The 242,668-nt window shown below is 41.7% G+C and overlaps 6 protein-coding genes and 3 long non-coding RNA genes across 14 annotated transcripts in view; 4 read left to right on the top strand and 5 right to left on the bottom strand.

Annotated features, from left to right (window-relative positions):
• Positions 1-34,972: 34,972 nt before the first annotated feature.
• Positions 34,973-38,788, bottom strand: LOC122965452. Its single transcript, XR_006398231.1, has 2 exons — positions 38,245-38,788; positions 34,973-35,901 (listed from the first exon to the last, which is right to left on the bottom strand). It is a non-coding gene; the product is annotated as an uncharacterized LOC122965452 (long non-coding RNA).
• A 13,023-nt stretch (positions 38,789-51,811) lies between these two features.
• On the bottom strand, positions 51,812-73,580 carry LOC122999706. Its single transcript, XR_006407805.1, has 2 exons — positions 71,995-73,580; positions 51,812-55,642 (listed from the first exon to the last, which is right to left on the bottom strand). It is a non-coding gene; the product is annotated as an uncharacterized LOC122999706 (long non-coding RNA).
• On the top strand, positions 58,811-97,322 carry LOC122999705 (prospero homeobox protein 1-like). Of its 3 annotated transcripts, none has more exons than XM_044376859.1 (5): positions 58,811-60,579; positions 68,695-70,752; positions 74,616-74,723; positions 80,026-80,220; positions 92,500-97,322. In XM_044376859.1, the coding sequence occupies exons 2-5, from the start codon at positions 68,761-68,763 to the stop codon at positions 92,683-92,685; spliced, it is 2,481 nt and encodes an 826-aa protein (XP_044232794.1). In that variant the 5' UTR covers positions 58,811-60,579; positions 68,695-68,760; the 3' UTR covers positions 92,686-97,322. The 3 variants fall into 3 exon arrangements, with proteins under 3 accessions (XP_044232794.1, XP_044232792.1, XP_044232793.1); XM_044376857.1 differs by lacking the exon at positions 58,811-60,579 and adding an exon at positions 63,423-65,575; XM_044376858.1 differs by lacking the exon at positions 58,811-60,579 and adding an exon at positions 65,797-65,867.
• Positions 97,323-98,513: 1,191 nt separating this feature from the next.
• LOC122999365 lies at positions 98,514-120,627 on the bottom strand. 2 transcript variants are annotated; one of them, XR_006407701.1, is made up of 4 exons: positions 120,239-120,627; positions 106,433-106,622; positions 106,307-106,346; positions 98,514-98,988 (listed from the first exon to the last, which is right to left on the bottom strand). It is a non-coding gene; the product is annotated as an uncharacterized LOC122999365 (long non-coding RNA). The 2 variants fall into 2 exon arrangements; XR_006407700.1 differs by lacking the exon at positions 98,514-98,988 and adding an exon at positions 105,545-105,706.
• Positions 120,628-121,155: 528 nt separating this feature from the next.
• On the top strand, positions 121,156-131,859 carry LOC122999364 (N-lysine methyltransferase SMYD2-B-like). Its single transcript, XM_044376222.1, has 12 exons — positions 121,156-121,400; positions 123,164-123,227; positions 124,223-124,333; positions 124,423-124,483; positions 126,386-126,510; positions 126,654-126,721; positions 127,402-127,504; positions 128,806-128,916; positions 129,051-129,171; positions 129,507-129,681; positions 130,500-130,608; positions 130,951-131,859. The coding sequence occupies exons 1-12, from the start codon at positions 121,231-121,233 to the stop codon at positions 131,029-131,031; spliced, it is 1,299 nt and encodes a 432-aa protein (XP_044232157.1). The 5' UTR covers positions 121,156-121,230; the 3' UTR covers positions 131,032-131,859.
• LOC122999363 (tyrosine-protein phosphatase non-receptor type 14-like) lies at positions 131,703-169,867 on the bottom strand. The gene is made up of 20 exons (XM_044376221.1): positions 169,438-169,867; positions 158,018-158,483; positions 155,810-155,985; positions 147,017-147,114; positions 145,802-145,869; positions 145,305-145,375; positions 145,061-145,148; positions 144,860-144,948; positions 144,599-144,686; positions 144,285-144,367; positions 144,000-144,060; positions 143,289-143,367; positions 141,593-142,062; positions 140,171-141,496; positions 138,521-138,661; positions 137,038-137,256; positions 135,479-135,607; positions 134,986-135,220; positions 134,615-134,778; positions 131,703-133,808 (listed from the first exon to the last, which is right to left on the bottom strand). The coding sequence occupies exons 2-20, from the start codon at positions 158,189-158,191 to the stop codon at positions 133,680-133,682; spliced, it is 3,888 nt and encodes a 1,295-aa protein (XP_044232156.1). The 5' UTR covers positions 158,192-158,483; positions 169,438-169,867; the 3' UTR covers positions 131,703-133,679.
• Positions 169,868-188,023: 18,156 nt separating this feature from the next.
• On the top strand, positions 188,024-193,618 carry LOC122965814 (pro-opiomelanocortin-like). The gene is made up of 3 exons (XM_044330038.1): positions 188,024-188,282; positions 191,427-191,553; positions 192,506-193,618. Exons 2-3 carry the CDS (start codon positions 191,434-191,436, stop codon positions 193,163-193,165), a joined length of 780 nt encoding a protein of 259 aa, XP_044185973.1. The 5' UTR covers positions 188,024-188,282; positions 191,427-191,433; the 3' UTR covers positions 193,166-193,618.
• Positions 193,619-199,522: 5,904 nt separating this feature from the next.
• On the bottom strand, positions 199,523-232,326 carry LOC122999718 (protein EFR3 homolog B). 2 transcript variants are annotated; one of them, XM_044376887.1, is made up of 24 exons: positions 232,040-232,326; positions 231,448-231,586; positions 220,451-220,527; positions 218,389-218,516; positions 217,434-217,584; positions 214,925-215,046; positions 214,424-214,573; positions 210,320-210,454; positions 207,654-207,732; positions 207,166-207,301; positions 206,888-207,049; positions 206,418-206,529; positions 206,203-206,254; positions 205,220-205,392; positions 205,040-205,115; positions 204,620-204,781; positions 204,025-204,156; positions 203,863-203,930; positions 203,639-203,766; positions 203,039-203,130; positions 202,816-202,864; positions 202,481-202,587; positions 202,321-202,370; positions 199,523-202,176 (listed from the first exon to the last, which is right to left on the bottom strand). In XM_044376887.1, the coding sequence occupies exons 2-24, from the start codon at positions 231,452-231,454 to the stop codon at positions 202,071-202,073; spliced, it is 2,454 nt and encodes an 817-aa protein (XP_044232822.1). In that variant the 5' UTR covers positions 231,455-231,586; positions 232,040-232,326; the 3' UTR covers positions 199,523-202,070. The 2 variants fall into 2 exon arrangements, with proteins under 2 accessions (XP_044232822.1, XP_044232823.1); XM_044376888.1 differs by lacking the exons at positions 231,448-231,586; positions 232,040-232,326 and adding an exon at positions 227,856-228,073.
• A 5,675-nt stretch (positions 232,327-238,001) lies between these two features.
• Positions 238,002-242,668, top strand: part of si:dkey-206f10.1 (adenylate cyclase type 8) — a 16,558-nt gene continuing 11,891 nt past the window's right edge. For both annotated transcript variants that reach the window (XM_044329998.1, XM_044329997.1), the window contains exons 1-5: positions 238,002-238,514; positions 240,450-240,661; positions 240,961-241,704; positions 242,234-242,383; positions 242,644-242,668. The exon at positions 242,644-242,668 is cut by the window's right edge and continues 106 nt beyond it. In XM_044329998.1, coding sequence (XP_044185933.1) covers positions 240,506-240,661; positions 240,961-241,704; positions 242,234-242,383; positions 242,644-242,668 — 1,075 coding nt within the window. In that variant the 5' untranslated portion in view covers positions 238,002-238,514; positions 240,450-240,505. The remainder of the gene's footprint in view (positions 238,515-240,449; positions 240,662-240,960; positions 241,705-242,233; positions 242,384-242,643) is intronic.

Below are 242,668 nucleotides of genomic sequence, written 5' to 3'. Positions count from 1 at the left end.
CTATTTTACACATCAATATCAGTTTACTAGCCATTTTGAGAGTTGTTATTTTGACTTTGACTTTTGATTTTGACTCTGTCACCATTTTTTGGTTGCTTTTTTCACAGAGGTAGCAGCAAGAATATCCTCATTCTTAAATTGTATACTGTACCAATTTTGACCATTCTTTTTTTTAAAATTTGAACATTTCTGTTTTGAGTCTACTTGTGAGATACTACATTTCTAGAGTACTCCATTAACAAAAAATCTGAACATGTGTCGACAGAGTGATAACTGGTGTTTTTCATCACGTCTATCTAACGGTCATCTCTCCTCTGTTTCTCTTCACAAATCACATGTGCATGTTTAACGAAGGTAGACAGGTTACAAAAATAAAAAATAAAAATCCACTGTATCTTTACTTGAGAATCTATGCCTCTGTTTTGGAAAACTACTGACTCTAGTGGGTGGAAGCATGAAGTAAGTGGAAGAAGAGCAGCGCCAACTCACTCCTCGCTGTCTGTTCTCTCTCCTCCATCTCTATTTTTTCAAGTGTAAGTGATAATATCCTCCCTTTTTCTACCTCTCACCGGCTTGAGTGATTTGCTAAGGCGGTGTGTTCATGTGTGTGTACGTGTACATGTGTGTGTATGTGTCTCACATTAGCCTTTTTCCATTAAAGCAATTTCGCCGCCCATTGTATTCCTGAAGAGGACCTGGGAAGTCACTAATGGTGCCTTGCGTCCACACTTGCACGCTCGCACACACCCGCTGCACATGCACACGGCAGAACATCTCTCAGCGCGTGCTATCATCACCTGTCGCCTGATTGCTGTAAAACACACACATTAGCATAGAATGAGACACATTATCACTCCTGATTATGGGACGCTAAGAGGTTTCACAGAAAAAAAAAAGACCTCGCACCTTTTCTCCACAATGCCTGCTGCTAGTGAGATAAATGCATGTTGTCTAACATCTCTGACGCTACCGAAACAGCCTGAAGACTCTGCTGATGGATTTAATGGCCTCTTGTTGTCCATGTTCATACCTGCTCAGATTTGTCATGTCAATACTAATTTTTTTTAATTCAGATGGTGCTGTGATCCGGCTGCCACCATCAAAACATGAGCTGTATGTTTCCGGGTGTTTTGAAACTAGAATGAAAAGCGCCTAGCTTGTGGGGATTTCAATAGCTTATTACTTATTTTAGTGGGATCAAATCTAAGTAGGAACAGAGCAGAGAGACACACACACACACACATACACAAACAACGCATCCACCATGAGAGAGGTGACGGCACATGGTTAGCAGGTGGCCTCCTCTTCCCTGTCCTGCTGAGTACAGGAAGCGTCTGCCGTGTACAACGGAGGCAGTGGACACTTGTTTGAGTCAAAGGTCATCCCTCTCTACTCTTTGCACTGTTTTCTTAAGTCTCGGGTTCCTGATGAGGTCTCGCCACTTTTAAAAGCTCTCACTCATTTCAGGGGTGGAGGAGGAACTGTAGGAAGGAGGGAAGATGCTGTCGTTGATGAGTTTTAGCTATTTTTCTTTGTCTTTCCGGTTTTTCTTCACCAGCAGCCTGAAAGCTGGAGGAAGACCATGTCTGGATCCCTAAATAGCCTGGCAGGGTCACAAGGTGATGGGTGGAAGAGACTTTGGGCTAAGATGGGAATTCCCTTGCATGTCGGTGTAGTTCATGGTCTGTTGAGAAAACAGAAAAGGAATAGTTTTGGGGAAATACACTTTTTCGCTTTCTTCTTGAGAATTATATGAAGATCGGTACCACTGTCATACTTGTGTGTTTAATATAAAGCTACAGCCAGCAACTGGTTAGCTTAGCTTAGCATAAAGACTGGAAACAAGGGTAAACAGCTAGCCTGGCTCTGTCTAAATGAAACATAATCTGCATAACCGCACCTCTAAAGCTCAGTTTTTAACATTTTATATCTCATTTGTTTAAAAAGGAACCAAAAAATAATAAGTGGTGGTTATGTCAAATTGCTGTTTTCAGTCTCTAAGCTAAGCTAAGCTAACAGCCTGCTGGCTCCAGCTTCATATTCACACACATGAGAGGGGTATTGATCGTCTCATCTAACTCATGCCAAGAAACCAAAAAATATGCAACTGTTCCTTTAAGCCTGGCAAAAGCATTACATTAGCTGCAGGGATTCCACTTTCTAGAGTAAAATCAGGAAGAATCACTACCAAAAATGTGTTGAAAGCACAAGAAGTTTGAGGTTTTTCTGTGTAAAATGAAACATTTTCAAAAGATGCAGCTAGAACAGACAGAGAACATGTTTTTTTTAAAGAGATTTTAAAAAGCAGGAGAGAAAATGAAAAAGAGTGAGTTTAGATTTCCTTGTCACTTAGTAACTTCATTTGCCCACCTGTCACCCTGCACACACACACACTCACACAGAGGTCTGTGATAATGACATAATTGTCCCGGAGCACACAGCCATGCAAATAGGGAAGATGGCTTGTGTTGCCATCCGTAGGTCTCTGCCATCTATTTCCATTATTCTAATGCACTGCAACTGATGACCTGCTCTCACACAATTAACAGTCAGTGAGTGAGAGAGAGAGAGAGAGAGAGACTGTGAGAGAGAGAGAGAGGGAATGTGTGGTATTTGAGAAAAGCATTTTTCTGCCCTCATTTTCCTACACTGATCTTCTGTACCAGCTGTAGCACTCTAACATATGGTAACTTTTCCTCCCCTGTTTTTGTTTGACTTTTGTCATCTCTTCATCCATCCCTGGAGTTACAGTTGGAGCTTGTTGAACTTAGTAGAAAGAAAAAAAAAACGATGGAAATATTCCCCACTTTCCTGTCCACACTCTCCAGGTCATTCTCGCTTCCATATTCTTCTCTGTGTCTCTTCATGCTGCCTTGTTTTCTGTGTGTGTGTGTATGTGTATGTGTGAGAGAGAGATCTTGGGAGAATGGGCTGTTGATTCTGGTCTGTTCCTTGGCTCCCCATCTCATGGTCTTGGCCCAGGTCTGATCCCTGTGATTGGATCGAGGGGCTTTTGTGGTGGCTGATGGGACAGATTTAAGCCAAGTGGCACACACTGAGCACGCTCCATGGCGGGCAGATGGACGGAAAGTGAAAGAGCTGTGATTTCTCATTGTGTCCCGCCGTCTTTTGGGGTGTGTGTGATACCCCCAGAGCACATCGTCCATCCAAAAGCTCTATTCTCCAATCAGTGGCCACCGCTTCCTGGGTCCAGAGACACGCCTCTCCAAGATTTCATCTCTGTATCAGACCACAACTGGGTTGTAAGCAGCTTAGAGAAGAATAATGCAGGGCAAGATTGAGCTGCTCAGTCTTTGTTTAAGGCTCTGTCACAACTGTGCAACACACTGACTTTTTTCACATTATTTCAAGAGAGCAACTGAATATTTGTGATGTTTCCACCACAAAAGTTTTCACTGAAATTTGCAACTGAACACATGTTTTTCTTGGAAGATGACTCACAGCAGATAATTCTTAAATTATAGTGTTGTTATGTATGTGAAGTCTCTGGACCAGTACTTGCAGTTGTATCCAGCTGTTGACAATGAGCTTGTATGCTCAAGAGATTTGGGAAGTAAACAGATGCCCAAAATGTCTGTTTAAACATATTCCAAACCCGATTAAAAAGATATAAATGGGTTAAATGACTGAGGCGGTAGAAGTTCACACAGATCATATTTAACCTCCTACCTCCAGAGCCACCCCCATGTGCCCAACCCCACAGCTTAGCCTCAATGGGATTTACACCACAAGTGTGTGTAATAGTTATTTGACCCACTGGTTTCCTGTGCATACATATGCGAGTGTGTTTGGGTGAATGTGCCGATTACAGCAGATTACTTACACCCACATAAAAACAGGAATTAGTTCCCAATAAGAACTGCTTAAAGGGCCTAAAAACGTCAAAGATAATCATTAGGCCAAGGGGAACATCACCCATTGCATCACGCAAACACCCTCTCTCACTATTACACGTTAAAAAGGAGTAAATACCCCTACCCCGCCTTCCTCCATCCCCTCCACCCCTCCCAAAACTAGCAAACTGAGCTGTCGGCGGCGGCGCTTAACTGCTCCTCTGATCTGGACATTAGTGAGGGGGCTTTGGAGTTTTATTTTAAGGGGGGGAATCATGTATAAGGCCCAAAAAGCCTGGAGTTCTGGCCAGGAAGGTTGGACAAAACGCTTTCCACCAAGCACGTCTTCTGTCTAGGACTGATTCAGGCAAACCCTTTTGTCTCCTTCTGAGAGCTGAGTGACAACAGGGAGAGAGAGAAAGAGAGAGAGAGAGAAGGGAAGAAAGAGAGACCATAGGAGATAACAGTAGTAACATGGCGTCCTCAGTAAGGGTTGAGTGATCTACTTAGAACGGCCATGGCAGGCCTGGCCAGCAGAAGCCAGATAGATGCCTGAGCAGGCTGGCGGAGGACCAGACACCCCTTTAAATCTGCTACTATGGCTAATCTCTAATCTGGAGATTTACTCTATCTGTTCCCCTCTCCCTCTGTTTCACTCTCTGTTTCTATTTCTCCACATCTATAAATGGAGCAATCTGTGAGTATTTCAAAAATGCATTTATCCCCAAAATGTGTTATTAAAGACTGTCTAATTCCCTGCACATCCCTCAGCTACTCCAGCCCCAACCCCCCTAACCAAGCCTCAACAACACACACACACACACACACACACACACACGCACACACACACACACACACTCACACACTCCCAATTTTTTGCAGATGGTCACATAATGCACAATCAGCCAAACAAGACGGCTGATTTTAGGGTGGAATGTTGGACTCCCTTTCCCTTGGAGGGCATCCTTGGTGGACATTGCTCACTAGAAGCCATTAGATGCTAGCTGCCTGCAGTGAGCCAGCAACAGTCAAAACCAATCCTGAATCTTTCCTTAACTGGACCAAGTACCAGTCCAAAAACTAGGGAGGAAGAGCTTGTCTGCTTGAAACAATGTAGTTGGATCACAGAAGGACATGCTGGTTGCCTTGAGCATATTAGGCGATTACCACACACTTTGTAAAACAAAAAAGCTCTAAAAAGCATTTCTTTGCAAAGGTCTTGTGCAAATTGTTGGTCTTGTAATGAGCATCGTAGATATTTGACTGGTTTTCATGCCTCATGAGAGATGTTTCCCTTTAGTGCCAATAAAAGCACCTTTCCCCCTGAAGCGCTCAACACATGGCAGTCTTGAAACTTGCATGATGAGGACATGATGTGTCATAATAATTAGGAGGTGGACAAAAGACCACCTATTTAACATGGAAATGTATGCAGTCCCCTTCTTTTTTCTAAGAAGCCAAATTCTAGCATTTTCCTTATTTATTTTTTTTGTTCTTCAAGTCCGGATTCATTCAATTCATTTTCATGGCCCCTCCATCGAGGACGGGCGAATGTGCACTGACACTAATGTGACGCAGGTCAAGAGAGGAAGGGTCCTGCCTAATGTGCATCTTCTTCTGTGCTCTCCTCTTCGCCACCGCCAAAAAACAATGCTTCCCTCCTCCCTCGTTCCTGCTTCCCCATACTTAGGCCCTCGCAGCAATTATGCCCAATCACAGGGCCTCAATAGGAAGCAACCAGGGCTTGTTTGTGCCTCTGCGGTCATTAAGAGGGGGGCGAAGAAAGGAATTAATGACTTAATTGAGGAGGAGAGAAAAGGGGGAAATCACACAGACTCTGGGAGCGGAGGGGAGAGTATGAATGGGGCGCCTGGAACGCTCCTGGAGCAGGGGATTGTGGGATTGCTGAAGTGTGTCAAGATTTTGGTCGTCCTCCAGAGCAGATGGCGGCTTGTCGTTCGCATACCATCTATTCTCCTCTTTGTCAACCCAGAACGGCTTCTTTTGTTCCTCCCCATTGCTTTGCTGCAAAAGTTCATGGGCGGAGAGAAGAAAAAAAAAATGAAAAAAAAAACAAAAAAAACCCAACACAACAAAACTGAAACATTGGTCCAGTTTGCTCCAGATCAACAGTTTCAACGTCTCTCTCGCTCTCTCTCTCCCTCCTAAAGTTTTGACCAAATCAGAAAGGATGCTGTGTCTAAAGTGTTGGTGTGCCAGGCTTGGCACATTGCTATTCATTCCTCTCTAATGTGGCAGGGTCCCCCCACTGCCAAGCCTCCGCTCCTGCTCCACAGACTCCTGATTACTGTGGATAAACACGCAGGAGGAGATCCCCCTCCTCTCCTCCATCCACACCAACTGAGACTTGAGAGATATGCTACCTCCAGGAAATTCTGGCTCGGCTCGTTCTCGCAATTTCCCTTCCCATCCAAGATTGCAAACCGATAAAGTAATCAGGAGGAAACTGAAAAACAGCTTGCTGACTATTCAGCACTGTCCACATCTCTGAATTTCTCCTCTTTGATTGTTGCATAAAAAATGTGAAACGAGGACGGACGTAAGCCCCAGGGTCTAGAGAGCTGAAGATAGCAAGCTGAGGTGCTTTTAACAGTTTCCTTTTTTTCTTTTTTTCTTTCATCTGTCCTGATTCCTGGAAGCATTCCTTCTGTAAACAGTGACTGAAAAAAAAACAACTGAGGCTTATTTGGAAAATGGCTAGCACCTTTGCAGGGCTGAATAATTAATGTATGCTAATGCTAACAATGTATTAGTTATTCAAATGTGATCCTTTTAGACAACAGCACTGTTTACCCCCTATTACTCTCTCTGATCGCCCACTCCAAAAGGGGAGCATATAAAGAGAAGAAAGCAAAGGAAGAGAGGAGAGATGAGTGTATGTGACACTAGCAGACACCAGCCAACACAACAAAGAAACACAGTGAGATTAGCATGACAGAGAATACTAGCGCTTCACACATTAATACACAACATGAACTATAGCCATAACCCTCAGGGGCCCAATGCAATATGCATCTCCTTTACCTCCTCCTTCAATCTTTCTCTTTTCACGTCTCTCTGTCGTTTCTTTTTTACACATCTCTCTAGTCTTTTCTGTTCTTTGCTCGTCTCCTCTCCTTCTCTTTCCCACCCCTCTGCTCTTTCTCAGTAGACGTCTGAAGGGCCCTTCAACCCAGAGGAGATGGGGACTGGTCTTACCCAGGGCAGGGGCCACTGTGTGTGGGGTGGCACAGGAGGAGAGGAGAGAGCTCTCTGTCTGGAGGATGTAAGGATGGTTATGTGTCTGAATGTTGGGAGAGGAGGGCCTCCCATTGATAGATTAAGGACCAGGTTGGCTGTACTTGAGGACTATGGTTCTCTATCGCAGGAGGTGGGACTGGAGAGCCAGGTCACACATTAGCATGTGTTTTGTTTTCGGCTCGGCTGTCCCAGAGTCCGTTACTCGGTTACTCACTAACAACCCGGGGGATGTAGAGGAGGGTAAACCTACCGTCTTGTTTGCTGAGCAGTATTTACACAGCGTTTCAGGCTTATGGAAAGTATGTAAATCTTTCTAACACACAGACATACATATGAAGACATGGGATTGATTAAAATGTTGCTACCCCAAATATACCGTATGGTGTCAAACTTGGTCTTTGTAAATGATAAACTCAGATCGCCATAGTACTAAATATAATTAAGCTAAACCAAACTATTTTATTTGACACTCCCACAAGTGGCTCATCCAAAAATGAATAAAGATACAGAATGGCAACAAGTAAAAAAAAAAGTGATTTAATGTGACGGTCAAATAAAGAAAGCTTTTTAATTGTGGTACTTTTTAACAATTTCTAATAGAAAATAAACCTGACATAGTTAAATACAATGAAATAAATGCTACCAAAACTTAAATTTCATTATAAATGAAGATTGATTGTCATTAGGTCTCCTGAATCTCTTATATGGAGCCATTGGTGCTCAATGATGCTGTACGAGAAAAACAAGATAAAATAGAGGTATTAACGGTGGAAAGACAGTCGACAATCTATCAATTATGCTTGAATGATTGACAGAAGAGTTGAGGCTTGTGTGTGTGTAATTTAGGAATTGGTTTACACCAGTGTATCATTAAAAGTTTGTTGGTACACATGGTCTAGAATGATTTTAAATGTGTATACTTCTGAAGCACAAGAAGAAACTGATCAAACCAATTCTGTCGAAGTGAGAGTACATGGTTTATGCAAAAACTGTGTACACATGGTTTGTTTTTCTTGCCTTGTTAGACTTTCCAGATCCTATCAACACATCCTCATAAACCTCATAATTAAACAACCACATAGCTCGATTGTACCATGCACTCCAGATCGACCCATAGGAGCGTTTTCTAATATACCACCTCTATCTGTTACAAATTACTGTAAAAAACAATGACGTGTTATGGTGTGACAACACTGTGGTTGAGGTCTGGTTAGGTTTAGGCACAAAAACCACTTGGTTAGGGTTAGAGAAAGATCATGATTTGGGTCAAAATGATCACTTGAAATGTGGTGTGGGTTAAAGTTACTACTTCCATAAAGTCAGGCAACCTTCGTCATCATGGTAACAGTAAACACCACGACAATCTTAGTTACATCCTGACTTGCAGTTGGAAACATGACACTCACACTTGGAAACGGGAAGCAAACAGCAGCTAAGTCCACTTTTTGCCATCTATCTAGCCATCCACCCAACGCCCTGCCTCTAATGATGAAAATTAGTCACTTTATATAGACGTCATCTGAACTGCGTCACTTCTCCGGGTCATAAATACTATGGCCGTTAGATAGCATCTGTCAATCAAATGTAACTATAGGTCGTTTTTGCTGGCTGAATTTTCGACCTACTGTTGACGAACTGTTTTGAGGACGAGCAGGTTAATTTGGGTTGTGCATTCAAATTCATGCTGACAGAAATGATGGCAAAAACTGCTACTAGTAACAAATTTTTATTGTTATTGTTATTGTATTGGAATAGCATAATTTTGAAAAACTTCTCTGTTGGTCCAGTCAGACTTAACCAACTATATCTTTCAAACTTAACCTCAACATTTGGTTCTTCACACGTTCTCTGCAATCAAAATTCAAACAACTATATAAATAGGACATGCCTTAGTGAATGGGGTTGTGCTTAGCGGTCACAATACCTTTTCAAGGCTCTTTTAAACATATTTTCATGCCAGCTTCCATCCGTGAGTCGCTTTCATTTGCAAGTTCAACGTGTTAAGACCGCCTGGAGCAAGCTCCTCAAGGTGATTCAGTCTGGAAATGTATTTGAACCTCCCTAAAGCTGCACGCACAAAAGATCAATGCATCTACAAAAATGCAAGAGCAGTTGACTTTACCCCCCCCACCCCCACATCAAAGATGGGCTTGAATTAGGTGCAATTAAGGTATTTCCACATAGGAGAGCAATGGCTTCACCATTACAAATAATCGCCTACTAACTTCACACATTGTCACTCAGCAGCAACAAGGTCAAAGATGTGACGCTGACCTTTAAAAAAAAAAAAAAAAATGTACGTGCCAATCAGGACAACAGTAAAATCTCACTAAGGGGCTGTGAAACAAAGTCGTTTAAATGCTGTAAGCTATAGACCCCCCTCCTCCATTTCCCCTTTTGATAATGATATCAGTAATAGAGTCTTTTGTTTGATAATGAGAGCTGCTATTTCTGATCGGGAATAATAATACATGGCTATTACAGTTTCATCTGTTGGGATTGAATGAATAACAATGCTTTGTGCAATATTCAGCATCACACTAAAACACACACATTCTGTATGTCTGTAATTGTGGGGTTGAAACTGAAGTGGCCGGCCACCTTGGTCAGGCAACATGGAGAGGAAAGCAAAGGTCCTTGGAGTTATTGTTACGGGTGTAACAATGAAGTCGATTTGGAGTGTTAATCATACGCTTTCGTCCAGCAATAAAGTCCTGGCTGTGTTCACCTTCTGATGAGACTGTTTTGATGCTAATTGTACAGTGGAATAATAATTAAGTTAATGACATGCAGCTCTTTGCATGTAATTTAAGAGAACATGTTTGTGGTGCTGGGAAAGATTGGCACTTGTAATGAGTGACTCAGTCCTTGCTGTTTACAAAAGTTGGTGAGGTCGAGATCACAATTCACTGTGATAATTATAGTGTAAACCTTGCAAATGGGACATTCAGGGAATCTCAAAGTTTTAGCATATACTGTATAAGAAAGATTCAATAGCAGTAGATCTACACCATTAATACAAGATAATTCTGGTTTTACATGCAAATTCCTCACAAGAGTTGACCCGCTATCTCTCTACGCTGCAACCTGTGAGAGTTAACAACTGAAACAAGAAAACTGTGCAACAAATTAAGAACTTTCTGCTGCTCCCACTGCCTGCCAGTTTTAATGACTCCAGCTGCAACTGCCAAAACACTGATTCACAATCTGACAAAACTGGATGATGACAAAAAGCACATTCTTAACTCAAAACACTGTGCCGATGCTTGAGATAGAATTTCTCTCCTTTGTGGGATGGATGATAATAGGTGAAAACAAAGAATAGGGGTGTAAAATGCTTCAGCTGAGCGTGATTACAGCTGTGGCCATCATTAGGCAGCCTCTTTAATGTAATTGATGGAGTGGATTCTCATAGCAGACCTCAATAGACTGGGCAGGGTCTCCTCGTTTATTTGGACTCATCTGCATTTGGTCTGTGTGTGTGTGTGTGTGTGTGTGTGTGTGTGTGTGTTTATGTGTGCATGCAGGCATGAGGTAGAGCCAGAGTGTGCAATAATTATGACTTCACACTCTTCAGACACTTAGAGAAAAGAGCAAAACAAAGCGCAGTAATCAGTGTGCGAACGTGTGTGTGTGTGCGTGTGTGTGTGTGTGAGATGTGTGCGTGTGTGTGGTTTGGTACGTTCTAAGTGCAATTGTGCAAATGTGGTCTCAGTGTCTACATGTGTTTGCATGCACACGCTTGTGTGAATGTGTGTGCAGCTACCGTGTACAAGTGAATCCCATAAGTATGTGTGTGTGTGTGTGTATGTGTGTATGTGTGTGAGAGAGGGAGAGAGACTGTTTGCATTTGCTCAAGGATCCTGACCCTTCAGAAATGACACGTTTTCTCTATCTACCCCATCCTTTCCCCACACATTAGGTGCTTACAAAAGACAGAGCACTAATGCATCATCTAATTGGCCTAGGCTCCTGCCTCTGCCTCTCCCTCCATCACTCTATTAGCTCAGTAATTACCCATATGCCTCGGCGAGGCGGGCGTCCAGATAATGGCCGCCTCAAGGGCCCTTGAGCGCGGCAGAGAGGGGCCGCAGTCTGTCGCCGCGGGAACACAGCAAGCTCTCCAAACTATCCCAGCACCGCACTGGGAAAAACCACAATGGGGAAGGAGTTTGGCAACTTTGTCCCCCCCCCCTCCCTACCACCACCACCACCACCACCCTCTCCCAAAAAAGAAAAAAAAAGTTAGGAGTTGAGGGAGTGGAGATGCAAATTGGGGGCTGTTCAAATTGGATGTTGTCTATTTAGCTAATGTGCATTTCTGTGTCGTGTGTGTGAATGAAGTCAGGACATACTTGTGCATTTCTTTAAAAGATAAGTAGGGATTTTTTCACATCTGTTTTAACAGATGTGAAATACTCCAGCCCAGCATCCTGGCTATGTTGTCCATATTGGAGGACAACAGGAAGGCTGTAGTGTTCGGGGTGGCAGGATAGTACGTCAGACTCTCATGCTGGAGTCAGAGTTTGGGTTCCGTCTTAGAACTGCAACAAACTTTTGCATTTTTATCAATCGTAACCACAATCTTTCCCTAACGTTAACCCTAGCACTTTGGTTGTCTAACTCTAACCTTAGTTACCACAGCCATAATCTTTCATATCATACCATACCGCAGTTTCATGCACTGATATGGTAGAAAGTGAAAATACTGTGAAAATACTAATCCGGGGTTTTGCAGAATTGTCCACCTAAAGGGATCAGCTTTATGCCATCACCTTTGTAAGTGTGTGCACACTGTCCACAACACCTATCGTGTTCACACTCGTGTGAATCATGCTCTTAAAATGCTGCATGTTTAAGCATGTTGTTTTCTACTTGCTTCCTTGTTCTGTTGGTTTTTATAAATACGCTCGTTATCTAATTGCCAATGAAGTGACTGGGTCGGGGGTGCTTCAGAACAACAAGCTAACAAATTTGTTGTTCTGGTTTGTTAGCGCGCCTCAATTACATAATTTCGGAGCTTTGTGTTGCATGTTGCATGTGTATTTTTGCAGAGCCCAGCGTGAAAAGCATACAACAGACTTAGACATTCTTGTCTTGCAGTAGGATTGAATACTCACACATCAAATATACTTGGAATACTTATTTTTTGCTGTAATCATTCCTCTTTGTTCAGTGCAAAAATATGAAGTTCAGTCAAATATGAGACAGTAGTCTGAGTCAGCCAAATTAGTGGGCATGTTTGACCTGTAAATTGTGTGTAGTGTAGATATATTGCTGGTGTTGTGTCCCAGCAATAAACCTACATGCGACTACCAGAACCTATGCCAAAGCTCAGCAAGAAAACACTGTCACAGTGAGTTAATTTTGTACTTAACATATCACTTTGGTAGATATATCTTTGCTGTGTACAGTGTACTTGTATTAGAAAGGGATTGCTTCATCACCAGTATGGACAGGAATGATTACAGTGACCAATAAATCTCTCAGCATAAAGATAGCATGTAAGTATTTTATTAGATAGACTTGAAAAAAAAAATCAAATAGGATCTATCCTTTCAACTCTCTGCCTCTCTCTCCTTCCTATCTGAATCCCTCTCAATCTTATATCCTTAGAAAATGGAAATTATCATAATTCTCCAATCTTCAATCTTTAGCCTCTTAATTGAAATCACATAATCTGTCACAGAATAGGGCTGGCTGCCCTCATCCCATCCCCAAATGACACTTCCAAAAGGAGTACAACAAAGAGCTTCTTAAATAATTCCCCGGCTCTCGGCAGCATATAATATGGATTACAGAGCGCTCTCCCTCATTCTCTCTCCACCTCCCACACTTGTTCCCTCAATCTGGGATATGGTCTCATCCCTCCATCCTACCCAAGGCAGATTTTGTGACACTCAAGCTGACCAGGCAGCATTATCTGTTTTTAAAATCAGATAAATATATAAATAAATCATGCAGCAGTAATGCTAATATATGCCCTAAGAGGGTCTAAGGCTTCAGATCTGTGGACTTAATCTGGGTTTTGGGGAGGTATCTTCCCTTGGCCGTTCAGAGATTTGCGAGATCACTGTCAGTCCTGGGCCGGCTGAATTATCTTTGCGTATTGTGTTAATCTGTTGGCATGCAGACTGTGGTGGACTAAGGTTCAAGTGGGAAGGATTAGGGGAGATCTGAGCAAAGCTGATGCAGGCAGCCTTCTCAAAAACGGCCCATGCATTCGGGCCCCTCTGTGGGTTTTTGCACACTGACCAAAGGGACCACTGAAGCATGGTCTCTCTCTCTCTCTCTTTCTCTCATACACACTCACACACAAAGATACACACAAATCGCCTTCATTCCACCCTCTCCATTCCAGATAATTCCCCTCTTAAAATCTCCCCTCAGACCAACCACTGCGAGTGCAGCACCCAAAATGCAAAAACCAGTGGCCATGCCCACTCCACAAATCCCAAAACCTTTTAGAGCTACTTGACAGAGAGAAATCCATCTGGAGAGGATATCCACCGTCCATTACTTAGAGACTAATGTCTAGTTTTAACTCGGCAGTATTTATTTACATTATAGCATCTAAATAAAGCACATTTTATGCCCCGAACTCACCCCAGTTATACCTTGTTAAGAAGTTTCTACCATACAGCCAGAACCACGGACAAGGTTTGTAACTTTGTTAATTGTTCGTTGTCAGTTCAATAACCCAGCACTTTGTGTCGGACTCTCCATGATTATCTCTGGAGAGTGATAAAATCACTTCAGGTAAATGAGTGATTGGACTGGAGGACCGCTGAAGTACAACTTAGCAGTCCTTTAGCAGCTTCTGTTTGCTAAATGGAGCCATGGAGTTGGGAGGATGAGGAGGCTGGAGGGGTCAGAGGGGTCCATATGGACCAGCAATTGGACGACTCTCGGAGGGATGAGCAACCAATCACGTTCTCTACAAATCCTTGACCCCGAGACCCGGAGATCCAGCAGGAGAGCCAGGATTTCATTTCCACCAATCACTTGGCTTCAATGAAAGCTAATTGAACAATTCTAATCTCTCAAATCGTTTTATTTGGTTTAAGTTCTCTGTGACAGGAATAACAGTGTTGGAGGTGCACTTGTCTATATGGAAATATAAGAAAAAAATCTCTTTCTGTGGATATCATTGGTGAGTCAGCCAGGAGAAATGGATTGCTTTGAGTCTTAGGAAAACCAGAGGAACAAAAGCTGACAACTCTTTTTAACTCTTGCTCCACATGACAAAAATAGTCTTATATTAATATATGCATGCATTCATAAATGATATAACTTCAGAAAACTGGGTATTGTTGCAAATGCATTCTGCACACAGATAGACTAATGAGTGCACTAACTAAGACTGAAAACAGATAAATCATTTTTGCATCTACGTAGTTTAATCAACCAAATGTCTTCGTTTGGATTCCGTCTCACAATCCTGCTTTATTAGAGGCACAATCTTCTGGGTCTTTCTGCTTGCGTTGATAAGGTTAATAGGTCTGTAATATGGTAATTGTCTACTCAGGGAGGAAGGAGACCAAAAAATTTTAATTAAGGAGCAAGTGGTTTTTTCCCTCTCCTCACTTCCTCTGTACTCCAACCCTTAAATTATCTTCCACATAGCAAGACTTCCAGAGCAGTTGTTTTGTCATGTCTCCAATTAAACAAGCAGACAGTTGGAGAAAGTCGCTGGCTAATTTCTTTTTTTTTTTTTCTTACAACAACAGAACATTTGTGATCCATGAGCGAGCAATAAGGACACTAATAAAATCTGATTAGCAATGACCACAGGACTCCTTGATTGATTCTTGTCTGATATTGTTTTCCACAAATGTAATTAGGTTCAACTCTGGATACTAATGTGGCTCCTCATTTCATCACTGTGGCATCAGTTTGCTCTTTTCATATTCCTTACTAAATGTTCTATAATTACCTCTATCACCAATTATTACTGTCCTACTTTTTTAGAAATGTTCTCTAAACAAATCTCGGAAAGAAAATGCATTTGAAGGAGAAATTATCAAGGAAAACAGAGAGGAAATGTGAAACAAATACTTGTAAGTCTGGCAGACAAGTTACAGGGAAAGACAAAGACTCGATTAGCATTAATGTCAAACAATTAAAGCAGGAGTATTCATAAAGGAAAGGATCTTATTAGCTGGAGAAAAACAGAATGAGACGGACCATTTCTCGGTTGCTTAAGCCTCAGGATTACTCAACCTTTGGTGGCGGAGAGGAACAATGTGGCTTTTAAAAACCCATTTTGGAGAGAAGCGTCTGGTTGACAATTATATGCCTCTAAGCTGTTTAATAGGTGGTCGGGAGAGGTCTTTAAGATCCTCATTCAGGACTAGCGATCTGGGCCGCGGTGTTTGAGGCATTTCAGAGTGTGTGTGTGTGTATGTCTGTGTGGTGTGTATGGGGGGTATGAGAAGGGTTTTAGGAAGAGCCTGACATAAGAAAGAGAGAAAGGACAGAGGGAAAGAGAGAGTTTTAAGCCTGCTAAGCAGATCAGTGTCTTTGTGTGCGGTCAACAGAGGCACTTGAAACTTTTCGTGGGCCCCAGCTGTCTGGAGCTAATTCTTCCTTTTAATTTCCTTTGTACAGAGATGAGGAAAAGACCGAAGAAGAGCATTTATGAAATACTTACAAAGGTTTTTTTTTTGGCCTCTACACTTGTTGAAATATTTTGCTGCAAAAATGTTACATATCAAGGGATGAGGGGTCCATGAGACCGAGGGACCAGGCAAATCTGAGATATAGAACAAACTGATAACTAAAGTTATTCATGGGATTTCTAAAGTGATGTAAAACCTAAATTAACAGATAAAATGTTAACTGTTTCTGACCCCTTTTGACTCCTTAAAGCAGGCTGTTTGTGTTTACAGATTGATTAAAAAAAAAAAAAAAGAAACAGTCAATAATCTGTTTTCCCAAACGATTTTTAATCACCCTTTCAAATATTTGTGCCGTCGCTTGTGTGGAGTCGTGTCCTTTAGGATTTGAGATGGCCACAAACAACAGGAGGAAAAAAAAAAAGGCACAGCCAGAAAAAAGATCAACAAACAGTCGAAGCACAGAGACAGAACAGTTTGAGGATGAACGCTGCTAATCCTGACCTCGGCTAATGCTAATGCAAATGCATGTTTATCAAATATGTAATCGACATTAGTTAGAAAAACAAGGATCTGCCAGCACTCTGCTCTTTGTTCCGTGATTGTGGAAGAGGGAGATTAAGATGGGCTTTAGCGATGCTCAGATGGATGGAAGAAGAGAGGGATGGAGGGACGGCTGGATGCACTTATGCTTGCTGTCAAGAAAAGAAGTGAACCTTTGCAGTTGAATCTGCTCCTCTTTTTAATTTGTGCTCAGCAGAACTCAATCCAGTTGGTGTTCATTTTGGCACTGTCTGATTTTGATTTAGTTTCAGTCTTTTGACAAAGCTGTATAATTGTTTTAATCACATTTAATAATTTGAGTGTAATCGAGAGTGAAGTCAAATTTGTATGCATTTTTCATTTTTATGTTATGTTTTTATGTTTTTATTTCCTCTGTCTTATCGTAGCTTAGCAGAAATATTAAAGACTATTTCTTGGCTATGAGCAATTGCCAGTCAACCAGCAGAGACTCCAAGAAGTTACTGTTCCCAGCCCAGAAATAGTTCGCCACATGGTAGGCATAGGTGAATTGTTGTTTTTTCACTTTGTTTTTACCTTTGGACCAAGCCAGACTAGCTGTTTCTCCTTTTCCAGTCTTTTTGCTGTGCTAAGCTAAGCTAAACGGCAACTGGCTGTAGCTTGTATCGATCTTCCCATTCAACTCTCCAGCAGAAAGTGAATAAGCGCATTTCCCCACCATGATTACAGGTGTAGGTCACATACACAATTCCTATGTCACTCTGCAGTAATACACCAAACTCACTTGTATTCACTCATTTGCTCACTAAAATACTCTTCACTGTCAAGAATTAGCTTAAGCAGCTCAAATAATATTCCCTTAGCGAACATCTATGTGAAGATGTTTGATCATCTACGTTAATTCTGCACGCATTCCTGCTGATAGCAACATGAAAGATAGCCAACGGAAAGTAACGTTAACGATAAATCCTGAGCACATGATAATGTTACATTAGCTTATTGTGTTATAAATGTTGGCGTTTTATCCCAGCAGTTTACCCTTTCTTGTTTAATTTTCAGTGGGATTATAGATTAATTTAGTCCATAAACATATCATGTTTTTCCTCCAAGAGCCGGTAATGTTAGCTTGCATTAGTAGTAGTAACAAAACGTTACTAAAATGTGAGATGCTGCTTGTTAGTGATCGTCAAACAGCTAAATCAACTTCTGAAGAAGCGACATTTTTAGGTGGCGAGGATGTTTTTACTAATCAGGAAAAAACAATCTGTGAGTCCACAGGTCACTGAATAAGATTTTGCATTATGACAGCAATAAGTTAATTTGTCCTTCCATTCATCTCTTGTGAAAGACTGTCAATAATATTTTTATTTTTTGTTGTTTTGTTATTTTTTGTTAGTTTTCATCAACGAAATTAGCACTGTGTACGCCATTATGCGATGCAATTACTTTCAACTGATTTTCACATTTCACATTTCACATTACACGTCACACCTTTTCCAGTGTGACGAGGGAAGTGTTCGGGGAGCGTCGTCAGTAGTGTTGCAGGGCAGTTTTTTGTGGTTAAATGTTTACAGGATGACACAGGGGCACAGCTCTTGCCAGTTTGTGCCTCCCTTGGGCACCCGGAGAAACAGAGGTAACCTATTTTCTTTGGCAAGGTTGAGCAGTCACACGGAGACTGTGTTTGTGTTGTTTGATTGGATTGCTCCTTTAGGCTCTCTTACCTTGCTACCTCCATCTATCCTTTCTCCTCTTTTACCCCCCCCCCTCTTTCTCTTTTTCTCTCAGTCACCATGTCTATCTCTTCCTGTTCTTTTTTTCTCTTGTCTCTGTGTTTCCTTATTCCCTCTTGGCCTCCTCTTCCTTTTTCTCCTTCCATCCTTCTTTTTCCTCTGTCCGCTGCCACACGGGGATAAAGGAGAGGTCTTGCTGTGCTGTGTGTTTGCCTGCCTGGTTGCAGGGTTTGTTGTTAGTAAATGAGGTCATTAGAAGACACTCTGACCTAACCAAAGGCATTTGTTCTGCGTGCTGTGTTTTTTATCCTCTTTTTCTCAGTATAAATATACACCTTTGATGGAACGGCCAGATGCTGGGATCATTAACATGTCATTATATCACCCAACAAATTAGTGTGAAAAAATCCTTTCCATATTCCTTTCACCTCTCTTAACATTAGATAAAGTGAAGTCTGTGTCACAGCTTTATACAATTACCTTAAAATAACTTTAAATCTACATGTACACAGTCTAATATTGGCTCCTGCTCAATAACTTGGTCATTTTCAGATGCTATCTCCCTCCTTATCTCATCCTGTCCCAACCTCTACCCTTGATGTTTTGGTGCATCTTGCAGTAGGGTGACACCTCCAGGCGAGCCTCAGGGCCTTTGGGTCCTCTCTCTGTGGCACGCAGCCAGATCCCTGATGACACCTGTGAGTCTTGGCAGAGCTCCTGGTTTACAGTAGCTGTTAGCAGGCTTTTATGTCAAACAAAACACCAACACAATGTGTTTTCTCTCACTGTACTTCAACAATTCCCCACTCCCAAATGACTCCAGCCCACTTTCTCCTGCACTCAAAGTGGCCACAGCTCTTTCTGCAATCATATGCTACTGTAAACACTGCCAGTGAATCAGTCTTTTTCTCACCATGTCAACGGATTTTAATTATTGGTGAATGTCAAGGATGTCTGCTGGGTCCACCTCATTTCTCTCAGAGACAAACCCATTTCTTGTGTTGTGTAACATCGTCCCCCATTGTCCGAGCACACTCATAAACATACTTCATACGCAGCATCTCTGAAGTGTATTCCATTGTTCCTCAAGTGGGGAGACGAGTGTTGCTGCTCTCCAAATGGACATTGGCGCATCTCCTGAAACAATACGGTTCCCGCACACCACATCACTCGCATGCGTTTAAAAACGCCAGACCTTGACCACTTACGCCTGGAAAGAAAATTACCTGAACACAAAGCGGGAGCTCTTGTCTACACCCTAAAACACATCATAGCACTCTTGTCATAGCAAGTGGAGGGTCTATTATAAACAATTATTTTAGCCCTTCACGGACAGTTTGGTCTTTGTGATGCATTGTGTTTTGGAGCGAAGAAGTATAGGCAGTAATCAATGGAGGAGCCGTGCGGTCAAGGCTGCCGGCTGATCTAAACACATATAGTACATGCGTGGGAGGGAGGGGGGGTGGAGGTGCTGTGAGTAAGAAATTGGTGTATGATGTATTGTATGCATGAGGGCTGATTATAAAACGGCCACAGAGAATACTCCTTCCTGATTGGCTGGCAGGAGTCCGTTGAAATCTTACAAGACAGCTCAGACATGGTTTCACAACTGTCCTACAGCTGTGTACAAGGTATGCTAAACTTCAGGTAACCATAGAAACAGTACTATGTGCTAAATCACCAGTTAATTGACATGGCTAAAACGTTCCTAACTGTGGTTTAAGAAAGCTTAAGCAAATCTGAATGGAGCTTTTCTTTGTACGACTGATTAGCGGGTATGGTATACACATGATAATACGTGTCAGGGTGTGCTGATATAATAAATAATGGACTTGATGGAGAAAACATGGCATCCAGTTCTTATTGAGACAGAAGTTGTTCGACTTGGACGTTTCAAATTATTTTTGTATTTCAGGATACTTACTGTACATCAATGTTGCTTGAAAATGTCACAGATTTCATCATCATAGCAAAAGTAAAGCAATCAGCTTCAAGTTTTCCTCGATTAAAGAGGGTTGATCACCTCAAGAAGTTGAGTAAATTCCCTTACATGAGCTCTTTTAATGGCACCCCCTTATTTCTTGTAAAAATAATTATTTAAAGGTACCCTGTATGTGCACATGGATGACATTATGCATGTTTCTTGCACACAGTTACTCACTCCTATGCTTATTGAGTTTCATCCAAACTACATACAGTGTTGTCACATATAACTGTGAAGGTTTCTACTGTATTTGTCTATTTTGTTTACTCTAAAATAAGCATTGTCAACTTTGTAATATGTGACTGGTAAAATCCATAGCAATGGAAAATAATGTACTGCTCCAGAATGATTATTGTAAAAATGGAGTTTGTTGTCACTTTTAAATGATGTAAACATTTGAAATCAGCATATACCTCAATTCAAATCTACAGTTTAATTGGAGGTACAAGAAATCAGATTTCACTTTACATGGTTGTTGCATTTTTACATAAATTTTAAGTCTATGTTATTATGTCTTTTTTATGTTCTCCTGTTCAGTCAGTCCAGATACGAGATGCATATCACGTAAAGGTATAAAGAAACCATGCAAAATGGAAGGAGATCAAGCATGACTATGAGGAAGGGTGCATAAGGGTGTGATAGAAATATGGCAAAGAGAAAGAAGGACAGAGATAAGAGACAAAAAGCGAGAAAAGAGAGGTGTGAGACGCGTGGGTGGACACTGGGCATGGTGGCAATAGGCACGGGGGCTTAATGAGAGGTGAGCCAGAGGAGAAACGGAGCAAGGACAGACAGAGAGAAGGTAGCAGGGAGAGGGAGAGGTGAGAAGGAGGGAGTGAGTGATAGATGGTGCAGCGGGAGAGGGGGGAATAGAGGAAGAGAGAGAGAGAGAGAGGACGGGACTTTGGAAAACAGAAGCAGTAAACAAAAAGCCAAGAATAGAGTCCAGGTGTGAAAAGTGAAGAAACAGGTGATGGAGACAGGAATGGAGAGGACGGAATAGAGGATAGCTGGAGTTGTGCATCAGACAGCAACAGAAGGAACAGAAGGAGGAAAACCTATAGTACATTAATAATACTTTAAAAAGGAAAAGATTGATTAAATCAGAAGTCAGAGGACATGAAATTATAGAAGTTAAAACAAGAAACTAAATTCCTACATCATTTAGAAAAGTCTCTAGATTAAGGTGGAATTTTTAATTTAAACAAAGAGGTACTGTAACATTGCATGTGACTAAAAAGCAATCTTTTAAAAGTCACATTTAATCCTCATCCTACCAAAACTCCTCTCGTAGTAGCTCTTCTTTAATTTCTGCCTGAAGCATTTCCTTATTACGAAAAGTCTCACCCTTGACCTCCCATTTTGATCTAAAAATGAAGCTAATTTTACTGCAGCACTGTTTTCAAGTTTTCAAGCTCCCCTAAAATGTTAAACCTAAAGACATTTGAAACAACATTTTTGGATTTTTGAATACAAGAAACTATATGCTTCAAAGAAAAACACCATAGTATCACTAAACAAAGAAACCCACTCCTCGGACACAAAGGAAAATGAGAGAGGGACAAACAGAAACTTGGCTCTGTCCCAACTTGTGAAGGAGTTTGGGACAGCACCACGTTCCCCCCCCTCCACATCCCCTCCACCGCTCCCCCCCACTATAAAGGTGATGTATGGCCAGGGGACGGATGTGCCCTTGTCAGAGCCCTGTGTCTGAAAATGCTGATGGATGGAGGGATAGAGAGGAGAAGGCGAAGGAGGAGAAGGAATGCAGGTGATAGGGAGATGACAATGATGAAGCATGGGTGCGCTGCACTGCCACATCTCAGACAGCTGTTTAGCGACGGGGGCTAACACTCTAAGTTTGTGTGTGTGTGTGTGTGTGTGTGTGTGTGTGTGTGTGTGTGGAGGGTGTAGGGGACAGGGGACATATATGTGCAGAAAGTTGCACTGTACTTCTGCAAGATAGGTGAAAAAAACACTTGCACGTGGACATGAAGGACGTGAAAGAGAAACTTTCTTATCATTCAACTGAACATAGTCTGTATTTTCTGTCACAATCTGTTGGTGCAGGAAAGAGGCAGCATCTCCTCTCTCTGTATCTCATGTCCTTCAAGGCCTGGCTGTAGCCTCCAGGCAAGCCTCGGGCTCCAAGGCCTCCCTCCGTGTGGCAGGATACCAGATCGGACTCAGACACACACAGCTGTGGCCCAGGGGCCTTCGCTCCTCCCGGAGAATGACACTCAAACTCCCCATAGCCAGATTTAAGTGCAACAGTAAGTGATTATGTGTGTGTATCTCTTGTATCTGTGTGTTTGTGCGTGTGACATTTAGCCCACAGCCAGCAGGTATCCAAGGGCCCTTTCAAATTAGAAACGGGGGGGATTAGCCGGTTCCCCTCCGAGCCCAGTGGGTTTCCGAGCAAGGACTCTGGGAATATCAGGAATATCTGTCACAGTGGAGCACGGCAGAACATCAGAGCAGCAGTCATAAATCACACAGCTTGTCCTGCTCATCATCCACTAGCCACAGGTTACAATGTCTGAGTTTAACTACAAATCAAGAACAGAGCAGAAGAGAACAAAAAAGAACAATCAGTTTTAAGTTCGAAATAGCTGCTCAAGTATTTATGAGCAAGGCCCTGAATCGCTATCACTTTCACAAATGTTATATAACTGACCTCTGACCTCCATGCCAAAGGAGACAAAAACAGACACTTTTAAGGCAAATTACAGTATTTTGGTTTGGTGAGCCAGCAAGTTGAAGAGGATCCCCATGCAGTAAACAATACTCTACTCAGGAAGCTGACATCTGTGTTTTCTCTTAGTCTGACACAGAGAAAAGTGATGGTATGTGTAAAACTGTAATTTGTTTAGAAAGCTTTTGGAGGCTCCCACTGTTTGCCCTGATGTATGTTGTTTTGCCGGAGTCCATGTTTCCCGTATCTCAGATAACGGTGGTGGCGAGAGCAAAGAAGGCCACAATCATGAGAGTTAAGACCAATGTTGAAAAATGCCAGAATTTTCCTTTAAATGTTATCAATCATAAGTGCTATTTCAAGTTTTCAAGTTTTTTCATCCCATTGTTGGTGGACAAGGAATTGACAGCTGTTTGTTCTTTCTTTCTTTCTTTCTTTCTTTCTTTCTTTCTTTCTTTCTTTCATCCTTTACTGCAACAACATAACAACATATCAAAGTTTGGCATGAAATCATAATCAAAGGTCACCTCAGTAGCTTTTCCAGAGCTTTTAAACCGCATGCCACAGCCTTCTTCAGCAGATGGAGTTTGCTCAGTTGTCATGGAAATAGCTCAGCTGTCATTTAGATTTTTCTTCACAAACCACTTTTCAAAGGCCAAGAATAAACGTTTACACTCCAGATATTCGTAATTTTAATACAGCATCTGATAAAGGTTTCATTTTTTTGAAATTCATGTATCAATTTGCAAACTACCACTGGAAGAAGTTTCTTAGTTTCACAAATAATTGCATTTTAAGCTAATTAAGAAAGCTTTACTTACTAGTGTGTTGATGAACTCAGATAAATGGCATTCACAAAATGCAACTGATAAGAAGGTGCTGGTGTTGATGTTTGATCGTCACATTCCTACAGGAGGGAGAACTGAAACCAAAAGAGGTGATTTAAAGAAAAATAAAGAAAAATAGTGGGAGGATGGTGTGATGCGGTTACAGAAGTCAAAATGGGGCAAGTTTAACTGAGGACTGGAAGAGATGTAGTCGAGTGGTATGTGAGGTCCTGGCTTGGGACAGTGAACTGGAAGTGGTGTGTGTGTGTGTGTTTGTATGTGTGTCTGTGTGTGTGTAGAAAATGCACTTGTGACACAGAGCAGTATTGACAGGCAAGGCTGATGCCCCTGAGAAAACCTTCAGAATTCAATCTCATTGATTCCCACAGAAGAGTGGAGGACGCTGCCTCTGGTCTATACCCTGAGTCATTACACACACACATGCACGCACACACAGCGAGAGAGACGCACGCACTCATATACAGTGGTGGAGGACATTACTTAAATTCATAAGGTAGGAATTCAGCATGAAAAAGTATATTTATACACATATCACTCAAAATAAACAGAATATTTTAAATCCAACTGACTGCAAATGTTTCATGCAAGAAAAAGAAACTTTTTTTTTTTTCAAACATTCATCGAACCACCCCTGAATCTCTCTGAGCCCTCTGAGCGTTTTCATGCTGAGTGCTAATCCGACTCATTTCTATAGCTCCCACACTTAGGACTTCATTACATTGTTAATGCCTTCGCTTTTGTGAAAGTATGTGTGATAGAGCGAATGTATCCACACGAGTCTGCTCATACATACATGTGTGCACTTCATGTGTGCGTGTGTGTGTGTGTGTGTGTGTGTGTGTGTAAGAGACAAATGAGGAGGAGGAAGAGATTGTGGTGGGTGTTGAAGGGGTGGTGGTGGTAGTGTAGGGGTGGGTGGGTGGGGTGGGGGGGTGGATGGGTGGCACAGAGTCCATGTGTTGTATGACCTTGGTCACTGCTGAGGGGACCTAGTTTCTTGCCAAGCCAATCAATAAGCTAAACAGGCGGAGGATGGCTATTTGGAGCATGGGAAGCCAAACTCAAATACTGATAGGTTATCTGCCTGTCCCAGCACCACTTCTGTGCAAATATTGGACCAGCACATTTTTCACGGTGACTTGCATTTGGAAAAAAAAAAGGAAAAAAAAAAAAAAAGAAAGAGAGACAGAGAGGAGCGAGAGGGGGGGTTGGTGTGGAGAACAGACATGGTTGAGTGGATAAGTTGCAGGGCAAAATCTCCCTCCTCCCTCCACCCTCCCTCTCAGACCCTCTCTTCCTACACCCCTAAACCTTCAACCAACAAGTGCATCTCTCTCTCTCTGTCTTTCTGTCTCTCAGGGGGCGAGTGTACAGAGTAGTGCACACAAAAAGCAAACAACGTGTAAAGTAATGAATAAAAATATAACAGGCACTTCTTGGATCTCATTTTTTTGTCTCAGTTTCCTCTAGAAAATCCTTATACCATAATAAGGCAGTCGTTATAAAGGATTTAATGGCTTTATTAGTCATTTATCATTTACTGCTTTATAAATCCATTAATAAAAAAATCTAAATGATTGGCGTCAGTTATAAAGTGTTCTTCTTGTAATAATACAAGTCTGCAGTGATATGTGTCAATAAGTTGTTAGTAAATGGTTAATTAGACTGATAATGACTGAATTGTCATTTTGTTTTTGCTTGTATTCAAATACCTCAAAAAGTTGCAGATGTAAACCATGATTCAGAAATGCTGAACTATGATCTTTCTGATGAATCAAAGAGCTAAAAAGACAAAGCAAGTCATGCTGGTGGAGGTTAAACACAAACCAAAGGGATTTTTCACAATGTAGCAACTCCAAACATCTTTATTTATGTCTGGCTGTCCTGGCTGATTTATAAAGCATTATTGATGATTTATTAACCACTGACATACATAAAATCCTTTATGAGATGGTTTGATTGTTTGACCCTGAAGAATATCAGTGTGTGGTAAGTATGTGTTGCTTTTGTTTTCAATCATGTAACCACAATAATAGAGGTTTTATGAAGCAGTCTGCCTTGTATTTTGGAGTAATTCATTATCTTTCCAATGGACACAATGTTCAAAGTTTATGTAAGAATAATTAAAGCAACAATAACTATTAATTGTGAGCCATTAAGCTGAATTTTAAATACATGATAGAAAATATATGGTTAGAATATATTTAGTAAGTGAACAAGCAAGTTTGCCTGTGTGGGTGTGTGAAAGTGTGTTTGAGAGAGAGACAATGCTGTATCTCTAAGTGATCTGTAGTAGATGATGGCAGCTGGATCTGATCAATAATGGATGAGTGACACATGCCAGCCACTGTATCACAACCACTCTGGAGAGACACCAGACAGACCGATGTGTGTGTGTGTGTGTGTGTGTGTGTGTGTGTGTGTGTAAGTACAAATGTGTGAACGCAACAGTGAGACCCCTCCGAGACGATTCAAAGCTCAGAGAAAGACAGAAAAAGTAACAGACAGACAGAGGGAAGGAGGGCGAGCTGAAGGGGGGTGGGGGGGGCTGTGTTTTTCCCATCAGGTGTAGCAGTCAAAGCCAGCTCACGTTCGTACAGCGGAGACTGGAACAATGACTTCAAGAGCAGCGCGCAGCAAAACCACATTAATTATTAGAGAGGAGCGATCAAAGCACAACTGTGACATGAAATAAATGAATTAAAGCTGGAAAAAAAAAATATCGCCATCTGGACGAAGGGTTTCACATCCCAGAAACAATTCACTGCTCACATGCCTGCCTTTGTTTGGTTTTTTTTTTTTACTTTTTCTGTTTTTGTTTTTCAGAAGAATATTTCTGCAGTATGTCGGCTGAACTAGATTTAACAATTCTTTGTATTTGTATGCCTCATTGTTGGAAATTGCTCTACTGCCTGCTCAGGCTCTGTCTAAAGACACATTTTTATAACAAAGAGATGGCGTTGGAGCTATTTCTTAAAGAACAGTGTCTTTGGCTAGCATGAAAAACCACAAATCAAGGTTTTTCTGATTCTGCTAATGATCAGGTTAAACAAACAAGACACAACATGTTAATTAGTGAACTTTGTAGTCTTTGTGCTAGCCTAGACTACATGTCCTGATTCCAGCTCTGCACTCCATGCTGAGTAAAAAAACATTTTGGAAAATACACTTATTTGCTTTCTTTCCCAGAGTTACATGAGAATATCGATAACACTCTCAGGTCTGCCAAGTAAGTACAGAGCTAGAGCCTGGAGGCGATTAGCCTAGCTTAGCATAAAAACTGGAAGCGGTAGGAAACAGCTAGCATGGCTCACTCCAAAGCTTAAATATCTGCCTACCAATCATCTGACGTTCACACACATTTGTTTTTTTAATCTGTACAAATGTAAAATGACAATTTGTAGTTTTACAGGGAGTTACATGTAACTATTTCTTGGTGAAAGTCGAGTGCAGTGACTTCTTGTCTTCTTGTTGTCAAGCTGAGATTGCTGGAGTTCAGCTCCATAATAAATGATACTGACCTCTGTCTCTCAGAAAGAAAACCAATAAGCATAAGTCCCAGTTATTCCTTTTAAATCATTTACTGTTGCCATTAAGACCTTGAAGTGCTGGTGGAGGCTTCAGTTTAGTGGAGGCATGTGATTACAGATTGTGTGTGTTTGGTAACAGAGATGGCCCCTTTCTCCTGTCTGTCTGCAGCTCTGGCTGGCTGGAATGGTGTGATGTTGTCTTCCTGTTTCTCCTCCACTCGGGTCTGGCTGCCGTCCCTCGCCTCTCTCTTTCCAACTATCTCACTCTCTCCCTATCTCGCTTTCTCTCTTTTTCTCCCTCTCTCTTTCCATTTCTCTCGTTCTCTCTCCCTGACACTGGGCACCGCTCCCCTCCCTGACCATCTGGGCCTCTCTTCCACAAAAGTGTGTGTGTGTGTGTTTGTGCACGCGTACACATGCAGACAGGCTTGTACACAAGTGTGAGTGAGAGTTTGAGAGCAGTTTCTCCTCAAGAGGGCATATATGTGTATGTCTAGGTTTGTGTGTTTGTGTGTGTGTATGAACTGTTTGTGTGTGTGTGTGTGTGTATGTGTGTGTGCAGTAGAGGGGTCTTCCTTCGCCAGGTGGACAGCTGCTACTTAGTAGCCTTACAGCCCAGCCAGCAAAGTCAGGGAAAGCTGGCGGACGACTTAACCCTTTATTCTCCAAAACAATATGCAACGTAGACAACACACTGATGTGTGTGTGCTGATGAGTGTGTTATTACTGTGCATGCTGGTTCACAGTTTTTCAAGTCTGTCCAAAACCAATAGTCAGGTGCCCAAATGAACATTGACATGTTTTTTTAAGTTTATTTGAAGCTATGTATAAAGCTTCACCCACCCAAATTAGTCAAACAAGGTCAACATCTTTCAAAGTAATTGTCTTTTTAGTGCCACATTCTCTCTTTTTGTTACGATCCTACCACCGCAGCTAAACAGGAAAACACTGTCCATCGAGACACAAAGAGGGAAATTTTTATTAAGAAGACAGTAACTGTGGAAGATATCCACTTTATTTGACTAAGTCAGACAGCTGAAGCCTCATATTATCTTCAGATAATCTTTTAAATACATTTTTTCCCAAACAAGGATTGTGAATTTTGTCCTCCATCACTTACATTGTACAAGTACATTTGGAGGTGATCTTCTATTGGTCAGTATAATTACAGCATGGGCTTTTCATTTCCTGTAATTGATCATTAGTTATTTTTCTTCCTTTATCTGTTTATTCTGTTTCAATATGTCATCACTTAATTGGAAATTATGATGCTAACATTAATGCAAAGCAACCACAATATGGTAAAAGATACATCATATGCACTGCAGTGTGTGTGTGTGTGAGTGTGTGTATATGATGAACATATACACTGACTACACCATCTCTGGCTCTGTGTATGTGTATTGTGTATGCGTATGATCTGTGTGTTTGTGAGCCTGGCAGTCAGATTTAATACTCTTATCCGTCCCCGTGGTCCTGTCTTTGTCTGGTCCTTAAATGGAGGTTTAGTCTCTGCAGCACAGGCCTGGCTGGATGAGCTTAATCAAACCATTAGAGTCCTGAGCCCTGAGGAGCATCTCACCACCTCCTACTGAGATCTGCTTTAAGACACGGTGGCAGAGCCATGAACACTCAAACCTCTGGATTAGATCGGCTCTCAACGACTTAGCAGTGTCCATCTCGCTTTCTCTCCTCTTTCCTCTCTGTCAGGCTTTATCTGTCTGTCAGACTAAAAGCACTTTCTTTAAAGGCCTTTTAAAAGAGTCTTAGGGTAAATGCAGACAAGCAACTGCAAAGTACAAACACTGGCGTGCAGCATTGGACTTTCTCACAGGTCAGGAAGGGATTATTGATTGCAAGGACAAGCACTTTGATTTTATAATATGTATGTGAACTTTTTAACCACTTCAGAGACCAACCCTATTTGGTCTTCACCAGAAAACTAGACTTGAGTCCTCCTACATGGAGTGGGATGTGCAGGTATTTCGGGACCTGCGTTGGACAACTTGTGTTAAGTAATGACCTCCATGTATCCCGAAAACTACTCCCATGTCCTTGAATATAAAATTCCCACTTCCCAACAATTTGGAACTTGTATACAGCCGTCATATAGTGAGTCCCCAACAGAGTGATCCTATATCCTGGTTTTCCACGGGCGATATCCTTAATTGATTTCACATGCGACAACTGTGGATTGTCTTTCCAAAATGTTCCTCTATGGCCAGTCTGCAAATGACGAGTAGTGACAATGCCTGTTTTGTCCCTGGCCTCTTTTCTTGGCTGCTTATGTTTCAGTGTTCTTGCTTTGATAAGCAGTATTGTAACGCATTCTTCCCTGCCCCCAGAGGAGGATGGGTATTAGTGTTTTCTGAAGAGTCCGGAGTCCACTTCCTCCACAGCCTCCGTCCAAGGGAGACAAGCTTATCAAAATACTTCCCCTCAGTCCGGCTGATGCGCCATGTTAAAAGATTAGAAACAGTGGCTTAATTTGAAGGGAGAGCTTTGGAAATATCAAGAAGAGGCTATCATCCCCCGTGTTTAGTTTGTAGGAAGTGGATATAGATATCCTTCATTGTCAACCTTCACTGTGACATTTGTTTGAAAAAAAGGGAAAGGGAGAAAGAAATAGGACATATTCTAAAGCTTTTCTGTGTTGCAGGAATTAAACAAACGCAAAAAAGGGATAAAATCGGCTTAGACTGTTGAGACAAGTACATCTAAGAGAATGCACAAAAGGAGGGGTGTAAACGGCGGATTCTTCCCGGCTAAAAACTTATCAAGCACAGGCTTTGTGCTCAATCCATTTAAGTGAGTCCCTAACACGCCCCTATTGTATGCCTTTAATGGTCGAAAAGTGACTTGTGCAGGGCTATCGCCTCTTCATGGGGATTACAGCTAAGTGCTTAAGTTGTAGTGAAACCCGGATTTACTGATGGCAAAGAGAAAAGGGCGAGGGAGGGAGGGCAGAAAAAGGACCCTTACCAAGGATTTGTGTCAGGATCGCACTGTTCCTCTTGTCTGTCTGTGGCAGAGTTGAGAGAGGACAACTGGTGTTCACATGCAAGCCAGCACGCAGACACACACACACGTACACGTAACAATGCTTTTGCACAACATCCTTTTACTCTGCGTGTCTGTGTTTTCCTTGTGATCCCTTTCCGTCTGTCCCACTCTCTCTCTTTCTCGCTCTCTTTCTCTCTCTCTCTCTCTCTCTCTCTTGCCCCCCTCTTTTGCTCTCTCTCACTCTCATCCCCTGTTTTAATTAATTTCTAGCTGTGCTGCCGTATGAGACTTGGCCCTGGAAGTGTCTGCTCCTGCAATTTCAGCCCTCATCTCCTGCGGCTGCCAGAAAATGACTCAATGCTCCTTGCGTTTCAAGAAAGAGAGATAAACAAGGTAAAAAAGAGAAAGGCAGAGATATACTGAATACAATAATTCGATTTAATGATCCGTAAAGGTGCTCAGTGTGTGACGTTTACCGAGTTCATCCTTTGTATCTTACTATAATCCCAATCACCTGTTTAGAAACTTTGCCAGCAGCTTTGTCTCAATTCTCTCATTAGCTTTTAAGGGCCATTCAAGTGATTTAATATTGCACTTCCATAAAGTTGGGGCACTTATAAAGGCCGGTGTTTGCTTGAAACAAAGTCTTTCATATGGAGTATTTTCTCACCATGTCTAAGGGCAGAGATGTTTATTGTTCTTGCAAACAGCCACACTCAGGAGCAGGTGAAAAGCCTACCATCATAATGAGGAGCAAGACATGACAGTTATTCAAATGGGGACACCAGTGCTCACTTTTGCATTAATGGCCTCATGAGTAAAAACTAAACGTGGTGAACGTAGTTTGAAGAATAAAAGAGAAGAGCTCGAGAGAGAAGTTCAAATCCGACAAACCTCTGCATGAAGTAGGTGTGCTTGTTGGACTGACAGTTTCAGACAGTTTCAAAAAGTGTCACTTCATTTGAAGCATACTGACACCTTGAGAGATGGATTAAAGAAAGAATGGTGAAAATTGGTGCAGCCAAGGCTGAGACATCCTGACTTTTTGTCATTAGCATAAGTCAAGTTGCAAAACCCTAAATCCTACACTTCCCATAGTGCAACCTGATAATATCTTCAAAATTTTGTAATCTTCAATAAAAGGCATAATGAGTCATTTTCTACTTTAGAAAGCTGCCCCCAAACTTGTCGTACAAAGGACATTAACTGTTTTCAGGCGGTGTAGTACTCTCCGTAACTAGTAAATTGAGAGAGAGAAATCAGTGGAGTGGCCCTTTAAATAAATTAAATAACTGGATTTAAACAGGGAGTACAGTGTGTTATGTGTGTTTTCAACACAGGAAGTGGATGCTTGTCATCTACTTGTGCCACTGGCAAAGCTATAATAGCACTGTGACTTTCAGGCACGAGTGATATGATACACATCCATTTCAAAAGGAAGAGTTCATGATGATACTGATGATAGACAAGTGTGCAGGTGTCAGAGAGAGAGAGCGTCTCCTTGAGCATTGTGTGTTTGTGTGTCTGTTCCCTGAGCCAACAAACTACACCAAGGTAAACTCGGGAGCACCTGCCCCTATTGTCACACGCTCATCCACCCACACTCACACACCTTTCCCCTAAGCACACAACACCCAATACTGAGTAAAGATGAAGAAAAGGCCAAGCCCTGCATGAGGCAAAGGCTGCCTATTCAAATAAAGATGTAAACCCTGTAAAGTCTTTTCTCTTACTAAGCCTTGATATGTTCCTCAAAGCTACTGAGGCCCATTGTGTGTCTCTACCTTTGTTGTGTTGTGTTTAAGCAGGCTGATGATTATAATGATGATGATGATGATGGTAATGATGATGGCTATGGCAATGGCTTAAGGAGAAGCAGCTGCCGAGGGGTTGAGAGAGGCGCAGACAATCGGCATGTTTACTCAAGAAAAGGTACACTTTGGATGTTCAAAGTGACGGCTGCTGAATGGTGACTGACATGTGAGTGTGTGTGAAAGTGTGTGTATGCAGTGTGTGAGAGTGCCTTCAGGTCGATCTAACACAGTCTGCAATTAGTGCTTCAAGTTCTCGCTTGATTTGACTTCACCTCTCTGTTTCTCATCTAATTTGAAGGTTTATATGCATATTACATGACTACAATAATGCTCTGTGACATTAAATTAAGTGAGTAAACAAGATGAGGAGGGGAAATATTTCAGTACATATCCATACTCCAAGAGGGATAGTAGAAATAAAAAATGCACCTTCTCAATCACCTGACCAACTGCTGTGCATGTATGTCATGTCAGTCAGTTTTGGAAAGTTATACAAATTGTCAGACACAAGCACTTCAGTTGGAGCATACTGGTGCCTTAAGGAACTAGATGATGAATTAAGTTGTTCGCTACTGAAACCACATGTCAGAAGGTTTTACTAACATACATGTTAATATGTGACACACGTTGTCGTCTAAAACCATATATCTTTATAATACCTTTTTGTTTGACTTACATAACACTGCAAAATGCCATCTAGACAGTTGCATTTAAAAAAAAAAAAAGTACTGTGCAGAACATACATAATCCGGTCTATGAAAGCTAGTTGACTAGTCTAAACTCTTTTATGACCTATATACTGTATATATATAACCTTCTGTCTTTCAGTAGTTGTGAAATTACTACTGAATGCAGAGAAACATGACATCCATGAGTTTGTACCATGATCTGATATTTATTCACAAGGAAATAAATATTAGTTTTTAGGGTTGTTTTTTGTGGTTTTTTTTTAATCTTACTGCATGCTGCATAAGACACTTATCAACCTGGTGTGTCTTCATCATTTGTGATGGCATGATGACCTGCCATCTTCCAGCCTGTTTCCAGGATGTGCTGTCTCCTCGCCATGGCGACAGTGATATTTTCGCCCTACTTAAGCTCCAGATGCTGAGAGGCTCCTTGCACTGGCACTGCTGCAAGAGGACCAAAGAGGTTAATGCACCCAGGGATGGAGAAGCAACCAGCTGTTGGCCTTCTAATGTTTAAAACCTCCTCCCCTCCATCTATCCTATTCTTTCTCCCTCCCTCCACCCCTAAAAGGAAGAAAGCCCAGGCAATAAAAGGCGCTCAAATGGTGAAACATCTGCTGGGAACATTTCATTGCGGCCAAGAGCGTCTTAACTCCTCCTGAGCAACAATATGAGGCCATTTTCCGGGCAGGGGTGACTTAGAAAGAGATAAGAGGAGATAATGGCTGGGTGCAGGACTTGGGGGCTGCAAATGCACAATCATGAGGTCTGCACAGAGATGGGGGTAGGAAGGGAGGGACATGGGGGAGAGAAGGAGGGAGGAGGAGTGTCTAGGAGGCCAAAGGAAAGTGGTTTGGTAAACAATGCCTCTGCATTAGCATGATAATCTGAAACATGCCTTTATTTGGATAAAGATGTAGGTTATACTGGGGGAGGAGTGCATAATGTGCAAGTGTCTGTGTGATTTTGTGTGCAGGAGAAGCTCTGCTTCTGTGTGTGCATCTGAATGTGTGTGTGTGTGTGTGTATGGCTCAGACATCAGAAATGTATAATGATGTACAAAGGAGCCCTTGGACATGTATGCATAGACACGTAGTCACAACATAGCAAGTTTGTACACTAAGCAGCTTACACCAGGCTATTACAGCCTTTCTGCATTACTCAATGTTTTACCACTCAACATCTATGAAACAGTGTCAATGTAATGTTTAAAAGAAGAGATAAAAAAAATCTTCTTACAAATGAAAAGTTGGATTCAGAAACAATAAAACACACCTTGGTCAATTCAATATACTCAGGACTTTTGTTGTTACAGTCTTAGTGCAGTATGACAATTAGTTTGACCTAATGGCTGTAGTGGATAATGTTAGCTGAATGTAAGACAACTTAAGAACTTTATGGCTCTATGTCACAGATAAACATTAAATGGCTTTATCACAAATATGAAACAAGAAGTAGGCCTTAAACACACTGTACCTCAACAGACAGACATATTTCTTTTTTGTGGTCCCGCTCTACTTGCTCTCAGCCAAGTCACCCATTGATTTATGTCTATAAAGCAGCTGAAGGGAAATTCAATGTGCTGCCATCCTGTAAATACACAGTTGCCACTGTTCAGCAAATGTCGCACAGTCTTGCTTTGATAAGTTTATAACCTACTGTTGATTAAAGATATACTACGCGTGCTGCCATACGACATGATGAAAATGCATTTCAACGTGGGATTATAATAGCACAAAATCCCCCAATCTATGTCCCACAGGCAGCAGTTTGAGAAATGTAGATAATCTGCCTGTGATTACAGCCAATAGAATACCCTGTTTGTTCATTCACATTTTTCCCTGCTGCTAACGCTACATGTATACTACAGATTTTTTTTCTTCTGATATCCCGCTATTTATTGGATATGGTGTTCAGACATTTACTTAATCACTATTTAATTATTCCATTAAATACTCACTCTGTCCAACTTATCTGCTTCTCTCAAAAGGACACTAATTTACATTTCTTAACTTCTAGATTCCACAGATTTAAATCTGATCAAGTTCAGAAGTTGTGTTGGCAGTGAATCAAGTGCAGCCAGTCGTCAGTCTATTTTCCTTCGCTGCAGTTATAATTGCAGCACTACTTACATCTTTTGTGAGAGGGTAATATCGTGTCCTCTGTTTGTAATGGCAGCATTAGTAAATGTAATGGCTCTTGTAAACTGTGGTAAAAAATAAAGCTTAAACCATTTAGGCAAAGTCTCCACCAGCTCATTGAAACAACTCATCAGCTGTGTTCTACATGTAGCAGAGACATGCGGCTGTGTGACTGTTTGTGTGCATCTGGCAATAACATCTATACTGAAAAACACAGTGCAGATGTCGCTTTTTAAAGGGAAACTTAACATTTAACAAGACACAACATTGCGCTACTGCATGAATGAAATATCCTTTCATTTATTGCAACTGCAGGTTATGATTAGAAAAAGTTACTGCATTTCAATTAATTCAGTTACATTGTTGTGTTTTAAAAATTAATTAAATGCAGTTACTATCTTGAGGAAAAACAGCTGGTGGACGTTGTACACAAAGAGAAAGTAATGAAGTGGGTGGTACTGTCCGTAATACAGTAAGGCTTCAAGAAGACACACACATACACACACACACACACACGCATGCACTGCTGTTGCATATCCTCATCACATGCTCTTGTCATGTAGTCGGAAAGTGAGAAGTAGCAACAGCTGGGTTTACCACCGCGTCTGGACAGTCAAGATGGACCTGGAAGTGTGTGTGTGTGTGTGTGTGTGTGTGTGTGTCCTTGTGTTGCTCTTCACTACAATAATTATAATGAAATCTTTTCCATCTACTTTCACGCCTACATGGTGGTCGTGTGAGCATGTGTACATACACACCCAGTCTAGTTTGATGTATTCGTATGGTATATGAGTGGTATGATTGACATTAAAAATTGTGTGTGTGTGTGTGTGTGTGTGTCAGTCCAGGCGCCACTAGCCCTGATAAAAGCCCTTTGACACTCAGCTGTTTAACAGCTCAAACTGTCTTTGCTCAGTGGATTAATCACACACACACACACACACACACACACACTCACACACACATACACACACGCATACACGGCTACAATGACCTCCACGACACCTCCGATACACCCCTCCCGAATTTAACAAGGAATAACTTGTGAGTATGTGCATGTGTTAATGTGTGTGTGCATGCAAATTGAAGCATTTACACACATATCCAGTGGCCTGCTGAGGGCGTCCTACTCCATTCGGCCCCTCTCCTCTGCATTTTAACACTGTGGTGACAGGTGCTGGTCCAAGAGACAAAAGAGCTCCTCCATAGCTGGCAGCCAGCACACAAGAGAGAGAGAGAAAGAAGAGGCATTTGTTATTGTGTGTGTGAGAGGAGCAAAAAAGAGACTTTGAAAATCTATTCTTTTTCCCAAGTTTTGCCCAAATTCAAAGGTGATAATAAGAGGTTTGAAAAAAAAGCAAGAAAGGAGTTTGAGAAACAGCAGAGGTGAGAAATGGAGACAGACTAAGTGAAGTTGAGTGTCACTGAGGAAGGGAGAGGTACATTTTTAAAAAAAAAGAGCTTGAAAGATGTGGAGCTACACCCTGCTCACAGCTCTTTCAGCTCAAAAGGGGACTAAAAAGAGTGTTGAAAGTTTTTCGGCAAGTCTTTGATTGCCCCCGGTTTGCAATGTGACTCCTCACAAGCACAAAGATGAGATGAGCACTTCTGTTTTTTGCACCAGCCACACAATACAAACCCCGGCTGCCAAATTGGATTCTATGGCCCCAATTCAACATGTTTGGTGGTTTCTGACGGTGTATTTTTAGTAAGAGTGTAATATGTTTCCTGGGTGAGAGCATGTACAAATAAAGCTCATCTCTGGCCTGCGCACACCTCCATATAAATGCCGCCCTCAAAATTCTTAGAAAGCGTTGCTCATGTACTGTGTGCGCTCTGTGTGTGTTTGTGTGCGCGTGTGCCAGATTTTGATTCCCACAGGGGTTAGTAAGCTGTTTAACATATTCCAAGGTTGATACATGTGTATGAAAAAAATAATGCTTTTCACGGTATTCAGTATTTTTATGTGTGATTTATAACTCCTTGAGAGATTGAATGGCTTTTGGCTTCTGACACTTGCCTCCTCTTATTATTTATTCTCCACCAGCTGTTGAGTTTTATTTCTGTCCAAAGCCAAATGCCAAAGTTAGCTTTAAAAATACAAATCAAAAGATACAATATGTTGTTAGTTACTAATTTACTGGCGCTATTCATCATGTTATTCAATCAGGAATGCAAACATAAGTGGTTGCTGGTTTTAGTCTCAGAAACATGTAATAAAGGTGCTGTGGAGATGGAAGCAGTCTTAAGGGGTCAGTGTGCTTCAAGTGAAGTGATTGTTGTATTGTCAGATAATGTCTGAAACCCCCCTCCCACCAAACTTTCCAACATCATTTCTGTAACTTTCCAAATCTGACAATCAGACAGGAATGCCCACTCCACCTCATCATGTGGTCTGAGGTGAGAAAGGATTTTAACTTTTCTCTCTTTTCTTTTTCTGTTCTTCACACAACATCCGTCGTCATCTTTTGTGTCATTGCGTCGTCAGAGAGTTCAACACCATGCATTCCTTTGAAAAGAGAAAGTCCCAAAGTGTTTGCTGTTATCCCCATTTGTAAGATTCATCGTGTTTCATTCCTCTCTATGAAGGAAGGCTTTTCCCCCCAACCTAAAGTATGGCCATTTGGAATAACTATAACATTTATAGGTTGGACAATACTTCATATGAAATACTTCATTTCAAGCATACTGTGGCTTTTATGGGAGTTTAACTGTCATTGGGTGGAGCTACAGAAAACACCACAGTTTGTCTGGTATCAGGTAAATGTGAATGGGAGGGAACTCAAAGAAAACGTGTATCAAAGGCAGTTTTTACTTTTTTCATTTATACAGAACCGCGGTGGGACTTTGGAAAGTCAGCAGGTAAGATTACAAACAAATTAGGGTAAGGATTAGGGTTAAAATAAAATAACCTATGATTTTAGTTACATTTTTTTCCTACAGATCCCAAAAACATTTATAAATCATTAATTTATTACTGGAGACTTTATACTAATGTTGTGGTATAAGTTAATTGGAATTAATTAATTGGAAGTGAGCCAACTGCACTTTATTTTCCCTATAATTAGTACAAAATTACTTTGTTCTTTTTACATATATATATTTGGGGGCATTTTATGCCTTTTTATTATAGTGACAGTGAAGAGATGACAGGAAATGAAGGGGGGGAGAAATGAGGGCAACATGCAACAAAGGTCTGCTGCTAGATTTTTAACCGCATTTACAATCATGTGGCATGCATCTTAACCAGTAGGTGATCAGGGCGCACCATTTACTTTGTTCTTTACAGAAACTTGGAAATTATTAGGAGGTTATTCTGAAATTACAGACAACAAAATATGTAAAATATGCCTTTACCCACCTGCATCACACATTATGTGTAATGATCATATGGGAGTGTAAGTGACTTCTAATAATTTATTGTGTATACTTTATCATAATCCAGTCATAGTAGTTCTTATATGTGTTTGGTAGCATACATCGTTTATTGTATGTATTGGCTCGTGTTGTGTTAGTGGAGCGAGTTTGTGTGTGTATGGTTGGGGAGGGTACCAAAGTGTGTGTACTTGGCATGTCACTGAGGCCAGGTGCAGGGCTGGGCTGTAATCACGAGTATGGGTTCTGCTCAGGATAAACAGGGTCTCTTTCTCATCTCTCCAGGGGCCACCGTTTCCTGGTACTCTTTGTAATGGGAGGAACACGACATCACAACAGCAGAGAAGATCAAACAGTGGTCATTTGCTGAGTCAGGGTTAAGAAAAATCACCAGTCGACTCAAAAACATGCGTGACTGAATGAGGTAAATCAACAGCACTGCGTGACGGAGATATCAACGTATCAGAAGGAAGCAAATCACACACACAGCAGGTGTCTTATGAAGTCATGCTCTATTTGGCACAACTTTTTTATATCTTGGCCGTGTAACATTTAAGCATTTGCATTTTTTTTTTTTGTTCAAATCTGGTGTCAGAAATATTTCCCTTCACTTTTTATTCCCACAGTACAGCGATACTTGTTTTGGAGTTTGTTCCTTTTGCAGCTATAGGACTGAAAAAACATTTGAATATTATCTGTTTCAGCGTGCCTGACCTTCCAATCCTTCATCTAACCCCAGAACACAAAAGTCTTTTTTTCTCTTCAGAATTCCCCCTTCAGCCTGTGATAACCTGCCGTCCATCCCCAACCCCCCCCCCTCCTCCCTCTGCCTTGTGGGGCAGGAAGCGGAGCAACTCAGACGTACTGTACGGTCCCTCGCGTCTGGGCCGGAACCAGGATGTGTTGCTAGGCGCAGGGATGATTGTGTCAGCACTTGCTGGCCGCTTCGTTTCCTTACAGGTGATCTCCTGAATGGACAATGACAGATATACGTTTCCTGCTATTTTTCACTTCTGCAGGAGGGGATCAGAAAAACACGGGACTCGGTGACCACAGGGCCACCTCCGCAAATCAAGCAGGCTCCCAAAGTTAGCAGAGCTTCAGACCCAGTGAGACAAAGACACATTCAGCCGGTCAGCCACGAGACCTTGTGGTGACCCCATGACCTCAAGCTGGAGGTGGGTGTTGTGTTCAGTCAGTGATGGTTACAATTCCGGGAGGTGGAGGAGGAGGAGGGGGGGGGGGTGGATGATGAGGAAATATTGAGGAAGCCACTCTTGATTTCTGACGCGTTTGATGAACTCTGATGTGTAGAAGGTCGAGGAGGATGAGAGGGTGACGGTGTGGCGGCATGGGGGAGAGGTGGGGGTAAGCGGGCGATGGCGTGTGGCAGGATAGCTGAGGTCGTTCTTTTGATTTATGATTTTTCAACTTTTTCTAACTGTGGAGACGGCAGAGTGTATGCACGGCAGGGGAGGGGAAGGGAAGGGGGAGAGGGGATGGGAAGTGAAGGAGGGATGCGGCGGGACGTTGAAGTGAAGAGGTGGTCACGCTCTTTTGATTTATGACTGGGGTGATTAATGCCTAAGGATATTACCCCTTGGAAAATTGCTGGCCCCTTGACTGAAGTTGTGTTTTGCTACATGTCTGACAGGCAGGAGTGATTTGGCCTCCTTTTGTTTTGTGACGCCAACATGAAGAGGGGTCATCTCTTGTTCACTGAGTCGGAAAATATCTTTTGGATCAATTTTTAATGAGTGTATACCATAAAGAGTTGCTTAAACCGATACATTTCATTAAAGAGAAATACTCTTACTATGTCACTATAAAGAAAATAGTCATCTTGTTTTTATGAGAACAGCAGTAAAGTTGCTGTAAACCTGTTTCAGACAAACTCTAAAAATGTTTGAATGCTGAAAGTCTGTTCCTTAAGATTAGCACAAGTCATTGAAATTACATTAAACGCACACAGCTAAATATAAACTGTTTTCTATATATAAACGGTTTCCTCTCATTCACACTGCAGCTCTCTTGGCTAGACAGTCAGTCGGCAGTCTGTAAATAAAAACAATGCAACTGATCTTATGATTTCTTGTCTTATTATGATAGCTATGGTGGCACAGCTTAAGTAAAGTTGTGTTTTTAGACTCTATTTGAATACCTCAGATTTATTCTTGTCCCTCTTTGACACTTAATTCAGGACAAGTGTATTCTTCAGACAGAGATTCTCATAAATGACATCTAGGTATGTGCTTGTTTTGGGGGTATCTACCCCCATGCAGAGCAACACACAAACATACAGATACATGAGGAGGTGACAGGAAACACTAAGGTCAGCCATGGTCTGGGACCTCAGCACAGCCATCTTGTTTTCAAAAGACATAAATCACATGAAACCCACCGGTTCCTCTCCTCTTCAAAGGCCTTTGTTTTACAACCTCGGTACAGAGGTTATCAGCAGGGCAGCGGCAATAGTGTGTATAATAGACCTACTTACACTGCCTGATAAGATGCATTGAGAGTCAGTGGCTCTCACTTTAGGCTGTCAGTAAAACGAGGGAATCAGAGTGTTTTTTCAGGCTTTCAATTATATCATATCAGTGTGACAGTGTCACCATTTTTCAACGCAAACTTTTCTGCCAATATAAACTGTAGAAGAATTGTTTGGGTTCCTGTCTGTGGGTTTCTACGACTGACCCTGTCTGGGTGATTAAACGGCTCTGTGCTGCAGGTTTCAGCGCCATCATCCCCGGCTGGATCAGAAGGTTATACACACAGTAGTGTACAGTAGATATTGATGTCGTCAATAAAAGTGTCTTGGAGTTATGTCAGCCGACTAGACGCTCCAAGGTTAAGCGGTGTTAAGCATACCTTCTCCTCATCGTTAGACACTGTTTGTCTCAGTGTCAATCACACCATATGTCAGCCTCTTTTATGTTTGCTTGTTCACTCGCAATGACAACTTTTCTTGCTCCCACTGCTGTGCCCCCACCCTTCTACTATAATCGTAGGTCACCCTCACGGTTCTGCGTGTGTTGAACCAAGGAGTGCTGGTGGGGAGGAGGGGTTGGGTTGGGGGCATCGGCTATCGCTAATCACTAACAGTATGGCTAACGGTAGCGCTGTGGAAGCAGTAGCCTAGCAGCCGTGTGATCTCCAGCTAACCTTGCCCACGGGCCTCTTTTGTCTGCACGCCGCACACGGCTGGCTCCATCCTCTCTCTGTTATTGAGCGGGTTGAGGAGGGGGGGTTAAATCAATGGCGAATCGCTGGCACTGTTCTCAGGACAGTGACCGAAGCCCAGTCTGTTGGCCCCCTTTGCCTCCCTTCCACTGAACTCCCCCCTTTCTCCTGCCTCCCTCAACCGGTCCTCCACCCCTCAGTCACCACCACCCCCAACCCCTCCTGTCTGATTGACACTTGAAAGGTGGCCGAGGACGGGGCCGGAGGCGATGTTCCACGCTCTGGAACCCTCCGTGCAGGGGAACAGCTGGTGACATCTGCAGAGAGGCCCACAAAAGGCAGTTGAAAGCGTGCAATCGCGCCCCCTCCTTCTCTTCTTCCCCTGTCTCCCTCACTCTCTCCTTCTCTGTCTCTCACCCTCTGTCTCTCTAACCCTGCTCTCCCTCCTCGTTCTTTCTCTTTCATTTTCTGTGCTCGTCTCCCCCGATCTCTCTCTGCCTCAGATGTCCCCTCTATCTCCTAAGAGCCGGCCCTTTTGTCTAAAGCAGTGATACAGGCACCCAAGCGCCTTTGAAACGCATGCTTTAAACTTGAAGAGCTTACGCCAGAGCATGTGTGTCTGAGCGAAAAGAAAGAGGGGGGACAGAGAGAAAAAGGGAAAAAAGGGGGGGATGGAAAGTGAATGCCTGTATGTTGTACAACAGCAAAACAGAAACACTTTTCTCTCTTTAAAATAAACTCCCTCTAGTCATTTCATTTATTTATCTGTCTGCTTCTTCACTGAGAATCACCCAGTGTCTCTGTGTTTGATCTTCTTACATGGAAAACTATCGGCTGTATTGATATCCACGTGCACACGCCCAGTTAAAAGCTGCCTTTTAAGAGGCCCCATTGTCCCTGTTCAATGGCATTACCCCGGCTCAGCTCACAGTGAGTGCTTGGGAAGCGGAAGGGGGTATCGACTCCCGTTAAAAGAATCCAAACGCGTTCACTGACGAGACACACATCGCCCACAGGAATGTCAAACTTCCGACCCGTTCCCTCTCTCCCCCTCTCTACCCCCTCTCCATCTTTCTCTCTCATCACTCCCTTTCTCTGTCCTAGAGTCAAAGGCTAACATTGTGCTATCTGTCCTCTAGAGAGTGTTTTTGAGATTTTCCTCTTAAATTAAGGTAATTATTTCACAATTTTTTGTATAAACTTTTTAGATTGAGTAAATTTCTGCATAGTAGCTTTGATATGCATGGAAACGTTATTGGTTTATTTGTACATTTTGATATCTTCAGTGAAATAAATTCTTTCAAAACTCATCTGTTGCGCTTTTCCACCTGGCCACACCTGTCATTTCTGGCCTCCTCCGCCCCCCTCCATCTCTGTTACATCCTCTCCTCCTCTAAGAATGTAAAGGTGAGGTCAAAAGGTCGACGTGCTCCAGGTGCCCTCCTGGCATCAATATTTCAGAGCTGTGTGAATCCCTCCTTTCAGGGAGCCGGTCTTGCTGACTGAAGGTATCTTCAGGACCCAGGGGCCGGCTGACGGATGAGCACAAAGCACCCGTCAAGCTCTGAGCAGTGCCGCAGCTCGCACTGTTTGCGTTATGTGTGTGTTTGTGTGCATGTGAGCATGTATTGTGTGTATGTATGTGTGTGTGTGTGTGTGTGTGTGTAAGCGGAAGGCTCGGGCAGCTCCCCTGCGGTCTCCTTTGTTGGGCTAACCTGCTGTTTGAATGGAGTGGGAGCTGTGAGTGACAGAGGAAAGTGTAGCTGGCGGTAAAGTGAGATATTGACCTCTCAATCGCCATGGAGGGTGAGCGGGGGGAGTAAAGCAGCCAACGCTTGTGTGTGAATGTACAGCGTGCACGTTTGAAAGGTGTGCAGAGCCTATGAATAAGATTGTCAGTCAAGGAAGAAAACCAAAATGTGTAGTTTTGTGTGAATAGGTGCTTGTGTTTGTACATAGTCTCGTCTCTGAGGTTTTGAAAGTAAACTGTTCCTGTCAGGTGAAGTGACAGTGCACCCAACCAAGGGCTCAGTGCAGCTAGCTGGCCTAGCTGCTCAGTAACATGAAACAAGATTCCCCCCAATGATAATATTCAGTTTCAGCTCTGCCAGCGTGTCCTGTCTGCCCCTGTCCAGAGCCCCTCCAAGACAAAGGGGGAAGGAGCCTGGCGGGGGAACAGTAGCTTCTTGTTATTATGACATGTGGTAACATGAACTCCTTGGAAGACTTCTCCTGTCATCCCGGCCTGAGGTCCTCTTTATTCCACAGGCAGGGGACGTGGAGGTCACGACCTCCTGGACAGATTATGTTGGAACATGCTGCGCTGTGTTGAAACTGACTTGAATAAGTTTATTGGCTAAGCCAGTGACGGCCCTTTGTGCGGACTCCCTTGGGAGGCTGAATACAGATTAGTCCATGGATTGACTATTCATATCAGATTGTACTCAGCTCAGAGTTTTATCTCACGTTATGCAACTCGCTGTCTTTACTTTAGCTTGAGGAATTCTTAAGCTAAAATCAAATGATGACAAGATTGCAAATCTCATTTCCTGTCATTTGTTTAATTCTGGTCTTTGTTACTCCAGTGAACATTTAATACGGCACACTTGTTTTCTGTTTTAAGTGAGATTTAAAGGAGCCTTTATTCACCAGGGTTGCTAAGTGCATGCAAGCTTTATCAGTAAGTCAAGCCTTATTATCACCTATTAAAGTGAAACAATATCTTGGGTAAATTTAGTAAGTCTAAGTCATAATTCATATTCATGAAAAGTGGACATCAAAGTGTCATTCTCTGTTAAGCCATTGTTTATTGTATTGTAGTAGCTATGATATCTTATTGATGACCTGAGACATCTTGTACAATTAACAGTTGATCGTTGGCACCTGTTGGAAACTCAATAAAAATCTCTCAAACACTCACATCCTCACATTCTGCAGCAGTGTTTTCATCTACAGCTGTCTTTTTCCCCTTCACACATATTTGTGTTTAATATTAAAAAAAGTAAACCTAAAGTGAAGTTGACTTTGGTGAAAGCTTACAAAACAAGCATTTATTTAGATATGTAATAAATTCATAATAATGCCTTTTGATTGCTTCTGAAGTCCTTGAAAACATGTCATGAAACATGTGACAACACCCTCCTACAGGTCAGTCTGTTGGACAAAAAGTGTCAGTGACACTTGGCCTCTGACAGAACCCTGCTATTTTTAAAGTCTTGTTTGTTGCACTATTAATATTCTCACTCCGTAGTCCGTGGCAGGGTTCAAAGGCGCACGCCACGGAGTAGGAGATGACAAGACTGCTGTGGCACTGAGTGAGCCAAAAAAGTGACAGCAACGTGGCCGCTCTCTCTTGTTAACGAAATAAATAAATGTGCTCTGAAAAGCCAATAAGCGGCGGGCGGGAAGCGGAGCCAAGGATCGCTGCGTCAAAAACAACCGCTTCAGCCATTAATCTCTCTAACTCTCTTAGCCCCCCTTCTCACTTTTTCTCTCTCTCCCTCTCTCTCCTCTGAGAGAATTACTGCCATAGATGTATAATTCACGGTGGTTTGGCTTTAGAAGGCAGCGGTTCTGTTGGAAAACACGGTGACAGCCAAGTTAGCGCACCCTCTCATTCAACTCAGCCACCTGTTCACTGGGGAGGGGGCAAAGAGGGACGCTTGTTTTATATTTCATCTTTCCTCCTAGTCTAATGACTTTGTTGCGCAGTCGGGGCTGGAAATCGTCTCATGTATTAAAGATGACAACTTATAGGAATCCTAAAACCCTGACATGATTGAGCACCTAGGCAGACAGTTTTGGTTGTAGTTTAGATTGCTTGTGTCAAGTTGAACTTGTCATCTTTCTATTCCCATGACCAACTCATCATTTCAAGTCCAATCAGTGTCATCAAGTTTAAAAGAATGGCAAAACTTTGTGCCTTTATGTGTATTAAACTCTAATGAACATTTTGGCAGCCTTCCCAGTCTCCCTCCTAATAGTTGCATTCATTCAGACAATATTATTTCCTCCTCAATCAAGAGAGCTTGAAGACGTTTTATACTGTGTGTTTGTTTGCGGATGTATGCGTATACCTGCATCAGTGTGGGGTGTACACGTGCATGCCCGTGTCAGTGGCATTTATTAGCGTGGCTTGATTTTTGGAAGTGAGGAGGAATAACAAGTTAGGGCTTTGGCAGCCGCACGCTCTCGCCCATCTGCACGGCCCCTGCATCAGTCTCAGGGTTTCCTCGCCGATGATGAGGGCTGTCAGGGGCTTTTTAACCTCCTAACTGCTGCTCCCCACCGGCCCTAATCACACATTAATGACATCAGGAGGACCCCGGGGCTGGCCGCGTTGCTGCCTGCGCAGACAGAGTACTGATGAAGAGGGCAATTACCGAGCAGCAAATAGCATAACCTCCACTGATCTGTACAGGGGTTATGGGCTATTAGCAAGCAGGTTACGCTCACAAGATACAGCAGAGGCTTAAGGAAGGATCTGGTGATGAGAGTAATTGGGGAGGTGTGTGTGTGTGTGCATGTGTGTTGCTGAGGAGGGGGTCCATGTATTAGTAGTGGAGAGGTTTTATTATTCTTATTTAAAAGCAGTTTTTAGTGATTTTGTCCATCTTTTTTCATCTCTTACTAGATCTGTGGCCAAAGTTTCACCATTAACTCACAAGCCTGTGATTATAGATTACTATGCACAAGAAGTCTATCTGTGAAGCACCTCTGAGTGGGAAAACTATTCATATTTCATCAAAATGTCTTTGATTTCTCCCAGACACACACACACACACACACCCACACTTGCCCCTTCACACACTTCACGCTGCGCTCTCAGTCGTGTCCGTTTCCTCGCTTGGAGATGAGTGAGAGTGTTTGTATGAAATATTAACAGGCCATTTGCTCCTCTGCTCCTCTGTTTGAGAGCTGGATGTTGGCCCTGTGTCTCTGGTCCCTCTTTGAGGCCATCTGGTGGGTACGGGCACCAGGGAGGTTTCCGGGAGGGGGCCCTGTCACCCAGGCAAACCAGCCCAGAAAGCAGCACCGCCCTGGGGATCGATACACCCGACCTGCTGGGTGCAGAGCATCAAAGCTCTCCAACCTGCCAGATCACTGTACATGCTACAAGGGCCACTGATATGTAAACGTTGCTGCTTACCATCAGACCCTTGGGGAGCCGCCTCGGTCTTTGAGCCGCTTCTGAGAGGCTGTTTTTAGTGCAGTTTATGTGCTATTTATGTTAGCCTTTGTAGAACGGCATTTCTAGTCACAGAGCCCTTGACAAAATGCCCACAATCCCTTTGGAGAGGTTTTCCTTTTCCTTTTAAGCATGCTTCTCTTGTTTGAAAAAAACACTTAGAAGATCTTTTTATTCTCTCCCAAATAATAAATAAACTTTAAATTAAGAAATCATTTCAGAATGAAATTGTGACAAGCCCGAAGACGTTGCTGATTAAACACAACTGACCAATCATAATCCACACTCTGACACCACCAGCTTTCCTCTAATAACTGGCATTAAACTGACAACTAATCACAAAGGCGTGTCTCTCTGAAACAATAATAATTGCCACTGTGTTTTCTTTCCATATAGTAATTGTAGCATTTCATAGAGACCTTTTCCTTTCATGACACCAATCAAATACGCCTTGGAATAACTATATACAATCTGTGTGTGTGTGTGTGTGTGTGTTTGTTGACATTTGATGTCCTTGTTTTGGGTAATGGATTTGTCCCTGGCAGAGAGAGGGGCTGGGCCAGAGGCGGTCTTATGAGGCCCCTGGGTTAAGGAGGCTGCATTAGCCCACTGCTAACTGATTACTGATCAGACAGCTGGTGCACACACACGTGCACAGACATGCCTACATACGTACATATGTGCAAACACACGGACATACATGCACATGCACTCACAACTGTGCTATTACCGTAATTAAATGCAGCTGAAATTAAAAACGCACTGATGTAAATGGTCAGAAACAAACAATGAAAAGTAGTTGTACGAGGCTTTAAGAAGCTCTGGTGTTATTTCTTTACATAATAATGCTGGTAGAATAGATTTTTCTGGTGTCTGTAGTAATCTTTTGCTTATTTTAACAGGCAATAAATGCATTGCATGACCTAAATGAGCCCTATACGAAAAGCCCTGCGGGAGAATATGACATAGAGAAAAAGATTAGATCTGTAATATAAAGAGGTGGATTAGCATTAGCGCAGTGGTTTTATCAGAAAGGCTGAATCACACTCATCTGCATTCCAGACCAGCACTGGCCATCTCTCAGGCACAAGAGTCACAAACACACACACACACACACACACATACACACCACCAGAACTTGTTTTATCCATGTAGCATGCACACACATACTCTCTCTCTGTGTCTCTCTCTCACTCACACACACACACACACACCACGTCTTGGCCCTGCTCTGTCTGGTCGGTGTGTGCCAGGATACCGGTGCCATGAGTTTCCATGTGTGACGCTGGCAGCACCTGGGGCCTCACAATAAAAATACAGCCATCATCAGAGGTCTTATTCACAGACCAGCACACCGTTACCTCTCAAACACACGAGTGCTCAGTATGATCCGCTGGCCTGAATTCAAACAGCATTTGATCTGTGTTTTACTGATAGTAAAAGAAGACTTGATGATCTTATACGTCAAGATATATAAATCCTAAAAATCTTGATGTGATTATATGTAATATTCTGGGCACCTGTCACCAAATCTAGAGTCATACAGTCTGTGTTTTAGCTTTGGGGCCAAGGATCTGAAAAAAGTCTTTATCCATGAAGACGGCATCCTATTACCGCCTACTGTGAACTACATTAAAGAGTCTGCATAGCCAAAGCACTAAAGCCACAAATGGCTCGTGGATGTGTGACACAACAGAGAAGAATAGATTTGATAGTGTGTTAATGGACGATTTTAGTGTCGGATTACACCCCATGGGAGCAGCTATACTGTAAAGTGTATGCTCACAATAAGGCTCAAAGACTCTCCCTCCCTCACACGCACATGCATGCACACACACACAGAATTTCTTTGTTGCAAAAGAAACTGAATATAATTCATAAAATTCGGATGAGGTTGAATTTCTAAAGAGATTTAGATTTATGTGTGTGGAGGTTTGCTCAGCAGAAATAAAGGGATAAATAGCAAAACTGTGTGTCTGCATATGTGTGTGTGTGTGTGTGACAGAGAGAGAGAGACCTATGTAATGGTGAAATAAGGCAGATTGAGGTGTTAACATCATTATTGCACATTTCCTCCCATGAAATAAAGCATTGTTTCCTCTGTTTCCATCACAATGGGAATACCATAATCCCAGATTAAAAAGGATGGGTTAGCGGACACACATAGATTCACAATGAGCCTTTTGTATTTGTGTGTGTGCGTGTGTGTATATATATATGTATGTGTGTGTGTGTGTCAAAGCATTATTGTTTACTGTACAGCTTAAACACCTGCGGGAGGGGGAGAAATGTTCTCATGCATGCACTTTGCAATGTGCAGCCCTCTATTCAGCACCAACGGCATCCTCAGACGTGGACACATGGTCGCAAAACCGCAACAGAAGTGTCATATGGCATTTTAATAAAAATGATTTGTGACGCGAGAGAGCTGAAAGTTGTCCCATTTTCCTGTTGTGTTTCCTGTTTTGGACACTGTCAGTGAGTGATCTTCACATGACTTGGGCGTTCCTACCAGCATGGCGGAGGGATACAAAAATAAATGTCCAAAGACAGAGCAGATTTATTATTATATCCTCCCTGTGCACTCCATGTGATAGAGATTTTACCTAACCGGGTCCGTATGGGGTCTCCCTGGCCTTGTGCAGGGGCTAAGGCCCCCTCTAAAACTCTCATAGTTCTTGGTCAGTCATGCAAGAGAATCCGTGGGTCACAGAGCCGGCTGAAAAAAAGCAGCTCACAAGTTGCTCACTGTGACAGATGTCCTCTGGAAGATTTCTCCATCTTTCCCCCCACAGCGACCCACACACCCACCCACCCAGCCAGCCACCCTCTCCACCTCCGTCACCCATCCCCTCCCACCCAACTCTGTCAGTGCTTCTAAGCTGGGAGAGAGCAGCGAGAGGTGATCCCGGCCTGCTTAACCTACTTCCCAAGACCTTGCTCTTAAAATGGGTGTGTATGTGTGCATATGCGTGCGTGTTTATTTGTATTCATGCATCAGGATAAACTCTCAATACTCGTCTGAGCGCTTGTATTTGTGCCTGCAAATGCCACTCCTGCACTTTGACATCATGAGATCTTCCACTCTGGCAGTCATCTCAGTATAAAGTAACATGATGTCTAATGGAAATAACTTGCAGTGAGCTTATCTCACTGATCTCAGAGTTGTGAGTCATATTTTAAATTTGTGTTTTTGACAAGATTCGGCACTGCTCTATTTTGTTTGGATAAAAAGGGAAAAAAAGTCTTCTCTGTTTGATTTTGCTAATCGATTAATTGTTTAAGTTATTTATCAATATGAAATGTCAAACATTCCCTGGTTGCAGCTTCTCAGTTGTGAGGATTTGGGGTTTGAACTCTTGATTGGACAAAACAAGCAATTTGAAAAGGTTATTTTCAGCTTTAGGGAATTGTGATGGTCTTTTTTTCTTTTTTACTATTTTCTGATATTTCATAGGCCAAATGGTTAATTAATTAACTGAGAAAATAAACGATGATGAAAATAATCAGTTGCAGCCCTAATGCCACTTGTGTATTTATATTACTACAATAAAAAAAACTTATCATTTGTATTTTCTCACATTTGTTTTTCCAATTTTTGATTTTCTTTTCTTGTGAGATTCTGAATTGTTTAGATTTCCTCTGACAAACAATCAAATCTCTTCTTTCACTCTCTGTTTGCAGCTCAGGATACAAGTAGACATTCATTTTAAGTAGTCGTGAGCCAAAAAAGGTTGAGAAAATCACTGCTATTATTTGCAGTATTTCTTGCTATTTTAGAATTACTGTTGGATATATTGTTGGTTCTTCAATAGTTCAAGGAAATTAAAACTTTCAAACTCCGATTTTGGTTTTGTTAGTTGTTTTTTTTGTTAATGGCTTAAATTTGTAGAGCCAAAGTCGCCCCCGTCTGCATTCAGACGCAGCATCCCCGTCACAAAGGTTGGATTAGGGACCTTGCAGTAACTAACTCTTCCATGTCATTTGCAGTGAGACAAAGATCAATCAGTCAGATGAAGGGAGGGAGTCTTTAGATAAAGAGAAATTAAACAGAGGGGAGGGAGCAGCGAAGGGCGGAGGGAGTCTCTTAAATAAAGAGAAATTAAACAGATGAAGAGGATGCTGTCTTTAAATACCGCTCAGCCACTGTACTGCCTCCCTCATCCTTTAATGTAATGAGAAGAGGCGGAATAAAAGGCTTGGCCCTAGGATGAAAAGGTGATGGCGTTTTTTATTCTTCCTTTTTTTTTCCCCCCTGAGCGGTGAAAGCCTTATCCTAATGTAGATTAGATGTTAAATCTGACACAGAAGGGTGAAGCTTTGGTTAGAGTATGTTCACCTCATTTCACTTGGCCTGGCTGAGAGTGAAAAGAGATTTGTATGATGTTCTGATAAAGACAGAAAGAAAAGGAGAGAAGAATCATATGACAGTACACTCAGATGAAGTCTTGTCCCTGCACGGGCTTCCAAAAAGTGTTGAGACTGGTTTGAAAGAAAAATTTGGGTATCACAAAGTCACAAAGACATAGTGTACATTTAACACACACGTACCTCGTTCTCCGTCACACACGTATCACAGTGTATCACAATGTCTGTTCATCTCTCCTGCACTGAATTTGAGGATAAATACCATTTGTTGGTCAAGCAGGTCATTAGTGAGTGACAGAGAAGAAAAAAATCTGTGTGTGTCTGTGTGTGTGTGTGTGTGTGTGTGTGTGTATTCTCTCTGTAATAATAATCCCTATGAAATCCAGATTTCTCAATCCGGCAGCTCAAGCTGACACTTTAAATAAAATCATTCTAATCCCACATGGTAAGAGAAATGAAAATGAGGAGATTAACAAGAGTGTGTGGGGGGTGGAGGGTGGAGGGTGGGGGGGAAACCCTCATCCCCCCGTCTCTCTCTTTCTCTCTCTCTCTCTCTCTTTCCTTCTCATCCTTGAACCCCTTTTGCCTCCTCCAATGAGACTGTCCTCTTTCCCATCATGAACGGGGTGAGAGACAGAGATATAGAGACTGTGACCGAGGAGCTTTTAGTCTCTAATTTTTTGAGGGGGAAGAATATTTAGACAGTGTGTACTGGAATACGTGTGTGTGTTCACATTCACATGTCTCAGTCTACCAGGGGAATACTATAATTGGACACTGGCAAGACCACTGATCTAATCAAATGATGGGGAATGATCTCTCTTTCTCTCAGTCATCCCCCCCTAAAAAAAGACGCAAACACACACTCCCAGTTCACCCAGTCACACATAAATTCATGAATGGGTGGAGTTTGAATGTGTTGGGATTTTAATGCCTTTTGCATTGACGTATGAACCCACCGCTTCTGCCTCATCACTCTATGAAGAAAAAGATACAATATACCAGTTGATGGTAAATCTTTAACTGGAAACAGACATTTCCACTTAAACAACACAAATATTGTAGATGTTTATAGAGTTAATAGTGGACAACAAGCTTGACAGCAGGTAGACAGTGATTAGGGTTGTGTCACTAGGCATCCCTGCAAATCCTGTTCTCACATGACACGACAGAAACTGACATGAGAAACTGCTTGTTTTGCTCCTTCCTGCAATTTTCAGGGAAAATGTTGAAACACAAGAAAACAGCTGAGTCAAATAATGGATGGAGAAACATAGGTAACAACCAAAAAAGAGAGAGCGAGCTGGAGGTGGAGACTTTTTGACAAATCAAAGTAGGAAAAGCACATGTAAATAATAAAACTAATGATGGCTGAATTCCATTTAGCTGCTTCAGTTTCAGGGTCCTGGTGTTGTACACGAAAGCTCGCTGTCACACTGTCATAATTTACTGAGACACTTGAATACAACAGAGCTGGTTAGTAAAACCTACGCTTTTCTCATGACTAGTCAAAATGTCTGGAGTGGAAAAGGCCTATTACCGTCACAACATGATCAAACGTGCTACGCGTGTCCGCTCAGCACCTCAAAAAATAAAAACGCTTATGCAATAACTTTTGCATGAACTAAAACAATTCCCAGTACAAGAAAATGGCGGCTTTTTAAAAAAAACAAACAATCCCTTTAATGTACTCAGGGAAGCCAAACCTCAGGCCCTATCCCATTTACAGTATGAGTATGTGTCACATTTATTGACATTTACATTTTGTCATTTGGCAGACAATTTTATCCAAAGCGACTTCCGAGCGAGACATAAACAATCAAGCATCAGTGTTACTGTGTTGTACACAGAACCAACAATGGGCAAGAATCATTCCAGTTCACAGTTTAAGTTGTCACACTTTACAGACCAACTTCCAGGTTCAATTTTGACCTGTTGTATTTGCCGTAGTTTTCTTCAAGACTCAGGAGCTTTTATTGTCACATGCACAGAAACACAGCAGATGGCCACATTGACTACATTTACATGCATGCTAATATCCACTATTATTCCAAATATGATAATATTCCAAATTTGATACAAGTCATGTAAACAGCATATTCCATTTGGATATTCCAATTTAGGCCTTATTCCGAATGTAGCATTTTCCGATTAAGACATGTGGGATATGCTGATATTATTCAGGTTTTAGGAGCATTCTTTGGACATGTATACAGCGCATTTGGAAGATGTGTCTCAGTTGGGGGTTTCTACCTCAGTTTGTGACACATGGCCTCTTGCCTGTTTACAGTCAGCTCTGTGTGTTATAAACATAGCAACTTGCCAACAGTTTGCAATACTGGGATAAAGATGCATGACGGGCTGGTTGTGTAACGCACCCCTGCGCAGGCAAAATGACATGCTGGAGCAGGAAGGCAGACAGAGGAGAGGAATGAGAGGAGAGTGGAGAGCTGTTCAGGGCGGGCTGGAAAAACAGAGCGTGCCTTCTCCATGACGGGGACAGAGGGGATTGGTTATTATCCTGACATGCAGCCATGGACTGTCGGTGACAACTCAGTGTGATGCACCAAAAACACTCAGCAGTGTAATAAACATCACGGGACAACCTAGGAACTGGATGTCTCTGTAACTATACATTTATAATAACAGTCATATCAATATCACTCATAAATAATAAATATCAGGCAGCAGTTCACTAATGTTTCTCATCTTGCTGGTTTACTTCACTGCCTGCGGAGATCTTGTGATTCCCATTCTCACTGCATGTAAACGAGAATATTAGGGTAGTATTCATTTTCATTAACTATGTAAACAGCTTAGTAGGAATATTGTCTTCTTTGGAATGAGAGCAAAAATTGGGATATTTTGTGCATGTAAACATACACTGAAGGCTGTGAAATTTGACTTCTTTCATCTCTAGTTCCAATCAGATTATTTTTATTTAACTTATTCTCAGCTCTGCGAGAGTGTCTTGCCATCTTTCAGCTAGATGTTTTGGTTTCAAGGCCCACAACTTCACTCTCACCATTCAATTAACTGCATGCTACCTGCGTAGCATCAAACAACAGACAGACAAAGGTGAGCATTTATCAGCTAAAGAGCCAGATATTTCCCTAAAAGAGAGCGAGCTAGAAAGAGAGTGAATATTGAGCTTACATTTGTAAGTGGACGCAGGTGGACACAAACACTCTGTGTCTGATGGAAGTGTAAGTAGCCCACGATTTGCAAACACTTGTTCCCCATCAACTTTATAAGGTGATGTTGTGTTGTTGTCAGCCAAAAAATCAATTAATACAGGTTGAAACAAAGTTTTTTGGATAATCGGGCTGAACTTTTTTTACCCGCACATCTCAGCAGATAAATTAGAGCGTAAACAAATGTTATAACTGATAGAAATGACTGCCAAAATGACAAAAAAGACCCCCAGTTAACCAGAAATATCCTTTAAGTGACAGAACTGAATGGCCTTGAACTACACATGATGCTCAACCAACTATGTTGGACATGAAATTAGACAGAAGACAACACATAACTATTTCACCAGCATTCATTCTGCAATTAAACCACAAATCAGATCCTACTCCAGACTCCCACTTATATTGTTAATGTTTGACAAACATAAGTTGACATATACACCCCGTCACCCAAAAAAGCACAGCAAAAGGTCCTCAGTTTGGGTAGCGAACACTTCATAATCACTGTTTTTACTGCTTAATCCAGCTCTTGTCCTCATCCTTCCTGCTTCCTCCTCTCTTTATCTCTCCATCTCTGCCTCTCTCTGTCAACCTTCCTCCGCTCTCTCGCTCTGTCACCTCATCTCCATCTCAGCTTTTCATTTAGACATTTCCCTCGGTGCCGTATTTCTCTCCTCGCTTTTTGTTAACCCTCTACCCACACACACTTTATCTCCATATGATTCATTTGCCCTCTCTCTATCTATCCTTTGACTGTTCTCGCAATCTCTCCCTCCATCCGCCCCCTCCATCCATCTCTTAAGCACATCCTTTTTTCTCCTTCTCTCCTCCATCTCCGCCGCCATCCCTTCCTTTTAAAGGATAATCTTCAGCTAAGTGGACAGCACTTCACTCTCGCTCGTTCCCTCTTAAGTGACCATCCGATAATCTCAGGATTCTCTGTTGAACCCCCACACAGAGGGGGAGAGCGGACGAGTCGGCAAGCCCAGAATGGATGTCCTGAACTGGGTCAAGACAAGGCCAGTGCCTGGGTCCTGTGGGGCTGATGGGACCGTAGTGGCATGGAGAAAAGGCTGATGCCAGATACAGTTGGAGAGAGATCACCAGAGCAGATGGACATCATCTCTCTGCCTATCTATCTATCTATCTTGCTTCCTCTCTTCAAGGCTGCATGACCTCGACTTTGAGATGAAAAGACAAAAAATAAGAACTGATCTGTTTGTTTAGAGTTCAGATAAAAGGACATCGCTTGGCTGATACGAGGATTTGTTGTTCTTTTTTTCTATTTGGACACACAAAAGAGGCTGAAAAGAGGGAGGGAAGATGCATTTATGTCGGCGGGGTCAGTTAAAGGACATGACACTAGATGCATGCACACATCACACACATGGAGAGGTTGTGCTGAATGTACAAGATTCATCGTGCCTCCTTACTGGAAAGAAAAGAAGCCCTTAGTCAGGTTACACACACATACACAGGCACACACACATACTTGTCTGTTGTTTTTTTTTTTTTTTTTTTTTTCTTCCTCTGTGCTCTTTACGGGTCAACGGGTGAATAAAGCCGCTGTGACTTTCCTTTGGGAGGCGTCAGTGACAGGCAGGCTGACCACGATAAACTTCCGTACAGGAAGCGGAGATTCCTGCAAGGAAAAGGCCAAGAGGATCAGGAACGGCCCCAGGCATCACTTGTCCTCTGGCTTAGCTAAAGACACTGAAATCAGCAGTGTGTGTGTATTAGTGTGTGAGTGAGGGAAGTTGAGGTTGGTGGTGAGTAATACAACCATCGTTACGCCTCTTAAACAGAATAATTGAACGGTATTGTGGGTACTGAAGTAAAGTTTTTGAGTCTTAACAACTATAAAGTCAGATTTAAAATTTATTTTGGCTATAGTTTCCTTGGCCTTTACAGCATGAACTAGTTTATCACAGTGTTTAAGTAGTAGAGTAGATACCATCCAGTGACTCTTTCTCCATTAAAGATCAATTGTCTTAACAATTATTGACAATTAAGACTGTAGGAAGTGAACTAATGCAAACATATATTTACACTTCCTCCAAATGTGACTTTACTTTTGCAAATTTGATTCCTGCAACTGATGAATTATAGCACTTTTCAAATCAGACAACCCCAAACCAAACAATACTAACCCCTATACAAGTACACTTTCAAAGATAGAAAGCTTCAGGTAACATGTTTTCCGAATGGATTTATAGTATCTTGGGATACAACCCCTGTGAATTTTCTTCTAAGGGGAATTTTTCCTTTCATTACACCAGGTACATTCGCTGCTGTGTAAAACAAAAGCTGCACCTCGAGACAGAAACAGTCAATCTCAGAACATTTACAGGACGGAGGAGGGGACATTATTCTTAGAGCAGTTATTCATACCAACAGAACAAAGGAGACAGCGTCCTATTATGGCACTCTCCTCTGTCCTAACACTGGATCTGCACCGGCACAGGTGCCACTGCGGCTCATTTATAGTCAGGTTAGCCCATGGTTAAGGCATGGAGCTGCGGTGTGGCATTTACACACACACACACATGCACACGCACACACACACACATACTGTACACACACTACATGCAACTGAGAGAAAGAGGTGCTTATGAGTGTATAAAGAGGAGATTACTGTCTCTTCTAGGAACTGCCCAGTGTGTCTGTGTGTTGGCTAATACCTGTGTGAATGTGTGTGTGTGTGTGTGTGTGTGTGTGTGGACATTTGAATTTTTATGGTTGTACCACAGGGTTCAGAGCTGTGTAGATCAGTAAGTATTTCCCTTTGACTGTATTTTATGACAATAAATACAGTGTGTGATTGCTTATGCATGTGCGTGCGTGTGTGTGTGTGTGTGTGTAACAGTGAAATCTTTTATCTCTATGACAATGATGCCACAAATAGGCACATGCCTCGCTATTCTTGTCCTCTCAAGGCTCCTCTGGTGTTCTGGTGGATGAACCCAGGCATACAAGGGGTTGGGGGGGGGGAATTTGGACCTATGTATGTGTGAGTGTGTATGTAAATACATATGTGTATGTGCTGATGTATGTATATGCATGTGTTTTATAGGTGACTAAATTAGCAGATTTGTTCCAAAATCAGTATTGCAACACCTAAAACATGTGTCTCCTTTCTCTAAAAAAAAAAAAAAAAAAGGCTTTACAGATTAAAACACACTGTTGCATGTCACTGAATTTATTGGCAATTCTGAGCATTTTACTTAGAAATTAAATTTTTAGAGGAAGTAATCATTTGTGTGGTTGCACGCCAAGCAACACATACGGGTGGGTTTCTTTTCCAAACTGGGTTTTGTCTATAATAAGACTTTCAAGCGGAATGCCAAGAACCAACCGCTGGGCTGGATTGTTTGCTTAGCTTCTCCCTCTGCAGCGGTAAAAATCAAGGGAAATAATCAGCAGATAACCCAACACTTCACACATTCTTTATTCTTTGTTCACCTTTATGTCTCCGTTGGGTGATGAGGGGGTTTAGTGCTCTATTATGAGCTGGTACACTTGGCTCCTATGGCTGGGCTGTAAAATCCTCTCCTTTTCTTTCCAGAAACATGATACTTCCTCCAGAGGGGGTCATGAAGGAAGGTGCACCTTCTAAGCCAAATTCGGCACACCCTGAGGTAAGGGGAGCGGAGGGAACTGACTGGCCCAGAGCACCTGAACCAAGCCGGCACACGACAGGATGAGGGTGTCGGCATCCTCCTGTTAAGCGCTTGCTTCCTGCTGTTTTGCTGTTCTTTCTCTCTTCTTCTCTCCATTTTTTTCTCTCAGTCTCTCACTCCACTCTTCAAGCAGGAAGTCATTGGAATGGAAAAAACGTGTTAAATGAAGACAGGGCGGGCGGGCGGGCGGGTGGGTGGGGGTGGGGGGGGTTTGTGTGTTGTTCCAAACAAGCAGAGCCCTGCCCGAATGTCCGCTATTACAACAGTTAACAATCCTAAAGATAGGTAAGTTAGACAGAGGCAGAGGAACAATAGCAGGGATGGAGTGAGAGATGAGATGGAGGAAGGGAGGAGGAGGGGGAATGGATGGCATGGCGGGCGGGTGGGGGGGGGGGGTCTTCTCTAGGGTCGTGCTCAGAGGGCGTCGGGCAGCACGAGAGGCAGGATGTTATGGTTTATTCAGCCCAGGAGTGGGGGCGATGTGGACAAGGTGCGCCTTGCCCTCAGCACCAGCCTCAGTGTGATTTATAGCAGCGCTGGCAGACGCCTCTGTCCACGGGGAAGTCTTTGAAAATGCCGAGAGTTTGTGCATGTGTGAGTGTATTCGTGTATATGCACAGTATGTACCTGAGTGTGCATGGCTCCTTTGTGTGTATGTGTGTTTCTTTACCTGTGTTCTGAGTGCGTTTATGTGTGTGTGTGCATATGTTTAATGGAAGTGCTTTTATAGGCTGCTGGTTTTTAACCTGTGGTTGGAGCATGCTCATGCATGGCCCAACAGAGGATAGATGGTCAAGCTGCCCTGATTAATCACAAGCTACACAGATACATTGCACCATATATAAATGCAAATTGTGGTCAGTGGAATTTAGCGCTGCAACGATTAGATGATTAATCAATTAGTCGATTATCGACAGAAACTTAATTGGCAACTATTTTAATAATCAAATTATCATTTTAGCATTTTTTTAAGCAAAAACTACTAAATAGCCCCCCACCCACCCATCCCACTTGCCCTTAGCTTCTCAAATGTGATGATTTAATACTTTTCTTTGTCATACATAAACTTTGGGTTTTGGACTGTAGTTTTGAAAAAATAAGACATTTAAAGATGACACCTTTGACTGGGAAATTATAACAAGCATTTTCACTATTTTTCTGATATTTTCTAGACAAAACAATTAACCAATTAGTCGAGAAAATAATTCTCAGATTAGTCGATAATGAAATAATCATTATTTGCAGCCTTTAAAACAAAGCTCCACTGATTCAGTTTAACAAGGCTCATTTTCAATCAACGAGAACCAGGAAAACAACTCTCTCCTCAATCTGTGTGTGGGTTTGTCTGTGTCTGTCTGTGTTTGTTTACAGGCCAATTATAACAGCGTTAACCTCCTCCTGACTTCCCCTAAGGCAGCCAAATCTCCTCGGGTGTGAAAGGTTGGGGGGAAAGGTCAAGAGAGGTCACCAGCGAAAGGCCGCTCTGGTGTGGAGGGCCTGCTGGGTGCTGGGCCAAACATCCACACCGGGGGTCAAAGGTTACACAGATACATAAACCAGACAAGAGGGTGCCAACAGGTACGAGACGTGTGAATGTCCACTGCTGTAACAGGAGAGCAGACTGTTGCAGAGAGCTAAACTTATAACCAGAGACTAATGTGTGTGGTGAGAGAGGCACTTTAAAGCTACTTAAGCCTTGTACATGTCACTTCATACCCTATAGACGCCTCTCTTTATAGTATTTGGGGGGGGGAGTGCAGAAAGGCTGAAGCACAGGTAACTGATCACTAATTACTCTTAATTGCCTCAGTCAGCTACAGAAAGCGTTGTGTGTGTGTGTGAGAGAGAGAGAGAGAGAGAAAGGGAAAGAGTGCATGTGTGTGTGTGCCTGTTAACCAACCATATAGTCATAGAAGCTATTAAAAACTCATTAACCTGCGTTTTATTTGAAGCCCCCTGCCCCCCGTCCATCATACCCCTAATGTATTTTCCGTGAGGGTTTTTTTTTTCCCTTCAGATTTAATTTAGCTTCTCTTTGATTTTACGACTCGCCTGTTATTGTAGGATATCTTCTCCTTTCCTTGTAATTTTATTTTATGACACGGACTGAGTCGAGTACAATACGCCCCCCGGGGAGTACCACTTACCTCCACGCCAACAAATATAATTACCGCTGATCAGAAGAGCGAAAACAGACCGCCGCTTATCTGCCACAGCCCGTGTTTTTTTTTTTTTTTTTTTTAATCTTTTAAAGTAGTATAGCAGTACCGGAGAATGATTAGCTGTGGAAATATATCAAGAACAAACGCAGAGACCGACACTCTGTAGTGCGCTTCCTGCCCTACTCCATTGAAAAATGAGGACATTCTTGTTGTTTTGTTTAGGGACACAAAATTCACACATCACAGAAACACACCTGTGAACTTAAATGAATCATTGAAAGCCATTTATACATTCGGCATTCGTTTAATAAACTTCATTTTAATTACACTATAATTTTCCTAACTGTTAAATTCCCCTCCAGCATCCATAGAGGTAGCCTGCAGCATGGGGCGGTAGCGAGCTATTTCGGCCAAAGTTGATCCACAAGTCAGCTTCATCCAATCAAGAGAACTTGGACAGAAGCCGGTTGAAGCCTACCGGTGAGGCATACACTGGCACAAAACAATACAACCGAAGAACAGCCACGTTAAATTGTCACATTATTGAACGGAATTTGGCGTGGTGGGGGTGGGGGGTGGGGGGGTTTAACCTCGCCTTGAAAAAGCGCTCTGATCTGATCTGTACCAGCTGTGACCGCGGCCTTGCAGTGAGTGAAATAGGCTAAGTCACCGCCAGAAGTAAACAGCTAAAGTCCTTTCGTGTTTACCAAGTAAAGTCCTCTGCTCCATGTTGACAGGTGAGAGTTCATAGGAGCAAAGTTGGTCCCCTCCCAATGGAGCTCCGAGCCTGAGTGTGTAACCCCCAAGAAATAGTGTGTGTGTGTGTGTGTGTCAGACAGAGGGAGAGATAAACAGGGAGAGTTGCTGAGGGGGGTCTTTGACTTTGAGCGCATAAGCCCTTATTTCATGGTGCCATTGTTTGTTTTAAGGACGTCAGGCTTAATACAGTTCCAGGCGATTTCCCAGCATGTCTGTCCGCTCAAGCACCTCCAAGGCGCTCTGTTGGGTGTGCTTGTGCGCGCGCTCACACGTGTGCGCGCGCGCCCTTCATTCCTGTTGACTTTAGTCTCGCTCCTGTCATTGACAGTGATTTTTTTTTTTTTTTTTTTTTAAAGTGTGTATACTTTCAAGGTTGTTAAGAAGTTTTCTGCTGTGGAAATAAGACCATTTCGAAAATCTTAGTCATGGCTGAGACTAATGATGTGTAATATATGTGTAGTTTTAATGGGTTTGACTGCAGCCATATCAACCTCACTGAGCAGCATTCTTTTAATTGCCTATTATTTTCCACGCGGGGCACACGTGGAGGTTTTTTATTTAATGTTAGAGGGAACAATTTTTTTGTCTAAATGTTGAAAACAGGGTCTCTTAATATCTAGATAGGGTAGGTGTTGCAATATTTAACCACTCACACTGTGAGAGCCACGTAGAGATGGTCTCGAGAGACTTTACATTTTTTATATATGAGTGGAACTTTTTGCATAGAAATATTCTTGCATAAATATATTCCATTTATAGGAAATTTGTCATTAGGTTAATTAATGTTTGGATTGTGCATGTTCTCATCTTTTACTGTCACGTTGTCTTAACATCGTCTCATATAGGCTATTTGCTTCTGCAACACTGCTCCCCATTCATGCAAATAAAGCATATTTGAATTTGAGAGAGTGTGTGTATGTGTTAGTGTGTGTGTGTGTGTGTGTGTGTGTGTAGTATGCAGTATGTCTCGTTGAATGGCATGCGTTAAACAGGCCACAGAGGATGACCAACTTCTCTCTCTCTCTCTCTCTCTCTCTCTGACACATTCACACACACACACACACACACACACACACACACACACACACACGCCTCTATAATCACCACTACTTGTAGCCTAGAAAGAGGGATGTGGGTCATCGGGGACCACACTGTGCCAGCTATCACAGCCAAGAAGTAACATCACTAATAATAACATATATGTAAATTGCTGTCATTTCACTACAGCGCCGAGACAATCACCTATACGTTTCTTATATGTACATACAGACTCCTTTGTCGAAATGGGTTTTGCCTTGACAACAAAAACAAGTGGGATATATATTTACCTACAGCATCCTCATCTTTTGTCACGGTGAAAGCTGAATACATTAAGTGCTGGACATGAGGCCCGAAAAGGACTTAAAGGCTATGAGAGTCAGACGCCTACTCACTTACACTCGGACAAATCCTGCATCCTCTCCTCTCCTCTCCTCTCTCCTCTCCTCTTGTCTCCTAAACCTTTTTATTCAGGGACCCGGAGACCTCTCCGGAACAAAACAGCTTTTAGCGCTACCATCTCTCCCTGCTTGTGTTTTCGCAAATAGCTCTCTCTCTCTCTCTTTCTCTCTCTCTCTCTCTCCCTCTCTCTCTCTTATTTCTCTCAAAAAACTGTGTCTGTGAAAAGAAATGGAGCTGTTGTAGGAGCTCATCAAGTCATTATCTGATTGAGGCCATTTTTAAAACTGCTGCCGCTCAAGAGATTGGTTCTTCCCCGAATAAAATTAATTCTTTCAGTAATCATTCATGTAGCTTAAATTAAGCAAAACTCAATTTGTTTATGTTTGCTGAATTTCTGCATTCAAGTCTCCCCTAAAATGAGTCGAAAGACAGTGTCTTAAAACCCAATAATAATAACAACAACAACAATAATAATAATTATAATAATAATAATAATTATAAGATTCTTAACCCGTCGTTGATCCAAATTAATACTGAGGAAAAATAGGACACTGGCTCCTTTCCACTCCGGCATACCAACACGGCGTGCGCGCACTTATTACCACTTAATTGTGGTCAAAAAGTGATAAAAACGTACCTTTATTACACCTTTGGGAGATATATTGTTTTCACTGCCTCCCTCCTTTTGCATTTAGGCCCAACTCTAATAAATATGTCAATAACTTCAGCCATCAGTGCGTAATGCCAGCGCATTATCAGTCTTGGGCATCGAGGTGTGTCACACTCGACCCAAAAGAGGGGGGAAAGTGAGTTTGGAATAAATACATGGGTTGATCCACCTGGAATGGGCCGCGATAAGAGCAGCCGGTGTTAACCAACACGTTTCCTCTACACCTCATCCGAGTCTTCCTTTTCCAAACACGGGTTTCTTTAATGTCCCGGCCTGTTTTTCCAGCCTGTGTGCGCACCGACGGCTCCCAAGGGAGCCGAGGCCAAATCAGCCACAGGCCAGTTAGGGAGCAGGGGGCCGGGACACCTGCTTTGGAAAAGACACTCCAGACACTAAACTTTGCTGACTTCGTTGCAATTCGTTCGTCCTAAAAAACACTTGCTTGCGACATGGAAAAGAGACTCGCCTTTTCCTTTTTGGCACCTGACAGAGAGGCATATGGAAAATAAGATTTCTCGTTAAGTACTTTAGGATCCTGTTTGTGCAGGGGATAAAAAAAGAAGATTATATGTGCAACAAATGGATGCTATGTGAAAATCTGGAGGGGGGAAAAGGCAAATGCGCGCTCAATTGATAACCAAGCGCATGAGAAACTTTTTTTTTTAAACTGGCTACAGTTGAAATATACGAATAAATGTAACATACTAATAATAATTATTATGGTATTAATAACATTAATAACAATATGAAATATCACATCTTAACGTTTCTTATTTAATACATGAATTAAAGGTAATTTCTTGCATGTTCTTAATCGGAGGTTTACACTTTCTCTAATTGCAGGAATGCAGCCTGAGTCCAAATACAGCTGAATGTGACCTCTATTATCCAGAATTATCGTTGAAGTCGATGAAATAAATAATTCTCCTGCATAAAGATTAATTTCAATGACATAAAACGGCAATCATTTCCAAAGAATATTAGTGAACAAATTGTGCATATCACCTGTTGTAGAGGTCGAAGGCTAAAACAGCGCAAAAACTGCAGTATAATTATAAGTATCCGATTTGTAAGAATGCAGGAGAATGAGGGCGAGCAGCCGTCATCATTTCATAAATCAGAAGCGTCAAACAGGTTTTTCTGCGGAAAGGATCAGATGTCAGTGTGCGCAGGGTTCAGTGTTACAGGTGGAGAAGTTTCAAAGAGAGAATTGTCAAATAATTCATCGAAACTCTTTAGATCTGCAAATCCATGTGGATTTTTACGTCCATTTACTGAGAGTTTTTATATCTGAACACACTTAATAATCGTTTTTGATAAGCGTGCAATCTTTACGCACGGGGGTATTTTAGTGGCAGGCTGTGGATCCGAGTGACAGACGTTTTTATGATGATTTTCGGCTCTTAACAGTGCATTTCACAAAGAACCGTTTAGCTCTCCTAAGATATTGGCTTCCCTGGATAATCGAAATTCCAAAGCAAAGCTGTGAGCCTCTGTACTGCTTTGCTTGTTCATAAATCAGACTCTGCTGTAACCAATGAGAAACTCACTGCGCGTAAAATATTTCCACATGCCACTTTGAACCTCCAATACCCAAGTGACCCACTACTGTAAGTCCCTTTCAGAAGGACTATCTAAATATGTACCAGATGTCTTTGGAGATTTTATTTTATTTATTTATTTTTTACATATTGATGTTTAAAAAAATATATACGCTTTGCATCGTTATTTAGATAGAAAAATATTAAACCACAAAGCTGGTAATAAAAGTGAGTGGGCTTGAAAGAATGTTAATGCGTTTTAACAGACTCTCCTAAACAACACGCACACATAAACGGAACATGCAAAAGTCGTTTGGGTTGTAAAATAGACTGTTAATTTGCAATTTTACTGCAACACGGAAGGCTGGAAGTTGTCTGAAAAACATTTGCATTAAAACGGCACAGAAATGATCTGCCATAACAATTTATTTCATGTTGCATTCCTGGAAAATGCGGTTTTTCCCCTTAAATGTAATGAATAAATCTACAACAGCGTTAGATAATGTCACTGGCTGCAAATTCAAATAAACTTATTTTATGAATTTTTCAGTAATTATCGTATAATTATTCTTATTCAGACGTTCCTCAAAAGTATTGACACTTTATTCGAAACATATTGGAATCAAGCAGCATTTAGCTTTTTCCGTTTATTGTTGAAACTTCCACATTTAAGACTAAATATGAGAATAAATAACATAAGAAGAAGTGAGTGTTTTATTGCGGCTTAGTGTAATGTCAAAGTGCGTAACGATTCTTACTCGCGCGGTCGGTGAATTGGGAAGAAAATGATTAGTAAGAGTGGTATTTCCTTTTTTCCTCTCTCTCTCTCTTTAGTTGCATGCTCAAGTCCCATTCTCTGGTCAACTTCAGTGCGTTGTCCTCCGGACCGGACGGACGGTTCTTATTGGTAGGTTGCGACAGTTACATCACGCCGCTCATGACGCGCACGTCTTCCTGTTTCCTTCAGCCGCGTCTTAAAGTGAATCTTAGTGGCGGAGGAGCGCTCCAGCATCCAGTCCTCTGCATCCAGTGCGCCTCGGAGACGCACACACACAGCGTCTCTCTCTCTCTCTCTTGCACTCTCTCTATGTCTCTCACTCTTTTAGTTACAGCAGAGGATAGAGGGAGAGACCGACGCGCAAGAGCTCTTTTCATCTTCTATATTTTCCTATTTTGTTCCTTTCGCTCGCGTCGCTGACTTTATTCCAGCTCTTCCTTCTCTGAGAAATTGTTATCCCAGCATCCAGCAATCTGCCGTGCTCCGCGTATATTCTCTTTTTTTTTGCCGTAGGAGTTCAGGTTGTCCCCCTCTTCATCTAAAGGGTAAGTAACCTTGTCCTCGGATACCTCCCTCTCTTGTTCTTGTTCTGCCTCGCCTGCGCACGGTGGGCGGAAAAAAAATAAACAAATCAAACATCATTAACGGGGAAATATATTCTTGTGATCAACAGCTAATCATACCTATACGACATTATTTGCTCTGTTTCGCTCACCTCATCTTGATATGTGGTTAAGAGTTGCGTGAGCAGCCCGTATTTTTGCGAGGATGATTTGCGGACGGTAGCCCAGCCTTCCTCATCAAAGCGGAGATCAAATTGATTTGCAACTTTGCGAAGTAAGTTTGGGAAGCGTGTGTTTTTTTGCAACGTGATTTTAAAACGAGTTGGTTTTTAGACGGAAAGACAGTTTTACTTGTATTCGTCTCCTGTGCGTGTTGAAAACCCTCAATTTGCTCTTAACTCATACTGTCTTTGTCCTGTAGGCTTTAACACCTCATATGTGACTATTTATTGACACAAAATCCATGTCCAGGCAGTTATAGAGTTTGTAATTTCTCCTGTTATGTGAATGTGTTGTCTTTCCTCAGTGGCAACACATTTGGACATTTGCGCTAGAGCGCTGTCTGCATTGTTGGAAAAGTGTACGCAGCTCTTGTCTGTCACAGGTTTTGATTTCGTCTGTCATTTGCAACAAAATGCTCGAAGTAGCAGCCAGCTTTCACTTTTTATTTCTCACACAGAAAATGTTGCGGACTCTCATTTAACTCTTAGAGGTTACTGCACGAGTATAGCCAAGTGTTTTAATTCAGAAGTTTTAAACCTAAACTTCGCTTATGTTTTTATTAATGTTTCTTATGAGCCAAGAGGTTTAAAAGGAAGGAGGATAACAGACGCGGTGTGAAAGTTGGAATGAAGATCTATAAGCTGTATAGTTGATTGAAATTGTTGAAAGGTTTTTTGTGTGAGAGAGAGAGTGAGAGAGAGAGAGAGAGACAGAGAGAGAGAGAGAGTGCGCATGGGCAATAGGAGACAGGTGCGCCGTCGGAAAAGACAGGTGCTTGTGACTATTTCAGAGTCATTGTTAAGATCCTGAGGCGATCAAGTCAAGGTTTTTTCTTGGAGACGTATCACCTCCTGTCTGAGCTGCTGGACATGGCTGTCGAGACTTGGGCTAAAGCCATTTATCAGGAGGGTTATTTTAGAAGACTAGTGTTTCTTCAGGGGGAAAAACACTTAAACCAAACTGTTCTCCTATTAATCTGAGCTCTAACTGTTTAATCTTGTCAATTTACAAAATTACAATTTACATTTTTTTTCCAGAGCGCCAATACATCACTTGTCACTTGTGTGCTGCATCATCGCACCGCTTCTAACAAAGCCAACCGCAAAGTTGTGTGTGCGCTTGTTAGTGTGTGTGTGTGTGTGTGTGTGTGTGTGTGTGTGTGTGTGTACAGTGTGTATATGTTTATGAGGTTTAGTGACAAGGAGCCTTTAACTTTTTTTTTAAATGACTTTTCACTGGTAATTATTATGATGTTACACATTTTCTTCACGTTAGAACAAGCAAATAATCAGTCCCAAGAAAATGCGTTTAAATCACACTGGAGTTCAGATCTCCATGCTGTGTGCCCTCAGTCACCACTGAACCTGAGCCTTCAAATGAGAAGTCTTTGAGCGACTTGTGTCTTGTTAGATATATGTAAAATTTAATAACAGAATCAGACAGGGATCTGAGTCAGTCATTTGGCATCTTTGTATTCAAAACTGTACATTTTTGTAAAGTGTAAATAAGTCATTCAGTCACCTTTAAACAGTGTAATATTTGAGTATATTTGCAGACACCTGTAAAATTTAAACCAAGGAAATAATACTATGTTTTTAAAATATTTTATTATTTTTGTTTGAGCCCGTTAGTCTTAATAAGGACTTACATTTATGTATAAAAATGCAATTTGTTACACCACCTTTGCCTTTTATGGTAATATGAAAAAAATTCCCAAATTCCTAAATTTACTATCTTCAGAATGATTTTAATATTTTAAGCAGAGGCATATATATTTAATTGTCTTTGATAATATCACTACATTTGAGATCGGACGCATCTGATATGGCTCCGACTAAGACACTGCCACTGCTGCTTACATAGCATTATTGATGCAGGCCTGTACTGACAAAACGTTTTGCTTTCAGAGGGGCATTAGGGTTTTTGTAAGAGCGCTTTAAGTTGCTCCTTGCCAGAGTTGACCCTTGTGACCTATTCATTTGAGCAGAATTAACTGCCCTTGCCAGATGAAAAGACAAACAAAAAACCCAGAAGTGAGCTCACGCTGGCACCAAAATCAATAGGCCTATTTTGTGTTTCTTTTATGTGTCACTCTGCCCGTTGCTTAAGATATGATGGCCATATTGATTAATGTGAACACAGGACTTGCATTTTGAATTTACGCGATGTATAAACATGATTTAAAATAAGAATATTTTGTCGAACTGACCTCACTTCCTGAGTAGGATTTAGCACAGGGTCTATAATGACATGTATAATGTGCTTTGCCTCCCTTTGTACACCACTTTTTTTTCTTTTTTTTTTAGATCATCTTAACCTTATTTCTTTTTATTTTATTTTGTGAGTTAATAGCTCCTATGTTGGCTCACACTGCACAAACATGGAAATGAGGACAAGTACTTAAGTAATTATCATAATTTTATGCAGCTTTGTGTTCCGTGGGAACTGGTTCAGTGTCGCGCGGCATGTAACGGGGGACAGGATAAAATGTAGGACTTTGCCCTGGAATGTCGAGCGAAGGCCTAATTCTGACCCCATCTTGCCTGTTTCCCTTATCCCTCTATCATTGGTCTTTACTGCCAAAATGTAATCATGGATGTCTCTTTTCTTGTAGAAAAACATTACGAGGAATTGCCTGCTGGCTTTAGACAAAACCCTACAGTTTATGTTCATGCATGTAGGCTAATGCATTTCTCTAGAGGGAGAAGGATTTTAAATGTTTCAGTCACTCAGAAACTTTCAAGCTTCCTGTTTAAATTAGATTTAGTTTTTAAACTGAAGTGGTTTAGGCCATGTCCTGCTTGAGTGAGTGAGTGACTTAGATTCTGAAAATATTTTTCCTTTTGGTGAGTCATGCATCTGTAATTTTTTGCCCACAGGTACTCAGAGGCTTTGATCCTAGAGGACTGGCTTTGTGGGATATGGCCCAATAGCAGCAACCCGTGATGCCGGACCATGACAGCGACTCCCTCCTGAACAGACAGACCAAGCGAAGACGTGTGGACATTGGTGTTAAGAGAACCGTGGGCAGCACAGCCTCCTCCACAGCAACAACAACCACCGATAACATTGCCCGCGCCAAAGCAGCCATTTTCAGTGCCATGAACTCTCTGAGCTCCCACTCTCACCACGGATCAGACACCGACTCCATGGAGTGCTCTGTAGTGCAGCCACATGGTGGGCCTGGCGTTGTATCAGCTAGCGACAGTGAGTCCAAGTCCAATGTACTCCGAAAGCTACTGAAGCGAGCCAACTCATACGAGGACACCATGATGCCCTTCCCTGGCACCACCATTATCTCCCAGCTTCTCAAGAATAACATGGCTAAAAATGGAGGAGGACCTGAAAGGGGAGAAAGAGGGGACAGAGGTGAGAGAGGGGATGTCGGCTTCCCTGGCTCAGGGCTCTCCAATGCAAGTTCAGATGCTCCCCAGGAGGACGCCTGCAGTAACTCCTCCCAAGACAGCACCCCTCAGGAATGCTTGTCACCATTTGGCCGTCCTCCTGGCCTGGGCACCTTTGACATCGAACGTCTCAATGATGAACACCTGCGTGCCAAGCGAGCCCGTGTAGAGAACATTATTCGTGGTATGAGCCACTCACCCAGTGTGGTGGTACCTGCTTCCCGCCATGAGCGTGACCATGAGATGGATGGGGAACGGGAAATGGAGCTGGACTGTCCACCTCCTCAGTCTCAGCAGCAGGCCCCCAGCAGCCCACGGGGAGGTGAAGTGTGCAGCAGTAGCAGCCGAGAGAACAAGCGTAAGCAGCGTCTGCCTCAGCAGCAACAGCAGAGCTTCACCCAGCTGGTGTGCCAGAGGAAGGAACAGAAACAGGAGGAGCGACGGCAACTGAAGCTGCAACTGGAGGATATGCAGAAGCAGCTACGCCAGCTGCAGGAGAAGTTCTTTCAGATTTATGACTCAACCGACGACTCGGAACACAATGACCTCCACAATGACCTCCATAATGACATAGGAAACATGTCCGAGGACAGCCCAGCCAGGTCCGACACCGGTGGTGATGACCGGGGTGGAGATGACTTGCGCTCTGACAATGAGATGTCTGACCTGGACCCGGGCCATTTCCTAGACAGGGCACGGGCATTGCTTCAGGAGCAGGCTCTGCTGGCAGACGGAGAGAAGCCAAGAAGAGAGGGGCTCGGCCGGAGCAAAGGACAGGGAGGTCCAGGCTCCTCCATGCATGCTGAAGGTAAACAGCTGGCAGAAACACTGAAGCAGGAACTCAATTCAGCCATGACCCAGGTGGTGGACACAGTGGTTAAGGTGTTTGCCAAGCCTCCACGCCCCACACCCCAGCAAGCCTTCCCCCCACTTTCCATACCTCCTGAAAGGTTTCCCACCGCTGTCAATGGAGACAACCCCAACTTCCACACCGCCAACCAGAGGCTGCAGTGCTTCGGTGATGTCATCATTCCCAATCCACTAGACTCCTTTGCTGGCATGCCCGGGATGCCAGGTGCCGCCAATGACCAAACCGAGGCGCTGCCCTTAGTCGTGAGAAAGACCCCCAGTGAGCACCACCACCAGTCCTCAGCTGTGGGTGCCCATGGTGGTCACCATCATCCCTCCCTTCATCCCTCCTCGCTCTCTGCCTCTATGGGTTTCAGCCCCCCATCCTTCAGACACCCCTTTCCCCTGCCTCTCATGGGTTACCCTTTCCAGAGTCCCCTGGGTGGACCCACAGGTGGCTACCCAGGCAAGGAGCGTTCCTCACCAGACTCCATGGACCTGTCCCGGGAGACCACCAGCCTGAGGACCAAGATGGCATCAGGTCACCACCTGGGGCACCACCATCGCTCTTGTTCACCAGCACACCCTGGCAGCACGGCCGAGGGACTCTCCCTGTCCCTCATCAAGTCCGAGTGCAGCGATCTCCAGGACATGGCTGACATCTCACCCTACTCAGGCAGCAATGTATCCTTTAAAAAAAGTTTGGGTGGTGAGTGTGTGTGTTTGTGTGTGTGTGTAAATGTGTGTTTTAAGGGGGCTGAAGGGCAGTAATAAGTTAACATTTATGACTGTCACCCTGATATTTTAACCCTATGTGGTGTTGTTCAGACTAGTTCATGCCTGTATATGCCAGGAAAAATCTGATTTCAGATGGTAACTCCTTGTATGGCCAGGTGTGAATCTGGACCTCAAAGAGTTAAAAATCAAATCTTTGTGAGACTAGCCTAAGAAACTGAGAGATTGTTGATGAATCACTTTTCCTCCCACTGCTGTTCTCTTCTCCATTGTACTGCATTGTTGTATTTATTTTTGTACTCATACCTCTTCCTTCTCACAGCCTTTCTTCCATCTTCAATCCTAAGTGCTTTAAAAGCTCTCTTGTCACATATCACTTACTCACGAAGATTAGGTCCCCACGACATTTACTGCCCCAATTCCTTTTTATAAAAAATGGCCTGAAAGAGCAAAGAGGGAGATAGCATCCTGAAACTTGGCACACAATAGTGTTATATAGCCTCCCTTATAGTTTAACCCCAGCGTGCCCCAATCATGCCCTGCGGATAAAGAGGCTATCCCCTATGGGAGGCTCAAATTGAATCCCCTGGGGACTCGGGACTAATAGCTTAAACTGATACATTCAGTCCCTTCTCTGTTTCCCCCATACTTCCTTAGTCCCCCAAGTATTCAACACCCCTTAACCCTTATGAAAGTTTGATTCGTGTCACACTGGTTGTCCTTAGAAAGCTTTGTCTACAAGTCATTAACATTCATTACATGCTAAAGAAATTAACCCTACAGCTTTTTACCTGCTGTATATTAGTAAAGAGAATACGTTTAACACTTAGGATGCCTTGTTTTTGCTATTGTGCGTACCTGAGTGCAGAGCCTTTTTTGTGTGCGTCTGCATGTCACAAAAGGTTCGCCTGAGGACTCAGTAAAGATGTATATTTATGATTGCTTGTATTTTCTCTTGTGTTCCTCTTATCATCCATCGCTGTTGTAAAAAGCCCACAATCATTGTCGTTTCTTTTCTCTTTTTTTCATTTCATAAAGATCTGTCAACAGCCCGGGGGGCCCTTCGGCTGTTGCTTGGCAGCCAAATACTTCTTTTTTTGTTTTCCCTCCCTGCAAACCCCCCTCCTCCCTGTCTTTTCTTTGAAGCGGACGTTAACAGGTGTTTGCAGCGAGCTGTTTATCTTTCATTACCTCGCCTTGTCTTGTCTTCTGACCCAAGGGTGAACGCTTTCCAGAGATCCATAATCCTTTGCTTCTACAGGCTCCCGATGGAGGGATGAAAAGAGAAAAGGGAGAGAGACATACAGAGACTGAGAGAAAGTAGAAAACAATCAAACAATAACCACATATGCCAGATGCTGTTGCTTTCATTGTAGCATTTATAAATTCAGGGCATTAACAGATGTACTCCCATAAATGGAAAGAATAGGCTGAACAACATTTCCACATGTGTTGTTGTTGGAGGGGGGTTTATTTTCATTTTTTATTCTTGATTCCCAGAGTTTATTCCACATGTTTAGGAACAAAGTTTGGCATTTGCAAGATATAGTTTTGTACATTATTATCATAATTTGTGTGACATTTATGTATCTGTTCTTTCCATTTGTACTCTTCGTGGGTTTATAGCGGGTTCCATTGATGTAGAATTTCTGATATTTGTGTAGATTTCTTTTTTTCTGAGCCTTAGAAGTCAGAGACAGCTTGTCAGACATTTTGCGAGGTGTGTTCAAGTTCACCAGCTCTCGGCACCGTTTTGGAGCAGATGGCTGCTATCAATTTCCTCATTTGTTCTCAGTCCGACTCCAAATATTCTTGTCCTTACACCTGGAATTAGGAAGTGGAGCAGCTATTTTCCTCTCATGACTTTGGGCTTTGGGGAAGTGTTGTGAGAATGATGATGTCTTGTCAGATGTGGCAGGAGAACAGTGGGCCAGCTGGTATGAGTGCACCATCATGACAAAATAATAGCCTTGCACGCCACCCCTAAGTCCAATCACAATTACATTTGCAAGCTGTGAGTGAATTGGAGATGAAAATGTCTCATCAGGAGATATGAAGCTTCTTAATTGTCAACTGAAGGGAGGTGATATTGTGTTTATGGCTGCAGTGGTAAAACCTCCACGTCTTTGTTTTAAAATAATTTTTAATTTCAATGATAAGGGGAAAGCGATGCTAATCCTAATTGAAAAAGCAAAAACAAATTAATCTAAGTGTAAGTGCAGAGCTTTCACAGCAAACAAATCCCACCTTGCCCTACTGAAAAAAGAGCTCTCTATTTCTCTGTCTCGCCCTCTCTCTGTCTGAGGATCCATTGTATCCCCTCCACTTGGAGCAGATGGTGTGGTGTGGAGAGTGAAGTGCTGCTCTTTTGGCCAGGCCTGACAGAGTAACACCAGTCTGCCAGGGTTTCCCCCACAAGACCCTTGCCGCGTATACAACAAACTCTCCCTCTCTCACTGAATCAGACAAAGTAGACAGGGTCTTTAAGGAGCCAGCCCAGCATGGTTCAGCATTTGCTGGCTTTGCTGTGTAACCCTGAGGCCAAGGGCAATCCAATCTAGCAGCTGATGCCTTCTTCCCACTCTATAGTTACAGCTACATCTGGACACTTGACTGATTTTAACGATCATAGCCACCCTAGTAGATCATAAATAATGTCAAGCAATGTATTTTGTCCACTCAAGTGTAAATAGTCCTCATGAAAACTTAGGGCTGTATCTTTTGTGTCATTTAAAGCCCTGTCTTGCTTCAGCTTGATGAAAACCCTTGTTGAAACAGCCTGAGGTTTTAACATGCAGCCCGCCCCCCCATCCCCGTTCCCTTTTCAATGTCTTATCCTCCAGATTGATATTATCAGATGCATTAAACGGCTGTTAATTCACCATGGAAATGGCTTGGGCCGTTCGGTGGCGCAGATGTGTTTCAGTCCCCTCATCACTGGCTGAGTCCAAAGCCTCAGGGCCCCTCTTCTCCTTCTCCTCCTCCTTCTTTTGCTCCTCCAAGGGTTTGGCAGCGGCAGAGAGGCTGGGGGGTAGGGGTGGAGCAGAGGGAGGAGGAGGGGGATGTAATTGAAGGTTGGAACCATGCTATCCCTCAAGGTGCCCCCACCAGCCCATCTCCATCCCCTATGCCGTTCAATCCAGGCGATCCATTAGGAAGACAAGGCCTCTGATATGTATTTGAATATGGCCTATGTAAGCGTGAGAAGGTTTTTCTGTGTCGCTTGGTCCGTTGTTTGGGACTATCTCCTAGACCTTGTTTTGTCACTGATATGAAGCCAACATCAGACAGTCATATTCAGTCTTGGCATGTGTTGTCGCCAAGCCATTAGGCCTTCTTGCCCGTCACTGGCATTAACTGCTGTCTTTGTCTGTGATATGCAAATGTCTTCTTTTTTGTTCTTCCTTTTTTTGGGTGGAGGTTAGCATAGGGTGTAGGCAAAGGCGTTTGCTTACTTTGACTGTGAAATGAGCCTCCTTATGTAAAAGCATCGGCTGTAGTGCTGGCCAGCGTTTTATTTACCGTGACTCTCTCACACCTGATACGGACGATGCTAATTGCAAGCAAATGGTTTTGCTTTGGTGCATTTTGGTGTCTTCAGGCTCCCCCCCCCTCAAGCAACCTTGCATTCATGCCTGAGAGGAAATTTGGTTTCCCATAATCCAAGTGATCAATTCTTGCCAAACTTACTGCCAATTATTGGTGGGTACATATTGTATTTGTGATAATATCTGTTGCTACATTTGCTTGATTTATCATAAGTTGTTTCCTTCCAAACAAATGTTAATATCCTTAATGGTAGCTATTTTCAGATCCAGGAGGGTCTATCCCCGAACCATCTGAAGAAGGCTAAGCTCATGTTTTTCTACACCCGCTATCCGAGCTCTAATATGCTAAAGATGTTCTTCTCTGATGTCAAGGTGAGACAACATGTTCACTTCTTTTACTTCACAATATCTGCCAAAAATTTTGCCAAATATCCTCCATTATTTTCCTTTTTTATTTTGGCACACATTTCTGTGACTGTCTCTGCTTTGCTATTTTTAAAGTAATTTGTTCTACCATAATCTTCTTTACATGGTGACTGCTTTTGCTCTGCGTATGGATAAATAGGACTCTTCTACCTGTTTTTTTTCTTTTCTTTTTTCCACATTTCGTCCTTGTGCTTTTGCCAACGCACCTGTTTTAAAAGGGGAAGTTTGATTTATTAATTGTGATGTGCCAGCTTCAGTTACCATGAACAGTGTATGCTTGTCTGTCTTGAAATGAGGCCCTTTCCCTCACTAAGTTATGGTTTTATGCAAAAGATGAAAGAAGAGGAAGTTGAATGGGTTTACATGAGGGAGCTGGAGAGCCTATGAGTATTCTAAAGATAAAGAGCGGGATGAGTAATGGAGGGGTGGAGAGGGCAGAGAGGAGGATGGAGCCTAGAGACAGAGGAGTGGTTATCTGAGCAGGTGTAGGGAGGATGGTTTTATAGAGGGAGGGGAGAGGGGAAAGAGTCGGTTTAGGGGAACATGGCAAGGATGAGCGTTATCTCCACTGGGAGTTTAATGAAGTAAATTTGGAAAACAAAGCACAATATGTAAGCTGCACAAAAAAACAAGAACAACAACACAATGGCCGTTGTGGTGTGCACGACCGAGTTTATTGGTGTTGTTGTTGTTTTGCGTGTGTGCCCCTCTCGGACCATACGGAGGGGTAAACACTGTGACAGATCCAGGCCATCTTATTCAAATCAGAAGATAAAGGTTCCCTTTTCTCCCAGCTGCCCCCTCTTGGATGCCATCGCCACCAACTCACGGGTCACATGACGTTCTCTTAGCACATGATTGGTTAGGATGAAAAGGGAGCACATGTTGGCAAAGCGAGGAGGCACCTGTAAATTGTGTTTCATTAGAAAAGTCCTCTGATATTACAGCATCCTACTGATTTTACATTGTTTTGTTTTTATTTTTTGCTGTTGAACAATTACAGCAATAATTACTACTAAAGGTTTGAACCACTTTGTGTCACTGACTAATCATTCCTAAGGAGGTGGGCTCATCATGAATGGCCTCATCGGATACTTAAACAAGGTCAAGATAGTTAAGGGGATTATGAGTCACATTGGTTTGTTTTTGTTTTCAGTAGAGGACAATAGACTCAAGCTGTAAGTTTGTAGACATGTATGGGAATGAGACTGACTATCTAATTATATTCAGCCAGCGCGGCCTCTTAGAGAGTGGCTGTCCTCAGACAAAAGTCTTGAAGGCTAATCAGGTCTTGACTAATCAGGTCTTGACTGTCAAGAACCTAATGAATGTGGGAAGTGGGTTGCCCTAACAAATGTGGGACGCCGTAGCTGTTGTTCCCCTCAATTAAGCTCCTTTTAAGACGATTGTGACAATTTTTGACTTTTGGTGTTTTTGAAATGTTTTGACAGATGTATCATAATACCATTGTTGGGGCTGCTAATGACTGCCTATATTATCATCCCAGGCGCTTTAAGACATCTCATTATAATGGCAGATATTGTGTTGATGCATGGTGAATAATTATAACAGCTTAATGAACAGATTAGATAAAGATACTCAGTCTATTGATAAAGTCAGCTAAAGTTCTTGTCAACAGATTTAGTGTTGATGTACTGTATGTTAATTATAGGCAGTTTGGTCATTTATATACTGTAGATATATATTTTCCTCTCATTTCAAGCAAACAGCCTGACACACATCCCCTGCTTTCTTTGTCTATCACTCTGTCGCTCTTTTAGCTACGAGCCTCAGTATTTGGGCCAGTCATGTGCTGTAGAGTAACGGAGGTCAGGAGGGTTTTCCCTTTTCTATATGTCATTCCTTCTCTTTTCTTTTTTTCGCTGATGGTGTGGCATGGTATGTGTGCCTCGGCGGGGCCGGGGAGAAAGAAAAGCCAGCCGCTGGATTTGAGTCGCCGCAGTAACAAAAGCCCGCTTTCCAGGGCCGCTTTTTGTGTGCAGTCAGCCAATAGGCAGCCGGAGATTATCTCCCACAATTCACCCCTGCGAAAACAGGAAACGTTGGAAAGCCCTGATGACTGTGAAGGGGCTTACGAGAGAGGGAGGGAGAAAGAGAGAGAGAGAGAGAGGGAGGCCCGTGCAGGCTTCTCTGTCTTTCTGCTCTCCTCTCCGGTTGTTCTGGATGTAGCTTAGCACTCTGAGGTCATCTGTGTGCTTTCTGCTCCATTGTTGACCACTATGTCAGGGAAAGTGTTGGCCAGAGACACACTTTGGCTTTGCATTTAAATGCTTTTCAGTTAAACATTTTTTATCCTAACAAACCAAAAGACAAAACTGTAAAACCAATTTATTCATCATATTAATATATTAGCTTATGTGTGCAGTCAAAGCTACTGAATATTTTGGCAAGCGACTAATATAGTTAAGACCAAGAATACTTGAGTGTTTTCCTATTCTGGACTTAAGTATGCGTCTGTGCATGAGCAGAACATGTGTGAGTGTGTGTGTGTGTGTGTGTGTGTCACTTTCTATCTTGTGCTGTTAGCACTAAGCGCTGACCTTTCACAGGCTCTTGAGTGTGAGTGTGAGAAACACGCTCTCGCTGTCTCTCTCTCATCTGCCTCTCAGCCAGGCACACACACACACACACACACACACACACACCCAAACACACACACACACACACACACACATCCGTATACACATTTACATGCTCAAACGCAGTGTGTCGACCGAGCGAGCACACACACACACACACGCTCTCACACACACATTTTCCTCGCTGCATCTCATGTCTGTGCTGGCTGACCCCTGCCAACTCTGATTAAGGAGCTGCAGTGATGTGCTCCTTTGAACCGATTCCCTCCTTTTACACTGAACACTCTTGTCCTTAGCCGCTATCAGGGGGTCTGTATCCCCCACCAGCAACTTAATGAACCAAGACTGCTGGAAGCTGCGGGGGGACTTGCCAAAATTGAGTCCCTGAGTGCGTAGAGTGAAATTGATGCGGATATAATGGAATTAGTACATGTATGCGTACGTACAGTAAATATTGAATCTTTTGTGTGCTCTGTGCTGTGATTGAGCCACACTTCAGTTCAGTTGCACAGACCCTAATACATCTTCTCCCGAGCTGACGGTTTAATAAAGTAATCCTTGTCCAAAGTGACAAATCTATCCGTCACTCGGCTGCAGTGACACCAAAGGTCTCCGGCATGAGCAATGGTAACTCTTTCGCCGACTTTAATCTCAGTATGTTGCGCTCAACCTGGCACGCGTGCAGATGCGTGTGCGCACACACGCTCAGATAGATGGGCAGCAATTCACTAATGTCTCAGATTCACACCCTGTAAGACTTGTTCATGGGAGCAAAGGTTTATACCGTCGTAACTGGAGAGGCATAACTTGAGTGAAATGGTGTTTTTGTGCTCTGTCACACTCCGACTGTCTGCTACATTGTGTGTGTTTAAGAATAGCCCCGTGCAGCCGATGTATTTGTAAGTGTCAGTAGTTTGTTTGTTTGACGCTCCGATGTCACGACCCCAGCTTGCTGACTGCTCACGTTCCGACCCTCTGCCCCCACCCACAGCAAAACGCCATTGTCCGACGGCGCTGACCTGCACCCGTCCTCCTCTCCTCCCTCCCCCCCCCCTCCCTCATTTCCCCGTTTATGCTCACCCTGCACTTTAGGACAGCCACCATGCTACCCCTCCTCTCCCCCTGCACACACACCCTCCCAAACCCCTGCCAAACAATGTCAAGCGGACTTATTCTTTTGCACTCCGCCATTATGTCATCTGCTGATCATTCCAGAAAGGCACGGCCTTCTCCCTTAGCCCCGTCCCACCTTGGTCCAACTATCTGCCCTCCTCTGATTCGTCAACTTTTCTGCCTGTCTTTCCGCTTCTGTTGCCTTGCCCTCCCCATCTTCTCGTGCTTGCTTGCGTGTGGTGTGTGTTTGACCATCCCAGATCGTGAAGAGTGTGTGTGCATGTTTGTGTGTGTCTGTGTTTTGTCAAACAATAGCCAGAGCCTAATCTCCATGTCAAAACCGCTCTGCCTCCCCAGCGAGCAGTCCGCTCAGCGTTTAGTAGCGTTTTGTCCCCCCATTCTTCCAGCACCACAAAAAGAGCAGAGGGGAGGGAGGAGTGAAGGCCTATGTGTGTGTGTGTGTCTTTGTGTGTGTGTGTGTGTGGACGAAGGGTGTGGATGATGGTTGGGGGATACCAAGCTTTCAGAGGCCAGAATTTTGAAAGCAAGTGAGATGTAATTTAGAGGGAGTCAACAAGGAAAGAAGTAGAAGTGTTCAATCTGAGTGTGAAGTTTTTGGTCCAGAACATTTTAGGGTAACTTGACTAGGCGGCTATCCTGAGCCCCTGAGGTCCTTATCTAGCATTTGGATGTTTAGACAGTGTGTTTTCACTGCTGAGACCAGGCGGAAAAAGAGCCGGGACCAGCTGAGGCTCTTAATAGGTTTACTTCGCCCTATTGAATCCAGTCGAGCGGCACAGATCAGATAGCCACAGCCTTCTCCACAGAGCTTATCATCTCTCTCTCTTTCTCTCTCTCTCTCTTATTTTTTTGCTCTTTTTCTTCTCCTTTCTTCCTGCCTGGGAGGTGCGGAGAGGGGAGGAGAATCAGGGTGTAATTGGTGAACGGGGTTAAGTACATGTTTGAGCCCCCTGCGGGCCAGGGCGCTTCAGATGATGACTTAATCGTTTTTCTGGTCAATTATGTGTTTGCGGTCTCACCCCCCACCTCCCCTCCACCTCTCCCTCCACTCTCAGGGTTATGATAGGGGGGAGGTCTGCTCCCAGTGGGGAAGATGAACCACACACACCCTCACTCTCACACACACACACACACACGCTCTCCCCCTCCTTGCTTGCTGTCTTACTTAATGTCTCTATTATCTTCCCTCAGTCCACGACCTGTGTTCTCTCTTGCTCTTGTCTTTTATCTTTCTCCCTCAGTTTCTTTGCACTCTTTCAAGTTATTGCCTCATTTCTCGACTCCCTGATGTGAAATGACATGATGTCAACCTCTTGTCTTCCCCTTATACTCACATTTATGGCTTAATAAGGTTTAGACATGCTAGTCTTCCTCTCCTCTTCTGCTTGCATGAAAATGTTTTTTGGGTTTTTTTTTGGTAACTGTTTCTTTTTTTTTTGTAGTTACATTTCCACTCAAAATGTCTTTGGCTCTCACTCTAAATAGCGCTAACTCCTCCTCATCTCTTATTCCAGTTTAACCGCTGCATAACCTCCCAGCTGATCAAATGGTTCAGCAACTTCAGGGAGTTCTACTACATCCAGATGGAGAAGTTTGCCCGCCAGTCCATCAACGACGGCACCACCGGAGTCGAGGAGCTGAGCGTCAGCCGCGACTGCGAGCTCTTCCGAGCCCTCAACATGCACTACAACAAGGCCAACGACTTTGAGGTAAACACCGGCACAATTCAGCAATTGAACAAATCATAAAAGCAGTCCATATCAAAAAACGTTGAATTTCACCTGATACCTTGTGATGCACACGGGTAGTGTGACACCGTCTCACTGTGTCCTCTCTGACACCTCCTCACTGTGACTGTTCTCAGTGCTGAGTCTCTTATACATCCTGCTACACGAAGTGCACCGCACTATGATGTATATGGTGGAATTAGATTTTTCTAAAGGCCATTAAAATGTCAGGAACTTGCATGGAATGAGGAAGAAACCTTAGTGATACCTTGTTCTTTTTGCCTCTTCCTCACTGTCAATTTCCCCTTGGTGGTTCTTAGTCTGTGTGTGTGTGTTTGGGGGGGGGAGGGTTTGAGAAAGTTAAACCACATTTTACTTCCCCGTCCTTATTTTCCTCTTGTCTGTAGTGAGATGTTTATGTGTGTGTGTGTGTGTGTGTTCTTGTGTGGGACTGTCTTCCTGTATATTGTAATCATAAATTCTCGGCAGGCAACTTCACCTTTAATATGTTTCATTTTTCACACTTCTCCTTTTACCACCTTCACGTGTGTTGTCAGCTGTGTGTGTGTGTGTGTGTGTGTGTGTGTGTGTGTTTGTGAAACATTTCAGGATCACCAGCACTCTCTCAATGTCAGCTGACAATAGACCTTTAAAAGGCTTGTGTTAAGAAGGACCTAGAGTGATCTGGGTTTGTGTGTGTGTGTGTATTTGTTAGAGAGATCGAGTCTATGTGAGAGTGTGCATGTGTGTGAGTGTTTTGTTGTTGCTGCATTTCCCAGTGTCCTGTTCACCTCGAAGGGTACAGCCGTCCCTTGGACCGGCCTGGCATGCTGGCAAAGCACTTCTCCAGTGTGTGTGTGTGTGTGTGTGTGTGTGTGTGTGTGTGTGTGTGTGTGTGTCACTTTGAGGGGGAAAAAATCTCACTGTTATCAAGGTTAAGCGTCCTACTGTTTTAGTGAGAGGAAGGGGAGAGAAAGAGGGGGAGAGGGGGAAGAGGGAGATGGATAGATAGGGGATAGAGGGTGAGAGCTCAGAGACAAAGGAGAAAACGATGAAGGGAGGAGGGAAAAAAGGGAATCGAGGGGGAATGGAAAGGGGAGAAAGAAGGGTAGAAGGAGAGAGGGGGGAAAAGAGAGATGACGTGTAGGAGAGAAGTGCCCTTGTGAGCAGTGGGAGTTTTGCAGCGCTCACATTTAAAGTGCTTCACTCTCTTTCTCTCGGTTTCCGTCTGTCTCGCTCTCTGTCCGTTATTTGTCCACTGGGGCTCTTCTCTGTGCACCCAAACACACTCACACACACACATGCACACGCACACACACACACACTTCTCCACATCCATCTTCAACCCTCTTAAGGGACGCTTTGAAAGACTCTGGAAGGCAGAAGCACTTGTATATGAGGTCTCAATAAGCCCAAAGTCCATCAGAGCAAAGCACAAAGAAAAATGACATGATTCCTTCTGTTCAGCGGCTCGTGACTGGTGCAGGAATTATTTCTTTGATTCACGAATAGAGTGACCCTTCACCTACAACCCTGTGCTGACATTTTACATTTAGCAACTAATTTAGAGTGACCTTAAACGGTTGTAGAAAAGTTTCGCTTTCACACCACCAACAGTTAAAACGTACCACAGTATGGAGGGTATTTTTTAAAAGGATAATAACAGCGGGTGTTTCTTTTTTTTGGTTTGTTTGTTCCAATCATTTAGGTTTCCTTTTTCCTGATCCTGGAATCAGAGCTTGTTCTACGTTTTCATATCAAATTATGCTCTGCTTATGGTAAATCACCTGACACCCACAACAGGAAGTGGAAGTGCCTTTTGGGGAATCATCTCCTAAAAACACACAGCTTCACAAACTCGTCGTTAGTTGAAATAGCAGCTGAATTCATAGAAGGTTTAACTTTTTATGTACCTTAATAATAAGTAAATGTTTTAACTGTATGAGGCTTTACTTGGAGCACACTTGAGCCAAATCATAACTGTAGGCAGACACAACTCAGTAGGATATATATATAACTCTAAATGACTGTATTCTGTATTCTGAAACAAAACAAAAAGAGATTGTTAGACAGGTTTGTGTGACTCCTTTAACCACAGACAGGCCAACCTCTGACCTCGCAGGGAAGAAACTCCCAAAAAAAAAAAAAAGTTTGCACGTAGCACTCAAACATATATCCCGTAACTGCCCAAACTGACCTCAACAGCTCATCTTTTCCTCTTGCATTTTTCTGAAGCATAAATTTCCCATCACACCTCAGACAAGACTATCACTCTTCTCCTGGCACCAGGAAGCTACTGTTGAAACAGGCTTAAGGGGAACAGCCTATTTGCATACATAAATGTGGAAATTTGCAAGAAGACAGGCAGAGAGGAAAAGAGTGAGAGAGGGCAGGTGAATAAGTCTTCTGTTGGCCGAGGAGCTGCTGTGGGGGAACGAGGGTGGAGGTAGGGAGGGAAGGTGTTTTGCATATTAAGGTTTTTTTGCTGGGCAGGTGTCTGAGAGATACAGGAGCTGATTAGAGTTTAGCACAAGGAAAATTTGCCCAGCCATGCAAATTCTAACCCCCCTGACAAACCAACCGCCTTGGTGAGCACGAAGACTCTGCGTGTAAGTGTTTGTGTGTGGCTTTTGGTGTGTGTGTGTGTGTGGGTGTTATTTGTGTGTGTGTGTGTGTGTGTGTGGCCGTGTGTGTTTGTGAGTGCGGGTGCGTGGGTTGTGTGTTTTTTTGCTGTTTGATGTTTGTGTGGGACTTGTGTGTTTGTGTGTATTATATATGTGCATGGACACATTTGTTATGTTTTTCCATCTTATATGTGTGTGTGTGCGTGTGTGTGTGTGTGTGTGTGTGAGTCATAGAGGTAATGTGGAGATGGAAATGTACTGGATGTGTATCAGGATGCCCCCAAGGCCCTTTTCTGTGGATCTCTCCCCTTTCTCCTCCACCTCCTCCTCCTCCTCCTCCTCCTCCTCCTCTTCCTCCCCTACCTGCCTGCACCACCACTTGAAACAGGAGCCTACGCAGATTCAGCAAGCACACACACACACTGAGTTTTCCCTTTGCCAGATTCTGCATCATCAAAGTTCCATCCACCTTGGTGGCGTCTTTGGAATGAATATGTCCTCTGTTTCAGTAATCGCACACACACACGTAGACACACACACACACACACGTAGACACACACACACACACACGTCTGTGGCCTTTCTTGTTTGATGCTAATCTGCTCTGTCACTGTGCTGGCCTAATACGCTCCCCATCTCCCTCCCAGCTCCTCTTTTGTCGCGATTGTTTCCCCCTTTTCCTTTCATATCCCTCCTCCCTCACTCCCTCTCGTCGTTCTCTCTTCCTTCTGTTGCCTCTCTCCTTTCATTCTTTCATCCTCCTCTTTTGCATGTCTTCCGTTATCCCCCCCCCTCCCTCCCCCTACCTCTCCTCCTCCTCCTCTTCTCCCTCGCTTTTTCCCCCCATTAGGAAGTTTTAATGGCATAATTGTCACATTCCTTCTGGCACAATGAACACCAGCGGTAATTAAAGAGCTTGCCGTTAATTACCTAGACCCCGGCTCTACTTTCCTCTTTTCTCAGCCCCCCTCCTGATCCCCTCTCTTTTTCTCTTTCTTCTCCGCTTCTCATTCGCTCCGTCCATCACCATCAAAGTCTTCCGAAACACACCCGGCCTCCCAAAGCCTTGACTTTGAGCAGGCAGCGCTTTCATGTGAGGACTCAAGTGAAAACTCTCGCTTAGTGTCCTTTTCTTTTTTTACTCCGCAGCCCCCTCTGTCTGTCTTTGAACCCCCAATGACAACACACATCATCTTTCATAAGACAGGAATGTGTGTGACCTGGTAATGGGTTAGAGGGAGAGGGAGAGGGAGAGAGAGAGAGAGAGAGAGAGGTGGGGTCTGATAAAGAGGCAGTTTTATGATGGCTCTGGGAAACTCTCAGATTTCCATAAGACAGACTAGGCCAAGTTTCCTCTGTCAGTGACCACTCCTCCCACAGAGGACACACACACACACACGCACACACTCATCTGTACACACAACTCTGCGTTTTAAAAGAGGAAGCCCCTATGATCTCTATGTGAGAGGGAGGTACCGGCGAAAGCAGTGAGAAGCCTTCGTCCACACACACACACACACACATGCACACACACACGCACATGCAGGTATCGTGTGTCCTCCCTTATCAGCTGCTCTTTCTCCTATTGGAAAAATGTCTCACTTCTTTTGTCCCTCTTCCTCTTTTGTCTGTCCATCCATCTGTCATCATTGTATTTGAATTGATAACGCCCTTCCATGGATACACAATTATCAGCTGTGTTTTTATTTTGTTCTTCAGCAAAACAATGACAGAAAACTTTTGTGAAGTTTGACTTTTCCACTCCGAGTTTCCTTACTTGGTTCTCCCCCTCCCTCTCCTCTGCCTTTTCCCTCTATTATCTCTCTTCCTCCCTCTTTTTTTACTGCTTTTCCTGCCACTGTCTCTCCATCTCCCTCTTTCTCAGCTCTCTCTCTCTCTGTCTGTGTCTCTCCTACTCTCCATCCATTACAAGAGCCACAGAGAGCTGAGAGCAGATGCTGTCTGTCCAACTGCCTTGCCCCATAGCATTGTGTGCTTCACCTCTCCTTCCCCCCTCTCTCCCTCGTTCCTCCTCTTCACTTCCCTCTCGGGGCTCCATTTGTTCTCCACCCAGAAAGGCTAATGTCTGTTTTCTCCTCCTCCTCCTGCTTTTCCCTTCCCTGTCTTACTCTCCTTCATTCCTCTTCTGGTTTTTGGGTTTCTCACCACATAGGGCATGGTGTGTTTGTGTGTGTGTGTGTGGGGGGGGGGGGGGGGGGGGGTTGAGGGAGGAGGTGTGTGTCTTTGACCGGGGTTCGACCTCTGGGAATTTGAGGTGAAAAGGTCACAGCCGTTGCACTGGATGCAAAGGGAAAGATAGAAATACAGATGCAGACGTAAACATGCATAAACTTCCACAAGTATATACACGCACACAGGTGTGCGGCTCTCAGCGAAAGGCTCTAGGGTTCTCTTTGAAAAGCGATTGAAGACAAAAAAGAGGTAGAAGACAGAGAGAGAGAGAGAGATGAAAAGCACGCAGTATAGATTTAGGTTCAGAGCTGCCAAAAATACTACCAGTACAATTTGCCAGTGGGTTTATGTCAACAACACACACGCACACACACCTCCCTTTACCCGCATCCCCCCCCCCCTCGTACCTACAGTATCTCCCATCATTCCCCTGGTCTCTCTCGCCCATTGAGAAAAGGTCTCAGAGCACCAAACTCCCCTACATTTATCATGCATGCATATTACAGCTGTACAGCACGCTGTCATATACAGCAACAAATAATAAGTACAAGTACTTGCTGTCTTTATATACACACATGCACATGCAAGCACTTGTTTATGAGATGACATTCACTATGAAGGCAGTAATAATGACCTGAGGAGAGGAAGCCTCATATCTATCGTTTTAAATGTAAACTGCACCTCAGACTTGATAGATGATCATAAATATAGATTGGGGCACAGAGTACAATAAGAAAATACGATACACTCGTACTCTTCGGTTTTTCAAACATGTCACAATACTGTAGTCATGAGTATATTAGAATTAATAACTAAGGGATGCTGATTGGCTTAAAGGGTCAGTTAACACAAATAACAAAAACAGATTTTACTTCTACAGGTTTTGAGATATTCATGTCGTTCACAATATCTGACTTTGCTCTAATACAATAGAGGTGATTTGGTGCCCAAAACATGTTTGTTGAGAAACTGTGTCCTTGTTTCTCTGGATAATTAACTGAACAAGCAAACAGTGAAACTTTGAACAGTTCATCATTGGAACAACTTTCTACTGAATAAATAGTCCCTATGAAAACTGTAGACTGATTTTTTGTTGATTATCTGGTGAAAATCTTGGGCAATAAAACCAAAACTATCTGCGAGGCAAGATATCACTAGCAGTAAGAGAGAAGATTGATTTTTTTGGGTGACCCTTTAAAGAGAGACTGATAACAACACAAGTGAGTTCGCTATCATTAAAAAAGATACTTCTCAACAAATCTTCAGATATTACCCTGGACCTTCACTCCGCCATGAGCGTCATTTGCAAGTTGTCTTATGGCTTTTTGATTCTCTTATTGAGAAGAGTTTGGGAAAGAATAGAAAGCAGGATCATCTGCTTCTCAGTGAATAGCCAGGGGCTATTGAGGGCCCCCGCTTGACGTAGCCTGACAGGTCTTTTCTTCACCATGTGGTGTGTGTGTGTGTGCATGTGTGTGTGTGTATGTGAGAATAAGCCACTTTATTCTGCGCACTGATTAAATGACCAGAGCTGTGTGTAGAGCCTGAGGGCACCAGGGGTAGCAAGGAATCACTTAAACATAAAGAACTACATGATCCCCTTTTTCCTTTTCTCACCTGCTCACACACACACACACACACACACACACACACACACACACACACACACACACAAATATATCCTCTCACTGCGCTCGTCCAACACTTGATTCTCCCTCCTCCCTGCTTTTCCATCAGTACTCCCCCCTCCTCCTCCTCCTCCTCCTCCTTCCTTCTCCCCTCTCCTCCCTCCTTCTTCCCCTCCTCCTTCTGTCCCTGGTCACCTTGTGAGGGGCAGCCTGCTCTGTGGCACAGCTGCTGATTATGTCATTATTTCTGGACCATTTTGGTCTCCCTCCGCATGTGTGTGTGTGTGTGTGTGTGTGTGTGTGTGAGACTAATGAAGCATGGCAAAGGGACTCATGCCAAAATGACCAGGGCGTGCTTCAGAGCTGCAGATGTGTCAGAGCACACACACACACACACACACACACACACACACACACACACACGCTTCCCCTTTTCCCTTTTGATGCCAAACTCTCCCTCCTTCAATCCAATCTGCAGTTTATTATTTTTCTTTCTTCTCTTGCCATCTTGTTTTCTCACTTGCCCTTCCTTCCTATCTCCTTCTATCCATCCATCCTCCCTCCTTCGCCGCAGCTACTTGCTCTCCATCCTTTATTGTTTGCCCATCCACCCACACCCTCCTTCCTCCTACCCTTCTATTCTTCCTCTCCCTCCCTCCCTCTGTTCTCCTCCTCTCCAGATGTCCTTTTCCTATCTTCCAGACTCCCTTGCTCCTTTCTTTCCCTTCTGCCTCCTGCTCTCTCGGCCTCCCTGAGCCGGGCTGACTTCCTGACCTCCAGAGGCCCCATTACACTACTCCATGACCCCCCCCCCCCTTGTTTAGATCCCTTTCTCTCAGCCTGTGTCCCTCTATCTAAGCTCAGACAATGAATTTTTAAGTCTCTGAACAAGGGCTTGAACTGTGATTTCTGGGTTCCCCTGCTGTTTGCTTCTGTGTACAGATTATTTTTATGTCTGTTGTCTGTAATTCTGGCTCAGCTTCATATAAAGCCAGGACCCGCATCACAACCCCCTATTTCTATAAACCAAAGGGGAGGAAAGAGATGTCAGAAGAGGCCCCTGACATGATATGAATTCACAGCCTGTGTGTGTAGGGGTGGGGGGGTTGAGGCAAGGAAGAGTAGAGGGAGGAGCGAGGAAGATGGGATAGGAGAGCGACTCCATCAGCGTCTTTGACCCTGTCCTGCCCTTGACTCCCCGGCAGAGGTGCACCTTGAGAAGAGCCCATGTGACGCTAGCGGCTCACGCTCGCATACACACACCAGACGGCAAGACACACACACGTATACACAGCAGCCCCCTCAAGGCTTCATTCTCTCAAGGCTATCAGTGGAGTGAGGGTGGCTGGTGTTTGCTCAGCTTTGAGGTCTGTTTCCTGTCCCAGCAGTCTCCTAAGCACCTTTACAACAACTTCATGAATGAGAGATTTGAAGAATTGAGGAGAATCTAGGGGATGTGTAAGGTTGTGAAACCAAAGAAAGTGGGAGAAAAAGGATCCACTACAACTCTGTCCTTTCTTTTCCTCTCTAGTTGTTTGGACTCTTCAGCCATGGCACAGTCTTATCAGCAGGAGAGGGGGTTGGGGTAGGAAGAAGGGGGACATGGGTTGTGTTTGCCCAAAGTGACAGTGTGGGCCAAGAGCTTATCAAGGCCTTTGTAGATTATTGATCGGAGCAGATACGTGAGGCACCGGGGCCTATGTGTGTTTGTGAGACAGCGTGTGTTCGAGGTTCGGAAAGCTCTGGCTTGACTCACTGAAATGTCACTGGCCTGCTCAACTTCAGTTTCAACTCTTGTTTTTAAACGTGTGTTTCACTGTTAGCGGAAGTGAGACTAATCTTAAGATTCAGTCACTTTAAAGATACATATTACACATCAATGCCAGATGACCCCACACAGATTCAACACACTACAAAATCTATAAATTCCCTGTCACACACACACACACCTTTACACCTTTGCCGAAAACCATGGGAAGTGTTGATGTTCCCAGGCTTAGTTGGGGTTAGGAATTAACCTAGCTGGCAGTGGGGGCTCATGTTGTGTCCCTGCATTTCATCCTTCAAGGCTACAGCTCACTAGCACACACACACACACTCAATTACACACACATACACGCACAAGCCTTATCTTCCAGGGTCTCGTCTTGTTTGGCCAACGCTGTGCAAATAGAAGGTGCAATACATCTCCTGACAGTTCCCAAAAGCAAGGGGGGGAAACACGTTGGCCAAACAAACAGCCAACCCTGAGTCACCGAGAGAGAAGAGATTTCTCAGGCTTTGCCGAAACACATGCAAAGACACACAAACACATACACTTGCACACAGTGTGTGTGTGTGTGAAACAGTAGCCTTTATTTGAAGGCTCGGGCCTCTGGCTACCTTTTTAAACGTTTGTCTAAGCAGTCTTAAGACAGGGGCCGCCGCTGGAGTGAATAGCTCCCAGCAAGCCGTCCACAGGCTCCTATTGTCCTCTGTCATATTTTATTATCTCATCAAAAAGCAGGAAATCCGATTCCCTCTCTCTGAAAAAGAGCTTATCCTTCTGTCTCAAAGCAACCTGTCACAAGAGAGAGAGATGGAGAGAGGTGGAGAGAATGGAGGAGAGAGTTGTGAGGGAGAGGGGGGGAGTCGGTGAATGAGAGTGATTAACTGCCTCATCGGTGTCTCTTGTCAGAGAAGTCCCTCTCTCTTTCTTGATATTTACACAACAAACAACAGGATGCAAAGGTTAGGGACATATATGTGTAGAGACCAGCTTTATGCCTCCTCTTTTTTTTTTTTTTTTTCAAATCAATCCCCTTTGCTGGTTCTTTTCTCCCTTTCTCTCTCTCCTTCTGTCTTCCTCTCTTCATATTGTGTTACACAGGGGGTAGAGCTACAATAATATCTCTTTTCATGAAAGCTTTTGTTTTTTTGGACCCCCTGCCACACACACACACACACACACACACACACACACCTTCCATCCTTTCTGTCTTTCTCATAGCCTCACACCTTCTCTCCAACAGAACTAAATCGCTTAGTTGTCTTAAACTTCCTGCCACACAGCCCCTGACATGACATGGCTTGTGTCATCATCTTCAAAATTTTCACACAAACATGTTTTCAGGTGAAAAAAAAAACACAGGTAAAGTATGCACCTAAGGCTAAAATGAAGATTTTTAAAAAGTCACAAAATTTAGCCGGCTTAGTGTGGACACACTCTCAGTCACCTCGTTTGCCTTTTCCAGGCGTCATTCCTTACACACAACTCTCCATCCCTCCCTCTCTACCATTTTTTGTCCTCCTCCTCCCTCCCTCTCTCCCTCCCTCCCTCTCTCCTCCCCTCTTTGTACATCTGTCCTTTAATTTTGGGCTCTGCTGAGAAGTTGTTAAAAAGCCCTATGAAATATGTATGAAGGATTGTGAGCCACGCGATTGGCCCCATTTACCGGACAGCAGAGCGAATGAACGGCCACACTGGATAATCCCCCACAATACCTCTGGAACAAAGGCCCAACAGCTGACCCTAGAGAGAGAGAGAGAGAGAGAGAGAGAGAGATGAAGGGGGGGGGCGGGAGGATAGAGTGGGACAAGGGAGGGGTTGCAAACAGTTTAGGCTCACTGCTGGTCAGGAGGCTGCTCGCTCACATACACAACTCACACGTACTCACAAAACAAAGGCTTACGGGACAGGAATAACTCCCTCTGTTCTGTCGCTGCGCTCTCTCTCCTTAGACTCTTCTCAGCCCCTCCTTCTCTCGCCATCTCTCTCTCTCTCTCTCTCCCTCCCTCCTGTTCTCCCTCTCTCGCTCTCTCAGTCAAGAGGATCTGAAATACCAATACCCTTTTCTCCTTGACATTGCGTTCTCCTTGCAGTCAGCGTTTTGCTGTCCTTTTATAGTCAAAACGTCAGGAGAAATTCCATGCAGGAATATTCTTAGTAATGCGGCACTCCCTGCGTCTAACGGCTACGGCGCTGCGCTGCACTGGCCCGTTAGCGAGGTCTTTTGGGAAAAGTGTGCGCATGCCCGTACGCACACATACCACTCACACACAAAGTTGCCCTCGCGCCGGGGTCATTGTGCCAGTATTTCAGAGACGACAGCAGCCCAAACAATGAATTATATCCACTTCTATCCCACCCGGGGGGAATTCAATATTTGGGGAATTGGGTTAGCTTGTGTTTTCTCTCTCTCTCTCTCTCACGTTGTCAAGCACACACACATACACACACACACACATAAAGCGCACAAGCTCCTTATTCACGACTCACCTTTTCACTCGAGCAGTGGACAGAGATATGCACACACACACACACACACTCACACACCAGACACACGGGCATCTTAGCCTCCATTCATCACCCTGAGGGGGGCGGGTGGCTGTCCCATGTGTGTATAAGTGTGTATATGTGTGTGAGAACAGACATGCCTGTGTGTGTACATGTCTGCGTGTGTGTGTGTGTGTGTGTGTGTTCCAGTGGCCACTAACCTTGCTGTGTCCTGACACTCCTGATGAGTATCTGCAGGACACTGGAGGAGAGGAGCGGAGTGGAGTGGCACTGTCAGGCATTTGAGCAAGCTGCTGCTGCTGTATATGTGTGTGTGTGTGACAGTGTGTGTGTTTGTGTGTGTGTGTGCGTGTGCGAGCATCAAGGGAGGCGGGCAGGGAGACAGTCAGCATTATCCAAGCAGGTGACCCCTGAAGGCTGCGTCGCCCTGGAGCTTTGAGTCGAGGAAAGAGACTCAGCCAAATACACCAAGGTAGCTTGTGTGTGTGTGTGTGTGTGTGTAGCGAGCATTATGTAGAGCTCTGTCACAGTACAGGATGTGTCATCTCCTTGGCACAAGGAGGTGTGTGCGCTGGTGTGTGTGCTCACGCCTGTATGAGCGCGCGTGTGTGTGTGACAGAGTGTTGGCTTGGGGGAAGGTGTCACAGATCTTTGCCAGACTAATCATCTCCATGGTGTCGGTGAGCGCTGCTGTCAGGGACACTAAAGAGGCGGCGTGTCTCCCCGTTCCCAAAGCATTTAGTACTTCCTCTTTCGCCAGCACCTCTCCGCCGCTCTTCACTCTGCTCTGTTGTCTTGTTTGGTCACAGATTTACAGTAGGACTCATAAAGATGTGACGCTCGCCGTGTTGCGGGGAGGGAAGTGGGAGGTGTGAGAAACCAGAGAATTCGCAAGAAGTGACTTTTCTCAGGCCGACACCTCAATCGGCTTTTAAGGAAGTAGATACTCAAGAGACGGGAGATTTATGGTTTTACATCCACTGTCAGCATAAGGACAGTGCAAAATGCAATGATGTGGGAGAAGTTATTTAAGTCCTGTTCATTTTTGGCACAGACAATGTTAAGTGACTGGCAGTTGGAACACTTGGACGGACATGAAACTCTCTCGGTTGAATCATCATGACAAATGATGAGCAACTGCAGTAGAAAATATCTGGCTCTTTAATAAAAAGTCAAAAAGGTACAAGCCTGTGTCCATAAAAACTTAACGTGACATTAACTTTGACTCTGAAGGAGCGTTTCAGTAAGAAATATCCTGACAGCGAGTGGAAGCTACAGTTACACATTGTAGAGACCTGATAAAACATTTTTTTCAGTTTGAAACAAATAACTTTCAGACTTTGAGTCTATTATTGATGATTTTGGCCTCTATGGTGCAATGTTTTGTTCACTTTTGCTACTAGAAACCTTTCTGACTGGCAGTGGTAGCTGAGGCTCATGGGTATCGTAGTATTTAGAGCCATTCACCATACCAAACTGACTGGAATGGTTATAATGGTGCAGATGAATGACCATGTCTTTCTTTCCTTTGTCTTTCAAGGTCCCTAATCGCTTCCTGGAGGTGGCTGAGATCACACTGAGAGAGTTCTTCAACGCCATTGTGGCCGGCAAAGACGTCGACCCGTCCTGGAAGAAGGCCATCTACAAGGTCATCTGCAAACTGGACAGCGAGGTCCCCGAGATCTTCAAGTCCCCCAACTGTCTCCAAGAGCTTCTACACGAGTAAATCGATTTCTCCTCCTCCTCGCTCGACGCTTTGCGCTTTTTTTTTTTTTCCTCTGGTTTCATAGAATTTCAGAATGATATTCTCTTTTGTTTTATTTTTTTCCTTTTCCCCACTCTACTTTTGATTTCCTGTTTTTTATTTTATTTTTTATTTTTTGAATGTATGAAAGTTATGAAGTAGCATTCCCAATCTGAAGCCTCTGTGGCAGTTCCTAAATGACCTAGCTATTGTGTTGTTGTTCTTATATGATAATTATCATGATGGTTATTATTTGTTTTGTTTTTCTATGATTCTGCTGAACTGAAGAGACTCTAATCTTATTGGGTGTTTTTTGGACCGTGTGAACCCTCATCCGTTTGGCCTGTTGTATGATCAACACTAACTAGGTCCTCAGTGTGTGGAAGGAGTTTCTGAATTACACTACTAAGAACATAGGCTGGGTTCCTTATAGACTTCACTCGTGACACCCAGGGGTGTCCCTGCAATCCAGTGGGTCTCCCACCCAATGAACTGTCCCTGCAAAGTGGGTGCCCAATAGACTGTGCTACTGAAGATGTCCCCAAACAGGACAGTCACACACACACACACACACACATGCACACAAAAACCAGGCCTAGTGAGGTTATTGACTGGACTAAGACTGGGCTCGTGGTACTGGTCTGTACTGGTCTGTGGGACTTGGACTGGTTTCAAATAGCTACTGAGCTCTACCATGTTTTGAAGTGTGTTTTCCCTGCAAGTAGGGCATTGTGTTTATTGGGTGTACATTATTATTTTGATGATCATTATTATTGTTGTTTATGATTATTATTATTTGTCATCACTGCTTGCTGAAGATTGGCACTTCGAGATTTGTTTGTCCCTTGATGCCGTTGCAGAAAAAAATAAATTATTGCTATTAATATTATTCCAAAAGAGTTTAGATTCTGAAATATTTTGCCCACACTTCCTCCTCTCCTCCCTACTCTGTTTCTGTTTATCCGTCACTGAAGTGAACTTTGGATCTGTTTTCTTTGTTTTGTTTTGGTTTTTTTTTTTTTTTTTTTTTGGTGGTTGGGGTCTGGGGCAGCATGCCTGGAAAGTGTTTTGATTTTGGGGGTTTTAAAGTGGGCTTCTCCATTCGCTTGTAGTGACGAGCCTGCACTGCATAGGACCAGTCTGACGATGCTTAGAAAAGGAGTTAGGATTACAGAAAACACATGAAGTAAACGGTGCAGAAGAAGTGCGGCCTTTTAGTGTGTCACTTGCTGTCTTTTTAATGGCTAAATTTCTGTAGCCACTCCAGCTTTGGCAAGTAAACTGCTGCCACCGAAAGAGTCATTTGTTCAGCTGTCAACAAAATTGTTCATCTACTTATCTGTTCAGGATTGGTGAACATACACAATAATAACTGCATAGTTTTTTGTCTTTTGTATAATAAGCACTATTTTGACTGAAAGGCTCATGTGTGAGATACGGTCAGCCTGTGTATATGGCAGGCTTTCATTAACCTATACAAGGTGTAAATTACATTATGAAGTTATTTCAATAGCAGTTGATACTTGAATATATCACAATACTGTGGCAATCTAAAGTACAGTGTCGCTGAAACAATAGATAATTGAATACATATGAACAGAAGCATCATAGAGAGGAAGATAATTCAAGGAGGGCAAAGAGAGAGGTGAATAAAAGCTGAAACACAGGCGTTCATTAATTTAGCTTCGAGTGGAATTTCCCCCACAAACAACACACACGCGCACCCACACACACACACACACACACATAGCTCCTTCCCTCCACATTCACCTGCCTTTGAGTGATCTAGCTCCTCTCTCAATGCAACAATACGAGGTCGAAGGTGAGCACTCACCCCAGGGGTAGATGGAGAAGCTCTCAGCACTACAAAGAGCGGGGACAAAGGCACAGCGCGAGGAGCAACATGCACCTGAAACCCTCCGCTCTGTCCCTCCGTCCCACACTGGCAGCTTTTAAGACCCAAAGTGTGATTCTGTTTAAGCCACTGTGCAATGTCAAAAAAAACGCCATTCCTTTCACTTCTACCTGAGATTCTAATACCAGATTTTCCACTTGAGTTGTACGTGTATATCTATAATTTTATTACTTTCATCCGCCCTCTCAGGCTTTTAAGAATTTTTATAAGCAATTAGTCTTAGCTGCCCTTTTGATGAGGTAAGTTTGATGCAATGAGAGGGCCAGAATACTTTCTGGAGTGCGTGCGAGCTGGCTGTTGATCTCACCTTGGCGACATTGGCTTATAGTGTGTCTGTGTGTCACAAAAGATCAAAAGGGGCAGGTTGCTTAACCTGCTGACTTGTCTAAGCGAGACAAAGCGCCTGACAAAAGGAGACAGCGAAAGACAGAGAGCTACTCCCTTCATTATCTCCCCCTTCTCCTCCTCCTCCTCCTACTCCCCCCCACCCCCGGACAGTGTTCTTCTTAAGATCCGGAGCCCTGAGAGAGCAAGCCGGACACCTTTCTCACTGAAGGATGGGCTAGGCCCTGCATGTCTCAGAGTCTCAAAGCACCAGCCAAAGGCTCTAAAGCGCCGCAAACAAAGGAGAAAGGAAAGGACACTTTTATCTGATGCACAGATTATTATCGCTCCACACCCTCCCCCTTCCTGCAACCCCGCCCTGAAGTTAAAGAGTTCCTGCGCCTAAAAAGATTAATTCAGGATAATGAAGATTTATGTGAAAAAAAGGATTAGAAAGAACCTTAATACCGCGTTGAAAATATTTTTGTCAAGTTTTCCTTTTCTGGGGTCGTTTGATTTTTAGCATAACATTATTAAAATACATATATAGTCTTTTTTAAGAATTGTAAAATACAAATCTATGGGAAAAAAATATATACTGTAGTGGAAGTTCTTTGGAAGGCACTGTTAGAAATTCTTTCATAAAAGAAATCTCGAGGGTATTTTTAGTGACGGCTTTGTTTAAATCTGTATTCTGAATAAGTGAGTTGTTGGTAGATTAGGAGCAATAGTTGTAGGTTTTTTGCAGGTTTTGTGACCAGTTTTCTTTTGGTTTCTTTACCTTTTTGTATATTGTGCTGAATGGCTGTCTTCTCCTTGAGATCAGAAAAATAAACTTGGAATCTGTTTTCAGAGTATGAACTATTGTTGTTGCTACTGTAAATACTGTCAGGATGAAACAAAGAATAGCTGTACAGTTTTTTCTATTATCACTCAGAGTGCTATGGGGGTGAGAGTGGTTAAAAAAAGAAGGATGAAAAAAAAAAAAAAGAGAGATGACCCGCTCTCTCCGACTGGACTCATAACCACTCTTCCAAAAAACCCACAGAGTTTTTTTTTTGTTTTGTTTTTTTTTTTCCCTGCCATGCCTTTAACGGGGGTCTGTTTCCCGTCGGCAGTGCCCTTGAAGTTGCACCAGCATCCGTTTCTTTAATTTTTGCTGACAGAACGATGCTTTATAGGCTAGCGGTCGGGTAATGATGATGTCACGGAGTGGCCCGTTGGCAGTCTGTGGACCCGGTCTCGTCCAAAAAACAAGGGCAGACGCCGCCGACGCAGCTCTAGATTTGACCTGGGAGAGAGACAGGAACTCATTGTCATCAGAAGACTAGTGTCATGGAGGGGGCACATATTGTACAGTAACAGTTTAAAAAAAGAGACTGCAGACAGAAAAAGCGATTTATACCCTTTTTTTACTGGGTTCAAACTGTTGGGAAAAGTTTGGACTTTTGTGGAATTTCTGTACGCTTTGCATCGTGTGTGTGTGTGTGTGTGTGTGTGTGTAGATGTATATGAGTGTGTGTCTGTGTGAGAGAAAAGACCTATTATGAGAACCTGTGAACCAGTGAGTGACACAATTCTCAACACTGTGGCCCCTCCCCCACCCCTGGGATCGCCATCCTGACATGTAAATGATTCTCATTAAGCGTTGGCAACGTGGGTTTGGTGTGTGTGTGTGTGTGTGTGTGTGTGCATGTGTGTGTGTGTTGCGATAATTTCCTCTGATCTGTTTTCTGACCTGTTTGAAAGGGGTTTTTGTTTCTTGATGCTTTCAGTAATAATTCTTTTTTTTTTTATTATTATTACATCGCTCCTCTTTTTTTGTAAATATCAATGATGTGGACTTACAGTGATAAAAACTGCCTTTGTATAACTTAGCAATATGTTATGTAAATAGTGTTTTGTTGATGCTTTTTGTATGACATTATTATTCGATGCTAGTGCAGTAATTCCAACTGGAACAGCCATGTTTCAAATACAGTCTGAATAGTTACACACAGATTGTAAAATAAAACTCATGACATGGCTGCTTTTTTTCTGTTATTGGTGTCTATTTGTCTTGCAGATTTTGTGTAATTTATTGGTTTAATTTATCCTAATTTATTTGATGTTGTTTTCTTTTGTTTTTCAAACAGGGAAGGCTGTACTGCATTTCATTAAGTAGAAACCAACTTTAAAAGATTTTAATCCTACCTAAAAGTGAATTTTAAAAATAGTATTCTAGCGTGCTCATTCGATGATAAATGGAGATCTTGGCAGCTAAATGGAACTGGACAGTTTAAAAAAAAAAAAAAAAAAAGGTTGTTATGTTTTTGTTCCTGGACAGGGCCGAGGGTGGGCTAGAAAGCTGAAACTAGTTTGAAGCAGTTTTGTATTTTCTCTTGAGATTTTTTCCCCTGTATTGCTTTGGCCCAGCCCAAAAACAACCAGTAGTCAAATTGCCTTTCGTGCCTTCACCCTCTATGAACTGAATGTATGTGCAGTATATATGCAAGCTTGTGCAAAATGAATAAAAAATGGAAATAAAAATGAAAAAGAGAATAGAAAATGTCTGATGTTTGTCATTTATTTATATCATCTTCCATTCATATACGCATGGAAAAGTGTGTGTGTGTGTAATGGGATTATTACTAATGCTTAAGTTAAATAAAGATACAGTATTAAAAAAAAAAGAAAAAGATAATTTGTTCGGTGTGAGTGAATCAGAGCTGCTCTGCTCTCTGAGTGATCCAACACACTAATGAGGGGTTTGGCTACAGAGTGCCAACCTCCCATTCTAGTTTTCTCCACAGGCTCCACAGACGACTGCAGATGCCGCCTCATCAGGCTAAATGCAACAATTGCCATGCCCAGGGACACACACACACACACACACACACACACACACACACACACACACACACACACAGAAATGACACAATGAAATTGTGTCTTCAACCTAAAACAGTTGAATTAAAAAAACTGAAAAGTTTGAAAAATTTAAATTGTGTTTTGTAGATTTACTTAATAAAGACAATAAATAAATGTTTAGATAAAAGTTCTTCTTTGAAAGACAAGCCTCTTAGAAATGGGGTTTGTTTGAACTAATTAATTGTATATGTGTGTGTGTCTGTAGTTGTTTAACTAGTGAAATGTTTGAATGTGCAGGTACATAAAAACAGTTGTAAATCCAGGAGAATCTCATTATTCTTCTAAAATGATTTAAATGACATATATCAGCCACAAAATAACCATCCACAATTACCAGAATAGATTTTGATATAAGATACATCTTTCAAAAAAAAGACTCTTCTTATATTTTACATTTTGTGTTGCTGGTGAGTTTGGAAGTCAGTCCATAAAAAAGAGAATATCTTTAAAAGGGTTGGTGTGTTTTCTTTGCATCATTTTCCTTTTTTCTCATCATGACCTCTGTTGTACTTTCCACCACGCCTGAACGTTTTTCTGTTCCTTTTCTTCCTTTTGTTCTTGCCTGACTGCCTTTCACTCTTTTTGCTTTGATGCTCATTTTTGGAGTTGCTTCTTTTGTGTCTTTCTTGCTTGCTTGCTTTTATTCTTTTTTTTTTTTTTCTCTCTCTCTCTCCCGTGTTCCTTTTCCCTCTTGTCCTCCGCCTGCCTCCCTCCGCTTGCCTTAACCGGAGGCTACAGCTCCTTACGTTGGGCTGAGACAGCATCTTTGTACAACACCGACCGTCTGCTCTGTAATCAAATACCATCTGTCGCTACATCTGAAGACTCACTCTCTCGCTTCTTCCACCACACACACACGCACGCACGCAGGCACACACATGTACATGCACACACACACCACATCTGTGCTTCCCACTCTTGAACAATGTGTGTGTGTGTGCGCTTTTTATGTACAATGACCCATGTACTTACAATCATTCCACCTGATTCATTCTTGGCCTGCAGGGAGGAAGTCACTAGAGTCACTTTCACCACTTCCTGTTTTTTCCACCTCTCACGCTGGGGGGTTCAAAGGTCATTGTCTTCAGGTATCCATGTTTGTTCTGTGGCCCTGTGTGTCAGCAAGACCTTGGCTGCTGTATCAGACAGGAGATAGTGGACTTTAGCTCTTCAGTCTTAGATCAACGGCCCACTATCTCAGGGGCTGCCAGCCTTTCCCAATGTTTGCCCAATGTTTGTCCCTGCTCCGGCACAGAAAACGTTGACACGGTCCCCAAGGTCCCTCTCCAAGCCCCTCCTCCCTTCGTGGTCACTTGTTATCACACACTCAGGTTCAAGAACATTTTGGTGTTAACAGTGTTCATTTGTTTTTGTTTTTTTTTTCAGCAGTAAAGATTTCTTTAAGCTTTCATCACACTTTTTTTTTTACAACACTCCAACCCAATAACAAACAGAAAAAATGTGATAAACATCACCACACACAAGCACTGATGTAACTCCCCGTGCAAGGGTGACGAAGAAACACAACGACTCAGGACCTCATTTCGATTTCTTCTCTGTGCGATCCTCCTACCAACGACCAAAATGAGCTGTCCATCGTTTGAACCATTTTGACACCTACTCCTGCAAAATGACTGTGGGCTTGAAACTAAAACAGCACAATATTATTGAAGTTTTTCTCAGTCAGAGGACTTTTATGTACAGAGGATGGTAATCTGTATGTATGTGTGCATCTCCTTTTATTTGCTTAACAGTGCAGTTATTTTATTATTGCGCCTAGAATTATATTTTTCACAGAAAAATGACTCCAGTTTCAATCAAAAGCCATGAAAACAGATTTACACATTGCTCAGATGGATTCACTCTGCATGTGTTAGTAATTAAACACTGGATTTCATCTATTGTGGATGGAGCAACACACTGGTCTTATGCTCCAGAGCCACTGGCACAGTGTAGGATTAACTCTGGGTTGCCCACATTTGGCATCAGTGATGTGGACACCTAGTGGTCAATATGCGCAGCTTACACTCAAATGTCTTCATCATCCCGTCCTATTCTTTTTGGTTTTTGTTTAATTCTGTTTGTTCTTTATTCTCTCTTTATTCCTAATTTCATTGTTCTTCCTGTTTCTATGCTTTTCATCCCCACATCTCTTGCGTGTGTGTGCATTTGTTTTGTGGAATTGAAAGATTCCAGTTGGAAAGATCATTGTGCCCCCTTTTTCCTCCCAGCCTCTCTTTCTCTTTCCTCTCTTCTCTCTCTTTCTCTCTCTCTTTCTCTGGAAGGCTCCAACGCAACTGGAGCCTCGGAGGCTCAAGAGAGGAGCCTGGGAAAGGAGGAACAAAGGGCCGTCCGTCTGCAGCCATCACCACTCCGCACCTCCTCTCTGCTAACCCCCCCCCCCCCTCCCTCGCCTCTCTTCCCTCTCCCCACTGGCCAGCGCCCCAAATTAAGACTTCAGACAAGAAAATGGGCTCACTAAAAAAGGGAGAGAAAGAGAGCGAAAGAGAGAGAGAAGGAAGTCCATAACAAGCCAAGAGGAGCAGAGCGACAAAGCCTCTGTTGTTGGATGGCAGGGCCCCTCTGTCGCTCTGCGAGGAACTGTCACTGTGTCAACTTGGACCCCTTGTTGTGAGGAACACAAACACAAACCATAATGAACGCACACACAAAACATACACGCACAGACAGAGAGCGAGCTGCATGCTTGCATACACGCTGCTCACACATTCACAAAAAAGCGTGAACGTATAGTATGTGAATGCACAAACACCGACACAAAAAATCATGCAACGCACTCACTGGTCTAAATTAGTTCAGACAGTAAAGGTGAGAGGACTGTGTGTGATGCTGCAGCTGTAAATCCCCACTGCAAACCTTCATTTAGACTGCCAAGAGAGGTGAGGGGGGCCAATGTGAGGAGGGAGGGATGTAAAAGCCTTAAAAAAGCCTTCAATGTGGATGTAAGTAAGGGTTTTTGAGTGTGTGTGCACATGTGAGAACACGCATTAGAGGTGAACAATGGTAGGATAATTAATATATAAATGATATAAGGACATCCATTTGTATAAGGCATTTAAGGTGCACTCAAGGCCCCAGGGGCAAACACCTGTTGTAGGGTCTTATGAAGCACACACACACACACACACACACACACACACACACACACACACACACACACACACACACACAGCAGAGGAGTAGTGACGCCTGTCCTCGAAAAATCCCTACGAAAGATCAAAGAGCTGCAGGTGCCTCTTACATGTTTTTCCCCAAAAACACATTGTTACATTTACTTCAAGAGAAGAAGAGGTCATGGGGAGTGTGTGTGTGTGTGTGTGTGTGTGTGTGTGTGTGTGTGCGCGCACATAACCCTGCATTGGGGGTTGAGATAGAGACTGAACTGGTTTTGGCTTCTTCCAGTCTAAACTGGGTCTAGTGGGTCCAAGACAGATGGCACTCGGGGCAAAGCTGGTCTGGGCTCTCTGTCTCTCTCTCTCTCTCTAACACACACACACACACACACACTAACACACATCTCTTTTAATAGCCATTATTGGCATCCTTTGCCTCTTCCAGATCCCTGAATCAGAAATCACAGAGGCCCATTATATTTCCTATTGACCCATTTGGCAAGATGGTGTGAGCATCGAGTGCTGGATTAAATCGAAAGCAGTTTATAATCCCGTAATTCTAATGTTTTAATTACTTAGATGAACAGGAGGTGTTTGAGCAAAGGCTAATCTCTGAGACATAAGGGGGAGAGAGAGAGAGAGAGAGAGAGAGAGAGGCAGGAAGAGATTTGTCTTTCTCCTTTGCAATACGCACACACAGAGGCTTATTCGTGGAATATTAGCAGAGTATTAAAGTTTATCACCTGTTATCAACACAGATTAAAAGATTCACAGACTTTATAATTCATATTAAGGTGAGGCCCACAGGGTAGAAGTGTGAAACCATTACCAAGCTCACAGTGTGTTGGTATGTAACTTACATTTACCCCATATGCACCATGTTATGGGTTTGAAGTCTGTTCTAGACTAAATTCAGTGAGTTATCACAAGTATTTTTTAATTGGAGACCTGCTGTATCTTGAGTGACATCCATGGCTGTAACCGATCCCACAATTGTCTTTGATAGCCACCCCTCCTGTCAATCAGCCTGTAGGACAAAGGCTGCTAAACCAAGGCTGATGACCTCATGCCTGGGGTCTGCTCCATACCGAAGGGGTCTTAACACTGTTCAACTTGCCTTTTGTGTCTGGGGCCGTTTTTCAGACGCTGCTGAGTACCGAGAATCGCCTCACTGTATCTCTCGGGGCTCGGGATGCACAGACACACACACACACACATACACACATGTGCCGACACACATCCCCTTGATCCATGGGCTGGAGCGTTGAGCCAGGAGTGAGCCTTAAGACAAGGAGTGACAACCGGGACAGCTGCAGGGGCTGGAAGCCAGTCTTACACCCCCTTCCACCACCACCACCTCCCACACTGCCTCCAGCCAGCCAAACAAGCCATTGTTTCTGGCCAGGGCCTGTGGTATTTCATGTCATGAAATGGATACGGACACGGGACGGCCATGAGGCTCATTCTCCAAAAAAGACGCTGCTACTGCTACTGCTGCTGCTGTGGCTGCTGGTTAAGCCCAGATTGCTAACTCCCATCATCCTTAACCTTCTCATGCAGCTTGCCCCAAGCACCCTGCTCTGAACTATTAATAAACCTGCTTTTTCCAAGGTAGAGAGGTAGGGAGTTGGTGGTCCGAAGGGTATTGTTTTCTGAAGAGGTGTAAGAAGAAAGAAAAAGAGAAAGAGTGAGAGTGTGGGAGGGAGTGAGGGAGGGAGGGAGGTTAGCTTACGTGCCAATCTGTTTTTGTCATCCTTTATGATCTTCACTTTCTCAGGTTTCTCAGTGGACATTAGGCAGGTTAGGCTTGTGAGCCAGGTAGGTCATCAACGTCCTGCTCAGCTGTTGTCAATCTCTGCTGAGAACGAGTTTGGTTCTATGGGTATTATGACAGAGCAGCTATATCAGCCACCCAATAATTGCCCAACCTTAACACGTTCACAAGGCTGCTCGACGCTAAGCTGCTCACACATGCCACATCTTACAGCCACTTTCAACACGTAGTTAACAGCAAAAAGGAGGAACTGACAACTTGTGGCATTTGTTAAAATAGTTAAGATGTTAAGATGCTCGTCAACCTCGCGGCTCCATCATCTGAAAGTCTCCAAGTCCAAAAGAGTTCATGGGCATAAAAACAATACCCCTCTATCTCCGTCAAGGGCATTCCTTGGCACAACAATAGGACCATCTCCTCCCCCCGTATTTTCCTTTCCTCCCCTCCCTCCTCATTCTCCAGCCCCTCCATCAAAGAGCATTCCAGCTCCAGAGCCCCCTAAGCCCTTCACTCTGGGCCTGTCCATGTGACACAGCACGCAGACAGTCATCTTTAAGAATTGATTCACTCTGGTATCCAAAGCCTAGGGAGCCTGGCTGCCAAGATACCCAGCATAGGCGCCACTCATGGGGTCCAGGTACACAACAGCTGCTCCCCAACAATAAAGGCAAAAAATGGGAGGCACTCAGGGGGAAGATGCAGCCCTAACCTCCCTCTCAAGCCTGAACTGGTCACCTTGAGCCAGTTGTTGCCTGCCTGCCTGCCTGCCTGCCTGCCTTCAGAGACGACAAAGGACCGGGTCCAACTTTGTGGTGAGGGTGGTGGAAGGGGTTGGCTATTGAAAGACACCTATAATTCACAATAGAAATAGGAGTAAAGGCGTGGGGCAATAGAGGAAAGGAGAAATACTTTTCCCTTCCTTGGAAGAAGCGCGCAGCCACAGCTGTGCTACAGAGATGGTTCAGTGTGACACATGGAGGACCATAAATAAGACAATGGCATGTTTTCTTCTGAGGAAGATCATCTGGTAGCACAATGCCTGCTGAAGGTCAATTGAAGGAGATGTAAGCCCATCATATACACATACACACATGCACAGAAGGAACGGCGAGTATGTTGTGATACTACAGATAGAGATCACAAATCATACAGAAGGAGACAGGAGAGATATTACCTCACCTGAAGTGTTTCCATAAACTCCAATGTACCAAAGCCTTGGGAAGTGGTGTCACTCTTCAAGCAGGTCCCGACCCACACACATAGTGATTTATGATGATACAATCTAGCACATCATCCATCATAAATAAGAGAGATTAAATGAATAGACTGAGGCTGTGCATATATAGCTATTCCACCCATAGAAATTATGCATACTGTTGAGGTACTGTGTAGTCTCTAAACACAAAGTCCAGGATTGGTTAGGGAAGAGGAGACACACTGTACATCTCTCACTTTTCCCTGAAGGTTAAGGAGCATAGCAAAGACAAGACACCGAGAAGAGAAAGGGCCGATCAAGAGGAAGAAAGATAGATGAGGACAAAGAGGAACTTGGCATCATCAGTCTTCCTGTTAAAGCAGAAAGGCAGAAGAGGGAAAGCGAGAGCGATGGAGAGCTGGGGAGAGAGGGGGAATTTACCAAAGCAGCTCAGGAGGGCCCTCATTACGATATTAAACAAGATTTAATAAGTGAGAGTGATTTGATGAGGTGATTATCCTGGCCCATTAATCAAGCAGGCTTCTGGCCCTGCTGTAATATGGCCCATCTTTCCCCCTATACCAAAGCCTCTTTAGACGCTGAGCTCCTTACTGCACTAACGCCGCTTCAGAAACAACACCGGGCCAACAAAAAAAAAAAAAGGCATATTACGTCTCATCTCTCAAGCCCGTGGGTATTTTTTGATGCTCACTCATCCCTCCACCTCCCTGTCTGCTCCTCTGGTGCATCTGATAAATTGAACTCCTTAACATCTGGGTCAGAAAGTAAAGTCTTATCAGAGAGAGCTAAGAGTGATAACTGGCAGTGATAACGAGAAAGCATCTGTTGGCTTTAAGGCTTTTGGGTTGAGAACAGAAGGAAGTTTGCGGATTCCACCGGATTGTTGGGTTTTGTAGAGAGGTAGGGGAAGCGCGTGTGTGTGTGTGTGTGTTTCTGTGTGTGGATGGGCTGACGTCATAGCGTGCTTCGAAGGAAAATGAAGTAAAGCGTGCATCAGAATATGTGAGTGGGAGCACAGTCCACTGTTTATGCTCAGCCAGGTCAAAACAGAGTAATATGACCAGGACTGGTAGACTTTGCAACACACTTAATATCATACTGTATGATTTAAAATGTCATGTAGCTACTGCTGCAGAAGGTGAACTAATTAAACTGCCTTAACTTTTTTAAGTGGTAGCATGTTACAAAATTGGATGTGGAGACTTCCTACTTGATATCTCCAACTTTGGGCACAAATGTGTGTCAGCGCCAGAAGCTAAAAGAGAGATGATGTACAGTATAAACAAAGAAAATGGCTGAAATTTGGAAGTTGTGGTTTGTTTTGTGGATTTGCAACTTTCTCTGCAAGCACAACATGTTTTAATAATCTGACTCAAATTAACTTTTTAAAAATGTAATTACAGTTAACACTCAGTTAGCCTTTCGCTGCATGGTGCCATGTTTGTGTGGCATTGATTAACTGTTTTAGGTCAGGGTTAGAGGTCATTCAACAGAATCTGCAACTATTTTGATAATTGTTTAATTGTTGAAAAGTTGCAAAATGCCAAAATTTAGCTGTTCAAGCTTCTCAAATGTGAATAGTTGTTAGTCCTCTATGAAGGTAAATTGACCTTTGGGTTTTGGACTGTTGGTCAGAAAAAAAACAACCAATTTGAAGATGTCTTCATTGGACTCTGGGAGAATGCTGCAGAATCCACAGCACGTTTAGGAGATACTCCATCTTTCTGAGTCTGGAATGCAGCATTTTTACAATTTAGTCCCTTGAAACACCTGTACACATCTGTATGAATCCAAATCCATTGCTGTCTGTGCACCAGAGGAGACACAGACGTAACAGACTCAAGCTTTCATAAACTGGCCACACTGCTTATGTGCTTTATTGGTTAATGTGAAAGGTAAAATATGCTTTGATTTATATAAGAATGACTTATTATATAATTAGTATATTACCACTGTAAATGTGTAGGTACAGTTAAACCCTATTATTACAGCAGAATAATAATAGCACATCCTGGAGATACACTTGGATCTGAAGCAATGCTATTTTCATCTGACAATAGCATAAATCATACCTCCAAGGCAGCTATGTGCCTTCAAAACTTTCTAAACCTTTAGCCGATATATTGACTGGGCAAGTCCAGTCAGGCTCAACATAAATCCACGCATTTATTAAAGATACACTGTATAATTTAGAAGACAGAAGATAGAATGATAGAGCAATTCAGTCTAGACAAGAGGTTAAATATAACTTCAAGAGTGGAAGAGAATAGGTATTACAAAGACAGCCAACCCCCTAAAACATTTTAAAAGCTCAAGTGGAAGAAGATTACCTTAAAGCAGGCGTGGGACGGAGCTTTTTCTGGGAACTGCCTGAGAGTATTAATACAATAAGCACAGAAAATATAATACAAGAATGTTTTTATCAACGTAATCCGGAGAGATGAGGCCAAACCAACCTGGAATATAATCCCAAGGAGAAGGTCCCCTGGTTATTTGTCATCAGGGACGCACTCATACACTGTCTCTCTCCATGTCTCAGCGTTGCATCGACAGATTATCTTCAAGAGGATGTTGTCCATTCAGTCTTATCTTTACTGTGATGTCCCCACCGGCATTGAGGGTCAGGAGGTTAACTGTTGGGTTAAGCTTTCAATGAGAGGTCAGCTTGTTAATATTTACATGAATATAAGATCTTTGATATGATACTTCATGACTGTTTGGACAGTGGAAAGGTTATTTGTTGGCTTCTATTTGATACAGGCTGAACTTTAAATCAATCAATTGGTGCCTTTCTTTGTCGTTTAAGAATAAACCAATTTGTGAAATAAGTCACTTAGAAGATTTTCAGGCAGCTAGTAGTATGTTGAACCAAATATGATGAAGCTGGATTTAGCTGCACACAGATGAATTCAACTTCAATTTTTAGCCACTTTCACCTCTAAATTGATACTCTCCTGCACTTTTATTCCCTATTTCTGCATCAAAACTGCACTGAAACTGTAATCCTATACCATTTTTATCAATTTATATTTTATTTTATTCTACATAAAATAGTCTTCCATGTTTCAGTGCTCTTCTAGTGCATATCTTTGTCTCATGTAAAGCACTGAACCGCCTCTGGCTTGTAAAGGTGCTATACAAATAAACTTTGCCTTTATGATTACAAAAAAAAAAAAAGATAATAACAAGAGCGCAAATGAAACAGGGACATCTCGAGGGGAGATAGTAGGGGTTTACTTGAAGGACGGATGCAACATGAATTTGGTAGCTGTCACTGTGACGGCTGTAAGACAATGTCGCCTTGGCGAGTAACTTTCTCTCTCTCTCGCTTCCTCCCTCTCGCTCTCTCTCCCCCTCCGTGTATCTAAGCAGCGTAATTTGAGTAAATGACAGGGGAACATCTGCTGTGCATAAGAGAGAGGCCAACACTTTAACATGCAGATGTCTCTCTCCATCTGCATTAATTCAATAATTACTGCAATGGAGGGAGGGGAAAAAATCTTTTTTTATAGCTTAAGACAATGTTATCTGTGCCAGTTGGTATGGGGAGGGCGAAAGGGAGGGGAGTCAATCAGTGTATGCGTGTGTGCGTGTGTGTGTGTGTGTGTGTGTGTGTGTGTGTGTTTATGTGTGCATATGCTGTTGGAGGTTTGTGAGAGGAGGGGTAGATTATTACACCATTTAGCCAAAGCAAGCTGTCACATTGCGGAGAATCTCACTAATTCCATTGTGCCCTTGGTGAGTCACTGGCAGACTCCAAGTGACCGATGATGCCTCAACGCCACCACTTGGCCACTGGACGACCAACCTGCTTCACTCAGGGCGTAACTGTGTGTGTCTTATATTGTACATGTGTGTACGTGTGACTAACCTGTGTATTTTAATGTCCGTAGGAGTGTGTGAGTGCCTGCATGAGAGTGCGCTCACGTGTAAAACCGCTTTGCAACAAGACAGCTAACCTGCTTTACTCTGGTGTTTGTGTGTGAGAGTGAGAGCTTATAACGTAGTGTCGAGGTCTCTGACTCCCAATTTAGGGGGAATTTAAGGCACAGCAGCAATGACAGAGAACAACAGGTCAAGGCTTTGACATATTTTAAAACTACTAAATCTGTCCTTGTGACATTTAAAATGTCAGGCAATCACATTTTGGCTGGCGCCATCAATTACAATGAAAATATTGGGCCACAGAGAGCATTAACATGTAATGATTTCCATTCAAATAGAGCTAATTACTTTATTGAAAGGTGGACTCCATATCTCACTCACATCAAAAGCATTTATAAAGCAATCAGACAAATGTGATTATAATATCCTCGTTCGATGAATGGAAGAGATAAAATGTGGACAAAATGATTAAAATGATAAGAGCTTACTTTTTGGACATTAAAGACACAGACATCTCAAACCTGGAGATAGAAAAAAGAAACATCCTTATGCTGAACACAACAGTAGCAGGTTGTACAACAGATTAACATGTGTTCTACCAAACAGCATACCGATACACCAACAACTGTCTGTGCGCATGACCTCTCAAATAAAAGGTCACATTGTCCGAGAATACAGATACACTCACAGAGACACACACAAACAATTAAAGGATATATCACTGTACATATACGATTACACACATAAATAAACATACAACCTGACATAATATCCATGAGCATGCACACACTTGCACCCACATCCACATGCAGAGTCACACACACATAACTGACTCTTACATGCCTGCTAAACATAGGGACAAAGGAAAATATTTGTATACTTGGCAGGCCAACTTCCTTTGATTGCAGGAGTGCTGGTGTAGGAAACAATGCACAGGCACTATTAATACACCAAGGAGAAAGAGAATTCCTCTTAGAGGAAAGCTCAAAGGAGCCATCGGCCAGGCTATTTACAGACTTACTGACTGATTGGATGACTGACTGCACTATACTTACTGTAGTCTCTGCATCTTGTCTTACTCGACTCTTTTTCTGCAAGGACTCTGACATGCTGACACATACATAACATTGCACATTAGAGGGAAAGTGGTACATATTCTTGCATAATACCATATACTATACATTTTGCTGACTATTGGGGTTATGATAGTTTCAGTGCACAGATATCAATAATGAAAGTGCTTGGGAAATGTAACAGATCTCTTCCACTGCTGTATCACATCCACACGTCTGTGACATTTGACTGGTGGTAAATAGCCGCCCGGCCACACTTATGATCGCCTCTACTTTCTAAAAGTGCCCAGTTAAAGAGCATCAAATCCCCACTCGCTAAACCCACACAAGCCCAACCTTCATTAGCATAGCTAACAAACTCCCTGAAAGAGCAACAGTGGTGGGAGAGAACAATGGCAGTCTATTAAAGGGGGAGAGGAGGGGGTGAGAGGAGGAGAGGAGGGGGGGAAGCTATTGTTCTGGTCTTATTTAGCCCTTGGTGTCACCCTGCAACTGTTGTCACTTCTAAGTTTAGCCGGACGGCTGAAGAGGACAGCGCAGAGACGAAGGAGGAGGGAAGGCAAGCGGAAAAGGCGGTGGGGAGGAGCACGACAGAAAGACGGAGGACAGAGAATGGAGAGAGATGGTGTGAGGAAGAGGGGATGATAAAGGGTAGACGGTAAAATGGATGCAAATGTAAGACGGAAAGAATGCAGAGTGAGATGTAGAAGGGGAGCAAGGGGAGGAAGAAAGGAAGGGATGAGATAAAACTCAAATGCACAAAAGCCCCAAACTCAAAAAGTCCCACTCAAGTCTGAAGTGATTTAGAGTTTTGGTCAACACTCAAATCTGAGTGACAAATCAAAATCACGTCTTTGAGTTAGAGACTTGAGTAATCATCAGTAGTCATCATAATGTTACGACTTAACAACAATATAGCAGATTAATTATATCCTATTACAATCAATTAAGAAAGGGTATACTATAATTTTGACTTTAAAGCACATTATTCTACTAAAAAATGAATTCCTAATAGTCGTTGTCAACAAGTCAGAGCCAACTATGAAGTCTCTAAAAGTCAATAAAGATGAATTGCAGATCATGTGTAAAGTTGGTTTAGTTGCACCTAAAGTGCAACTTAAGTAAGAGTAGCCATCATGACCAGATTCAAGATGGCGGCATAGCCGACGGTCCACATTGCTGAGTCCTGCGCCACAACATTGATAGTTTTAATTATGTTTGCACACTAAGTACTATCAGTCTAGTGTTTTTGCATCAGATATAATAATATGAGCATCGATGAATACTTTTTGAGTCTCTCTGACACCATGCCATCGTAAAATGCCAAGAAATCAAGCAGGAGAGAATGCACCATGAGCTTGCCTAGCCTCCCACCAGGTGCAGAAGAGCTAGCAGATGCTAGCAAGACCAGTGCACTCGGCCCTGCCCTTTGTCAAGCTATTCAAGAAATGACAGATATAATATCTCAAAAGTCAACAATGAAAAGCTGAGTCCTCTATCCCAGACGCTTCAGGCTCAGGTATTGCAGCTAAAAAACTTTGGAAAGAGAGCCAACGAGGCCAAGGAAAGAATCGCAGGGGTGGAGGAGGCTTCTGAACGGCCCTACCTGCAAATTCAGGCACTTGAGAAAGAGATGCAAAGCATGGCTGAACACATTGATGACCTCAAAAACAGAGGCAGGAGGAAATATGTATTCATTATAGGACTACCTGAAGGTGAGGAAGGTACCCAACCAACAACATTTTTTGAAAGATTGCTACCCAACTTGGAAACCAAGGCTGGGCGGGTTGACATTAAGAGAGCGCATTGCACACTAGCTCTTAACCTGACCTCGGCCCATCCTCATCAGATTCCATAACTACGGTGACAAACAGAGGGTACTCCAGGCTTCCAGACGCAGTGGGACCGACGGACAGGCTCCAATTTATATATGATCTTAAGTTATGTTTTTTCAAGATTTCTGAGCTGCAGTCATATGTAAACGCAAAAGTTTCGACAAAGTGAAGAAGTGGCTGAGGGAAATAGTTGCCCAGTAGTCCCTACTCTACTCGGCCACGTTAACAATTACCCATGACGGAAGTGCCAAGGTGTTTGACTGCCCTGACCAACCTATGGCCTTCATGGACGGTTTGGGAAGAGAACACTGCACATCATTATTAAACATCGGCTACTTGACTCTGTGACCATTGGCTCACTTCAGCTCACGTCGGGTCTGTGCCGTTTCCACTGACTGACAGCGGGACTTAATATACGTGTGAGCATTTACAGTTTAACAATATGTGTTTACAATTTACAATATGTGTTCTGTTACTTAAATGGTACAGCTTCAGCTCGTACGAACAAGGAAATATATGAAGTTTTCTATGTGAAAAGAGAAGAAGTGCCTCTCCCTTTTCTTTTGTCGGTTTTTTTACTTTTTGAGGCAAAGGACAGTCTATTTAGAGACACAGTAGTCCCATGGTTAGTAAATGGAGAAGCCCTTTGAAAAGCACTGTTAGTGCTCATTATATGTATTATAGTTCACTTGTACTCTGACACTCAGCTACAATCTCTTCAGGCACAGTATCGACAACAAGGCTTCATCTTTTGGGAGATTTGATGACTAAATATGATGCTCTGGTTAGTATCATACTGAGACTGTGTACATGGAAGTCACTCACTAGTTTAGAGGAAAAAGGTACTGTTAACTTTGAAAAAAGAAAATGTTATACATTTAACAGATATACAACACTTAAAACTGCAACAGTGTCGTTTTGAACATGTGTATTTTTCCTTGTTCACTACTAAGAGTAGGGGAGTGGCTATCTTAGTCAGGAAGAGCCCATATTTTAAGCCGATAGATTGTATTAAGGACAACTAGGGGCGATTTGCGTTATCAAAGCTGTTATTCATGAAGAGGAATTTGGTATCCTGAACGGGAATAGCCCTCCAGATCACCCCCTTTACTTTCTCACAGATGCAATGTCGAAGTTGGCTAATGTGCCGATGGAGAATATTATTATGGGAGGTAATTTTAATTGCCTTGCGAAGCCGTTGATTGATAGATTTCCCAGTGGTCCCTTGTCTGCCTCTCCACAGACAAAACGTATTGCTGGTCTTTACGCAGAATTGGGTTATGCGGATGTGTGGAGAACACTTCACTCTGCAGAATACACTTTTTTCTCTAACCCACATAAGTGCTATTCAAGAATTGACTACTTTTTTGCCCCCAAAACCATGCTGAATATCTATTACACCGGAGTTCCACCAGATGTTCAAAGCTAATTTCAGTCTATTACATGATAAAATCAAGCAGCAGGGTTTTCCTTGCCTATCTAACTCAAAGGTGGGCTGCCTTTGCATTACTGGCCGCCACGTTTGTTGAAAATAGCATATGGAAAAAGGCGGAACTCAACTGTGAGGGCAGTGCAGCACCCGGGTAGTGTACAGCAGGCAAACACTAATGTTATCTTGTAATTCATCTTCAAAAAAAGTTGCAAGCATTTTTTGATTTAATGACTAAACAAGTACTTTTGCAAGACAAATGTGAAATATATTGTGAATACTTCCTATGCCAACACCAAGAGACTGATGTTGGTGGAGCGGAGCAGCAAACACCAGCAGTAACAAACGAGACCAGCTGACCAGCATTAAATAATTTAAACCAAGTCTGAAGTGAAAATAACTCTGTACTCAGTCTGTTTCACCACAAAAACCCTACGCCCGCTCAGTGTCTTGGACAGCTATGGCTTTCCGCAGAGCTAACAGTGCAGCAGAGAGGCTGCTCTCCACTGACTCGTTAACACAGTGGAGCACTCCACCTCCCCATCATTTTGTTATTCTCTTACAAACAGGAGACTGTAAGATGCTTTCAAATTATTTAATTCATTAATTAATACAGTTAACATTTTAGGCTGCCGACCATTTATCTTATCTGCCAGTTATGTGTCATATTGTATTTCAGTGGACTAAGGACACCAGTGAATGGTTTGGCACACAGTAAACTGGAGAAAGAGACTGAAAATAGCACCCTCTTTTTCCTATTTATTCAATTGAGAATCCGAGAACCCAAGTATCATGATAGCATCAAATCGAGAGATAAGCATATCATCCCAGGCCTACAAAATAAACATCGTCATCTGTCACAACCTTTATTTTTCATCTTTTTCTTCCATCTTGCTATAAAATTTAAATCCCTATGGACTCTTTTGTCCGTCAAATCATGCACGACACTCTAAAAGGTACGCACACAAACTGTGCCTTTGCCACTTTGTCTCAGAACACAGGCAGGGAAAACCCTGAAGCAGGACCTGGTGCATTAGGACTCCCTCCCTATATCCTGACGAGGCAGAGTTTCACTTCTAAAAATGAGTGTTATCCAAATCAGCATGATTCCCATTTTATTTAACATAAAATAATTTGTAAGATAAATGGTTGGTTTGGCTCTTTCATTTGGCGTAAACGAAGACCTCTAATTAAAATGTCCACATGGAAGCTCCCGAGTGAGGTGGGTGGTCTGAATCTTGCAGATCTCATAAAATATCAGCTAAGTGACCTCTTACAATATGTGATGGACTGGGTTCATAATAATTTTCGTCCACTTGGCTGGATATTAAAACCTCGGAAATCTGAAATGAGTTGAGTAACATATTGTTACAATAACCCAATAACAATTAATACAGTTAAGTCTTGGAAACAACGTATCGAAGGATGATCCGCGTTAACATCCACTCTTACTCTAATCGTTAATAACCATGACTTCCTGCCAGGTGTCTTGGATTCAGGTTTCAAACATTGGGATTCGAAGGGTATCTCTTCCTTCAGGGACCTCTTTGAGGATGGAGTCATCATGACCTTTAATGAGATAGTGCAGAAATATGATGTATCCAGAAATTACCTCTTTCATTTCTTTCAGATAAGAGATTATATTAAGAAAAAAACTTCCTTATTAACTGCTTTGAATGTCTCTGATATTGAAATCATTCAGTGCCTACAAAACATCCTTTTCTGTCTTTTGTCTGTTAAGTGGATAATGGAGAGATGCAGAAATGGAGAATTTTTTTTTCTGTGTGTGTATGTGTGTGTACTGGGGAAACAGAAACATCAGTGTCAACAATGGAAAGGCATGAGGGTAAACTAGATGACAAACAGAGGAGCAAAAGAGCCAAAAGAAGCGATGAGGCAAGACCCAAGGAGAAAGAAAGAGGGGAGAAAGATTAGCCCAACTGTCTGCTCATAAAGCGGCCGAGGGGTGAGGCGCTAAGCCCTGCGGTGAAAGCAGAGCTTAGGTGGGTGACACAGGGCAGCGGACCCCACTCAGCCCACAGTGGCGTACAGCGTAAGGCATGAGCCAAAGCAAAGACACATGGATAAACAGTGGGAGATGAGGCTCCGCGCCTGCAAAGCCCACTGGGCTAAGACGGCCAAGCAGACGAACAGGCAGGCAGGCGTCACATTCCCCCCCAGCCAGGAGTGGAGACATAGGGGTTAGGCTTAAGGCTTGGCTCCCTAACTGGCTGATAGGCACGGGGCAGGATGGTAGACATTGTCTCAGTCAAGTCACTGAGTTCATCAGAAAGAATGTGGATTTACTGTATACTGACTGGGCTAAGCTCAGGGGAATATAGGGACAGTTACATAGGGTCTTGGCATGCACCCCCTCTTAAAACACAGCTCTCTCTCTCTGCACTAGACACAAACACACATCACTGTCCATCTCTCAAGCCATGCCCTGCTGATGACCCCTAGTTATCACCAGCAGCCCGGGAATGGCCTGCGATGACAAGGTCACGAATTTGAAGTGACTAGGGCCCAGTTCACCACTACTGCAAGACTGAAAGAAACAAATGTCTTTAACTGCGCTGGATTTCACACACAACCCTTGTCCACGACCTCACAGCAGAGAGATATTATCAGCTGCCATTTTACGAGGTCCCCAATGTGACAATACCTAGCCTGTATCCATCAACTGTAAGGCAAGAAGCATGGTCTGAAATTAACACCAGCCGAGCGCCAAATATGATTTGGGTAGAATTTCTGTTTAGCAAGTCAATCTCAGAAGGCTAGGCTATTCGCCATACTTACAGGTAAATGTTTGTACCAGAGTAATCATGTAATAAAATATCTGGCATGATGACTTGGAGGAGATTGCTCATGTTTGTCCCTATACAGTGTAGACACACACACAATATGTGTTTTTTAAGTGTGTCTAAACAGTGCAGCGAAACTATAGAAGTGCTCGAGACGGTCTGAGGCGAAGGAGCACCAGCCACAGACCGTCTCCTAGTTTACCATACAGACCTCAGCTAGGCTACTCAACATCGCAGCTCTCCAGTAAACTGTCACTTTCCGCCAGTCTGCTGCTAGCTACTTTTAATTAAATAGCTATTATGTGGCAGGATTTACAAGGAGTAAGTATATGTGACACAAAAAACCCAATTTATTATTTTGGCCGGTAAGAAATATGCTTGGCCTGTGGATTTTTTTCACCTACCAGTCCGCTTGGCAGATGAGTCAAAAAGTTAATTTCAGACACTGACTCTAAGTTATACATACAGGGTCTTCGAAGGGTGTAAAAACAGACAGAGTGCTTATGTAGTCTGATCCTTGAAGAGCCACAGGGGGGAAGACGGCATTGACAACATGCTACAACGTAATAAATAATGAGACACCAAACATTCTTGTGTTGTCTCACCTTTGACAGTTTAGTGATAAAAAAATACACAGAGAATGATACTGGTACTGCAAACCATAACCAAACATTATAATTTTATTGATTCCGTTCATTAACAATCTATCAGTCCACCCTCCTTGACCTGTACAAAGCTTAGAGGCACCACACCGTATTCCTCAATTGTCTATGATTTAAGGGCTTAATCTGTGCTGTATGGTGCCCCCTGTTGAAGTTCTATGGTCCCCTGTCTGCTTTTGATCACAGACCCTTCTCTTCATATTATTGAGCTTTTAATACTGAAAACATATTATTTTTCATATCCCCATTTATTTTCAATCAGGCTCACAGAGGCTTAGAGCCTATCCCATCATGCACTGGATGGTAGGCAAGGAAAAACTTCAGACGCAACATGCCTCGATCAGATGACTACATCCTTACATTGTTAACTTTTAACATATGAAACTTAATCTGCAAATGCTACGGCAAAGTTGTCGGGAGCAACAGTCAATCATCCATTTCATAGTCATTTCAGAATCAGAATCAGCCACAACTTTATTTGCTAAGTATGTTGCACAGGTGAAAAATTTGAGTGCGGTTCACAGTGCAGAGAGCAAATTTACAGGAGGATGTAAATGCAGATAGACATACAACTATAAATTGTATGTACAGGGTTGAGGTGCAAGATGTGCAGGAGTGCTTTGCAATGCGAGGAACGCTGACATAAATATTGTATGGATAATAAGTTACTCACTTATAATGAATTTACTTATATACAATTTGGTCAATATAGAGAGTACATATACAGTATACAGTTGGTTTTAGCAACTCAAGAGCCTATGTGAGGTGTATTCAAACTTAGAGGCGTTGTCTCTGGCATTAGCTTGAAGAAAGTAATCTGTTACTGACAGTGATAAGGAAATTATTAAACAAACAAATTTGTGCCGATATTTCCACTTAATAGAGTAATTTAGCGTTCAGGCCACGTCACCTGCACCTGAGTCTGGGAGGCTCCCGGAACGTCGAGAGGAAACTGACACACTCCATACAGGAGACACAAACTTATCCACAGGACATTGTTGTGTGGGTCCGTCGCATATCATGAGTACAACTGTTTTAAGGCTGTAAATGCTTGCTTCTGTCTGCTAATAAGACCAGTCAAACTCTGCAAGAACATGAAGCGAATATGTCCAAACTTTAGTGTCAAATTAATTTTAGATGACACCTATGGTAAGTGGTATTTAAATTATAATACAAATCTTATAGTATGATATATTGAATTCCAGGTTGTAAGACAAATAGAAGAAGTCAACTTCTCTCTCAGACTAAACAGGTCAGGTCTACTGTATCTATTTAATACCTTTGTCCTGTCTCTTATTCTGTTGATTTTCCCTAACAGGGTTTCCTTGAGAACTAAATCTACTTAGGATTTATTGTTTCTTATTATTTCTCGTCATTGGAAATTATAATCCTTTCACCTAATCCCCCTCTCCCTCCCTCTCTTTCAGATCATATTCATCAAGATCATCCTCTCTGACAAAGCAAGAAATCAGCACAGTGGGGAGGTCTAAAGAGATCGAGTACTGGAACAGGGGGTTTCTTCCAAATCAAATCAGGTTCCTCTGATGTAATCAAGACGAGACGCCAAAGACGACGACATAATCTCCCAGGGACATGCCTCCCTTGCTTGCACGTTATTAAAAAATGAGGAGGAACAAATCTTTAGATTGAAAGACTGGAAAAATGGAATTATAATAAATCGGGGAGAAACTGGGGCAAGGTTGGATAAAGCCTTCAGATACAGATGAGGGACAAATCTTCACAGTGGTTTGTGCTTGTATGTGTTTATGTGTGTGTGTGTGTGAGAGAGAGAGAGAGAAAGAGAGAGAGAGAGAGAGAGAGCTGGCACGTGTGCGTGTAATGTGTGTGCATGGTTGCTTATGAAATATTTCAATTTACTCAAGATCAAGTCCCTGACCTGAGCTCTCCCTGTCTACCTCTGTGTACAAAAAAATCAGGAGCGCTGGTCGATCTCACTCTTGTCAGATAATCTGTCTGTAGCTAAGGTGACCGGTGTACTGTGATGCACCAATGGCTGGGATTCTTAATCATCTGAAGGTGCACTTATGATAAACTCCCACATGATGGCACAATGTGACAGAAGTGTACACCAGCAAGGAACTTGAGGGCTCTATTAGGGCTGTATTAAATGACAGGTTCACAATTTTTCAAGTGTGTCTTAAAACAATAATCAGGTGCCCAAATGAACATTGAAATAGGTTTTTTCTTGTAATAATCATTCCTCCTGTTCATACTGGCCATTAGGAGATCCCTTCATAATGCACTTACAAGGTATAGGGGACAAAATCCACAGTCCTCATTTTGAGAAAAAATGTATTTAAAAGTTTATCTGAAGCTAATATGAAGCTTCAGCCATCCAAATTAGTCAAATCAAGTACATATCTTTCAACGTTACAGTCTTTTTAGTGCCAAAGTCCCTCTTTCTGTTACTATATTTCCATCACAGCTCAACAGGGAAACACTGTCCGAGGAAACACAAAGAGGGAGTTTGATGCTAAAAATGTGACAGATATCCACTTGATATGACTAACTCAGACTGCTGAAGCCTCATATAAGCCTCAGATAAACGTTAAAATGCTTTTTTGCACAAAATGACTGTGGATTTTGGCATCCATCACTTACATTGAAGCACATTTGAAGGGGATCTTTTAACAGCCAGTATGAACAGGAGGAATAATTACAGCAAGGAAAACCTCTTTCAGTCTTCATATGGGCACCTGACTGTTGTTTTAAGAAAGACTTGAAAAATTGTGGACCTATCATTTAATCTCACCTGATCTCTGTGGTAGATAAAGTACTATACATAGTGTCATCATGTAGTCAAGACCAATGCTGCTATTGTTGAATATTTAACTTGATCAATTAATTTAATGAACTGATCTACAAACTCTCAGCTGTCACAACGCAAAGAATTAAGCTGTACTCAGAGTCACTATGAACTGCCAAAACATTCTTGGCCTTCACCACCAGGTGGCCTCATTGACCTACATTGAAATGTACCAACACCAAGGGCATGAACTATTACAACTACTCTGTGATTTTTTCCTAAATCAAATGTGTGTATTGTTTGATGTTTGAGGTGGATGTAAAAAAAAGTTAGTATAAACTATAAACTTAGTATAACCCCCCCCCCCCCCCCCCCACTCCATTTCATCTCTATTCTGGCAACTCTCTAATAAAGGTATGAAATCATCAAATAAGAGTGTTTAATACTGTATGTCTTATAGCAACAACAATCACTTTACTCGCTTCACTTAAATGGCCATGCAACCCGTTTTTGGCATAACATGGAAACAAGCCCAGCACACAAGGTTAGCAGCACAACATTGCAGTCAAAGTACAATCATACTTGAAATGTTCATCCACAATTGCTAATTGTAATTCTATCCATTGTCCATGAAAAGTTATACAGTCTAATGAATGTAATCTGTAAGCACGGTGGTTGGAGAATGTCACACAACACCTTCATGAAAGCTCATAGTCTGCTTGAAGTGAAGAAAGGGAGTCATGGAGCAACCGCTCCTCAAGGCTCAGACAGATGCGACACATGAACATCATACCATTTGTTGAACCTGACACCAGAGCCCCCTTTCACATCCTTGGCAGAGCAGAGCAGACATTCACAACAGTCGTGTGCCCACACAAAGGAAACACAACCACAGCCTTGTTGAAAGATTATCTTTAAGTGAGTGAGAACACTGGCTCGGAGATCCTCAAATCACAGTCTTAGAAATCTCATACATGAAAAAAAAGCACGAGTCAGTGAATTACATAACTTCACATACCTTTTTCCTATCTACCCAATAATGAAGATATGGTCAATTTTGTGTCCCTTTTTGCTAATAGCATGAACAGCAGAAAAACTGTAACCATAACTAAAAACTGTAATGTTTTCGATAGATAATATTCACTATTTATGCCTATCATAACTACATAATCCATCAATTATGGTTCCAGGAAACACCATTCAATTAAAAAACCCTACAACCTTTTATTCTAAATGGACAGAGCAATTATACAGTAGGCTACGCTTGACTTCATGAAGTACCAGTATTCAGTATATGTTACTGATATTGCCAATATACAGGCTCACAGCAACTCTTACAGCATTTTAAAAGAATATACTGTATATTCTACATGTGAGCTTAAAGAGTTAGCAAGGTCAGCAATGTAATTTTACCATATAGCTCCTGCAGTTGGCTTAATTTTTGAGTGATTGGGTAATATGAGGATACATGTGAGAATTTGCCATAACTTAAACACAAAATAAATGCAACATACATACATGCAACCAGCAGACGTTCTACACAGAATGACACATTGCCAACAAGTGACTGCAATGACCAGTCAATGCAAAATTGGGAGAAAAAAATTAAAATCACCCGAAGGCCTGCAGGCCCTACAACAACTTCATGTCTGTGCTGGTAAACAATCCACAGTGGTTATATAATATAACCTCCATGGCATCAACAACATCATCAACTACATAGCAAGGTGTTAAAGGCACAATACAACCAGATAGACATTTAACCACCCAGCAAGCAATAGACAGATAGTTGGTGTATCTTACTTACCTTATTTGATGCAAGCCCATCATCCCCTCCTTTATATTCATCCATGTCATATGATGTCCCAGCTGCATTTGTTGTAGTGATGGTCATTTTGTTTGTTTGTTTATAAAACTCTTTCATCGCCCTCCATCGCTGCTACTAACTAACTAACTGTTACAGAAACAAGATAGCTAGCTACAAAACTTGAAAACAAGCTAACTCTGTTGATTGTTTCATTCAACTAAAACATTTTGTAAACTTTCTATAGTTTGTTATGAGGTCAGAGTATAACTGGGTTCACAACTCACTTCAGAGTTTCTTTTCAAGAGACTTATCCATCCACAGTTTCGCAATATATATAAATGTACTGTGAAACTGAATATCTACATGTTTGGCACAACGTTCAACTTCACCGCCTCGGTTGTAAGTGTAATGCCGCTTTTGACCACACAGACTGTTTTAACCTGCCAGCCGCTACAACCCAGAGGGGCGCTGTTTCACGCTTTTGATGAAACTCAATGAAAAGTTGGGGAAACAAACAAAGAAGAGTACGTCTATTATGCTACAGTCTATGCTATTATGTGACAAAGAAAATTAATAAACAATTAAAATGACAGCGATAACTAGGCAATGTTGGATAGTGAAGGAGTCCTGCTTTCCCTTTTGGTTCCTGAAAATGCTTGGTGGGGGGTATAGATGTCCAGGCTTGTTGCCATAGAAAACCTGCCCCCCCCTCCCTTGAAGCCACCACCAAACTCCCAGAACCGACACATATTTTTATATATCAGTTGTAAAATTACTTTATAAGGCTCACTAAACCTATTATTTAGCGCTATGAATAAAATCTGTGAAAAAGAAAAACTTTTTGTTTGTTTCTATAAAACTGCGACTGTGCGAATTATGTGACTTTGGATGCCACTGTGAATTGAAGAGGGGGACGCCCTTAGGGTTGGGGTGCCACATCCCACCTCTGTTACAGTTCCCCATTTGGAGGAAGACAACGTGGAGGAGACACCATGACGGACATCATCAAGGGACTTGAGAGGTTTGACAGCCCGGGGAAAGGACGAGGTCTCCGCGTTACCACAGCCTTTAAAGTTGGAGAGCTCATCTTTTCCAGCCCGGCGTACTCTTATGTGCTGTCACTGAAGGAGAGAGGCGGCTACTGTGAGTTCTGCTTCACCAGGTAATTCACAAAGAGCGGTAGGGGTTTTGCATCCCGGCATGGTGAGACAGATTAACTATTATGCCTGATATGCTGTGGCCGAATATGCTGCCAGACCTCATTATATTTTATTCATTTCTCACTAGTTGTGAACACATCCAACTATAGTCTAACTAATCCATTTTATTTCAGACCTGACTGTCAGTTCATCACATCACTTCATTAGGGATGGAGTTACATTAACCATAAAACACAATACTCTTGGTCAATAAATGTCTCACCACAAAATCTATTTTTGTTATGTGGCTCATCTTTCTGAATATAGGTTCTCTACTCTTCAACTCTAGATGCTGTTTTTATTAATGAAAGGGTCATAAATTTCATCCCTGAAAGCCTATTTTGCAGATACATATCATTTAATCCTATCTAGTCTCTCTAGTTCTCCTGATATAATTTCATATTTACACACAGCAGTAATAGTTTAATCATACATCCTGTTATTAACATGTCTTTCCCCTTATATAGTGATCTCCTCCCTCTGTCAGTATGTCAGTAGCTAATAATGTTTTTTGCACTGTATCCAACAACTTGGCATGGATGCAACTGCTACATTTGCATCTCTCTGCATCAACAGTACTGTAATGATAAATATACCGGTACCAGTACTGCAGCAGCAATTTACAATTAACATTGAGGTGCTTGTTGCATCCATATGAGCTCTTATTGATGTGAAATAAAAATAAAACTGCTATTAGTAGTGATGCTGCTGTTTTAATGACCATTCCTTTAATGGTGCTGGCTGATGAGCAAAGTTGTGGAAGTTGTGACCCTCAATTACCAAGTGACAAAAAGTAGGTGTTTTAAAAGTTCTACTTGACCCCATTTTTATTCTAAACCAATCCAATGTTACCATATCACTGTAAGATCATTTCAGATAACTAGACCTTTACCTTGTCACAGATCTGTGAAACATTTCAGCTGAAAAACACAATTTCTGGAGACAACAAGCTCCAGATTACAGCCACGGACTGTTTGAGCACACTCCAAGACCACCCTCAAATTTATTGGGATTAATGACAATCAGATCTTTTATAAAAGCTTGCTTTTACCCAATTCTCAGATCGGATTGCAAGAAATTTGCATCCTAAAATAACGTGTGCCCATAAGTCCTTGGTGACCTGCCCTGTTTTGCATGGGTCAGACTTGAACATGTTAAATCCGTCGTCATGGTAAATAACGATGTACGATGAAACGAACTGAACCTAACATCAGGTAGTGTGTGCCCAGCCTCTAGTCTGTCATGTTTTCCCATCAGTTAAACCCAGCACTAAGCAGCTTTTTGGACTTGGCGTGACAACCTAAACATCTCAAAATTATATGGGTATACTTTTGGACTACTTTACTGTTTCAGTGTGGTAGAGGGACAGCTGGTCCATCATAAGGTCAGCTCTATTAATACCCCAGAATGTTTTAAAGCCCTTCATTGCTATCAGTTACGACAGGCTACCAGCAACTGCTGCTTCTTGTCTGAGAATAACAGCGCAGGATGTTAAAATGTTCATATACACACTTAAGCACTCAAGATGCATACATACAAACAAATTCATAAGATTTAAATCTGAAGTGTTTAGTCATCTCTGGCATGCCGGTTGACTTCCAATGGGCTCTGATGTCTGACGTTTCAGTGTTGTTTGTTTGTGAAGATCTTTCAGTAACTCCTGTATGATATGTTGTACATCATCCATAAGCTAATAAACCTTTTTTTTTATGTGTATCATTTTTAGGAAAAAGGGCCTGGCAAGATGTGGGAAGTGCAAGAAAGCCTTTTACTGCAATGTGAAATGCCAGGTATGAAACAACCAGTTGTTTTGTCAGTCCAACACTCTGGACCATAGTGAAATATCAGGATGATGGATAGATTGGCGTAAAATTTTGTACTATTCATAGGCCTTAGACGATGACCCTGACTTGACTCCTGATCCAGGTCCACCAACAGGTCAAATTTCATGTTTGTCACAGTTCATATAAGTACAGTATTTCCTTTACGTATTCTTAGGAAGGCTGAGACTACTCTGGCTTACCCAGATCATCCTTTGCTCAGGGAGGCTGAGTTACTTCCATCTGGTCGTCGCTTTACAGTTCCAGCTGTAAGGGCTAAAAGGTCTAAATCTTCCCTTGTTTCGGTGGCCATAAGCTTGTTGAACTCTTGCCACACTTCTTCCTGACTGGACTCTAGAAATGTTTCAGGCTCTGGGTGTGAAGTCACCTGGCTGCAAACCAAATTTTCCACTTGGTGACAATAAAGATTGATTGATTATAAACAAATGATGTAAGACTTCTCTATATGCTTCTGTTCCCTTCCCAGGTCAAAAAACATGTAGCTAAACTGGACTGAAGAGTCCAAATTGCTCATTGGCTGGTGTATGTTAGTGTAGTTCAGTATGAATATCACATATGACATTAAGTGGTGACATACAGTATATAACGAGGTATGCAAAGCAATTTGTTTGATAAGCAGCCGTATAAATAAAATTTTCCCTGACTTGACAAACCAAACCAGAGACAGGGACAGAGCAGTAAATTAATGGGTCAGATTGGATGTTGGAGCATTAGATTAACACGGTTGGAGTCACATTCCACCACGCTGCTTAACGCTACAGCTGGTAGTGTAGCTTCAGGGCCATATATGCCAACCGTTGTGGCCTTTCGTTGTGGTGGAACGTAAACTGTAAATAGTTGGCTCTGCTCACATTTGAAATGTCTTTATGCAATTATACTGTATCCAATATTTGTGTGTGTGTGTGTATGTGTGTGTGTGCGTGTGTGTGTGTGTATGTGTGTAGAAAGGGGACTGGGCCATGCACAAGCTCGAGTGTTCGGCAATGATTGCATTCAGAGAGAACTGGTGCCCGACAGAGACGACCCGCCTGGTGGCCCGAATCCTCGCCAAGAAGGTTAGACAGTTAAAAGCACACAATGTCCTGTTGGTGTGTTGTCTGGTACATACATGTAGTTCATTGAGGTGATTTCTGCTTTTTCACAGAAAGCACAGAAGGAACGATGTGTATCTGAGAAGATTTTGCCGATAGGAGAGATGCAATCACGTGAGTAATCGTTGCATCAACACACAAGCAGAAGCATGCAGTATGAAGTCTGTCAGTATAGAAAAAAAGTGAGAACTGTATACATTAGGGCTACACGAATGATTATTTTCATTATTTTCAATCTGTCAATTATTTTCTCGATTAGTTGTTTGAATCCCATCTTGTTTTGTCCCCAACAACACTTAAAGATATTCAGTTTAATATCATAAGACTAAAGAAACCAAAAAATATTCACATTTAAGCTGGAACAAGACAATTTTTTGCATATGTCTTGAAAATGACTCAAAGCAATGAATCAATTATCTAAAAAGTTGCCGTTAATTTTCTGGCGACTAATCAATTAATCGCCTAATGGTTTTGTTCATAGAGTCTCTGTACTTCAGTCTCTACAAGTGTCCCTACATGTCTCTCTTTAAAAAGCAAAACCCATTCAGATTAGACTGAGAGAAACCGCTGTGGCCCCATCTATATATATCTATAGATATGGGTCATTAGACAACATAACAAGTGTAACAACTTAAATCGGAAGCAGGAGCACTTTAGACTGACACACACTGCATATGTGTCTGTAAGTCAAATTACTTACTTTTACTGACAGACTTTTAGAAAAGTATATTAACTAATACTGAGTTGAAAAAATATTGTATGTATAAATATATATACAATATAGAAACCAGACAGAAAAAGTGGAGCTACACCTATTGGCAGTCTTACCAGTCAGTATGAGCGTCTGATGAATGTCGATAAATTGACTCTGGTGTTACAGGTCAGGAGCAAGACACAAGCAGACACACACATATACACATTACACACACACAGTCTGGCAGATTATTACATGGTGTGGTGACAATGTGTTCCTGCCTTGGCATAGCAATAGAGACGAAGAAAGGAGAGCTGTTTATCCCCATCTATTTACAGTTGTAACAGATTAACTACATGTATGGACTAGAGCCCGACCAATATATCAGTCGGCCGATAGTATCCCAGATATGTCGGCATTGGCGTATATGTTGTCTGATATGTGCCGATTTTTTTTAAAGTTATATAGGCAGCATTTTATGTAGATTTGATGCTTTTTCTTCATTCAAGTTATATGTGTATAGTTCTATTCGTGTTTTTTTTAATTTATAGTTATTTATAATTATTAAATTCCCAGTGTTTCAGTGCACTGATGTCATTTTGGACAATAAAGCTTATTGTTAAACTGTAAAATATCCGGCCACCATTACATATCTTTGTCAAAATTGTTTGATATTTGAGGGATCATTGCAAAAAAATGTGTGTTTATATATATATATCAGAATTTTTTACTCCCTAATATTGGTATCAGCATCAGCCCCAAAAATCAAGTATCAGTCGTGCTCTAATATGGACCCAATGAAAACCTGTCTAAACCATCAAAGAACATCAGAGGGACTGAATTTGACTAACTGTCCCTCTGTCTGTCTGTTATTTGGATATGTTGTTGCTCACATTTCTTATGGGTCTTCAAAACTAGTCTGTACTCACACTGTAAAGAGATGAGATGAGTAATTGTAATACACAACAGAAATTTAAAGATGAAATGTGCAATTTTTCTTATAGGAAACTCAAAATCGCTGAAGACGTTAGTATGCGGTCATAGTGCTGTTGAATGAAAAGTTTTGCACCAGTGTAGTCTGGTCATTACTGTATGCAGATAAGATTTCCCACAAATGACCGTACCCATGCCAGAGTTTAATTTGGGTGAAGGCACATGTACATTTGGTTGGCTGTTGCTGTCCCACTTCTTAATTCATACTGTCAAGAGGGGGAATCATAGTTTATAATAAGTGCAGCTACAGGATGCTGCTGGACAAAAGTTTTTTTTAAAAGCTACAATTGCTTAATCAAATCAAAATGTCTATCCTTCTCCCATAAAAGATGTGGAGGACGTGGATAACGAGAGAAGAGAGATGAACGAAGCAGAAATAGCCAGACTGCATCGTTTTTACTCCAAACACTTGGAGTTGCCCGACCACAAAGACCTGCTCACACTCTTCTCACAGGTACCACACACATACACACAAACATACACACACACACACACACACACAAACGACTGGTGATAACAATCACAATAAAACAAGCAACGGATTTAATGTTGCTTTATGTTGTTTTCTTTCTCTCCTCTGTGTCCTTTATTCATCAGGTTACCTGTAATGGTTTCACTATAGAGGATGATGAACTGTCTCACATGGGTACTGCAGTCTACCCAGAGTAAGTAGGAAAACTCACACGCACATATTTTTCATCCAGCACTGTTTCAACAACACAGTAGAATCTCCCGTCCTGACACAGCTTCTGTTGTGGTTCTCTCTTGTCAGAATATAAATGTTTTTTGGAGGACAGCGTGATATTATTTCATGAAGAAGAAGTAACCAATCATATTTTCAAGGACAGCTTCATAGACAAGTCACATTACTACTGTATTTGTTTAGGTTTTAAAAGTCAGTTTTGGGCGCAACATGTTGCAAGTGACAGATCTCCAAAGAGGAGTCAACTCCAACAAGACAACTTTCCCTCTCCAGCTGGTCATTTGGTGGTAAGATCAGCTCCCTGCTGAGGCTGTTGAGTTTTAAAATTGGCTGTGTGAAGGTGAATTTGCCTGTCAGCCCCTTTTTGAGCTATTTCCAGCGTGCCACTCAGATAAAAGCAAGGTCGCAAACATACCTCAGGGACACTGAAGACCTCTCTATGAGTGCCATTGTAGCATAGTGCTAATACCGTCTAAAATTATACAGTAGCTGTTATGTCACTGTTATGTCATTACTGTGAGCAATTGTAAGTCAGCACTTTTCTCACTGCTGTTATTTCATCCATTATGCGAAAGAGAAAGCAGAATGAGGCATTTTTATTTTAATCTCCTCCCCTCTCTTGGTCTCTGTCTCTCCTCACAGTGTGGCATTGATAAACCACAGCTGTCTTCCCAGCGTCATAGTCACATATAATGGAACAGTGGCTGAGGTTCGGGCAGTGAAGGACATGAAGCCTGGAGATGAAGTGAGGAAAGCGGACAGCTGCCATTGAATCTTTTTTTTTTTTTTTTCTGGTGTGTGTGGAGGAGAGCGCTATGTTTGTTACGAGAGGTCAAAGAAGGTGAAAGTGTGAGTGTCTGTTTGCAAGCTCAGTTTAGTTTGGTGATCAGCCCACAACCAAATCAAAGTAGGAAGTAACTTAAGTAACCCTAAAGAACAGTAAAGGTTTCTGTGTTTAAGTGGCACTGTGTGATGCCAATTTTTAATTTTCCTTTAATATATAGGAATCGACCAACTTGAATGTTTTTCTGCCTGTTTAAAAGAAAATTTTAAGCCATACCATATAACAAATGTTAGAGGTTTCCCCTGGAAATTTTCTAGTTCAGGCCTTGAAATAGACTTGACTAGTTGCAGTTCAAATTCAAATTCAAATTCAAATAAGCTTTATTGGCATGACAGATCAGAAATCTACATTGCCAAAGCAATACAGAAAATTATAAACATTGACAGATGATTAATAATTATACAGTAATATGTAAATATAAACAATAATATTAAATACAATATAATAAAATGCATTTTTACAGATGTAATGATACAGAAACATTTACTACAGAGCTTATTTCTCTCAGATTATGACAAGACTTAATATATTTTGCAGCTATTACTGCACATTGACTTTTCTCCCCACATAGATAGGACAGTTTCTGAAGATCAGGGAGGTGAATAAATTCAGGATATATAAGATTTATTTTTTCAAAGAAAACTTCTCTCAAATCTTGTTATTTGTCACAGTATAATAGGAAATGAGATTCTGTCTCAACTTCTCCTTTATAACAAAGTGAACACAGCCTGGCCTCCCTGGGGAGCCTGTTCTGCCTGTGACGGCCTGTTCTGTACTATTTCTCAGCACAGATGCTTTTGGATTCAAACTCTGCAGATAATATGGACGAGAAAGTAGCGTAAAAAATGAAATGGGTTAGAAACTTGACTTTGGGATTGTGTGATTGGAAGGCAAAGACAGGAAGTGTGAAGGCTTTGACATGAGCATGGCATGACATCACTGCTGATGAGCAGTATCAGTTCAGTGACAGTTTACTTATCAGAGTGTCAAGATAATGCTGTCGAAGAAGAGCAGTGTGTGAGTGTTTGAAGGGAGATGCAGCAGCTGATCAAAGAGGCAGCTGCGGTTATTTTCAAACCTTTAAACCTGTGATTTATGAGCTGTCTGGCAGAAAATCGGAGAAATGTCCATAAATGGAGAGTGTGTGTTAACTAGTATTCCCATGTGCTGTGTGTGTGTTTGTGTGTTATTTGCATCTCTAGGTGCTCATCAGCTACATAGACCTCCTCTACCCAACAGATGACCGCAACAACATGCTGAGAGAGTCTTATTACTTCACCTGTGACTGCCAGGAATGTAAAAGCAGGTCCAAAGTAAGAACCCATGAAAAAGTCATGAGTAAAGAAAGTTGGTATCAAACTAGCACTTGTCATACTACTGTCATTGTAATACACATGTAAAATTTAGAACCAGCACTTGATGCTCGGTCTCCTGCCTTCGCCTACAGGACAAAATGAAGTTGAAAGTGCATAAGAGGAGTGACCCCATCGAGCCGGACGTTATCAACAATATGGTGCGCTACGCCAGGAAAACCGTCAGAGAGTTCCGGGTCCTCAAAAATAGCAAAAATATCCTTCAATAATAATAACAGTTTACTAAGTTTTTATAACGCCTGCCTATGAGCCTGATAGGTCAACAACTAAATCCGACTTTCCACTGATGTATTACACTCAGGATTTGGTAAATAATGATGATATTGGTGATTAATATACATTTACTCATTACGTACGGTAAAGTTGTGATTGATGATTCTAGAAAGGAAAAACTAACTTCCTCATTGCAGACTTGATAATACAGCAAAGCAGCTTCCCAGACTGTGAGGCATCTGGTTACATGATCAGAGGACATTTTACATTTCTGTGTAACGTCAACTTGTGTTGATGCAGCCTTGACTCTGTGGCACCCCCTAGTGAGTTGCTGGAGATGTGTGAACAGAGCCTGGAGGAGATGGGAACCGTGTTTCATGACTGCAACGTCTACATGCTCCACATGATGTACCAGGCCATGGGCATTTGTCACTACATGGGAGATTTAGAAGGCGCTGTCGGATACGGCGAGAAGGTCCTCAAACCTTACAGGTGCAATGAATAGTGAACTCCCAGAAATACATATCTCTCTACACACTCTCTAACCGTGTTAGATTACCTGCAGGTCAGATATTAGATTATAGATTATACCAGTCTAAATGTGTAGGACTTTCATGGACCTGTTTTTGTTATTTTCTGAAATGGTTAATTCTTCCATTAAGTCAGTTTTTGATGAGAATTCGACTGATCAACATGAGTAAAAATAGGAATTATAGAGTATGGATGTTAGGGTTTTCTCATATTGAAAATGTAACATCAGAATGCCACAGTGGACCTTTCATTGTGACTATATGTAAGTAAGTACTAGCTGATTTTGCATTGCCTAATGGGAGATGTAGGATCCACTGTTTTTGGAGTTTGAACCATATTAAGGATGTGAAAGTCAGGATATCTTGGCCCCTAGTCATTCAATTTTGACCATTTTGTCTTAATATGTCTCCTGTGAGTCCCTCAACTTTGTGCAAATTCTACCATACAGATATATATATGTCATAAGAGTACTGTTGTGCCATTTTCTATCTTACTTCAATCTTACTTCAATCTTACTTCTACTTGAGTAGGATATTCTTTAACTTGTTATTCCCCCGGGAGAGATTTGTGTCGATTTGAAAATTTATGGTGCTCCAACAGATTTAAAGCTGTTTTTTCAGTGTCTTTAAAATTGTGTTTCATGTTTTGCAGACCGTATAGGGAGAAATTAGGGTTCTTGGATTTCCTTGTGAAAAACAGTGTTTTCACTTTGCTCATTAAAAGCAAAAATGTATGCGTTTCAGTAAAATAACATATGTAAAAATTTCTGTCCAATGCAGCCAGCTGTATCCCACCTATTCTTTGAATGTGTCCTCCATGTACCTGAAGCTGGGCAGACTTTATATGGCACTGGATAAGCCCTCGATGGGCCTCAGCGCTCTCAAGAAGGTAACATATCCTACAGAACACATCATTACAGCTGGGTATTGTTCTTTTTTTTTTCTTAACTCATGCCTGAATTTCCGTACTGATACCAAAATGTTTTCCAATACCTTACTTGATACCTCATTTTTTCATTTAAAAAAGGAGCCATCCTCTCAAATGTTAAATAGTCTAAACACAACCAGCCACGTAAGAATCTTGCCTTAACAAAATATGGTCTGAAACTGACAAAATTTTGAATTAAATAAGAAATGTCTGATTAAGGAATAGGAAGGAACATTAACTAGGCCTAGAAATCATGCACACTCATTTACATGTTGTAAAAATGGTATTTGTGTGTGTTCACAGGCACTGGCCATAATGGAAGTGGCTCACGGGAAGGATCACTTCTATCTGACAGAGTTGCGCAAAGAGATGGCACAAAAATGAAGAGAGAGCAAAGAACTAATGTAACATGGGTGATCCCTATGGACTGCATGCACTCCTTTGATTAGGAGCTTTACAGAACTATAGGCACTTTCTACTATTTTTGCTATTGAAACAAAGATAGAGAACATTCATGGTTTAATGCAGCTATTTATTTTTGAGATTTAACTTTTTAACTGTCAGCTTTTTCCTGTTATGGATACAACAACTTTAGTTTGTTGCATGCATAATAATTTTGAAGCATGAATTTAATTTTCAACTGTGTTTGAAAATCTGTCATTTTGAAAGGTGCTTTTGAGAAGCTCTTTTTCAAGTTATGAATGTTTTCCTGTTTTGTTTTGGCTTGTGACTGACACGTCAGCTGGACCCGTCATCCATTAGTGTCGAGTTGTTTACATATGTATGCGAGGGGTCAACGCAAGAAAATCCCTGTCCACCAATCAGGACAGTGGCTTTGCCACCAGGGGCCTATTAAAACAGCAGATTGTGCCATTTCACAATGAAGGGCTGGGATAGAGTGCTGTGTTTGCATTAACACCTTGTGTGACTGCTCTGTGCTAATTAATGTCATCAGCGCTGTGAGGTGAGAGAAAACCTCTCCAACACACACAGCATTAACAGAAAAAAGAAAAAGATTTTAAAATTCCAAAATAAATGATGAAATGGCCACAGTCTTAAAGAAAATAAGGCTTTATTGCATAATAAGCAAGTACGACAGTTTCATACATGTCTGGGGAGAGAAAAACAACAGACTTGATGCACTGAAAACGCATATACAAAACATATGTACACATACTTTGAAAGGTATTTGGGAGTTTTGCCAAAAACAAATGAAGGGGGAAAAAATTAAATATAAACAAACAGTGGAATGCCGTGTGAGAAAATACTGTCACAAAGAGAACAGAAGTGCAACAAAACACTTATATGTCAAGAGAGCATAAAGCTTATACTTATCTGAGAATATATACATTGAAATATAAAAATGCATGCATAGTTAATTATGTTGCGGTATTTTTCGGGTACCAAGTCAAAAAAAAAAAAGAAATTATATAAAACATTTGTAGAAATCCTTTCTCACATGCCCATTACTGTATGTACAAAAGTTACTTTGGACATGACTGGCTTTGCATCATGGATCATTCAGAAAAATAAAACAGTATATTTAACGTAACATGTAAAAGGAGATTCTTCAGAGTGTCACTTTATAAACAGGATTTAGGAACATGGCAACACAGTCATCTTTTGGGTTTGGATCAGATTGTTAGAAATGGACAGAAAGACAGTTGTGTCACTTTGATACCATTTTCCTTCAAAAACAAAACCAAGACATCAGCATTCTCTTACCTGAGCGTTATGTTAAATGATTTGAAATGTTTAAGTTGTTCTTATGACAAAACACAGACTATTAAATACTGATTCAAATATTTCATCTTAGGAGGTAAAAATGGAATTTAGTTTACCAAACTCATCCAAAACCCTAAAACAAGGAGAGATATATCAGCCAGGCAGCTTCTCCTTGTTACATATTTCAATAAGGCACAATGATACAGTATATACAGCGTTTGCTGTATAAGGACACAGTTCTCCATTGAATGCACATGTAAACAGTGAAATCTCTGATTCCAATTCATTGGACTGAATGCTGTTTATAGTTTTGAAACGCTTTTGGGTAAGAGATGTGGTGGACGCTTTTTGATCACAAGAAACTGTGACTGAAGATTGAAATAAGTAATTGTTGAAATGTACTTTGAGTGTGTGTGCATGTGTAAGAGGGATCTTACTAGAAATGTATCAAATAAGGCAACTTCAGAAGGAAAATGGGAGCAATCCTTATGATATTCACAAGGAAGGTTATACAGAAAAAATTGTAAAAAGTAAGACAAGTTCAAAAGGTGAAATAAAAAGGATTTACATGCTTGTCAATACTCCATTCAATGGCAAAGGTGACCACAATCTGAGAGAAATAAATAAAAAAAAAACATTTTTAACAATGTTGAAGTAAATATTTGCTGTATTAATCACTCTGTTAAAAATAAAAGGACCATTTTAGAACAGTGATTTCAAGAATACTTTTGTTGGGCAAACTCTTTCAGAGTATAGAGTATACTAATAATACTGCTGCCACCTACTGTTCATACAGCATTGTGCCATTTCTAATAATGGCTGAATAATGAGAAATGTAGCAGGCAAGAAAATTGTCCAAACTGTAACTGAGATTCTGATTTCTCAAGACATAGACAGACAAACACATTCATGCCTGCGGGCAAGACAAGCTGCTTATTCACCTGACCTGCATGGGGAAAATGCACAAATGTGCACGCTCCACATAGAAGGACCAGGTCCAAGATTAAAACCCAGGGGGGGAAAAATTTAATAACTTGATTGGGAGAAATGGTTGCCAATTTCTATACAGGCCTAAACAAATCCTTTCCTCCCTTGAGGTGAGTTTATACATGAATCCACCGGAATTTCCAAAACCATAAACTGCCACATAGACAACTCAATGTAAAAACTGAGTTGCTTCTGACTCTGCATCTGCTTCCAACCAGCTATTAGTTATACTGGATCTGTCATACAGTCCTTACACTTATTTTAAGTACCATTGTTGACATCTACTGCGTCATGTAAGGTCAAAGGGCAGGAGCCCGGGCTCAGATGAGGCGGGAGTTTTTAAGGAATTGGATGAGGACCTGGTAGACAAACTTGTACTGCAAGATAGTCTGCACCATCAGCATCCTCTGCTGCCTCAGCTCTGACAACATGGTGGGAACCTCCATTGGCTGAAGAAAAAAAGTGGAAAAAGGAGCAAAGTGAGAAATAATTCACCAGCAGGGGTATGAACTGTAAAATGCATTCTGTTACTATTAACATAACCTAACTTCAGGCACATTTCATATTGTGTATTATTATTTAGCTGTCTTACTCTGTACAGTAACAAAGTCATGTCTGCTGGCTAATAAAAAGACAGATATATTGCAAAACACAGACTGAAAGTCTTTCATTAACTTGTCTCCTCTACCTTCAAACATTAGCATTTTTCTCACTTCAGAGGCTTCACTAGGAGGAATCTATTTTGGTCAGTCTACAAAGGTGAACAACATGCTTTCACCATTTCTTTATTCATCCAATTCAGTCTCTTCTAAAGTCACAAGTTCTTCATCAACATATCAGGTGCTTACTAATTTTAGCAAGCCTCCAGCAAAAAAACCAGATTGTCCAGCTAAAAGGTTGAACCTGGTTACACATTTGCTGCAACGCAATGCATCATGTGGCCAATCGAATACATGTAAGTGCACATTCCTGGTAGACTGCTTTGTAACATGAACACTGAATTTATACTGTTTACCTTGTGAACATTGCGATAAAATGATTGTTGGAGTGAAAACTTTCCAAAGCTATAAAATCCTCTCCCTCATAATATTATTAAGTGCTGCCCAGTGTTTTGGTGTTTAATGATGTCACTATAGCAGACTTTCTGGATCATCCTACCAATACCTGAAGCAAAACACCCCCACCAACACTTTTTTTTTTTTTTTAACAGTGCTGTTTCCAGTCTAAATGCCCTGTAAGCCCAATGTCCACCCACCTCATTGTGCTCCAGGCAGCTGATCATGAGCTCAGTAAGGATGACCACTCCAGTGCGACCCACCCCGGCACTACAGTGCACCACCACAGGAGGATTGAGGCTCTTTGAGGTGTCCAGCATGGAGTTGGTGTGTCTCCTCACAGACTGGATTTCCTCAAGGTAGGCTGCAGGAGAGAATGAGTGGACAGAAAGGAGAAGATGCAGTTAAGATGTTGGGATTGTGTCTAGCTGACTGTTTTAGTTGTTCAGCATCTTGTTTCTTTAATTAGACATGAAAGAATGAGGGAACATTCATTGTTTCATCATTTATGTTTTGAAATTATTCATGTACAGATCGAAAATTTAAAAAAAGTAAAGGTGGTAATACTTACAGAGGAATCCCTGGACATATTCAGGACAGCCCTGCTCAGGCCAGTCAGTGTACTGCAGGTGCCAGACCGTCCTCTCCTGGCCAGACAGCAGGTGTTTGACCTTTAACCCTGTGGTGGCGTAGCAGCCTGAGTCGGTGCGAAATTTGGTTGTCACCTTGAATTTGCCATGAGTGGCCGAGTTGTGTTTAGAGCCCAGTTTGGGCCAGTAGCGGTGACTCTTGGACCTGCCACCCTCCTGGAATGAAGAGAGGATGAGGATGGATTGGTGAGTTGATAGAAGGACAAAAAATGGAGAGCAGATGAAGGAAAAAAAGATTATGAGATAAGCTTATACATAAACACAAACGCAAAGACAGAAAAATGCACACTCTCACTTTCATGCTATTTTTCACACACAGACAGACGCCAGCTGTCGGTCCCAGAAAAATATCAACATCTGCGAGTGCCATGTGTGTGCATATGTGTGTGTGTGTGTGTGCGCGTGTGTGTGTACCTCCTCGGCTGTAACCATGGCGATGACGTTGACCCCTTGCTCCCAGACCATCTGCCAGAAGTCGGCACAGGTGCTGGCGAGAGGACCCTGGGTGGCAATGTAGTGCCACTCCTCCCCTCTGATCATCACCTGGGAAAACACACACACACACAAACACATAAAGAATCAATTAGTGGAAATTATAGTGACTGCAGTGGAAACAAGAATCTGACTAAACATGTGTAAACATACAAATTCACTTTATTACTAACAAGCTAAATCTAAACCAAATATGAATGAAAACTCACACGTAAACCAGAAATGAATACATTTGTAATTTAAAATATATTCAATGTCAAAAGCTCGGTAATCACATCCACCACTGGAGGGCAGTATGAACACCTCTTCTACACTGTGACCCTTTTCTCTCATTTAAAAACTCAACAGCTCCTCTCCAGCTTTCTTCTGCTTTCCCTCATTAACAATCATAGGGCCACACACAGGCCTGAAACCATTTTCAACAACCTCTAACCACATAGACTTTGGAGTGCCATTACATAAGGAGCATGTCCCAGCTGATTCCTCAGACCACCTCGTGACTGTAAACACTGTATTAAGAGATGGATGGGGAATAAACAAGGCCTTTTGTTCTGCGGCAGCTACCTTAAATGACGGGGGAAGTAAGAGGGTTACACCGTGATAGGCAGCGATTCAGTGCGGTGATCGCACTCGCGCTCTGGACTGCAATTAGGCACACACACACACACACACACACACACACACACGAAATGCAAACTCATGCGGACATACACAAGCCTGAGCGCACACACACACTGCTTTGCAACTGGGAATGAATAGAGGGCTAGTGAGAGCAGCTCAGGTTGACTTAAGAGGGTTTGGAGTTTGGACCACATTCCTTGGGAATTCCACAAGCTCTGTGAGCTTAAAGGCACAAACAGCCTTCAATAGTTGCCTTTCATCCTTTCCTCCGAGCCGTTCCCTGCTTAGAAATGACCACAACAAAGACTAGCGGAAAGCTGAATGCATCACGTTTTTGCTCTTCGGTTTAATATATGATGTATGATGTGGGTGTTGCGAAGCATTTCAGACTGTCGACTGTGTACAAATAACCCTGAATCTTATTAAACGCTTTGTGAAATATTTTATTACTAAATAAGACTTGGGTGCCTGTCAGAATTATTGGTTTTCTTTATATAAGTTCACATTGAAAATTGACAGATTAAGTCAAATCCAGGATGTCATGTTGGCATAATTAAGACTGTATGAGCCAATGGAACAGATATAATGTTGTATGAAGTTATGGATGGATCAATTGTTCCTCTTAAGCTAAATTAACTATTTAAAAACCCTTTGGATTGTATGTCACAAAGCTGAGAAAGGGCTGTTTTTCTTAGTTCAGGAAAAGCAATCATACCCTAAAAAAGAAACATCTTTCATGAGCAAACACAGAGAAAGTGTCAAATCAATTACATAAGATCACAGAAAGATATGAGCAATAATCATCCCCAAAATGCATTTATACACTTTTTGATATTTTACCCATGACCCCATGAGCGCACCTTGATATGCGAGGCATTGATGTAGCCTGTGTTGTTCTCCTTGTTGGGTACAAGTTCAACCCGATTTTGTTCATACGGAACGACGTCACGGAAACGGTTGCGCTCTGTGTTTTCAGGCAGGGTTGCCGTGGTGAGAACACAGTCTGCCCTCTTCTTGAGCACCTGCTCATACTCAGTGAAGACTCGTTCCTCTTCCAGCTTCAACTCCAAGGTCTTACACTGAGACAGAGAGGAAGAGAAAGAGAGAGGAGAAGGAGGAGGGGGGGGAGAGTTAGTCATTGAATTCCAAGCAACACATCATTCAGAGGTTTCTCTTTCAGTCCCCCAAAGGGGCTTTTATTCGTTTACATTCTACTATACAAGAGACTATTCAGACCAGCGGATTCCAGAAATCTCATTATAATATACGTTCACATTTCTAAACTCTGGTCATCACTCACAGCTGAATACAGACTTTAATATCAAAGAATTCAAAGCATGTATAATGCACCAACACAGCTGTGAAAAGAGCAGAATATGCAGTGGTGGTTGTCTGTGGTATTCATCCTGGAGGGGGTAAGTGTTTATTAGGCCGGTCATGTTTGAGAGGGCAGCATCTCTGTCTCTCTCTCTCTCTCTCTTTTTATCACTCTTTCTCTGTGGCTCACTCGCTCTCTCTCTCGGGTCACATTCTTAACATACTAGCAGGCCCAGAGGCGATAAGCACCACCATGCCACGCGTTCCACAGCCCACTTAGGGCTTGCCCCCGTTAGCTTAGCAACAGTCGGGACAAAGGCTGGGTTTCACACCTCCATACTCATTAGTGAACAAATAGGCCATATTTGGGAGACTGAATGCATTAAATTAATGTGATCATGTGAAACTGTGTTTGAGTTTTATGGTGACCACCGTCATACAAGCTTTCCATGCCAGTGCCAATAGGTGAGAAAGCTGATGGTTTAAAGATCCTATCTGTAAAGCTCCAATCATAAAAAGTAAAATATGGGTTTGAAGACATTTTAAATTCTTTAATCGAATTAAAATTCAATTGTTCTTCTTCATCTGCTATTCTATTTAGCTGTATAATCATGGTGTGATTGTATTTGCAGTCTGAAATTGTTTGTTTACATAATTTTTGGACAATTGTGAGTGAAGTAGTACTACAAAAGGTATGTTTTGTATCTCTTGTATCGTAAAATGAGAATTTATGTGAATAAACATAAATTTTGCAGCATAATGGATCACAGAAGACTTAGGCAGGGTAAAATAACTGTAATGTAATTGCAGCAAAACAGAGACTGTAAATTATTTTAACCATAACATCATCATTTTTAAAGCTATTTATGAATCATTCATACATATTGTCTTGCTGAAATACAAACAAAAACAGACATTTGCTAAATCCTACTTCTAAATACCTCATGATATGCAGTAAAATACACAAAATCTTCAAGACTCGAGCAGCTAGACATACAGTTTCTACAGTAGGACGGATCATCTTACCCGTTCGTCTGTAGCAGCCTTGGCACCTTCCTCCCCGGGACACTCTGGGACAGGCATTCGGGCTACGTAGAGGCCATTGAGGGCGGCCATCATCAGCGGTCTCTTCATGGAGTCCACTGACATCTTCTGCCTTTCCAGCGTCTTCAAAAGAGAGGAAAATCCCGGTGTCGAGGTTACAGGTACTGGCAGCATTGCAAGACTAGCTGACCTGCTGTGGCCTGAGTACAGCATGTCTATGTGTGCATTGTGCGTTTGCAGAAGTGGGTGGAGAGAATTTGACGTGCATGTCCACGTGTATATGCATGTGTGTGTGTGTGTGCGTCCTGTTTGTAGGCCAAACCTGGTCATCCCCCTTGTATTCTGTCCAAAGGTGTGAACTAACAAGACCCGCATACAAAGCCTATTAACAGTAGACTTGCAGCTTCTTACCCACCTCACTTCAAACCTCAACTTAGTTTTGATCCTTTCATCCTCGTTTTATCCTTCCTCATATCTTTCATCCCTTTGTTTATTCCCACCTACCTCTTCAGTCTTCTTTTCTTTACAGAGCACACACTCCTGTCACCCCCGTCTCTATTTTTTTTTTTAACCACGCTAGCCAAACTCTGACCCACATTGCATGGTCCCTCCTTCCTCCAAGGATTACCTCTCCTAATCTCCGATGCTATTAAACCTCCAGGACAGCTCCACCCTTCCCCTCTCCAACTCCTTCAGTGGGGCAGTCAAAACAACAGCTTGGGGGTCACTAGGGGTAGGTCTATGTATGAAATAAACCAGCTGGTATGAATGAGGGCTATTAGCATCTGAGTTTCTTTGGAGTTATGGACAGAAGTAACAAAAACTTATTTAAGGTAATTCTGTGGGCTTGAATCACATCGTAAACACACGACCACATCAGGTCAATCTTGAATAGAGATTTATCGCTTCTAAGTGAGGTGATTATATGATTTAACTTATACCTGGACTCTGGTGCTGTATTAAATGTTTACGCCTTAACAGAGAGCTGACCTACACATGCACACCCAACCCAGAGCATAATCTGTAGGATTTATTGGGGGTTTTAGCTGCCTGGGGGGACTCAGAGCCTAGTGCTACCCTCTCAAGTGCTGAACCCCGGATTACTGCTAATCAGGAGCTATGAAACTACCTAGCAAACAACAGGATGCAATTTTAACTGGACCAGTATGGTGATTTTTGTTTTGTTTTTTGGTTTTGTCCAGTACAGAATAATGTTCTTTTTGGGTTACTTTAGTTCTATCTCATGATGTGATTGTGATTTAACTTCTTGTTTAGAGATTGAGTACATAGTTAGAGTTATACAACATGACATGATCAAGCCTGTTACTGACACTGACATATGTTTATGTTGATGTGTTCCTTAGAGATACAATTAAATATAATTAATGCTTACATACAGTAATATTTGTATATAAATAGTAGGGCTGTGACTAAAAATTACAATCATTATCAATTAAACTGTTGATTATGTTACTATTTGTGTGTCGACAGTGTGCATATCCAACCCTAGTTGGGTACAGGAACAATTAATATTGCTGTTGAATCATTTCCTCATGTGATGAATGGCATGTATTAATATAAAATTTGTTGACATTGGCTAAAATTAAATCATAAAAAAATAGAATGTCTTACCCTCTGAGCAATTTCCCTCTCCACTATGCTGTCCTCCAAGGAGAACATCTCCGACACTGGCCTCTCTTTGAGCGGCTCCTTCCTCACCCTCTCCTTCACACTGGTCAGGTCCGGTTCTGAAATAGATGGGCCTAAAACGGCTCCATTCACCCCACCCTGGTCCCCTCTGGTCAGTGTCCCACCAGCACTTGCACCACCACCACCTCCAGGCCCGCAACCACCCTGGCTGTGCCCGGGTTTGAGTGCCCGGCCCTGGGCCTGGCTTGGGTCCATTGGTCCCTGGTTGCCCTGTGGTCCTTGATTATGGTTGCGGTGGTGGGTGTGGTTGTGATTGTGAGTGTGGGCACGAATCTGAGCATTGCTAGGAGGTCTGGGAGGACCAGGGTACTCTGGAGGGGGTTTGTTGGGCAGCTTAGCCAGAGCAGCCTGTAGCTGAGCACTGATGCTGATTTCCTCATTGAGACCTGGGATTTGAACATCCAACTCAGGACTCTCCTCTTCCTCCTCCTCTTCTTCTTCACTCTCACTGCTGTGGATCAGCATGGTAGCGTTGGAGAGAGTCTTTTGATGCTGGTAGGCCACGGGCCCCGGTGGCGTTACAGACGTTTCTTGTGCTTTCTGGGCAGGCATCTGCATAGGCAACTCTTTTGGCTGCTGAGGTGGAGGTTGGGGTTGTGGCTGAGGGGTTTGGGGCTGAGGCTGAGGCTGAGGCTGAGACATGGACTGAGGCTGAGGGGGCATCACATGTTCTCTGAGTGTATTCCTCCGATGAAGCGGAGCATTCATGCCCTTCATCACCATGCCCTCCATCCCACCTCCTACTCCTCTCATGCTGCTGATCACCTCCATGCTGTGTCTCTTACCCAGGGTGGAGCGGTGTTTAGCAGCAGCAGTTAACGGTTCACTAACCTCCTGCAGGGATTGGTGCACCACGGCTGAGCTGTCCGGCTGGAAGGTCTTGACTGACAGCTGTACCATGCGGGTAACCAGCTCTGGACTGCTGCCCCCGATGCAGCGGTGACGGTGGCTGGCCAGGTCCGGTGTGCTGGTGGCCGGGCGGAAGGAGCTGGAAGGGTAAGGTGGAGGAGGCCGTGACATGTGGTTTCTCAGCATGTTAGCTGTAGCTGCATAGCTTCCCGCGTTTGCCCCCTGTTGTTTGGTATTTGCCAGCTCAGGTGTGCTGACAGTGTGAGAGATTGAGCTTCCTACACCTCCACCACCACCGCTGCCTCCACCTCCATTAATGCAGGGTGAATGACAGGGCCCCTGGCTGCTGGCTGGTCCTCCCTGATGGGGGCCATGGGACACTGGCTTACTGTAGCTGATCTGCAAGGTAGATGTCACAAAGAAACAGTATGAAATGCAGTAATGAGCAAGAAACAAACAGGTGTAGTAAAATATATTCAGAGCATCCACCTATACCTGTGGGGCATAAGGTCCTGGGCTGGGCCCAAGGCCATGATAAGGGGCTCTCTCCCTCATCTCTGGCTGGCTGTACACCAGAGCCTCAGGCTGGCGGTAAGCACAGGCATTACTGATGTTCAGACTACGCAGCGATTGGCTGTGGAGGTCATGATGAGCTGGGAGCATGCGCCGCTTCTGCCGCATGACAGCATCGTACTCGGGCGTGGGTCGGTAGGACGGAGCAATGATGGCGCTGTGGCGGTGACTCGGGATGTAGTCCGGGCGCATGAGCTCACTGCCAGGGATGCTGAGGTTGGAGGACATGGGCGAGGGAGGGACGAAAGTCTGGGAATGATTGAGGGAGCTCAGGCTGGGGCTGCTGTACATGCTTCCATTGGGCACAGTGCCGTTACGAAAGGGAAAGTCCACCGGGCAGTGGTCCAGACTGGTCTCTGACTTGTAGTAGGGGTCGTCATGGAAGATGCTGTCTAAAGAGCACAAGAGGGAGGAAGAAAGAATCAAAGAGGAGCAAAACCCTAAATGGCAAAGAGCTTTCATTTATGTGCTAAATCCATTTATAGATCCCCTCCGGGCATGTTTTAGGACATGTACTCTGCTTTGAACATGTAATTTGACATGTTTTTTCTTTAAAACAAGTTGAACTAACAAGTAAAAAACTCCTAAAAGCACAAATCCTTCTTCCTCATTGAAAAATCTAAAAACTATGAATATATACAATATATACAGTATATATATACTCCACAGCTCTGCCATAAATTCTACATTTACAAAGCTTATACATTTTCAGTTTTTGTTGACATTGTCAGAAAGGTGATAATTCTATTTCATGTTTATTGTTGAAGTCGTAATGGGTGGTGGTGATGTACTGGAGTGCATTATATTGAAAAGTGTTCCTAATATTTTGCTCACCTCATGTATATTAATGGAGTCGACAATATCTTAGAAACACCATTCAATATAATGCACCTCAGTACACCACAACCCACAACCACCTCAATAATAAAAATAAACTAGAATTATCACCTTTCTGACAATGTCAACAAAAACTGAAAATGTATAAGCTTTGTAAAATGTAGAATTTACTGCAGAGCTGTTGTATTGGATCGCACAGTTGTTTTCTTTTTACAGATTTGAAATATTTTCTTCCCACTAAAACAAAGTGGTGTGCGTGTTTGTTCAACAAATCGAGCATTCTCTCTCGTGTGAAACTATCTCAAGCCCACAAGCGGGCAGACGTGCATAATCTAAGTCCACACAAACAGAATGTGATGCTGCGATGCCTGAGGTCTCACTCCAGAATGATCTCACACCCACGCATAGTAGCACACCCAGAATGTTTTTCCACTCACTCTGTTTTACTGTCAAGCCGACATGAGTGAAGCTCTTTGGATTATAAGGCGGGGTGAGTGTGTGAACAAGTCAATGAAAGAGCGAAGCACAGATGAGGTCACTGCTCAGCGCCCCAAACATTGGGCTCTAATTGGCTGGGAGATTGTTAAAGTACAAATGAGCTCTCTTAGTCACACGACTGATGGGAAGGACACAATTAGCTCCATTCAAATGCTTCACTTATTATCAGGGAGGGTGACATCTTAAATCATAGAGGTTAAAGCAGTGAGCTAGAGGGGTTGAAGCTTAGTCTGAATGCGTTTGTCTGTGTGTGTGTGTGTGTGTGTGTGTGTTTTGTACGTACCTTGAGAGCTCTGTGTGTCCTGGTAATGCTCTCCATACTGGGAATGCATTGTCTGGAAGTTACAGGACTGGGGCCGCGGCTAAATGAAGACAAACATAAGGATGCAGGACATTGTTATACTTAATTAAGTTATCAGCAACAGCCTTTAAAGTGTCCTTGAAATGTGACTTTTATTTTTCTACATAGGTTTAATTTTCTTTACTTTCTTTATTCTGTTTCGACACATCTACACAACAGGTGACTATGGCTGACTCCGACCTATTCTCGGGCCATGCAGTTGTCAACCGCCAGGGCCTGTGGTTCTCCAGACAGACATCTGAGCACTCGAGTGGACTGACTGAACAGCTACTGTGCCACATTTAGCTGAGCCATTGTCTGGGCAGCAGGGAGGGAGACGCACAAATCACTGCCTTCATTGTCGCACCGGAAATCAGTCCAAGCAACACCCTTGCAAACTTTCCAACAACACCCACCACACCACCAAAACATTAAAACCAAGACTCCATGGCACAATTAAGAGCTGCCCTGAGTGGAAGAATGGGACCAGATCTCTAACCACAGCCTTTTCTGACTTCCCTCCCAAATTCTCTCTCTGTCTTCTAGCTTCTGGTTTCATTTATACAGACCAGAGGTAATAACAAACAGAACTCAACAACCAGTGATATTAAATCATATCAAAGAGAGGAAAGACTTGTGAGGGGCTGACAGTACCAGAGAGAGGCGGTGGGTCCAGGTGGGTCGCCTCCTGAGTGGTGCAGGTGAGTGAGTCGGCCTAAAGAGAAACAGATGCATTAGCAGATGAATTCACCCATGAACTCTAGAAAGGAACATTAAATTTAGCAAATATACCATTTGTTTTTGGTATTACACTCATTTCATAACCTTCAAATGGTTCCTGAACTTTTACAAGCGAAATGTTGCTTATGCAAAGATAATGCTGATTATAAATGTTCTAATGGCCTTCAGCTGTCCTCCCTGGGTGGCCTCGAGACTCACTCTGCACAGATCTTGTTCTGTTTGTAGAACTTGTGTCTGGCCGTGAAAAGGCGAGCGATGTACTTGGCCATTTCCATATCCTCCTGCACATAGAGACACAGAGAGAAAAATATTGATATTCTAAATTAACACAGCAGTTGCATTTATAGTAAATCAAGACTGATTTCTTCTGTGTGAAGGAATATCCAGGAATGTGTTTGTTGTTTTTTTTTTTTGTTGAACTTCCCACTAGAAACCTTGTACGAAGCGTGTGTGTGTGTGTGTGTGTGTGTGTGTGTGTGTGCGCCGAGACCACCTGCAGACACAACACTCACCATGTGAAAAATGATGGTGTCATCTCTGCTTGTTATCTCCACTGTGATGGCTGACTTGTTGTGTGCGATGGTACCAATGTCCTTCCACCTGTCACATGGAAATAAACACACAAAAAAAACACATTGAGTTTTCCTGCATAAACTAAATTCAGACTATTTTCATGCATCTTTTCATTTGTTCACATTAAATGTCCTTCATCACCGATGAGGTCAAAGGTCATACATGCAAAGAAAATAGATAAATAATGAGGGTAGACTTGCTTGTGGAGCATGATGGATCTGCCATTTCGGTGTTTGACAAACACTCCAATGAAGGACACGCCAATGAATATATCGTTGGTGTAGTTGTCCTGTAGAGGAAAGGAAAATATTGCGTGGACACTTAAAAGTCTTCTCTGCAATCAAAGACACTGCATACTCTCTAGAGGTGTGTGTGTAGGAGGGTGGAGGTAATTTATCTACCTTAGCAGGAAAGCTCTCCTGGCCAAAGCCATCCAGTTTCTCTACCTCCTTGATATACAGCAGCTCTGCTTCAGCTGCCTGCATTCGACTGGAAAGTACAGACAGAAACAGTACCTGATACTAAGAATCTTCTTGTTTATAGATCTTTTCCCTTTTTTTATTATGTGCACATGCACAAACACACAGATATATATATATCTATATATATATATAGATATATATATAAAGATGAAGCTGGCCGTACCAGTGACTCTTGTGCTCCTCAGCAACTTTCTGAGTCCACTCCTCCAGCACCTCTTCTCCATTATGCCAGTTCTGAGAAATAAACAAACAAACCAAAAAAAGAGAGCAAAACATTAGGCAGAAAATAAGAGAGGAGGGCACCGATGGAGGAGAGGCAGTAGGAGTAGGATTAGGGGAAAAGAGAAGAAGGAGAAGAGAAAAGTGATGGAGGTGAAGAAAAAGTGAAATGATGAGTTTCAGTGACAACAAGAACAAGACATATTGTAACAGAGTAAAATCATGTTTCATTACTGTAATACATTTAGTATTCTTTCACAAGATCTCTATCTCTGCCACACTGTCACTCTGATCCAGTCTGTTTTCTGCCTGTCAATCAGGTATGCAGAGGGAGGAGGTACACAGGTAACACAAGAATGTGTGCCTTCAGGCAACACACACATAGAGACCCACACACACACATACTGTCCATATTTGAGCAGCGAAGGTTTGAGGACTCACCACTGGAAAGAGCACGTACTCCCTGAGGAAGTCCTGAGACATGAACTGAGTGAAGTCTCCAAAGTCAGCTAGAAAACACACACATTTATAATTTATTAGACAAAGGATTTTTGCATGTATGAATGTAAGGTTTGCACATCATGTTGTTATTCTAAGACATTGGGAACTCAATATTTTAGGGTAATGTACAACAATAACACTGAAAACAGAACTGACAACTGGTATTTATGGGCCTTCTTCTAAAAAGTTCAATCTATATAGATCATCACATGAGAGGATAACCTGTCAGGATTATTACAGTCTTTCCAATTAACACCAAGCTAAAACTTCATATTTTCCTTTTCTACACACTTATAATATTCCAATGTATTCCAACAATAAATTTTAAAAACAACATATTTGCCTTTGCCTTTGTAATGTATTTTGATATCAAGACTGTTGATGACCATTGAATTGCTAAGTAGCTAAAACTACAAAATGTGCAGTAACTTTATGGCTTGCTACATTATATGAAATAAGTTTTTTTAGTTACATAATATTTCTAGGGAGGATATGTGTGCAGTTACACATTAGGGATACAAAGTAATGTACTATGATAACACTATATTTCTACTATAAGTTAAAACCTTTGATTCAGAGGTAATCAGAGGCTACTTGTTACTATTTAGTAGTTAGTCCTTGATTTCGTTTCCTTACTCACCCCTTGTCAGGATCAGGAGTTTGCCTACTTCACTGTTAAGTATTACCAGAAATAAATGTCTCATCCTCCACAACATGCTCAGGCGTCCAGATAGGGCCTGTAAGTGCATCGTAAGTACTGTTTTGCTGTCTGCTGGACAAAAAGAGGTGTAGCCAGGGATCCTCACTTCCCGACAGATAAGGGTCTTCCTGATGCTGCTGAGGCTAACCTTGGAGCTAGCGATAAGCTAACTGTCTGTTTACATTCCCCCTGAGACATAGACAGCACCCAGGAGCAAGATCGAGGAGATGGAGTGAGGTTGTGTGTGTGTGTGTGTGTGTAAAGACTGATACCATAGGAACTCAAGTGGACTGGGCTCTCCCCGTGGTATGCAGCCATATTAGGTAGTGAAGTCAAGATGACCTGAGAAAGTGTGAGTTTGTGCTCTCTCTTTCTCTCTTGTGCTGTCTGTCTCTCTCCAGTAGATTATTCGCATGAGTTGTTTGTTCATGCATGTGTGTGTTTGTGTGTCTTACCTTGTACTGCTAGGCCAGCTAGTCTGATCCCCTGCTCTACTGTGCAGTGGAGACGTCCATCAAGCAACTCCTTCTTCACCTGCAGGTAATACTGATACCTGGAAAGAAGCACAGAGAAAAGAAAACAAGGAAATGGTTATTCAGATTTGATGCTGTAGTCAGCTATATTAGCATGGCCTCAACACTATTAGATGTATTGTTATGAAACATTGCAATGGTAGTTTGTCCAATTTTGCTTTATGATCAAATCCTCGCAAAACTAATGACATTCCCATTAGCCCATTAGGTGTACTTTGTGTTTAGTGTTAATTAACAAATGTCAGCATACTAAAATGCTAAACAAAGATGGAAAAAATGATAAACATTATACAAGCTAAATATGAGCATGTTAGCAGTTCGTTAGTTGGGGTTAGTTGGGTTAGTTAGTTGGATTAGTTTGGTGGGTGGGTGGGTGGGTAGATGGATAGGTGTGTGGTTAGTATAGAGTAAGATAGGATAGGGCAGGGTAGGGTGGGTTGGGTAGTTGGGTAGGGTAGGGGTGGTTGGGTGTGTAGGGTAGGGTAGAGGTGGGTGGGTATGGTAGGGTAGGGTAGGGAAGGGTAAGTTAGGGTAGGGTGGGTGGGTAGATAGGTAGGTAGGTAGGTGTGCGGGTAGGGTAAGGTAGGGTAGGGTAGGGGTGGGTAGGGTAGTTGGGTGGGGAAGGGTAGGATGGGTGGGTAGGTAGGTGTGTGGGTAGGGTAGGGTAGGGTAAGGTAGGTAGGTGGGTACTTTATTAATCCCTGGGGGTAAATTTCTTTGTTCGTTCTAAGTATAAGAGCTAAACTTTTCTTTTGACTCTTAGTCATGTTTTTACATAACAGACTGCATACCACAGCCCTTCTACCAGCTTAACTGTACAAAAAAATCTGACTAAGTGGGTGGTATCATAGCATTCTTATTAGCTTCAAGAAACTCACCAGAATTCAGATGGTGCTAAATATTATTTTTCCAAATAGCCACAAAGTCTCTGAACACCAGTTATATAAAATTGAGTTGGAAAACATGATGGGTTTCAGTTCAACACTTGTATCCAAAGAAAGTAAGAGGAGCTGTGCTCGAGGCATTGCGCATTAGCAACTGAAGGCTTGCAAACATCCACTGAGACACCACAGAGAGACGTATTCCTCTGCTTCTGGTTTGTGCAACAGAAAGTATGCGTCAAGACAGTATTGGCAACAGCATTAGCCGCTTAAGACAATGCCAGAGAAGCCTGATGCAGAATCCCAGCAAGGAATGAGTGAATCACCTCTATTTGAAATACCAATGACTCATTTTTGACTTGAGAGGAATGCCAAATGTATACCAGTAGGGGCTAAACAACACAATTTTATAGTTAAGTACATTTTTAGTTAACAGCAAGCATGTCTTATTGAGGCCAAATGTTGAGCTGATTCTAATAAGGACAGGGTTTAATCTTAGGTAGGACCAACACAAGCTGGACAAAAGAAGAGCTTTATAATTGTGAGGCAAACCAGGGCTCAGTGCACTGTGGTTTTGAGCAATGGTGGTTTTGCCGAGTGTAAGCTGATATGATGACACTGTTCAGATTGTTGCGGCCACTGCAGCCTTCACACAAGTCCCAAAGCCAAGAGGCAAAAGTGGTAAAAGTCCTGAAGCCAAGAGGCTGAAACACACAGCGCTCCTTAAGTTTCTGAGCTCCTTTTGTCCACTTTTAGCCCGGGTCCAACTGAATGTTTGTCTTTTGAAGAATGGAGTGGCCACACAGGAGGAAAGAGAGAAAACTGTCAGGGTGACCAGACTCAGCTGCATAAAACTTGCACACCGTTTCCTGTTTGTTGCCATGGTGACCATGGGCTGAGTCTTTCCAATGTGGGCTGTGAGACACCTTTTCTGACATGTACTCTACTGTTTAGCTCCATCTGTACTTTTAATTCACTCTCAAAGTTTCTTGCCCTCCTTTACCTCCTCACATCTTTCATTTTCATATTCTTTTTCACATTCTCTCCCCCTCTCCCCCACTTGTTCTTGCTCTTTTCTTTTTTGAGCTCCTCTCAACGTACTCCCGGGCCTATAATCTGACCCCGCCCTCCTCCCTCACCCTGTCATTACACCCGTTGGCTAAGCTGCCATTCCGTTCCCGTGGCAACCCTCTAATTAGCCAACCCCAACCACCACGGCTGCAGCGGGGGGCGGGGCTTGATGCGGTTGGGAGGGGAGGAGCCTCGCGGGACACAAACCCTTCAAATGATTGTGGACTTTGTTTTTACAAACGCTCCATGTTTTCCCAGCGTTCTCTGTATGGGGTCTGGGGAAATGTTGAGGTTGACGGTGGTTGGTTCTCATTCTGAGGTTCGATGGTAACAGCATGAGGCCAGCGGTGAAGAGGCGGACAGTAAACTGTTGAAATAACTATGAACAAGTGAAAGCGTGACAGTGAAAGGCAGTAAAGAGAGGTCTAAGGGTGTGCTCATGGGAGAGCCCAAACTATACAAAACAGCCACGAAACATCTTATAGAACAGCGGTTCCCAACCTCTTAGAGCCCAAAATTCACAAGATAAACCAAAGTAAAAGGTCTTAAACAAGCATTAGAAATATGTTTTCCAGTTTTCTCCTCCGTTTACCATCTCACGACCCTCAGACTTATATCAAATTAACACCCTTTAACACCCTTAGCCACCAATTTCATCTCAATGAAGACTGTTCTCTGTATGATAGCACAACTAGGACTGGGCGATATGATATCTGTCAAGATAAATTATCTAATTTCACCCCATCACAATAAATATTACGACATTTTTAATACAAACATACTATTTCTTAAATGTTTCTCTCATTTAATTACAATATGACCAGTTAAACATGCTGAGCTGTTGGCAGATTGGATGCTTCTTCTGTTTAGATGTCCATGGTTGTTGTGGCTGTTGTTAGTTCATAGACATTTACTTAAAATATTCTTTATGTCTGCAATTTGATACATCAGGTTTATTGTCCAATACTAATATAAACCGCAGACAAGCACATATTTAAGTTCATTAAACTACAATGTAAAGCCAAACAAAGCTTGAATTGTGTATGAGCCTTAAAAAACATTGACAGGCGTCTGGAAAATGTTTGTGTATGAAATTATCCTACCCACATATGAAATCCACATGCTGCATATTGAAGGATTTCATTCCAGAAAGATATACATCCACTTTAAAAGGCACCATTCATGTCTGAATATTTAAAAACATAAAGGCAATTCTGTCCTCATATATGTTTTGCAGATAATGATCTGCAAAATATAACATAGCATAGCTTGTCAAGGTACAGCTAATATTCCTGAACAGGGTTTACACAGTCAAAAATATTTTTGTAATGAGCCTGTGTGAGTTATGCTCATAACCATTTCTTTGGTAGAAAGTTGTTCCAATGAAATGTTTGTAGGTTATGCAGAGTAACAGGAACACTGTTTCTGGAAAGATATGTTGCTGTTGTAAAAGTCATTTTTCATTGCTGCAAGCACCACAAATGAAATTAACCTCCATTGTATAAGGGTTGCGTCAGATATTTTCATATATTTATATATAGATCGATAAAAATCTGGACAAAAAAAACCTTAATTACCTGCATGGCTGTGAGAAAATATGTGTCAATGTAATTTGCGTGAATATACGCTTAAAATGTATTAAAATTAGGTAACGAGCCTTTATATAGACTAAAAGTACAAGAAAGCATTTCTAATATTTGTTTTTTAAGTATATAGTATCATGCTCCTGTCACATAGAATCCTACTTGTAAGCCTGCACATACAAGACGTCCTTATAGCGGCACACACCTGGCATGTACGTATGTCACAATGACATCATCGTGGTGTAACGGCAGGTTAATATACATGGATAGACATGAGGTAAACCTTTCCTTACTAGGAGTTACTTGTGACTTCCACCAATGCAGAGCGCTCTGCTGGCACTGCAGGCAGCCACACAGGCACAAAGAGCCCTTTATATGCCCACTCATGTTCAAGCCCCGCTCAAGACATGCTGCCAGATGTCCAAGTGGCCCGGACAACAAGCCTGCGAGCATATGTGCATGCATGCATGAATGTGTGTATGTGTGTGTACATATGCCTCAACGCCCCCCCCCCCCCTTCCTCCACCCCCGCCACCTCTGCAGTGGTATGACCCTGACCACCCCCTCAGCCCCAGGATGAGTCCAGACGGCTTGTGTGGGAGGCAGGAGGATTTCACTTTGAAATGTGTTGAATCAGCAAGGGGCAGAACAGAGTACAGCTGTGTGTTTGTGCATGTGTGTGAGTGAATGTGTGTGTGCGTGTTAGTGATAACTAGCTGAACAAAGCTAGGATTTCAAGGCTGTTGGTGCTGTTAGCCTTGGGGGCTGCTGAGGCCAGCTGGCCTCGCTCCCCGTCAACAGCTCTCTGTTTAGGTTCCTCACTTTCTCTCTCTGGGCCACTTTGCCCCTCCTTCATATCAGTGAGACAGATGGAACAGAGGGTTTCATCCACTCACTCTACACCTCACCTTCTGCAAGATGAGTGTGTGTTCTGTGGTTAAAATGAGACAATTTTTAGAAAGAAAAAAGACAGAGCCGCCGCGGTATAATATATCTAGTTACAAGTAAGTATTATATATGGAAGGTAGTACAAGTTTAGAGGTCAAGCACTGGGCAACTGAATGGCACATACAGAAAAGTGATTCTGATCTCCTCCCACCTCACACATACACAAATAAAATTCACACTCTAAACAAACCACTGCAAACACAGAAGTAGTTACATTTAAATCCACAAAATAGTTCCTGATTATCTAAGTAAGGGTTTACCCTGATTCCATCAATATACCTGTTTCTATACTACAAAGCACAGTGTGATTAATAACATAAAAACCTTCCACCTAATGTTACAACATCAGGAGTTTCCCTTTCCCCCCAGTCTCAAACCTAACCTATGGTAATCTTATGTTACCATTGGTTTATCCCTCTGGCCGTCTTGGTGTGAATACGGCAACAAACTAGCGCTTTGAGGCATTGTTTTTTTAATCGTTTCAACACTGCAGAGCCTGTATAAAGATGTTCTCACAGATAAAAACACTTAGTAATGGTGCCACTTCAAGCACAAGTTTGTTTGTATCCTTGGGAATGTGAAGGAAAGATGAACCAATGAAAGAAACAGAGTGAAACTTTGTGACACAAAAATATCTTTGACGAAACATTGTAAAAACTCTAATTGAGGTGTTTGAAGTGTTTAGAATTTGACTAAATGCGGAGAACTCTACATGCAGTATCATATTACAAATACGATTACTGAGCTGAGCATGATTGCATTAATATAAGTGGAGTTCAGTGTTTACATGGGCACCAACTTTCTTGCATTACTGCCTTCATTGCATGATAATTGGATTACTGGTGTGAATATGTAGACAGTATACACACACACACACACATACACACACACACATACACAGACTTTAACCCCCTGCTCTGGGTAATTTTCACAGCTGCATGGAGGGAGGAAGAGAGGGAAGGAGAAACAGATGAATGGATGGACGGGAAGAGAAGGAGATCTAGTATCAGGTTACACATCAGTCAAACACTGAACTTCAAAGACCTGACCACATTATAAAACCCACATTACGTTCTCAGTCAGTCTCCTTTACTCAGGGGAGACAGAGGCAACGCTCTGTCTTTGTGGTGTCTGGCAACAAGTTACAATGGATTTGTCTCTAAAACCTTATAATCTGTTATTACTTAATAGAACATCTTAGTTTAGGGTTTTTTTCTTATTATTTAATTGCTGTTAAACTGAAGAAATTGAAAACAGTATAGCTCTTGTGCATGGAACAGGGCCCTTTTTTTGTGAAATGATATATCAAGGAAACAATGTCCCAAAAAACCAAAGTCTACTCTCTCGCACTGTTTTTACACACTAGTATAAACATACTTTTCTATGTGGACACATACATATGTATATGTTCCAGCAACAACACATGCGGGCAACAAGCTAAAACCACATAAATACCAAGGTATAAACCCAAAGCCGAGTCTTGCTGCCAAACTTTTACTTTCTCTGTCCCCACTTGTCTTCCTCTTTGCTTCTGTCACTCTGTCTCCAAATCTTCCCCCTTCCCCCTCCCATTAGCAGACCAGGTGTGTAGGCAAAAAACACACACCGGATCTGAGCCAGATCAACCTGCAGTCAATAAATTATCAACATTTTAAAAAGATGGCTGTCAGTCGTTATTGTGTTCACGCTGATTGATGGGAGTTCTTAGAGGATAGTACTGACAGTATAAGGCTCTTGATTTTTGGCGAATCCCTTGATGAGACCTGGTTGACTGAAAAAAAAGTGTTTGGAACTATTAAAAAAAGTTGAGAGGATTATTTTGAACTTGAAGTGAAGAGAAACAGAGACGAGGCTTTTAGAGAGGTTTGCCTCGGGAAGCGTGTATGCTCTTACAATGTGGAGTATTGTGACTAACTCTTCTGACAGGGCTGCAGCTGGCTTCTGAGAGGATTCTTGGGAGAGTGTGCGAGGTGTGTGATGTGAGCGAGCGAGCGTGTGTGTGTGTGTGTGTGTGTGTGTGTGTGTGTGTGTCTGTGTGTGTGTTTTGTAAACCAGACATTCCCCCACCCCCTTTACCCCCAGCACTTCTGCTGGGAGGAATGTGTGGTCCGCCTCCTACGCTGGACGGTTGTGCCAACATTCCTGACTAACAGAAAAAGAGAAAGAGGGAGACTGAAGGAAAGGAAGAAGGAGGAAGAGACGCAGGGAAAGAGAATTAAAATGTGGGGCTGGTGTGATGTGAAGATCTGCTTCTGATTAAAAAAAAAAAAAAAAAAAGGAGTGGGGTGACACTATGTACAGGGACTGTAAGAGAAAAAAAAGGGGTCTTGAGAAAAAGAGGGGACCATTGTTCCCTAAATTGCCCCCAAGGCCCCATCATAACCCCTTCAACCCCATAACCCCCATACACACACACACACACACACACACACACACACACACACACACACCATAAAAGCCCGCAGGGGATTCCTGGAATACCATCCCCTTACCAGAGCAGACCCTGGCTTCTGTAGAACAAACCAGCAGACACACACTCTCTCTCTATTACACACACACGCACACCCACACACACAACCACACAGAGTGAGTGTGTCATGCCAATCAGTGATACACGATGATTTCATTTATATCAACGTAAGTGCACAAATAGCGTGTTTAGTCCTGCCGCTCAAAATACAAAGGAAAGTTATCAGTGTAAATGATTAACACACTCATACACGGGGACACACACACACACACACACACACACCTTAAAGTCGACTCTAGTGTCAAAACGTCAAGCTGTGACCTGCAATCGACCTTTCCCACATCCAGCGAAGCCACAAATTCAGCAGCTCAGTGTTAGGCAGACCTGCGTGTCTCTGTGTGTCACTATGTGCGCGAGTATGAGAAGCAATCTGAGATGACTGTCCACTACACGCTGACCCCTGGATGCCCTTTTAGGGAACGTACTCACTCATACGCAAATATGTACGCGCATAACACACACTGTGATATGGGAAGAAAATGGCTGTTGTTGATGATGTAAGTGTAGCAAGGGTATCACATGTTTGAGAAGATTTGAGAAGACAAAATTTATATCAAATATTCAGCCTAAAAGTGAAGACCCGCTGGAAATAAACAAGTCAGACTACATCGCAGTCGCCACTTCTCGGCTGTCACTCGCAAGCTAACGAGTATCCCTCTTGTTAGCAAACATCATAAATAAGCAACTTACGACACTCCCAAGCATTTTTTGAGACTTTGTTTTTGTCTAAAATGTTTGAGGCAAGAGACATACAAAAGAGAGACTACAATAATAGTCATCACCAGACTCCACAGACTAAACTTCCACCACTGCATGAATCTTCATTGTCATTTTTTCAGTAAAGCGCTACAAGGTTGCCAGGCGAGTTTTGCATTAAGTTACAGATTTGCAAGTTTGATCCCTCCTATTTTTCGCATCTCTGGTCAGACCTGTGTCACCTGGAATCCCATAATGCCATGCAAAGTAATTTGCTCATGTGCAATTAGATAGTGAATAGGAGGAAACTTTGCAACGTCTGAAAATGTAGACATTAACCCTTTTCACAGGCATTTTCTTCCCAGATTATGGCATCAATCAGTGTCAGTATAACACTGTTAGCATGACAACCAGTCTGGTGCTGACATAAAATATATTTGCTTTTCGTTTTATTTACACAACTCATCACAGACGCCTCAATTTCTACTTTCCTAATCCCACTATATACCTCCAGCTAAACTGCACATGATATTATGTACATACAGTAATATTTGTGGACAGTAAAGCCCTTTTCTATTCTTTTAGGAATAGGACATTTTGGCTCAGGTTACATGGGATACGTAAGGGTGCATTTACATGATTTCACATTTTTTAAACTGGCAGATTCTAAACTTATATTGAACTAAAAGGTGAGCATGTGCAAGGCACAAAGCTGCTACTTATGGAGACTCACTGTGTCTGGTGTATTTATGGGCAAAAAATCCTTTTCTAATTTTGACAGTTAAAAGTTCAACTTTACAAAGACGCACACATGACATGGACTATTTTGGATGTGAGTCACATGAAAGAAGAAGCAGAGTTTTGTCATATGAAGCTAGTTGACAGAATACAACTTAATTGACAAAGTGGTGGTAGTAAAGGCAGTCGCTGTTCTGTATATAGAGTGAAAGCTTTGAGCACAACTGCTGGCTTTTTGGTTTATAGGTGGTGTTTGGAGATTCTTTACCTGGTGGCTTCTTGCTCCAGCCGAGAGACACTGGGTACGTAGAACATAACTCCAAAGAAGAGCAGCGGCTCATTGCCAAACTTGTCCAACTGCTTCTTGAGGGGTTTCTCCAGCTCCACCCAGCGCTGGGCCGGGGCCTGGGTCTTTCCTTGGAACCACAGACCGAAGTAATGGGTCTAAAGCGAGGGGACAGACGGAGGGAGGGTCAGTGTGGTGCACAAAGTAAAGGGATTTAATGGAAGTAAAAGGAGGCAGGAGGGGAAGGAAAGCAAAGAAGAGACTGGAAGTGAAGGTGGTACAAAGAGGAAACAAATGAAAGATGAGTTGTGTGAGCAGGATGCAGTGAAAGATAAAGAGGCAGATGAAATAACTTGGAGAGACGCAGAGGAAATGGTGGGTAGATGCACAAAGCAAAGTGTTGAGATGGGAAATTGGGGTTTGGAGGGATGGAGAGAAACGGATTGAGGAGGGGAATTGGAAATGAGTTGAGAAGTACATTTGGGACAAACGAGGAGAACAGAGAGGAGATTAATAAGCAGCTGAAATACAACAGGCACATATTTCTGCCTCAAATCTGATCAAACCTTTGACGTCAGCAGTGTAACTCTGTTAAACATAAATATTAGACCAGAGCCATTACCAGTAAGATAACCCTGGGAGAAAAGAAACGGGCTACAATCCTATCTCACTAAATCAAAATGAAAACCAAGTCTCTGGCCTATTATTTTATCTCAAGATTGATATGCTAATTGAAAAAGAAACATGATTCAGCTGAATAAACAGCAAAAACAACACTCAGAAAGAACGATACGGGTCTTTTCCAGTGATATGATCAACTAAATTGAATTTGTGGGCTTCTCAGAAAACAGTTCATCCAAATCACATATTGATTACAGTACTGGTTCAGTGAGGGGTTCAACAGATGAGCTTGGAAGTGTTGTAACCAGTTTAGACTGCAAGAATAAGCATTTATTCTTACTCTGACTAAGAATACCGGTTTGTTTCGGATGGATTCTTGACATTTGATGCTCCAGATAATGTAGATGAAAGCAATGGATCCCATAGCGGCCTGTTCATACGGATCTGGGGCAGGTTTCACAAAATGTGCAACATGCAAGCTGCGATTTGCAACATGAGATCATTTCCTGTCATGTTGATTTAGGCACATTTCACTAATCATAACAAACCAATGAATGAGCACGCAAGAGCCCCGTAGGACTCACAAATCTTTCTGTAATTTGTTTGTGTGTGTCGACGGTATCACAAAGTGGTGTGCACTCCTGTTTCGTCGGTGTCGTTTGCCTCTACTGTAATGAAAGTGGTAAAAAGCTGCAAGCTGCAGCTGCAAGGGCAAATCTCATCTTCTTCTTCTTCATCTTACATGCAAGCACACACATACACATACTCAGAGCCTCGAGTAAATAGGTGTAAAAGATGAAAACAGCATATTCAGATAAACACAAATACACACAAAAGAGTCCTGAGATAGCATGCATGCACGGGGTAGACAGCCGCTGAAGCCGAGGCGTCACACCATTTTATTTATAACATCGCTGACACCTGGCAAATACCACAACACTATGTGAGTACGCACAACTACACCGCCCCTCTCCCTCTCACTTTGTTAGCAGCCCCGAACACACACTACATACGCGTACGTATATAGAGGTAGCCACGCTTCGTTAGAGACAGACAAGGACCCTGCAGGAGAGAGACAGCAGAGGGCAGGGAGACACACACGGAGGTGGTGGGGAGAGACGCGTGGCACGCACACCCACAAATAATCTGACATTGCATCTATTAACATGTGAAAGCATGTTCTTCTTTGTTTTCCAGTAATGAAATTTATGTGCAGAGGCTGACAATAGCTGATATTTTGTATCAGCACGCAGTATCTTTACGATCACTTGCCCGCAACTGTATTCTCCAGAATTTGATTGTTGGTAGGGTGGAAAAACCGGTGAAATAGCATTTGGGTGTTTAGACACTGGGGTGTCACGTTGGACTCAAGGTTAAGGTTTTTTTTTCAAAGGCCCATCATTACCAGCTCTTCATGTCCAGGCCTATAAAAAATTCAGAACAGATGTGTAGATTATTTTTGACTTTTATCAAGGACAAACCTCCGGTCAGAGATTTCCTCAAAGCCAAATATCAACATATTTTTCACTACAATGTACTGGTGTGAAATGATGAATGACTTCTCCTCACCTCCCGCAGTTCCAGCCTTTGGGCCACCGCCTCCAGACATTCCTGTCCCGTACTCTCCACTGACAGAGTGCATTCAATCACATTGTTGTCCAGCAGACGAATCCGAGTCACAAAGTAGTTCTTGCTCAGGACGTTGTAGCGCCGTGTGCGCCGCAGCTTCAGTCGGAAGGGCATGGCTGACGGGAGGTCAGGGCGGGGTCACGGCTGAGTCGAAGGTCAAAAGTCACTTTGGGAGCGAGCAAGCAGAGAGAGAGAGAGAGAAAGAGAGAGAGAGAGAAAGAGAGAGAGAGAGAGAGAGAGAGGGGTGGGCAGGCTCTATGACCTGACCGCTGCCCCCCTCACTCTCGCACGACGCCAGCCACACCACCGGGTGGAGAGATGCACCCTGGCAAGGCGCTGGCCCATTCCCAAAGATGTCCGGAGAGGAGGAGAAGGGACGATGAGGAGGAGGAGGATGAACGGGGTGCTGTATGGGAGAGATGAAAAAAAAAAGAGGAAGATTTGTCAATAACACCAAACTCTTACTTTACTGCTTTTTCTGTTTCTGTTCAAACTTTCTTTTCACATTTGAGCCCACAGGAATGCAGATTAGAGCTACATGGTGCTCTAATCAATAAACAATCACCATATTCCCCCATATTATCATTCTGCCTACCTCCCATAAACACACAGAAACAAAAAGCAGGCAAAGCTGGAAGTTTCACCAGCGATAGCAGCAGCAGCAGTAGCAGCAGTGGTGGTAGTGCTACAGCATTGGCAGAGGCAGGAATGGCACAGTAGCAGACAGCTTTATCCTATAGTTATGGCAGCTGCACTCTGTCCAGCCCCATGAGGCCCAGCGTCGGGCAAAGCTGGGAGACAGAGGCAGAGATGTAAGGCTATGGATGAATGGACATCAAACGGCAGAGCACAGACATCCATCTGAACCCGGCAGCTGGCTTTGAGGAACTAATGGAGCTTCTCAGTCTCATATCTGCCTGTGTGGGAGGCCTTTCCTTTCCTTTTTATCTCCCTTCTCCCTCTCTCTCTCTCTCTCTCTCTCTCTCTGCCCAACAGCAACAGCACAGTGCAAGACATTGTAGCATACAGTGTAGTAGTGTGTAAGATCACACAGATGCAGTGGTGTGGGGCATATGCTCCCGCAGACACACACACACACACACATACACTTTTCATCAGCTATTGCCACAATACAAAAAATTTGAATACAAGCCATGTTGTATTGTGCCTAATTTTAGCGGATCATAACATATGTGGCCTGCAACAGCCTTGTTTTTAGCGAAGCTGATTGCCGGAAATGCCTTTTTGCTATGTTGTAACTCATATCGTAAAATGGCGAGGACTGCTGACAAGATGAAAGTGTAAGCTTTATGAAAGGCTCATAAGGAACGGCGTTATAAAAAAAGGTGTTTCAAAAAAATTGTGAATCACCACAACCACAAGAGGTCTTTGAGCATACAGTCATAAACGTGCACAAAAAATTTTAGGCTGATGGGTCCAGTAGTACGCGAGATTAACAGACACACACGCGCACTGACACATACACATACACACACGACCAAACGCGTGATCCCCTCCAGGCTCACGCCGGGTGGAGATAATTACTGCAACATCATGAAGAAGAAAAGCCAACACACACACACACTCTCACACAGACACACACACACACTGTGGTTTTAAGGTTGAGACAGGTCTTTGGGGAACACTTTGAACATATCTCTGGGTAAGTCATCAGCTCGTAGCTTTCATGTCTGTGTGATGTGATGAGGACAGAGCTTTGAAGTGGGGCATGACAACCACACACACACAAACACTTATATACACTATACTCACACCTGTTGTATGTGAGATACACACCAGCCAGTTTCTAACCTAAAACAATGAGCTTTAACCTGAGTGATTTAGCCAAAGTCACCAAAGGATTTCTTGTATAAGATAATGCTGGTGTTTATTGAAATAGCTAAAAGCGGTGTCATTTTAAGGGTGGTGGCCACTTTGTAGCCTTGTTCGACAGGAACTAGACCACAAAACCAAAAAAAAAAAAAAAAAGGCTCCACACCTCCTTACCTCCAGGGAAACAACAACCTCTCCTCTCCATACAAAAACACTGACGAAAGTGGCAAACCATTACAAACACTTTGGAGACAGCGCATGAAAATGGAAAGACAAAACAGGAAGATGCCTCATAAATTCAGAAAATTTATGTCGAGGAGGAGAAAAAAAGCACAAACAGGAGGGTTAAAAGACCAAAATACGGCACGACAACGCTCCAGTGATCAGAGGAGGAGAGGAAAAAAAAAAAAAAAGGAGGGGGGAGAAGAAGGAGGAGTAAAGATGGAGTGGATGTGTTTCTTCTTGTCCTGGGCTCTGGCAATGTGCTGTTGATAGTCAGCTTGGACCCCGGCCCAGATTCCTCTCTACCCTGACTGGAAAAACAGAGCACACCTGACACAAGTATGCACCACAAGGAAGGAAAGTGCGTGTATGTGTGTGTGGCGTGCATGTGTATGTGTGTGTGTGTGTGTGTGTGTGTAACAAGGCCGAGTGAGCGGGAGAAAGACACAGGGGAGCGAGTCTTGAATGAAAGAGGGCAAGAAGCTGCAAACCGCTGACTTACAGCCGCGTTGTTTTGGTACGACTTGAATTACACTTGCTTCACGTTTGGCTTTTTGTAAGAGCCGTGCCCCTTTGGGAGCCGTTTCACATTCCTTCCTCCTGAATCCATGTGAGACAGCACACTGTAATGTGGCATCATTTAATTCATGTGTTTTGTTTTTTTTTTTCTGTTTTTTTTATTGGGCGTTCATGCCAAAACACAAAAACAGAGTGAGAAAGCCACAGCGAGTGAATAATTAGGCTACAGTGGGTGAGTAAATCAGCTTTGCTTTGGGATATGTGGCCACTGTGACCCCAGCCATCACCTGACCTGAACCACAGCCTCTCTAACCCTCCCCTCCTATGGCACTGGGTTAAGGGAAGTGACATCACAAGCTGACGGTAAAGACCTCCCTCGAAAAAAAAAAAAAAAAGTTCCCAAGCACACAGGCCCGGCGGGATCACTGTCAACAAGTATACAGATAAACACACAAAGACACAAATAAAGACACATACTTTCACTGTGTAGTGTACAAACATAGACATGCATGAACAGGGCACACCGCAAACACACAAACACACACACACACACACACAAGATCACAACACACCCACCAGGTTCTTCAGAGGTTAGCCAAGGGGCCAGACAGCAGTTAGTGCAACTCTAAACTAGTAATCAGTGGCACGGTTGGGAGTGTGTGGTTGAGTAAAGCCAGACAGACAGACAGACAATAGTTTGGGACCAAACCCACTCCTCGATGCAAAAAAAAAAAAAAAAAAAACAACACTGCTTCAACTTCACAACAGCACTGCAGTAGCATTCTCTCCCGACCGTCGTGTTTATTTCCAGCGTGCAAAAACAGCGTATACGTTTATGAATTTGCACGTTGTAATTTTGTGGCACGGTGGAGAGCGAGAGGGAAAACTGAGGGAAGAGAGTTGTTTTTCTTTTTCAGGGTAGCAAGCTTTGGCTAAATATATATGAAACCATTCCCATCTTTTGTTGTGTTTTTTTCTTATTCATCCCCCTAGACTAGTGTGGCGAGGGGCAAAAAAGGTGAAAACAAAAAAAAAAATAGAGAGGGGCTTTTAGCTTTTTTCCAGTCATTGTGTGTTCTTATGTGCTCACCACAAAGTATATCATTTTTTCATCACTGTTTGCAGCTGCATTGTGTGATGACGTGAACATTTCTTACAAATCAATCATGATTAAAGATCTCAAACATGATGCAGGAGCCACAAGGTTCATTCTTTAAAAGCAAATTAGTGGAGATTAGTATGACTTGACAGACCTGAATGCTTTCAAGTGAACACTAGATTAATAAACCTGTGTGTGCTGCCATGTGTAGCTAAACAAACAGTGCTGTTTGCTCTGTCAGCGTGGCGTCAGATTAATTTTATCAAGCATTTTTGTGCTTGTGCGTCACCAAATGTCAACATGACAAATTTCAACAAAGATGGCTGATGAGGTTGCATGATTTTGTGGAAAGACTGATAAAACTTTAGCATTTTAGGAGTTTGAGAGTTGGTCTTTTTTTTCTTTTTTTGCCTTTTTGAAACCTAAAATACAAGAACATTGTGTTTATCTGCTTCCAAAGCGAAGGAGCACATCATTAACTAACTGGGTTTACTAACTTAGTAAACTGTGTTAGCCAGTCCAGGATGCTGCTATATCAGAATTTAGGCTAACAGCATTAGCTCTGTCCTGCTCTTTATTGGATTTGTGGAAGTTAACACTCAGCACCGTTACCTGACATAGTGTTACCATACACATTAGTCCTCATCCTGAAAGCTTTTCCTCTTGTGATGTTAAAAAGTGAAAACAAACAGTTTAAAAATAAGTATGTAAGCTAAATAGCCAAACAGGGTTATGCTACTTACAGTTTTCCTTAAGTAGCTAATAATGCTAGGATTTATTAGCTCTACACTGCAATACAAGAACAATGCTGTTTATTACCATGTCTTCTCTGTGGATCATGAACCGGTGAGGATGTTGACATTTTCCTGGGACATTTAGCTTTATCCTCAGTCTTTTAACATAATATCAGATATATAGCCATTGTTGTTGTTGTCATTTCAGCTGGCAAAACTGAAGGTCACCAACTAGAAATGAGAAGCCCGTCTGAAATCAAGGAATCATTCTTTCAAAAAAATGACCAAGAATTTCAAGTGGTGACTACTCACGTTATCACTGTAACGTGCATGTATATTTTGCAGGACTAAAAAGCTTGACAGGCGTAGCAGCAGTAACTAAGAGGGGGGGGGAGGGCGGGGTTTTGGCAAAAGGTCAACTGACGCTATGTGTTAACAGCTGGCAGAAGGATATAAAATGAACTAAAAAGCAATGTTGACACAGGTTTCCCCCTCAGGGTGTGATGTTTTGCTGCCAGTCACCTCTCTACCCACTCAGGTGCGGATTCAGCACACAGAGGCCACCTGAGAATTAACCAAACCAAAACATGCTGTGACAAACACCACAGCCAGCAAGTCAGGCAGCATTACACAATGAAACCACAGCCAGACTGTTGCATTTAGTTGCTAATTGACTGTCTAAACATCATTGAAAATCACAATAAATGAACACAAACATTTGATTTTGTAGCTTTTTTTTTTTTAAATCAAAAAGCGACTTTTGCTTGATGTTTTCGCCAAAAAAAAAATTGTATGTAACTATTTCAACATGTAAATACGGAGTGGTCTGCACAGGTCTACACAGCTGCTGATCTGGGGTCTGTGTATGCTCGCTCTCTCTCTCTCTCTCTCTCTCTCTCTCTCTCAGGGCAGTGAGTCCGTCGCTTTGCTCCATTCACATCCACACAATAGCGGGAACAAAACAGCACTTTGTCGCCTACTGCTAAGACCATTAGACACAGGCCGCCGAGAGCCGAGGACGCAAGTGTAGCGTGTGTAACTCAATCAATCTGATCTGCGTTGCTTGTCTCTTGTCTCAAATACCAACACCACCACCACCACCCACCCCTCTTGTTACACATGAGCGCTGTAGCAAAACAAACGGGTTAAGTGCTTCATAACCTGTAACTACTCTTACTACAGCGTCCTCTTTTGACGGTTTGGTCCACGAGTCCAAACCGGGCCTGGATCAAATAGCAGGGGTGCAAATCCAGTATGATTTACGAGCTATGGATTCAAGTTGCTTATTCTGACAACGGACAAACAATACTCCCAAATGGTACTTTGATTTTTGGATACTCCCGCTCCTTTGGTATGTTCGGTATTTTTTTCCAAGTAGCTGATGGATCATTTAGTCCAAAAAATGTCCAAAAATAGAGAAAAACTCAATTAAAAGATGATCGTTTTGAACACTCAGTTCTGTCAATCGTCTACTAATTCAAGCAGTCACACACTCTATACAGTCACTGTATTGTCCTATGTGGTAACCCCGCCATCTGTTAGCCCAGCAGGACTAAAAACAAAGAATCTGAAAATACTATTACACCCACGCTGCTCCAAAACAGTCAGATTTGGTCTGATGTTTCCCTCCAAAAATCTTCTTAGGATTTTGATCCTCTTTTGCCCTGTCGGTTTACTGTGCAGCTAAGACAAGCTCAGTAGATATTTTTGGGTAAACACAGCTCTGAGGTACACACACATTCCTGGACATATACAGCTAAAGTGTGTCGGAGGAACAGCAGCTCCTGGGAACAGAACCTGGATCATCAGACTTTATCCTCCTGCTGTACAAAGACACAACCTGATGGAGCCTCGCTGCATAATTCACTGGATGGTAAAAACACAAATTTTTACTGTAGTTTAGGAACTTAAAAAACACACACACATGCACACATAGACACAGAAATCCTCCCAGCATGCCTATGAGACAGCGGGACACACCACCAAGGCCCTCTTTGTTATCCAACACTCTGGCCATGTCTGTTTCTGTCTGACCCAGTGGATTATATAAGTGCGTGTGTGTGTGTGTGCATGTATGTATACTAAAAAAAAAGACAGTAAACTTACAGTGAAACGTTTCTTCACCCTAAAGGAATGAACATAAATATACACTCCAACAATATACTGTGCATGATACTGTATGCTCTCTTACAGGCACAGACACACACAAACACACAGTCTGTCACACACACACACAAACATTAGCAGCTGCAAACAGATGGTGGAGCCAGGCGGCCAGACGGTGTGTTTGCAACAAGCGCATCTGCTTTTTCACTTTCCAGCTCTCTATTTTTTTTTTTCCTCCCTCTCTCTCTCTCTCTAGCTCCATCTCTGAGACAGACACACACACACACACACACACACACACACACACACAGTCAAGCATGCACATATTCTCTCTACTACATGAGAACTGCAGGGACGGTGACAAACACATAGAACGGAGAGTGTTCGCACAGAGGTGACACAGAGACAGCGAAGGAGCCCTCGTCTGTCGTTTTACAAAGTCACACGCGCTCTCTCTCTCCTATCCTGTCTCTCCCTATATCTCTGACAGACACACACAAACACACACACGCATTTTTGCGCAGATCCAGTGGTTATACTGGGGTTGGAAATATATTAAAAAGTAATACATCTGCACACAAAAACCAAGCATATTTCAGAAATTGTACGTTAAAATACATTAAAAGTGAGAGCAGACTTCCATCTCCCCCTGAATTCCAGTGTGTAAGTTCTGCTCAAGAAAAACAGCATCTTCATATAACACTTCATGCTTCTGTGAAAATCCACTGCTATCTGCAGACAATAACTTCAACTAAAATCCTGATTCATGGCTTTGTGCACGTTATAAGATGCACATTTTTTTACTTTCTAAATGGGTGTAGGGGAAGATAAAACTCATTTTTTGCTAATAATTCTCTGGGTCTGTTTTATCCTTTAATGCATCCAGATGATTTGCAGCAGCTGCAGGTAAACATACTCCCTCACAAACGCTAATTTCTCAACTTCTACTGCTTTGTAGTCACTCTTTGCACTGAGTTATGATTTAACACAGAAGTAGGAGAGATGAGAGTGTGAAAAGACACCGCGGAGAAAATCACTAAAATTCAACAAAACCTAAATCAAATGATGCTATTAGAATACATAATACATCTGCTTAACAGTCCCTAAATTTAACCAAAGAAACTGTAAGGAAATAAGAGAAAACACATGCTAAGGAGCAGTATCCACTGTGCTTTAGTTGACAGTGATAGATAGGGAATGCCCAGCATTTCAGCCTGGCATAGCCAACGTCTAAACACTGTCACTAGAACATGAAGAAGGAGGAGGATCAAAGCGGGATACAGCTTAACACTGGCCAGAGATTGGTTTTCCAAACCGAGAATGACGCAGCGCTGCCGACTCATCCCGCAACACTGAAATCTGGGCATTGATGTCATGGAGGGAGAGTGAGCCTAGAGATACGACGGAGAGAGAACGGTGGGAGAGACGGCGTTGTGTGTCTTCTAAATGCATACAAAGTGTTGAGAGCGAATGAGAAAATGAAGGCCTTAGATAAGCAAGGATATGGAGGATGCAGCAGAAAGGGAAGAGGAGATGCGACATCTCTCTTTCTCAGGCTCTTATCATGTTGGTACAGTTGGTCAGGAGAGGAGGGAGGGAAGGGAGGAGTTGGAGGGGAGGGGTGGAGGGAAGGAGTGAGTAAATATGGACAGTGAGGCTGATAGCGGCGGCTCTACAAAACATGGCACCATCAGCCGTCAGCCACCACGTTTGTCCCAGCCAAACCACGGTGCTGTTCACATTTTCCATCCCCCCCCCGTCCCCCTCCCCCCCCCCCCCGTCCCCTCCTCCTCCTCCTCCTCCTCCTCCTCCTCCTCCTGGGAACCACATCACACTCACGCAGCCGTACACACATATGACGCCACACACACACACACACACACACACACACACGCTCAATCACCAAAAAGCCACGGACTGTTTTCTCACAGCCGAACCCTCAGGCACTAACACACACACACAGGGACTTCAATAGCACCGGGTTTACAGGCCTATGAAAGCAGCAACACATTGGGTTTTGCTACTGTTTACATCCGGCTAACACACATAATGGCTGCGAGGAAGGGAAAATTCACACAGTTTTAAACTTAACATCAAATGGAAAATTTCTCTGCTTAATGCTCTATTAGGGAGAAAAAAAAAAATCACACTTCCTCACAAAATAGCCTAAAAATGTGTGTCTTACATGTGCGACTGTACATATGTGAGCCACATCGTGAAGCAAGTCACATGTTTCTAAATTGTGGCCTGAGTGGAGAGAGAGAGGGGTCTGACCTGATGTCGTGGGGGGGAGAAGGGGGTGGGGGTTTGTCGTCAATCACTGCTAGTGATTGACGACTGGGTAGCACCTGGAAGGTGGAGTGTGGGAGAGTTGGGCATGTGGCAGCACGCTCTCTGCTCTGTTGTTGTCTGCAGGGCTGCCAGAGGGCACACGCTAACTTACACAACTCAGAGGTCCTTTAACAAAAGCATCTCTGCAGCACTGAATACACTCACCACACACACACACACACACACACACACACACACACACACACATACGTTACAGTCACACACCTACACCCAGCTTGAGCAATATTATTTTAATTAACATTATCATATTTTTTTAACATATCTTTTATTGCTCGCTTTTTATGAAGCTTTTTAGAGGTTGCCACTTTCCTAAAGTTAAGATGTATGTTTTATTCATGTTAATCAATATTTGATCTATGATAAAAAAAAAAGACTGGTTTACGCAGCTAAAACATATGTCACAATCACAAAGAATAATTGCATTTAGGGCTGCAACTAACTGTTATTTCCATTATCGATTAATCTGTTGATTAGTTTTAGATTCAACAAGTAATTGTTAGTCAATAAAATGTTATAAAATAATGGATTAATGCCCCTCACAAGTTCACAGAGCCCAAAGTGACATCATGAAATTGTTTGTTTTGTCTTACAAATAGCCCAAAACCTGAAGATATTTCATTTATGATGATATTTAAACTAACAAAAATCAATAAATCCTCACATTGGAGAAAATAGAATCATTAAATATTAGACGTTTTTGCATCATAAATGACTCTTAATGATTAATCGATCATCAAAATTGATTCATTTTCTGTCAATTGATTAATAGTTTCAATACTAATTGTATTACGGCACATTTCCTAACATGCAAAATCACGTTAATGTGATGACAAATCTACAATAATAGTATTTTATTTGTATTTTCTAATAATACTATTGATATAATTTGAGCTCTCCTCTTTTTAATGATAAGCTGCCTTTTATCATCCATCAGGACAAATGAATTGTGTATCAGAACAACTCGGTGTCACTGATTTGTCATGTTATCATCCGATATGAGCCTGTTCCGCTCTTTATCATTTGCCGCAGCAGCTACTGTTTCTCTGCAGAACAAGTGAACCTCGAGTCCAGTTTGAAGGAATTATTTACATTTCTTTGGCCTTCAGTTAAACTTTTGCAGCAACAACAACAATAACTGCTGCTGCTGCTCATTTTCCTCCATCCCATCCTCTTCTGCTACAGCATGAAGCAAGTCTTGACCAAAATTACAGGTGTGTTCTCCTCACATAGTCATCAAATGGCCCTTAGACTCAAATGACCACTGGCAACATAAACAATAGGCACTTTTCCTTTTACATACAGTCTCACATTATGTTGTAAACACCTATTATAATGTTAGCATTTCTGACCTTAAACATACCATACTTAACCATACACACTGCCTCTATGGAAGTAATCACTTTGGGCTGGACCATGAGGTGATGGGGAGCATGGATGAAGGCTACGACAGAGTCAGCTACTCTTGACTTTGGGTCCTTTAAATTCTCCACCAGTGTTTTAAAAGCTGCTGTGTACTCCCAAGCCACTTGCTCTGGCACCATATAATTTACACAGCATGCCTTTGAGCTTATAAAGACAGCCAGATGTGTGTGTGTGTGTGTGTGTGAGTGCGCGTGCGTATGGCCTACGCCTCCTGCAGCTATGCTATATTTGCCTTTACAGAACTCTCCCCCTTTTTTTTTTTTTTTTTTTTTTTTTTACAGTGATGGTGCATGTCCAAACACATCTTTAACATACACATTCACACAAATATGTATGTACGGAGCACACACAGGCGGGCCAGAGTGTGAGTACAGGAACAAACCTAGTGTTAATGTCACACCACCAGGTTGTGGAGCAGGCCAGGCTCATACACAAACACACACCATGTCATCCTTCTACGCTTATTCGAACCATCATGTAATGCTGTTTCTGAGATGAATGCAAGAGCAACTCTCACTCCAGGTCACTTTTTTACACTTGAATGGCCACTAAAATGTCAAAAATGTCATCTGTAGGTGTATTGACAGAGTAGAGATTAGACACTCGAGATGTTGTAGACTCTGCCAGGCCTATTTGGCTCCTGGAAAAATGCCCAAACTGGATCCTTAGGGGGGCTCCTGCCTCATGAGGTCCCTTTAGCCAAGACTGGAAATATAATTTGACTATTACCTCATTAACTCTGGAGGAAGGCTGCTCTGATTGGAGGAAACTGTTATCCAGGCACCTACAGGTTAATTAGTAGCCCTGCTCCATGAATTCACACTTAAAAACCTTATCAAATGGAGAGGGTGACTTGGGGCTCTGTATTTTAATGAAGAGGAGGAGGGGGGTGGGGGCTTGGCATGAAAATATTTGGGATCCCCTGCCTGCCCTACGTGGCCCTGCCATTTGGCCTACATTTTAGCACTCCTGATTGGGACTTTAAAAGTGCTTTCCTCCATACTTCAACAATGTCTAGACGCTGGAAGAAGAAAACTGAGTTGGTGAGGCTCATTTGCAAAAAAGAAACTCACCCTTGATCCTGCGCTACATGCCGATTTCTGCTCCCCGCTAGAGAAACTCCTCTTCGCTCGACGGCGTTGAACCTCACAGCAAACAGATAATCCTCATTACGTCTTTTTTCCTAAGTCCCCACATGGAAAACAAAATCTTTATAGATTCTTGAATCATATGAGCGCAACCCTTAGAACAAAAAAAAAAAAAGTCGCAAAGGAAGTCGCAGACTCAGTCCCGTTGCTGTCTCAAGTTTTCTGTTGGATTTTTGGGGAGTTTTTCACGAGCGCAAAAAGCAGGAAAAACAGTCATAATAGTTCTCCAACTTGGCCGTGGATAACAACGACGTGGTCTTCTTCTCTCGCTGGGACGTTTGGTATGTTTATAGTAGTGGTCCCTCTAGTCCAATGGAGGCGTTCAGGACAGGAGAGAGAGGAGCATATGCTGCGTTCAAAGGCTGCAGAGAATGTCGTATTCACGAAGTTTGCAAGGAGGCGCAGTGATTTCCAAACCCGAGACAAATCCAAGGGGTCCTAAAATGATTAAAATGACAGTAAAACACATATATAATGTGTATTTTTTCATATTGTCCTCTGATCTTTGGATTTTTCCCCTTATAAATGATTGGATATTTTACTTCTATAGGTAAACCCTTTTATCTAATTGGTCAACACTGGTGGAAAATAAACAAGTGCACATGCTCAGTCACTGTATTTAAGTACAATTTTGAGGTACTTGTACTTAAGTATTTCTGTTTTATGCTACTTCAGCTCCACTACACTTCAGAGGGTTTATAGCGTACCTTTTACCTCACTACATTTATTTGCTACAAGTTGCTTTGCTAGTTCAGATATTACAAAATGTATGATCAACAACTAAAATAGGATATGATGAGTTTTTATAGATTGCACTGCCAGCAGATCACGAAAAGGTGAAAATTAGCCTAATATTGACAATCTAGAACATTAAAATGCTGCTACATGTGAATGCATCAATAATAACCCATTTATGTGGTAATAATACAACACTCTGAAAGGGTCATTTTACTTTTGCTGACAATACTTTTGTACTTTTACTTCAATAAAAATCTGAATTCAAACAGTATATTTATTGTGGTATTACTACTAATCACAAGCACTGGCGACTGGTGTGAAGTATGTGTGTGGACAAATGGGTGATGGATTTGCATTTTTTTGACACTGTCACACTATTTTGTCAAATCAGCAAAGAGAAAAAAACAGATCCATGCTGCTTAAGGGTAAAAAGAAAGCACATTTAAAAAAGAAACAATAAAAAAATATATATATGCCTGTCTTTGTCGATTTTTCCCCAAGTGAAATGATTGAAATGTATCCATAAAGTCCGAACACGCCAGCAGGACTCAGAGTTCGCAGCCCCGGCGGGGACCATGAAGGCAGCAGCGGGTCCAGATGCCTCCGGAGCGCCGTCCCCTCTGCTCTGACATCAGACCGGAGGAATCTGAGGAATGCCGGGCTCCTGGGAGAAGTCCTCCTCGTTTAATGGTTTTCCAGGGGCCACAGAGGTGACTAAACGTCGAACAAAAGAGGTCCCCTCACATATTTATGTCCCCCCTTTTTGCCTTTTGGCCGTGCGTGAGTTACAACCTCGGTGGGGCAATTTATTTGCATAACCTACATTTTTACAACACGTAGGCTTTAGGCTGTAAGTAACTGTGGATAGTATTTTACACTCTGTATAGCATATTTTGATATTTGAGCTTATATACAAGATTATCCCAAGACTGTTTATCAGTTAATTACTTTTTTATTTAATAAAAAGGTAATTAACATGAAAAGCATCATAGACCTCTATGTGCTATTTAAACAGAAAATTAGCAGTGGGGCCAGCATGTTATTCACATTCCTCTGGCACAACCTAAGCAGCCACCAAAAGAGAACATTTGTTAATTGCTCAATTAAACATTTTGTACATCTGTTCATTTTATTTCACAACATGGTGATATTTCAAAGCCTTCTGCATATTGCAAGATATAGTCATTATGAAGGAGAAATTGCAAATTCCTCTGTTTTTGTGAAATTGCATCTTTTTTGCAAGAAATACCCAAATTTAAAGTCCAAGAACAAAGTTTTTTAAAACACATCATGTGAAATTTGTCTGTAATTATAGGATGTCAGGTTTTCCTCAGTTTCCTTAACTCCCACATATCCAGAAACAATACAGAGAACACGTCTTCAATGGTGATTACAACCCTGGATGTACATTATCATACTGGATATTAGTATCTGCATGGCCTTACACAGTATACTAGTGGTCATATGTTTCTATTTTTATTTTTTATGTTCTCTTTGTCCACCACAACTATACATTTCATTTGCTGCAATATATTGTCACCCACTTGCTGTTATGTGCCCCTGTGAGAGTCCATGACGTCTCATTATGCATTTCAAGTATCACAGGAAGTTTCTAATCACCAAAACCTATGAGGATATCACAAAAAACATTTAATGACACCACAGGAGAGTGAAGAAAGTACAAAATTATCATCAAGAGATCCTACAGGTTTATTCGAGGGATATTAGAAGTGATCTTCTGTGAAGGATGAGTGATTATTGTGATTCTCTCAAGTTTTATTTAGCTCAACTAACTCCAAACTTATTTTTACACACACAGTGGAAATTTCACATTCTTAACCAAACTTTCTGCCATTTGTGGTGGACTTTCATGATGATTAAAATGTAAAGGACCAAGCTTGCAGTGAGTAAGTTCAACTCTCAGAATAAAGACAACCCAGCCTTATTTGTGACCAAATTGCAGCCTCTTGTGGCCGGCAGCTCACAGCAGAAGCAATCAGCATGAGAAAACCAGCATGTCAACCAACAGGACAAAAATCATTCTAAAGCAAATAATTTAAAAACGTGTGTGTTAACTGAATGAATGTAAATTAAATCTGCCTGATATACTTCAGAAGTTGATTTTCCCTGAACTACAAACTCCTCAAGCAGGTGGTTTAAAAGCCAAATACTTGATCACCTTTAACCTTAAACTTTAGAGTAGCCAGAACAGGCCTGACTAAAACTATCATTATAATGAAAGCAACACATATTTGTTTGATTTGGCTTTGGGTTTTTTTGTCTTTAAAATACCCTTACTATATCCTGCAACTACTGCAGGATACAATCTCCAAAAATTTGTTTTGTCCCAGTGTGAACTAGCAGGAGATTCCTGGGGACAGTTAGTGGGGCGTCATGTGAAAATTGGAATTCACTTTAAGGAGTTGAGAAAGCTAAAAGGAAACATCACAATACAGACAGGAGACACTGTAAGCTCCATGCAGTCTTCTCTATCAACCTCACAGCACTGCTTCCTCCACTGTTCTTCATCTCATCATGAGTGAGCCTTACCTTGCAAGGGAGCTGGATGTTCTCAACAGTTTCTTGAAAGGCATTCGTGGAATGAGGGAGAATTGGGTGTGTGAGAGAAATCGACTCAACAAAAAAAAAAAAGAAATTACAGCACTTCAACGCACTCAAACACAATATAAGCTCTGCAACAAAGAAGAACAGACAGTATAGACATCTTTATTGCTCACTCGTGGAAATTCGTCTATCACAGAGATAGATACACTTAAAAACTTCCTCTGCTACAGGTTAGAATACATGAGATAAAGACAATAAATAAGTGGGTCTGTAATAATAAATGGTTGTGATGAAAGTGCGAAAATAATAACAATAAATACATATCTTAAATACACATCATAAAAACAGCAGCAGTCACTAGTATCTAATAAAAATTCATTTGTTTAGTAAGATGACAGAGGATGGAATAAAAGATCTCTTATAGATGTTTCTTGTTGCTGTGAATCCTCTATATCGTCTTCCTGAAGGGAGTTTTTAAAATTCATTTAAAAAAAAGGATGTGAAGGGTCCTGAACTATTAATGTTGCTTTCTTCCTGGTTTGTGTGGTGTACAGCTCCACCAACTGTCTCTGGGGGTTCTATATTGCAGTCTTACTGGCTGTGTTAACTTTTTATCAGCTTGCTTTTTCTCCTATAGCCCCTAAATTTCCTTACCAGCATATGATAGTGTAGGAAATTATACTTTCCACTAGACTAGGGTAAATCACCCTCAGGACTTCTTTGCTCATGTCAAAGCCATTCAATTTCCTTAGAGGAAACAATCTTTGCATCGCCTTCTTTAAAATGTAGGCTGAGTGTTCATTAAAGTTTAAGTTGGTGTCTAAAATCATTCCTAAATATTTAAAACTACCTACTATCTCTGGAGCTTGGTCCTCAATTGCAATTGGCTGACACATTTGTTGCCCACCCCTATTGTTTACACTGAGTTCCTTGGTCATGTTAGTGCATAAAGGTATAGCTACTATACAGGATTTTCCTAAAAAAACAATGTATACACTCATACAAAAGTAATCCCTGTCAATCATCACTTATGGCCCACTAAAAGCATGTGGTTGTGTCTGTATCTACAGAGACTCCGTCCATATTGTCTTGTCCATATTTTGCTGTGTTCAGGACATTTCTGGGCATCAACCTTTGGGCAGCGGGTATGTAGCCCCCAGCCAATAACAGAACATAGGATTTGAGGTCGGGACTCGTAGCGTAGCAACCAGGTTACATCACTGTCTCTGTCTCTCTCCTCTGCTCCGCTCTGCTATCTGTTTCTGTGTCATGGATGTATAAAGAGCTACAGGTCTACATGTCTGCTTGACTGAGGGCAGGTCTGAGCTACACACACACACAGCAGAGAAGCCACAGCGGACAGATTGAAGCTCTGCATTCACACCAAATCCCGCAATGCAGCACCTTCACACAGGGTTGTGCAGAGGTGTGAGCATGTTTATTTGTGCTTTCGAACAATTACGTTACGTTCTAACGTAACCAACAAAACAATCAGAAAATAACATATTTATCTGATTCACGGCTTTGTTCTCGCCAGCACCACTTGCTCTCTTTATTCACTCTCTAGCTCGCTCAACCACTGCTGCTCTCTCTTTCTCTCTCTCTCTCTCTCTCTCTCTCTCTCGTTCATTTAGCCGGGAAGGAGGAGCCAACTTTGAAAGCTGTATTTTTACAAACACCAACCGACAAATTCTGCATAGTATACCTTTAAGAACAAAGCACTCTCGTGACACCATGTTAATAGATTGTTGATGTGATTAATGTAGGAACTCTCTAGTTCATCATCACCCTTGAACATCAAACCCACCATTGCCCTGTCATCTGCATACTTGAAAAGACAAAAGTTGCTGCCATAGATCTACATTTCATTTATATACATAGAAAAAAGTGCAGGAGATAAAATGCATCCTTGGGGCACCCCAGTATTCAAAATGATTTCATCAGATGGAGCCAGATAAAAACTCTTTACATGAAGATGAACATGATGATATAAGTGTAAGTTTTTGATTTCCTTTTTTTTTTTTTTTAAGGATACAAGGGGTGTGTCTCAGCTGTTGACCCTGACTATTGGCTGAGTCTGAGATCCGAGAGAAACAACATGTTTTTTTTGTCTATTTCAGGATTTTGGAAAAAGGCCGAGGACTGTGCTTCCTGTCATGTCCTGTGGGAGATGCTGTGGGAGTTTCAAAAACTGGCATTGCTAGTATGAGACTGTATGTCCTTTTATACCCCAACAGTGTGAGAGCTAGCGTTCTCTTTCTCTGACATTAAAGTGCTGTTCACACTCCCAGTAGAGCAGAAGTGGTTCTCCCTCATGTTTGAGAAATTTATGTAATCGTAATAAAGTCACGCTAAAGTCTGGAGCATGACATCAGGGTGACATTTCTTCAGGTAATTTTAAACTGAGATTAATGTTTGCTGCTGAGCGTGTGATAGTAAAAATGTGAAAACAAACACCAGGCATGCTCTGCATTTCTAAGTGGGTTTCTTGGAGGAGGATGGGATGACTTTGTGCTCTCTCTTTGTTTTGCACACTTGTAGGAAGTTTCAGAGTTTGTCTTTCCTGTTTACTTCAGGTTTTGTCTTTTTCTCTAATGAGGTTTTCTTAGTAATTTGCCTGCACTACGCTGTTAGACTTAAGTTGTAGAAAGATACATAGATAAATTAGGTCCACATGCTTTGCCTTTTCAATATGAGACATACATATGATGAATGGCTGAATAAATAAATTGGCTTCAGACAGAGGGGGCCCAAACCATGCATAATTTTTCATATACACTTTTCAAAAAGCAGCCAGTATATCACTATAAATTTAAATGTCAGTACAGACAGTTTTAGTGTAAATAATTGTATCCAAAAACCTGTAAATTAAAGTGAGATAAAGAGCCTCAGGGCAGTTCAAAAAGATCTAAACTACGGGATAATAAATTAAAAGTGAAACCCCAGATGACACCATCTTAATCACAGTGGCATAGTTTCCATCACTAACTGATACTGTACAATAGATTCAGTTCAGTGCATTCACAACATTTATCTTTTCCATAAATTCCAGTTATATGAGGAACATTGTGTAATAACACCCTTTGGTCTGAAAGTAGTAAAAGAGGTTGTTGTTTGTGAGAAGGTCCAAAGGAACAGAGAGTCTGTATCCTTCAGTTAGCCAGAAACTCAAAGTTATTAAAAAAGAAACATTCTGCAACATTAAACCCTGGGCATCTGACTTGAACAGAGGTTATCTTTTCATCTCTTTTGCTTTTTGGCAAAAGGGTGTGATGGTGGTGAAACTTCTCACAAAAATAATGATGTCACACTGGAAGCACGTTGTTTGGATTTAGAAGATATCAAACAGTTGTTGGTGGAAGAAGTATTCAAACCATTTATTAAATTAACAGTACCAATAGTACACTATAAACATGCTTCATTACAAGTTAAAAAAAAATCTGCATTTAAAATTTTACTTAAGTTAAAGTACTGAAATATTGTAAGCAGATATTATATATTTTCGGATTATTATTAACATTAGTACTTACACCATTTAACCCATTTGATTCTAACCGAGGACCTTTGATGCATATACTCCTCTCTCATTCTCTCTCCCCATGTCTCTTCATGTCTCTACTGTCAGGTATATTGTGTTGTTATGTTTCAGTAAGGTCAAAATTTAAAAAAAAAAAAAAAATCTTAAAGGTGTATTCCAGCAATTTAGCATTGCACTTTTATAAAGCTTGGGAACTCACAAGAGACAGATTTGTTAACATCAAGCAGTAGAGGTCAAAACAACCTGACTTTTAGTCCCTGAGTGGGTCAAACTCCAAAAACATTGGATTCTGTATTTCCCATAATGCAATCGGTTAGCATTGCAAGGCCCTCAGCCTCCTGAATGACCACTTATTGTAAACTCCACATCTCAAGTTTGTAATGCAGGTTTTATGTTAGTGTAAAGTCTTAAAGGATAGGCTCACAATTTTTCAAGTGCGTCTTAAAACAACAGTCAGGTGCCCAGATGAACACTGAAAGAGGTTTTCCTCGCTGTAATAATTCCTCCTGCTTCATACTGGCTATTAAAACATCCCCAGAATGTGCCATTATTGGCTTTGTCTTCAGATTTTCATTCAAACAAAACCCTTAAAAAGATGATGTCAGAGAGGAAACGCCAATCAGTGAAATCACCTGCTGTAGTGTTTGGCTTGAGTGAAAACCTAGAATCACATGGTCATGTGGCACATGCTTGGAGACCACCTGTTTAAAGGTTTATTGATGCAACAAGGAGAGGTATGACGTTAGGTCATGTCAGTTCAGGTTTTCACGTCTTGTTTTGTCCAACCAGCCATCTAAGTAGGTAGGTATGTAGATATGTATGTAGATTAGTATGTAACTGGACATTGGCATATATATATGATTGGATGTTCTGGACAGTTTTTCTCTTGAACACAATTTAATAAATTTACAAATTATTACAACATGTCATGGCCAATGAGCACATTAGTTTACTACTGCATGGCTACCAGTGTACATGAATAATCTCTATAGTTACACTGTGTTGTTTCCAGTGTTGAAAAGTTACATTTCCTCAACTACTGTACTTAAGGACAGATTTGAGGTTTTTGTACTTTACTTGGGTATTACACCACCGCATTTCAGAGGGAAATATTATATTTTTACTCCAACAGCTGTAGTTACAAGTTACATTTCAGATTAAGATTTCATCTAGATTTTACAAACAGCAGTTATTAACATATAGATTAAACAACCCATAAGTGTATAAATGTGTTAAAAATTACTAGGCCACCACTACACCCAAATGAAATGAAATAAAAATTAAAAAGTTTTAATCTTCCTGTTACACTGACAATGACTTAACTCCCCAGACATTAAGGGTTTCCAAGACTCCACAGAAGTGAAAAATAGACCTTAAATACCAAACACCAATGCAGAGATCCATAATTCAATGTTACCTGTGTTTTCTTAGTGTGTGATGAAGCATAGTTCATCAGTTCGCCTCAGGCAGCCTCATGTCTGGCTTCAAGCCAGAGCAGCTCTTCTATGAAGCTCTGTTTTGGGATTTGGCAGAAAAACATTCCACCTGGGACACAAAAACTTGTAGCAGGAACGTGTTGACCTTTGCTGAAGTAAGTGAAAGAACCTGCGGTTAGCTTTGGTGTGTAGCCAGGATTTCTGTCCCTCAAATGAGTCAGATGTCTTTGCCTAAAATATGACGTGAAGTGGATTCTGTCTCCTGGTAGGCTATGGCCACAGTAGATGGGTACTTTTGAAAACACATATTTGTGTTTTTGTTTTGTTCTTTTATCCACACTGAGCCAGTGTGTCCCACCTACAAAAACCAACCTTTGCTCTTCGAAAGTGATAACTTTAAAAACACCTGCCATATGCTTTAGAGTGGTTGGAGAAAATGGAGCTTTTCATAAAATCTGACTTGTAACAACCTTTTGGAACATGTAAACATCCGCACTCCCCTTCACTTGCATCTCCTCTTTGAACCTCGGCTCCTTCCTCCTACGACACAAGGGGGGAATCAAGGCAACACACACTTGCCAAATGGGATATTCCTCCTTCCTCCGGCAGTATTTTGAGGTGGCGTCAGCCTGTTCATGACGCACAGTTGCATAACCTGACACTGAGCATATGATGGATTGCTCTGGGTAATGAGAAAAGCTGCGAATATTTTACATAAGATCTGTAATTTGTAAAAAGGTTACAGGTAAAGTAAGTCTATCCTTTTTAAGCCTGGGCAGCCTATTATAGGACTAATAGCCTTAAGAGTTGATATAATAGCCTACTCTGCAGCTTTGGGGGGAAATAATTGGACTCTCTCTCTCTCCCCATGACTGTGCTCAGATGCACTTGGAAAGAGACAGAGTACATCGCAAATACAGGATGACTGGATGGCTAATGACTAAACAGTAAAAAGGTGGCGAGGCATTTTTATGATTCATTTATTACATAAATTGCAAACACCAAATAACTCCAGAAATGTACAAAATGGGAAAAATGTGGCATCATCTGACATATAAATGTGTTTTTTTTAAAGCACATCCACCTTTGGGTTGACATGGCTGTTATTTTTCTTTAACAGCCCACAGACTGTTTGAGAAAATCACTGTGTAGTGATGTAGTGATGGTCATTTTACAGAACCATTATGTCAGCCACAGAGACCACATGCTGCCTCGTGAGGTGCTTATTTTGACAGAGAGTTGAGTATGCAATATGTTTGCCGTTGCCAGGCAATTGACATTTTGTGTTTTCTGTATTTCAGGGTCATTGAAATGAGAATATCCAACATTTATTATGAACATAGAAGAATCTCATCTGAAGGCACCAAATCCTTGTACTCTAGACCTCCAAATGTCTGTCCTAAACCTTAAATATCCCCTCCAGACATGTTTTAGGATGTATATAAAATACTCTACTTTGAATAATAATTTGTGTCTGATATGGTTTTTCCCACAAAAAAAGTTAAATTATCTTGTTAAAATCCTTAAAATTGCATCTACTCCTCTTCCCTCATTAAAAATTCCATAATCTATGAATATGCAAATATATTTCATCTCAGAAGTTTAACTTCTGGACACAAGATTTGTTCATTCTCAGTATGTGCACTGCAGGCTTCAAGTTTCCACACTTGTGTAAGTTGAATGTGACTGCAGGAGTGTGTAAGAGCTCAAAGTGCTTCATGAGGAGATGAACAGCACTTTCTGAAAGTGGCCAACAAGCGCTCAATTTCTACAACATTGCAAATTTGATTGCTTGATAATAGTCGGTAGTTGCATGCTTGAACGAGGACATGCCTTACTAGAAATGATGCTCACAACAACAAAATAGCAAATATATGTAAATATTGCACATGCCCAGAGAGGTAAAAGATATAAATGAGGAACCAAAATTCATAATGCATAAAGCTAAAAGCAACAGTGCCTCCTTACTCTTCAGGCACTGCTTATGTAAGGACTGATCAGGTTGTTTGTTGACAAGTGCGATAGATGTAGGCAGGAAAGAAAGCTTTAAGCAGTTGTTTTTACTTTTGCTGGTAGCCTACTGTTTACCTGAAGGTTAATAGTTCAACAGTTCTCTCACAGATAGTGTGAAGGGACAGATTTTCTTTCTTCCCTATCACTAACTGGACTGTAAGGATGTTGTACTATGATGTCATACCGTATCTAATGATGGTTTCCAGCACAGCACTGTAAGATGTTAACATGATCTCGGCACCAACACCGAACAGCCTGAGTCTGCAGAGAAAGTTAAGTCTCTGAGCCAGCCTAGCACACAGATACTCAACATGGACTGTCCATTTTAATTTATTGTCCATTTGTATGCCCAAATACTTGTAGGAGCACACCTGCTCAATTTCCCTGTCAGCAATGAACACAGGATCATGGACTCTTTGCTCATATATACATACAAATTGTATGTACAGTATATGTATATACTGTATATATCAATAAAAAGTTGATCACAAAACAGCCATCTAAAACACTAAGATGATCAGTTCAACGTTTTAAAAAAAAAGGCAAATTCTTACACATTCAAAAAGCTGGAACCTTCAAAATTTTGTGATTTGTGTTTGAAAAATGACTTGAATGTTTACTGTTTACTGTTAAAATAACTGCTGATTCATTTTCTGTTGATTGACTAATGAATTAATTGACCAATCGTTTAATGTGTTAGTTGAATGTCTTTGTTTTGTTATGTATGTGAAACAGACGGTCTTCGCCTTGTGTTACAGGACACATTTCAGAGAAACGTGACATTAAAGTGAAATCTAATCTAATAAAAACTCATTTAGGGGAGGTCGAGAAGTGAGAAGCTTATCTGCTGTTTTGATGTGAGCCTTTAAGGAACAATCTGGAGATAATAAGTATGAGTGGAGCATTAAATGGCATTTCTCAAATTTCTGTGAATTTCTTCCACCAAGGGATTGATCAACATTAGGGTGGACAGGGCCTCGGTAAGCTAAACAACACCGCTGAAGTCTGGGCGGTCAAATATTTATAATAATTAGTGATTCTTTGCAATGTGATGACATTTTGGGAGCGTAGAATGGGAATACCAGATTTATTAGCTCATGGTTGTGTTTCACTGTGACACCAACTTATTATTTACGAAGCCTCTTTTGTTCTTATTGTTTCTGTATGGTTTGGGTTAAATGGTATATAGTTACAGTTGAGTGATTCTGTCCCAGTTGACCCAAATGTTGGGCTGATCCAGTGGGACACGACAGCAGCTGCAGCAGAGGTTGTTGACATCACAACAAGCTTCAGTCAGTCACTTCATGTGTCTGCTCTCACCAGGGGAGCGGAGTGGAATTCATTTGGTCAGGGCACACAGGCTGTTTTCACCTGTTTATGGCCAGTACGTGCTGTGAGAGGTCTTTGTGTACCGGTCATATAAGTTTCAGTGAAATGGTCTGCTCCTTTGAACGTGGAGGTTTACTCCTACATCACACTTCTAGGAATTTGGTGGGTGTGAAAAACAGAGGGCTGAAGCATGTTCTCATGTATGAAATAGTGTCCTTCACTCCCTTTGACCCTTTGTGTGTGTATCATTCAAACAGTGCTGATATGGAACAGATAAAGTCAGTTTTGTTACATATGAATGAATGATTGGTTTAAAATTTTCATGTAAATAAAGACTTCCCGTAGTTGATATTCATATCAGAAAAACAAACCATTGCTGTAAACCACATAGTTAACACCAAAGAAAAGGAAGAACAAGAAGTAGAAGTGTCTGTTTCATAGAGTCATTACGTTATTGCAGCATCTACCAACCAAAAATGATCTAACCTCTCACTACAATCATGATATAAAGGACTGTATAAAACAAAATGCATTTCATTTTCTATTTGATTTAACTCACATAACTGATAAAGCAAGACCAACATAACATCGTGATACCAATTATAGTGCTGGTGAGACACCACACCTCAGTTTCCTTCTGGGCAGATTAAAGGATAAAGGTTTTTTTGTTTTCACAGATAATGTTTCTTTGCTGAGCTGCAGCAGAGGGATAGCAACACAATCAGTGAATTTCACACCAAAATGACAGTAACTTTGGAGAATACTCACTTAAGTTTTCTATCTGCTGAAGCCTCATAATAACTTCAGGTAAACTCTGGATTGTATCTTTTAACAAAACGAGGACTGTGGTTTTTGTCCCCCATCACTTACATTGGAAGCGCAGGAGGAATGGGCGTAGTGAGCATTGAACATATGGGTGGGTCAATTTAAGAAGGGGTCTGGGTGTCTTCCCCCATGTAGTAGTAGTAGATGACATTTCCTGCATTCTGGTGCCTTTTAACAGGTGGTTTAATACTTTTATCTGGCTATACTAGCATGAGAAAAAGTATGGGTACATTTGTAATTTCATCCAGAGGAAGTGGTTGGCCCCAAATCACATATTTGAATATATTAAAAAGCTAAAAGACTGACTAATTCAGAGCCGTCTTTAATAATAACCACTCATTATTTATTTAAATTTGAGGATCTCTTTATGCTTGCAAGCAATTGCAATTTCTGTTAAATTAATTTCCTTAATGTTATCAAATCAAAGACTAAAGTGGAGAGGATAAATGTAGTCAAAGTGCCCCTATGCATTATGATTATGCATTACATAGATTATGTTGTTAGCCAGTTATCTTGGTGGCTTTTTTACACAGATAACACTGCTAACATTTAGTTAAATGCCAAGCTTTGATTTTCGGTAAGTTATCGATTTCCTGAACATTTTGTGGTGACAGTGTGTGACCCACCTTAACTCAGCTACCTGGCATCTGTGCATCAATGACTAGTAACATTAGCGGCGCACTCGTGAGTATCAATGGTGTGTATGTGTATGCGTGCTATGTGAGAATCTGCCTAGGTGCAAGGGTTAGGATTGATTTGGGCATTCTCTCAATAAGCAAGCAGAATGGATTTGATAATGAAGCACTGACAAGCACTCTGAAAAGAGCACCGAGTGGATAGACCAACACACTAATTTTCAACAAAATGATATCTTCATACTCTTTCTCTAATCAAGTGTGCACATACTCTGCCCAAGAACTGACAAACACTGTATTTCCTCATCAAATTATATACAATACAATGTCATATTTTAGCATTCTGAATCATGTGTGTGCAAATCTTCATATTAGTGTACAAATGCTGTCTCAATATTGAATTTATTTGAGAATTAGATAGACAGGAAACAAGCCCTTCAGTCTTCTCCAGATGAGATCGTACGATGAGCTGTTGAGAAAGCATCTTTCTTTTGCCTTCATGGTCTCTAAAATCTCTGCAGATTGATGAGATGATAACACTTGTATAAATGACAGTTGGTTAAATGGCAAGTCTTTATTAGGCAGTGATTCACGCCCTGCGCAGCCTTGTCTGGGGGTTGCATCGTTATCAAGCGGTGGAATTACACTCCAAAGGGCTGTTAGAATGCATCATCTCCATTTGTTTTTAACCTTTCTTTATCCATCGAAGAGATGGCTTAGCGGGCATGTTCTTTTTTTTTAAGCGTTCAGATACTGTGATGACTCAGATTCACAAGCAGGAGCTGCCCAGTGCAAACAGAGGAAGGCCACATGGAGGTTAAGTGGGTTAAATCGATGGAGGCTTTGGCCCTTGTTGCTCAGTGAGAAAAAAAACTGTTACTGTTTTAACCCTCTATTATCATACTTATATATCCACAGTTATATTTTCAAACAACCTTGGTCAGGCTTGATTGTGTGGAGTTTCACACTCCTCCTACTGAGCACGATGCTTGTTATTTGTGAGTTTATTACAACAAGTAGCAGCCTTTCAAAAACTGAAGCATTTGGCTTTATTCTATTTCTCATTTTATCCTAAAGTAAATATTATCTGTGTTATATTAATGAGGGTTCACAGATGCTCTTTATGCACTATTTTAATCTTAAAATGTGAGCAGATGATATTCAGAAAATCTGTATTTCCTCACTGCAAGGTGCTGATAACCCTAACCCTAACCCTGATAACAATGTCAGTAAATGTGTATTAAATGGATTGAAATGCATAATTAAAAAGAAAGGGTGGTGGGCAAAGAAATAACATAGTGAAGAACTTTTCCTCTAAATTGTAAATCAGTGGGATATCAGGTCGGGATGGAAAGGCAGTTTATCAATTTCATAGGAAGGGTGAAGGAGCAGGACCATTCAAAAATATATGGTGGGTCAGCTCAGGAGGTAGAGCAGGTCGTCCACTAATTGGAAGATCCTCCAGTCCGCATGTCGAAGTGTCCTTGGGCATGATACTGAACCCCATATTGCTCCCAATGGCTGTGTGAGTGTGTGTGTGTGAATGCATTAGATTCCCCTCCTGATGAGCAGGCTGGCATCCAGGTAGCCCCTGTCATCAGTATTTGAATGTATGTGTGAATGGGTGAATGATGGCATGCAGTGTAAAGCGCTTTGAGTGGTCACAAGACTAGAAAGGCGCCGTATAAGTGCAATCTAGTGAAGTGAAGTGAAGTCTGTTTACCATTAACGAAGCAATATATTTTGCAAACAACAGTGCGCTGAAGTGTGAATGGTCTGTGTTATTTGAGCAAGATGAAAAGACGTCAAATTAAACCTCCTTGCGTCCTCTTCCCAGGTGATAAACTGCTGTGAGTTATGATACGTAACAGGAGGAATGCTGTGAACAAAGCGTCTCTTCATTTTTTTCTCACACTCTAAAAATAGTTTGAGATTAGCTATCTCTGCTCTGTTTTTTTGCTGCAGACCTATCAAATAAGTTTTATTGTGAAATGTGGATTATCTGCCTTAATTAAAGAGTTTGAAACACTTTTGGCATCCTGATAAAAGAGTAATGTACAGTCAGGCATTTATTTTCTTACGTAACCTTGTTATCATTTCTCAAAATGTTGTAGGTGTGCTTTTTCCTTTTTTTTAAGCGTTTGACCAGAAAATGAACAAATTTGAAAACATATCAGTCTAAATGACCAAAATTCTGCTTTTGTTAACCTTTTCTCTTTTTTTTTGGTAATGAACATTGTGAGGGAATTTTCATGTATGTGTCATATATGAAAATGCTCCTATTTTCATATACAGACGGGTGACAAATGAAAGGAAAACCCAACATAAAGTGTCAAGTCTCTGGAACTCTACCGGAGGGATGAACACCATTCTTCAAAAAGATATTCCTTCATTTGGTGTTTTGATGATGGTGGTGGATAGCGCTGTCTAACATGTCAGTCTAAATTCTCACATAAGTGTTCAATTGGGTTGAGATCTGGTGACTGTGAAGGTGATAGCATATGATTCACATCATTTTCATACTCATCAAATCATTCATTGATCCCTCGTGCCCTGTGAATTGGGGCATTGTCATCCTGGAAGAGACCATTCCCATCATAGAAATGTTTCATCATAGTATAAAGGTGATGACTCAGAACAACTTTGTATTGATTAGCAGTGACCCTTCTCTCTAAGGGGACAAGTGGACCCAAACCATGCCAGCAAAGAGCCGTCCACAGCACTACAGAGCCAGCAGATCCCTTCACTGTAGGGGTCAAGCATTCAGGCCTGTACCAGTTTTTCCTTTAATTTGTCTCCTGTCTGTCTGTGCCATGTATGAAGCTGCTCCTTAGACAAGCAGACAGTGAGGAACAGCTGTCTTCTTCCGGGTCTAACCCACCTGGCTTCATGATTGTTGCTTATTCAGTAGAGAGTATGTCACTCTTTCATATGCAGCCATCCGTGCCATTGTTGTAGACCATTCTTCGTAGTGGGGCAGGCATTTCTTCCTCCAGTGTCTCAGTGGTATCCGTTTGGCTGTTGTGAGGGCCAAAATGATCCATCTCTTTTTGAAGGAAGAGAAGTCAGAGTCCTGGAGCTCAGTGGTTGAGCCCGAGATAGACAGTTTTGTAGAGATTTGGAACTTTTTGTTTAGGACTTCAAATATAACCTCTTGGATCTTATTCCACCAGTCCTTAAATGTTGGACATGTCCCAAATATTTGTGGGAAAGAGGCACCATTTCCTTCAAATCTCCAGCAAGAATCTACTGGTATCAGGTTCCATTTATATAACTGCTGTGGTGTCCGATGCCATCTGTGTATTATTTTTAGTTGAATAAACCTACTGCCCATTTCCTTGTACATTGTATTAATGTTATTCAAACATGACTTCCAATCCGCAGGAGATATGTCCAAAGCCAGGTCTACTGTCCGGTGTTTCTTGATCTTGAGCAAGGGGTCACATAATAGTTCCTGTAGTAAATGATAGATCTTGGGAGCAATGTCCCTGCATTATAACGATCTAATCAGCAGTTCTTCAATCAGACTACCCGTGGGGCAAGTAAGCGGGCTTCCTAACCATTTAGACAAGACACTTTGCATTTGGACAAACTTCCAAAATTAATTATGTGGTAATTTATATTTATCTACTATTTGGTTGAAGCTTTGATAGTGCTTAGTGTGGCTATCAAATAAATGCAAAACATAGGGAGTCACAACTTTTCACCATAGTGTCCAATCAACTGTTTTGTTTCCAATTAAAATTTGCTTATTATTCCATAAAGGTGCTTGAGGGGATTTGAATAAATCCCAATGAACAGCTCAATGCAGTTTTTACCACATTAATTTAGTGTTAGTGATAATAGGATGATCCTTCTGTTGTAGCTCGGACCAGTGAGATAGCCCACCACTGACTTCAGTCTTATCTGGAACCAGCTTGGTATATCTCTGGCCTCACTATCCGATAACCATGTTCTCATATACTTTATATTGATAGCCCAGTGGTACCATTTAAAATTGGGAAGAGAAAATCCCCCTTTCTGTGTGATCTAGTAGTTTCTTTATTCCTAAATGGTGCTGTGAGTTGACCAAAAGAAAATCTAAAATAAGAGTATCAAAAACTCTGAAGTAGGAGTCGGGAATATTCAGAGGAAGGTGAGATTGTTTTTTATAAATCACAGGTGCAGTCATCATTTTAACGAAGTGTATTTTCCCCCAAAGTGAAAGATGAATTTTGGTCTACCTTTTTGTTAACCTTTCCAACAACAAAGCACTTATTATAAAAAGAATGTAATGTATTAATTTGATAAAATCAATCTTTAAAGAAATAATTAATAGTTATTTATACATGTATAATATGACATCAATTAAATTATTTTTCTTATATTTTAATATAATGATGATGATATTAATATACATCCAAGTATCAATAATTGTAACAATTAATGCTTACAATATTTATTGATACATTTTACTGAATAAATAGCTTGTTTGCTGTATATGGTAACTGTGTTGAACAAGTTAACAGATTTTATGATGCCTTTTCAAAAATGTTATTGCATCTACTAACTTTTTTCAATGTTTGTTTGAGTCATATTCATTATTTAGTTACTGATAAACATGTTTTTTCAATTTACAAATGAGGTAAAACTGAACATAATGGACTGCGTATCATCAAAGGAAAAAGATAAATCTCTCCGTCTCTTACACCTACACTTACTCTTATACCTATTCGGTGTGGTTCGTCCTTGTATATTATTCCTTGGGGGAAAAAAATCTATACACCTGTAGAAAACAGGAAAGTGAATGTGTGTATTGAATAGGTGAAAGAAAAAGTAATTTTCTTTTCAACAGCACAACCTTTTGTTTTATAAAGCACTGTGGGTGTGTGTGTGTGTGTGTGTGTATTCTCACTCCTCACTCCGAGTGTAGTCATGACGTCTAACCGGTGAGTCAGGTCTTCCTAATGAAGTTTCCACGAAGGGACGCATGCACACCTTTTGAACCCAAACTGCAGAAAAACGATCCAATCAGCCAAATTGATTTGCACACTTCCCCCCGGCTCTCTGTCCTTTTTGAAAAGATGTTGCTCTCAGTGTTGTGATGTCAGCGATTAGGGCTGACCTTTGAGGGATTTAGAGCAGGGTTGACATGAGTCCACTCATGAACAGCAGTTGTTTCTTTATCATTGTGTAATGTAAACATGCTGTCAAGAAATTTCCCTTAGTGCACTGAAATGTCCCAATAATCACCCATCCATCCTTGAAGGCTTTTAAGACTGCACCTCAACCAGAGGAAGCAACAGCAGGAGGAGGAGGGCAGCAACTAGTTCTTTAACAGTTCTCTAATGCTTCACCTGTTGTCTGGTGATGTGAGCGGCTCCATTGATTAAAATGTGTGGGTGGCATTTAACCACCATACACACAAACACGCAAATGAAACTCCTCCCCTCCCAGATGGAGCAGAAGACCCCTTTACCTCAATCACACCCTGAGGCCTTGAGACTCCAAGCTCCGTACTTCGTGCGTCTATAAAAAGAGCTTTCCTCCTCGAGGAAGCAACAGCAGACTACTGAGCATTTCATCACAGACCAGAGAGGAAGCAGGAGAGAAAGAGAGGGATCACAGTTAAGAGTCGCCACTCAAGAAAGATCTGTGGATAAACGGTGGGAGGAAAAGAAAGAAAAGAGAATAACAAAGGAATTGGAGAAGGTAAAAAAAAGAATTATCCTGAACTTGTTTGTGAATTCCTGTTGTTTTGGCATGGATCAAAATTGTGTCTGGTTGTTGGTAGCGTCTTGTTTTTCTGAATGAATAAGTCACTGACTAACTGATTAAGGATTTATGGGCATTTTCTGACACCTCCAGCTCTGTAAATGATCATACAAGTGGATTTTTATCTTATACTAACATCACAGCCTTTTGAGGAGTATAGTTGTCTTAGGTGACATTTGAATTGCTTTCCATGAATATAGAACAATACTTTTACTATTCTAACTGTTAGACTCTATAAATACCTCCATACATCATCAACACATAAGGTTTCCATGTATTTTAATTGCAGCTCACAGTCTTCTTTATCAGAATATGATTTCTGTGGAGAGCAGAGCTCAGCTGAGTGAGTCATACTGTGGGAAGAGTGTAGACAAGTCTCTGCCAGTGTTACAAAGACGATGGCCCACCAAGGAGTCACTGCTCAGAATAATAGAGAAGTGAGAGAGTACAGCAAAGGAAAGAAAATGACCTAATTCCCTGTGTAGAACAAAGATGGGATTTTTTACAAAGAGCTTTAAAATGTTAACATCTGTGAAATTAGTGGAATCAGATGACAAACAGGATGTCAAATTTAACAACAAACCGGTGAAGATCAATTGGTCAGTGGTAAAGTTGAATTAAGTGCTTTCTGTTTGTGGGACTCTCTAAAATAAAATAGCTTTTGTCTCTGATTAAATGGTTCAATGTGGGGAAAAGCAGGGAGAAGAAGTAATAATAAACACTGCAACAAAGAGATGAGGGGAGGCATTTGCCTGTTGGAGATGCATCTGAAGGGAAGTCACTGACTGCTATCATCTATTGATATCTTTCTCTGTATTCTATCATAGTGTTTCTGAAATGTGTGGGGCTGTCATGAATACACGCTCAAACAATATATATATATGTCTTCTTGCATGTATGCATCCATGTATGTGCATTGATTGCTTTCCTTTAAGTAGCTGAAAAGGTAACCTTTGCTGGCCACTTGTCTCACAAAGCCTTTAATAGTCATTTCACCTCACCGACCTTTCAATTCTTGGCCGCGGATCCCTCTATTAAAAGGCAGGCAATTCGATGCCTATTCACTAATGTAATGAATTGCTTCATGGCACCATTATCATTGTTGTTTCCCCTTGCACAGCTATGAAAGAAGGAAGGATGCATTCATTTTTGTTTGTTTGCTTGTTTCTGGTTCTTTTTTTCCAGCGGGGTTACTGCATGGGTCATTTGGATATTAACACAGTTTAGAGACTGTAAGAAAATGATTTGGGTTGGGAATGAGGCTGAAACTTTTTGTTTGACTTTTTAAAGTCCCCTTGAATAAGAAAAAAAATCCAACACCTTGACCCAATTTCAGGCATTCCCAGCTGATAAAACATAGACTTTACATAGCCCAAATAAGAGCGGAATTAGAAATTGCCAAAAGTATGTAAAACATAAATGATGCATTTTATTTATCATGCATTCCAGCTGTTCTCTGTTTTTTTCTCTCTTTTTGAACCAAGAGCTACTAATTCAACAGTAAGCATCAGTAGAAGAGCCTGAGAAACCCTGTTTCCTAGAAATTCTGTTTATATACCACTAAATTGCAACAGCTAATACGTTTTGAAGGAAACATAATGCCGCCCGAACTACATATTCTGTCAACATCATGAGAAAATGTTGCTAATTAATCTCGGATGTCACAAAAATGTGAGTAAAATCTTCACTGACAACATATTTAATTTTTATTATAACCACTTTTATTTTATTTATATTTCATTTATTTTACACAAAAATATCCAGTCTTGTGGTGCAATATCCACCAGTAGTTATTCAACCTTTTTGTGGCATTGTTTCAGCAATGGCAGCACTTGGTTTAGGTTAGGGAGAGATCCCTAACCCTAACCCTATCCATTAATAGAGAAAAAAGTCAGTTTATTAACATTTAGCTGAAACCATAATCTTTCACTAACTTTAACCAAAGTGCTTTTATTGTCTATACCACACACAAGACTCAGGGTGTGAACTTTCATCTCCAGTGTTAATGTCCTACATTTTGTACACCCATCATCCACCCCGACCTCTGTGCAGTACATAAATGTAGCGCTTCATTCATTCGAAAAAACAACGTAATTGGGCAAATAATTTAGTAGTATTAGTAGTAAATGTAATTTCTAAGAGACAGGGCTGGAGTTATGCCAAACTTGCACTATAATACAAGTTAACTTATCTTTAGTTCTGTTATGATGACATGCTCCTTAGAGAGATAATCCCTACTTACAGGTGGAGATCCAGGTGTTTGTCAAAACTGACATTATAGTTATAGACATTACCAGCTGCATGTTACTACATGATTAGTGTAAAATAAAGCCCCAATACAGAGACACGATTGTTGTCCTCTGCATTTGGAAAAACGCAGCTTTATGGTCCATGGCAGAGACAAAAAGCATTTTGTGAACATAACTATTTTGATGTTTTTTACAGAAAATTTTGCAAGAAAAGACTACGTTCCCTCAGCAAAAATGAAAAAAAACCAACATAATCCTCCCTCATTTCTGACTCCACCTGCCCCCTACCCCACAATAATTTTTGTACAGTCCCTTAGTGTTAAAAACTGCAAACCCTAATTGAGCCTCCTTTGGGAACTCTTACAGGCAAGGCTCCAGATGAACTGTCACATTTTCCTGTGCTTTCATTATCAACTACTTTTAAATTAGATGAATGTGACGCTGATAAACAAGACCATCTGTTACAATATGTGTGATGTTGGCTAGAAGAGGAATGTTGATTACTGGTGTTTGAGCTCACAGTTATTATTCAGCCATGACACACACAGCTACGAATCCACCACTTATCTCACAGATAGTGTTGAAACATGTCAAGTTATATAAGGGAGGGAGGAAAGTGTTACGCAATACCGCAATGATCAAGAGACACCTAGGGTACGTCTACACAAAAGTATCAGTTTCTTCCGATTTAGGAATGACTAAGTGAATGTTTGGGCATCAGACAGTCACACTGTCTTGTTATTAAAGACTTTTGTTTTCTCTGAAGAGATTCTCCCTGCTTTCTTTTCAGCTCATTTACTCGCTTGTGTTTGTTTCCTCCTTTCTGCACCAGGCTGACAATGGTGTGTCTATGTTGGTTGTTAGTGGTGGTGATGGCATATGTGTGCGTCCCGGGGTTCGGGTCTGTGTGCTTGGACAGCTCCATCTGCAACGACCTGAGCAACAAGGGAAGGATACTGGTAGGTCTAACTTTCTTTCTATTTCCTCTCTGTTAGTGCAAGGCTTTAACTTTATTTGTATAGCACGTTTCTTTGACAGGGTGATTCATAGTAGATAAGACATGGAGATGATATGGAAAAAGAGAAAATATACATATATCACAAAAAGCGGGAGAGCAAAGTTTGAGCTTTGAAGTTCATTGTTGATCTTGGAAACAGCAGTTGACAAAACATCCTCACCTCATTCAGTACCTGTTTTGGAGCTTTCAGTCGTATCACAATCTATTTTTCTGAATCTTTCGAGGCTCAACTTGAAGTCCTTAAAGTGCTAAAGAAAAGTGGAAATTTGAACATCTACTATTCCATGACAAAAGGACAAACTCTTTCTGCATAGAAAGATCATGTGAGGCAATTGAAAGCTCCAGAACAGTCAGAAAATGCATCTCGAGGTGAGGTCAAAGACAATTTTTTTTTTTGTGAAGGTCTAAAAATAGTTTAATAAAAGCAATGACAAACAGATATATATTTAGCTTTAAGATGATAACAGTTGAAACAAGTCGAAAAAATCTTCAGGAAGTTTGTTCTCGATCTGTGTTTCAAAGAAGTTACATTGAACCATTAAAACCATTAAGTGACTGACAAATGACTTGAAAAGATTAGTTAATGAATAATCAGTTAACATCTTCTGCCTCCAGCTTGAGGATCTGTTGCTTTTCTTTGTCGTATGTATGTATGTCATATCAGTGTTTTGTGTCCATGTCCAAATAGTTTGGATATATTCAACTGTATGCATGTATTGTAGGAAATTTCAACGCATCCAATCATTGATCTTCCCAGTACACTTACTCTGTTTAATACAGTCAACTTGCTCATTAATGCATCATCATTAACTCTTCTTCCTGCAAAGGACGCACACACACTTTACATTCAGTTTTGAAACGTTGCTGGTGTCTGTGTGATTCTTTCCTCACAGGACTGCATTCACCTCTGCATGTCTGTGATCCAGGCTCAACTCCCAGAGGTCAGTGCATTGGCCCTGAAGGTTAATGATGATGATGACCTCTTATTCAGCATCCTTTCGGCCACACTGGCCTCTGAAAATAAGATATCAGAGTCAGACCTGAGAGACAACCGCGACCAGCGACGCTCCTATTCAATGGAGCATTTCCGCTGGGGTAAACCCTTTGGAGACAAGATATCAGAGAAAAAGCTGAAGGCCCACAACGACAAGAGACGCTCCTATTCAATGGAACATTTCCGCTGGGGGAAACCCTCTGGCCGCAAACGCCGGCCAGTCAAAATCTTTGCCTCCCCTCTGGAAGGAGGGGGCTCTTCTGAGGGCAGTTTCCCCCCTCAGGCTCGCAGGCAGCTGAGCAGTAAGGAGGATGAAGCAAAGGAGGACACGACTCAAGGATTGCCCCAGGCGATGGTCAGCTCCAAGTCACATGCCCAGTTGAGCCCGCAGGAAAGAAAGGATGGGACCTATCGGATGAGTCACTTCAGATGGGGGAGCCCACCTGCCTCTAAACGTAACGACAGCTTTATGAAGCCGTGGGAGGAAAAACCTCAGGGGCAGCTGGCTAAGCTCCTCAGGAACATTATAGTCAAGGGTGTGCAGAGGAGAATGGGATGAATGGAGGATGGAGATGGGGGGAAGGAGGGTTAGCTGATAGAGCCATTGCATGTTACTACCCACAGCTCTTAATTTTAAATTACAAGAACTTGTCACTGTCATTAGTATGTTGTTGAATGTGTTTTCTGGGACAAAGGTTTGTCTTATGACCTTAACGTAAGATAAGCAAACAAGAAACAAGGCAGTTTTATGGTAAATAAAACAGCTGATGCACCCATTGACTCACTTGAACTTCTTGGCCTTGACTTCAAAGCTTCCTTAGGAACATTTTTTCTTGTTGGAAAAGTTACTACTGATCCAAATGTTTTGAAAAAGGAAGTAAAAAATGAATGCCAGCCCAGGCCTTGAGGTGGGTGTAAAGGAAAGTATTTTAAAAAGCATACAGTTTGTTTTACAGAGTGGTATCTTTTTGTAAATTATAATAACATTAAAGATTATTCTGTTTGCGGCATACAGCTATGGTAATTGTCTGACTGATTTCACATGAAAGGAGAATCATCAATGACACCAGTCACCTGATGGAGGCCATTAGATGCACCTGAGAGCTCTGGAAAATTTCCAGCAAGTGGACTTTGTGCTAAGAACTGACTGAAAATGACAAAACACGAAATATAAATATAAAAATATGTGTTATGAATATACTGGTAGGGCTGATATACAAGTGGTAGACAAAATAATATGAACAACTGATGAACATGAGACTTTGTCGCAATTACAAACACTCCAACAAATATGGGTTATAGTTCTGTCCTTGGAGGCCTAGAGAAAAAAAGAAAAAGAAAAACTGCCCCAAAAGAAACCTTAAACAGGAAAAAAAAATGAAGAGACCCACTATCAGGTCTTTATTCAACCTATCTTTGATGTAGCAGTGGGGATTTATTGGCCTACTTCAAAGTTAAAAGATCTTTTTCATGAATGTTGTTGGCACCCTGCATACATTATGTGAGCCACTGCCAGCTGGTGACTCAAAAAATTGGGGAGGACAGGAGGAAAACCGACCCACAGCGTCATGTTATTTTACACTAGTTGACTACTTATCTCTACTTTCTTATGTTCAAGTTATGTTATGTTCTTATGTTCAGATGCAGGGCCGTGCAGAGACCTTTAGAGGGGCAGGTGCTCAAAGTTAAAAAGTGGCACATGGAACAAGATTTTAAAACACCATACACCAACATAATTTATAGCATAACCTCTTAAATTATAGCAACCCATATTCAAACAGAATGTAACATGGACTCTTACAACAAACCATATCATACTATATCATTGTCCCTGACCAGATGAAATCAGAGTGACAATTTTATATGCCATCACCGAATGGCATATAAAACAATTTGCTTTTAAAAACAAAAACAAAAACAAAAAATGAGTGGTGAAAAGGCTGTTCCCTTAAAGACATTTAGCATATACGTCTTGTTTCTAAACAAAGACGTGCTCATTTTAGCCGTGGAGTGGTTCAGATGTGTCATTTTATAAACAAAGTTAACTTCAAATTTTGTGACAATAGATTTATGTTCTCATCAAAAACAGACAATATATCACATGATTTACATGTGTTTATATATATACATATTTTCTTAGCATACAGAAATATATAAAGTACCACAAAGCTTATAATGTGATACAGGTTCAGATCAGTACTGAATACTAGAAAGACTGAACACTAAAAACATTCACAGATCTAAAGTTTAGTTTCACATCAAAAAGTATTAATTCATGTATCAAATACATGACTTACACACTCTTATCTATATGCACGACATACAAAAATAGCTGACAGTGTTAACACTGTTGTTATTCTAGTTACTTTTAGCATTGAAAAAGTCTTAATTCTAGTTACTTTAAGCTTATTACTCAATATACGGTTCATCTTAAAAATGAACAAGAATGAAGAAATGAAGAATTTCTCATGAAGCAGCAGCCAGACCTCCTGCACACTCATTCACAAAGCACACATCAACAGGTGACTGAACAACCAATCAATTAAAAACGGGATCAATTCCACATGAATCAGACTCTTTCCATGTAAGTAACAAACTACCTACAGCACATTATATCATCTCTGCTGTATTCTTGTTAAGGAGATAAATTCACACAACAGCTACACAGAGACATTTAACCATCAAAGAAGAAATTAGTGACCAAAGAGACAGAGAGAGAAGGTGTATCTGACTCACGTTATCTGACGTCTTCTTTCTTTCATGGAGATGAACAGTCCTTCAGGGCTGCTACAACAAGCTAACTGCTGCGTTGGCTAACAGAAGTAGCTAGCTACTGCTTGATAAAAAAAAAAAAGGGAAATGTAAATCTGAAAAAAGGAAATTTAGACTCTGTTGAAAAAGTTTAAACAAAATGTCATTTTTAGTGATGTGTTTAAAAGTGTTTTGGATTAGCATGAAAAAAATGATGTACATTAAATTGATATAAGAGATCCCGTCGTAAGGAGGACAGCATTAACCCGTCCTCCTCTGCTCTCCTCCCAGTTTCACACACACTGGCCTTTCTCCTCCTGCCCTGCAGGTGTCACTGTTGAAGCATTTCAATCAGAATTTAAATAATGGATTTTTTCCAACAAAGAGAGAAAACTATTTTATAAATGATGCTGAGATTTGGTAATGGTTTATTTCAACCAATGACTCTTTTTTTGTGTTTTGATCTCCCTCTTGCCTCTCAGAAATAGAGGAAGAGCAACCTCCTCTGCCTCTATGGACCAGCCTCCACTGCTGTGAGCTGGGATTTAAACTCCTGAGGCAAACACATCTCTTCACTGGTACAGAGAGGGAGACAAATGTACAAAAATATAAATCTGAGGTCGACGCTGACAGAGGAGTCAGAAAAACAGTCAGCATTGTAAAGACTTCAAAGTTGAGTTCTCAGTGAATCACAGTGAGAGACGACAACACAACCCTAACCCCCCAAGAATTGTTAGTTTTATTTAAACCTGCATAAATTATTTATTTATTCATTTGAGCCACTTATGGGGAGCAGAAACAAGTTAACACAACATTGACATGATATGTTGAACTTGTAAGCAAACAGTTGCTTGTATTTACACATGCAGCAGTTACATTATCATCCATATGGAGTCACGTTTCTGTCCACCTGGTGAATGTAAGTCCAATTTTCACTCTTCTTTTAGCTCAGTTTTTGGTCTCCATCAACTCCTGAGGGAAATATTTGGCTCTTTAGCTTCTAAATGCTCCACTTTGTTCATCAGCTAGTTGCTAACTGTGTCTGTAGAACAGCTGCATGTTGCTGCTGAATTTAAACACCACTATGAGAGCGGTGAGAGTGAACCAAAACAGTAAAGTTGCTGGTCAACAGATAAACAATGAGCTGAAACTCGCTATAAAGCTCTGTAAAGCAGAGGGGAGCTGAAGACTCTGTAGATTCAACACAACCACTACATTTGATAAAAATTATATTAACATACCAATTATAACCACTTTAAAATATATATAATTTCAATAGCATTTAATGTATCCACTGTCATAAATCACAAAACAGTTTCTCTCTTATTTTATACTGTGTGATTTGACAACTAAATTTAGTTCTCAGCAGTGGTGGAAGAAGTACTCTGATCCTTTACTTAAGTAAAAGTACAAATACATCAATGTAAAAATACTCCATTATAAGTAAAAGTACTGCATGAAAAGTCCTACTTAAAGGACCAGTGTGTAGGATTTAGTGCCATCTAGTGGTGAGGTTGCAGATTGCAACTGAATAACCCTCCCCTTCTCCTTCCAAGTGTGTAGGAGAACCTACAGTCGCGATAATGTGAAAGGCCTTCTCTAGACCCAGTGTTTGGTTTGTCCGTTCTGCGCTACTGTAGAAACATGGGGGTGCAACATGGCGGGCTGCGTGGAAGGGGGCCCGCTCCCTATGTAGATATAAAGGGCTCATTCTAAGGTAACGAAAACACAACGATTCTTATTTTCACGTGATTATACACAATTAAAACATACTTATGAATATTATATTCCATTTCTGCCAAGTCTGTTCCACAAGATATCACTAAATACTACACACTGCACCTTTAAGTAAAAGTACATAACTATTAGCAACAAAATGTCGGCCTACTTAAAGTATTACAGTAAAAGTACTGATTTTGTCACACTAACTGATAATATCATTATATATGGCATCATTAGATTATTAACCTGTAAATCGACACTGTCCCAACCGTGGGACACTTTAGCTTTGGTGGCGTTATTTTCAGGATCACTTCTACTCATTCTGACTTTTTGGTTGCAAAATTTTAAGATTTACTTTTTAAATGAGACCAGGATTATGACTGTAATCAAAGTGGTTGAACAACAATAACCTTATTTTGGGTAGGGGGGGAAGGTACAATTGTAACACCCATATTTTTTTCTAAACCACCATGCACCTGTGACCTCATTACACACACACACACACACACACATATATACCTGTCATCTTAGTCTCTTTAAAAAATAAACAGGATCTGAGCTGTCATCTTCAAGATCTGGGTGAAAATCTACTTTTGTGCGAGGTAAGTGAAAATATGAACTTTTCCCCTTTACCAGTTCAAAAACTGAAAACTATCCATTTTTGTAGAATAACCCCCTGATGGTTTGTTAGCATCTTCTTGGCTTGTGCACACCAGTGAGTTTAACTTTTGAACAAGAAAACAGGGTCGGTGTTTGTGGTACAGTTGTAAGAGAGGTGCCCTTTCACATCATACCAATGACACGTGTGTGTAGATGTGTGTGTGTTTGTGGTGTAGATAGAGTGAGTGTGTGTGTTCACCTTGTCTGGTTGTGTCCCTCTAAAAGCAGCATGTAGGTCTGGTTTCCTTTGGCTCAGCTAGACCAGCTAGCCTTCTTACCGTGCTTGATCAGTTGTGGATTTCAGTTATGTTCCCATCTCTGCGTGGTCAAAAGAAATGGTCCATTGCGCCAAAGTTTTTGGTAATAAATCTAAAAACCAATTGTTTCTTCATTTCTTGTGTCTTTTATTCATAAACTATAACTTAATTTCATGCACTCCAAGTTTCACTTTGAAGTCATAGAGTCTGCTCCCTCCCAAAGAACGTGCATGGGCATAATTTTCATCCAATCACTATTCAGTTGGAATTTTCCATGCCCTTCCTTCGCTGTAAGGTATGTCAAGTTCCTACTGCATTTATGTGCAACTGACCCGCAACATGTTATAATTGTTCCTAATCAGTGGTACAGTTGTAACAGGCAGACCATTTAATTTTTATATAGCCTAATTATGTGGTGTCTGTTTATTCAATGATTTAACTTGCACTTAAGAACATGAGGAGACATGTTCGTCAAAGTACACATTAAATATTTTGCCTGTAAGTGACACAGTCTCAGAGTAACTTAGTGAAAACAAAAAAGTGTTACAACATTGCCACTTCTCTCCAACATTATTTTCATGCTTGTGCACAAAAATGGCGTGTCAGGTAAGAGGTTAATACTGAAGCATCAGTGTTAGAGCAGCATGTTACTGTTGTAGCTGTGGAGCTAGTTTGAACTACTTTATTTACAGTTAGCCAGTGGTTCCCTACCTACGGGTTGGGCCCCTTCAAAGGGTCACCAGATAAATCTGAGGGGTCATGAGATGATTAATGGGAGAGGAAAGAAGAAAAACAAAGTTCTCATACACAAATCTGTGTCACAATCACTATTTGGTGGAGCTGTTAACAACTCATAGACATCTGAAATATGACCTCGACTACACACTGCTTTTTGTAAGATGTCAAAAGACAAAAGGGTTGGAAACCAACAGTTTAATCTTTAATGTGTTGTATTTTAAAAGTTTGTTTTATTATCCATTGTGTAAAATCTTCATCTGAAAAGTAACTAAAGCTGTCATATAAATGTATAGAGTAGAGAGTATAATATTTCCCTCTGAAATGTAGTGGAGTGAAGTTTAGAGTAATAACAAATGGGAATACTAAAGTTAAGTAATGCAAGTAACTCAAAACTCTACTTAAGAACAGCACTTAGTTTCTTCCCACCCCATATCCTTTTGAGGGCTGTAAAAACAGGAAAAAAAACACACATTGCTAAAATACATGTTCTTAGGGTTGCATCTTATGACTGTGGCTGTGGCAAATACACAATACAGTCATTGATAAAAGTCGTGTATCGAGGGAAACAAAGTAGAGAATGACACTATTAGCACTGCTGAGGACACTAACAACTGCTGAAAACTGTGTTGAACACTGCAGCTGACTGAGCCCTCAAGGATACCCACTGTCATCTGTGTTCACAGTCAAATCTCGAGTCAACAATTCTTTTTATACCCACACACGACGATGCTCCGCTGCCTTCTGCGCCTCAACCAGTATTGGTTAGAAAACACAAAATAAAGCAGAACTTTTATGGTTACAGATAAATTTATTGTACAACACGGCAACATCACTAGCATGCAAAGTCAGGTATGACACTAATAAGGCATTTTCTCCAAGTAAAAGCTGCCTTTGTCACTAGGTAATCCAGTTTTTAAAGTGCAAAGTTCACAGAATGGATAGATTTGACCTACAGCACTACATTTGTAAACAGATCTATTAACCAGACATGTAATGACAAAAGTAAGATTGGATTACTGTCAGTTAATATTAACATTACACTATGCAATGACAACAAGCAGATTGATAGATTTACAGTTGTTTTTTTGTTTTTTTTTCTTTCACTGCGAAAGTTGCAAGATGCTGAAAGACAATTTTACAAGTGTGGCATCACATACTGTAGGTGTCACTGGAAGGTTTAGACAGCTGCACATTGCTCTTTTAGATAGCTTGTTCTTCATTAACGTGGAAGAAGGAGTCACTGGACAAAACTGTAAACTGCGTCTGAAAGAGTTTGGTCTTGGGTCATGACAATATAGACACACATCTGCATGAATGCTCACATTGACACATGAACAAAAGACAAACATTCACTCACACACACGCAAACCTGCACTGACAAAAACGGGGTAAACATGAAGAGCGCATACATGCATACGTACAATCTGATACAACTGGCATGTGTGGACATAAATATACACACAGAGGACACTACATTGTAAAAAAAAAAAAAAAAAAAAAAGATAAAACAAATGGAACAAACTGGACTGTAACACATGACAATCAGGGACAAACCAAACACCGTCGATGGCTGCAATACATGCCACGCCCGATGCAGTTAATTCACAGAAGCGCAGGAGCGGGGGGAGGCGGGGGCGGTCTCTCACGAAGTCACGAAACTGAACCATCACAGCACCACAAACAGAGGGTACGATTCAAAACACACACACAAAAAAAGGATCTGCTACCTACAGTTGAGCCACGTTGGCCTGGCTAGTGCCGAATTATTGCCATTATACTTTGTTTCGATACCTGTGAACGTGGGAGTGTGTGTTTACGCACACACGAAATGGCTTTTAGACGTGTTCAAATCTTGCTGAAAGAGACAGACGCGCTGCTCGGAGGCGGCCGCAGCAGCTGCCTAGCGTAAAAAGACAAAAAGAGTGCAAACTCATTCCAGCACGACTCAGGGATGTAATGGCAACAACGCAGGTTTATGTCTCAAAAATTGTGGCTAGAAATGAAGTAGAAAATAACTTGTTTTTCCATCAGATGGGCTCATTAATACTTTAGCAGGACACTTTCAGACCTCACTAGTATGTTCCATTGGCCTCCAGATGATGCAGATTTCTACTGAGGGTTGTTCAGAGAGATTTTGATTTCATGTGCTGCTGGTTGCTTATTAGAGGACGAGATTTTAACAAAAAGCATCTGAATACTCACTAAGTAGCTTTCTCCCTTATCTATGGACACAATCAGTACAGTGGCAGTCTAAAATTTGAATTAATATACAGTATATATACACACAAAAACCTCCCTACTCTGTACATCAGCTTAAAGATTTTATATATTTCTCTGTATATACACATTTATATGGGAAGGAGAAAAATAAAGGATCCTTTACTGTTTTTCTAGTGATCTGATAAACGTCACGGTAAACACTTGTGAAGTTTATTGTGGCGCAGTATGTGTTTCAGACTGAGTGACATCGTCTGTTTTAACTTGAGTCACCTATAAGGCACACTCACTTTGGGGAGGAAAGCACGCAAATCAACAGTTATCCTTCTTTTTATACCACTGCTAAAAAACTAAATAAATATTAGAATTGAATTAGATTCAGGAAATAAATGCCCGTCATGAAAAGAAAAAGCACTTTTGGCTAACACTAAAAAGGCAAAACAAAACATTATGGTAAAGCCTTAAAACACTGAAGACAGATGTTAAGGAGCTGAGTGATACTGGAGAAGAAGGAACAGCTTTATATTTGTGTTTATCCATCCGTATTTCACTCAGACATGCCGTACTAGTGCACAGTTGCTCAAAAATACAGTTCACATACGTTCTGACTTTAAAATCGATAAACATTAAAACAAATTAAACAAATAAAAAGATCTGTTTTTTGTAATCAAGGATAGTATGGCACCTTTTAAAAGAAATGCCATTGTCAAGAATTGCAGTGCTTTTAAAATTTTCCAGTTAGAGGGCATGCAGCAGGTCAGTTCAGATAGGAAATCACTCTAAAGCAAATAAATAATTGTCAGTCTAACTTGAAAATTCCACCCAATGGAGTTCCTCCAGACATCTAACATAAACAAAGGAAATAAAAGTTTAGGCTACGGCTGCGTTTACTGACATTAGCCAGTTTGTTTTGGCTGCGATCACAGGGCAAAAAGTTAGGTTAATCATAAGAGTGGCTTGTTCTGTGGCTTGGCTTCAAACAACTGTGGTTTCTCCTCCCTCCCATCCCCTGCGGTTGTTTGATTCCACGGTCGAGTTGACTTTACAGTGAGGATCAATTTGCACCTCAGTACACCTCCTGTGACCTCAACTGTTAAAAGAGTTCTGTAACCTCGTTGTCTAATACACGCAGAGGTCCGGAAACTTCATCTCGTAGATGGGTACAGATCGACTCTGGCTTTGGCCGTAGCCTGAAGAGATGGTTCCAGATGGGCTGGGTGGGGGTCTGGGAAAAGGAAAGGAGACAAACAGCAGTCGTTATGATAATGAGTCATCATCTTCATCATCCACTTAGTTAGTATCACTGCCATCGGTGTCATTATGGCTCATTTAGAATGATTTACTGTTTCATTAAAGTACCGTCTCTTACCTGATTGTAATCTCAAAGATCTGATTCAGTTTGCTCTGCAGCAGTGTGGCCTAGACAGGACCAAAAAAAAACATGTAAGATAATATCAAAAAGCTGAAACGTAAAAAACAAACGGTTTGAAAAACATTGAAGATAAAAGGAAAATGTTTTTTTTTTTTACCCTGGCACCGCAGTGGGCAGCTATCTCCTCAAAGGGGGCTTTCTGGAACTTCTCCACCACTTGCCTCCTCCGCTCCCTCTCCTGCTCCTCCATACCCACACTGTCCACTAGAGGGAGACAGAATATAACATTTATTATACAGCATAACAGAAATTATATTCAAGTGACAACCGGTGCTTGAAGCTCATGAAAGTTAAGATTTTTTCCTGCAGTTTGTTGCAACTCATGAATATGTCAAAAGTTACCTAAACTAAATGTTATTTTCTATTGTTTCTACTACACTAGTCATACTAAATAGTGAAAGACCACAAATGTTGATGAGTGAGAGGACGTACCGATGGCATTCTTCAGGGTCTCAAATGTGATCTCCTCTGCTGGTGTCCTCTGCAGAACAGATAGAGAGCAGCAAAATGAATTAAAAAGAAGTTTGATGCAGCAATAAGGTGAATGATTGAGGGGTGCAAAGTCACACTATACTGAAATCTTCTTGAAAGCTTCTTGGTGTTGCATAATTGAGTCCTAGACCATGAAATAGCTATAAATGCTTTTTGCCTTTACCTCCTCTTTCTCTGGACTGTTTCGGGACTCCACCTCAACCTGCAGTGAGATGGTTTCCCCGATGCTCTTTCTCTTGGACAGACGGTCTTCATCTGGAAAGACAGAGCGTAGATCTTTGAATTTCTATTTTATAAAGTCAGAAAATTAAGATGTTAAAGCATATGTCCAATTGATGCATTTTTGAAAGAGTAAACTCAATCGGGATGAGGCTTCACACACACACACCATACATTAATTGTCTCATGAAAAACTGAGAAACTGAGACTTTGATGGTCTGACAAATTAATATAAAAGTTAATCAGCACCCAAAAGTGATGAAGAGTTGGAGTGAGAGATTGTCCTTCAATTCAAGGATCCTGGTTCGAGCGCGAGAGCTGGAACACTAAATCCCCACTGGTTCCAGGGGAGCAGTTCAATATAAGAATCAATAAAACACCCTGACAAAGTTCTAACAAGCTGGCGAATCAATAAACATTACAATGATTTGTTATCTTTTACTGAGAGAGGAGCATGTCACTGAGAATTACTAACATTGCCACCTTGACTTTTGAACACAATGTTACACTATAACACCAGGGATATATTGTCGGGGCTCCTTACCAGTATATTGGGGAACATAAGGCGTAGCCAGTCTCTCTGTGTTGTAACCGCTACCTCCAAGGACCTCAGTGATCTTCGACTGGAGGAACAACACATCACCTTCTACCTTATCAAGCGAGGAAGGGAGCCTAGAAAGGAGGAGGGAGTGGTGATGTATTGTTATTTTTTTATATAGGACAGGATGTTTACATATCAAGTGTAATATTGGTATGGCTGGTACATACTTGGGGTTATCAACAAAGACGTCCTCAGGCAAAAGGTAGGGACTTTCTTTCTGTCTCACCTCAATTACCTGAGGGGGAAAAGAGAGAGGCAGCACATTAACATTAAGGTTCTTGCTATTCATAAACACATACACACATATTCAAAGAAGCCCAGAGGCAGACCTCATGTATGTGCTGGCAGAAGGCTGGAACGGTGGTGAGCTGGCAGATGAGGTTGAGGTAGGCCGCGGCGAGGGCGTGAACAGCACAACGGTTAAAAACAGGCAGACCTTCGTCAGTGGACAGAGCCAGGTCCTGCACAGGAAAACAAAGAGACATCAGCAAGGATCCCTGGACTGTGAGACACCTTGTCTGAAGAATTCAGCCACACAAATATACCATAATGTCAGATATGCCTTCTTAAAATGCACTCAGGCTGTGGACTTAGTTTTTATGCATCTTGGACTGTTTTATTGTTAGTTTTAACCTCTCAACTTCAAAAATGTCCAAGTTTTTACTTATTTTTGGGTATTAATGATTGTTCTGTTGAAGTTATTTGATAAATAGTTGATTCTTTTTTACATATTTGTCTATTATGACGTATCACTGGTGTACAGAAGTGGTGGCAGATTTAAGTGACCAGGGGAGCTAAGAGAGAGCTTAACTAATAATAGCAGTTGCTGAATTTTTTTCCCCCAAACTATATATTTAGAAGTAGTTAATAGAAAATATAAATTATAATAAAATATTACATGACTGCATGCATGTGTTTCAATACCTGCAAGGCGAGTGCCAGACGAATGAGGTCTACCACCACTTCTTCGTTGGCCAGCTCCACGCTGAGTAGACCCAACAAGGCGAAGAGGGTCTCGTAGTGCTGCTGACCGCTGCTCTCCTCCTTACAGCCCAGGTAGATGTGTCGGTACAGCTGCTGGCCGTGCTGTGAGTGGAGGATGCACAAGGAGACAGTGGAGTCAAGAGAGGCAGTCAGTCATAGAGGGTACTCCAGAGTTTAAGTACTCTAGTTTTTATGTAGTGAGTGTACTTCACAAATGTAAATTCTTATATGGTCAATAAAAAGTTGAGATACATATTTTGATGTGTGACTGAATCTTTCATTTGTGATGACTGCTGAGACACCAAATTCATCTGGACTTTGTATTGAATTCCAGTGGTAGATGCAGGATGTGACTTGTACCTTTTTCATGAATAAGTTGTCCTGTCTGGAGCACTTGTCAACTTTGAGCTTCAGCACTGAAATGTCCGTAATAATGCTGCAGAGAAAAGTGAAGCACAGGTTGGTTAAGTCTAACAAACCCGAGCTCCAACACACCACAAACATGTTCCCCTGCAGATGCACACAAACACGGCCACACACCTTATGTTGGAGAACTTGGGCCTGTTGTCGTGCCTGTCAATGAGACCGAGAAGGATTTGGAGCACCAGCAGCCGAACCTCTGGGTCCTCGGTTAGAGAGAAAGACAGAAGCGGCTCCAGGAAAGAGCTGGGCAGTGCTGTCAGCATGTTGGTGGTCTGGAAACCCGCCGTCACCTGAGATGTTGAGAAGCACAGGAATGCAGACCACAGATAATTTCACATGATCTAAGGGTTCATCAGCAGCCCATTCGCCTCTGGCTGCCTACTTTTAAATCTGAGCACCACAACATTTCTGGAGTTTGGGGAGAAAGTCTAATGAGGCTAAACAGCACTATGTACATGATGTTAATCTGTGGCAGCAATTCTGATATTTCACTTTGCTTACATAAATGAAGATACTTTCAAATGTACAAAAGATTAAAGGCTGAGCCACAGGCTTGTTTTCAGTTTGGGATTCGACTGAGCATTGGGTTTTTGAACAAAATGCTAATTCCTGTTAGCCCTGGCAACCTGGATCGATGGATGCTTCCATAAACAGATTTGGGGTTGATATTGGTTTAAAAATAACGTCACTGGTGCAAACATCCTTTAGCTGGTGAGAAGAAAAATGTGAAGGCAAGCAGAAGTGCAAATATCAGATTTATAAATTTAGGTAGAATAAAGAAAGAATTGAGATGTGAAGTGTCACTCTGACTTACAGGAACTGACCTCCTGTCTACAGTGATAGCACTGTGATAAGAACAACTAGCAGTACTGTTCATCTTAAAATTATAAAATATGTACTGGTAACACAGTGAGGTACTGAGGACCCTATCACACTCTCTTTCTCACTGTCACCTCCAGTGCACCTCATGCTATTTTTGTCATCTATCCCTGGTTCAAAAGGTGTTCATCACCATTTGCGTTGCATCTCCAAGTTAATAAAAGAGCCAAATTTTTAAAATATTCTAAATTAATGGTAATAATGCAAGAATGCAGACTTACCTGGACCAAGGATTTAAGTAACATAACTTGAATCATCCTGGTACCCTCAGGCCTGAAGATGAAAGAGCAAATTAAGATTCAAATTCTAACCACACAACCACACAGATTTATTTACAAAGCACTGTTGGTTGAGGGATGGAATAAGGTAAATATCTGTCATGGATACAAACAAAGAGAAAACATTTTGCATTGTGGGATATTTGTGGGTAACCTACCCAGAGCCTGTAGAGGGCAGAACGGGGTGAATTCCAGGGACAGGGATCTTGCCCATGATGAAGAGCATGACCTCTGACCTCTGGTAGGTTGGCAAAGTGTTGGCAAATGAACCTGAAAGAGAGATACAGGACGGGGAAAGGGATGAGTATCAGATAGATAAGGAATGGGATTTGGAGCGAAGAAAAACAACAAGCAATAGAGAAACGGATGTGTGGAATAAGAGGAAAAAAGAAATGAATACTAGTACATGTACACACACAGACACACACACACACACACACACACACACACACACAGATATAAACACAGACACAGACAGGGTGAACATAAACAGCATAGACAAAATGATTCAGTCCAGGAGCCTGTCAGAAAATCCTCCTACATACACACACACACACGCGCGCGCACGCACACGCACGTGCACATGCACACACACAATCTGTCTCAGACACACCACCGACAGACTCACCAATGGTCCTGATAACTGCCTCCTGCAGCTGCCTCTCCTCATGAGCTTTGATGATCTTGGTGCCGATGTTGGTGCTGCCGTCATAGGAGCCGGTCAACTCGTAGTCCACACTCAAGCGGAGCTGCCGCAGCAGAGTGTTGAACACCTCCAACACTGTCGGCCCTACACATAGACACACACAAACACAAAATGAATAATAAAAAGACAAGTCACCCCAAAATTAATATTAACATCTGATGTGTCAGCCAGTAGAGCACGTAGTGAACAAGACTTCTCACCTACAGAGCCGCTGGCTGCGATGGCGGCTGCCTCCAGTAAAACTTCCACTATCCCAGCTCGCACTGTGGCTGAATTCTTGCTGTTAGCATCCAGATGACCGAGAAGCTGCTGGATTACTAAGTGAGAGTGCTGAGACTAAAAGAAGTAGAAATAAACAGAAGTAGGAGAATGGTACATAACAGTAAGTCATTGAACCAGATAGCAAACTAAAAGCAGTGAGCCGAGTTGAGTTACAGCTGTGAGAAGAAGAGCTGATGCCCAAATGACATCTGCAAACATCTCTCAGTCGTTTTTCAACTATTTTTGGCTGTAAACAAGTGAGAACTCTGAGAATATTGGAGCATGTTTCTACTGTGCGCTCCTAAGGCATGTCAGAACCACTTAAAAATGAATAAAACAAGGTAAAGTTTAAAACACACAAAATGTTTCAGGATTTCATTCCATTTGTCCGTGGACATGAGGTCAACAGAGGCGCTATTTCACTCACCTGGATGGAGTACATGATGATTTTGAAGCAACGCACTGCAAAGGTTTTCCCCTCCCATAGAGAATGGTTATCTAAGTGCCTGTGGGAACACAGACAGAAGGAGGAGAGGGACAGGGAGGATACAGAAGATGTAATTATACCGCGCCAGTGGTGATGGAAAACAGAAAGGGATAGAGAGCAAATTTGACCCAAATGTGACTCCATGTGTATCTTTTCTTACATTTTAAGAAAAATGTAAACCTTAACAGAAGAGTAGACATAGAGGAGAGTTGCTTATGTGATAAAAATGTAAAGAGACACAATAGTGACGAATTATAATGTTGAATGTATAATTTAGAGACACCTCAACACTTAATTCTTATCTTTTATCACTGAATGTAGTCAGAGTGTTTATGCTAAAGAGCAGGATGTCAAAATCCATCAAATGTGATCAAGGTCATTACCGCTGAAGAGAGGAAACCTGCATTTGCGAGGCGAGCATAGAGTGAGACAGATTACTAGAGCGTGAACCAGACAGAAACAAGGACAGTGATGGATGGACGAGAGCTGGACTCACACAGCACCTGACAACTGAGATGAATTGAAGGGAAAATTGAGAGAAAACTGAAAATGGAAAGATCAAGGGTGTTGAAAAGAAACTGAAATTAAATACTGAACAAGAAAATGGTAACTCGAGTTGCGCTCGGAGAGATTCTGGAGTTCAGATAGATCAATAAAGGCTTCAAGTTGTAATCCTTAAGATTTTCATGAAATCAAACCCTGTTTCTGAAACTATTCATGGTCAACTTTTTTAAAAATCAATAGCCTTTAAATGTAATTATTTCGTTACAATCTCTCTGTATAGTAGTTTCCTTAACACACACACACACACAAAAGGGATTCACAGGAAACAATGCAGCATGTAATATAAAATTACTGTTTGTAATTGTATTTCATTGATATCAGCCTCATTGCTATAGTCCAATCAGAATTGTATTAGGTTACTGCTAACCAACATTTACCGCTCCAGCTTCACATTAAAAATATTCAACTGGGGGCATTTCAATGTTTAGGGGTTAAGATGTCAACCAGGAACTGCAAAATCCCTGGTTTGTGCATTTCTCTCTCTCTCAAAAGGCATAAAATGACCATCATTTTTCTTTAAAACATGGAGTGGCTTTTATGGTGAAGCGGTCCCAGGAAACTCAAGGTCAACGAGGATAGCGCTGACCACAATCCTTCAATCAAAAATGTTTCTACAAAACTAGACAATGGTCTTTTTCTGCATTTTCATCAGTTTTGAAATGTTGCAGAGATAAACGGAATAAGAGGGAAAAGCTACAGTGAGATGTTGGATGAAGAGCTGCAAGCGACATGCTGTACACATCCAGCATCTCAGCAACCAACTTTTACTATGACTTGTTGATTTGTGGAAAACAACATGTGCTGCGCGCAGCATGAAATCACATTCAGATTGGTTACAATTGTTAATGATCGATGTCAACTTGAGATTTTTTCGGTTGCACTGTTATCAGATACACCAGTTGCTCTTCTGTTGTATTTCAGAGAAAGTAGCTGCATGAGGAGTGTTTGCTTTAGTATTATCTTGCATTTTCCGTTCCCATCAGTAACCGTGGGTGTCACCAAATCAACCAGGATTGAAATCTTAAGGATTACTAACTTTAAAAGTCCCTGAAATTGTATATGTTGATATATTTCCAACTCTCCTGTGCATTTTAAAAATGTTTTTGAGGAAAATTTTAAAATTTGATAGCCAGTAAACTGTTTAACTATAAAAAAAAAAATCAATATATTTCTGCAGGTTAGCAGTCCTAGCTGTGTTCTGTTTCCTGCAAGCACATGGTTCACATTTAATCTATTGTATTTCTCAGCAGATCTCTGAACTCATGTTGCTATAACTTCAATTAACATCATAGACATCCAGCTGTTCCAACTATATTCATTACTACAGTATAAAGGAGGAATGATTATAAACACTAGCTGAGAAAGAAGTCAAGGGGGGAAATGAATGAATAGGTAGATACAAAACAGGTAAAATTTAAAATGAAAAGTGAACTCAATAAAGAAAGCATTGATGTCAAGGACGCTGGCAGATAGAGGCAGATGAGCACATGCAATGAAAGAGAATGACTGAGACAGATCAACACTACATTTCAAGACAAACAGTTGAGCTGAATTGATTCAAATAAGAGAGAAAGAGAAAGCGAGAGATGGATGGACGGACAGACGACTAACATTAAAAAAAAGCTAATCTCACAGAGGACCAGGCTCAGAGACATTCAAAGTTAAATTAAAACATCATAAAAGATGACACAACAAGCCCGATAAAGTTGTTGAAAGAGCATGGCGTCGGTAATATCTCGTCAGAAAAGTATAATCTTGCAAGGCAGATTCTGCTGTAAATACAGTAATAATGCACAATTAAAATGTCCCATTAGCAAATCATGCACTCACATCAAGTCAGGAACAAATAAGTAACCTTGCGTTGACCTTGTCGTGCCCCCCTCGGGCAAATCAGCTAAAAATGCCGCAACAGAGCCCTGACATTTATCCTTCCCCTCGGGTTCAGTCAATACGTCAAAAAAAATCAACAAATGCATCAAAGCAGCAAATCACAAAGAGAAGACAGATCTTGTAAATAAGAGTAGTTTGTGGGGTTGTCTCACATTAGCACGGGTGTGACGGCATTCTTGATGTTGCCGTAGGCGGCTCGTCCCAGCAGCTCCCTGAAGCAGCGCTCTGTCAGCTCCACCGGGCTTTCCTTCTCCTTCTCTGACGCCTGCAGCGGAGAGGGGGAGCGGCTGGAAGGGAGCAATGCAGGTGAGACAGCAGAAGACGTAGAGGGGAGGAAAGAGTAGGGAGGAGGCGAAGAGAGAGGGGAAGGAGGAGGAGGGGGAGGGGGGAAGAGGAGTAGAGACAGCGTGAGAGAAAATGGAGCAAAGAGGCAAGAGTTTGAAATCAATTTGATCTAATAACATTAACATTTCCACAAAGGCTCTGTTTCTAACACAGAAACACTCTGGACTGCTGCGTCACTGCAGCCTGCGCTCCTGAGGTGACTTGTCCTTCTGCAGTTTGTCTGCAGTAAAAAATGACTGACTGTGTTGCCTGTCCTGTGTGTAGGCATTTGTATATGTGTACTGCACATCTGTTATCACCACAGGGGGACATGGGAGGTCATGTGAGTGTGTGTGTGTGGGCACTTATACTGTGTCCAGCCTTTCTTTGTTCTCATGCATATTTAAAAACATCCGCTATAACTCTATCTTGGTCATGACTAGCCTTGGGTGGTCCACCAATGATGACATTATTTATTAACAGCCTAACTTTTTCATCTTGGCTGCTGCTGCTATGGAGGGAGTGTGACTTCCTGCCTCTCAGTTCATCGTCTAACTTAACTCGAAACCAAAAGAGACCCTGAGATTTTAGAGGCAAATGTAAAACAGCAAAACCAAGCCAAGTACAGAATTCATTATACTGTAAATGAATCATGAGATTTTTCACCTCAGTGCAACAAAGGTGGAAAACTCCAGCCAACTCCTGTTATTTAATCCTCAGAGACCTGTGTGGGCGTCTGTGCCCTCGGCCGACATTGCTGTCTTTCAGACACTGTAGCGAGCTCGGCTGTAAAGCTACAGTGAAGATACTGGGATCATGTGAAAATAGACGACCTAAGGCATCCATTGGTACTGACCATGTCATGCTTGTCTAGCTTGTCAGGAAGGGGGCTAATTAATGTTCCAAAGTTAAGCTAAATTTTAGCAAGGGAAAAAACTGGCATGGCCTTCTTCAAAGGGGTCCCTTGATGTCTCATCTTAAGATATCTGAATGAAAATGGGTTCTATGGTTACCCACCAGTCTCCTCTTTACAAATATGCCCACTTTATGCTAATCCCGTGCAGTATGAATGTGTTATTTTTGAATATTTCTGCATACTTTGGTCCCTAAACAGTCTTGGAATTGCATAAATTGGGTATGACTGGAAAGCTGAGACTCTTGTGGATTTAATGATCCCAGCTCTATTCATGTTTGATGATGTTAGTCCCCATAGAAGTCATTTCATTGTAGTGAGACCAGTCTTTCAAACTTGACCTCACTGTATAAAATGACCTATTGTGACCTCGAGGATAATCACAGCCTCTTGAAACTTTCCAACCACAAACTAGAGACCAAGGGCATTAAGACGATGTATGGCTTTCCTCAGTATATTGACAGTAAGGGGGTTTCTAAGCAATATCCAGAACAGAAATGCTCGCCATCCAATCACCAATCGCCATCCAATTTCCTACAGAAATCTCCAAATGTCAAAATGTTTTGATATCAAATCACAGCATGAATTTTTCTATGGTGTTCCTTAAAGTCTTGGTGTCTTAATGTAGTATTTTGGAGGGATTTTTGACCATTATTATCGATTCTCATGTGGTCAAAATGGTTAAATTTCACAACAAATCTGTGTAACAAATGGTATCAACCCAAAAATTGCTGCAACAACTTATGAGACATAACTGAGCCATAATGGGAGTGGTCATTATATACTTCCTCATAATGTTCTAAGCCCTTATGCAATTACAATTACAATTCAATGGGCTTTATTGGCATGAAAGTTTCAAGAACAATGTTGCCAAAGCATCAAAATAAACTTTCAAAATTTGAATAGGCACCTAACCAAAACACAATGTTTATTACAAATTTGTGACTAGAAAAACACTTCTATGTGGCATATACTGTTGACATGCTATCTCCCCCTAAAGGTGCCCTGTTCTAAAGACTAAAATGGGTCTACAGTGGGTCTCTAAGGGTTAAAGGTTTAGCATGTTTGTTAAGCAGAAAGTCACTCTCATTGACCCATGTCTAGCGAAACGTGCATCTTTAATACCTACTTAATTCTGAGGTCATATTGGTATCCTCTCTGTGCACGGCTTTAACTAATGATTTGGAAACTCCTAAGGAAGTGGTTGGCATAAGAAGAGATCTGCAATTAGCTAATTGTCTGTGGATAATGGATATTCTATCACATGTTCACCACATTGCAGTAGAAGCTAATTTTGTGTCCGTATATTGCCGGCTTTTTGTTCGCATTGCCTGACAAAACCCTTCACAGTTGGAAACATTACATCAATAAAGCCATTTTATGGGAGCTTGCAAATTTCAGTGTGCAGACAACCACATCAGCATTATCAGTATCTGAAAGCTTACTTGGCTACTGCAATCTGCTCTCATCAAATAAATCACACGTGCTGTACAAATTCTGCTTTGTGATTCCAAATTTTAAACGCTTACTGTTAACTATTGTGAAAAACAAGCAAGTTATACAAAAGTCTTTGACGTGTGTTAAATGCATGTTTAATGTCAGCACTGTTTCAGTTTAAATTTTCTGCAGAGGCGATGTCTGGAGGAAAATTGCTTGGGGAACATAACACCTTTTCAGGCAACAGCATATGACATTTACAACAATCAATCATGCTGGTACTTGTTGGTAAAAGAGCCAAGATAAAGCTTCTTTAGAAATCTATAAATAACTGCTCTATTAAAAAAAAATGTCTCAACTGCCAAAAGGCTGTGTCTGAACTTGATCTTTAAATGAACTTGTACATGTGTACGGGGATTAATGTAGAGAAAATGCACCATCTGTGAGTTTAATTAGTCTCTGCACTGACTGCTGTGGACTGTATGGCTGGCAATGAGTGGCTAAACTCAATGTGAGGAGGAACAGAGGATACACAGCAGGGGCAAGCTTCATAATACACACAGAGCGGAGGGAAGCCGAGAGGGAAATGTGTTTCTCGGTTGGATTGTGTCCGTCTCTGTCACTTTCTGTCCATCTGTCTCTTTTTCAATAACCTCCCCATTTCCATCACTCTGTTTTCTATTATCCGCCCTCCACCCAATCATCCGATGTTCCTCTTGCTGCCCTCCCCTTTTGCTCTCCTAACCTTCAGATCTCGGCATTGACGTCAAAGTGAATTTCAACATGTGGAATACTGCCAAGACTGGGAGGCTCCAGACTCTGCAACTCTTGCACTATTTCTGTTAATGCTTCCCCCCCCCCCCCCCCCCCCCCACACACACCCCTTTTAGTGCTCTCCCTCTTTGTCTTTCAATTTTCTCTCTCTACCTCCTGGTGTTTTTGTCCTTGGGTGCTGCAGGTGGGAGAACAGACGTCCATAAGGGGAACAGAGCTGTCAGTGGATTCACTCAGTGATGATAATGATGATGAACGACATGGGTGATGGCTGACTCGACTGCCAGGACAAATATGGCCTAACATAAGACAAACAGCGTCAGTAGGCTACAGCACAGTGGCTCTGGACTGTGTGACAAGAGGCACGGCGGGTCAACACTGACCCATTTTGCCTCATCAACTTTCTCACCACATGTTAAATGGCACAGCCTGGCCTGCTGTAAGAGGATGATACGGTAACACCTGGGACATATTAGGATTTGTAGTTTTTGCAAGTCACTTGGCCTTTACAAACCACAAATTATGAAATACGCACAATAAAATACCACTATACAGTATATCAGTATAAATCATAACCTAATAATAATAATAGATGGCCAAAGTCAAACTGAAACTGCAGGATTCTACTCCAGAAGTAGGAAAACCTCATTAAAAATCCCATTGAATCCCATTAGCCTGTTTTGGGGGCCGGCCTTTATTTGTTCATGTCGACCACACACACCCAGCCATTATCAGAGACTCAGCTTTTAATTGACTACTTGTCTTTTATCTGAGGATATACATATGAAACAAATCAACCAGCACTCACCTCTCTGTGCGCTCTCCACTCTGCAGGTTGAAAAGCAGAGAGGGGACGATCTTGTCCATGTGCTGAGGGTCCCAGATGTTGGCCTGAAGCTCATCATTCACAGTCTTCCTCACCACACCCTGCAGACCCTTGATACCTGCCATCCGGATCCTGTAGGCAACAATCACAGACAGACAGCAGGAGTCATGTGAGTGGTAACTGAATCTATAAATGGATGATTATATTTAAGAAATCTTTTTTTTGTGTGTGTCTACTTTTTAGTCTGTATCCTTCAGAGTTTCAGTTATTTCTGCAAGGCTACATTTAACTGTTCAAAGACGTCACTTTGTCTATTTTCAGCAGATGAGATCAAGATTTCTTTTAAAAGGATTTCACTTAATAAAAGTCCAGGGGCAGAGGTAGTCTAAAAATAAGACTTATTGAAGTCATCTAAAAACAATCATAAGATTAATAATAAAAGAAAATTCTGCCTCCTGCTCAATCAAGCATCTGTCCACTCACTTTGTGCGGATGTCAGGGTCCTCGAAGCTGGAGTGGCACATCTCACTGAAGCGTGACACAAAGAAGTCATAACTGCGGTGGTACGATGGCGTATCCTCCTCTATGTTGGCAAACTTCACAAACTGAGAAGGGTAAAAAAAGAAAATACATTTTTAGATCAACCAGAAACTATTGTACAACTCCAGAGATTTACAGTAGTAAGTCTGTTACTCAAAAGCCAAAGTTTATTAAGAGGTTTTTTTTTTTCAATTTCATTAAGCACTCTTTAATGAAATAACCCTTAATCCCCATGGTGAATATCTCCTGAATTAATATCAAACCATAGCACCAAAACATCTCATTAAGAGTGAAAAGCACAGTGCAGAGGGGGGCTCTCCCACTGGGCCACAAAATGCCGCCATTTAAACACGCTGACATTTAGCTTCACAGCACTCTCCAATTAATAAATTATTGACTGGATTTCTTTAGAAACAAGACAGAGGAGGATAAAGCAAGAATTATATGATAAAGATTCAGTAAAGCAGATGATAATCAAAATTACAGGTGGGATCGGTGCATTAAGGCTTGTAACAGTAGGATTTATGTAGAAACAGAACATCTGATGAGTACCCTGGTGAATCTATTTCCTGTGTACAAAATTCATTTTTGGAGTGGTTTTGAAATTAAATGAAGTACCCTTCAGCAAATTAAATGTAGGGAACCCAGAATTGCTCCACAGCTACTCAGCTGCTGCTGCAAGAAAAAATTACTGCAGTGGTTGATACCTGAAAGCTGCCCAGTATTATTATTGGTAGAAGTACTGGGCAGCTTCCAGGTATTAATGTATCAACTCTGTGTCTGCTGAAATGGCCTCTCTGTCTGATGGACAGCTTAAAGTATAGGTCTAACACCACAAGTGATGGAGGGCTGAGAGTATAAAAGGGTTTTGTTGCAACTGTAGTCGACACCAGAAGAAACTGAACCCTGCTTTAAGTCTTTTCTATCACAGACCAATCCGTAAAAGTAACAGTGAGCTGACACAAACATTAAGTCATGTACTGGTGTGTTGAAGAGCCGGTTCTAGTTTGACAGACCTTGGCGGTACAAGGTTTTAGGTCACAGAAAGTGAGTGTGAGAAAACCTTGAGTCCTGTGGTGATAAATTCTTTAATCTTCTCCTGTCACCTCTCTCTGACACCGTTCTGCTTCAGATGAGACATACAGTGCGCACTAAAAAGGGAAAAATAAAGACAGGCTGCTCTGCGGTAGTTGCCATGCGAACATACTGTGTTTGTTTGCACAGAAAAATACAGTCTATGTATAGTTCTGTGTGTGAAGATGCTCAGGCTTTTGTCTGTTCCGAGGGTATGCTAAGACTGAACAATTACAGCAAAACTAATCCCAATCAATATCTTCACAATGTTCAACAAAAGCCATTTTGACTGCAACACTTAAAATTAGCAGATAAAGACAGAAATCCTCCATCACTAATTGTGGTAAATAGCACTTTGATGCACAATTAATTATGTGTATATGTTTATGAGTGCATCAGCACATGGCCTTACTTTTTGTCCTAAATACACAACCATGAGTGTGTGTGAGAGAGATTGACAGCAGGAAGATTATGCGTGAGATGCTGGCATGTCTCGTCAATCTATGTAAAGATAACTGCGGAGCTTTGTCAATGTGGTCTGCAGCTAATCTGATTTCCTTCACGTGTCCTCTGCTGACCTGGCCAACAGCGTTGATAGCTGCTTCCCACATCAGAGGATATACTCATCACTCCCCACTCCCTCGCTGAGCTCTGATCTTCCTCAAATACTAAAGCAGTTTTCCTCTCAAGGTTAACATCTCTTACTTTGCGCCATCGTTTCAGGACAGGAAATCCACCCCTGTCAACTTTTGATTAGATAATGCGACTAAATCCACTGAAATGGGTAGAGTTTGATGCGGCAGAAAAGCTTAGAAACGAAGGCACATTAGACACATTAGTGACCAACAGTTTGAGTGTGTTGGTACTTATCTAAATTTATATCAGCAAAACAAACTATCTCAGTGTTTTTACGATTCTTGAGACCAAAAATGATGGCTTTCCATGTTTTTTTGCCTATTAAATTATATTTAGAGCACAAAGTTATCTGTGTTTGGCTTTTGCAGTAAATTGCGACTGTAAATCCTTAGAAAATCTACCTTAAATCAAGTCAAGAAGACATCAAATGAAACAAGGTTGGATAGTGCATTTGCTCTCTCCCTGAAAACTTCTGAGACTTAAAAAGTTAAAAGGTTAAATCCATCACTTGGACAATTGTTAATTATCACAGTGGCGTAATTTTGTTGTAAATTATTTCACACTATAGTTTCACCAAACTCCATACATCATATTTCCAACTGAAAATAATTAAATGTTACTCCTACAAAGCAATATAGTCCTTGAACAGCAGCTAACGATTATTTGTATGCGCTTTGGTTTGGTCCTTTGTTGCTGCAAAAACTTTTTAAAAAAAAGTGATGTGACGATCCTGGAGACTCACCGAGTTGGTTCCCAGGATCTGCAGGCTGGGTTTGTCCGACTCCAGCAGCTTGCGCACCATCTTGAGGAAACTCTCCACAAACAGGTTGATGCTCTGGCAGTGGCAGGCCATCAGCAGCTGGTCCAGGGCTTCCATCGCTATGCACACATACCTGAACAGGAGAAGAGAGACACAGGGACATATGGATGACATCATTAACCCTATAGGTAAATATAATGTCCCTGGATATCTTATATGGACACTGAAATAAATTCATATACTTGAGATAAGTAAATGCACCCAGCAACAGAAATCAAAAAGGTAATAAGCTCTGCCAGACAAACTCTGGAGATTCACATATTGAGCAGATTTCCGCTGGACTGTGCCAAGTGTAAATGTAATCTGTACAGGGTGTTTGCATTGGCGCAGTGCCTCCTAGTCATGAGTCATATAAGACAACAACTTCTGTGCTATATAAAAGAAAGTACAGACTGTACAGAAACATCACCATCGATGACTCTACATAAGTCATGTTGTTTTTGTTGAAAAGAGACAAACTCAAATCCCCATCTACTCAGCTACTTTGCACAGAATGCACAATGAATTATTAATTATACATTAGAAAGAAAAGTGTCACTTATACATAAACTCTGGGTTTAAATGCGACGGCATATTTTAACGGTTCACTAACCAGATAGCATGTGCGACACATGTGGCATGTTTCCTACTAAATAGACCTATAAGGGTATTTATAAACCTTAATCTTCAGCTCTTTCATAGACTATCAGGGTAAATCTCTGAGATGAAAAGCTGTTACATGCGCCATTTTTCCTATTACGTTATATCAAGCTGAACTTAAATCACTTAAGTTAATGTGTGGCAGAGAATAAAAAAAATACACAAAATGTACAAACAGTTTTTGCTGAAGTTATTTCTTGAAGACTATTTTGTGTGGCAACTGACTAGCGATGCTCACCCGTATCTGTGTCGGGCCACGTCCCTTGACAGCCTCTCAGACAGGTACGCTCCGATACGGTCCAGCTTCTCTGGAGCTGACAGGGCGTAGAATGTAAGCTTCTCCATGTTGGCCTTCACCAGCCCATCCTAGGAGGGTGACAGAGAGAGAGAGAAAAAAAAACAGAGAGAAGAGAAAACAAAAGAAAGTTTTAGGGTCTCAATCACATGTACGGGTCAAAATTCTAAAGAAGTAGTTCGAACTAAATGAAAATTCAGTCATTCTCGCTGTCAATGGATATGTATGTGACGCCATCCACTAATCAAAGAGGGAGCTGGCTAAGACTCACAAAAAAAACAAATACATTTATTGTTCCATAAACAATTCAGAGCTAATGCAGTAGTGTGTGTACTGCACAGTACTTCTTTTCAAAACTCAAATTATAAGAGTATAACTAGATCCCTGAGTTTCACCTACTCCTTTTCCTCCTTGACCTACTTCAATGCTCTTCAGTCTGGTCAGAGGGAGGAGAGAGCTAAAAACATCTAAAGTCCACTGAGATCCCATTTACATTCAGATAAGTGCTGCAACATGCAGTCAATGAAGGCAAAAAAAGAAACTAATAGTCAGGAAAACAACAGGACATATAGATACAATACACACTGGTAACCTTCTGTAAATGAGTAAGTTTTGATAAGATAATTGTGTTGTAATGTTGAGAAGGAGGCATTGCTGGCAAGTATCCCTTCATCATTTACATAAAACAGCAAAATGTAATGTCAGAGAAAAACAAAACAAAAAAATCCTTGAATCTTTTCCTTTCATAAAACCTTGTAGGCAGACAGTTCAATCTGTCGCAATCCGCTAGAAATATGTGAGCAATAACCGTCACTGTAGATGCAGCAGAGAGTTTGCAGCACTACTCAAGCACCTTGTCATCGATGTTAGTTTGAAGTTTGATAATCATCGGCTGGATTTTTATTATAATATTTATGTCTCTGTGTCATCACAAAGCTGTTTTAAAAGCAGATATTTTGACATAACAGGAAAAACAAGGATGAGTGGATTTAATTTAAGATTTTCCAGCTCCAGGGCACTTGTGCGTGCTGGCTTTCTGGCACAGCTAAATGAAAGAGGCCTTTATTAATGTCATTAGTTGCACCTTTAGTTGCTTTTCCTGCTATGACAAGTCAAAATGTTGCTGTGAAAAAAAAAATGTCTATTTCTCTCATCAGAGGGTTATTTTAGGGATCTGTGTACATATACACACACCCACTAGCTCACACAGTGTGACACAATTTTGAGTAAATGTCATCAGACTGCTTCATCATTCCCAAGCTGCTGGAATAGTTACAATCTCAGTGACACAGCTTAAACCCAGACTTAGAAGCCATTTCTGGGAGAACATTATGCAGGTGCACATGCACACACAAAACAGGGAAATAAGGTCTGTGTGTACTAGCACGTCCCATGTCTTGCAGTTATAGCCGAAGATCTGACAAGTAAAGCTGGGTACAGCAGTAGCACAGCGGCACTAACGATAAGTTTCCTCTGCAACAGATCAGTTCCGTCCTCTCCGCCCAAATTAATTCTCTTTATGAGTCATCTGTATCAGATCTCAGTTAATCACAGAAAATCATAGCAAAGATGAGGTCTGTGATTTGACACTAACAGCTTTGAAGCAGACAGCTACGTATTGAGGTGGTGCAAAGTTTTCTTCTCGCCTCTACATCACGCTTCCTAAATCTAAGATGTTCAAATAAAGCTGCGTTTATATTTATCTGCCTTGTGACTACAATTGGGAAGCTATCAGCTAAATCTGGTACAGCACATCATTACTGCTCAATATTTTTTGTGTGTTGTTCTTAACATAATAAGCTGGTAAACTAAACAAATCTTTATGAAGACACTCTACCATGTTTGTTCTTTTTCGCAGACGTCAACAATGTTTATTAGCAAACTCCTAACAATTTCTACATAATAATGCAGACAACAGGGAAATAATTATTAAATTCGGAGCTGCTGTTTGGTTTAGAAAAACAGGATTGCTATAGAAACAGAAAGTGTCACTTGAGTGTCTCACCTCTGGGTCTTCTGGGAAGATGTTGTCTACAAGTCTCTTGTACCGAGGCCTGAGCGCCCCGCAACAACCACAAACCCCTGAGGAAGAAAAGAGATGGGGGAGGAGGGAGAAAAACAGAGAGAGAGATGGTTGATTAGACTTGTACAGCGTGACTGACAGAAATGCAATAAAAACAAACAAGAAGAAAAATAACAGAGGGAACTTTTTTCATCCCTCCTCTGTGGCAGCATTATAGGTTTGTGTAAATGCCAGAACAAATTGCCAAAGTCGGTATGTCTACAAACTTAATGTTATAGACACTATACAGTAGGTAGAGTTAAAATTGCCATGTAATTGTGTTTGGACATTGATTACTGGTTCAGTGAACACTGGCACAGTAATGAGTCAATGACTTCTGAAGGCAGCGACTGGTAATGACACCACTTTAATGACATACTGCATCTCCATAGATTTAGAATAAACTATACAAACTATTTCAAATATGTAGCTGTAAAAACTGTCAAATTATATGTATAGAGGTGGCAGCAAAGAAAACACAGCTGCTACTAAAAAGCTAAACTAATGATAGGTAAGCTACTGAGCAATAATTGACAATAGTCTTGTCATTATTCACTCTCACACAAGTGGCACACTTAAATACAAAAACTTACGCATCATTAATTTTTATTAAGTGCAGCTTTTTCCAGACTGCTATAATGTGAAAAGAGTCGGCTGAAGTGTAGAGAAGAATAAGTGTGGCGGTGAGCAAAGACATTTTTATGGAGTTGCTTTACTTGAAAGACAATACAGATAGACAGAGCTACATCCATAGTTTTCATTGTGTCTGGACAAAACCATATAGTTAAACACCCTGCAAAAATGCAGGTCATGATTCCGTTAATCAAACTTAGGTTAGAAACATGCAAAGTTGTTCATCTTTGTGGAGTATCTGATAAACAGAAGCTTGGTTGGCACCTCCTCGGTCCGTCCCTGCACCGTTGTACAATAACAGCCTTTATTTCCCGACACAAAACCCAGGATAAGTGAAGATAATTGTGTGCAAAGACATTTGAGGGAAGCCGAGATATGGAAAGAATGTGGTCACAAGACAGTCACAGTCACAACAATGCCAACACACTCAGACACACACACACACAGACATACACACACTCTGTCTCTCTTTCTCTCAGTGCAATCAGGACAGCCTTGAAGAGAGCAGGGCAACACACTGAGCAGTGATTTTTCTGACAAGCTAGGCAGTTGGTGATAGCTGGATTCTGATTGGTCCCGGGGATTCAGCAGTGGTGAGTCATAAGGGGACCCTGGGAGAATGAAGAAACTGAAAAAAGGGATAACCTCCAAAAACCCCCCCTCCGATGAATCATTTAACCCTTCATAGAGCTCCGGATAACCGTTATTATCCTAGTGCCTACGTCAAACAGAGATATACAAGTTTAGAGGTCACAAAGCTAAGGAAAGAAAGTAGGTCAGTACACCGTCAACAATGCAGTAAGGTTTGATGCATGGTTTGATAGTCTGACACTTCAAATAGAGATTAGTCAAAAGCAAAATAATCTGCAAAGAAACAGCTTTTCTTCCTTCCTTCCTTCATACAAACATTCTTTTCCTTCCTTTTTCCAAAGAAAAAATGTTACATTATTCATTATTTAGGCTTGCTGTTACACACATTGAAACCTTTTTCGCTGATGCAGCACTAAAACCCCATTTTGAGAGCATATTGACCGTACATTAACAAGATTACCAGCTGCCCAACTGCCACCTCATTACCTCCCAGTGTCAACCAGTCAGAATAACATATATATAAAGTCTCTCTTGCCTTGTGACACTAAGACAACACATTTCATCTTTTCAGTGGACCAACAGGAACGTACAAGAACCAACACAACCGGCAACAAGCCTTGTTTCTTGTAATTAACACGCTCTTCGAACCATGAGACACCCCAGCCTCAACTGGTGCTAATGCTGCTGTTCCAAAAATCAAAACATTTATATTCTCAATATAAAAAAAAATGGACCAACTGTGCACATTTCACACAGATGATGGAGGCAATCAGCTGCCACATGTCTGACTCACTGATGCACATGGACGAGTTGAGCTGCTTTTCTGTGTAATGTTGTTTATTTCCCAGCAACCATTTTGATAATAAAATAATCGTTTTAGTCATTTTTTAAAGGAAAAATGCCAAACATTTGCGGGTTGCAGCTGCTCGAATGTGACAATTTTAAGCTTTTCTGTGTCCTACATGATAGTAAACTGAATATCTTTGGATTTTTTGGCGTGTTGATCAGACAAAACAAGACATTTGAAGACATCGATTTGGGAAAGAAATGATGGGCATTTTCCCCTATTTTCTGACACTTTATAGACAAAACAATCAATTAATTGACAAAATAATCAGCAGATTGATCAACAAATTTAAACTCAGGCCATCTGAAAAAAGGAGGCATAAGGAACAACCTCCAGATGCTGGCAGTACAAAGAACCCACACAAAATAAATACGTTGCTTGAATGTCATTTGGAGTCCATCCATACATACATAAACAGTTTGTGTTAATATGACTCTAAGTCTATTGAGTGTTGTTTACAGATGATTTAAATGTGGAATAGTATACTTAACTCATTGCTAAATACAATAACAAACAACATGAGCGTTTAAGAAAATGCTCTGTCATAAATAATTATTTCAGACATAGGAATAAGGTGGCCTATTATTTAGTTGCGTGAGTGGAGACCATTTTCTAGACCAATGAGGCTCCAAAGGCAAAAAACACTCCCTCTTCCAGGCTACATCCCAACATTCGTTAGCCTCCTGGTATGTTATCAGTGACCAACACCTGGCAGGAGGGGAGTCAGCGCAGACAGGATGTCTTGAAAAGCCTTTTAATAGAGTAAAAGGCATGTTTACCATCCTAACCACTTAAACGCCGCTGTGTTTCAAGGCCTTGGTGTTCTCTCTAAAAGTTCAGCTGAACTCCGCAACAGGAGCTCTGCTAGCGCTTGAGCTTATCTCTGAAAGCTGTGTGTCTATTCATAGCACCGGTCCTGTTTCCTCCATCACTTCAAACACTAATGAAGCCTCTGCACTCCTCCCTTCCTTCCCCCCTTCCGTACCCACCAAACCTCTCTCTACATCCTTCTCTCATCCTTGCTGTACTTGCTCGGGGCCTGAGTGTAGGAGTCGCCGATGAATTAATGAAAATACAGCGGGTCCCGTGTGTAGAGCGAAAAGGGTAGAGGACAAAGACAGAGTGACAGATGCAGACAGGGAAATAGAAAAAGACAGATAGAGATGGGAGTGTGATGGGGGAGGTGGATTGTGATGTACTGAATGAGTCACAGATTAGTGCTACTTATTGCATCTTCTCTGTCCGGCATAAATCTGTCCTGTCCTCTGTCAGCAGCAGAGGAAATAGATTTTTGGGAGGAGAGGAGATATGACATAGGGGGGAAACTTCAGTAGTGCTAATGTTAAAAAAATATTCAATCTTCAGCTCAGTAGATGTGCAATATATTATGTTATTTTACATTCATGTGGTGCACTGCAAGCACTGGCATTTTCTATTACAGCGGGTTAAGTGATATTTATGGTAAAAATAACATTTTTTATTTTCAAGTGTGACAGAGCTGCTGCTGTTGCCTGTTCTATTCATTTTAAATATGGCTGGATGCAATGGATAAAAATCCTCAATCACAGTATATGCAAATTCATGTTTCAAAATGAACATATATCATGATATAGTCAAATTTTTGGACAATATGTTGAGAAATTGTTGATGAGGAAAATAAAATAAAATGTTTGGCTAATCCACTAAACGAAATACCTAACAAATAAAGCTACATCATCACAAAAATACCATAATGCAATTCTACATCGTCCACAGCGCCCTAATAAAACTAGAGATATATGTGTGCTGTAGTATACACGGTGGCTACAGCAAAATCTCCACAAATTATTATCTTATATCTTGTCCAAACCCTATTTTTTTAAGTCAATTCACATCAAAACAGCAAAGTTAGTAGAGTAGAGTAGAGTAAACTTTACTGTCTGCCAGAGTGGAAAATTGCCTTTAGCTCACAAAAACAAAAAAGCAGCACAATAACATGGAAAATATAAAACAAGTAACATGACAAATGTCGTAAACAGATACCACTCTGTGGAAAAAACACATAAGTATAGAGACACTACAATGCAATGTAAAAGAAGTACAAAAAGCAGCTGTTGATGAAAAGCAGATGTTGTGTTAAGGTGAGGTGGCGCATCACACCTGCTGGATATTATATAACACTGAATGCACAATTTAAAACATTCACATATTCTGCTTTTAATGTGCTTATTATGACTTCAAAATGTAATGCAAAAGCATATTTCCGCAGGACCTGACTTTAGCTGCCTCATTGACACTTTTTAGAGAATCATGACTTAAACTACCTTTTTAAAAGAATCCCGTGCTGTTTCAGAGTTACAATAAGTTTGTGTAAAAAAACTGAAGTTTTTTTTATGTTTCTGGTGCTGGTAATGGTGGGTTAGTGTGGAAAGAGCTAGGAGAGAGGAGAGAGCAACAAGGTGGGTGGACAAGAATTTGGATGACAGCGGTAAAAAGCAAACATAACAGGGGGTCTCACGACATCCGCCCACTCTGCATGGCAAGCTGACAACACATTTAGGGGCTGGATATCGAGCTCCTCCGCTCTTCCATAAACACTCACACATAAACCCACACACAAACATGCTTGCACACACACACACAGAGGAGCATGACACAGAGGAACAATAAATTAACGGTTGTTGGTAAGTGGAGCAGAAGAACAAAGAGAAGGCAGACATCTCTGCAGCTCGGTGCACCAGAGTTGGGGAAGTCTGACTTTTAAGATATCACTTGATTGGATGCTAAGCTACACACCCATGCAGAATGAATGTGTGTGTGCATATGTGTACACATGTGAGGGGTGGTCTCCACCCCTTAAATCACCACTGCAAGGAGCCAGCCAATCACAATGCTATTTTTATCCTTGTAACAATGGGCTGGTACATTAACAGATTACACTCTCCATTTCCCCCAGGATGTCAGCTTAACGTGTCCACATTAGAGTGAGAGAGAGAGATAGAGAAAAAGGGGGAAAAAACCTAATGTTGAAGTGAGAAAAATAGGGGCAAACAAAAAAAATACATAGCTCTGAAGAACATGTTTGTATCTGAGCAAAAACATGGCGCTAATAGGGCTACTGCCCTGTGTGGCCGCACACATCAGCACTGGACAAAAGCACACCACGAAACAAGTTGTACCTCACCAGAAGATGAGGGTGGATCAATAGGAATTTATTTAAAGGAATAAAATAGTCAAACTTCTTACAAAACACACACACACACACACACATTAACAGACACAAGGTAGGAGTGTGACAAGTAGCCCAGCACATCTTGCAGTGTGATATCTGCACCTGCTGTCCCAAAGCTGCTCTTGTTGTGCCCAAAGTCACGTGGCTGACAAGAGAGAGTAAATATAGTCCTAACGGCCCGCAAGGAGAATATTAAACGCGTTTTGGATCTCTGTGTGTGTGTGTGTGTGTGTGTGTGTGTGTGTGTGTGTGTGTGTGTGTGTGTGTGTGTGTGTGTGTGTGTGTATTCGTGTAGGTGTATTTGTAAGAGAGTGCAAGATACTCATCATTACACATTCAGACTCCACCTTCCCCTGGAGTCATGCAAAGCACTGGTTTTTCAAGCCTCACTTAGTATATGCACATAAACAAACACACAGAAGCAAACAGCATACTGTAGCTACCTAAATGATGTATATATTGTGCGTCTACCTGTGCAGAATACATGGCACTTCTCGAGACGGTTACAAAGCAAGTTTCCCCTTCAGGGGTGTTATTATATAAGATGGAGGGGAGGGGAGAGACAAACCAAGTCCTGCTATTTTTACATCGGCAAACAAAGCGGGACAAAACATCTTTAAACAGGAGACAGTGAAATGCAAGCACACGCCAGAATCCACAAAATACACACAAGAGTACGAGACAAGAGGCAAGGAGGGTGTAAGCAAATAATGAAGAACGAGCACGGCTGATTCAACAGCCTACCAATATGCACATAAGCTGTCGCTCGATGAGTTTGGGAAAGATGCACGGCAGCTGAGGAGATGAGTATTATGGAGGAGAGGCTGAAAGCATTAGGGAAAGCATGACACTCAACCTACAGAGGAAGAAATGTGAATTCTTGTCACTACGGCATGCAGAGAGTGACACTCTTTCAAAATCAGTGAATATATAAACACAGTGTCAATCTATCCACCTTCCTCTCTCTACCGGGGACACATCTTTAGGCTCCTGACAGGCATAAACACCGCACTCACACTTTGCAGAGGCACATATATTATTATGAGTACATTTTTTCAGCCATTAATCCAAACACAAAGTCAGATTCAAAGCACACACTCGATCTAGTGTGGGTGGCAGAGAACATGGCTGGTATAATGCGACCGACACACTGATGTACAGACCCCAGCTGCCAACAAATCCTCGTGACACAAGGCCAATCCGACACACTATGAATCACGGTCAAACAGGCGCTGAAACTGGGCTATGAGGGACTCAAGCTCACAGCCACATTTCCATACAGTAAGCTCACCAGTGCGCTGTACAGTAAAGCCAAAGCAAGCTCGATCTTCCAATGTGCTGCGCCTGCGTTGATAATTCATTAGCCAACTACCCAGAACCTTTTTCCAATCAATAGTCTGCAAACTCTAAGCAAAGCCAACTACATTTTTAATTAGCGCTAATCAATGAGCCATATATCAACAAGTCCCAGTGACACCAGAGCTACAGTAAATGACAACATTTTACCAAGGACACCTGCTCACTTTCAAGTATTGAGTACAGAAAAACTTAGCAGATACACTAATTTTTTCCCCATTTTCAAGGAAGCTTGAACATAACATTAGAAATTGGACTTAAAATATTAAAGAATAATGAAAGATTAAAGGATAACAGAAAATTAAACATCTAGCTGTACATTATGCTCGCCTACATCTCAAGCTACAACAGTTAGCTGAATATGCTACAAGTGCAGAGAACACAATGTCACCACATCAGATACAACAGAAGAAAACAATTTGAGTAAAAAGTGTATCTATTACCAAAAATAAACATCTTCAAAGCGGTGTCTCCTTTTAAGCTAATGCTGTGATTTAATAGAGTATCCTCACAAGAGTCCAAGTTCCCATAATGCGCTTTTAGGAGACGTTACTCTCTAGTGAGAGCTGCAGTCTATCACAAGAAAGCTAAGAGGAAACATGTTTGTAGAATGTAGATAAACCGGCTGAACGCTGGATGCTTAACATTACTCACATGCCAAGAACACATAGATAAAATGCACAGGCTGGAAAAATGATTGTTATTCTTACCGTACATCGGTCGTGATGTTGGAGTCTCTCACGACGGACACTTGTGTTTCCTTAATGCAGCTTCAGTCACTCATGCAGACACACCGCTGTGCCAAGAGGCACTGACAATGCACACAAACACTAACGCCGCTCACTCTGGGATAAATGCCTGCACGTGTGCTTGGAGCTGAAAGGCATATGAATGCGCACCGTGATTGGTGCAGAGCCTGGCTCGATGCAATGAATTACACACACGCTCTCTCTCTCTGTCGTGCCGACACACACACTCACACACACACACACACACACACACACACAGAGGCGTATATATACACACGCGCACGAAAGGGGGCTGAGAGGCAACACTAGAGAGACGCGTGCCGTAATGACCTTGGATTTTCCTGTTTGTCTTCTGCAACAACGTTCCTTCTCAAAGGGGTAGCGCAGATTTCACATGCGGCCGCTTCCATACACACTTGTGCTCATTTCTCTCAGTTACAGGGAAAGAAACAGAAGGGGGGGAAAGAGAGAATAAGAGAGAAATGTGCACTACAGGGAAAGAAAGAGAGAAGACCTCCCACCCACGCAATCTTTTCTCCTGCTCTCCACCCCCTGCCGGCATCACTCTCCCTCCTCTCCATCATTAATCTTCCCATGCTTCCTGCTTTGCTTACTTTCAGTTTTTCCTTCTATGCTTATGCAACTTTTTTTTTTAAACCACATTTCCTTCCATTTTCTAACCTACCATCAAATGTCTGTCTTTTCCATTTTCCTCATTGTGTCATGGTTGGAAATAAACTTTTTCCTCTATCGGCTGCCAACACTGGTACAGCTTTTTTAATGCAAATAAACAGCAGAAAACATGTAATTAACGTTTAACAGTATTTGCATTTTTAAGAAGCAGCGGAACAGCAAAACATGTGAAATGTGATCCTTCCAAGTCCAATTATCTAAAACTATGGTGCATAAACACAATTCTGTACAGCAGCTGGCATGAAATAGTCGGATGGCAGAGCTTCTCTTCTGCGCATGAATGTGCAGAACAAACAGAACTTTTAAATCAATTCATGCTTTTAGCTGTATTACCACACAGTCATACAAACATGAAGCCAGATATGATGCTCACATAACTGCCTCGAATGAATGAATGTGCAATAAAACCAGAAACCTCATTATGCTGCAGTGTCCTTGTGAGGCATGAGCGAGTGCTTGAAATATAATGTATGCACACTTAACCCTTTTTAGCTGAATATTGCCAATTTTTATCATTCCAAACTTTGGTTCCTAGACAACGTTACGTGAATTTTGAATGCTGACTATCAGCACTTAAGAAAGACAAACAACAGTTTGCTTTTTGGAAACATCCAAGGTACTGCTAGCTTATATACAGTGTGAGAAAGTTAAGGCAAGCGCTAAACTGTCATTGCTACAGCAGGGAGAAGAAACTGGGCTACAGGCCAGGTTTAATAAATTAAAAGGTAGTGGACAATTGCTCTCAGGTGGAGTTACAGGCTGCAGCTTTGTGCCGAGTGACACTATCGTCCTCTGCCGGGCAGCACAGTGGCTCAGTGGTTAGCACTGTTGCCTCACAGCAATAAGGACCTGGATTCAAACCCTGGCCGTCCCAGGTCCTTTCTGTGTGGAGTTTGCATGTTCTCCCTGTGTTTGTGTGGGTTTCCGCCAGGTGCTCCGGTTTCCTTCCACCATCAGAGGGTTAATATTCCTGTCAGCGCCCCTGACCGAGGCACTGGCAAAAGAACTGGAGTTGGTCCCGGGGCGCTGCACTGCGGCTGCCCACTGCTCCTAGTGTGTGTGTGTGTGTATAGGATGGGTCAAATGCAGAGATCAATTTCCCACGAGGATCAATAAAGTACATCTTCTTTTACTGCAGCTTGGAGCAGATTTATCAAACACGTTGTAACCTAAATGTATCTTATATATTTACTGTGTGTGTAATTAGTCACTTGTGTGCTATCACTGTGCTTGAATAACGAGGATAATTTCATAATTAAGCTTTGTTTTTTCCTGTTTCCTGTTTTTTTCCTGCCGGTAATTTAGATAAATATTTCAGTATCAGTTTTTCCTTTTAATGTATGAACAAGAAATAAATGATAAGACTTTAAGAATCAATCAACATTGAGGCAAAAAGAAGAAAATAAATGAAATTTCCCTTTAATTATTCAACACAGTTCACCAGCAACCTGTGCTATGTACCAATCTCAGCCTGTGTTCCTTTTCAATGTTGGCCCACTAAAGTGCTCATGTATTCTCAATGAGCTATAAAAAAAGGCTGAATCAGAGCAACTCAGAGCAGGTCAAACTCCAAACAGCAGTTTCCATTTGGGGCATGACATATTTTTGTAAGGAATCATGGAACCATATGGACGAAAACAACTTCTCGGTGAATCACTGTTCTGTCCGAGCAATTTAGAAAAAGGGAAGAAGCCGGAGAGAGAACAGAGGAGGTGCTGTTGTCACTTACCCTTGCCAACGCGATGGTCCAGAAGGGTACGACAGTCCAGTGCCAGCCTCTGAGAGGCCGGGACATCAGGCGCAGGCAAGGGCATGGCAGGCAAACAAACACACAACAGCCCCACAAACACTCAGGCTGACACTACTCCTTTCATAAACACAGATAGCTTCCTAAGCAAAGCCAAATCCACACACACATCCAATTACAGATTTATAAAACTACAAGCAGCAGACTAAAAATATGTCATTCTTGTTCTCACAAATCACCTCAGCAAGCCGTGCAGTCATGAAACATAAAATAAACTATTGAAAAGTAAGCCCTCTTCAATTTCACTAATTCCCTGACAGATAAGCTACAAAATTGTACTCACTCAAATGCATCCACAGCTGCTCAGTTTGTCTACATTAAACCACTACACACATGCACACATACACTTGTACTCAGTCAAGCCTGGACAAAAAAACTCCCATCTCCAACTTCTGTGCAAAGTTTTGCACCAGAGCAAACTCACAAATTCACTACAGTTCCCTGCAAAGCAACTACTCCAATGTCCCCGTCTTGAGGCTTCTTAGTAATTTATGTTAGTGCATAGGCAGGCTGACCGTATTAACGAAGAGATTAGCGATTAGTCCTTCAATAGCAGCTCTGCTCTCTGTGTGCCGTCTCTCTCATTAATAAACATCTCACTAACACAATGGACCTCACTATCCACCCGAAAGTCTCTCTCTGGGCGAGAGAGACAGAGACACACAGAGAGAAGAGGGTGGGAAGAAACAAGGAGAGAGGGGAACTATGGGACAGCCATTCAGTCAGTGGGCTTGAGGTTCAAAGAATGTGGCAATCAGCAGATGCCAACACAGGCAAAATGTCTGGTGTGTGATTTTCTCATCAAGTTATCACAACAGTACCCTACGCAGCACACACATATCCATACACACACACACACCAGGAACACTGATGGAAAGCTTCTTCCTTTCTTAGTCAGCGGTGATTTATTGTAGATTTTCAACAGGCAGCTCGTATAGTTTTAACTTACTCAGCAGTACATTTCTTCTGCATTGTATTACATTGACCTGAATGACTTGAATTATTGGCACAGACAGTGACAGAGCAGGTGTATAGTAGTTTCGTGTTGCCCACCTGTCATGTTGGATGCTAGTCACTAGGCGGCGTTTATCTTCCTGGTTCACAGAGGCTGAGAAAGGGGTGGCACCTCCGCCCCGAAATGAGTCTCCACCGGCGCTTCGAAAATCAGGAAAACCGCTGGATTGTCTTTGGCCTGTGGAAGATAGTAATAAAATATTGTTGGTATTAGAACATGTGTGAGCATCAAATCACACGAGGCCTCAGTTTTCTACGTTTAGCGTTACCTGACCTGCGACAAGCAAATATTGAAATGTAGTGTTAACGTTTTCACACATCCGGACAGAAAATCAGAATTATGACAGTGTTTCCAGTAAATTAATTTAGCGTCAAGGCGAGCGATGCTAACTGATGTTACAGCCTCCTCTCTTCTAATAATTAGTGTTTTGTTGAGTTTTCCATAGTTTCGGTAGGTTGTATACATAACTTTACGTTGCTAAATCTGAAACGGCTAACTCGAGTTATTAAAATATTGGCACTGTATTAAGTTTAGCTAGCATTCGTCTATGCTACTAGTTAGCTAAAGATGCTAACGTTGACTTGACTCGCATATCGAGAACACCCTAGTTTATCAACACTCATTACTTACCATGAAGTGAACAAAATTTAAATCCTTCAAACGTCTTGCATACAGCCAGTGATTTTTATCCACCTCGACTAAAGTTCAGCTCTACCAGGACATCAAAGTTAAACCAGCATAACTGTACCACCAGCTACCAGTTGTTACTGGCTATGAGTTAATATGTTCAGCCCACCACTGGACAGCAGCTTTAGTCATGTTTGAACACATGCAGGATCTGTCCATTACATTTTGTTTACTTGATAAATATTGGCAGGATAAACAAAATATCATACAAATACAGCTGGTAGGTCAGATGCAAATAAGCAAATAAATGCTTCAAGTATCACAGTGTTTTATATATTATGAGTGTATTGTAATAATGAATTGGGGGGAAAAAATGCGTAACACCATATGGGTCCACGCCCCATTAAAGCTGAATTACTGTAAATATTATTACTGATGTGGTAAAGGAACATTTATAATTATATAAATCAGCAAATCACTGAATGTGCAGGGTTTTTATTTTTTATTTTATATAATAGTGATTCTAACTTAAGAGTTTGCAATTATTTATTGATATAGGTGTCTGAATTATTAACATAATTCAGACACCTATATCCAAATTAATGCATAGATAGATAGATAGATAGATAGATAGATAGATAGATAGATAGACAGACAGACAGACAATATGTAATAAAGCAGTGTAAAGAGAAAACTAAATCTAAGAGAACAAAATTCAAGCAGCAATGACTAAAAGGGATGATGCTATTAGTGCAAAACTATTGATGCTGGCCAGATGACTGGATGTGCCTTCTATGTAAAGTATTTACAATAAGTACAGCATATACAAAATACTTATATAAATTAATTGGAAAAACACAAGATCAGCCTGAGATGTAAGAAGAATGTGCAGATTTACAGAACTGTGCAAATTAGGCTGATATGGAGAAACAAACCGGCAAAGTTACCTACTGGACCTGTGAGTCACTGCCCAGTAGAAAGAATGAAATAAAATTAATAATAAGTAAAATGCTATAATAGAGTTTAATACATTTTTCTTAATATCTGTATTTTCTAGACTGTACAGATGTGGATGGGACATCCTGCTTTTGCAACAACTGGTAGTCTTCTTTTCTACCAGTTGGTGACAGCAGTGAGTCAAGGGGATAAGATTGGAGATTTTCTTAAATCTGCAAATTTCTGAGATTATCTTCCCTAAAAACTGTTTCAATGTAAGGTTAACATAACTCAAATCTGAGCATTTTGCAGGACAATACATCAAAATTGGTGGCCATTATGTGTCAACATCAACATCACCTTTCTTTAAGTCCTTTAAATCTAAGTCCAACCTTGGTGGCTCTCAGCAGACCACTTGGCACGCCAAGGCATTTACTTCCCAGGGTCTTTTAAAGGCCACTAAGCCATCACATCCTTGAGTCTTTCATGTGGCTGTATTTTTGTCCCCCTATGCCTCCTGCTGTTCAGCCCCATTAGACGGCTATTGGTGTGTGACCACTTTGAATGGGATAACATCACCTAGGAGAGTTACATTTGTGCTAATGGTGCACAAGCTAAAGTTCAAAACAAAGGGTGTTTGGGAGCTTGCTGTCATGCCAAAATACACTAAGTAACTGCTAGTAGTGCAAGTGTCAAAATGCACTTTGTGTAAATCATGAACATCATCAAAGGTGATGTGTAAGACCTCCGTCTTTAAGGTGAGGGCTGCTTGGTAGGAGGAGGAACCTTTTAAGTATCTGTACACAGGTGCCCATCATCTCATAATCCATTCATTTGAAAGTCTTTTTGATGCAACATATTTAAGATTTTGTATAGTCAGAGATGGCACAGTGCCAATATGAAAATGTACCTTTGTTTCACTTTGACTCTAACTGACCCATATGCGTCTTCACTTTCAAGAGTTCCGTATGACTGCCAATGAAAGTAAGCATGCCAGCACCGTCCAACTCTAGTCTTACACCCCACACACACATACATATACGCTTACACAGCGCATTTGAAACACACCAACAGGCACAAATAGAGCTCGGTGGCCAGTATCAGTGAAATGCTTGGCAAGCACGTAGGCCATAGGGTCAATTTTGTTGCTGGTTTGGCTTGAGTGCATATGAGAATCAACTGATTAGTGGACAGCCAAAGCAGTTAGACTTAATACTAATTAGCTTCTGAGGGTTTTGTCGTTTATCCTAACTCCTCCCTGAGGTGGACAGAAGTTCACAGGCACTCCAATTAGTCACTAAATAAAATTACAGATTGAAATACTTAGACACTCACAGACATTCGCTTCAAGTGCTTATAATGAACACTAAGGCTATGTTATTCCACAATGGTCTGCGCTGATTTACTCATTCTACCTCATTGTTTCTAGTAACAGTGACATCTAGTTAAACATATTGCTTTTGTGCATGCTTGCCAAGTGTCAGAGAGCTATGCTGATGTAGTAGCAGTTATTGTAGAGCTAATTGTCTTAGACCTGGGGGCTATTTTTAGATGTACAGTAATCAGCAGGAAAGGTCTGAGCAACACAGTCACGTTGGGGCAGATGGGAACTCATTAGATCAGTCTTAGGGGCTTTGTGCGTTGCCTGGACACAATTAGCAAAGCAAGTCTCAAAAACTTTAACCAGCTTACAACCATAAGGATCAAAGTCCTGCTGATGCTATCAGCCCAGTAAGAAGTTATCATCATCAATACTGAGGTCTGCTTCACCACACCTGTTGTTCTTGCTGATATTTTCTTCTCTTGATCTGTGTCTGAGCTGACTTATGTTGATGATCTTTATATCATTATGTTGTGATTATGTCATGTTTAAAGCTGATAAAAATATACCGTCAACAGGTACATTTCTCAACTCTGTCTGGTTAATCTGAAAAACTTAAGCAAACTCATTTGTGAAAGAATAACTTGTTATAACAACATTAAGATGCATATTTCAATACTAAAACAGTATCCAACAATGCCACTAAATTTCACCTGCAATCATTAGCCGATTAAACGATTAGTCAATTGACAGATAATTAAGCAACTATTCTGATAATCAATTAATCGTTTTGAGTGATTTTTTTAAGAAAAAATACAAAAATCTCTTGTTCCAGCTTTTTAAATGTTCAGTAAACTTAATATCTTTGGATTTTGGACTGTTAGTTGACACAAAAAAGACATTCTAGGTTGCACCTTTGGCTTTGGGAAACAGTGATTGACATTTTTCACCATTTTTTGACATAACCTTGATAAAGTTTGTTCATGAAGAGTTGCTAAGTTTATTCTAAGTCAATTTTTATTCATTTGAGTGTGTTAATATGTTTTTCCTGCATGGACAGAGCTAAGAGAAATAACATCAATAAAACATGGCAGAAAGCATAGTTTGTTTTTTTCACTGGAACACAGAGACATATCTGATGATCTTTCTGTTTTCAGGTTTTAGCAGCCACAGAGAAGCTATTGATGAAGTTGTGTAATGCACAATTATAATTGATGGGAAAGAAGATTTGTGAGACACATTGAAAAATGGTGAACCTTTCCTTCAGGTCCAAATTAACAAACATAGTCTTTAACAGATGCATAATTCAATGTGTGTTTTTTTTAATCATATCCCAAAGCTCGTTCTGTACAACAATCACAATTGTTGCATCTTAAAAACATGAGTCAGATAGATGAGTAATAGTTTATTATGCCTACTCAGAAACACCTGATTTCAACTGCTCAGCAACAGCCTCTTTCGTTGGTGTTGCTCCATTAGCTTGCTCCGTGTTGAATCACCTCAGGATACTGTTACCAGGAGGGACATGATTCAGCTTACTTATTTTTACAGTCAGCCTGGTTTCGTTGGCCTTTGAGGTAATGTGTTTAACTGTACACGGCCTGAAAGGAACTACTCACCCGTGTGTCTCTAATTGCACAGACATAAAGTGATATAACCCAGAGTATTTAGGCAATGAAGAGGCAGCACCCCTACTTTCCTTTTATGATGATGTTCGAGTAGAGCAGGGCCGTGCACAGACATTTTGGGGGGCAGGTGCTCAAGGGAAAAAAACAGGCACTGATAACTGAAAGATGAATTCACATTACATGTCTGTTGGGTCGTCTCATTGATGAGCAGGCAGCACAGCGATAATGCTGCTGCGGTATGTACACACACATGCACACACACACACACACACACAGTGAACTGAAGAACCAACCAGAGCAACTTTGATCAATTTTATAATCAATAGGGAATCAAACTGTCAAACTATGTCTCATCATAACAAATCCTGAAGTTTTATAAAAATAAAATCACCTTGAACTTGATCTACACTTTTACATTCAGGAAGTAAAAGTCCATTAGGTTGACCTTTGAGTCATGTTCACCAATAAATTCAGACTCTTTCTCAGAGTGGAAAACTATCAGAGAATAAAAATTAAAACTATCAGTCTCGTCCTGCTTCAGCTGAACCAGAGAGGAAACTACCGACAGAGACGGGATGGAAAGAGGAAGAAGAGGGAGTCATATCACCTTAAAGATGGCTGGCAGAGTGTGATTTAAAGGTGCAGTATGTAGACTTTAGTGGCATCTAGCAGATCAGAATTTGCAGAAATGGAATATAATTTTCCATTTTAAAGTATGTTTTATTTAGTGTATAATCACCCGAAAATAAGAATCACTGTGTTTCCGTTACCTTAGAATGAGACCTTCATGTCTACATACGGAGCAGGTCCCTTCTACACAGGCCGCGGTTATAGAACCTTTAATAGAGACTGCAGCTAATTGCTCCGGTGACATCTTAAAGCCTGTCTCCCCCAAAAGTCCTTGGAGCCTGAATACTGCTGCTAACAGAAGAGCTGCTGACACAGGAGGAGAGGACAGGAGGGGACAGGAGAGGAGAGGAGAGGAGAAGAGAGGAGAGGAGAGGAGAGGAGAGGAGAGGAGAGGAGAGGAGAAAAGAGGAGAGGAGAGGAGAGGAGAGGAGAGGAGAGGAGAAAAGAGGAGAGGAGAGGAGAGGAGAGGAGAGGAGAGGAGAGGAGGACACAAAAGCTAAGGAATAAGGAGAGAATATTTATTTGTTTCAGTTGCCTGACAAAGAAACTAACTAGCCTACCGGAGTTCACTGGTTTTCAATGACAATGGTATTTTACGCCAGACTAGCTTGCTTGTTGTGGGGTATATCCTACTGTAAGTTCGGCTGTATTGAGATGTTTAAATAGTGGTTTAATTTCACAACAGTGACAAACAATGCCAATGCTTAGGGCAAACACCATCATTACCTGACTGTCACCAATGAAGGCAGGTCAGGTAGAGTTAAGCTGGAGTGTGGGACTTTTCTCTTCCCTTTTGTCGACACATAGCCTACTCCATCTCTACTGTTGCGGCTGTAAAACAGTGAATAAATTGTATGAGTGTCACACAACCCCTACGAAATGACTCGTTTCACTATTGATTAATTTGATTGATTATTTGATCCATTTGGTCCAATAACATTTGGAATGTCTAGAAAAGCAGCTGGATTAAATTATTTTATCTCCCTTCAAGTTAGCAGAGAGCTAACCGGAAGTTAGCCGGCTTGGCGGCCGGAAGTCTGCATTCATGCATTCATCTGGCTAGTGCAGGAACATCAAACCCAACACCAGACTCTGGTACGGTGTGAAACAGAGAGATTTATCTGGCGGTGATAGGCTTAATCAGCATTGTGTGAACTCGTTTGGCAAGTGCTTGAATGTATTGGATGTTCATTTATATGTAACAGTTCTGCACTGCAGGTTTAACTGGTGGCTGTGACAAGGGAGTGGAAAAGGGAGGGGCAGGTGCTTGTGCAATCTCACAGAGTTAGAACTCAAATGCAGTTGTCGGGCATTACAGCTCGCTTTTGATAATTTATACCATGGGCTAAATTTAAAAACTAAAATAGAAAATAGAAAAAAAATGCCTTGCAAAAAAAGGGCACTTATCTAGTCAGAGGCCAAACAGGTAGGTCCTTGAGTACCACCTGGGGTCTATCTGTGTACGTGCCTGGAGTAGAGTTGATGAAAAAGCACTCATCGTAATGCTATTTGATTAAAAAGTGGCAACCCTGCTTTTAAAAGACTTGGTTGACTTGGCCAAAGAGTGAAAGCATTGAGTTTATCTTGGCGTCGTCTTGGTGCCAGTGACTACAAGCCAGCAAGAGTGGCTGCTGACTAATTAATCCTCTTTACACTCTTCACTGCTGCTGCTCTGCTTCATAGCAGTTACTGACTTCACTTCAAAACAGTCCAGGTGGTGACCCACAATGCTGCCAGAACGACTCTACACATCATGGCTCTCTTTTCATAAATTTTGGATACAGCATAACAGAGGGGGGACTCCTTCAGCTTAATTTTCTCTTTTATGGATCATGCAATAACCTTCAGATCTGTCTACGATTCCTGAGCAATGGAATCAGCAATTGTGGATTATGACATGCTGGCTGAATATATATGGCAAAAGCTGGACATGAGTGGATACACAATATGCAAAACAATGCAGGTCAGTTTCGTAACTGTACACAACTCTTATTTGTCCATAATAGGTGTAGAGTATCGCGCACAGGGAGCCTAAATTCAAAAATACACGTACTAAAATGTAGAAAATAAGCCTGTATTTTATTTTAATATTGTTTACTCATAAGTGTCATAATCAGCTGTGTGGCTGGCATAGCATATCCTTCCACACCAGAGAAACTATAATGGTTGCTGTGTAGTTGAGTCACTAAAGATGTTTCCATTTTATAGCATTCATTCAGAGGTTTAATATACACTATTTTTCAGCTGTCATAATGATTTGCGTAAAAATATGCTTTCTCTAATACAAAGTGTTTTATCATATTCAGGCTGTGCAGTGTGGATTCATGGTCTTGATGAGAATCAGACTGTGAGAGGGTGGGACAGCTGCATCTAGCGCCAAAAGGACCTGGAGGAGTTTAACTCTGGGCATTAACCAGCTCAGGTCTAAATCTGGCCACCAGATAATTTGCTGGAAAGCCTTTCTTCTGGCACACACTGTGTCAACACGTGGAGCCTAGCAGGTGGCTCATTGCAACATGCTGAACGTTTGCAGCATACTCAGCTCTGTCCACATGAATCAGAATTTCAGAAGGGTTGAAACATAAGAGATTCAGTTCTTTTATAAGCTGTAGCCGCAATTGCAGTATTTGGACACATGTCCAGTGTGGCCCAGTTTGTTGATTATATCAGGAGCCACAACAAGCTTAAAATCAATCACATGCAACATATTCACACTCACTAGATGACGTAGTGGTAAATAAGCAATATGAACCAAATTCTTCCATAGCTTTTACAATGAAATCATACATCTTAAATTTATGAAAGTGAACTGAATTTAATTGTGCCCATTTTATACTGAGGATGAGCCATGTTTAGGTGAGAGGGAAGTAAAATATTTTGCTCAATTTGTGTATTTGTGTGTAGTCATATTTTCATATGACTTGTCTCTTTTTTTTAATAGAAATGAAGATCTGATACAAAATTAGTAAAAACCAAGAATTGGCCTAACATGCTTAAAGGAACATTTCCATAAAATGCGCAGGTAGCTGGAAACCTATAGGCCTATTTATTTTTTTCCGTTATGTGTGAATCAGTCCAGCAAAAATAGACCCTTTGCTTAAAGATAGGGGGTGGGGAAAAAAAACAGGAGTGAGACAAGTGGCTCATGGACCCGGTTGACACATCCCAGTTAGAATTGTCTCCAGCAGCCCACCAGAGCCACTTACTGTGGATATTACGCTCCACCTCTACTGGTCCCTTTTTAAATTATGTCGAGCAGTGCAAGCTTTCCAGGTGATTTCTTTATTGTGTGTTGTATTGGTGCATGAGTGTTTTATTTAACGATTTACTTTAAAGATTAGAGAGACTGCTGGCAGGCTGGTGAAAAATGTGTTTAAAAGTCAGGTTAAAATTTGTAGTCTCCAACCTGAGATAACCCTGATGACATCACTATGACATCATCAGGGTTATTGTCTTAACAAAAAGTCACAAAAGACATTATACAACTGTTTTCACAGGCTGAGTAGTACTCACCATAACTGTCCTTCATGTATAAAATTGGTGGAGTGCCCCTTTAAGATATATTTTGCCCCCCTCATGTATGTCTTTTCAACATAATGCACCCCAGTACACCACTACCACCTACTACAACCTTAATATAAATATAAAGTAGAATTATCACCCTTCTGACAATGTCAACAAAAACTGAAAATGTATAAGCTTTGTCAATGTAGAATTTATGGCAGCGCTGTTGTACTGAATTGCATTAGATTGCACAGGTGTACCTAATTAAGTGGCCAGTGAGTGTGTATTATGTTGATATTGTTGGAAAAGCCTTTTATGGCACACAGTTTTTCACTGACGCTATCTTCTTCTCCTTTTTCTCTCATCTCCTGCAATATCATTTCCTCTGTTCCAGGCTGCCACCTCCTCCTGATCTGAGACCAACAGCTGAGGTCAGCTACACTCATCACCATGGTGACCTTCGCTGAGACAACACAGGTCTCCCCTATGGAGCTGCGTGAGCCGACCTGCCTGACCGCGACACTGTCCCCTGGGCTGCGGCGAAAAAAGACGCTGTGGCAAAATGCTGTAAAACACATCATTATCCAGCAGGAGCTCAGCGCGCAGGTGATTGATTATCCCATGACCATCAGTGCATTTGTCACGTCCGATCCAATCCTTTAAAGTGGTCTTTGCAAGTACTGCTCATAGATCAGTGTCCACAGCAAAGTTTAGTGATGATTATAAAGTACTGCATACCACATAGACCACATTTAGAACTCTCTAGATGGCCTAAATAGTTTGGTTTCTGTCGTAAAGCCATTGCTGTAATGTTACAGCCTACTGATCACGTATTAGGAGAATTATATGGAATGTGAACAGCGCCTCATATGACAGTAAACATCAGTTTTCTATCATTTTGACAGGTGGGTGTGGAGCCAGCACGCAAAATCTTTGTGACAGACACCTACATGGATGAGATCAACAGACAGATCCGCAACAAGGCCTCACGCGGAGTCACGAAACGGCGCTCCTCCACATTCAGAGTCCAGCCTGCCCAGTCACGTGGTTCCATCAGCACACACAACAGTGTCAGGAGTTCTTTTAACGACTACGCCAGTGATGCCGACTTCTTTGTGCACTGGGGCCGCACTATTCGTGGCGTTTACATACCCACCCTGAGACACACCTTCAAGTCCCGTGACCTGGAGAAACTCTACCAGCAACACTCTTCTCACCAAAGACGCAATTCGTTAGCCATCACCAACATAATCGATGCTGTGGCTAAGCTACACGTATTGGTTCTGTACTTGGCTTTGGCCCCCGAGGCCGTCACAGACACTTTGCGTGGCTGCCTGACGGGAATTTTCATGGTGCTAGCTATAGCACTGTGCATCCTCGTGCTAACCTGTAAAGACTCTATGTCCCCAAGGTGGCTTCATTATGCTGGCCTAGCGAGCTGGCTGTCGCAGACCACACAGGTGCTGGGAGGACTGGTTTATGGACTAGAAAAAGACCCCTCGTGGTACGTTTTGTTCACATTGTTCGCCACATACACGCTGCTGCCGTTACCTCTGCTATGGGCCATTTGCGCTGGTTCACTCACCTCAGCACTGCACCTCCTGGTGGAGATAGTGCGCTGCTACAATGACACCATGCTTTTAAAAAAGGTGAGGAAATCAACTAACTCAAGTCGTGAAGAACATTGACCAGTGTTAGTGCAGGTGTTATTTCTGAAATTTCTATTAATTCAATATCAGAATAAAAATGTTCCTTTATTTGATAACATTTATTTATGCTATTGCTTTACTGTAAAACTATTCTATACTACATTTTGGTCAAATTCATTACAGATTAAAAGAACCTTCTGAGCTGAGTTTTTTCTGTGTTCTCATATATATTTATATATAAATCAGATGCACAACACTGTTGTGCAACTGTTGTAGTCTACCATACTTCTCTATGTGTGTATTTCTACAAACATATATTGCATACATCAGACATTATGAATAAGTAACTGCAGTGTAATTTGAACACTCACTTTCACATTCAGTGCTTAGTCTACACAGGTGCGCCGAGGCCCAGTTGTGTTAAAAAAGACCCCACTTCCTATGTACAATCCTCTTTTTTTCAGCCCACTTGCATTAGGTATTCCTGGTTAAATAAAGCAGATAAATGCATAATGTCTCTTGGATGCAGGTGTTTGCCAAAGGCCTGCTGTACCTGGGTATGAACACAGCTGGCTTGTTCATCCACTACCTGACAGACCACGCACAGAGACAGGTGTTCCTGGAGACGCGACGCTGCATTGAAGGTCGCCTCAAACTGGAACAAGAGAACCAGAGACAGGTAAAGTGAAAACTGATGTTGTGCTATTATGTTCGACTTGGCACTGCCATTATGTGAGCACATTGGGGATCAGTGATCATGCTCTTTTAAGCAACCCTCACTAGTTTTATCACTTAAGGGTAGAATTTGAAAACTTAATCATACTGTAAATTTCATCAGAGCACCTCAAATTGTCCTGTTATTTGTGCATCATGCTGTTAATACCACACACTGTTTCCTCACACACACTCTAAATCTTACAGTATTATCTCACCAAATAGGAGCGTCTGGTGCTGTCAATCCTGC

This window comes from Thunnus albacares, chromosome 16, assembly GCF_914725855.1.
Source record: "Thunnus albacares chromosome 16, fThuAlb1.1, whole genome shotgun sequence".
Classification (NCBI taxonomy): domain Eukaryota; kingdom Metazoa; phylum Chordata; class Actinopteri; order Scombriformes; family Scombridae; genus Thunnus; species Thunnus albacares.
Note: the sequence above shows the minus strand (reverse complement) of the source record. Positions and strands in the feature narration are given on the sequence as shown.

What these genes read in the sequence shown, in the direction of transcription:
- LOC122999363 (XM_044376221.1), bottom strand. Translation starts at nt 158,191, where the DNA reads ATGCCCTTCCGACTGAAGCTGCGGCGCACACGGCGCTACAACGTCCTG. An exon ending in AAAGGCTGGAACTGCGGGAG is followed by an intron (nt 155,986 to 158,017) that starts GTGAGGAGAAGT and finishes CCCTCGCTTTAG; the next exon opens with ACCCATTACTTCGGTCTGTG. An exon ending in CAGGACCTTATGCCCCACAG is followed by an intron (nt 141,497 to 141,592) that starts GTATAGGTGGAT and finishes TCTACCTTGCAG; the next exon opens with ATCAGCTACAGTAAGCCAGT.
- LOC122999718 (XM_044376887.1), bottom strand. An exon ending in ACAGTCCAGAGAAAGAGGAG is followed by an intron (nt 202,865 to 203,038) that starts GTAAAGGCAAAA and finishes TCTGTTCTGCAG; the next exon opens with AGGACACCAGCAGAGGAGAT. An exon ending in ATCTTTGAGATTACAATCAG is followed by an intron (nt 202,177 to 202,320) that starts GTAAGAGACGGT and finishes TCCTTTTCCCAG; the next exon opens with ACCCCCACCCAGCCCATCTG.
- LOC122999364 (XM_044376222.1), top strand. Translation starts at nt 121,231, where the DNA reads ATGACGGACATCATCAAGGGACTTGAGAGGTTTGACAGCCCGGGGAAA. An exon ending in TGCTCACACTCTTCTCACAG is followed by an intron (nt 126,511 to 126,653) that starts GTACCACACACA and finishes TTTATTCATCAG; the next exon opens with GTTACCTGTAATGGTTTCAC. An exon ending in AATGTAAAAGCAGGTCCAAA is followed by an intron (nt 128,917 to 129,050) that starts GTAAGAACCCAT and finishes CTTCGCCTACAG; the next exon opens with GACAAAATGAAGTTGAAAGT.
- LOC122999705 (XM_044376859.1), top strand. Translation starts at nt 68,761, where the DNA reads ATGCCGGACCATGACAGCGACTCCCTCCTGAACAGACAGACCAAGCGA. An exon ending in TGTTCTTCTCTGATGTCAAG is followed by an intron (nt 74,724 to 80,025) that starts GTGAGACAACAT and finishes CTCTTATTCCAG; the next exon opens with TTTAACCGCTGCATAACCTC. An exon ending in ACAAGGCCAACGACTTTGAG is followed by an intron (nt 80,221 to 92,499) that starts GTAAACACCGGC and finishes TTGTCTTTCAAG; the next exon opens with GTCCCTAATCGCTTCCTGGA.
- LOC122965814 (XM_044330038.1), top strand. Translation starts at nt 191,434, where the DNA reads ATGGTGTGTCTATGTTGGTTGTTAGTGGTGGTGATGGCATATGTGTGC. An exon ending in GCAACAAGGGAAGGATACTG is followed by an intron (nt 191,554 to 192,505) that starts GTAGGTCTAACT and finishes CTTTCCTCACAG; the next exon opens with GACTGCATTCACCTCTGCAT.